This window comes from Talpa europaea (assembly GCF_964194135.1).
Source record: "Talpa europaea genome assembly, chromosome: 12".
Taxonomy (NCBI): Eukaryota; Metazoa; Chordata; class Mammalia; order Eulipotyphla; family Talpidae; genus Talpa; species Talpa europaea.
Window position 1 is genome coordinate 19344615 of NC_140079.1, and position 284382 is coordinate 19628996.

Genomic DNA, 284382 nt, shown 5'->3' on the forward strand with positions numbered 1-284382 from the left:
TCTTCCAGTGGGGACCCACAGAAAAGGGTCACAAACAACCGGACAAGCCCGGAAGGAAAAGAGCAAAATCAACATCAAGATAAAAGCTGCCATTGTCACCTCCCCACGGGTCTCACCCACATCTGTGTCACCCAGTTCACGACCAAAAGACAAGCACAGTTTCTTCACGTGTCTCTAGGCTCCATGCGCCTCTTCCAGGTCTCCTAGCTCCATCCTGCTTCCTTCCTTCCTCAGTCTCTTCTGCAGCTTCTCCTCTTCCTGCTCAGCTCCACCCTTCCTTGGGTGGGGCAGGGAACCTCCCCCTTTCCTGGGGACCATCCTGTTACAATAAGACTGTAGAACACACGGAACTCGAGAAATTTTACAAGAAACTTTTGTTGACAGGAGAGCCGGTATTCAGAATCCCGTTGGAACTGTGGAGTGAGTGGGTAGTAACTGAAAGTCTTCTACGCTTCCCAGATTGCAAAGGAATCTCATATTTTAGAGAAGAGCTTAATCACATTTCAAAAATAGGGACTTTTAAAATGAATGCAAAAGAAAGACAAGATATAATTTCATCAACTTGATCCATTTTACACTTTCAGAAGACATCTATATGCTTTTTATAAGTGTGAATTATGCTTTAGGTTTTTTGTGGCGGCTTTTAAATAACAAATCTAAGGATGTGTCTGAGTTATGCAGCCAAAATTGGGGCTTGTTTTCAAGAGAAACAGATTGAGATGGAAGTAAACTATTCTAGACACTGCCTCAAATTTGGGAAACATGTATGGCTCCTAGAACTAGCCTGAGATTTTTTGCTGTGTAAAAATTGAGTCTACACAGCTCTTTGAACTTTTTATGAAATTGCTAAATGAAAGCCAAGAGTCATTTTAAGTGGTGTAATCTGGATTAAAATTAGGTTGGCATTTTCATAAAGTATTACTATAATCATGCGTTTTTGAGTGAATAAAGTTGATAAAATATATTTTGGGATGCTTTTAAGTTATATTTTAAGACGCTTATTTTAAAATGGTGACAAAGTTATAATTCACTGTTTACAACAAACCATACACATATTTCTGATTTCACTATGACTTTGCTGTTTTTAATGGCATTTTTAAAGCTCACTTTATATTGACCATTTAATGTGCTTCGATTATACAAATTATATATGCTTATTTTTAGTTTAAAAAATACAGAAAAATACAATAAAATATGTATCAGTTTTAATGAACTTTACCAAGGTACAAAATTTATTTTATAAATATGACTTGAACACTTCTTGAGTTCCTGGACTAAAGTGACAGGTTTATAAAGGTGAAGATCACAGACATTGCCTTCCCTGACTAAACTGAGTCAGATACAGACAAAACAGGCAAATACAATAGGAGATCCAGCTGTAAAGGGGAAACACAGGAAAAGGTCACCAAAAAAAGACTTTTTGGAAAAAGAAGCATCTTCACCGAGAATAGAAGAACAAGTAGGGATCAGGCAAAATATGTGGAGGAGCGAGACGATTGTTCTGGGCAAAGAAAGTGCAAGGTCTGAGAGGTAAAAGCAACTCCGTGTGGTGGAGAAAATAAGGAAACTTGTGTTTTGAGGACTTGAGGTGGAAGACTCAAGATACATAGAAGAATGCCTGGCCCAGATGCTGAAGGGTCTAGAAAGCCTCAGTAAGGTTTCGGGGCCTTTCCCGGACAAGATGTCCATGAGTGTTTAAAGCAAGGTAGTGGTTTGTAAAGATCACTTTGAGTGCTCCGTGGAGAAGGTTTGGAGGGAGGCAAGAGTGCCCGCAGTGGAACTGTTATAGGACAGGGGGAGGGGCAGCCCAAGCCCCGCAAACCTGCCTATTCTAAATGGGTTTTGTCATCCGCCGCATCAACACAAAACATATGAGACTTTAATGGGAAGGAACTTTAATAAAACTAGGAAACAATACAGATAAGGCAAAGAGTCTAGTTTCTAAATGAAGCACCCAAAGTTACCCATCCCCTCGTGGGTAAAAGTCCATCCAAATGGGATTGGCCCAGAGCAAGGCCCCAAAGCCTGCCACAAGTCTAAAGCATCTTCCAGTGGGGACCCACAGAAAAGGGTCAGAAACAACCAGATAAGCCCGGAAGGAAAAGCGCAAAATCAACATCAAGATAAAAGCTGCCATTGTCACCGCCCCATGGGTCTCACCCACATCTGTGTCACCCAGCCCACGACCAAAAGACAAGCGGTTTCTTCACGTGTCTCTAGGCTCCACGCGCCTCCTCCAGGTCTCCTGGCTCCATCCTGCTTCCTTCCTCAGTCTCTTCTGCTGCTTCTTTTTTTTCTGCTCAGCTCCACCCTCCCTTGGGGCAGGGAACCTCCCCCTTTCCTGGGGACCACCCTGTTACAGAACCAGTTTGGTTAGTGTAAAAATCGGATTTAGACTTAATGAACTGGAGAGGGGGCTGAGAAGATTAAGAAGGGGGATAAACTTGAGAAATCCCTTGCTTAAGGATGAAGAATCCGAGGAATTGGCCATGAATTGGAAGTGAGGTGTGAGAGAAGAATCCGGAATAATGGCCGAGTTCTGACTTGAAGGAGTGAATGAATGATGTGGTTGTTCACTGAGCCTGGGAACAAGGAAGGCAGAGATCTGGGGAAAGAGATGGTGAATACAGATGTTTAAAAGATAATAAGATAAAGAGGGCGAAGATAGAGGCAAACCCCCCAGTTTCGGCTTAGCAGGGCTCAGGCACCTCCTCCCGCCCGCTGCCCACGAGCCCAGCTAGAGCAGAGAGAGCCGCGTGGGCCGGGAGACCCCCTCGGCGCCCAGGCCGAGCGCTGCGCATGCCCAATGGGCGCCGCGTGCCGAGCCTGCGCGGTCGGTGCCATCCGTCGCCTCGAGGGATTCCTGCTTGCGCCGCGCTCCGCGCCCCGCCGCCCCGCCTGCGTTACCTTTCCCCGCAGCCCGCCGCCCCTCACTCCCGCCCCTTCCGTGTTTTGGTCGCGCACGGGTTTCGTCAGTGTCGGCGGCCATTGGCTGGCGGCGGGATCTGAAGGCGGTGATTGGCTGGCGCTCGCCGTCGCTCAAGCGCTTCCCGGAGGTGCCTCGAGGTGGGAGGAGAGCAGAAGAGACTCGGGAGCCGAGGGAAGGTAAGCTGGGGCTCTGCGCTGGGCTCGGCAGCGTTGGGGTGCGCTCTGGGTGGGGTGCCGGGGCCAGGCGCTTCCCCAGTCGCCTCGGGGAGGCGTCCTCGAGCAGCTCTGTTGCGCCGGCGGCCCTTGGCCGCTCACCCCTGCCCGAGCCTTCGCTGCTGCTGAGACCTGATCCTCACCACACCTTAGGGGAAGGATTCTGGGAAGCCGGCGGGGTTTTGAGGGCGAGGTTTATACCCCCTCTGGGCGGGGGGTGGTCTCCGAATTCTACATGGCCGTCCTGGGCCTGGGCCTGGGCCTGACCCCGCTTAGGACAAGCCTTCCCTGCCTCGCCTCCCGCTGCAGTTTCTCACTGTGCTGATCTTTCTCCTCGGACGCTTTGTCTTGGTCCTTCGCTTCACTCGTCAGCCTTAGCTCTTCGATCAAATTGTGAGTCCTCAGGGGGTTCAGAACCTGGGTCCTTCCTTTGCCAGGATACCATTCGGGGTCCATTCGATGTCTTGCATTACAATACACTTAACGTATTTGCTGATAACTTCTTACCTGGCGGAAAGAAGTGTTAGGAATCTTTTGTTGGCTGCATCTGTAGAATTCATGCTTAGACGTTCTAATCCTGTGGAGCAAGGAAAGGAATTGCTATCACATGCTGTATTCTAGCTATGTGTTATGCCCAATTTTTACACACCCATCATCTAGTTTAGTCCATAAATCAATTCGTTGAGCTCGTGGTAATTATCCTACAAGGGAAACTGAAGCTTCAGTAACTTGCCTAAGGTTACCTAGCTATATAGTAAACTTTGGAGCTTTTTAACCGGAACTCTTGACTCCATCACAGGTTACTGTGATACTAATACCCCATTTTATCTCTCACTCTCCCGCACTTCTGACTGTACCCAGTGCTTGTATAGATAAATAAATCTTTAAAAAAAAATGCCCCATTTTATATTTAAGGAAACAGTTTCACATAAGCTAGTGATTTGCACAAAAATAAGTGGTACAGATTTATTTCAACATTAAAAGCCCCTAGTAGGTGTGGGCTGACTCTGCAGGTAGAACTGAATAGGGCACAGGCCGAGCTTTTTAAGAGCTCACATCTTAATAAAAGCTGACAGAATAATTACTAAAACCTGTTTTGGGTATTTTGAATACTGTAAAACTATGATATCTGGGGAGTGAATTAGATATAGACAGGTAAAGCAGGCAGATGTAGGAGGAAGATGGAGCCAAACTCCCTGCTTTGAATTCTCTCTCCATCACTTTCTTTTTTTTTTTAAAGATTTATTTATTTATTTATACAAGCACTGGGTACAGTCAGAAGCGCGGGAGGGCGAGAGAATTCACCAGAGCCAGAGCAGGGAGCAGAGCAGGCAGAAGGACCGAAGTACACTGCTGAGGGGAGCAGCGGGCGGCAGGAGAGGTCTGCGCGCCATGTGGGACCCTCCTCCTGTGGCCGGGGAGCAACCGGGGATCGAACTGGCGCCGCAGAGGCCCCGGGCAGCTTTGCAACCCAGCGCTTAACCGCTGCGCCACCGGGGAGGCCCTCTCTCCATCACTTTCTAGCTTTGTGATCTTTGGCAAATTACTTAACTGATTTGTGCCCATTTCATCTGTCAAATTGAGATAGTAGTAGTACCTACCTCAATAGAGTTGTTACATTTTGTACATTTACATGCATAACATTTCTTGTCTCTTATGACCCTTAGAATAATGTGTAGCTACAGTAGATATTTAAGTATTGTGATATTATTCTAGGCAGAGCAAAATCACTGAGACAGGAACTTGAACCCAGCCAGCCTTAGAACCAAGAGGCAGGAGCAGTCTGAGGGGCGGGATCGTTTAGGAAGACTTCCTGGAATGTGATCATATCCTGGCATTTATGGAGTGACTGGAGAGTACAAAGCCCTGTGCTAATGCTGGGAATGAGAGGTGAAGCCATGATGGTCCCTGCCCCAGAAGCTTCTAGTCTAGGGAAGACATACATTTCCTTCCATAGTAACAAGTGCTGTAGTGAAAGTGTAAGAGTGCTGTAGGCACTGGAAGGGACATGTTCTAGATGTAATTGGATGAATAGGTAAGGGCTTGCCATGGAGAGGACATTTGGTCTTGAAGGGTGAGTGGAATGCAGATAAAACCAGGGAAGCAGCCTAATATGGAAGAGGATATCTTTGGATTGGAATCAGGGTGCTCTTAGGCCAAATGAAATGAAGTTTGGAGAGGGCTCACCACAGGTCTGACACACAGTGGGTCCTCAGTGTGTGCTATTTTCCTTACCTAGCCCGTGGAGGAATGAGCTGAGGCCAGTTGGAAAAAAGCCTTGCACAGGATAGTGGATTTTGTAGAGAGGTAGAGAGTCAGAAGAGGTTTGGGCTGATATGTCTGATTTAGGAAGGCTTTCCCTGCTTCAAAAGTTTAATAGTATTTAACACTTCCTACTAATAGGGCTTTGCTGTTAGTCTGTGAGCAGCCCAGCAATCCAAGTGCTCCCCAGAGTACCCTAGGTGACTGGGTTAAAAAGGGGTTTCTTTGGTAATCACTTAAGTTTAGTGGGCTCTTTACTTGTAGGCGTGAAGGGATTTTATGCATTTTGTGTTTTTTTCCTTGGTATTTAGCAGAGGCCTTTTTCAGAGCTCTCGCCTATGTCAGGTAGGACAAAGAGAGTAATGCTCCACTCCCTTGCAGAGTCCACCCTGGTGAGAGCAGCAGGAATCAGTAAGAATCCTCCAGGAGGTGATACTTAAAGGCAGAGTTGAGGCCTCTTCATGTCCTCTTTCCCCTCTGCTTTTACTAGTTGTATCATCTGAAATTCTGTGTTTTAAGAGTGTAACTGTTATTCTTCCTCAAACTCACTCCTGGACCTGCTCACACTGGGGGGCTAGGGTAAAAGACAGATTTTTAAGCTTAACCCCAGTCTTCCCAAATCTAATCCTGGAGGGAAGGGGCTGGAGAACTCAGCATTTGCATCCATATTAAAGATAGAAAATCTTCAGTTTTATTCAGCTTTCTGTAGCAAGTATTTATTGCTTGCCTAAGCATGCCTAGGGCTATGTACACGCGGGGTGCAATGTTCGTGGACAGATTGGGCCTCATGTTCAAATTTTAGTTCAGAGGATGTTAAGGGAGTGGTGGAGTAGGTTAGGCAAAGGCAGATTATATGGCACTTTGAAAGTCAAGTGGGAGGGTTAATAACATGATGTAATAAGAAGCAAGGAGCTTCTTGGCTCATCTGCAGGTGGTTTAGAGAGTATACAGACTTTGGGCAGTGCCTTTCTAGATGCGATGTTGGCTGTTTCATGAATCATTTATTAAGGTCAATTTTAGTCTAAAAAAAGAAAAAAATACTAAAGAATATGGACTTTGGAGTTAGCCTGACCTGACCCCCACCACTGTTGTGTGGCCTTGGGCAATCCAGTTCACCTTTCCAAACCTCAAGTCCTTATCTATAAATGAGGTTACAGATAGTGCTTACCTCAGAGGGTGGTATCGGTAATTAAATGACAGTGTAAACAAAGTGCTTACTGTGGTGCTTGACCTATAGTGAGTATGAAGTTAAAATCAAAAGTTTGTGTTGCCCCCAATCTGAAGATGAGGATGTTCAGGAGAAGAAGGGTTAAGTTACTTGGCCAAGATCATATAGCCAATAAATGGTGGACAGAGGAGCCTGGATTAGAGCTCTGGTCCTTTGACTCTGAGCATTGCTCTGCCTCCCTTGGGTGTCATTGCTTCTTGGGGTGGGACTCTGGAGCTTTATGTGAAAATGTCTGTTAAAGTTCTTAGTTCAATGCCAGGTACATGTTCAATAATGATAGCTTTTGTTCTCCCTCTTGAGAACACCAGACAACTTTCATCCTTATTGAAAAAGCGCAGACGGGCCTCCTTGGTGGTGCAAGGGGTTAAGACGCAACCTATGATGCTATCCACAGCCACTGCAGCACGAGTTCGATCCCCCGCCAGGAAGCTACCCACCATGGCACAGTAGACCTCTCCTGACTCTCCTTCTGCTCCCCTCAGCAGTGTATTTCAGTCAATCTGCCTATTCTATTCCCCACTCTGTCTCTGGTGAATCTTCTCACCCCCCCACACCTCTGGCCTGTACCCCAGTTCTTGTGTGCATAAATAAATAAATCTTTTTTTTTTTTTTTTTTTTTGTGGGACCCTCGCCGGTGGCCGGGGAACGAACCGGCGCTGCAGAGGCTGCGGGCAGCCTCGCAGCCTAGCGCTCAACCACTGCGCCACCAGGGGAGACCCAAATAAATAAATCTTTAAAAAAAGAAAAGAAAAAGCACAGACTTCCTCCCAGGTCACTGGAAAAATGCCTGCTGGTTTTAGGCAGGCTGCCTGCCCAGTATTCCCCTCCCCGCCAATACCTGACTGGCTGTACTTGGGGGAGTCTTTGCAGCTGTTGATTTCTTCCTCTTCTAAGGTGAAGGCTATGCCGCCTCCAGGGAAAGTTCCCCGAAAGGAGGATGGGAAAGTTCCCCGAAAGGAGGACCTGGAGCTCCAGTGTGAGTGGGGGTCCTGCTCCTATGTGTGCTGGGCCATGGAGGAGTTCTGCGAGCACGTCACTCAGCACCTGCAGCAGCACCTGCACAGCTCCTCCGGGGAGGAGGATGAGGAGGATGACCCTCTAGGTAAGGGGTAGGGTGGGAAGCAGAGCTCAAGGGGAGGCAGAAAATGTGACTTCCCTTTCCCCGGAGGGAGAAGGCAGTTTAGGAGAATGGTGATTTATTTTCCTAATTATGTTTGTTTGGTTTTTAAACCCATTGTGGAAAACACATTCAACAAGGAGGGAAAGGAGGACCTGTGGTTTCCTAGGAGGAGAAAGAGGGAGGCAGCGTCTACTTCACAGAAACTCGGAGCCAGAGTAGCGTGTCCCAGCCAGGCCTGCCCTCTCTGTTTCTGGCACTGGAATCCGCACACCATTCCCTCTGCCTGAACCATGCTTGTCCTCCATGTAGTTCACAAATACACTGCACATCTCAAAGCAAGGACACATCCAATATGTCCCTGCTGTGTTAATTACTCTGTTAATTCTTTTATATTACTAGCTCTCCAACTGTGGTACTTATGATTGGTTGCAGTTTTATATTTATACATGAGATTACTTGATTAATCATTTTTTCTTCCTGATTGAAAGTTGTTTCAGGGACATAGACTGGGACTCTTTTTACTTGTCCTGTCCCCATGACTGGTACACTATGGGTGGTCACTAAATCCTGGTATTTGCTTAATGAACTTCTGATAATTTGGTGTGAGCCCAGCCTCCTCATTGCTTAAAAGTACCACAGGTAGAAGGTGAACTAAGCTTGGAAAGTATCAGATTCTTTCTTCTAAACCCCTTTCTACAGAGGAAGAATTCTCCTGCTTGTGGCAAGAGTGTGGCTTTTGTTCTCTGGACAGTTCTGCTGACCTCGTCCGCCATGTCTACTTCCACTGCTACCACACAAAGCTGAAGCAATGGGGGCAGCAGGCCCTGCAGAGCCAGGCAGACCTCAGCCCCTGCATCTTGGACCTCCAGAGCCGTAACATCATCCCTGACATCCCCGACCACTTCCTATGTCTGTGGGAACATTGCGAGGTCAGCAGGCAGTGCTGGTAGTAGGGCTTGAAGCAAGTTGGGAATTTTAACTACAGGTGCCTTGACCCTTTCAGGGATGTCTTACATTCCTGAGGTTCCTGCTGGAATCTGTCTAAAAATTTCCCTTCCCCGCCAAGTAAATTTGAGAGAGCCAAAAAGCCCCTTTGGGACACATAAGGGTAAAAGTCCCTCATCACCCTCAGCCCTTACCCCAAGTTGCTCCTGGCACAGAGTTCCTTCGACAATCCTGAGTGGTTCTACCGGCACGTGGAAGCACACAGCCTGTGCTGTGAATACCAAGCAGTTGGCAAGGACAACCATGTGGTGCTGTGTGGCTGGAAAGGTAGGACCCTTCCTTAATTTCTGGTCTGTAAAGAACCCCTCGGGTTGATGAGGGGCCAGTGCAGCTAGGGATGGAACCAGTCCTGCAGGGTAAGGTTGGCTGCTGGCTGGAGAGATGTGGGGGTACTGTGCCTATCTGGGGATTGGCAGCTGGAGCCTGACCTAGCCTTCCATCGCAGGCTGTACCTGCACTTTTAAGGACCGCTGTAAGCTTCGAGAGCACCTCCGCAGCCACACCCAAGAGAAGGTGGTGGCCTGCCCCACCTGTGGGGGCATGTTTGCCAACAACACCAAGTTCTTTGATCATATCCGTCGCCAGACCTCATTGGATCGTAAGCAATTGAAGAAGGGCGCATGGGTGCAGATTGACCTTGGTGGGGGCAGGAAGGGTTGGGGGCATTTTTCCAGGGGATTGGGCCACTGAGGTATCCATACCTTGGCTATGTCTACTTTTTGACTCAGTCATCTGCTACAGTCTCTGCTGATTTAGATTCATTAGGCATTATTATTCAGTGCTTACTGTGTACCCCATCAGTTATCTCAGTGATTCCTCACAGCAGCCCCATGAGGTAGGCATCTTATCCCCCTTTTTGCAGATGAGGAATCTGAGGCTCAGAGAGGTTAAATCACTTACCTGAGATCACACAGCTAGTAAGTGGTGAAACTGGGATTCTAACTCAGGTTCTTGACTCCAAGTCCCATGCTCTTTCCACAAAACTTTGTTCACCCATAGCTCCCTAAGCTCCCCTTTTCTCATTGGGTGGTTCCCTTCTGCCTGGGATGGTCCTCCTCTCCTGGGCTTGCTCTTTTCTCTGCCTCTCTGCCATCTCCCACAGCCCATCTTTTTCTTCTGCCTGGCCTGCTCCAGAGCAACGCTTCCAGTGCTCTCACTGTTCCAAGAGGTTTGCTACGGAGCGGCTGTTGCGGGACCATATGCGTAACCATGGTGAGTAGCCGACTGCCCCCCCCCCCGCCCTCCACGGTTCCCTGATACTCAGATCACAGGCTCCTCTCTGCTCCTCTTAGTGAATCACTATAAGTGCCCTCTGTGTGACATGACCTGTCCACTGCCATCCTCCCTCCGCAACCACATGCGCTTTCGCCACAGCGAGGACCGGCCCTTTAAATGTGACTATTGTGACTACAGGTAAGGGTAAGCCAGGGCCTGAAATCAGAGAACTCATAATCCAGGGTCCCCCCCCCCCCCCCATGCCCTCCGTACCCTCCTGACTTCTCCTGCAGCTGCAAGAATCTGATTGACCTCCGCAAGCACCTGGATACACATAGCAAAGAGCCAGCCTACAGGTGTGATTTTGAGAACTGTGACTTCAGTGCCCGATCCCTCTCCTCTATCAAGTCCCACTACCGAAAAGTGCATGAAGTAAGTGGAGCAGGTCGTGGGACAGGGCTCACTGAAGTGTGGGGGAGCCCAGGGTGACGAGCTCACTCTGCTTCCCCTCCCCATTAGGGAGACTCAGAGCCAAGGTACAAATGTCATGTGTGTGACAAATGCTTCACAAGGGGCAACAACCTCACTGTCCATCTTCGCAAGAAACACCAGTTCAAGTGGCCCTCGGGGCACCCCCGCTTTCGGTATGTCTCTTTTCTCCCTGCTAGATTCACACACACTATTGTCCCATTACCTGTTCAGCAAGTTAGAAACCCTGAATTTGATGACACTTTGATGTCCACCATTTCCCTTTAGGCTCAAAGAACCCTGAGAATAATGGTGGGGCAGAGGTGATTTTTCTGGTGTTTGAATCCAGAGCTGGGTGATACACTCAATAAATGCCAGAACTAGAACTGCAGCTCCATGGCCTTCTCATAACCTTTGACTCCTACCCTCTCCAGTGCAGTTGTCTGTCTGTCTCTCTGGCTTGGGTTTCTACACACAATTTTCCATTTTTAGTAATGATCCTGTTCTTGTCTTTTCTTCTACACATTCCATTAGAAACCTTTTTGTTTGAAACTCCCATCCTTTAGGATACTAGGGCTTTCTCATAATTTGTCCCTTACCTTGCAAGTCTCCAGGCCACTTCTACATCTCCCTGCCCATGTATGCTGCCCTTTGTGCTCATTCACCAGGTACAAGGAGCATGAAGATGGCTACATGCGGCTACAGCTGGTTCGCTATGAGAGTGTAGAGCTGACACAGCAGCTGCTGCGGCAACCACAGGGGGAGTCGGGCCTGGGAGCTTCCCTGAATGAGAGCAGCCTGCAGGGCATCATTCTAGAAACAGTTCCAGGGGAACCAGGACCCCAGGAAGAGGCTGAAGAGGAAGAAGAGGGCGGGGGTAGTGAGGGGACAGCCCTCTCAGCCTCTCAGGACACCCCCAGCCCTGTGATCCACGTGGTGAATCAGACCAATGCCCAAGGAGAGAGAGAGATTATCTACTATGTGCTATCCGAAACTCCGGGAGAGCCCCCACCAGTCCCTGAGTGCCCCTCAGGGGGCATCATGGAAAAGCTTCAGGGAATACCTGAGGAGCCAGAAGTCCAGATGGCCTGAGAGTTGCAGAATCTGACCATTCCCACCCCAGACCTGGGTGTTTGAGCTCGGCTGGTGGCAGTGCCCCTAGTGGGCAACCCTTGCCAATGGATGCCTTTAGAAGTGGTGCCTAGAGCCTTGTGGTCTACTCTGGACCCAGCTTATATCATTTGGCAGACTCTAGGGACTTCTCTTTCTTGTCCGACAATGTAGGAATCGTGAGGCTTTTGGATTCTTTGAGGGTGACTTGTGAGTGTTTTTGTGGAGGGCACAAGTACCAGACTTAGCCTTGACCCCTTAGACATCTTGAAACTGATAAAAATGCTAAGTTCACTCACATCCATTCCTATCTTTAGGGGACCTTAGGCCCAGGGAGGACATGTCACTGGTCCTTAGAAGGGCCCTTCGTCACAGCCAGCCCAGGCATCAGGAACTAGGCAGCCATTTGCTTCCAAAGGGTTCCTCCTACAATCCCAAGGACTGTCATGGTTATCCTCAGGGACGGGATTGAGTGTGTATATAACAATGATTTTTGGTAATAAAAGAAATGCTTGGACTATTTCTTTCTTCTCACTTATGTTTGAAGACTGTTAACTAGGTATAATGAGGAGATATAGCCGCCCAGAAGAGGCTCGTTAGAATTAAGCTTATTCCCTTTTTAGTGACTGGAGTTTGCTTTTGTTTTTAACTGTTCTCTAGTTCCTCGTCTCATCCTCCTTTGGTGAAACTTCTTTCTTTATCAGAACATCTGCCACCTCCATGTAGGTCCCAGGTGTAGGCTGTGAATGAACAGTAGCAGCACTGTAGAGTGGACAGGAGTGGGGATCACCCAGAAGGTCGTACCTGACCATGGCCACACCCTCTGAGTTCTGATTGCAACTTGGTGCCTCTTGGGTGGGAGTTCTTTGCCTGTGGGGCTGTGGGACTGGAAGGGAAGATGGGGGTGGAGGGCAGATTTGGAAGCCTAGGGAAGGCAGGTACTTGGGCTCCAGGAACTAAGCTGGAAAATTGCATGTCTGGTTGTGCATTTTCTAGGGGGAGGTGTCTGGTTTTCATTAGACTCTCAAAGACATTGAAGCCTCCCCAAATAAGAAATGTTTCTCTAGACCTGTATAGTACCCTCAATTTTATCTGTGCCTCATGTCACTTAATTTTGGGTCTCTTTCCTGCCCCTATGTCGTCTGGATCTATGTCTTTGGTGGTTACTCTATGCTGTTCTTTATTGTGAAGCTACTACCTTCTAGAATCTCTAAGTCTTTTTACATTTTTGAAAAAAGATTTTGCCCAAGCCATGCTTCTTTGTTCTGGATGTATGCAGTTGCCATCTTGGACCTAACATCAGGTCCCCACGTTTGTCCCTGTTCAATTTTGTTTTTTTTAGATTTGGTTCACAGTTGTCTTCAAGTGGTTAGTTTAAAAAAATGAGTAGAACAGGGCCAAAGACAGACCCCGATGACAAGTCACTAGAGACTTTCCTCCTAGTCAAGACCAGATAAAGACTTTTTTAAAAAGATTTTATTTATGCATACAAGAACTGGGGTGTGGGCCAGAGGTGTGGGGGATGAGAGGATTCACCAGAGACAAGAGTGGGGAGCAGAACAGGTGGATCAACTGAAATACACTGCTGAGGGGAGCAGCATGAGAGATGGGAGTGGTCTGCTGCGCTATATGTGAGTTAGCTCCCTGGCTGGGGATCAAACTCAGGCCACAGTGGTGACTGTGTGATAGCGTGATAGTGCTGAGACTTAACCCCTCTGCCACCAGGGGGCACAAGACTAGATAAAGACTTTAAAGATAATAAATTCTGGAGAGACTGTGGTACCCATTCTCCATATATAATGCAAAATGAAATTACTGAACTATGAAGTATTTATAAGGTAGTCTAGTATGATTATACTTTCAAATATACATAAGCTGTTACATTCTGGTCTTAATGTTTTTGTCTTTTGGTACTCTTGTTTTGCTGCTTTTTTAGCTTTCACTTGGGCTGCCCCTTGAGTAATCCGGCATTATAGTAAACCATTATTCCTTGATGGGCCCTATGAAAAGGGCCTTCCCTACCAGTCTTATGCCTATACCAAGTCCCATCACTCTGAATCATGGGAACAGCAGAAAAGGTTCTTGCCTGCTTCCCCCGATTCCAGTTCTCCAACAGGAAAGGATCCGGGGCTCAGCAGTGTGGATTAGATAACTCTGGACTGGGAGTGAGGAATTACTGACTCCAAGTAACCAGCGGTCTGTGGAACGATATTTAAGCCTGGAGGGTGGGTAAGAGCAGATTCCTGGAGGCAGGAAGGTAGCAATACTAATTTGATTGCTTCATCTAGAGTCAGCCTGGGAGTTGGTCTTCATGGTGTCTGAAGATTAAAGGGACACACCAGGAGTGTGGAAACTGATGTTTCTTTTTTCTTACTGAGGCCCAGCCCATAGAGAAGAGCTGAGTGGGAATAAAAGAAATGATTCTCTAAAGATGAAAGAGGGAGGAATGGTCATGGGGCATAAAATCCTTTCTGTAAGATTACAAACTTGTGAATTAGGTGCTCAGTGACTGTTAAATGGATGGATGGATTTTTTTTTTAAGATTTATTTATGCATACAAGAGCTGGGGTATAGGCCAGAGGTGCGGGGGGGTGAGAGGATTCACCAGAGTGGGGAACAGAACAGGTGGATCCACTGAAATATACTGCTGAGGGGAGCAATGGGCAAGTCAGGAGAGGTCTACTTCTCCATGTGGATCACCTCCCTGGCCGGTGATTGAATTCATGCTGCAGTGGCTGCGATTAGCGTCATAGTGCTGTGCCTTAACCCTTTGCACCACCAGGGAGGCCCTAGATGGGTGGATTTTGCTCAAAATTAGGAATCTCATGGTGAATTTTGGAAAAAGCACACCCAATTCATGAACAATAGCAGAGGGAGTTGAAACTGAGAGGAAAGGTAGGGGGAGAGTGTGAATTTTTTTTTTTTTTTTTTTTGCATAAAAGAACTGGGACATATACCAGAGATGCGGGGAGTGAAAGGATTCACTGGAGACAGAGTGAGGAGCAGAACAGGCAGATCTACTGAAATACACTGTTGAGGGGAGCAGCAAGTGAGACAGGAGAGGTCTGCTGTGCCATATGTGGGTTAACTCCTTGGCCGGGGAGATGAAACTCAGGCCATAGCAGTGATAGCACTGAGACTTAACCCTAGGCCACCAGGGAGGCCCAAAGTAATTTTTTTTAAACAACTCCCCCCCCCCTTTGGAAAAATAATTGTTCAGTTCCTTTTCCCATTTAAAATTTTATTTTTCGAAGCACCATTGGTTTACATCTTTATTAGTGTTTTGGAAGTACAGGTTCTTCACCTTTTGGTATAGTCACCATAGCACACCTACCACCAAAGCATTCATATTCCACCATAGTCCATTGTGCTCTGCCCATTTTTTTTTAAAGATTTATTTACTTATGCATGCAAAAGCTGGGGTACAGGCCAGAGATGTGGGGGATCACCAGAGACAGAGTAGGGAACAGAACAGGCAGACTGACTGAAATACACTGCCAAGGGGAGCAGCGGAATGAGACAGGAGAGGTCTGCCTCGCCATGTGGGTTGCTCCCTGGCTGGCTGGGGATTGAATTCGCGATCGAATTCGTGCTGCAGAGGCTGCAGATTGCTTCGTAGTGTGGTGCTTAGCCCCTTGCGCCACCAGGGAGGCCCTCTGCCCATTTTTTAATTGGAATATTTATTTGCTATTGAGTCAAGCCTCCTTTGTTCACCCTTCCATCCCAGATCTAGGTTGCATTCCCCCAAGTGGCCAGCAGAGGGTCCTTTTATTGACAACACTAAAATCCTATTTTTTTTTTTTTAATTTATTTTTATACAAGAGCTGGGGTACAGGCAGAGGCGCAGGAGGGTAAGAGGATTCACTAGAGACAGCAGGGAGCAGAACAGGCAGAAGACCGAAATACATTGCTGAGGGGAGCAGACGGCAAGCCAGGAGATGTCTGCTGCGCCATGTGGGTAGCTCCCTGCTGATAGCTTCATAGGTTGTGTCTTAACCCCCTGTGCCACCAGGGAGGCCCACTGCTACCCTTCTTAACCTGTAGGTCCCTAAAGCTCCTTACCAACTGCTTCTACAAATCCCTGCTTAGAGCAACAGATGTCTTAGATTAGTTCTTGGCACTAGGCTGAGATGGGAATCTAATGCTTCTGCCTTGCTCCTCTTAGGCCAATTATCATCAACCTTACCTGTCTGGGTTGGGGAACCTGCCCCAGATGGAGGCTCTGCTGTGGTGGTGATAGTGGTGAGATCTGGGGCATGGATTAAGAAGGTTCTTAGAGAAGAGAGGATCAATCTCAGGGAATGGAGCAGGTTTACTTTGGTAAAGGGAATAGGGTTCCTCTGGGAAGAAAGTCCATGGTAGAAAACAGGGGGGTGATTTGGAGATAATGAGGTCTAGGCAGAGAAATGAAGGTTCTCTTGAGCAATGGTTCTCAACATGGTCCAAAATGTATGATCATAGTGATCCAGATTAACAGGATCAGCATTACTGGAGACTTATTAGAGATGCAAAGCCTCTGGCCCCCCCCCAGACACTGAATTAGAAATTCTAGAAGAGCGCAGCAATTTGTGTTTTAACAAACCCTGCAGATAATTCTGATGTGTGCTAATGTTTGAGAAACATTGATTTTGAGTAACAAAGTCTGTTCCAGGAGCTAGAGTTAAGGGAATCATGGGAATGGGTATCTTCTAGGATGGGGACAGTGCTAGTGAACCTCTGGAAGATTGGAAAGTTTTACATCGTAGAACAAGACAAAAGTCTGTTCAGGGGAGTAGAAATGAATCTGCTAAAGTAGGAAGGCTACCCAATCAGGGAATGAAGAAGTTTGACATAGTAGATAAAGCCATGGCCTAGAATCCCTACAACCTTGATCCATCATACTTACTCTGTAATCTTATACTTGTACTTAACATTTCCATGTCTGAAATATGGGAGGTTAATAGTGACCTCATCAAGTGGTTGTGGGAACTGGTTAGGCTGTTCAGTAATAGATAATTACTAGTGTATGTTTTCTGTGTGTATGTTCTGGGACTGTAGGACAAAATGAGAGAGATCTGGTTCTTTCCTCAAAGATCACATCTATTTGCTGGCTTCTAAGCACATAGTAGGCATTCAATAGATGTAATGTCCCCTCCTTTGCCAAAAAAGGAAATGGGAAATACTGGGGGAAAGTTCCCTGAATCATGGTAACACTGACCTGGAGAATAAGATGTATCACTTGAGAATAAAAAAAAAAATATTGTTAAGCACTGAATTCAAAACCTGATAGTAACCTTCTGAAGCAGATATGCAAGATTTTTATCAATCCTATTACCTGGATGGGGTTCAGAAAGGTAAAGAAATTTACTTAAGAGTACAGAACTACTAAGAGATAATGACAAGATTAGAATGCCAATATTCTGATACAAGTTAGGACATGGAATTTTTTTTATTTAAAAATTTATTTTTATTTATTTATACAAGCACTGGGTACAGTCAGAAGCGCGGGAGGGTGAGAGAATTCAGCAGAGCCAGAGCGGGGAGCAGAGCAGGCAGAAGGACCGAAGTACACTGCTGAGGGGAGCAGCGGGCGGCAGGAGAGGTCTGTGCGCCATGCGGGACCCTCCTCCTGTGGCCAGGGAGCAGCCCGGGATCGAACTGGCGCTGCAGAGGCTGCGGGCAGCTTCGCAACCCAGAGCTCAACCGCTGCGCCACCAGGGAGACCCAGGACATGGAAGTTTTATTCACAAAATGGGGAGAGGGTGTCCCAGAGGAGAGGCCTGTTCCAGGGAAGAGGTGGCAAGAGTTCATAGGTGAATGGCAAGAGTTCTAACCCAGGCAATGGGGAGATTTATTTATTTATTTATACAAGCACTGGGTACAGTCAGAAGTGCGGGAGGGTGAGAGAATTCACCAGAGTCAGAGCGGAGGCCAGAACAGGCAGACTGAGGAAGGGGAGCAGCTGAGGGGAGCAGCGGGTGGCAGGAGAGGTCTGCGTGCCATGTGGGACCCTCGGTGAACCAGTGCTGCAGAGGTTCCTGGTGGGGGGGGATCGAGGGGTGGGGTTCGGTGGGAGGGGTGGGGATCGAACCGGCGCTGCAGAGGCTGCGGGCAGCTTCGCAACCCAGCGCTCAAACTCTGAGCCACTGCGGAGGCCCAATGGGGAGTGACTTTCACTTTGCCTACCCAGTGGGATCAGCTGGGGAGCTTTTAGAAACACAAATGACTGAATCCACCTTTGAGATTAGATTTCATTGGCTTGGAGTGTCACACAGATCTTTTGAAAGTCACCTAGGTGATGCTCTCAGCCGAGATATGGACCACTGCTCTAGGGTGAAGTGCTCTGTGCAGAAATCTGATAGAAGAGTCAGGAGTGCTGGTCTCTGATGATGGGCAAGTCTAACCTGAGGAATGGCAGTGTGTTCCTAAGAAAGGGGAGGAAATTTTCCTGAGGGCTGGGTACCCATCATTATACTTTTTTTCCCCCCAGAGGGGCAGGTTTATTAGAGAAAAGTCCATTGCTAAATCTTTAGTTGGTCTCTTGGTCATTCGTGGAGATTGAAAGATTGGTTTACCTGTAGGCATCAGATTCCACTATGACTGTTTCACATGACAGCCTATTCTGACTTTAAGCCTATACCATTGATTTTGCCCTCTTGCCGGTTAGACCAGGAAGCGGGGAGGTCCTGGTACTTCCACAGTATGTTCACATCCTAGTCCTCAGTTTCTTTTATCTCTAAAGGGGTTTGCCTGCCTCATAAAGATACTGTGAGGATTAAGTAAGGTAGTGCCCGGCTCATAGTAGTTGCTCAATAAATGCAATTGTGGGGTTGGGAATCTATGGTAGTTTATTAGAGGTTAACTTGGACAATGGAAGTTCTGTCTGGAGAAGAAAATGTTGGTCCTGAGGAATGGAGGTGATGTGGCGCTTAGATCCTGAATCCCCATAAATCTCTCAGTTACAGGGTGAGGCTTGGAAATGTCCTGCAGGGGCCGCCAGCCTCCAGGCTGTGGAGAAGCTGGAGGGGGTTGGGTCAGGCAGGGGAGAGGTTTGACTCATAGTAACCTCAACTGCGGCAGTGAGGCAAAAACTCAGCATAGCCAGCACCGCCAGCAGCCTCCCATCCCGTCCATCTCTGCTATGTGACAGGTGGGAACTTGAAAGCGCAGGTCACGTGTTTCAGCTGGCTAACCTACTTACCCCTTGAAGACTGTCTGAGGCAGGCAGGGACCAAGAGAAATTGCCTGAGAAAGGGGCAGAGCTGGGGAAAGCCCCAAAAGGGCTCTGGGGACCTACATTTGAAGGCTTGTGGGGGTGAGGGAGATAATGCATGTATATATGAGATGTCAAAGGCGGTGTCTGTGAATCCTGGGTATGCCTTGGCACACAGCCTGGCATCATTCATGTATCTGTCTTAAAGACTGGAATTTGCCTGGAAGAAAAAAGATTTCTACAGTCACAGACTCAGCTCTGGGTACCAGTTTAACCTTGGATCTGCCTGCAAGCTTTCCCAAAACAGCCATCTCCTGTGGCCCACCCTTAGAGAGGAAATGTGTGTGTGTGTTGGGGGGCGGGGGTGTTGGGTGGGTGGGTGTGTCCCAAGAGTAGCTTTCAAAGCCTTTTTATTTAGTTTGAGGATCCTCTGGAGGAAGCCTGAGCTCAAGGGTCAGATCTGAAGGAAATGGATGGGGTGGGCAGGTCCGGTACAGAGGGCTATCAGCTTCACAGTCCCTTCAGAGTGATAGAAACTGCAACCCAACTCCCCACCCCCAATCAGCCCCCACCATTGTCTAGTCCGTAACCCAGGGACCCGTCCCTACTGAGTGACTTCAGCTCTAATTTCCCCGCTGCCTTAAGTCAGCCCTTCCCGGCCAACCCCCAGTCTTGGACCCGCTGCTGCACCCGCTCGCTCCGGTCCCCGAGGAGCAGACGCTCGTCTTTTCTTAGCCATCCTCGCCCCCCACGGGCTGCGGGGCCGCGCGGGCCCTTTAAGAACAGCGGCCGCGTCGAGCGGTGCTCGGAGGGGAGCGCAGTCGCCCCGCGGGCTCGGGAGGACCAGAACCGAGGATCGGGCTCGGGGAACCGCGTGTGCGTAGTCAGGCCGAGTCTCCGCGCGCCCCGCGCGCCCCTCCCCAACCTTGTCATCACCTCGGACCTGAGGCCCCGGCTCTCTGCTGCCCGCCCCGCCCGGCCCCGCCCCGGCCCTGGCCGCCGGGACCGGGAGCCGGGACCGGAGCCGCAGCCAGAGGCAGGTAAGAGGCCCGGCGTCCTCATCCCGCCCGAGAGCAGCGCGGAGCATCGCGGCCGCACCGGTGCTGGGGGCACGTCAAGGTGACTAGGCAGGCGGGAGATGGGCGGGGGGTGTGAGGCCCCCTGGGGGGCTTAGTTGGCTTTGGGGTTTGAAGTCCGGGTGTGGTGCGCCCGTCGGGGGAGGGGGCCCCCCCCGGTGTGCCTGGCCCCGGGGCGGGGGCGCGGCGGGAGGGGCCGGACAGAGCCCCGCGCCAGGGGATGGGGCGAGAGGACAAAGCTGCAGGCCCAGAGCCGCCTCCTCCTTCGCTTTCCGGTGGTTCTCCCTGCGCGCGCCCTGCCATCCGGACTTCCTAGCGGGCAGCCTCCGCGGGCCCCTCTTCCAGCCTCCCCGCCCCCCAGCCTTTCAGTCCCTCGGGGCTGCCGGTCTGCGGGGTGAGGAGATTAGACTCGCCGCGGGGAGGAGGGACCCGGGAGGATGTCGAGGACCGGGCTGGGGCCAACCTGGAGGAGAGGTCGGGATGAGCTTTGCTGCCCCGGGAGTGGACAGATGCTCAGGGCGCTGGGAAGTGAGGTGCTCCCAGTAGCGGATCTGCCCTGGGAAGGAGGTGGGAGTGGGGGCGGGGGCAGCATTAGAAAGCGGGGAAGCTTCAAGACCAGGCTGGGCCGGGGGGCGCGGCGGGGCGGGTTGGGGTGGGGGCGCGTCTGGGCGCTGACAGGCCGTCTCCCTGCAGGCGGGCGGTGCGATGGCTGAGAAGGCGCTGGAGGCCGTGGGTTGTGGACTAGGACCCGGGCCTGTGGCTGTGGCCGTGGCGCTGGAGGACGGGGCGGAGCCCCCTGTGCTGACCACGCACCTGAAGAAGGTGGAGAACCACATCACTGAAGCCCAGCGCTTCTCCCATCTACCCAAGCGCTCGGCGGTGGACATCGAGTTCGTGGAGCTGTCCTATTCTGTGCGGGAGGGGCCCTGCTGGCGCAAACGGGGTAGGGAGCAGCCTGGTGGGGAACAGTGTCCCCCTCCTGAGTTGCCATTTCTAGAGCATTAGGCCTGGGGGTTCCCTTGTTCTGCAAGTCCTGGCCAGTTGGCCCTGTGGGAAAACTACACTCTTGAGACACAGGGCAAGCTAGAAATTAGGCAGTTTTAGGGACAGTGCAGGAGGGGACCTCTGAAGAATTTACCAGGACCATTGTTAACATTGTCCGTGGTCCTGGGATGTTTGTTTTTCCCAGTGGAATTGGTTACATTCCTTTGGTTGTCCTTATCTCTGAAGCCTCCCTAAATTCTTCAGAGGTCCCCTCCTGCACTGTCCCTAAAACTGCCTAATTTCTAGCTTGCCCTGTGTCTCATTCTCAACCCCTCACTCCCTGTGCCCCAGTTGAAGTACCAGGGTCTACTCTCCCCTCCACAACTGTGAGGACTGGGGACACCCGATTCAGTTGATTATTGAGGTTTTCCTCTTCCGGCTAGACTCTATGACCTCTGGTCCTTAACAAGTTTCCCTTCTTTATTTCAGGTAGGATTCCTGCCTCTGAGAAAGTGGCTTCTATGGGAAAGTGGGGGTCTGCATGTGCGGGGGTTCCCCTCAGTGTTTAAGAACATCCTTGTACCTAAAAACACACTGCTCATTTTGAAAGATGTTCTCATTTCCATACCTTACTTCATTCTTGTCGAAGTCCACCAGGGAGAATGAAGGTTTGGCAAGAGAGATGACATCCCACGTTACTAATAAGGAAACCAAGACTCAGGGAATTTGAATAACTTAACTAGTGTCACCCAGCTAGTAAGTGGCAGAGCTGGTACCAAAAGGCAGGTTTTCCAGCTCACCATGCATTGTTCTTTTCTCTCCACCCCACTGATAGGACATTCCTAGCTCCTTTCCCCCCATTAGGGCAGGTAGGTAAGAACTGGGCTCTCAGTTCCTTTGAATCCTGCATCCCCTGACTCCTGCCCTGGGCAGCTTGAGCTGGGAATAGAGAAGCTGTGTTTTTTTTCCCGGAACCTGGGTGTGGGTCAGGGGTGGAGCTGGAACATTGTTCTCTGAGGTTTAAGAAATAAGTTTGGGGTGCTTCAGAGCAAGCTTGAACATGAGCTTTCTCTGCATTCCCCTCCCTCACTTCCATAAGTGACCAAAAGGTCACAGGGCCTCCATCAGTGGAAACTGAGGCATCTGGGCTCCCTGCCCAGCGCTTTATCCTTATGAGCCTCTCGGCCCTGAGGCCAGCTCTGAGCAAAGTGAGGAGGTAGCGAGCTATTAGTGAGGTTGTCAGCTCATTAGCCCTCTCATTTCCACAGTTTTAAGAAGAAATGAAAAAAAAATAAATAAATGTGGCTAGATGGGTCAGCTTGCTGGTTGCTTCAACTCACCAGCCACAAACTGGCACCCCTGAGCAGGTTCTTCCTTCCTTTTGACCTTGCCAGCCCCATTCTGCTCTACTGTACATTTTGCTGTCTCTCCATCCCTTGCCCCTTTCTCTATCTCCTCTCTCTGAATTCTCTTTTCACTTATGGAGAACAGAAAGCAATTCAAAGAGGAAAAAAAGCAACGGGTGTGGAGAGAGGAAGGGTGATTTCTGCTTTCCCCAGGCGACATTTTGCCACTAGTCTCTCTTAATTACATGTGACATTTCTTCAAATGTCATATTTTTTTTTCAAAAACACTTTCATATTGATTATTATTAAATACCTCACTTAATATTCACAGTAGCCCTGTTATGTCTTTGGGAAGAAATATTACTATCCTTACTTTATAGACGACCAAATGGAAACCCTGGAAGATTAAGTGACTTGACAAATTTGCAGAGTTACCGATGAACAGGACTAGACCTCTGGTGTCTTCCCAACCCAAAGGACTGGCAGGCCCCTCCATGCTGAACAGTTGTGGTGTAGCAGGAGCCCAAAGACACAGATTCCTAGCCACTTGTCAGCTGTGTAACCCGGGGCAGGATGCTTACTCTCGCTTGACTTCACTTTCCTTATCCATAAGCAGGGGTGCTGGGAAGTGAGGTGCTCCCCCCAGTAGCGGATCTGCCCTGGGAAGGAGGTGGGAGTGGGGGCAGGGGCAGCATTAGAAAGTAGGGAAGCTTCAAGACCAGGCTGGGGGGGGGGCACGGCGGGGCGGGGTGAGGTGGGGGGGCATCTGGGCGCTAACAGGCCCTCTCCCTGCAGGCGGGCAGTGCGATGGCTGAGAAGACGCTGGAGGCTGTGGGTTGTGGCTTAGGATGATCAGAATGGGGTTCTCTAAGGAGTGATAAGCTCACCCGAGATGTTATCCATGATAGTACTTTGTGGAAAACAAGTGTAAGATGATTTTTGTATTCTGCATCCGTGTTGTGTTCAATCTAGTACTTGGCTGTGATTAAATGAAGGGAAGGTTCATCATTACCAATTTCTTCCCCTGTAAAAGAAATCACTTTCTGTGAGTGGCTCTGAAAGGTATGTGCTTTCTGATTAACAGTGATGATGATGATGATGATGATGATGATGATGATTGAGGCAGATGGTGGGAATCCATGACTTCCTCTCTCCCAGTAAAGAACATGCTGTGTGACCTTGAGTGTTACTGGATGTCTCTGGGCCCTAGTTGCCTGATATTGCTATAGCAGTAACTGAGATAACCAGCTTTATATACGTAAATCACTGTCCAGGAAGCTGGTGTGATTGGGACCCGGACACTCCTATGGATCTGTCCAGAGGGACGGCTGGGCTGTGAAGAGAGGGTTAAATATCACAGCCCTTTGCTGTGTCTGCTAAGAGGGTAGAGAAGGTTGGGAATTGGGAATTATGTTCTTGTGAGGTCAGTAGAGTGGTAGTCAGGATTGTTATTGTGGGGCCCTTACTGAGGCATGTCTGCAAGCATAGTAGCCAGACCCTCTACCTTGGCTTCATCCTTCCTTTCCACCCCCATGTCTTCCCAAGTAACTCCATGTAGCCTCTGCCCTCTGCCCTCTGGATTGTACTATGTAGATGCTCTTATAGAATGGAGATTTTCCTCCAAAAAACCTGGAGAACCTCTGCCTTCTCTTTCCATTTTGAAATGCTGTTCATCCTTCCAGACTTAGCTCAAATATCATCTCTTTCATGAAGTCATTCCTGATTTTCCCCTCACCTCTTCACCTTTACCAATTCATTTGCAACATTCTCATTGTGTATCATTTGTACTACTGAATCCTTATTTTTTTTTTCTTCAGAGCCATAGATGTTTACTTGTCCATCTGTTTTACCTAGACTGAACTTCTTGAATGCAGGAACTGTGTCTTCTTCATTTTTTTAAAAAAGATTTATTTATTTATTTATTTATACAAGAACTAGGGTACAGGCCTGATGCTCGGGAGGATGAGAGGATTTACCAGAGACAGAGTGGGGAACCGAACAGGCAGATTGACTGAAATACACTGCTGAGGGGAGCAGCGGGCGAGGCAGGAGAGGTCTGCCGTGCCATGTGGGACCCTTGCCGGCTGGCCGGAATGGAACCATCACTGCAGAGGCTGCGGACAGCTTCACAGCGCGGCACTCAATTGCCTGCACCACCAGAGAAAGCCCTGTCTTCCTTATTTTTTTGGTCCACTGTCCAGTACAGAGCTTGGAATGTAGTAGATCTCAAGAATTTGTCAAATGGAATTATAGTATTTTTTAAATAATGCATACTATGTGCCAAACACTGTCATACACTTTACATATATAATCTCATTGACTCTTCATAACAACTTTATGAAATAGATACTACCATCCTCATTTTATAGATGAGGGGCTTGGTGCTCAGAGAGGTTAAGCAACATGCCCAAGGTCACATAACTAGTAAACGTAGAGTCAGATTTGAACCTGATCCACCTTACTTGAAAGGCTCTTAATGCCTCCCAGTGAATGAACAATAGGTGAGATTTGGGGCCTGTTAGGAACTACAGAGACAAGCTTGGTGGTCAGAGTGAGCACAAAGAAGTCTTTTTCAGAATGAGGCAACAGCTCTGAGAAGATGCTCATAGAACACTTACTGAGCGTCTAGTACATGCCAGACAGTCTGCAGAGGTTACAGAGATGACTAAGACAGACCCTGCCCCCAAGAAGCTCACTGACTAAGAGGCTGGGGGAGTGAGGCGAGGGACAGGCATATCAAGTAACCAAATGCCTGCAGTTGAGACATACTCTGGGAACAGAGGATGGTTAGCCAGCTCTGGCTGGATCACTGGGGAAGTCTTCCTGGAGGAGGTGAGAAAGTGATCGCTGTGTTTATAGAAGACAAGCAGGGCCTTCTATAGTTGTGATCCACTCTCCACGCCCATCTATGAGATGCGAGGTTTCTCCCATGGCCTCAGGAGAGTACTGTTACCTCTGGTACTTTGAGATTAGTGGTTGTTGTTTCTAGGGGGACAAGATGAGAGAGTCTGGATATTGTTGGGGCTCTGAAGATAGTTTTCCCATCCTAACCAATTCACAATGAATGAGTCTCTCTGTTTCATGGATCACCTGGGTCTTCCTAAGAGTTCTTGGTGCCTGTTCACTACAGTCCTGATCAGAAGTTCCTCCCTTCCTTACTGCAGGTTATAAGACCCTCCTCAAGTGCCTATCAGGTAAATTCTGCCGCCGGGAGCTGATTGGCATCATGGGCCCCTCAGGGGCTGGCAAGTCCACATTCATGAATATCTTGGCAGGATACAGGTAAGGAGGACGTTGAGGATGAACGGAGGGAGGACCCAGGAAGAAGAATCCCAAGGGGGGCACAGAAGTTTCTGAAGTGGCCTTGACCCCCATTCCCTACAAATGTTCCTGCAGGGAATCTGGAATGAAGGGGCAGATCCTGGTCAATGGGAGGCCGCGGGAACTGAGGACCTTCCGTAAGATGTCCTGTTACATCATGCAGGATGACATGCTGCTGCCACACCTCACGGTGTTGGAAGCCATGATGGTGAGTCTTCTTTCTCCTAGCTCCCCTCTGTCTGCTGTCCCCATCCCCCTCACTGGTTAAGGGGTTAAGGCTGGCCTCCGCCATGTCCATTTAGCTGACCTGTGTACTCTTTGGGCTTTAGGTCTCCGCTAACCTGAAGTTGAGTGAGAAGCAAGAGGTGAAGAAGGAGCTGGTACGTGGGGAAGGGGAGGGGAGGGCATGGGACAGCTCCCACTTTTGGTATTTCTGAGCTCTGGGACTCCAAGTTGGGGGTGGGTGGGTGGTAGCCAATGCTGGAACAATGGACTTAAAGGAGATGCTTTTTTAAATTGGGGTAGTGCCTGGAGAAGAGGAGACTCTGAAACTGACCTGGGGGGGGCTGGGGGTGCTGCACCAGGTGACCGAGATCCTCACGGCACTGGGCCTGATGTCCTGCTCCCATACGAGGACAGCCCTGCTCTCTGGCGGGCAGAGGAAGCGCCTGGCCATCGCCCTGGAGCTGGTCAACAACCCACCGGTCATGTTCTTTGATGAGCCCACCAGGTAGTTCTCCTGCTTCTTGCTACCAGGATGCCCCCTCCCCTCAGCCTGAGCCCAGGCTGGAGGCTGCACCTGGTCCCCTGCTGGAGCCCAGAGCCTGTGTAGCCTCCAGGGGGCCAAGCTAAGAGATTCCTCCTCATCTCTGTCCCTGCCAATCCTGTTGCTGTAGCAGCCCTGTCCTTCACCAGGCAGGCAGAAATCCTTCTGTCCTTGACTGATGCCTCCCGCTCCTTCTCTACCCCACAGCCAATCAGTCACCAAGACCTGCTGAGTCCACCTCCCTTTGCTGTCTCTCAGATTTGCCCCACCCCCACCCCTAGTGCCAGTGCTGGGGCTCAGGACATCATCAACTCTTTTTTTTTTTTAATTGAGGTAACATTAGTTTACGATACTGTATAAGTTGATGTCATCAACTCTTGTCTGCATGTCTGCAACAGACTCTTAGCAACTCGTCTCTAGTCTTTCCCGGCCAATCCTCCTCCCAACTGCAGCCATAGGAACTTTCTAAAAGACAAGTCTGGCATACTTACTCCCCTGCTTAAAAACGTGCAATGATTCCCATTTGCCCTCAGAATAAAGTCAGAGAACTTAATAAGGTCTTGGTCTGAACCTACTTCTCCAGCCTCTCACTTGCTTCCCGCTGTCTTGTATTTTATGCTCTAATAATACTGAATTGCTTCTGACTTCCTAGTCATGCCATGTGTTTCATGCCTCTAAGCTTTGCACACGCTGTGTCTTCTGCCTGGAATGCCCTTCACGAACACACCTGCCCTTCCACCTTCACCGGGCTTAGCTTCTTCTTGAGGCTCACTCAAGAAACTTCCCTGACCACCCCCACTCCAACACCTTGTACAGCAGAGCTTTATCCTACCCCTTTTCTCTTTCCCCCATTTATGTAGAAACAGAATGTTTCTATAAAACGTTCCACATAATCTCAAATGATTTGTGTATTTTTCTCTCTCTCCTTCCAGACCAGGGTCTATGTCTTATTTATTCATCATTGTAACCCCAATGCCTGACATTCAACAGGTGCTCAGTATATGCTTGTGAAGCTCAACTGTGCTCTGGGCTTCTAGGTACCTCCAAAGACCTGGATCAGACAGTGTGTACAGGATATAGGGTTGGCCAGAGTGGCTCCTTCCTGCCAGCTCCATCCCCTTCACAGCAGCTGCCCCACCACAAACACTCTCTTCTTTGGGCTCCACCTGCCTCACCCTGCCCCCGGGGCCCTCTCTCTGGACAGTGGTCTGGATAGCGCCTCCTGTTTCCAAGTGGTGTCCCTCATGAAGTCCCTGGCCCAGGGTGGCCGTACCATCATCTGCACCATCCACCAGCCCAGTGCCAAGCTCTTTGAGATGTTTGACAAGGTGAGTGTCTCTGGACCTTAAAACTGATTGGGTGGGGGCTGCGGTGGGAAAAGGGAAGGGGTGCCTGGCCCATTGGTCACATTTTCCTCACCCTTCTCTCCCCACCTCAGCTCTACATCCTGAGCCAGGGTCAGTGCATCTTCAAGGGTGTGGTTACCAACCTGATCCCCTATCTGAAGGGACTTGGCCTGCATTGCCCCACCTACCACAATCCAGCTGACTTCAGTGAGTGGGGCCAGGATATGACGTAGACCAAACCTGGGGGCATAGGTCATGCACTGGGACCCTCTGGGGGTGGAGATCTCACTGTCACCTGCCTGCCTTCTCCACACACCCCAGGAGGGGCTGGCTTGCTTTAGGGACTCAAGGATAGATCTTAACTGAGCAGTCCTCTCTCTGTCCCCTAGTCATTGAGGTGGCCTCTGGAGAGTACGGAGACCTGAACCTCATGCTGTTCAGGGCTGTGCAGAACGGGCTCTGCACCATGGCTGAGAAGAAAAGCAGCCCTGAGAAGAATGAGGTCCCTGCCCCTTGCCTCCCTTGCTCTTCGGTGAGTAAGGGTGGAGAGGGCAAAGAATGCAGTGCAGGGGAGGGGAGAGGGGACCATGGACAGTGGAGTCTCCTAAAGAGGCTGTCCCCCAGAAGGGTGGCAGCCATCGGGTACTAGGAAGAACCCACCACTTGAGAGTGACCCACTAGACACCACTATGTGACCTTGGACACCTACCTAGTGTCTTAGCGCTTCAGCTTTTTCATTTGTTTATTCCTTCAACAAAGTTTTTTTTTTTAAGATTTATTTTTATTTATGCATACAAGAACTGGGGTGTGGGCCAGAGGTATGTGTGGGGGGTGAGAAGATACATCAGAGACAGAGTGGGGAGTAGAACAGGCAGATGTACTGAAATACACTGCTGAGGGGAGCAGTGGGTGAAACAAGAGAGGTCTGCTGTGCAGTATGGGTCATCTCCCTGGCTGGGGAGTGAACTCATGCCACAATGGGTGGCGATAGCTTGATAAAGCTGAGACTTTAACCCCTGTGCCACCAGGGAGACTCTCCTTCAGCAAATTTTTACTGACATCTACAGTGTGTTATCCTCAGTGTCAGCACAGGCCCACCTGCTATGCAAGACTGAAGCTGTTTCTGGTCTCATGGCCAGTGTGGCTTACTGTCACCTCAGACCTGGAGGTGATGAGGCTGACCTGTCAGGGTTATTGGGAGAACCTATTCGATCACCACATAAAGCTCTTTGTACAGCAGCGGGTACCACTGCGTTTGTTCTGTGTGGGTTCTCTACTTTAAGCGACATCCTGTAATTCTTAAACAGTAGAAGGGTTGTTTCTTTTTGTCATTATGGTTTTTTTTTTTTTACAGATTTATTTATTTATGCATACAAGAACTGGGGTACAGGCCAGAGGTGAGTGTGCGTGTGAGAATATTTACCAGAGACAGAGTAGGGAGCAGAACAAGCGGATTGACTGAAATACACTGCTGAGGGGAGCAGCAGGTGAGACAGGAGAGGTCTGCTGTGCTATGTGGGTCAACTCCCTGGCTGGGGATCGAACTCATGCTGAAGTAGCTGCAGATTGCTTCATAGTGCTGACGCTCAACCCCTTGTGCCACCAGGGAGGCCCCTTCTTGTCATTGTGATTATCATTATGAAATAACATGGTGAAACTGGTGGCATAAAGGTGTGATACCCTGAGGGCCTTCCTGGTGTCACAAGGGGTTAAGTCTCAGCACTGTGAAGCTATCCTCAGCTCTAGTTTGATCCCTGGCCAGGGAGGTGACCCACATGGCACAGTAGACCTCTCTTGACTCGCCTGCTGCTCCCCTCAGCAGTGTATATCAGTAGATCTGCCTGTTCTGTTCTCCACTCTGTCTCTGGTGAATCCTCTCACCACCCTGCACATCTGATCTACACCCAAGTTCTTGTATGCATAAATAAATAAATCTTTTAAAAAATGGCGTGGCACCCTTAGGATAAATGTTTTTTGATGGATTAAAGAGAAACAACTGATCTGCTATGTTCCCATGAGTGTCCTTGGTTGCCTTTCTGTCATCTCCCTTTTTATCTCCTCCTTGGTCCGTAAATCTCATTCCCGTTCACACTCCTAAAGCCAGCTTCTAGGCACCTGACTCAATGGTGGGGAATTTTCATTCAGTAGATCTGGAGGGGCACTGCCTGGAGAAGGGCTCCAGCAGTTCCCATTCACTGATTTGTGTGCACGTGGGTGCGGGAGGCTCACCTGATCCGATTTCTACTCCCCAGGAAGTGGATCCCATTGAAAGCCACTCCTTCGCCACCAGCACCCTCACACAGTTCTGCATCCTCTTCAAGAGGACCTTCTTGTCCATCCTCAGGGACACGGTGAGGCATCAAGTTGGAGGAAAGGAAGCCGGTATGAGCTGGGTTTTTGGGGGTGTAGGATCCTAGCAGCTGAGATGGGAATGGGTCCCTGCTTCTGCAGGCCCCCCAGTGCACCTGTGGGTCTGTGTGTCTGCAAGGTCAACACATGTTCCCACTCCAGTGTGACCTGCCCCTCTCTGGCCTGCGACCCCTCCACTCTCCTCACGTAGGTCCTGACGCATCTGCGGTTTGTGTCCCACGTGGTGATTGGCGTGCTCATTGGTCTCCTCTACCTGCACATTGGTGATGATGCCAGCAAGGTCTTCAACAACACCGGCTGCCTCTTCTTTTCCATGCTGTTCCTCATGTTCGCAGGCCTTATGCCCACTGTGCTCACCTGTGAGCTGAGCTGCCCTGGGTTTGGGGTGTCGGGTATGGGGTGTGGGAACTGGGGCAAGAGGTAGGGAACAGGATGTGGGTGAGCTGTGCCTAATCTACACATGTCCTCAGTCCCCTTAGAGATGGCAGTCTTCATGAGGGAGCATCTCAACTACTGGTACAGCCTCAAAGCATATTATCTGGCCAAGACCATGGCCGATGTACCCTTCCAGGTGGGCATCTTCCTTCCTCATCACCCACCTTCCTCTTGTCTTGTTTCTTCCATTCTTGCTTGCTTGCTTCCCTCAACCTTGTCTCCATCCATCCTTCCTTCCACTTACTTAGCAGTGGGTGTTGAGTACCTACCTTGCGTCAGACTCTGTGGTAGGCTCTAGGGACACAGCAGTGAACAAGACCCATATAGCCTCGACATTGTGGAATTTATGTTCTAGTGGGAACAACTGATGATGAACAGAAAATGATAAAAATAATAACCCCACAAATAACTGTAAATCTTTTGGAGGCAGCAGAGAATAGTATGGGCTCTGGAGCCTTACTGCTACTTGTGGGCAAGTCACCTACTCTCACTTTGCCTCAGTGTCCCCATTTATAAAATGAATTGACAGCAATAGCTGCCTCTGGATTGTTTGTGAGAATTAAATGAGTTCATACATGTAAATTACTTAAAATAGCAAGCTGTTCATACTGAGTAGTCTCTAAATGTCAGCTGCTTTTTGTTTATTATTGCCACCACCACCCTGTTCCCAGCACCGGGGCCACCAGTAATCCATAGGGCACCTGTGTGCAAATTGGAAAAAGGTACCCTTTCTTCAGGGTAGACGCTTCTCTGTGCCAGGGTGTAGGCTTAGTGAGAAGAACACAGCTGGGTCTCAGCCTCTGCTGCCCCTGGATTAGGTATCTTGTGCAGGCAAAGGCCTGCTCAGCTGTCCACTGTAGGCTCAGTCCCTGCCTTTCAGGAGCCAACATCTCACAGGCAGACAAATTGCTCTAGTATGTGGAGCTAATGAAATAACAATATAGGGAATAAGCTGGTCCAGGTGGAGAAGGACTTTAGGAGCTCAGAGGACAGAGAAGTCACTGGCCTGCACTGGTCAGGGTGGGCTTAAGGGAAGAGGTGAGACTGGAAGGAAGATAAACGAGGTCCATCTAGCCATGGAGGAAGGGGAGCTGCGTCAGCCTCGGGGAGAGAGTGAGTGAGGGTGTGGAAGCAGAACTAAGCATGGACGCCATAGTTACAGCAACAGCTGTTTTAGAGGTTCCGGACTGGGTGGCGTGGAGGGTCTTGGCCAGTGTGGCCCTGGCTCACAGTCCACTGCCCAGCCCTGTGCCCACTCTTCAGGTGGTTTGCCCGGTGGTGTACTGCAGCATCATGTACTGGATGACAGGCCAGCCAGCTGAGACCAGCCGCTTCCTGCTCTTCTCAGCCCTAGCCAGTGCCACAGCTTTGGTGGCCCAGTCTTTGGGGCTGCTGATCGGAGCCGCCTCTAACTCCTTACAGGTAGGAGGGCTGGCAAGTGGGGCTGGGGTCAGGTGAGAGGGAGCAGGGATTGGCATATGGAGTGGGATAGGCCTGTGGGGAGCCCTGGGGTCACCCCAGTCCTGGATCTGTTCTGGTCACCCTGTGATGGCCCTTTCCCTCCTCTCCAGGTGGCCACCTTTGTGGGCCCGGTCACAGCCATCCCTGTCCTCTTGTTTTCCGGTTTCTTTGTCAGCTTCAAGACCATCCCCACTTATTTGCAATGGAGCTCCTACCTCTCCTATGTCAGGTCAGTGCCCCTTTCCTCTGTATCTGCCCCTGCTGACCACTGCAGGAGCTCTCTGGGGTGAGAGCTGCAACCCTGTGCCATGGAGCACTGACCCCGTGCTGTGTCATCTGCTCTGATCCCCCTGCTCATCTAGGTATGGCTTTGAGGGTGTGATTCTGACCATCTATGGCATGGAGCGAGGCGACCTGACTTGCTTGGACGAGCGCTGCCCATTCCGGAAGCCACAGACCATCCTTCGAGCACTGGATGTGGAGGATGCCAAGCTCTACATGGACTTCCTGGTCTTGGGCATCTTCTTCCTGGCCCTGAGGCTGCTGGCTTACCTTGTGCTCCGTTACAGGGTCAAGTCTGAGAGATAGAGCCTTGCCCATGGCCTGTGCCCCAGTCCCGGAAGCAGGAAGCCCCTAACCCCAGCCCTTTGGGACTGTTTTAACCTTGTAGACTTGGGCACTGGTTGCTGGTGCAACCAGCCTCCCCTCTCTGACTCCTCCGCTGGGCAGGCGGTTGGACTGCTCTCCCAGCCTCAGCCCAGGGTCTGGGGGCTCCAGCCCTCCCCACCATGCCCAGGAGTCTTCCCAAGTTGATGCAGTTTGTAGCTTCCTCCCTACTCTCCAACATCTGCATGCCAACACCACTAGGAGGCTGCCACCCTCCTTCTTGCCCTTGGCACCCTTCTCTGTTGTCTGCCTGGGAGCCCTAGGCTCTTCAGGCCCCCACTTACAATTGACCAAAGTGGCCCTCTTCGGGGGTCCCCACCACAAAAGTGTTTGTAAACTGGGCTGCTATAAGGTAGGGGTTCCAGGGCTGGACCCTGGTAGGGTCCCCTGGAAGTCCTTTTTGAATGTTGGATTGGAGCAGGGAAGGACTCTGGAAGTCTCTTCCTCCTCCTCACCTTCACCCCACCCCCAGATTCTGACTGATTTGGACAATCTGCTGGGACAGAAGCTGGGTTTTCTGTCTGGTTCATCTCTCCCAATCCTGGGGATTGGAAAGGCCTGGGGCCATGGGATGCCCCTGTCCCCCTCCCTATTACCTTTGGTGGGGATAGGGCCTGGTGGCACCTCTGCAATAATGTCTGTGTTTCTCTCCCACCTGCCACTGGAACTAGAGAATGCACTTTATTCTGGGGGTGAGTGGGAGAAGATCCACGCCTCCTTTCTTGCTGCTCCTGATTCATGGTCCTGCAAAGCTCACTCTCCTCTCCAGAGCTACAGGCACATAATTGCGAACAGGCGATCTTAGCCCTACACACACTCGCTGTCCCTTGCAACCCAGAGGAAGAGTGATGGTGGCATGGTGGTGGTGGTGGGTGCTCTGGGGAGGGCAGCACCAACCTCCTTCTGGGGATCCACCTAGACTCTAAGGATGAGGATGGTGCTGCCCAGGGCCTCCAGGACCTGCAGGTGTCTACCCCCAATCTTCCCTCCCTCCCAAGCCAGGGGTGGCACAGGGCACTAGCTCCCTGGGGCGCAGGACCCAACATAAGCACAAGCGTGGGCATAGGTTGGCCTTGGCCACTGCCACCCCATGGCCCTTCTTTTGTGCATCCAGCTGACAATCTCACCCCGCCCCCTCCCCAGCTGCTCGATGCTCATTCAAACTTCTGTCTGTGTCTCTCCATTCCCTTCCCATCAGCCAAGGTGGACCCTGGGCACGAAAGCAGCATGCCCTGAGAACTGGATGCCAGACACACCCAAGCACGTCTGACTTCCTGGTGGGTCCAGGCTTACTCTACTTCTGATTTTCCCGACACCCAGGACTCTTTTCCTCTCTATTGCTGTATACATACCTCTCAACCTACCCTCACCCTGCCACAGATTCTCCCCATCACACAGAGATGCCAGTTGTATTTGTGGGATTTCACCCATTACTAATAAAACCTATATTTATACAGTATGCAGCGTGCAAATATGTATGGACCTGGCACCTAGTACCATGGCTGTGCGGGTTGACAAGATATCTGTGAGTTTTAGGAAGCCTGTAGCAGGAGATGGCAAGTCCTGCATACATGTCAAGCTAGTGGATATGTATCTTTTTTTTTTTAAGATTTATTTATGCATACAAGAACTTGGGCACAGCCAGAGGTATTGGGGGGTGGTGAGAGGATTCAGCAGAGAGTGGGGAGCAGAACAGGCAGATGTACTGAAATACACTGCTGAGGAGAGCAGTGGGCAAGGCAGGAGAGGTCTGCAGCGCCATATGGGCCGCTCCCTGAGCAGCAGGGGATAGAACTTGTGCTGCAGTGGCTGGGGACAGCTTGACAGCACTGTCTTTAACCCCTGTGCCACCAGGGAGGCATGTGGATATGTATCTTATGAAATATCTGTGTCATACTCTTCATCTTGCAACTGCTTCATGTTTCTTATCTCAAGGGAGTCCCATGCCAACCCTGCATTATCCCTTGTGACAACCCATTTTGTAGATGAGAGAACTGAGACTTGTATTAAGTAGCTTCTCAAGGACCTTCAGATAGTGGAGATTGAACCAGACCTGGAAACCAGGTCTTCTGTGACCAGACTCAATTTTTGTCATTGGCTAGTGATGCTCGTTCATAGTGATCTGTATTGGTTGCATTGGGGTATTCTTGCCTGAGTGATAGATCGCTGTTCAGAACTCACCGACTCCTATTTGTGCCTCTATGTTGCGTGTGTGCACATTTGTGTATGTATGTATATATATGTGTGTGTGTGTTGATCATGAAAGACAGTGAGAATCAGGAAAGTTTCTGGAGCCTAGTCAGGCTGAGAATGGGAAGGACCTCACTGGGCTCACCCCATCTTTTCCCTTTTCTACTCTTCTTTCCCACTGAGCTATACACTTCTGGGCTGAACTATTAGCCATGACAACTGCAGATGGATCTGGTGGCTTAAGGTGAGGAGTAGGCAATTGTCCAAAAGGCCTTGAGGGCTGGTGGCAGGATGACCCAAGAAACAGAACATTGTCTCCCTTTTTCCTTCCTGAAACTTGGCCACTGAAGAAGGGGACTGGTATCAACACAGCCAGATGCCTGGAACCTCCTAATTGTGTTGCAACCAGAGCTACACGGCCCTGGCTTGATTAGGGTCCAGCCTGTGTCTGATTGGGGGTTTGACTGGAGAGATGGACTAACTTTGTTCCTTATGGAGATTGGGTAGGAATGGGAAGTGGGGAGCTTCCAGCTCCTGGAATTCTAGTTAGTTTTCTGGGTGCTACTTTCTCCCTGGAGTGATACCAGCAGATGACTCCTTACAAGTCAGAGTACACAATCCCACCATTAACAGCTTTTCAGATTTTTCATTTTTATGCTTTCTTTTTTAAAATACAAATTCTCCTGGAAGATTGAAACGTTGATAGCTAAAGGGGTTGAATAGTCACTCAGGAGCCAGCAAGGGCTATTCAGGCACAGACATTTGTAGAGTGGCTCACATATTTGCAAAGAAAGCTCTTTCGATTCTTACAGCAACCCCAGGAGGCTGCTAGGCTGAGTATTATCATTTCCTCCTTTCATAGAGGAAATTGAGGCTGGAGAAGGGACTCTAGCAAGCTCTTTCTTGGAGCTGTGAACCATCAGCAAATTTCATGGTGCTGTGAACCACCGGCAATACCTCCCACTGGTCTCAGGGACCTGCTGCTGTGGGGCGTGAATGCCCTCTGCCCAACTAAGCTTGTTCAGAAATGGGCCCACCCTCCCTAAATGCTGGCCTGGTCTTTGTGGGCTCAGAGATTATCTTCAACAAGATCCCCTTCTGTGTCAGTGCCATGCAAGGTGCTGGGGTGCTGAGGTGTCCAAGCAGTTCTCCCTATGCTTTGGCTCTAGAGTGTCTGGCACCCCATTCTAAGGTCAGACGACAGAGCACATACCCACATCATGACTCAGTACTTCTGTCTGTAAGAGGCCAGTCAAATTATATGTTATTAATAAAACCTACATGGCTGCCATACTCTTGAAAGAAGAAGGGGATAAGCGGTTTGCTCTGAGTTGTGCAGGAAACTGAAGCTGGGGCCTGTCTGGCTCACATGGCTAGGTAAATAGAGTAAAGTCACTAAAGTCCCTCTGACTGGAAATGTCACCCCTGAGACTATGATCACATGGCTGTACTTCCTCTAACACCCTCCTCCCCATCTCATTCTACAATAATTCCTTTTTTTTTTTGAGGAATTTCTTTTTTTTTTTTTAAGATTTATTTATTTATACAAGAACCAGGGTATAGGCCAGAGGTGTGGGAGGGTGAGAGGATTCACCAGAGACAAGAGTGGGGAACAGAACAGGCAGACTGACTGAAATACACTGCTGAGGGGAGCTGTGGGCTAGGCAGGAGAGGTCTGCTGCATCATGTGGGTTGCTCCACAGCTGGCAGGGATCAAACCTGCGCTGCAGAGGCTGCCGACAGCTTCACAGCACTGCACTTAACCGCCTTCACCACCAGTGAGGCCCTACAATAATTCCTTTTAAGAACTGTGCTATTTGCTGCTTCGAACACCCTTTCCTTCCCCTGACTTATTTTTTTTTTTAAGATTTATTTATTTATTTATACAAGCACTGGGTACAGTCAGAAGCGCGGGAGGGTGAGAGAATTCACCAGAGCCAGAGCGAGGAGCAGAGCAGGCAGAAGGACTGAAGTACACTGCTGAGGGGAGCAGCGGGCTAGACAGGAGAGGTCTGCGCACCATGTGGGTTGCTCTGTGGCCGGCAGGGATGAAACCCGCACTGCAGAGGCTACGGGCAGCTTTGCAACCCAGCGCTCAACCACTGCGCCACCAGGGAGGCCCCCCTGACTTATTTTTTAAGGTCCCATTCAACCTTCACCACTCTGGCAGAGGCAGTTATAGCCAGTTATAACTTCCTTTTCCAGTCTTTCCTAAGACTTCCGACAGTCTCTGAAGTATCATTCCGTCTCCTGGAGTGGAGCTGCTATGGCCTGGTTCCTGCCTGCCTTCCCTCACCGCTCAGTACTAGTCGGACTGTATTCAGTGAATGAACAAATGTCTACACCTATAAAAGAAATAACAGTCTGGATGTTATTTCTTCAGTCTGGATGGAGGGAGTGATCATCAGGGCCTCTTCCCAGCCCTGCCCTGAGCACCGCACTTTAAACTCCTAATTGCACATCTGTTTGGTGCACATTGCATACATATATTTGCATGAGAGGTGTGCCCTGGCTGTGGGAGGTGGGTGTGTCCTGGTTGTGGGTGCTGGGTGTGTCCTGGCTGTGGGTTGTGGGTGTGTCCTGTCTGTGGGTGGTGGGTGCTCCTATATAGAAGCACAGGGATGAGGGTGGGGGCTTTGAGGACCAGGAAGCCCCAAGGCTAGACCATGATGTCTCCATCATCAGGCAGACAAGAAGAGCAGGTTGGGGTGCGGGCTGTTCCTCAGCCCCCATTCTTCCTCCTTCCTTAACCAAAGTGATCATAGGCCCCACACAGAAGTCTGGGGTCTGAAGAGAGGCAGGTACAGAGGGGAGGACCTAGCCCAGGACTCTGCCAGGAGGTAGGCTGAGTAGGTGAAGAGGCAAGAGGGAAGAATGTTCTGGGGCTGGCTAGCTACCTCAGGAAAAACCAGCGGTGAGGTAAGGAGGCCTAGGGCGAAGATACCTGTGCAGGCTCTTCCACTTCCTAGTTGGGTTGCCTTGTGCAAGTCATTTCACTTTCTGAGCTGCAGTTCCTTCATCTATAAAACACACAACAAGCCTTCCCTGGCGGTTGGTAGCGAGGTCACGGGATGGGACCCGCGCCCCAGACTCTGACAGACGGCGGGCCTAGCGGCGGGGCGGGCGGAACTTTGGGGGCCACACCCTGGGAAGGCGGGGCTGGCGCGGGACAGGTGGGGAGGGAGGCCCCGCCCCGGCCTGCTCCCCGGGCGCCTGTCCGCGGGCTGCCCCTCCTCTCAGGACCCCTTCGGGCCGGAGCGCCGGGCTGTCCTCTCGCGGCCGGGCGCCAGCGCGGGCCGGGCTCCAGCGGGCGGGCGGAGGCGGGCAGGAAGCGCCGCGCGGAGCCGAGGCCTCTGGGAGCCAGCTGGAGACGCCGGCCGGCCGCGGCTCCCGGGCCTGGACAGCCGCTGGTAAAGGCCCAGCCAGTTCCGTCGCCCCTCGATCCCCGGCAGGGCGGCTGCCCCGGGCGGGGGGCGGGAGGCAGGGAGCGGGCCTGGGGTGGGGGTGCTGGGCACGGTTGCGCCGGGAGTTTCGCCATCTGGGCCGGCTGGAACAGAGCCGTGCGCTGAGTGGGGGGCATTATGGCAACTTCCCCCCCAGAGCCCTTGGGTTCTGAAGTCAACTGGAGGACTGTCTGGAGCCTGTTTGGTGAGGGGAGGGGGGGAGCACAACCCTGTGCTTTTATTACTGTACCCCGCCCTTAGCTCCCCGCACTGGAGACCTGGTGTGATCTTTAGAGAATTGCTCTCACCACCCCACCCTCTCTTTGATCCAGTGATCCAGGACCCGGTTTTATCCCTCTGAGCTAGCTTCCTGAGGTTTCCACAGCAGTCTCTTAACCGTCTTCCCCAGCTCCTGCTCTCAGGACTTGCCTGCCCCTCCACTGGCTGGCAGTGCGGCCATTTCTCCCAAAGTGTGCCCTGCCCTTCTGGAGCCACACCAGTGGAGGGCAAGTGCCAAATAGGTGCATGCTCCATTTAAGGAAGCTCAGAGGGATCAGGAGGTTTCCCAGAAAAGGGAAACTTTGAGCAGTCTTAAAAGTCTGGGTAGGATTCTGGCAGGGGAGAAAGGTGATTCCAAGCTGAAAAAATCATATAAACAAAGTTAAGAAAGTGGAAATAAAAATTTAGTGAGCCCAGTGGATCAGGTGGGGTGGGGGCAACCTCAGAAAAATATCTTGTAAGGGCTGCGTGTTTGGGTTCTACAGGAACCTAGGATTTTAGAGAGGGGATTGGTGCTTGGGATGGGGAAATGGAATGGGATGAGACTGAAGGCAGAGGCCAGTAAGGAGAAGGGGGGAGGGTCCTTGGAAGTCCCCCGGGGAGGTGAGTTAGCACAGGGGCCAGTATGGAGGGTGTAAAGGAAGAGACTGGCAAAGCATTGGGGGAGTCAGCAGGTCTGTTTTGACTATGGGGGGAAGGATTTGAAGACTGAGATTGGGTTTCTAGTGTAATGGTGTGATTGAGTAGATCTCTAGTAAAGTGATATTTACTAGGGGAGGCCTGATGAGTTCAGACCTGCATGTGTGAAGCTTGCAGTTCAGGGAGGAGCTCCATATGGAGATGTCAAGAAGTTCATTCATTCATTCATTTATTATTTATGCTAGCTTCAAAAGCAGCTTACATAAAAGTCACAGAAAGACAAAATGATAAAACCACTCAAACTCAGCAAAAAAGGACCTGGTAGTTAGGGAACAGATGCAGAGAAGAGTGGATCATTGTTACTGGGAAATGTAGGATCAGAAAACCTACCGCAAATGACCACAGGACTCTTACCTGAGCTTGCTGGCAGCCAAGCAGAATAAAAAAAGACACCCAAATAAAGCAGTTCACTAGACTCAGGAGAAAGGCATGTGTGAAGCCTCAGGAAAGAGACAATAGATGGCAAGACTTACAATGGGATCACTCAGGTAAGGGTTATGGGAGAGGGAGAAGAGCTGAAGGTCAGGCCAAGGCTGGGCAGTGCTGACATTTTTTTTTTTAAGATTTATTTATGCATATAAGAACTGGGGTACAGGCCAGAGCTTTGGGGGGTGAGAGGACTCACCAGAGACAGAGTAGGGAACAGAACAGGCAGATCGACTGAAATACACTGCAGAGGGGAGCAGCAGGCGAGTCAGGAGAGGTCTGTTGCGCCATGTGGGTCACCTCCCTGGCTGGGGATCGAACTTGTGCTGCAGTGGCTGCGGTGAACTTCATAGGTTGCGTCTTAACCCCTTGTGCCACCAGGGAGGCCCCAAGTGCTGACATTTAAGGAGAAGTTGATGTTCTCCCTCGTCCTACATGGGGGGCAGGGTGGAGTGGAAGGGTGGGAGCATGTATGGCCCATTTATACCATTCTTCTTGCAGGGGAACAGAATAGAAGGTGGTGCACGAAGTCCTCTGGGCTCTGTCCTCTCCTACCATGAAATGGGGCCGCCATTTACCCAGGGCCTCTTGGGGCCTTGGTCTGGGCAGAGCACTCCAGCCAGCAGGTAAGCTGGAAGCAGGGCTTTCTGTTTCTACCTCTCCTTTCCTCTTCTGGTAACTCTAGGAGAGTAGGGATTCAGATCCCAAGTGTGCTAGTCCCAGCTCTGCCACCCACTAGCTGATGGCCTTGGGCAAGTCACCTCACCTCCTGAACTTCCTTTTGTTCAGCCTAAGATGAGGAGTAGACTAGACAATCTTCAACAGTGCCTGTAGCTGCAAAAGTCCAGGGACACTTGTCATATTTCATTTTGCAGTTAACAAATGTTTATTGAATGCCTGCTGTGTGCCAGACCCTGTACTATATTCTAAGCATATAATTGTGAACAAAAGCAGATGTGATCCTGCTCTCGTTGGGGCAGGATGGGAGTGGAAATGAATGTTAACCAGATAATTATACAATGAAATAAAATAACATAATAATAACTTTGCATAATAATAATTTGCATAATAACAGCTACAAAAGGGTGGTACACCAAAATAGGGAATTCATTTAGATGAATATTGGTATGTTATATGGGGAAATGTATATTGGTGGGGAAATGTGGATGGGATATAGGTGCCATATCCTGCTTCTCATTTCTCTTTGTAGATGAATATACCCCCTTCCTGGCCCATTGGAGTTGGCAGCTTAAGAGGAAGTGTCCCCTTGGGCCCTCTAGGTGAGTCCTCAGTGTCAGACCTTAGAACATCTGGGCCCAGCAGAATGGCCTGGGAAGGGTCAGGACTTTGACACAGCCTGGTCCTCTGTGTCAAGGAGGTTGGTCCTTGGGCAGTTGGGAATGCAGAGTGAGCTACCAGAGGAAGTTGGTTGATATCACCTACAGCACAGTCACAGTGGTCAGCCAGAGGGAGGACCTGTGGGAAGTAGGGTGTGGTGGTGTCCAGCTTGAGGCCCAGACAGGCAGTCAGCAGTTGGGGGCTCGAGGGCTGAGAACAAGACTTTAGTCTCTGGGAAGAAGGTGAGAGTCAGACAAAATACTTGACTTGGGTGTCCAGGGTCAGGCCTAGATCTCAGGAAACCAGAAGTACACCAGTTTACACAGGCCTGAACTCTGAGCCTGTGCAGGGGCTGAAACCAGTAACTAATCCCCAGCTTATTACTTCCTGTTCCCAGGGCCTTTATCCGCCACCATGGAAATTCAGCGAACAGTGATCCCCCATCAGGAAGGCTTGGACAGTTGTTCCAGAGTGTCTCTGCAACTGGTAAAGGAATTGGCTGCATCTGACTAAGCCTAGGGACAGGCACTGTCTGCGATCCCCGGGATGTGGAGATGGAAAACTAAGGGAGTGGAAAACTGGAGGGAGTAACAGGGGGAAAGAGGGAGGCATACAGGATCCACTGCTATCCTCCACCAGTGGGCCCACCTCCCTCACCCCATCATTCATCTCTCCATATACCCCTTCCTGCAATAGTCATGCAATGATAGATACATCATCCCTGCCTCCAACAAACTGGGCCTAACATTTGGGCTAAGATGATACACAGAAAACCACACAGCCAGGCTCAGCGTCACTCATCCTGTGGCTCTCCACTTTCTGCCACAGGGGTCCCAAAGCCTTCTGGACAGTCTGTGTTTTCTGAGATGCCCTGTGTGCCCCACACCATTCTGGGCCCCAGTATATCCTGATGCTGTCTTGATTCACAGCCTGATCCTAAGACACCACTCTGACTGGCCCTAAGCTCCTTCATCTACCTGGCCCTTTCCCTGACATGTCCCTCTACCCTCCCCATCCAGAGGCTATCCGTCAGCACCGCAAGAACCTGACCGAGTGGTTCATCCGACTGCCCAGGGAGGAGCGTCAGTTCGGCCCCACCTTTGCCCTAGACACAGTCCATGTAGACCCCGTGATCCGCGAGAGCACCCCTGATGAGTTGTTTCGCCCAGCAGCAGAGGTGGCCCTGGAGCATCGGCCACCTTCAGTGGGCCTGCCCCCACTGGCCCTGTCTCAGCTCTTTGACCCTGATGCCTGTGGGCACCAGGTGCAGACCGTGGTGTTGTATGGGACAGTGGGCACAGGCAAGAGCACGTTGGTCCGCAAGATGGTTCTGGACTGGTGTCACGGAAAGCTGCCAGCCTTTGAGCTGCTCATCCCCTTCTCCTGCGAGGACCTGTCATCCCTGGGACCTGCCCCAGCCTCTTTATGGCGACTTGTGGCTCAGCGCTACACACCCCTGAAGGAGATCCTGCCCATGATGGCTGCTGTGGGACCCCGCTTACTGTTTGTGCTCCACGGCCTGGAACGGCTTAACCTTGACTTCAACTTGGCCAGCACGGGGCTTTGCAGTGATCCTAGGGAGCCAGTGGCGCCAGCTGCCATTGTTGTCAACCTTTTACGCAAATACATGCTGCCTGATGTGAGTGGCCCCCTGCCCTGCCCTTGCCTGTCCCTGGGGCCCCTGACTTTCCTCCTAAGGATTTGGTGTCCTAGGCCCACATGTTTATTGGGTAGAAGCTCAGGCTCCAGGTTAATTCACATCCAGGCCCTCACTTCTCAACTCTGCTTTCTTGAATTAATCACTAATTTCCCCAACTTCTGTTTCCTTTTTACGTTGAGTTGTACTGATCCAAATGAGGCCCTGCATATAAAGCACAATGCCCTGGATCTTAGGAGGTGCTCCATAATAGTTATAATTGTTATGGTCAACACTGTTACATCCTTGGAGGCTTCTGGGGGGGTGAGGCACTCAGGATATCAGGTCTTTCCAGCTCACCACCCTGCTCTTTCCAGGCCAGCATTCTGGTGACCACCCGGTCTTCTGCCATTGGCCGCATCCCCAGCAAGTATGTGGGCCGATATGGTGAGATCTGCGGCTTCTCTGATACCAACCTACAGAAGCTTTACTTCCAGCTTCGCCTTAACCAGCCAGACTGTGGGCACAGCCCTGGGGGTGCAGGTGTCTCAGCCACACCAGCTCAGCGTGAAAATCTGGTGCAGATGCTCTCCCGGAACCTGGAGGGCCACCACCAGATCGCTGCTGCCTGCTTCCTGCCCTCCTACTGCTGGCTCGTCTGTGCCACCTTGCACTTCCTGAATTCCCCCACCTCAGCAGGCCAGACCCTCACGAGCATCTATACCAGTTTCCTGCGCCTAAACTTCAGTGGGGAAATGCTGGACAGCACTGCCTCCTCCAAGATGTCCCTAATGGCCTATGCAGCCCGAACCATGGGCAAGCTGGCCTACGAGGGGGTGTCTTCCCGTAAGACCTACTTCTCTGAAGAGGATGTCCGTGGCTGCCTAGAAGCTGGCATCAAGACAGAAGAGGAGTTTCAGCTGCTGCATGTTTTCCGCCGGGATGCCCTCAGGTTTTTTCTGGCCCCATGCGTGGAGCCAGGGCACCCTGGCACCTTTGTGTTCACTGTGCCCGCCATGCAGGAATACCTAGCTGCCCTTTACATAGTGCTGGGATTGCGTAAGACCACTCTGCAGCGGGTGGGCAAGGATGTGGCTGAGCTCGTGGGCCGTGTCGGGGAGGATGTCAGTGTGGTCCTGGGCATCGTGGCCAAGCTGCTGCCTCTACGGGCCCTGCCTCTTCTCTTCAATCTGCTCAAGGTAATAGCCCTGTGAGTCCAGACCATCAGGACCCCATATCTCCCCATTCACCTTAGCTCCTTTCCCTGGAGGAAATTGCTATTTCCTGCATATGTGTGAATTCTTCTCTTGGCTCTGGTTTTAGCTGTGGGCAATCTGGCTTTCACTGGGATTGGGTCTAAGGAAGGGGAGAGAGAAGCCACAAGGCGAAAGAAGACTTGGAGTCTAATTTGAGGGCACAGGGACTTTGATAATAATCCTATAGCCCTAAAGATAGTTTTCTTTTAGCATCTCTGCTCCTAGTCTGTTACTGGGATGTAGGGGTCACTACAGTCCAGGGTCTGTCCTCTGCTCTGCCAGTCCAGAAACTTGATTGTATCTGTTCTCCCAAAAGTGATTAGACTCCAAGAGAGATGACTCATCCTAACTAAATCAGCAGAGATAAGTTTATAAAGCAGATGCCATTTGATTCATTTATACCAGGAGGATAAATGACATTGGTAATTGGCTTAGTATGGTCCATCCGGGGGCAGGTTCACTCCAGAAACCACATTATAGGCCTGAGGGCTGTGCTGTGAGCAGGGTGGACACATGCCATGTTTGAGGGTAAACAGTGTTTACTGTTGTCTGCAAGGTACTTTGTAAGTGAAACACTATTATGATCCCTTTGATTTTTTTTAAGATTTATTTTATTCATTTATGCATACAAGAGCTGGGGTGCATTTATTTTATTCATTTATGCATACAAGAGGTGGGGGGTGTGAGACAATTCACCAGAGACAGAGTGGGGAGCAGAGCAGACAGATCTACTGAAATACACTGCTGAGGGGAGCAGCAGGCGAGACAGGGGAGGTCTGCTGTGCCATGTGGGTTAGCTCCCTGGCTGGGAATTGAACTTATGCTGCAGTGGCTGCCAATAGATTCATAGTGCTGAGACTTAACCCCTTGCGCCACCAGGGAGGACCCCTATGATCCCTTTTAAAGATGAAGAAACTGAGGTTCACAGAAGTCAAACTTGTCCAAGGTCACTCAGGTAAAGTAGGATAGGTGGGATGTGAGCCAGGTTTTGTGATTCTGATGAGATCGGGTGTGTTCAGGGTGGTATGGCTGGAGACAGGTTTTGTGAGTCTGAATCCTGTATCTTCCTGCCAAATATCACTGATGCATTATATTCCTGTCAAGCCATGGTGCCTTGCTAGGTAACCCTTTTCCTCACTAGGAATGTTTCAGTAACTAGTCTTCAAGAGGTGGAACCCTGGTCATTGTTGCCAGAATTTCAACAAGTTTTCCTTTTTATAAGCAGCAAAACAGAAAGATTAAGAGCAGGGATTCAATAACGTAGCTACCTGGGTTCACATCTAAGCGCTGCCACTTACCAGCTGGTGACCTTGGGAAAGTTATTTAACCTCTCTGTGCCTCCAACTTCTTCTGTTAAATGGGGATAATAATCAAATTTGTATCATTGGCCTAATATGAGGATTAAATGACTTTACCCTCAGGCCTGGCATATAGTAGGCACTATTTATTTGTTACAAGTGAAAAACAGGTGCAGGCAGCCCACCCCTTCCTACACCATTACCTCAGACAGGGAGGCTGTTGCAGAGGTGCCCCACCCATTTGGCAAAGTGCTTGCTTTATCTGTATTGGAGTGAGAGGCTGTGGTCACTTGTGAGACACACAGAACCCCTTGGTTATTTGAGAATGTGCCAGAATTGTTAGCACCCTGTGGGAGGGAGGGTTGCCAACAGAGGACTGTTCCCATCTGTTTCTTCATGATCCTGTTGAATCAGCTTCACAGGGTGACATTTTTCTCATCTTGTCAACACATGAATGTTGGGGGAGGGACACCATCAACTCCAGGGCAGGAACCTCACCTGAAAAAAAACAAAAGCAGACATTAGAGGCGGCACCAGTGGACAATCTTGTGGCTCGCTGCCAAAGGGATGGCCCCTTCCTTTCCTGTCAGAACATTGCAGGGATGGAAGATGATGCGGCAAATCTCTCAAACACTCATTTCATCAACAAATGCTTAGTGCCTGGCAATGTGTTAGATTCTGAGGAAAAAATAATTGAGAACACCCCAGGCTTCTGCCCTTTCTGATTATACAGCCTGCACACAAGGGACTTTGATAATAATCCTATAGCCCTAAAGATAGTTTTCTTTTAGCATCTCTGCTCCTAGTCTGTTACTGGGATGTAGGGGTCACTACAGTCCAGGGTCTGTCCTCTGCTCTGCCAGTCCAGAAACTTGATTGATCTGTTCTCCCAAAAGTGATTAGACTCCAAGGGAGATGACTCTCTGTGGAGAGTGACACTTTCTGTGTCACTGTAACCACAGAATTTAAAAGCATGGAGTTACCTGGATAGAAAAGTTCTAGCTTTGCAAGTATATTTTGGGGAGGACTTGATTTGGAGGAAGAAGGAAAGCCTCTCTGCAGGAAGGACATTTAATCTGATTCCAGCATGGTGTGTCTGGGGAAGAAATGGGGGTGGGGAGTAAACTCCTCCAGGAAGAGGATACAGCTTTGAGGGATAAGAAGGCAAGGTACTGTTTCCCAAAATGAGAAAAGCTGAAAGGACAGGAAGAGAGGATGTGAAGGGCAGGGGCCTGTGCTCATGCCACTGTGGTTGGCAGGGGTCAAGTCATGGCGGGCCTTGAAGTAGTAGGGATGACGTAAGTCTTGGTTGCTCTGATGTCCACTGCGGCAGTGCACTATGACACCTAGCCTGGAGCCAGAGTAATTGCATATTATGTGCTAATTTGTTGCCACCACCGCCTGGGCTTGAAAAGGTATGGGGCACTTGGGAAAAGGAATTTCCCAAAGTCTAGAGTACGTGAGACAAGTGTTGAGAGATGACTCTGGAGAGTTCAAATTGGAGCTAAATTATGAAAAATTTTATTTTGACATGGGCAGTGGGGAGTTGCAGACTTGTTGAGCAGGGGAGTATGGTAATATACCTTGCAATGCACCCTTCGTTTGGGTCAGTGCTGGTCTCTGTATTGTTGGACTCTGTATGAGATGGCGTTCCCTCTGGGGAAGGAGGGTGGGCTGAACCATCTAGATTTGTCTAATTATACTCTGTGACATTCCCACATGACCTGTCATTAAGTAGCATGTAGTGTGGTGAGCAGTCGAGAGGCGGCTGCAGTCCTGACAGCACACCTTGAACTTCGTGAAGGCTGGGCAGGCACACAGGGGGCCACAGCACCCTCTCCCTGCTTCTTTTCCCAGGTGGTTCCCAAAGTGTTTGGGCGCATGGTGGGTAAGAGCCGGGAGTCAGTGGCCCAGGCCATGGTGCTGGAGATGTTCCGAGAGGAAGACTACAACAATGACGATGTCCTGGACCAGATGGGTGCCAGCATTCTGGGTGTGGAGGGCCCCCGGCGCCACCCAGACGAGCCCCCTGAGGATGAGGTCTTTGAGCTCTTCCCCATGTTCATGGGTGGGCTTCTCTCGACCCACAACCGGGCCATGCTGGCTCAGCTTGGCTGCCCCATCAAGAACCTGGACGCCCTGGAGAATGCTCAGGCCATCAAGAAGAAGCTGGTCAAGATGGGCCGGCAGGTGCTACCCCCCTCAGAGCTCCTTGACCACCTTTTCTTCCACTATGAGTTCCAGAATCAGCGCTTCTCTGCTGAGGTGCTCAGCTCGCTGCGCCAGCTCAACCTGGCCAGCGTGCGCATGTCACCCCTCAAGTGCACAGTGGTGGCAACCGTACTGGGCAGCGGAAAGCATGCTCTGGATGAGGTGAACTTGGCCTCCTGCCAGCTGGACCCTGCAGGGCTGCGCACACTCATGCCTGTTCTCCTGCGTGCCAGGAAGCTGGGGTGAGGACACATCCTTGAGAAGGCAGGAGAGGGTTGGAGGTGAAGAGGTAGGGAGAGAAGGTGTGTGAGAAACTAAAGGTCCCAAGGAAGGACCAGGGGTGTGGTGAAGAAGTCTGGTATGGGTGGAGGTGATAAGACAATGGAAGGGAGGGCAGCGGTGGACTGCAAGTAGTGGGATGGTAAGAAAGGGGCATGAGGATGGACAGGCTCCATGCTGAATCCCTTCCTTGCTTTCTCCCCTCCCCTCTGGCTGCTGTCTGTTCTAGCTTGCAACTCAACAGCCTGGGCCCTGAGGCCTGCAGGGACCTTCGAGACCTGCTGCTGCATGACCAGTGCCAAGTTACCACCTTGCGGTGAGTGCCCTGGAAGGGGGGCTGGAGGGAGACTCTGGCTATCCTTGTGGCCAGCTAAACACAAAGGTGAGCTCCCTGACTCAACTTACCCACAGAGACCCACCCATAGTGGATGGGGGTGGAAGTCCTATCCCCATCCTACTCCCCAGGTCTGGTACAGGCAGCAGGGCAGGGGAAGACCAGCAGCGATGGGTGCTAGGAAAACTCATGTTAAAATTCTGGGAGAGGAGGGGAAGCAGAGGGGGGAAATAATACTTATGTCGGTTGCCTGGTAACAGTGCCACCTGATTGCTTCCTGGGGTTTCCTCTGTCGCCTCACAAGCATGACCCTAGTGCTGGGAACTCAATAGATGCTCCTTAAGGGTCGACTGATTTACTAGGAGCCCAGGAGATACCTGGGCTCGCAGTTCAGTTTCTGGCTTGAGTGAGGGGAGGGGAAAGAGGAAGAGGGAAGAGGGAAGGCAAGAAGGGGGCAGGGAGCAGGGTCTTGGGAGCTGGTGGGAAAAGGAGGTAGGGGAATATGAGGAGAAAGGAGAGGAAGTGGGGAGGGAGGGAGATTGGAAGGAGGTAGGAAAAGGGGAGCAGAGGAGCCGGCTTCCACCCACTGGCCGCCCTCTGTTCTCTCTCCTCCTGGATTCCTCTGTGACCAGGGTGTCTCTGCCCCAGGCTGTCACTCTTATGGCCCAAATCCTGATACACAGCACAGGTCATCTACTTTGGACCCTCATGGCCTTGGGGGGTTTGTGGCCGTAGGCTGTCCAATAACCCAATAACGACGGAGGGAGTGGCCCTGCTGGTAGAGGGGCTGGCCGGAAACACCTCACTGACACACCTGTCCCTGCTGCACACGGGCCTTGGGGACGAGGGCCTGGAGCTGCTGGCTGCCCAGCTGGACCGTAACCAAGGACTACAAGAGCTGAATGTGGCCTACAATGGTGCTGGTGACACAGCAGCCCTGGCACTGGCCAAGGCTGCTCGGAAGCATCCTTCCCTGAAGCTGCTACAGTGAGTCCTGTTCCTGGTGCCATTGCCCCACTCCAGCCTCAGATTGTTCCCCAGAACTGAGATCCTTCCCTCTCACCAGTTTTTTTTCTACACTAGGGGCACAGCTAGGCCTGGGCTAGTCAGACTTGTGATTGGACTTTATCAAGCTGCTTCTGAACCAACCCACCCCGTTGACCCTTACCTGCCTCATTTCCTACCACTATTTCTACGGGGTCCATGTGGCCCCATTCCTACCATCCATGGTCCCACTGAATTCTAGTGTCATCCTGCTTCCCACTGGCCACCCCTTCTCTGGCTTATTATAGTCAGGGGAAGAGCTGTGAGGCCCCTCTCTAGCCACCCATTCTCTGCCCCTCTTCACAGAGCCCTGCTGAATGGCATCTACTCTTCTCTCCTGCTAGGCTCTACTTCAATGAGCTAAGCTCAGAGGGCTGCCAGCTCCTGCGGGACTTGGGAGCCACTGCTGAAGGTGGCGCCCGGGTTGTGGTGTCACTGACTGAGGGGACAGCCGTGTCTGACTACTGGTCGGTGATCCTCAGTGAAATTCAGCGGAACCTCAACATCTGGGATCGGGGCCGGGTCGGGCGCCACCTTGTCCTACTGCTGCGGGATCTGGAAGCTAGCCGAGGTGCCACTCTCAATCCTTTGCGCAAGGCCCAGCTGCTGCGTGTGGAGGGGGAGGTCAAGGCCCTCCTGGAGCAACTGGGAGGCCCTGGAGGCTGAGAGAGTGGCAGCATGCACTATATACAATATATGTATTATCCCTGCCCCCAAACCTCTTTCTTCTATGGTCTCTTGGCTTGCATTTTTCCTTCTAGAAAGATCCCGCAGATGGCTGTAAAGGAATGGGCATAGCATGGAATGTGACAGTTGTCCCCCTAGGGCATGTCCAACCAGTGTTCCCAAGTCTGGAATCTCCAGGAACACAGAACATGCTTCCTCTCCCTTTGGCTAGAAGGACGGAAGGATGTGGCATGTTGGTGGCCAAATTTTCCTGTGGCCCCATCACCAACCTTGCCTCTCTCCACTCAAGGAGCGTCTGACTATGCCACCAGAGGGCACACTTCTTCTGTCTGCCTTCCCAAGGGTGTTGTCATCCAGATGTGGTGGAGGTCCTTCACCCCAGCCTTTCCGCTTCTCTGCAGACACAAAGGGTGCACGTAGTCACTCTCTTCTTATTGGTGCTCTCCTCATGCCCCTTTACCACAATGGTACCTATGCTTGGTGGCCCGAAGGGCACATGCACTGACTTGCTGCTAATAAAAACCTGTGTGTCTTTCAATTGCTGTGGCCTCTTCCTTGCCTGATCACTTTCTGTGCATGTGGTTCTCAGACACGGAGTGCAGGGGAGTGAGGGCTGGGTGGTGCAGCTGGCTGTGTGGGTCCTAAGAATCCCTTCACCCTCTCAGGCATACTTATCCCAGGCTTGGGTCCACAGCGACTGGCGATCGAACTTTTTCTGAGTATACAGGGACCTGGGACAGTAGCAGTCTTCAAAGAAAGTTGGGGGCAGAAAGAACATGCGCACTTCTCCAGAGGATAAGATTCTCCTCCCGTTAACCATTACCCCACTGCTTCCAAGGCAGCGTCTTTAAGGAGGCGGGACGTGGCCAGGTAGGTGGGAGGGTCAGGTGTTTTCCATGGACCTTGTCCTTATTCCGAGCACTGGGTCGCTATTCCAACTATGGAGGCAAATGCAGGTACGAAGCCAGGAGAAATCCTGCCTGGAGGGGCTTTAGGGCAGATAGAGGCAGATTGGGGCTACAGTTTTGGGGTTAACAGGACATACTTGGGACTTGGAGCCCAAAGGCCAATAGGCTGGGAGTTAGGAGAGGAGAGGCGAGTAGACGCCTCTCTTCCTGGTCCACGCCCTGGACTGATCGGAGCAGATTTCTGTGCCAAGGGTTGGGAGGCAGGAGAGGGAGGGGAAGGGAAGAGCCTTTTGGAGTGGAATGTAGGGACAAGTTCTGAATTTGGGGCTTCCTCTGAGTCTTTCCTGTTAATGACCATGGAAGAATTTGGGGGTGGAAGAGAATGTGCCTCTCCTCCTCTCACCCCTTCTTTGTCCAGCAGATCAGCAGGACACGGCCTTCTTAACTCCGTAAGTGCTTGCTGTAAGGGGTTGGGGCAAGGGGAGGAAGGAATTGAAAGTGGGGAAGCTCATCATCTGCTGTTAGCACCTCAAACACAGCTGGGACCCAAGTCCAGATGTCAGCTTTCTCTTCCCTGTGTCTCTGTCTCCTTACAGGAAGTTTGAGTTTAACCCAAAACTGGGCATTGATAATCCTGTCCTCTCCCTGGCAGAAGACCAGGGCCCTTCTGGTAATCCCTGTGCCCCTAAGCAATCATACCCCTCCCTTCCCCACCAGCCACACCCTGCCCCCCTCCCTCCCCCCAAGGGTTCCAAACTGTCTCCCATCTGTTTGGTAACCACAACTCTTCTACCCTCTCTTATCACAAGCCTTGGTGGAATAGAGCTACAAAGACAGAGAATGGGTCCAGGCATTTCCTTCTGTCCCAGCCACTCTGCCCACATGGGGTTCAGCCCCACTGCCCAATACCTAACTGGGTAGAAGCCCACCCAGTGCCCTATCAGAGGGTCAGGGTCTGCCAGGAACAAGGTGAATTGAACTTGGCCCATGTCCCCTCTCTTCCCCCCCCCCTTTTTTTTTAAAGATTTATTTATTTATTTATACAAGCACTGGGTACAGTCAGAAGTGCGGGAGGGTGAGAGGATTCACCAGAGACAGAGTGGGGAGCAGAACAGGCAGACTGACGAAATACACTGTTGAGGGGAGCAGCGGGGCGGCAGGAGAGGTCTGTGCGCCATGCGTGACCCTCAGCCGGCAGCCGGGGATTGAACCGGTGCTGCAGAGGCTGTGGGCAGCTTTGCAACCCAGCTCTCAACCGCTGCGCCACCGGGGAGGCCCTCTCTTCCCTTTTTTAAAAAAAATTATTTATTTATGCATACAAGAGCTTGGGTACAGGCCGGAGGTGAGGAGGGAGGGAGTGGTGAGAGGATTCACCAGAGACAGAGAGGGGAACAGAACAGGCAGATTGACTGAAGTACGCTGCTCAGGGGAGCAGCAGGGAGACAGGAGAGGTCTGCTGCGCCATGTGGGTTGCTCCTTGGCTGGCTGGGGATCAAACTTGTACTGCAGTGGCTACGGATAGCTTCATAGGTTGTGTCTTAACCCCATGCGCCACCAGGGAGGCCCCTCTCTTCCCTTTTCTGCTGCCCACCTCTCTTCCCTTTTCTGCTGCCCACCTCTCTTTCCAGATCCTGAGAGCTGGAAGCGTCCTCGCTTCTGTCTGCTGAGCAAAGAGGGTGGGAGTTTTGGCTTCCACCTGCAGCAGAAGCTGGGCAGCGCTGGGCCTGTGGTATGCAGGGTCGATCCAGGCACCTCTGCCCAGCGCCAGGGGCTTCGGGTAGGAGACCGGATCCTGGGGGTGAACCATGAAGTTGTGGAACAGGAAGATTATGCAGTGGTGAGCTTGGGCTGGGACTCCCCATGTCACCTTAGGGAGAGAAGCTTGTTGGTCACTTTCCAGGCATGTGGATATACACCCAAGCCTCAACCCTCCACTTTCTAGGATGCAGGGGTGCCCAGGTCAGAATGGTTGGGTGAAGGCATCTAGGGCTTGTTCCATTGTGAAAAATTCAGGCTCCAGGGAAGAAGGCCGGCAAGAAGGCCGGGCCCTAGTCTCACCTGTGCCCTCCATCTAGGTGTTACGTCACATCCAGGCCAGCGGTCCTCGGGTGCTGCTGACAGTGTTGGCAGAACACATACATGATGTGGCTAACCATCAGCAGAGCGATGTCCACCTCTGTCCTACCCTTGGCCCAAGCGTCCGGCCCCGGCTGTGCCATGTAGTGAGAGACAACGGTGGCTTTGGCTTCAGTATCACCCACGGTGAGCTTAGGGGCTGGAGAGCAGAGATAGGAAGATCAGATCTCAGCCCCTATTTTGAGCAGGCAGCAAGCAGGCTGAAACCTGTTGGTTTTCTTTTTTTTTCTTTTTTTTTTTTTTTTCCTGTTTCCAGGCCATCGAGGTTCTTTCTGGTTGGTGCTGAGTTCTGGAGGAGCAGCTGAGCGGGCAGGGGTGCCCCCTGGGGCCCGACTGCTAGAAGTGAATGGGGTCAGTGTGGAGAAATTCTCTCATAATCAACTCAGCAAAAAGGTATGGTGCCCGTTTCTCCATCCATCCTCCACCCAGTTGGGCCTGGGGCCCCTGACTCAGGAAGCAGACTCATGCCCCACGCACTTAATCTGATATTATAATCTGATATAACTAAATCTCATATTATACCTCCTTCACCATCCTCGTTCCAGTTTGTTACAGGCCTTCTTTCTCCTTCCCTTAGTGCTTCCTTTCTAGGCCTGGGGGTGGGGGGCGGTGACGAGGGGCCTGCCCCTGCTCTCCCCACCCAGATGGCTGATGCTGATACCCTTTTGGGTTCTCACAGCTTTCGCAGAGTGGAAAGCAGGTTACCCTGCTGGTGGCAGGGCCAGAGGTGGAGGAAGAGTGTCGAAAGCTGGGAATGCCGCTGGCTGCACCGCTGGCAGAGGGCTGGTCACTACCCACCAAGCCTCGCTGTCTGAACCTAGAGAAAGGGCCTCAGGGCTTTGGGTTTCTACTCAAGGAAGAGAAGGGCCTGGAAGGCCGCCCCGGTGAGTGGGAGTCCCTTGGGGTGGGGGTAGGGAAGGTGGGCCTGGGGACGGGCACACAGATATCTATATACATCTCTAGGTGCACACAAGTGGTCTCCCTGTCTCAGCCCCAGCCCTGGCTTCCTCCTCCTGTGTACCCCTGGTCAGTTCCTGTGCACACAGTGGCCTAAGCTGTGCACACAGTGGCCTAAGCTGGCCCTGGGGGCAAGTGGGGGAGAGGCAGTAATGATGTCTATGTCCCAGGCCAGTTCCTACGGGAGGTGGACCCAGGACTGCCAGCTGAGAAGGCCGGAATGAAGGCTGGGGACCGGCTAGTGGCTGTGGCTGGGGAGAGCGTGGAGGGGCTGGGCCATGAGGAAATAGTGTCCAGGATCCGGGCACAGGGCTCTCGTGTCTCTCTCACCGTTGTTGATCCTGAAGCTGACCGCTTCTTCAGTATGGTGCGTGCTGAGGGATAGGGGGTAGGGTGGCGGGGGTGGGGTGGGGTGGTGGTGGTGTTGGAACAGGGTTTCACGTTGAGGAAGAAGCAACTGGTATGTTCTGTCTGCCTCCTTCCAGGTTCGCTTGTCCCCACTCCTCTTCTTGGAAAGCACAGGGGATCCTCCCTCTCCCCAGGACACCTGCTCAGCCACTCTGGTTGAGATCAATGATGATGACACCACCGTGCGTCCTGTCCCTTGTGGCTCCCGCCAGTGTCTACTGTACCCTGGGCCTGGTGGTGGTTATGGTTTCCGGCTCTGCTATGTGGCCAAAGTGCCTCATCTCTTCATCTCCCAGGTGACTGATGCCCCATGGACCTTGGATCCTTTCCATCATTTGCCTCCTAATGACCCATCCTCCTCCACTGCCCTCCCCCCAAGGGCCTTAGAACACCAGCAAAAGTTTTCCATGGTATTCCACACTCTGTACTGTCCCACACACCCCGCAGGTTACCCTAGGAGCCTCAGCTGCCCGGGCAGGGCTGCAAACAGGAGATGTGATTCTGGAGGTGAATGGGTATGCTGTCAGTGGAGAGAAAGACCTGGAAAAGCTTCAGCAGCTAGTTGAGGCTGAGCCACCCCTGTGCCTGACGCTGGCAGCCAAGTCTCAGCAGGGCTTGGAAGCCTGGATTTCTCCAGAGTCTGCAGAGGTGAGAAAGAAGAAACAGATGATTGTAAACAGTCAGAGGACAGGGGGAAGTCAGGAAGAAAGGCAGAGCAGGAGAATGGGGCATGCAGATGGCACTTTAGGCCTTATGGCAGAAGCACCCCTGGAACCAGCCCATTCCTGAGCACTCTAGGGCAGCTGAGGGCAGGGAAAAGGGACTCTTTGGTCCCTGAATAACCTTCTCCTTTCTCTCTCTTTTTAGGATGGGGCCCTGGCCTCAGAGCTGCTATAGAACTGTCCTGCTTGGCACAGATCTACCCAATGACTTCATTCCAGCCTGGGGTGATAGGAGTGGGGTGCTCCTATCATCCCACTCCAGAAACAGCTGGACTCCAGGACTCTGGAACATCCAATCACAGGATTACTCAGGGTCTCCCCATTTCTCATGGGCCCACCTCCCAGAATAGGGTATGGTCAGGGACCTCCAGGCAGGCCCATAGGGAGCTTCCCCTCTGACGCCAGAGGAAGTAATGGGGGAGCTTTGGAAGCTATGCCTCACGGCATAACATGATATGGTATGATATTGTAATTTATAATAATATGTATTTGGGGGGCTTCCCTGTTGGTTCAAGGGGTTAAGACGCAGCACTATGAAGCTATCCATAGCCACTGCAGCACAATTCAATCCCTGGCCAGGGAGGTGACTCACATGGCACAGGAGACCTCTCCTGTCTTGCCTGCTCCTTCCCTCAGCAGTGTATTTCAGTCGATCCGCCTATTCTGTTCCCCACTCTGTCTCTAGTGAATCCTCTCACCCCCCACACCTCTGGCCTGTACGCCAGTTCTTGTATGCATAAATACATAAATCTTTTTTAAAAAATGTATTTATTTGGTCTTCATCCTATTTCTGGCATAGAACTCCCAAAACCCCTGTAATTTTTAAGTAATAAGAGCAATAAAGATGCCTTTTGTTATTCATAACAAGTTCCTTTCAACTGTACCTAACATTGTTAATGAAGTGACTTTTGGGAAGCAACTAAGAATGGGGGACTGGTGCCAGGGGAACCAAATGTGTGATTAGAGGGTTGGAACTTTCAATCCCACCCCACTCTCAAATCTCTCAGGAAGGGAGAGGGGCTGGAGGTTGATTAATCACCAATGACCAGTGGTTTAATCAGTCCATACCCTGATCTGTGCATCTCTGCCATCTGGCTGTCCCTGAGTTGAGTTGTGTTTATGTCCTTTATACTAGACTGGGAACCTAAACTGTTTGCCTGAGTTCTGAGAGTGGCTCTAGAAGATGACAGAATCGAGGAGCAGGTGGTGGGAATCTCTGATTTGTAGCCCAGTTGGTCAGAAGCGCAGGTGACAACCTGGACTTGTGATTGGCACCTGAAGCAGTGATGGCCTTGTGAGACTGAGACCTTAAACTCTGGATGGGACTGGCTAGGAAGGAAACCACCTGGAGTTTGCCTTGGGCATGACTCTAGGACTCTTGGGTGTAATGCAAGAATTTGGAGATCACTTACACTTTCCCTCCATGGGCACCTTAAAGCTGTGGAGGCTGGTGCCTGGTCACTGTTGGTCTGTTACAGAAACAGCCTTTTCTTATAAATCTGATTGCCTGTGTATGTGTGGGAAGGGGGAGCAGGCAGTGGCTGGAAGGAACCAAAAGGGCTCTGGGCTCAAGGGATAGAAACTAGTTTCTCTAGGAGAGGGGCTGAAACCTCATCAAATTTCTCCTCTGTCATTCAGTTTTGGGGGTAATGGGTCAGCCCAGAACCAAGATGTCCTCACAAGAGTACTCATTTCGTACAAAAAGCCACATCTCACAGTTCTGCTGAGTTCTCCATCAAGATAGCTTTATTGCTGAGGACTCAGAGAGCCCAGACACTAGAAACTTACAACCTTAAAGATCTAGGGGATTGAGTCCAAACTGGCGGAGCTGTTCCTTGTGTCTGGTCTGGAGTGTCAGCACAGCCCCATGCCACTGAGGTTTGACAGCTCTCATCTTGGCCAAAATCCGGTCCAGGCTGTCCTGCAGATACCCAGGCAGGGAGAGAGCAAGGGTCAGGAGTGCCCCAGGTTGTCTGTAAGCCTTCCTTTCTAGTGTTATCGTAGAGTACTTCTTCTCAGTGGTGGTAGCGGGGCACTGTTGTATGCCCCGGCTGCCTGCCCTTAAGATAGAGCAGAACTGGGCCTCCCTGGTGGCGCAGCGGTTGAGTGCTGGGTTGCGAAGCTGCCCGCAGCCTCTGCGGCGCCAGTTTGATCCCTGGCTGCTCCCCGGCCACCGGAGGAGGGTCCCACATGGTGTGCAGACCTCTCCTGCCGCCCGCTGCTCCCCTCAGCAGTGTACTTCGGTCCTTCTGCCTGCTCTGCTCCCCGCTCTGGCTCTGCTGAATTCTCTCACCCTCCCGCGCTTCTGACTGTACCCAGTGCTTGTATAAATAAATAAAAAGAAATCTTTAAAAAAAAAAAAAAAGAGCAGAACTCCTTATGGAGATGCTTCTCCTTCTTCTGGTCTGTCATTGACACACTAGTTGGGGTTGGTGGGGATCGGGTGTGAGGGCCACTGGAATGGCTGGGGGCTGGGTTTCAGGGGGTGGTGCTTACTTGTAGGATTTCCTCATACTTGGCCTCCATGTCTGCCACGTAGGCCTGAAGCTGAGCCACAGTCCTGTCCCGTTCTCCAAGGGCCTGTTTGGCCTCTTCCTGTGCAGCCTTAGCCTCCCTCTGGCATGTCTCTGGGGCAGAAGGATGAAACAGGGCAAGGTGGTGGCACACTACTCTTAGATGGAGTCTTCAAAGGTATCCCCAAAAGCAGAATTTGAGTGAGATCATTCCAGACCTTCCCTTCACCCCTAGGGACATCAGCTTTTGAGTAGTCCCTGTAAGAGCTGAAGTCGACTGACCATTAAGATATAGTGGAGAGGGCAGTGGACTTGGGACAGGAGATGTGGGTCCAAAGTCTGCTTGTCACTTACTACCAGTGTAACCTCAGGCCTGTTTCTCTCTGAGCCTCAGTTTCATTATTTTTAAAGAGAATGATAGACAGCTCATAGACTGGCTGTAAGAGTTAAATGTTTCCATATCTGAAGAAGCACCTCCTATATAGGAGGTGCTCAAGAAATGTTGATTGAGGCCTCTCCCCCCCCCCCCCCCCCCCCCGTGGCCAACGGGTTAAGTCTCAGTGCTATCACCTCTGTGGCCTGAGTTTGATCCCTGGCCAGGCAGCTACCCACATGGAGCAGCAGACCACTCCTATCTCGCCCGCTGCTCCCCTCAGCAGTGTATTGCAGTCAGCCTTCCTGTTCTGCTCCCCCACTCTGTTTCTGCTGAATTCTCTTACCCCCTGTACCTCTGGTCTACACCACAGTTCTTCAACGCTTAAAAAAAAAAAAAAGGAAAAGAAATGTGTGATTGGTTTTGTTGAGATAGGCCAAAGAATTGGAATGAAACTCATGGCCTACCTGATGGGCAAAAGCAACTCCTGATATCTGTAATTAAACTGAAACTATGTTAGGATGAGAAAGCTTTGAGGCCAAAATGGTGATAGCTATTTCAACTCTATCCCATAACCAAGAGGGAAGAGAGCAAAAACTCCGTTATTTTGTTTGAAATCTTTTTGCTTGGTGGATTTATTCATTTGTTTAGCAAATAGTTATTGAGGACCTGCCAGGTGCTAGGCCTTGAACATATGGAAATAAGCTGAATATTTTCCCTTAGTTTTGTTGTAAAAATCAGCTAAACTAAAAGGGGATATGTTTGCTCGTGAGAGACAGGGCAGTGGTAGGGAGCAAGAGCTGAATTTGGAGAAACCTTTGAGAGGGGAAAAGGGGTAAGTGTTATGTCTTCTTTACTTGTAACTTAAGATTTTTCCCATCCTGCACCCTGTGCGCGTGTCGTCACTGGGGGAGAGTCAGTGGGAAGGTGATTCAGAGACCACACCGCAGCTTTCCAGAGAAGACTCTTGTGTCCACTCCTGAGGCTGTGCCTTGCCCATGACCCTTGGAAAGGGGGTGGGAAGCCTACCTAGCTGCTCCCGAAGGCCCCTCACTTCTTCTTCCAGCTGCCTGTTGCGGGTGCTCATCTCCTTTTGCAAGGCCCGGCACTGACGACTCATCTCTGTGGTGGGGACAGGGGGCACCCAGGGACCAGGTGGGGATGGAGTGATGGAGAAAGGAAGTCGTGGGTGGGGAGGTCTCTGCTTGGTCCAGTGGGGCAGGGTCATAAATGCATTCTTTTGGGCCTCCCCGGTGGCGCAGCGGTTGAGCGCTAGGTTGCGAAGCTGCCCGCGGCCTCTGCGGCGCCGGTTCGATCCCCGGCTGCTCCCCGGCCACCGGAGGAGGGTCCCACATGGCGCGCAGACCTCTCCTGCCGCCCGCTGCTCCCCTCAGCAGTGTACTTCGGTCCTTCTGCCTGCTCTGCTCCCCGCTCTGGCTCTGGTGAATTCTCTCGCCCTCCCGCGCTTCTGACTGTACCCAGTGCATGTATAAACAAACAAATAAATAAAATAAAATAAAACATGCCTCTATTAAAAAAAAAACCTTATTAATAAATGCATTCTTGGCTCTTGTGATGCTGAGAAGCTGGGAAACTCTGAAATCCTGGGGAACACATAGGATGCAGACCCCCTCCCACCATGCCAACTTAGGATGGGGATTCTAGTCTTTTTCTCCACTCAGTCCCAGGGGAGGAATGAGATGAAGACCATGCTTGCATGTTGTAACTCACAAACATGAAGTATATGGCATCAGACATCCTGAGAAGCCCCTGCCTGGGATCCCTCCTTTAGTTCCTTCCAGATCCTGCCTGATTTGTGCTGAGCTGGGAAGGCTGAGGCTAGGTGTGGTAGAAGGAAGTCCTCGTTTCCCTTCCTTGCATCCTCTGGTCCTCCTGGTTGTCCTCTTCCAGGTTCTTGTCTCCTGCCTACCTGCTGGACCAACCACATACCTGCATATATGGCCTTCCCTTCACTTCGGGTCTGTTCCAGTTCAGCCTCCAGCCCTTGCAACCTCTGCTTCAGCTGGTCTTCAGAAGCTTTGGCTCGGCGGGCCTCATCCCTCCGCAGAGCTGTGAACAGTTCCAGGGCACCCCTTAGGACTGGCTGGGGATTCCACAGAATCAGGCCCCCTGGGCTTGATGGAGCCTGCCCACCTCTGGAAACCTGGTGGCAGGCATCCAACCTCTCATTCTCTCTCTGGGTTTTGTTTTGTTTTCCCTAGAAGCCACAGGGTCTTTATTATTAAGAAGAAAAAACTCCCTCTGGCTATAAAAAATAACTACCTTCATTAAACCTCACTGTCTACCCCTCCCTCACAATACCAACTAGAGACAATCTTTTTCCTTGAGGGGATGGTTACAGGCCAGCTCAGACACCCATCGCAACTCCAACGCTCCAACCCCCCCAGCATAGAGAAATGCCCTCAGAGCTTCCACTCTTCTTACCCAAGTGGTCTCGGAGCAGTTCCTTTTCCAGCAGTGCCAGCCTGTGCTTGGATTCGGCCTCCACATCTGCCCTGGCAAGTTGGCAGAGCCATAGCTTATCAGGATCCCAGGCTTCCTCACTTCCCTCCCACCCCCACCCCACACTGTTAATTTTCTTCCTGCAGGAGATAGGAGGCCCACTAAATGAGGGATCTCTCCTGGCAGAGTCTTCTAAGTTCACCACTTGTCCTCATTGCCCAACACGGTAGTGGGACTTAAGCTATTGTTGGGAGCCTGCTGCTCTAAAGGGAGCTGGAGTTTTGGGAGAATATCTATTTACTCTGCATATGGAGTTCTAGGACGTTAGAAGAACTTCACAGAATTGACTCCTGTTCTCTGAGGACATGCTGGTTTATATGCATGTTCCCTACTAACCAGGAAAACTTGTTTTCAGCAGTAACTTATTAATCTGTATAAGCAAAACCACAATTGTGTGCTATTTTCTTGTTCCTTTGTTCATGTCTTTAACAAAAGCTTGGGCCGGGAGAGTGAAAGGCAGAGCTGCTCTCGGTGGCGCTCTCCCCAGCCTCCCCAGCCCCCTCCCCCCCCCATTGCAAATTCATTTAGACTCCCAGTCTCTGTTAATGGTAGAGAACTTTATCGGCTGTCCTGTCTGCACCAAACTATGAGAAAATAAATCTTAATATATGAATATATAAGGAAGGCTCAGAGCCAGAAGGGGCTCAAGTCAGGAGTGAATGTCCTTTTCCACACTGTCCCAGGTCCATGGAACATGGATGTAAGGATATGAGATGAGGGTCACGCCAAACCCATCTTGTCATGTAAAGGGCTGAATTCTCTCTGTGGGATCTCTGCTTGGTCTTGGTGTCAGAGCATGGGGATGTTGAGGGGCACCCCTCCACCTGCCCTGACTTACCAACACCTGCATCCTTCTTCTTCTTCTTCTTTGCCCCAGTTTTCATTCCTTTATCTTTCATCTTAGGTGGCATTTCCTTTCCGTTCTGGAGGAGGGAAGGGACTTGTGTTTAGGTCTGGACATGGGGATAATTTCCCAACCCCTAAACTGAAGTAGGAGTCCCCAATTCTGTCTCTTATACTTTCCAGAAGCTTCTGTTCTTGGTCTCCTTGGAAGCCTAGGCAAGGCTGTGTTCAATAGGGAGGACAGAGCTGTTTCTCGCTAACAGTCTATGAACAGACATTATTCCTCTTACATTTTTTTTTAGAGAATATAAATCTCAACCCCTGGTCTCTTCCCATCATTCTTACCCCACCTCTTTCTACTTGCAAGACTCTCTTGCCTCTGTTGTGTTTCCCTGGGGAGTGACCCCCTCATGGGGAGGGGCAGAGAAAAGGGCCAACCAGCTAGGATACTGAGATGGCACTCAGTTTCTGGGAACCAATCCAGGTGGCAAATTTCTGTTAAGGGGGCAGGACTGACAGCAGGAAGGTTGGGTTACTAGAGATTGCTTGTTGTCCAGGCAACTGGGAAACATGGAGTTAGTTCACAGGGAGATGGAATGGCTAAATCAGTTTCTACAGCATAAAATAACCAAGGGTTCAGAGGACCACTTCTTCCCTTATCCTGAAATCCTAGTGTAGTTTGAAGAGAAAGGGCTTTGGAGTCAGTTATGATTTACTTCCATGTAGCACTGCCTGCAGTTTGAAGACTTAAAATTACGGATTTATGCCTCTGGAGTAATGTTGTTGAGCTGATACAGAGGAACTTCACCCATGGTAGCCATTTTGAGCAAGTCACATGCCAGGGTTCCACTGGCAAAATTACATAATTAGGTTTAAAATTGAAGAGCCCCATTTATTAAGGCATTCCACTGTGTATGAGGGAAAGAAATGCAGAAGTAGGTAGAGGAGAGAGTTTCTCACTTTAGAGAAATGGGGACCCTCAGGTACAGTGTGTTGATGTAGAGGGATGCAAATGTAGAGGAAGAGGTCCTGGTCAGAATTCTAGTCTCCTCTCCGGAATGTAGACCTTTGCTCAGCCTCAGTTACCTGGTCTTTGATTATTTGATATTGTAAATCCTGAAAGGTCTGGGTTTTAATGGGTATACTTACAGGGCTACCTTCTCTCATGTTTAATTTATTGACTGCTTCCCCCTAGCCCCTCTTCTGTGGTTCTTCAGTTGCAGAAAAATGTGAGGCTTCCTGGAGCATTGAATTGGTTGGGGCTCCCTCTAGTGGACTTGCTTGACTTCCTCTGAAAAGTCTAGCTTACTTTTTTTGTATTTTAATTATTCATTGGGCAATGTTGGGGGTGCCGCCCTATTGGGGACAACTGCTAGCATCCTGCTGGAGTCATGAATGGTTGGAAAAATGATTTGGAGAAGGGAGTATGACATGACAAGTGATACGCCCTGTCTGGCAGCCCCCACCCTCTCTTCCAGCCTTGTGTTATTCTGGAGCCTTGTCATCTGTCGGCCACCTGGATTTTGTGACACCATAGTGGCTAGAATGAAAATCGCAAAAACTTAAAGGTTTTTCCCCCTTGTGGATTAAGGGACAGGCAGACTCCTTCTTTAGATATTTCTATCATAATTTTCCCCAAAATTTGTGGTCAATTTCTTGTTGTCAGGAGTAGATCTGAAGGAATAGCCATGTGATCCGGGAATAAAAAATTTTTTTTTTTCCTCTGGGGAACAGGCAGATTCAGACCGATCCATGTTTATTTGTTATCATGGTGGCTGTGGGTTACTTCTCTGACCCTTCTGACATTTTAGAGTAAAGAGAAGCAGCAGGCTTGATATTCCAGGCATGTAGAGCTCCTGCATCTCAGGATCAGATAATCTTTGAGCATTTTCCAAATCTGGAAAATACTTGTCTCCTAATCTTAAAGCATATTTTTCATTTATTCTCTCCTAGAACCCACTTTTCCTGCCTGGGCATGCTGTAAAGGCTCTCGTCCCTATCGTCAGTCCTTCTCTTTATCTAGAAACTTGTTTGAGGATGTTTTCCATTAAAAGATTAGTGTCTGTTATGTTGATGCTGGGAGTGGCAATTGAGGACAGAGGTTACAGAAGACAATCAGCATATCGTGCCTCAAAGAGCATTTACTTTTCAAATATGTTCAGTCAACCAACTTTCAGGTGCAAAATGAGGATGTGGTTTGGGGTGAAGGTGAAGTGGAATAAGAAAAGTGCAATATGTCACATGAAGTGACACAAATAGAGCCAGTTCTACATTAACCCAGAGTGATAAAAAATCCAATCCTATCTTCAGTGCATTTTGAAAAGAAGCCAAGAAAAAGTTGTGGAAAAAGGTGACTCTTCTTTTTTTCACTAACTTCTATTATTTTTTTTTATTTTTATATCAAATTATTTTTAAATTGCAGGGACTTTCATTGATTTATAATTCTATATGTTTCAGGGACATAGGTTCACCTCTTCAAATGAATGTTATCACTAACCTCAGTCTGGAAGTAAAATAGGGGTGATCATTTCAGTAGAACTCTGAATTTCTTTCAATAGTATTTCATGTGGAAGCTCTGAAGAGATTTACAGGAGAGAAGACTCACTCTCTACTCTCCCCCTTTTTTTTTTTAATAGAGGCATGTTTATTTCTTTATTTATTTGTTTTGTTTGTTTGTTCTGTTTACACATGCACTGGGTATAGTCAGAAGCGCGGGAGGGTGAGAGAATTCACCAGAGCCAGAGTAGGGAGCAGAGCAGGCAGAAGGACCGAAGTACACTGCTGAGGGGAGCAGCGGGCGGCAGGAGAGGTCTGCGCGCCATGTGGGATCCTCCACCGGTGGCCGGGGAGCAGCCGGGGATCGAACCGGCGCTGCAGAGGCCGCGGGCAGCTTCGCAACCCAGTGCTCAACCGCTGCGCCACCGGGGAGGCCCACTCCCCCCCTTTTTTTTTTTTTAAGATTTATTTATTTATACAAGAACTGGGGTACAGGTCAGAGGCATGGGAGGGTGAGAGAATTCACCAGAGACAGAGCAGGGTGTGGACCAAGGGCACTGCTGAGGGGAGCAGTGGGGGAGGCAGGAGAGGTCTGCCCCACCATGTGGGTTTCTCCCTGGCTGGCCAGGAATCGAACCTGTGCTGCAGAGGCTTCGAACAGCTTCACAGCGCTGCGCTCAACCTGCTGCGCCACCAGGGAGGCCCTCTCCTTTATTCAAATGTGAAAGATAAGTCATTTGTATAGTAAAAAAATATGGGTTGACTGTGGCAGAAGGGGAGTGCAAATGATGCAATTCCATTCTACACAGACACAGTGAAGAAAATACAAATTGGAGATTTAAACCAAGCCAGGGATGTGTAGATGCCCTATAAAAGCTCACGCACAGCTCCAAAGTGTTAATTTCTTGCTTGCATGCTATTACGCCTAGGATTTATCGAGAAGGGGAAAATTCCCTTGTGAACATATGTTGTGTTAGATACTGTAGAAGCCCAAACTTGATAAGACAGTATAGTGTCAATATGTGGTAGGAATGAAAAATAAATGGTTATGGAAATTTAGAGACTTGTTTTTAGCTGTATGTGTGGTAAGGAAGACAATATTTGAGTTGAGCTTTGAAGAATGGATTGGACATTAGCAGCACTTCACACTCAGCAAATGCTCTCAAAAAAAGAAAGAATTGTGTTACTTTATAAGTAACAGGGTAAGGCATGTATTGGAATAGTAGAAAACTGCAAGGTAGCTTGGAGTTAGTCATGACTGCTAACTTTATTCAGGAGGCCATGGGCAGTGTTTGAGTTTTTTAGTGATGCTGTTAGAACTACAATCTGGTGGCAGGATGGGTTGGAGAGAACAGGGACCTAGTGAGGGAAAAGTTTCAATAGACTACAGGAGAGAAAAACAGGACTACAACTAGGGTGGTGGCACTAGGGATAGAATTTTAACAATTACTAAGAGCTTTGCCTAGATTTTCCATTGGAATATTCTCCTTCCAGGTAGGAACTGATCAAAGGAAATTCTTACAGGAAATGGCAATGCTGACTCCATAATCAATTTAGATCAAGGTTACAGAACTGCAAGACAAGGATGTCAGGCTGAAGAGTTCTTGAGTTCGGAGATATTCCCTGCCCCCAGCCCAAAGTACTAGATAAAGTTAATTCCCTGATCAGACAATCAGACAAGGGCATTGTGGAAGAGTCAGGTGTGGTATCTAAGAAGGAACTGAGTACTTACGGCAGGGCCTGCAAACTCCCAGAGCTGAGGCTCAGAATTAGCATGTTAGAGCAAGGCACTTCCTTCTTTGGCAGGGAAGTTCCTTTTTTTTCAAAGTCGTTCTAACGAAACATTCAGATTAGAGAAGTGGAAGTGACTGGGAAATGCATTCCTATTCCTTGGGAGGAGCTAGTCCTTGGGTCAGGGCTCACGAGGGCCTAGCGCAATGTGCTCAGCAGAACAATCTTAAGTATATATTCAATTCCCAGAAAAGGAACTAGCGCTCAGAGGAAAAAAATGAGGGGGTGTGAGTGGGGTGGGGTGGTTTTGTGCTTTCTTTTTATAAGGTCAAAGGGCCTGGAAGAAGAGGCCTGGGCTGAGCTTCTTCAAGTCTTTCAGGGTCAATTCAGGCTGGAACAATCAGCAGCATATTGCATTCCTGTCCTGGGTCCTAATGAGGACTTAAAAACATCAGAGGGGGCCTCCCTGGTGGCGCAGGGGGTTGAGCACCGCCCTGTGAAGCTGTCAGCACCCTCTGCAGCGACAGTTCGATCCCCAGCTCTCCAGGAAGCAACCCACATGGCGAGGCAGACCTCTCCTGGCTCACCCGCTGCTCCCCTCAGCAGTGTATTTCAGCCAGTCTGCCTGTTCTGTTCCCCACTCTGTCTCTGGTGAGTCTTCTCGCCCCCCCATCTCTGGCCTGTACCCCAGTTCTTATATGCATAAATGCATAAAATCTTTGGGGAAAAAAAAACAAAAACAAAATCAGAGGGTGGGTAAATGACCTCCCCTTTTATCCCCACAATATGAAGAATTTCTTCATTTGCCTAGCGTGGGAGAAAGACTTACTGCTAAAACTCTTCTACTGCTACCTGTCTCAACCCAAACTCGACGAGCGCCAGGCTACTTCCCACAAGAAACATGGACGGCTCCGCTTCCGCCTAGTGCGCAGACTCCAACTAGACCCCGCCCCTTCGCTTCCCCGTTTCTCCAGCAGAGGGCGCAGGCGCAACCCCCCCCGCGTGGCTCCGCCCCAGGCCGCCCCCGAAGGTAGGGGCGGGGGTGGCGGCGCGGAAACTTGGTCGCGGTTTTCCGGGAGCCGCGGCCGGGAGGGGGTGGCGCTGGGTGGTAGCGCCCCAGCTGGGCCGAGGCTGCGGCTGCCGGAGCTCGGCGCCCTCCTCCCGCCCGGGGCTCACGCCCTCTGAGGGGACGCGCGGCGCGGACGCGCGCCCGGCCCCGCCCACTCCCTCCCTCCCCGCGCGCCCCTCCCTCCGCCCGGACGGCCGGCGGCGGCGGCTTCGGCGGCCGGGAGAGGCCCCTCCTCGCCCCTCCTCACCCCTCCTCGCCGCTCCTCGCCCCTCCTCACCCCTCCGCTTCGCCCGCTCCGAGCCGAGCGGAGCCGGTGGACGCGGCCGGGCCCGACCTCCCCGGGCCATGGCCGGCAACGTGAAGAAGAGCTCCGGGGCCGCGGGCGGCGGCGGCTCCGGGGGCTCGGGCGCGGGCGGCCTGATCGGGCTCATGAAGGACGCGTTCCAGCCGCACCACCACCACCACCTCAGCCCCCACCCGCCGGGCGCCGTGGACAAGAAGATGGTGGAGAAGTGCTGGAAGCTCATGGACAAGGTGAGAGGCCGCCGGGGCCCGAGGGCGCCGCGGGGGGCGTGAGCCCGGGGCCGCGCAGGAGAGGAAGGGACGGAGGAAGCTGGGGGAGGGGACGGGTCGTGCGGGGCTGGGGGGACCGGGCGCTGGGGTGACGGCGCCCCGGGGTGGGGGGCGTGGGGTGGGCCGGAGCCGGGGAGAGGGGCGGTCGGCGGTGGGGGATGGGCCGCGGGGGGGCTCGGGGGTCGTGGAGGTGGCGTGTTTGGGGTAACGAGACAAAGATGGGGTGGGAGCTGGGGTGAAGGGTGCTGGGGAGTCGCGGGGCGGAAGTCTCCTGGGACTGGGGGTTCTGTGGGGGGCTCTGTCAGGGTGCCGGGATGTGGGTCAGGGAACTGGCCGGGAAGATGGAGGGAGGGGGGCAGGCAGAGGATTTGATTTACCGGCTAGGATGGTTCGCCGGCTGAGGGGTCTGGTCTGACTAGGGAATTAATTACATTTATGGGCTCGTCTGATGGGGGGACCCGGGGTCGGCACAACTCTGCAGGCAAACTGCGCCCTGGTGAGATTATAGTTTTTTTCTTTCTTTCTTTCTTTCTTTTTTTTTTAATCTCTAAGATGTGACACCAAGATGAAAGAAATGAGAGTATTTAAATGGGCCAAGGAAGGAACTTTCCTCCACATCTAGCCCTGGCTCAAGTTTTTTAGCCTCCAAAGCATTGGAAGTGATCTATTACTGGTGCTGAGATATGCACTGATTAAACCACAAGTTCTGGTTAGAACCATTATCTTCTGAAAGATGTATATTGACTGAACGTGCTAAGCAACAAATTCTGAGTTCTTCCAGAACTTCCTCTTCACAGACACTGCTTTTTTCACTAGGTTCTACTTTTTTTGGTAGCGGACCTGACTCATTATTACAGCACCTAACTTCGTGCTTGTTTGATGGGGCCTCTTTGATTATCTCTTTTTTAAAGCAAGTACAGAAAATAACGCCTTTTTCTAAAGCCACTTTAAGCTTGACATTTGGGAGAATTTTACTTCCTTGTAGTTGTGTCTATGTAATGAAATATGGTTGTCCTAAGTACTTTTAAGTGTTTTAGCAGGCAGTTTGTTCCAGGCAATTCAATACAATGTTCTTTGATATTTTTCATGTTCATTAATTCATGACTTATTTTTTGCAATATTATACTGCTGATGAAAAGTGATTTGAAGGATCTAATCACTTTTTTCTAAGGCGTAATGTAAGAGAACGGTGTTATTTCCTCCACAGTAGAATTGGTTTTCTTTGGTTCCTCTCTGGGTTTAGGTTCCTCTTCTGTGAAGTTCTTCATGGATGTTTGGGACTAGAAACAGCTATTAAAAATGATTATGAAGCACTTGGCAAATGTAAATGTGCTGTATCAATGCTTAATAAGTCCTGTGTGTGAATTAACACTTCTATAGTGCATATTAGTGGTTTAGAGCCACTTTTTCTGGTCTGGTTTTTCTCATGTTAAATAATTTTTTATTGTAATTAATGGTACGAGTTTTTATTTGTTGATTACATTGATATCATAGTGCTAATTTCATTATTAGAAATGAAGCCAATGCAGAAAGTCAGGCTTGTGAAGTAAATTTTAAATGCATTGACATATTTAAAAAAGTGCATTGAATGTGTTCATAATCCGGAGTTCCAGTTTGTATTTTAGGGATTAACAGTAAAGGACCAAAATAGTGCTGTTGGAGAAAGAGGTGTGTATTTCTAATTAGTTTCTCATCTAAAGCAGGTACACAATGAATATCAATATTCTATCGATTAGAGACCTCTTAAAAACTTTTTTTTTTTTATAGAGGCATGCTTTTTTATTTATTTATTTATTATATTTGTTTGTTTGTTTTGTTTATACATGCACTGGGTACAGTCAGAAGCGCGGGAGGGTGAGAGAATTCACCAGAGCCAGAGTGGGGAGCAGAGCAGGCAGAAGGACTGAAGTACACTGCTGAGGGGAGCAGCGGGTGGCAGGAGAGGTCTGCGCACCATGTGGGATCCTCCGCCGGTGGCCGGGGAGCAGCCGGGGATCGAACCGGCGCCGCAGAGGCCGCGGGCAGCTTCGCAACCCAGCGCTCAACCGCTGCGCCACCGGGGAGGCCCCTTAAAAACTTTTAATCAAACTTTTGAGTTTGTAAGATCTCTACCCCACTTAAATATTACTCCTTCATTTCTTTAAACTATGTGTATTGAATTTTTATTTCTTCTGTAGAATCATTTGGGATGAATAAGATAGACTCAGTTTGGAGTCAAAATACTTTTCAGGGTTGATAGTTTCAAACTAGTTTTGATATTTTCACACCATTCTCATGTGTAGGGAGAAGGATGTCTCATTATTGTGCTGCTTGTCTTGGGAGATGATTTTTAATGCTCTCTGTGTACCCCATTGTGCTGAAATGAAAACTTAGTTTTTCTTTGTTGTGTTTTAATCTGATAGGTTCCCATTGCTTTCCAGATTTTCCCAATCACCCTGTAGTTTTGTTGGATTGCCCGGTCTCTTTTACACTTTTTTTTTTTTTTGGAAAGATTTATTTATTTATGCATACAAGAACAGGGGTACAGGCCAGAGGTGTGGGGGGTGAGAGGATTCACCAGAGACAGAGTGGGGAACAGAACAGGAAGATTTGACTGAAATAGACTGCTGAGGGGAGCAGCGGTTGAATCAGAAGTCTGCTGTGCCATGTGGATAGCTCCCTGGCTGGGGATTGAACTTGTGGTGCAGTGGCTGGCCAGGGGTCAGCACAACTCTGCAGGCAAACTGCGCCCTGGGTGAGATTATAGTTTTTTTTTTCTTTCTTTTTTTTTTAATCCCTAAGATGTGACACCAAGATAAAAAAAATGAGAGTATTTAAATGGGTCTAGGAAGGAACTTTCCTCCACATCTAGCACTGGCTCAAGTTTTCAGTCTCCAAAACATTGGAAGTGATCTATTGCTGGTGCTGCAGGCTGTAGTTTGCCCACCTGTGAAATAGAGCATTCGTTGATGGCAGAGCCTTTGATTTATTTATTCAAAAAAGTTTCATTTTTCAGTTAGCTTTCTGATTCTGTTTTCTGCTCCTCCATAAGAAGAGCATGCTTGATCCTGTTACAGGTGCGCCAGAGACTTTGCTGACATGTTTTTTTGTTTTAGATGCCTCATAAGAACTTTAGGTCTCACAGCATGAACTCCTTGAATTTGGCTTGAGCACGTGCCACATGCAGATGTTGGTGCTTTCCCAACTTTTACTGTATAAAGGTAAACAGTTCTATAACCAGGGATTCAGGGCAATCTAGTCTTGTTATAGGCTGTTTGGTAGGGTAGGTCTGTCAAATCCTGGACTATTCTAAATGCCTCTAGATCTGGCTGCTACTAGACACTATCCCTGGCAGAGCACTGTGTTTTTAATTTATATAAGCTTATATCATTAAAACAGTAAGCTATTGCTTTTTGAAAAATGTGATATAAATTATTGGAAAAGTGCTCTTTAAGGCATGAGTTTAAAAAAAAATTCAAAAGATGATTCTTTTCCTCTTGTTATATACCTTCTCCTGCTTGCCTCCCTCCCCTCCCACCCCCCCCAAAAAAAAGCACCTTGAGTAACTTCCTATCTTTTGGAGTTAAGATACATTTAATAAAATGTATGAATTACTATTTTCTTTGGATTGCTTCTTCCCAGTTTGTATGCTGACTAAGTTCCAAGCATAGTACTAGGGGTAAATACTCTGGGAGACTACATTATATATTCAGTCTCCAACTTATGGTTTGACTTTATGATGGTGCAAAAACTGCATTTAAAATTTTATTCTTGGGCCTCCCCGGTGGCGCAGCAGTTGAGCGCTGGGTTGCGAAGCTGCCCGCGGCCTCTGCGGCGCCGGTTCGATCCCCGGCTGCTCCCCGGCCACCTGAGGAGGGTCCCACATGGCGCGCAGACCTCTCCTGCCGCCCGCTGCTCCCCTCAGCAGTGTACTTCGGTCCTTCTGCCTGCTCTGCTCCCCGCTCTGGCTCTGGTGAATTCTCTCACCCTCCCGCGCTTCTGACTGTACCCAGTGCTTGTATAAACAAAACAAACAAACAAACAAACCAACAAACAAATAAATAAAGCATGCCTCTATAAAAAAAAATAAATAAAAAATAAAATTTTATTCTTCCTCCCTGGTGGCGCAAGGGGTTAAGCACTGCACTATGAAGCAATCCACAGCCTCTGCAGCACGAGTTCGATCCCTGGCCGGCCAGGGAGAAACCCACATGGCGAGGCAGACCTCTCCTGCTTTCCCCACTGCTCCTGCTGCAGTGTATTTGAGTCAGTCTGCCTGTTCTGTTCCCCACTCTGTCTCTGGTGGATCCTCTCACCCTCTGCATCTCTGGCCTGTGCCCCAGCTCTTGTATGCATAAATAAATAAATCTTTAAAAAAAATTTAAAAAAATAATATTTTGTTCTTTTCCCAGGCTAGTGATAGCAGTGTGATACACTTGCTGGGCAGCAAGTGATGCTGGGCAGCAGCGGCAAAACATCTCCCAGTTAGCCATGCACTTGCACAAGTAACAACGCATGCGCTACTGGTTGTTTTTCACTCTCAGTGTAATATTTAATAAACTACGTAAGATATTCAATACTTTATTGTAAAATAGGCTTTGTGTTAGGTGATTTTACTCAACTGCAGGCTAATATGTTTGAAGCATGCTTAAGGTAGGCTAGACTAAGGAATGACAGTTCAGTAAGTTGGGCTTATTAAATTACATCTTTGACTTAGGGTATTTTCAATTTATGATGGGTTTATTGGGGTAACTCCATCTTAAGTCAAGGAAGAGCTGTGGGGATAAGTGACTGTGCAAAGCGACATAAGGAACTTAAGTTTGTGTTCATTTTATTTTTATTTATTTATTTTAATTTTTAAAGATTTATTTATTTATACAAGCACTGGGTACAGTCAGAAGCGCGGGAGGGTGAGAGAATTCACTGAGTCAGAGCGGGGAGCAGAGCAGGCAGAAGGACCGAAGTAAACTGCTGAGGGGAGCAGCGGGCGGCAGGAGAGGTCTGTGCGCCATGTGGGACCCTCCTCCAGTGGCCTGGGAGCAGCCGGGGATCTAACTGGCGCTGCAGAGGCTGCGGGCAGCTTCGAAACCCAGTGCTCAACCACTCACCACCGGGGAGGCCCAGTTTGTGTTCATTTTAACTTCTCAAGATTATAAATTCCGTGAGGCCAGCAGTTGTAAGTTGCTTATCTTCTGCAGTGTCTAGTCATGAGGCCTTATACAATAATAAATTCCTGTAAATGTTTGGTAAGTTTAATTACTTTGTGTGCCCCAAAGGAATAACGGAAAGGAAAAGTATGGGGATGGGAATCAACTTTATGTTAAGTTTATTTCTTGTGGTAGCTCTTTGTTGGTATTATCTTTGTTTTATAGATGAGAACACTAAGGCTCAGAGAGGTTATGTTATAGGTAAAGTGAAGCCTAGCTTGGAAACCTCCTAAGGTTTAGTTATTTACTCCATATAGTAATAACTATAGGTAGTATACTTCTCCACATAGTAATAACTATATGTGGTATGCTCCTTAAGTATACTACAAAGTCACAATAACAAACACCATTTCCACACACACACACACACACATCCCCATACACACTCTGTGCACACCTGCTATTCACCCACTGAAGCAAAGTAGACATTTTCTAGAATGATACTAAGATAGTGTTTTGTACCATTTGGTGAATTATCTGTTATCTACTTTAAACATCTGTCACTTCAAATGATGTGTGCTGGTTACCTGCATAATGATCATAGAGGCTTGTTCACACTGTTTTCCCATTATACAGATTTTCCTTGACTTTTGGGATTATGCCTCAATAAACCAATCGTAAGTTGACAATATCCTGAGTTGAAAATGCATTTAATATACCTAACCTATCAAGTATCATAGCTTAGTCCAGCCTACCTTATTGTGCTCAGAATATATACATTCGCTTACAGTTGAGCAAAATGATCTAACACAAAGCCTAATTTATAATAAAATGTTGAATAGTTCAGGTAATTTATTAAATACTGTACTGAAAGTGAAAAAGTCTGTGGAGTGTCGGGGGTTAGCTCTTGTGATTGTGTGGCTGACTGTGAGCCCAGCATGGTGAGAGAGCTGATGCTGCATATCCATAGCCTGGGAAAAGATAGAAATTTGAGGGCCTCCCCTGGTGGCACAGCAGTTGAGCGCTGGGCTGCGAGGCTGCCCGCAGCCTCTGCAGTGCCGGTTCATTCCCCGGCCGCCGGTGAGGGTCCTACAAAAAAAAAAAAAATTAGAAATTTGAAGTACTACTTTTGTATCATTGTAAAGTTGAAAAATTATAAGTTGAACCATTGTAAGTGTATTTAACTCATCTTATTTATGGTAGCATTTGCCACTTTTTATTCCCTCTGTCTCTCCCCTCAGTAAAACGCTTCAGGATGAAAGCTTTGTATAGTTTTTGTGCCTAATGCATAGTACTTTCTGAGTTAAGTTCAAACTTTGAAAAAATAAAATGAGATCAAAACATATTCCTTATTTTTATATGATTAATTGGGGGAATCCAGTAGGGAATCTTTTCTGAGTGCTAAATTAAAATTTCATTTACTGGGCCTCCCTGGTGGCGCAGAGGGTTAAGCACCGCACTATGAAGCAATCCACAGCCTCTGCAGCACGAGTTCGATTCTCGGCAGGCCAGGGAGAAACCCATGTGGCACAGCAGACCTCTACTGTCTCGCCCGCTGCTTCCCTCAGCAGTGTGTTTCGGTCAGTCTGCCTGTTCTGTTCCCTACTCTGTCTCTGGTGAATCCTCTCACCCCTCCCCCCATCTCTGGCCTATACCCCAGCTCTTGTATACATAAATAAATAAATCTTTTAAAAAAAATAAAGTATCATTTACTAAAAGTCTTTTTAATTTTTTTTGCCTCTATAACATATATATATAAATCATAAAACATGATTTTGCTATTTTGTATACCTTTTTTTTAAAGATTTATTTATTTATGCATACAAGAGCTGTGGCACAGGCCAGAGATGTGGGGGATGAGAGGATTCATCAGAGAGAGAGTGGGGAACAGAACAGGCAGACTAACTGAAATACACTGCTGAGGGGAGCAGCGGGAAAGTCAGGAGAGGTCTGCTTTGCCATGTGGGTTGCTCCCTGGCCGGCCAGGGATCGAACTCCGGGAACTCAGGGTTCAAACTCGGGCTGCAGAGGCTGTGGATTACTTCATAGTGCAGTGCTTAACCCCTTGCACACCAGGCAGACTCCTGTTTTGTGTATTATAAAACTCCTCCAAAAGACGTAAAATTCTTCATAATTATAATTCCTTATGAAATATGAACTCATTTGACCATTCATGTGCTTCCTTATAGAGGTTTTTGAAGGTATATAGAATAAAGGTAGTGGGGCCTCCCCAGTGGCACAGCGGTTGAGCGCTGGGTTGCGAAGCTGCCCGAAGCCTCTGCAGCACCAGTTCGATCCCTGGCTGCTCCCAGGCCACTGGAGGAGGGTCCCACATGGCGCGCAGACCTCTCCTGCCTCCTGCTGCTCCCCTCAGCAGTGTACTTCGGTCCTTCTGCCTGCTCTTCTCCTTGCTCTGGCTCTGATGAATTCTCTCACCCTCCCGCGCTTCTGACTGTACCCAGTGCTTGTATAAATTAAAAAAAAAAAAAAAGAATAAAGGTAGTGGTAGGCAGGGGAAAAGATAATTGGCTGTTTATTTTGTGAATTTGGTTGAAAAATTTGGTGACTCTTGTAATAAAACCTGTTTTTAATGTGTTGTTGGTCAGTAGTATGCATTTTATTAACCTGAGAAATCATAAGTAAATTTGTCCCTGACTTTTCACTTTCAGCAAAGTTCTTGTTTTGGTCAAACATACAATGGCATTTATGCTATGAAAAATCGCTTCCCTAATGACTAGCCTTGAGTAAGAAAAGAAAAATGGACTAATGGACTAAGTATTAGTTTGCAAACTGAGCCTAAATTTCAATTACATTTTCAGATAAAGTTGTTAATTCTGATGTGCATTAGGTTTGTTAGAAGAGGGGAATTGTAACAAGCAAGTCATTGTGAAATGTTTTCATGATTAGCACATTCTGTGCTGGAAGGAAATAGGTGGGAGTAGTGAACTAGGAGCACTGGAAGCCAGCCTCAGCTCGGTCCCCACAATGTTTCTTCCTGCAGCAGCTTCCAGAAGGAGAAGGGAAAAGGGGTGCTAATGATGGCATTGGTGGTGCATACCTGCTGGGGATTCAAGCCCTCCACTGTGAAAATCCCATGATTTTCTCAGAAGAAATCAGCAGAGCTCTGGGTGTCCTCTCTGCAGCTTCCGGGTGGATGGTGAGTCTTGCTTACAGACTCTGCTGTCTGGGCACTTTCTCACAACCATCTCTGACTACTGTTGTCTCCCCTCTGGGGTTTACAATCAGCTGTGAGGAAGTGTTAAGAGGAGGGCAACCCATTGCTACTTCAGTGAGTAGGATAAGATCTTACTTTTGCCTCTTCCTGGTAGACCTACTTTGAATAGCAGTATATAGGTGTAGCACTCTTTGTGAAAAAGTTTAGTAATCATAAAATACATAGAACAAAACGTATAATCCCCTTTTACTCTCATACCCCTAAGTGACTACCCTCTTCTGAGATAACCCCTACAGTTTGGGGTCCATCCCTCTAGTACTTTCCCTTTTCCTAAGTGGCTCTGAGCAGGTTGGATGGACAGCATTGCCCTTGAAAGATTTATTAACTTGAGTAAGTATTTGACTTGACATTTACTAAGACTGATAAATTTTAGTAATTTCTTACGTTGTACAGCAGTTTACAATTTCACATCTGCTGATACATGAAAAGCCTCAAATTCTACTCAGCTCTAAAAAGGGAGGCTTTTTTTTGTCATTGATAACAACATGGATGGAACTTGAGGGTATGTACATTAAATGATACAAGTCATAGGAGAAAGATGAATACCATATATATGAATATGTTTGAATACCATTTGGGGACGCTGAAGAAACAAGCAAATAAATACACAAAACTAAACAAATTCTTAGACTCTGACAACAGAATGGTGGTTACCAGAGGGGAAGAGGTTTAAGGGCAGTAAAATGAGTAAAAGTCATTTGTATGTGGTGGATGGAAACTAGACTTTCAGTGGTGATCATAATGTAGTATATTGAAATGTCAAAATATATTTAAAAAAATGAGAATGAAACAGATTCCGAGAGATCAAGTAAAGTTACCCAGATAATTTTTTTTATGTGGTTCTTGAACTGGTGTTCTAACTTTGTTGAATAATTTATTATAAATCATTGCCTCTCAGACTTTAACATGAATTCAGTTCATCTGGGGATTTTGTTAAAATGTAGAGTCTGAGTGGATGAGGGGTGGGGCCTAAGATACTGCATTCCTGACCAGCTCCCAGGTGACATCAGTGCAGCTGGCCTAGGACCACACTTAAAGGAGCAAGGCTCCCTACCACTTCTATTTTAGATAAGCTGTCTTTATTTGTAAAGAAATGGCATAGTGTTTTATTTACATTTACGACTAATTATTGTGTTCTTAAATTTTGAAAATCAATGTATCTTATAAAATTATACTTTTTAAGCAAAAGTGGAATTTTTAAAAAATTAAAATTTTTTTTTAAGATTTATTTATTTATACAAGATCCAGGCTACAGGCCAGATGCGTGGGAGGGTGAGAGGATTCACCAGAGACAGAGTGGGCAACAGAACAGGCAGACTGACGAAATACACTGCTGGGGGGAGTAGCGGGCAAGACAGGAGAGGTCTGCCTCGCCATGTGGGACCCTTGCCGGTTGGCCGAGATTGAACTTGTGCTGCAGAGGCTGCGGACAGCTTCACAGCGCTGCGCTCAACCGACTGTGCCACCAGGGGAGGCCCACAAAAGTGGAATTTTTAAATGATTCTAGATTTTTGCTTTTTTAATATTTGCTACATTATAGAGGTTTTCCATGTTAATACTACCTATATGTTTCCCTGAATTCTTTTTTTAAGGACTGATAAGATTTTATAATATGGATATGTGTGTATGTTTATATGTTTATTTAATAAATTCAGATTGATAATGTAGGTTATTTCTGATTTTTAGGATTAGAAACAATGCTGCAATGACTATTCATTATGCTGTTTCTAAATATTTCTTCAGAGTAAATTAGAGATGAAATGTGCTGGGTCAAACGAATCTTACATTAAAAGTTTTTAAAAATAGGGACCTCCCTGGTGGTGCAGAGGGTGGAGTGCAGCGCTGTGAAGCTGTCCACAGCTTTTGCGGTGTGAGTTCGATCCCTAGCTGGCCAGGAGCAGCCCACATGGCACAGCAGACCTCTCCTGTCTTGCCGGCTGCTCCCCTCATCAGTGTATTTCAGTACATCTGCCTGTTCTGCTTCCTGCTCTCCTCACCCCCTGCGACTCTGACCTGTATCCCGCTTCTAAAAAAAAAAAAAAAGTTTTTAAAAATATATCGTGGCACCTTGCTCTCCCAAACATCTGCTTCCACCCACAATCTTGTCTAGTTTGTTGATTTAAAAATGTACTGATCCCTAGTTACTTTAGGTGCAAATTAGCACCTTTCCATAGTCACGCTTTTATTGAGCATAAACTATATGGCTGGTGCTGGGGAGTTTCAGATGCAACGTTCACACTTATGTGTCACAGAAGGTATAAAGGGCTCTGGGAACCATTTGTGGGGATCACTTGGCAAAACTTTACTTAATACTTGAGGAAACAGGAAAGGAGATTGGGAATGAGGAGGAACTTTACACCAAACTGTGGAGCTATCCTTCCTCATTTACAGTTGTATCTGACATCCAGAAATGCTAAAACCATTTAATCTCTAGTTGATGTTAGTGTTGAACTATTTGAAGTTTGCGCTACGTCTGGGTAGCAAAATCTTTTTGGTTTCTTTTTAAAAATAAAATCTATGTATAAAAATTGCATAGTTAAACTGTTAACACATTTAGGTCATTTAATTTCATACATAGTATGGGGATGTATTTTTTGCAGGTAATGTGATAATGAAAGTAATGAGATTGGTAGTTATCAATAGTTATAGGTATCATAGTGTCTTTAATAAATACTGTTGTGTGATACTCGAGAACTGTTTGGTAGTAAGTAAAATGTTAAGCCTCTTCAAGTTTCTGAGTTCATCAGTTTCTAAAACCTTAAAGATTTAAGGAAACTTTAGAAATCAGTTGATCTGACTTTACAGGGTCAGAAATTGAGTTCCAGAGAGATGAATACCTTGCCTGAGGTCACTTAGCTGGTTAATCCTATCACCAGCCTAGAACCCAACTCTGGATTCTTTTTTTTCTTTTAAACATTTATTTATTTATGCATACAAGGGCTGGGGTACAAGCCAGAGGTGCGGAGGGTGCAGAGACAGAGTGGAGAACAGAACAAGCAGATTGACGAAAGTACCCTGTTGAGGGGAGCAGCAGGTGAGCCAGGAGAGGTCTGCTGCGCTATGTGGGTTGCTCCCTGGCTGGTGGGGGATTGAACTCATGCTGCGGAGGCTGCGGACAGCTTCTCTGGTTGTGTTTTAACCCCTTGTGCCACCAGGGAGGCCCCCAACTCTGGATTCTTACTCTGTTGTCTTTTCTGCTGTATATTCCTCTTGTTCTTTTGAACAATATTGATTGTTTTAAAAAACTGTTATCAAATTTTATGGTTCAACAAACTGAATACTTGTTTTTGTGCTTATTCTAATCATGTTTTAACATATGGGGAAGTTTGAAATGAAAAGTGCTTCTATGGATAAGCTGAGGACTACAGAGGTAAAAATACTTGGTCATTCATAGTTCTGTGTAAAAGCTGCCTAATTTGAAATGCAGATTCCTTAGCTTAAAAAAAAAAAAGATGCCATGTTCAGAATAGAATTACATTTAGACACTACTCTCTGTAGCTTCTTTTCTCTTTTAAAAAATTTAGCAATTTTCAAGTGTAATTTTATTCTCTGTTGTAATTATATCACTTTCCAAATTTTCTATTGACCGTTGAGCTTTGGCAGAGCAAAGAGAGGAGTTAGGCTAGTGAGAAAGCTCTCGTGAATGGAGTACATGGCAACTGTACAAGGTACTTTTGGTTTCCCAGAGCTAAGCATTTTTTTTTTTCTCTATATATTGTTCTGAGTCGTGCTTTAAATGTACAGGCAGAAGTAAATAAAAGGCAGACATTTTTGCTGTTTTATACTTGGGAAGCAAAATAAATTGTCACATGGAGATAGACTAAGCGGGAAAATATTTTATCTTTCAAAAAATTTTTGGTGAATGTTTTTTAAGTTCAGGGTATACACATTTGTGCTCAAGGGGTTAACAATGACTGACAATTTAAAATTCCCTAAGGAATAAAGGCAAGTGGTTTGGCTTATGATGTTTGTTAACTGTTGACTTTAATTATTCACAGAGCCTTTTGGAACTCTTTTTCCAGAGGTTATAAATATTTAGGGCATTTCCTTTTTTCTTTCCAGAAGATTTTAATATCAAAAGAGTAGGTCTAGGGCCTCCCCGGTGGCGCAGCGGTTGAGCGCTGGGTTGCGAGGCTGCCTGCGGCCTCTGCGGCGCCGGTTCGATCCCCGGCTGCTCCCTGGCCACCGGAGGAGGATCCCACATGGTGCGCAGACCTCTCCTGCCACCCGCTGCTCCCCTCAGCAGTGTGCTTCAGTCCCTCTGCCTGCTCTGCTCCCCACTCTGGCTCTGGTGAATTCTCTCACCCTCCCGCGCTTCTGACTGTACCCAGCGCATGTATAAACAAAACAAACAAACAAATATAATAAATAAATAAAAACATGCCTCTAAAAAAAAAAAAAAAAAAAAAAAGAGTAGGTCTACCTGTATATTTTTTGTATGGTTTGTGTTAGTGTTGAAGATTTGAAATTGTTGGGGCCTCCCTGATGGTGCAAGGGGTTAAGCACTGCACAGTGAAGCAATCTTCAGCCTTTGCAGCAGGAGTTGATCCCCGGCCTGCCAGGGAGCAACCCACGTGGCGAAGCAGACCTCTCCTGTCTCGTCCGTTGCTCCCCTCAGCAGTGTATTTCAGTTAGTCTGCCTGTTCTGTTCCCCACTCTGTCTCTGGTGAATCCTCTCACCCCCCGCATCTCTGGCCTGTGCCTCAGCTCTTGTATGCATAAATAAATACATCTTAAAAAAAATATACTTGAAATTGTTAGTGGAGTGCTCATTCTCCTGGTGGTCATGTAATGAATCATCTCAAAAAGATCTGGAAAAAAACAGATATTTAATTTACAAATAATCTTTACAAGGTCACATTTGAAGGAGGGGCAAATAACATTTGTGGAAGGTACATGGCACTAGTTTGAAAATGCAAACATTGAGGGCCTCCCTGGTGGCTTATGGGTTAAGTCTCAGTGTTATCACCAGTACTGCCTGAGTTCCATCTCCAGCCAGGGAGTTAACCCACATAATGTCGCAGCAGACCTCTCCTGTTTGCCCACAGCTCCCCTTAGCAGTGTATTTCAGTTTGTTCACCTGTTCTGCTCTCCACTCTGTCTCTGCTGAATCTTCTCACCTCTCACACCTCTGGCCTACACCCCAGTTCTTCAACGCAAAAAAAAAAAAGCAAGCATTGACAATATCTTGGAGATGTTTTAAAAATCATTATCTTTTAAATCTGACATATTATGAGTTGTTCTATAATTCACTGTCATTAACACCATCTATTGGTTGCATATTATATAGGTTGGGCATTGTATGTAAGACCAGAGTGATTTTAGTTCTTTTGTTGTTGAAAGGAACTATACCTGTTCTTTTTCTAGAGGTATTAGACAAATATTAAAGGTAAATGTCCTGATTTCTTTGATGTTAATGCATTTACCTTTAAGTAGGGAGAATATAGGGATTGGTGTGTGTAGCCCTGAATATAAATGTCACTACTTTTATGGGGAGTGCTGCTTGGTTTTGATCTTTGAAGGGGTAGCTACTGTAGCTTTTTTTTTTTTTTTTTTTTTAAGATTTATTTATTTAGGGCCTCCCCTGGTGGCACAGTGGTTGAATGCTGGGCTGTGAAGCTGCCTGCAGCCTCTGCAGCACCGGTTCGATCCCCAGCTACCAGCGAGGGTCCCACATGGTGCGCAGACCTCTCCTGCCGCAACCGCTGCTCCCCTAGGCAGTGTATTTCATCAGTCTGCCTGTTCTGTTCCCCGCTCTGGCTCCGGTGAATCCTCTCACCCTCCCGAGCTTCTGACTGTACCACGTGCTTGTATAAATAAATAAATAAATCTTAAAAAAAAGATTTATTTATTTATACATACACGAACTGGGGTATGGGCCAGAGGTGTGTGTGTGGGGTGGGGGGTGTGTGAGAGGATTCACCAAAGACAGAGTAGGGAACAGAACAGGCAGACTAACTGAAATAACTGCTGAGGGGAGCAGCGGCCGAGGCAAGAGAGGTCTGCTGTGCCATGTGGGATGCTCTGGCTGACCGGGGATCGAACTCATGATGCGGAGGTTGCTGATAGCTTCACAGTGCTGTGCTTATCCCCTTACGCCCCCAGGGAGGCCTGATATTGTAGCTTTTGCCGATTACCGTATTTTTGGGTGACTTGCTATCTTCTCTCTATTCCTGGGTGCTATTTAGAGACCATACAGAATGGTGGTCGTCTTGATGGAGGCTAAAAGTAGGAAATTTAGGATAGAGGTGTTAAGACCAGAAACTGGAGATGGGGGTAAAATAATTAACATATTGAGCCAGTATAGAAATGAGAAGTCCTAAGGCCGACTGCCTGAGTATTAGACTGCTACAAACAGTATCTGGATGTGCAGACCAAGGTGGGGATATGGAGATGATTCCATTGTAGGGAATCACTGGTCCTTACAAGTCAACCTAGTCACATCCTAGACATAATTAATTTAACAGTAGATTCCAGTTCCACATAGGAATGAACCCTTCCCCAAAAGGACACTGTATCAGTACAATTTTTGCTCTGGTGACATGCAGCTCTTGTCCCAAGACTGCCCAACTGTGTCTATGCAGGTATCTCATTTAACAAACCTGTCCCTTGCAGGGGCAGTTCTCCTGCCCACCTGTGACTATGTAGGTGTTTCTTTCCACAACCCTTTTCCCTTTGCAAAGCAGCAGTAGCAGCTCTTTCTGTCTGATTGTGTCTGTGCAAGTGTCCTTTTTTCGTTTCCTTTTTTAATATAATAAACCTGCCTTTTTGGATATAACTAAACATCCCTGTCTCGTGGGGAAACTTGCTGTGTGCCAATGAAAGGGGAACTCAGGTGAAATTTTTCTCAGAGGTAACCCAAGGACCCCATTCACTGAACCCAGCACCTTCAAACTGACATTAGGAGGAATAATACCAGCTTTTGGTAGTCATCAAAGGGTGATGTGAGATCTCCCATTCTGTCTTCAATAGATAATTTCTGCCTACTCTGCAGATAACTTCAGTCAGGTCATATGGAAATATTTGGGAAGGGAAACTAACACGTTGCAGTGCCTAGTTTGTTGGAAACCACCTTTCATAAATGTTTTATTATGCGTTCGGTATTCCTTCTGTATTTGCAGATTAATAGGTCTGAGACTCAGAGGTTAAATAATATACTGAAGTAAATGAAGCAGTATTTGATGTAGTCTTGCCAAAATTAATTTTAAATGAAAACTTAAAAGCTTATAAAAGCTTATATTTTAGACTTCATCCTAATGTTGTCATCTTACTAGTTTCTTGCCTACTCCACTTTTGTCTTTTTTATCACTCACTCCACCCTGCCTTTTATACCCTTAGTCGCACTGACCTTTCTATTCCTCAAACAAATCCAAACCTGTTCCCACTTTAGTGCTATTGGCTTAGTTGTTCCTTCTGTTTGGGCAACTCTTCTGCTTATTCTGCAAGACCAGCTCCTTCCTGTAATTTCAACTCAGCCTAAATTCACCTCAGAGAAACTTTGCCTATTCACTATTCTAAAGTGTTCATCCAACATTTTCTTATTATATTACTCTATTTTAATTCTCAGTATAGAATTGGATGTTGATTACCTTTTTATTGTTTTTTTTTTTAATTGTCTGATTCATCGTAGTTTTAGGGATGTTGTCTTTTCCCTTCTTTGTCTCAGTGTCTGACATATCTGTTGAATAAATGGATATGTTGAGAAAAGTAAAAACTATCAGGTACAACGTTCTTTAACTTACTCCCTCCGTATCTGTGAATTTTTCTCTTTCTGAACCTGTCTCTACTCCCTTTCTTTCTGTTTTACAGGAAGAGGTATCCCTTCTCTGTGGCATGCTGTGCTCATTTTTCCCATTGTCTTGCTAGAAATTCAGCTTCATTTAGCTTTTTTCTCTTCTGTTCTTTCTCCATATAAAACTTGTTCAATTATCTGAAAATAAAAACCTTCAATCATATACTTCTTGTATTTTTTGCTGTATCTTCATTTCTTAGTCTATGTCAACCTCCCCTATCTCCCTCCATGGATTAACCTAGAAACCTATCTTTTTAGTATTTTAACTTAAATATATATTCCTTAAAAATATATTTTGAATTGTAGACAACTGTCTTAGAAATCAGGTATTGGAATATCACTTATAATTTGGGGACTGTGTTTGTTTTATTAATACGAGTTAGGATTCAGTTATCTTCTGAGGTAGATGGAGTCTTATTTTCTTGGCTTGTTCTTATTTGGCTTGAAACCCTTAATAGGATGTACAGCTTCCTAAAACACTTAAAATATTCATACATCAAATGCTTTTGTTGACTCAACTTGTCTTTATTTGCTAGGCTTATACAGGCCTATTTTTCAGAAGTTCAGGAAATGATGTATATAGAATAAAATAACTAGATTTAAAATTTAATATTGTCTTTCTCCTTGTTTGAAGAGTCAGTAAATGGGATTAATGGTCTGAATGATTATAATTTTGGGGGGAGGTTTCTGTCCTAAGGAAATAATCTGATCTATAGAAGAATAAAATGCCCAGAGTTGTTCATTACAGTAATACTTGTATAATAGTAAAGATTTGAAAACAATATAAATGTTAAAATTAAGTGGGAAGATAGTCAGATATATTATGGTATACCCATAGAATGGAATCATTTAGACCTCTCAAAAGAATTTTAGTGAGCTTTTGATGACACAAGAAAATAGATATTTTATTTTATTTTTTTTTAATTTTTTTTTTTAGGTTTTTTTTTATAGAGGCATGTTTTATTTATTTGTTTGTTTGTTTTGTTTATACAAGCACTGGGTACAGTCAGAAGCACGGGAGGGTGAGAGAATTCACCAGAGCCAGAGCGGGGAGCAGAGCAGGCAGAAGGACCGAAGTACACTGCTGAGGGGAGCAGCGGGCGGCAGGAGAGGTCTGCGCGCCATGTGGGACCCTCCTCCGGTGGCCGGGGAGCAGCTGGGGATCGAACCGGCACCACAGAGGCTGCGGGCAGCTTCGCAACCCAGCGCTCAACCGCTGCGCCACCGGGGAGGCCCGAAAATAGATATTTTAAAATGTGAAATAGAGTGAGATGTCAGATTAGGTTGTTTTGAATCAATATACTGCTGACAACTAGCTAGCTAAAAGACATTGAAGAGCTATAAAGATAGCAAGGAATTAGGAGGCCAACTTGTGGAAGATTGGGTTTTGAGAAGTGAGTGCTGATGTTTGAGACTTCCTTGATCATTGCTGATTCTAGAAGTGACAGCTGAGAGGCTGAATAGTTTTTAAAATACTCTAGGAGTCAAGAGAACAGGGAGAGCAAAAATTAAGAATCAGGACCTGCCAAGGTAGAGGATTCATAGAGTATTTAATGCTTTAATCTTAAAATACAGTGCTGAACTATTTTCAGGTTTCAAGCACTGACTTGGTTATACTGGTTCAGATTTCACCTGTAGTATTTGTTCCTTCTTGTTCCATTACAGAGAGATTGGCATTACTAATTTGGCGTTACTAATCACCAAATTAGTGATCTTATAATTTTCATTTTCCTGAATGATTAATGAAGTTGAGCACCATTTCATGTTCATTGATTATTTGGGTATCTTCTTTTGTGATATTCCTATTCAAGTCTTATGTTCATTTTTATATAAGTTTGTGCTAATTGATTTGTAGGTATTCTATATCTTTAGAGGTGATATCTTCTGGGTATTTGTATGTCTTGCAAATATCTTCTCAGATTCTATATATGTCCGCTTATTCTTTTTTGGTGTCTTGATTAAACAGTAGCTTTTGCTTTTAAAGTAGCAGAATTTAATATTTTTCTTTATGGTTAGTGCTTTTTATGGTTCTAATTTAAGAAATTTTTCTCTATTGTGGAGATAATTTTTTCAATCTTCTAAAGCTTTATAGATTTGCCTTTCATATTATCAATAACCCATCTAGTTTTTTTTGTGTGCGTGTTTCATTGTTTTGTGTAGTGTAAGGTGAGGGGTTAGTTGATTCTGCCCCCTTTCTCCTCCATATGATACTCAACAGTTAACAGATTTTAGAAAAATCTACTCCTTTGTGGTATGTGCTTATGTGTGGCTCTACTTCTAGACTTTTCTCTTATACTAGTTTGTCTCTCCCAGACACAGAAAAATCCATGTAAATGGAAAGTACAAACTAAGTTGGTAGGAATAAATAAGTTTTCACTCTAACATATAAAATAGACTGAACTAACCAGCTAAAAAACAGAGATTGTTAACATTCGATTTTAAAAATCTAGGTAGGGCCTCCCTGGTGGTGCAGCGGTTGAGCGCTGGGTTGCGAAGCTGCCCGCAGCCTCTGCAGCGCTGGTTCAATCCCCGGCTGCTCCCCGGCCACCGGAGGAGGGTCCCACATGGCGCGCAGACCTCTCCTGCCGCCCGCTGCTCCCCTCAGCAGTGTACTTCGGTCCTTCTGCCTGCTCTGCTCCCTGCTCTGGCTCTGGTGAATTCTCTCACCCTCCCGCGCTTCTGACTGTACCCAGTGCTTGTATAAATAAATAAAAATAAATCTTTAAAAAAAAAATCTAGGTATATGATCTTTAAAAGAGACCCATTTAAAACATAACAAATTGAAAGTAAAAGATGAGAGAAAGGATTGCCAGGCAAATTCTGAAAATCATGCATTGATATCTGAAGAAAAGGTGTTTGGGTTCTACTCCATGTTTTGCTGAATCTGAGGGCGTTCTGCTCTTATCCCCTAGTGGTTGTTAAAACTCCAACCCCTATACCAAAATTTACCTCCTAGAGCAGCCATGTTCTTTATTTCTGTCCCTGAGCATTCATTCTCTTTATTCTATTGTGGGGTGAGCCATGCATTTAAAAGGAACTTGCCGTGTTTCATTTAGCCTTTTTAAGGCATTTGTGTGATGTCCACTCTACACCAGTTATTTAGTATACTAAGTGTTGTTTGAACCATTATGGTTATAAGAACCCACCCGCCTAGGGGAACCACTAAAAAAGTAGAATGATTGCTTGTGGACATGGGAGTTATGGATCATTTCTTATATTCTATGCATTTTTAATATCATTAAAATTTTTCATTTAATAATATTAAATATCTGCAAAAGAGCACATATTTTATATATATTTTTAAATTAAAAAAAGAAAATTGTCCTTAAGATCCTCCAAGTAATAGTCCTTCTTTTCCATTTGTTGCAGGTGGTGCGGTTGTGTCAGAACCCAAAGCTGGCGCTAAAGAATAGCCCACCTTATATCTTAGACCTGCTGCCAGATACCTACCAGCATCTCCGTACTATCTTGTCAAGATATGAGGGGAAGATGGAGACACTTGGAGAAAATGAGTATTTTAGGGTGTTCATGGAGAATTTGATGAAGAAAACTAAGCAGACCATAAGCCTCTTCAAGGAAGGGAAAGAAAGAATGTATGAGGAGAATTCTCAGCCTAGGTAATGGAGAATACTACACGAATATTTATTCAGGCCTGAATGGGTAACACATTGAAGTAGTTGAGTTGGTTTTAATTTTATGTCAACAAGAATATAAAGTTGACGTTTGAATTAAAGGTGTGTTTTATGTAAAAGGTTGCCTTGGAGGATTTTGAACAATCCTAAATTTGATAGTTTATCTCTGAAAAATCAGTTACTTATAATGATGAGGTTGAATTGGAGGCAATAAATAGGTACTTTAAAGACCTGAAGATCTTGAAAGTTCGTGATTAGGTGAGTTGGAAAGAAAGAGGTTGGGGTTAAGCTGATCTTGGCAATAAATAAGAGGTCAGATTTTGTCAGGTGAGTTGTAAGTATGGGATGATAGTGCAAAGCTTAAGCCAATAGTTTAGATAACTTTTTAATAAAACAAAGTGAAATGACATTTCTTTATAGGTAAAGCGACTTTTCAGATAGACTAGGTATTTGCAAATATAGTTAATTCAGTAAGTATTTCAGGGGCCACTATATTTTCTTTTGTACTTTTTAAATATTGAAAACTCGTTTCGCTATCCTGTATGTTGTTAGCTTGGTTATTGTAATTATATCCTGGGAGAGAAGTAGGTTGATTTTATGTGTGTGCAGTTGTATTTGAGTTTGTCTAGTTGGAAATAAATATTAACTCACTTAGAACAAAAAATAAAATGCAAATTCCACTGGAATTTTTTTTTTTTTAAGATTTATTTATTTATGCATGCAAGAGCTGGGGTGCAGGTCAGAGGTGTAGGGATTGAGAGAATTCAACAGAGACAGAGTGGGGAGCAGAACAGGCAGACTGAAATATACTGCTGATGGGAGCAGCAGGTGAGGGCGAGTCAGGAGAGGTCTGCTGCGCCATATGGGTCGCTCCTGGGCAGGCCGGGGGATTGAACTCGTGCTGCAGTGGCTGTGGATAGCTTCAGAGGTTGGTCTTAACCCCTTGTGCCACCAGGGAGGCCCTGGAATTTTTTTTTTTTAAGATTTATTTGTTTATGCTTTTTTTTTTAAGATTTATTTGTTTATGCGTACAAGAGCTGGGGTGCAGGCCAGAGGTGTGTGTGTGTGTGTTGGGGGTGGTGGTGAGAGAATTCATCAGAGAGAGTGGGAAGCAGAACAGGCTGATTGAAATGCACTGCTGAGGAGAGAAGTGGGCAAGATAGGAGAGGTCTGCTGCACCATGTTGGTCAGCTCCCTGACCAGGGATTGAACTCATTCTTCAGTGGCTGCAGTTAGCTTCATAGTGCTGAGGCTTAACCTCTTGTGCCACCAGAGAGGCACCTCCTCTGGAACTTTTTAGTGCATAAATTATTCTCAAGGAATGACTTAAATTAGGAGGGACAGTAATTTTTCAGTCTGTTATGTTAGCCTGTATGACTCTAGCAGTAACTTACTAAACGGTATCCTAGTAATCTCTACTCTTTTGACTCTATTGGTTTAGATTCTGGGGAACCTCATATCTGAAAATTTTATCCACATCATTTTTCATATTTACTGTGACGTATATTGCTCAGGTTTGGTTCAGAGTTTCAATTATTTTTCTTGAAAAGATTACTGGTGAAACCTTTGTAACTATTGATAGATGTAACATTTGTAACTTTTATTTCATATGAAAGTGAATTTTACTCTTAAAAATATTTAAGCTTCATGATTTTTGTTAACATAAAACCTTGACTATATGGACCCTAGCTATCTAGTCATTTTGTATTTCTAGCTAAGGTTTTTTTTTTTTTTTGGTTGTTTGTTTGTTATTTTGCGGGACCCTTGCCGGCCGGCCACGGGGGAATGAACCAGCTCTGCAGAGGCTGCGGGCAGCCTCGTAGCCCAGCGTTCAACCGCTGTACCACCAGGGGAGGCCCTCTAGCTAAGTTTTAAAAAACTATTTTATTAGGTACCAAAACAGTAAAATTACTTACAACCTTATAATGAATTAGATTCTGGATAATTCTAGGAAGTAAAAAGATTAAATCTTTCAGTTATGATGTAATGGGATAAACATTTTAATAGAGATATCCACAAAGTGTTGTGTGAACACAGTTTTGCTTAGTGGCATCAGGAAGGTGGCACAGAGGAAGTGTTATTTGAGCTAGATTTTGCAAGGGTAAGTAGGAAATTTCTAGACAGAAGTGAAGAAAAGGCCTTTAACATAGTGGCATGAAAATGCATGCTCTATATATTTAAGGAACATGAACAGTCTGGTTTGGTTAGAATTGGGAGATATAGATAAGCTGGAAATACAGGTTGGAGTCAGACTGTAAAGAGCTGTTTTTTGACCTCTAGACTTTCTCCCATAGATAATAGGCTGCCATAGATAAGTTGTTTTAGGTCATTTTTATAGTGAAATAAAAATTATAGATTTTCTGGTCTTCTTAGATCTTGCTGAGCATTAATTTTTTTGTGCAACTCTTAGTTCATCACCATAGGCTGTGTAGTGTACTGGTTGAGAGGATGCACTTTGAAGTCAGCTGCCTGAGTTTGAATATTAACGTTGCCACTTAGTTTCCCCATCTATAAAATGAGATAATAATACTTTCTCTGTAGGATTTTGGGGCATTATTAAATGAGTAAATTTTCAGTTACTTCCAACAGTGAATGACACATCAAAGGAGTTGACTGGGTTAGCTCTTTTTATCTTAAACCATCATTTTCATTACTGTAAACATAGATTATTATGTCAGACTATGTATCAGGTATATTGTCGGGACCATTTTGCCTTACAGATGGCTTTATACTATGCTTACAGGTTCTTTAGCGTTTGCTTTCTTTCTTTCTTTCTTTTTAAAGATCTATTTATGCATGCAAGAACTGGGGTACAGGCCAGAGGTATGGGGGGGTTGAGAGGATTCACCAGAGACAGAGCGGGGAGCAGAACAGGCAGATCTACTGAAATACACTGCTGAGGGGAGCAGCAGGTAAGTCAGGAGAGGTCTGCTGCGCCATGTGAGCTGCTCCCTGGGCAGGGATCGAACTCGTGCTGCAGTGGCTGCAGACAGCTTCATAGGTTGTGTCCTAAACCCTTGCACCACCAGTGAGGCCCTGCCTTTACTTTCTTATTTCTTTTTTTCTGTTTTTCTTCTTTTGTCTTTTTTTAAACCTTACTGTCAGAATGTCTGTATCAATTTTAGTCCCCCTAACATGAAACTTTTTTTTTTTTTATAGAGGCATGTTTATTTCTTTATTTATTTGTTTTGTTTGTTTGTTCTGTTTACACATGCACTGGGTACAGTCAGAAGCGCGGGAGGGTGAGAGAATTTACCAGAGCCAGAGCGGGGAGCAGAACAGGCAGAAGGACCGAAGTACACTGCTGAGGGGAGCAGCGGGCGGCAGGAGAGGTCTGCGCGCCATGTGGGACCCTCCTCAGGTGGCCGGGGAGCAGCCGGGGATCGAACTGGCGCCTCAGAGGCCGCGGGCAGCTTCGCTGCGCCACCGGGGAGGCCCCCTAACATGAAACTTTTAATCCACTCTGGACTTTGAATCCATATAACAACTTTGTACAAATTACATGTAAAATGAGAGTAAATAGGGCCTCCCCGGTGGCACAGCGGTTGAGCGCTGGGTTGCGAAGCTGCCCGCAGCCTCTGCAGCGCCGGTTCAATCCCCGGCTGCTTCCCAGCCACCGGAGGAGGGTCCCACATGGCACGCAGACCTCTCCTGCCGCCCGCTGCTCCCCTCAGCAGTGTACTTCGGTCCTTCTGCCTGCTCTGCTCCCTGCTCTGGCTCTGGTGAATTCTGTCACCCTCCCACGCTTCTGACTGTACCCAGTGCTTGTATAAATCAATCAATCAATCAATCTTAAAAAAAATAAAATGAGAGTAAATACACTTAAGGTGAGAACTGGCTTTCCTATATAATCTTTGTGATCTGTATTTTTGTTGTTTAGATACTTTTTGTCTTCTTCAGTATTTAAATAAAATAAAGATATAATTCACATGTCATAAAATTCATCCTTTTACAGTATGTAATTCAGCTGATTTTAGTGTGTTCACAGAGTCTGCTACCATCACTGCTATCTAACCCGGAAATGTTTCCATCACCCCAGAAAGAAACACTGTACTCATTCATGGTCACTCCCCACTCCTGCCCTCCAACCCTTGACCATCTTTAATATATACTTTCTTTCTCTGTTGATTTTCCTGTTATAGACATTTCAGATAAATGGAATCATAACATGTGGCCTTTTATGTCTGCCTTCTTTCATTTAGCTTGTTTCACAATTCATTCATGTTATGACATGGATCAATCCATTTTTTTTTAAAGATTTATTTATACAAGAACTGGGGTACAGTCAGAGGCACGGGAGAGTGAGAGAATTCACCAGAGACAGAGCAGGGAGCAGAACAGCAGACAGATTGAAGACACTGCTGAGGGGAGCAGCGGGCGAGGCAGGAGAGGTCTGCTGTGCCATGTGGGTTCCTCCCTGGCCGGCCGGGAATCGAACCTGTGCTGCAGAGGCTACAGACAGCTTCACAGTGCGGCGTTCAACCTGCTGCGCCACCGGGGAGGCCCAATATATCATTTCTTTTTATGGCTAAATGATAACTAAGTTGTACGCATGTACTACATTTTGATCTTGGACATTTGAGTTTTTGCTGCTTTGACTTATGAATAATGCTGCTGTGAACATTTGGGTACAAGTTTTTGTGTGGCTAGATGTTTTCAGTTCTTTCTGGTTATATACCTAGGAGTAGAATTGTTGAGTCATACGGTAATTCTATGTTAAGTTTTTGATGAACCACCAAACTATTTTATGTAGCAGCTGTACCATTTTACATTCCTCCAGCAACACATGAAGGTTCCAGTTGCTCAACAACTCCTGGTTTTTGATTATCGCCATCCTTCTGGGTATAAATTAGATATCTCATTGTGGTTGAGATTTTCATTTACCCTAATGAGTAATAATGTGAGCATCTTTTCACGTGTTTATTGGCTGGTTGTGTATCTTATTTGAGAATGTGTATTCAAATCCTGTTCCCATTTTTGAACTGGGTTATCTTTTGTTGAGTTGTAAGAATTCTTTACATATTCTAGATACCACCAGATGCTTATTATATACTGGTTTACAAAGCTTTACTTCCATTCTGTGGGTCTTCTTTTTACTTTCTTGAGAATATAATTTGAAACACCAAAGGTTTTTCACTTGATGAAGTCCAGTATTTTTCCCTTTGGTTAACTTGTGCTTTTGTTGGTCTGTTTGTTTTGTTACTTATGCTTTTGATGTCACAGCTCAGAAACCATTGCCTAATCCAAGGTCCTGAAGACTATGCCTATGATCATTTTGAGTTAATTTCTGTATGTGCTGTGAAGTAAGGGTCCCATATCATTCTTTTGCATGTGGATATCCTTTTGTGCCAGCACCATTTGTTGAAAAGACCATTCTTTCAGTTTTTTTTTTTTTTGAGGCATGTTTTATTTATTCATTTATTTGTTTGTTTGTTTTGTTTATACATGCACTGGGTACAGTCAGAAGCGCGGGAGGGTGAGAGAATTCACCAGAGCCAGAGCGGGAAGCAGAGCAGGCAGAAGGACCGGAGTACACTGCTGAGGGGAGCAGCGGGCGGCAGGAGAGGTCTGCGTGCCATGTGGGACCCTCCTCCGGTGGCCGGGGAGCAGCCGGGGATCGAACCGGCGCCGCAGAGGCCGCGGGCAGCTTTACAACCCAGCGCTCAACCACTGCGCCACTGGGGAGGCCCCAAAAGACCATTCTTTACCCCTATTTGTCTTGTTGCTCCTGTCAAGAGTCAGTTGACCAAATGTGTGAGGGTTCATTGTCTGTTCCATTGGTCTGCTATGTTTTATCTTTATGTCAGTACCAGGTGTGGTAATTTTGTAAACTACAGTAATCAAAGTAAAACTTTTCTTTCTTTTAAAAAAAAATCATTTTCTGCTTTTCTTTTTCAAGATTGTTTTGGCTATCTTGAAAGATCCCTTGAGATTCTTTCCGAATTTTAGGATCAGCTTGTCAATTTCTGCAAAGAGAACAGCTGGCGTTTTAATAGAAATTACATTGGCCCTGTGGACCAATTGGGGGAGTCTTGCCAGCTTTAACAATACTGTTTCTTCCAGTTGGTAAACATGGGATATTTCTCCATTTGATTCTTTAATTTCTTTCAGCAGTGTTTGTAGTTTTCAGTGTCTTTCGTTTAAAGACGTGGCTAAATTTGTTCTGAAGTTATTTTATACTTTCTGCTGTATTACAAATGGAATTGTTTTCTTGATTTAATTTTGGGTACTTTGTTGTTGGTGTATAGAATATAGTTGATTTTTTTTAATCTTTGCACAACTCACTTGATTTTCAATAAACAAGATTATGTCATGTGCAGGTAAAGAATTTGCATATTCCTTTCCCTTGTGGATGCCCTTCCTTCCTTTCTTACTTCCTTCCTTCCCTCCCTCCTTCCTCCCTCCCTCCCTTCCTCCCTCCCCCCTCCCCTGCCCATCCCTCTGTCTCATATCTCTTAAGTTAAATAGAATCTAACTTGAGTGGAAGTGGTGAGAGGCATTGTAGTCTTGTCCCTGATACGAGGAGGAAAGCTTTCAATTTTTAACCACTGAGGATATTACTGTGGTATTTTTCAATGCCCTTTATTGGTTTGAGAAAATTTCCTTGTATTTTTTGTTAGTTCAAAGTTGGTTTTGTTTTGTTTTGTTTTTTAATAGCACAAAGTGGTATTGAGTGACCTTCTATGCATTGTTCCTGGTTTTTCTTTTTGGGAAAGAGAAGTTTGCAGTCTCAGAATTCTAGAAAAAATGCATATCTTAAGTTACACTAAAGGCAAGAATACAGATAAGCCTCAGGAATAACTGAAAATGCTGCCAGGACTCCATCTGCATTATTTCGATGCAGATTAATGTTTGAATTGCAGGAAAATTTGGCCTCTCCTACACCCAAGATTTACATCTTAAGGGTTCCCACTATAGCAGAATGCTTTCCACTGTAGTTTCTGTTTTGACTTTGACTTGATAGAGGCCAATTGATTATCCTTACACTAATCAACTCTGTATAAAAAGCTAAGTGCTATGATTACCCCAGCATCAAGGGTTACTCACCTCTGGATGAACTAGCTGTGGCTTGGAGAAAATGTCTGTCCCTCCATCGCTATGTGCATGAGGGAATTTGTTCCCGTTCTCATGGAATTTAATCCCAGGAGAAACCAATTTCTTAAATATCTTTGAAGTGTACATATGTGTATCTATCTGTATATCACATAGTTGGTTCTTGACTTAATTTAGAGGATACTAGGTGAATTCAGTTGTCTAAAGATGATTTTGCCCTCATTTTTCTTAGACTTTATAAAAAATGTCTTAAAACCATAAACTGCTTCCTTGTCTTTGATCTTTAACTCTGTCTTTTTGCACCTGTTTTCCTTCCAGCACAGGATGTTAACAGTAGAAGCTAAATGGGATTACATAGTGTAGTTAATTTTAAAATGTCACTGTCTTACTGTGTCCACTTTGGAAATATGATTAAACTTTTCAATTGTAACTATATTGCCTTTTTAGAGGTAGTTAGTTATAAGCTGAAATGATCAAGCTTGGTTTTGTTGTATCCAGCTAGGGATAATTTAAAAGCAAGAAAAAGCTCATGTGTGTAATCACTCAGTAAAGAAAGCAGTAGCATTGAATACTTTCTGTATGGTAGGTAGCATCGAATACTTTCTGTGAATTGGATAGATCTCTTCTTTCATGAAACTTCACAAACTTATGTTTTTCTCCATTACTTTAAAAAAACATAACTTCTAAACTAGTGGTCTGTTGGTTATCACCTTCTAGTGAAGCAGTGGTTTCTCACCAACTAGACAGAAGTGTTAAAGCTTATAGTTTTTCCTGAGTTCTCTGAAAGTAAGTTCCAGTAAATGTACAAATCCTATTGCTACGTAATGGCAGCTTAGACCTTTGTGTTGTGAGTTGGGGCTTAGAAAAAGTTCTCACTTAGGTTAGGAGTGCCTTTCTTAACAATTGGGAGAGGGGCCTGAACGATTGGGAAAGGAACAACACCATTCTCTGGTCTTTTTGGCCACGAGAGAGATGATAATTTGAATCAAAGTCGTGTTAGTAGAGATGGAAAGAAGGGGTGAGTACTTGGTATGTTTTAAAGTCATGTGATTTGCTAATAGATTGGTTTCTGGTTTGAATAACTGGATAGGTGATCCAATGCAAAGCCACAGAAGAGAATTAAACAGGGGAAGAACTTAATCTAATTTTTATTTTAAAAAGACAGTATTAGTTACAGTGTGGAAAATGGATTGGGCTGTGGCAGCAAAGACAAGAAATACAGAGGTAGATTACAAGGTTCTTCTTATAGGCCGGATGACTAGGGAAGAGCAGGTTGAAAGCAAAATAGCAGAGAGGTGATAGACTAAAGCTGGATAAATAAGAATTGCTGGTGGACTGGACGAAAGGAAGGTGGAAAAAGATGACAGGGAAGAATCAAGGGTAACTTATAGGCTGCTACAAATGGCGGCAGCATTTACTAAAATGGAGAATTCAGAAAAATAGATGCAGTGAGAACTAAGTTGAGAGTGAGGGGAAGCAAGAGTTCCATTTTAGACACATTTAGTTTGAGACATTTTTATGAGCCATTTAAGGCAATATGTCAAGCAGGCAACTGACTGTATTAAAGTTTAGAGTTCAGAGAGAAAGTTCTAGAGTGAAGAAATTGGTGGTATTCAGCATAGTATTTAAAGCCATCACCGTAAACAGAATCATATAGGGGGAGAGAGGTCACCAGATTTGGGAATTCAGAAGTCGGCACTGCTGAGGGGGAAAGAAAGGAGAGACTGGATTTCAATAGCCAAAAAGAAAGTTTTGAAAAATGAAAACAAAAAACTCTCTAAATAGAAAATTGGCAAAGGAAATGATTAATGCACAAAAGAAGAAACATAAAAGGCCAAATATGAATACTGAGAGAACAATCCAGTTTGCTAGTCATAAAACAATTTTCTTTTGGCCTGCAAAATTGGCAGAAATTGGAAAGTCTATTTATAATAAGTGTTTCAAGGGAGGGTACAGTACTAATACCTGGTTGTGGTAGGAATAAAATTGTTGAGTGCCCCCTCTCCCCCTTTTTTTTGAGCCTTTTATCCTTATAAGATTTTGTAACATCTTATTCTTGGTCACTTGGAAAATATTGGTTTACTACTTTTCAAGTGTTGACAAATCCTTACACAATCGTATTCATTAATTAAATTTCATTAGAAAGGCTTCACCGGGAAGCTATTTAAGCTCATTATGGTGGATAGAAGTTTCCAAAAAATCAAATTTTTGCTTAATAGCTTGTGTTTATTACTATCAACAGAAACTATCAGTTGATTATTTCCTCAAAGTGGCAGGTCACTTCATTCATTTTGGAGAAACTGCCAAATACCCAAAGTTGAGTAATATGCTTTGTTTATTAGTCATTCTTATAGTAAAAAAGATGTTCCATGCCGTATATGAAAATCCACAGCCAACACCATACTTAATGATGAAAGACTGAAAGCTTTCCTTCTAATATTAGGAATGACTGTTGCCATTTCTATTCATATTAGGTAGCCAAAACTATCTTGAATAAGAAGATCAGTGTTGGAGGACTCACGCTTCCTGATTTCAAAGCTTTACTTTGATTACTGTAGTTTATAGACTTATAGTAAACAAGATGGTGTGGTACTGACATTAAGAGATATATAACCCAGTGGAATAGAATAGAGATAAGCCTTCATATTTGGGGTCACTTGACTTGACACTGGTAACAAGACAATTCCATGGGGGAAAAGAATGGTCTATATAACAAATAGTGCTGACACAAAAGGATATCCACATGTCAAGGAATGATTTTTGAATTCATACCTCTCATCCCCTATAGAAATTAACTCAAAATCATCAAAAACATAAATTTAAAAACTAAAATACAAAACTCCTAATTAAAAATCTTTATTATCTTGGCTTAAGGCAGTGATTTCTTGAGGATGACACCAAAAATATAGACAAAGAAAAAAAGTCAACTGAACTTCTTGAAAATAAAAAACTTTATGCATTGAAGATCATCAGAGAGGGAAGAGACCATAAATAGGGAGAAACTGCTTGCAAATGATATATATGAAAAGGGATAATCACAGAAAACCTAAATAAGGGCCTAGGAAAAAGACTAATTATAATAAATAAAAATCAAAATAAGCAACTATAAACCAGAGACACACTGCGGGGGAGCGGGGTGGGGAGGGAGTAGGATTAAAACAAGGGGGGTGGGGTGGGAATTGTATGGGAATTATAACCAAGATGAAAATGCATATATTGTGCAAAAATGAAAATGATGTAAAAAATAAAAAAAAAAGAGGGCCTCCCTGGTGGTGCAGGCAGTTGAGTGCTGCACTGTGAAGCTGTTTGCAGCCTCTGCAGTGTGGGTTTGATCCCTGCTGCCTGGCCAGTGGGAGAGCCAGAATCCCACGTGGCACAGCAGACCTCTCCTGTCTCACCCGCTGCTCCCCTCAACACTGTGTTTCGTCAGTCTGCCTGTTCTGTTCCCCACTCTGTCTCTGGTGAAACCTCTCACCCTCCCGTGCATCTGGCCTGTACCCCAGTACTTGTATAAATAAAATAAATCTTAAACAAAAAAATTAAATTAAAAAAAGATTGATAGGTCTGAGGATCTACTGTAAAACATGGTAACTAGTCGATAACACTGTATTGTACATTTAAAATTGCTAAAAGAGCAGAAATTAAATGTTCTCACCAAAAAAAAGGCAATAATAAATGCTGGGCTGAAGAACCCCTAAAAAAAAAAAAGAAAAAAAAAAGGAATAATCAGAAAACAGAAAGAAATCTTGCAGTTCAGTAGCAAAATAAAAGCGCAATTAAAAAATGAGTGAAAGCTATAAGTAGACATTTCTCCAAAGAAGATTTACAGTTGTCCACTAAACACAAAAAAGATACCCAGCATCATTAGTCATTAGGGCAATGCTAATCTAAAACACAATGAGATACTACTTCATGCCCATTAGGATAGCTGTTTTCAAAAAAGGGAAAATAACAAATGTTAACAAAAGTGTGGAGACATTGGAACCCTCATGCATTGCTGGTGTTGATTTAAAATGGTAACAGCTATGGTAGTTCCTCAAAAAGTTAAACATAGAATTTTACAATATGATCTTTTACCCAAAGAATCGAAAGCAGGGACTTGAACAGATATTTGTATAACCATGGTTCAGAGCATTGCTAAAGGTAGAAACAATCCAAGTGCTCCTCAACAGAAGAATAGCCGAACAGTGGATAAGCAGAAAAGATGGTATAGGCATAACAGCATGTTAACCAGCTATAAAAAAGAATGAAGTTCTCATATATGTTGTAGTGTGGCCAAACCTTAAAAACATGCTAAGTGAAATAAGTCAGACAAAAAAGGACAAATACCGTATGATCCCCCTTACATGAGATATCGATATTTAGAATAGGGAAATTTATACAAACAGAAAGTAGAATAGAGGGTACTATGGACTGGGTGGAGTGACATAGGTAATTTCTGCTTATATTTCTGTTTTGAATAATGAAAAAAAATTAGAAATAGTTGTTGGAGATGGTATTATGTATATTTTTATTGCTGTTTAATTGTACACTTAAAAATGGTTGTAGTGGTTTACCAAAAGAAATGTTCCGTTAAAAAAAGCAACTACTTTATCTAGCAATTTAAACATTGCACAAGTGCTTTTCCTGAGAGTAACCATCATTGCAGCAGAAGTGCTTTTTGAGTACTTCTCATTTTGTCATGTAGAATGTTAAACATGTCCTCGGTAGTCAAGATTTCATGAAACTAATGCGCTTTCCTTTTTCATTAAGGGCATTCCTCAAATGCAATTAGCAATTTTTGGTTTGTTTTTACTGTAAGTTGTAGTGAAGAATACAGTGGACTACATGTTCAGTTCAGTGCTGCTGTCTAGACTCACGCTAAGCTGTCTCATTCATTGTCGTGTGCCATTAACACAGTGGGAAAGCCTAATCATGAGGTGTCTTAGTATTATTACGGAAATAATTTTAACAGTGTGGACCCTTTGAAGGGATCCCTTTTGAAGGATCCCCAGGAACTATATAGTACACTTTGAGAACTGCTGTATTGATGTATACATATTTTATTTTTTTTTTTTTTTTTTTTTTTTTTTTTTAATTTTTTTTTTTTCTTTTTTTTTTTTTTATAGAGGCATGTTTTATTTATTTATTTGTTTGTTCGTCTGTTTCGTTTATACATGCACTGGGTACAGTCAGAAGCGCGGGAGGGTGAGAGAATTCACCAGAGCCAGAGCAGGGAGCAGAGCAGGCAGAAGGACCGAAGTACACTGCTGAGGGGAGCAGCGGGCGGCAGGAGAGGTCTGCGCACCATGTGGGACCCTCCTCTGGTGGCCGGGGAGCAGCCGGGAATTGAACCGGCGCTGCAGAGGCTGCGGGCAGCTTCGCAACCCAGCGCTCAACCGCTGCGCCACCGGGGAGGCCCTGTATACATATTTTAATGCTATAACCACATTATAGGGAATTGAAAAAGTAGTGAAAGTTGAAAGAGTGAATAATGCTGCTGTCATTTTGGTGCAGTTCCTCCTAGTCTCTTTAAGAGTAGGCGTTTCATGATATTAAACTGTTCTTATTCTACTTTAAAATTCGGGAGTAGGGCCTCCCTGGTGGCGCAGGCGGTTGAGAGCTGCACTGTGAAGCTGTCTGCAGCCTCTGCAGCATGGGTTTGATCCTAGCCGGCCAGCGAGAATCCCACATGGCGAAGCAGACCTCTCCTGTCTCGCCCGCTGCTCCCCTCAGCAGTGTATTTCGTCAGTTGGCCTGTTCTGTTCCCCGCTCTGTCTCTGGTGAATCCTCTCACCCTCCCATGCATCTGGCCTGTACCCCAGTTCTTGTATAAAAAGAAATAAATCTTTAAAAAAAAATTCTGGAGTAAGGCAGGCTAACTAATCTCATCTCTTTAGGGATTGAATCATTCGACATTACAGTGAACAGAGTTTCAAGTCTATTAAGCCAGTTTTAATGTGGATAGGTAGCTGCTGACACTGCTGTAAGGAGTTCATGGGGAAAAGTTTCCAAGTGTGAAATAGATTTGTTTTCCTTGGACTTGGGAAAGTGGTATGAATGCATCATAACTTGCTCTTTGTACTTTTTCGGTCTAATATTGATAGTTTCCATCAAATTTGAAAAATTTTTATCTTACTATTTCTTAAAAAATTTATTTTGTCCCCAGCTCCTTCAAGAGTACTCCATTTGATATTGTCCAGGTTATCTCATGCCACTGATGCTCTGTTCATTTTCCCTAGTGTTTTATTTTGAGTAGTTTCTTTTACTCAGTTTTCAAATTAATCTTTTCTCTTACAGTGTTTAATCTTCTGATAACCTCTTTCATTTTAGTTCTCATTTCTAGAAATTGGATGAGTCTTTTTTAAAAAATGTCTTCCATGTACTTACATGTGTGTTTCTCTACCTTTTTGTACATATGCCATATAGTTAGCAAAAACCATTTTGCTATTTTGTCTTTCAATTCTGTCATCTTTGCCCACCATGAATTTAATACTATTGATTTATTTTTATACTCAGTAAGAGTCTTATTTTCTTTCTTCATTCCATGCTTGGTAATTTTTTATTGGATGCTGGACACTTACTCTCACCTTGTACGTCCTGGATACTTTTGTGTTCTTATAAGAACTCTTGAGTTTTGTTGAGGGACACAGCTCAATTACTTGAGGGGAGCAGCGGGCGAGACAGAATAATTTGATTTCTTTGAACTTTGCTAGGCGAGACCAAAACAACTTCTAATGTAGGACTAATTCTCCTCCCTTCCCATGCTCCCTGAATTACAAGATTCCCCCCATCCCCTATTCTCCCTGTGTGAGAACTGGGGAATGTCCCTGCTCCTTTCACGTGGTTCTGTTCCCAGGCTCAGGTATTTTCCTGTGCCTACCAGGGCTCAGCTGAAGATGTAGAAGTTCCCTCTGTAGCTCTCCGGGGCTTGCACTGGGCTTGCACAGAGCTTGCACTGGGAGCTCTAGCTGCTATGGCTTCCCCAGAGCCCAGTCAGGTCATCTTGATTCAGAGATTCAGAGAGATCCCCCCCCCCCCCTCCCAGTGCTGAGACCTGGAAACTCTCCAGGCACGAAGTTCCTGCAGTCATAGGGCTAAGTGCATTTGTTTCCCCTCTCTCGGGAATCCCGGTCCTCTGCTGCCTGATATGTCCAATGTCTGGAAACCATTATTATGTTTTGTCCAATTTTTTCAGTTCTTTTTTAGTGGGAGGGTAAATCCAGTCCCTGCAATTCCATCTTGACTAAAAGCAGAAGTCTCAGTCTAAAATTTAATTTGAAATTTCCCCAAATTCATATGTAGTTAATACTTATCATGTGCTTACTGAATGCCTAAAAAGTTCAAAACTCAGTCCAGTCAGTCTTCTCCACTCATTCCCTACCTCACCACACATATATCAATTCAACAGTTTTTTTTGCTACCACTGTATGTTCACTGTTGATCAACATGACCTTGGTCATTGTCTCTGTGAAAGGACAGTATTTTTCACTTTATAGATGTAGAAGCTGAGGCTCAGTTAGATTAAGTTATCTGTAGTTAGTAAATACCAGAGCCTTTTTTTAAACTAGTTTACCAAGTGTTTGTTACCATTACTTCATTTGAATGTCAAGGAATGGTGACTATATATTTTATTCCATATTACAGAAATGATCTCTTGGAGGCCGTATTTCACATGTCACATGAAATAATAAACTATACATTCAAAGAAGTTAAAGCGTGTAATTAGGCATCTTTTCTGAACACAAAAATATTCAATAGAGTTTTACCACAGGTTTATGTATTTGTATTAGCAAGAGGATTTCACTTAAAATTTCTAATAGGCCCCCTCATCAGTGTATTTCAGTTGCTTGCCTGTTCTCCCTGCTCTGTCTCTGGCGAATCCTCTCACCCTCCAGCCCTTCTGGCCAGTACCCCAGCTCTTGTATAAAAATAAATAAATCTTACAAAAAAAAATTTCTAATAGGCCATACTTTTGATTCTGCAGGTAGAGAGGATATGAAAATGTCCTTTCTAAGAATCAGCCGTAACTTTCATAAAACCAAAGCATTATATAGAAAAGTAGGCAGTGAATGTCAAGTAGAATGTGCAAAGACTTTTTCTCATCACTTTGCTCTAATAGTGCCAACTGAGACTTGCTCTAAAACCATAATACTTGTGAAGTCTACAACTGCATTTAAATTAGAACATCTTAAAGAACAAGCTCAAAAGCTGGCTACAAGAATGTCTTTTTTGCCAGGCCTTAGTATACAAAGCTTGCTAGAGGTACCTAGTAGTATCCAAGTGTTAGAAGCTCTGTGACAATTACTCCTGGTAACTTGTATCTTTTACTTCCTTTGTATTGAACTTGAATACATATTTTCTTCAGAAAGCTTAAGCCCAACATACTAAATTTGTTAAAGAAATGGAATAAATATCTTTGGTAGCATTTTTCTTTCCTTTCTTTGTTTAGACCCTCCCCCTACTCATTTTACATGCAAAACACTTACCCAGTTTAGTTTCTAAAAATATAATCTACATGATTGAAATTCAAGTTTAAGCATGCAGAGTCAATATTTCTCAACTTGTTTCACTGACTCTTATGGTGCTTTTTTCACATTATTTACAACTAAAATAATTAGTTGAATATTTTACTTTCCTTGTAAAGTTGAGCCAGATAATAAATAATCCCTTTTATTCTCCTATTCTAACTGAAGAGCATGATTTAAAATCCACTTAGTAAAGAAAATCTACTGTTGTTTCTGCTAACACTGAGCTACATTTTCTTCCCATGGACTTTTGCACAGGGTTCTTTAGGCCTATATAGTCACTACATGAAGGTTTATGGATTAGGTTTTGCTTGCAGATCCTGAATGAGGAAGGCACTGCTTTATAGCACAATTTCTCAGTTATTTTTCACTGATGACAAATTTACTGCCAGTGAACATGCAGTGTTGAGCAGTAAGGTGAAGACAGTGTAGAATTAGGTGTTGAGTGCAGAGACTGTGTATGTAAGTTGGGTCGTTTAGATTGGTTAGATTTGCTACCCATGTGGCCTTAGACAAGTTACTTCTCTTTGCCTCAGATACCTCATTTAAAAGCATTTTCATGGGCATATAATCCCTGGTTCCCAGAAAGCAGGACCTCGGGGTTTTTCTTGTTGTTGTTTTTTAAAAATTTATTTATGCATACAAGAACTGGGGTACAGGCCAGAGGTGTGGGGGTGGTGAGAGGATTCACTAAAGACAGAGTGGGGAGCAGAACAGGCAGATCCACTGAAATACACTGCTGAGGGTTGCAGTGGGCGAGATAAGAGAGGTCTGCTGCACCATGTGGGTAGTAGCTCCCTGGCTGGGTATTGAACTCTTGCTGCAGTGGCTGCGGATAGCATCATAGTGCTGAAATTTAGCCCCTTGCACTACCATGGGGACCCTGTTTTTTTTTTTTTTTTTTTTTTTTTAATTCAAGAGTTCTACACTCACTGAAAAATTATGGGAAGGAGAAATGTCATATCCACTGAGATATAAATATAAATATGAATTATACATTAAGAGATGGTTAAATAGTAAATTTTTTGTTTTACCACAATTAAAAAAATAAACATAATTCAAAGGCTATTGAAATTTCCTTTATGCAGGTATTCATGTAGCAGCAAGTAATTTTGAGAACTTGGTCACCATAGACTCCAGCTGAATATCAGGCTGCAATTCATGGGTAGAAGGATGAGCAGGTACACAGACCCCCATATTCGTGGTGTCTTTTGGAGAGCAGTGATTAGATTAGGGCACAGCTGAATCTGCCATGAGACTGGGCTCCCAAAAAGAGACTCTTATCTCTCCAACCCACCACTACACACTTTTCTTTTTATGGGTGTGTGTGTGATGAGTGAGGATGAAGAGTATGCATTTCGGTGCTAACTGTTTACAAGAGTTACTGAGAACCAGCTGCCTGTTACCTAGAGATAGTGGGGGCCCTTGGGAAAATGTTAGGAGAAACCCCTTCTGCCAGAGGGAAGGAGCCCCAGGACCTAGTTATTTCATTGCCAAACAATCCAGAAAGAATAAAACCAGTTAGGAGTTAAATGTAGTAATCCAGGTGAGATGCTGGTGTCTTGGACTAAAGTGATAACTGGACTATGGTGGAGATAAAAGTCATTGGCTCTTAAATAATCATATGGGTTTTTTTCCTGTCCTCCATTGTTGAGGTAAATTATGTTAATTTATAAATTTAAATTATTCTTGTATTGCTCGGATAAATACTAGATTGTATGGATATATATATATATATATGTATTTAACACTTACTGAGATGTAACATTACATTGTGTAACAGAAGTACACAAAATTATATATATATATATAACTATATATAAAATATATATAATTTTTATTTATTTATTTTTAAAGTTTATTTATTTTTAAAGATTTATTTATTTATTTATACAAGCACTGGGTACAGTCAGAAGCATGGCAGGGTGAGTGAATTCACCAGAGCCAGAGCGGGGAGCAGAGCAGGCAGAAGGACCGAAGTACACTGCTGAGGGGAGCAGTGGGCGGCAGGAGAGGTCTGCGCGCCATGCAGGACCCTCCTCCAGTGGCCGGGGAGCAGCCGGATATTGAACCGGCGCCGCAGAGGCTGCGGGCAGCTTCGCAACCCAGCGCTGTGCCACAGGGGAGGCCCTAAAATATATATAATTTTTAAAAGCTTTACTGGATTCTATTTAATAATCATCTAGAACTTTTTCATCTCTGTTAGTAAGTAAAATTGGATATAATTTTCTCTCACGATCTTTGATTATGGAAATAATCAAAATGAGTTCTCTTTCTATTTGTGAACAGTTTGAAGAGATAAAAATTAGCTTTTAAGAGGGCCTCCCCGGTGGCGCAGCGGTTGAGCGCTGGGTTGTGAAGCTGCCCGCAGCCTCTGCGGCGCCGGTTCAATCCCCGGCTGCTCCCCGGGCCCCCCCCCCCCCCCCCCCGCCGGAGGAGGGTCCCACATGGCGTGCAGACCTCCCCTGCCGCCCGCTGCTCCCCTCAGCAGTGTACTTCGGTCCTTCTGTCTGCTCTGCTCCCCACTCTGGCTCTGGTGAGTTCTCTCACCCTCCCGCTCTTCTGACTGTACCCAGTGCTTGTACAAACAAACAAACAAATAAATAAATAAATCTTTAAAAAAAAAAAATTAGCTTTTAAGAGGAATATATAGCAAAAATTCTGTAATACTGTCATGGTCTCAACACACGTGCTTGCATGCATACTGACATGCATGCAAACATGCATGTGTGACTATGCCTGTGTGTTAGGGATGGGTTTGATATCTACTCTATTTAATGGTTTTGATATCCACCCACCCCCGCACCCCCTCTTTTTAAAGGGAGAAATTTCAAGTCTTTTCAAAATCTCTTCAGTTTTTTCTAATTTAAATTTTTTATTGAGAGGTAATAGTTATTGACATATAACACTGTGTAAATAAGGTTGCAGAATGTTGATATGATTTTAAAAACCTCCATTTCATGGAGATATCAGGTTTGATATCTACTCTATTTAATGGTGTTGTTTTACTCAGAGTTTGAAATAGTCGATATCTTCTAAATTTGTAAGTTTTAAGAACAGTACTTACGCTATAGTAGTCACCCAGTATTTATGGAATGAATAAACTAGTGAATATTATTAGAATAGAGTTCATTGTTTTCTGTTACTATCTTATATTTTTAGTTAGGGCTCGCTCTTATTCTGTCAGTGTGTATGCGTTCTGGAAATGTTTACTGATGCATCATGATAGATTTAAATTGGCACATTTATATCCTTTAAATTTCTTGAGTTCTGGTTAAGATACATTTTTTTCCTCAATTTATTATTCTTATGTTTTATTTTCCCTATTCATGAGTATGCCTCTGCCCTTTTAAAAACACATTGACATTTTATCATTTGTATTTTAATGTACTCAATTTAGGGAACATAGTAAATATTGTTTATTTTTGTATAGTGGTTGAAATATGTAAGTTCCATTTACTTTTTCATGTTAGGAAGTATGATAGATATCACTGACTGGGTCTTTGAGCCTAAATTTTGAGAATCTTTTGAAGGAGTGCTAAAATGCTAAATGTGTTTTCATCAAATCTGTATAAAAGACAAGAAGAAACAGATTGTTTCTCAAAGAGGTGATATTACTTTCTGCCTTATGTGAGAACAACTAAAAAATTAGTATGATTTTCTTACAAATATAGCTAGCTTGGGACATTGCCCAGTATTTCCAGATATTGGTCATATGGATTTTTTTTCCTGCTTTTTATAAGAGAAACCTGTTACTGCTGTTCTTTTCTGTCCTTCTGACTGCATTTCACTTAGCCCTCCCCCACCCCCCCCCCCTTTTTAAAGGGAGAAATTTCAAGTCTTTTCAAAATCTCTTTTCAGTTTTTTCTAATTTAAATTTTTTATTGAGAGGTAACAGTTATTGACATATAACACCGTGTAAATAAGGTTGCAGAATGTTGGTATGATTTTAAAAACCTCCATTTCATTTTGATTGTTCTGTGTGAGGAAATTAGCAGACAGTGTCAACAACCTTATACACATGCTTCACAAATCTATAACCCTATCTCCTACCTCTTTCCCAAGCTTCCTGCCAGACGGTGCCATATTAGTATCTCAGGGACATCTCACACTCAACATGTCTGAACACAGAATGTGTCCTCTGGATTGGCAAACCCTCTTCCTCTTCTGTGTTCCCCAACAGGGGAGTGTTATGTAATGAGCACGGCCTGCTGGTATTGATTCTCAGCTTAACTCTTCATGTAGGTTTTTCCATCTATCATAGTGGAATTTATCTTAAAGGATTGTGAGTATTATATAATATTTAATATAATAAAATATGTGAAATATCTGACACACAGTCTTTAAAAATTACTAGCTTTTGTTAACATTTTAGGAGCCTCCCTGGTGGCGCAAAGGGTTGTCTCAGCACTATGGCTGACCCACATGGCGCAGCAGACCTCTGCTGTCTCACCCGTTGCTCCCCTCAGCAGTGTATTTCAGTCATTCCACCTGTTTTTCTCCCCACTCTGTCTCTGGTGAATCCTCTCATCCCCTGTACCTCTGGCCTACACCCCAGTTTATGTATGCATAAACAAAAATAAATCTTTAAAAAACAAAAACATTATTTTAAAGACCCTTTTCCCAGTTCCTCAGACTCAGAGCTGAGTTTAGGTTCACTACCTCCTCTCTCCTTTGAGTCATCTTATCGTCTTCTTTTTTTTAAGATTTGTTTATTTATGCATACATGAACTGGGGTTCAGGCCAGAGGTGCGGGGGAGTAAGAGGGTTCACCGGAGACAGAATGGGGAGCAGAACAGAGAGATGGACTGAAATTACACTGCTGAGGGGAGCAGTAGGCGTGACAGGAGAGGTCTGCTGCGTCATGCATGTGTAGCTCCTTGACAGATTGGGGATCGATCTCAGGCTGCAGAGGCTGTGGATAGCTTCATAGTGCTGTGCTTAACCCCCTTGCACCACCACGGAGGCCTCATCCTAGCTTCTTGATTTTACTTTGCAGTCTTTCTCAAATCTGCATTATTTTACTTAGGCAGGCCCCATTACCTTTCTACAGCAATGTTTTACTAACTGGTCTTGCTCCTTTTGCCATAACCCCCTAATTCATCTTGCATGCTGCTGCCATTTGTAGACTTAAAGCACATTTAGATGCCCCTCTCCGGTTCTGCCCACCACATTTGTCATTTCTCTCATACTGGTAGTTGCAGCTCTGCATCTTGAGACCTGTGCTTTCAGCTTTATCACGAGCTGTTATGATTCTACATTCTGAGCTCTTCTCCTTATTTTCATCATTTCCTTGACCTACAATACCTTTCCTTTCCCTATTGCCTATTGAAATCCCATCCATTCTTTAAAGTCCAGGAGGAGCCTCCTAAATTGTGCTAGTTTAAATTAGTGATTCTCCTGCCTATACTCTTGTGGCACTTGATTTTTATTCTAGTACTCACCAGTGATTACCTCAGTTTGTCAGTCTCCTTTGATAACTGGATGGTTAGGTCCAGGAAGATTTTTTCCTTTCTCTGACATTGTCTTAATTTATAGTCTCTTAATAAAAGTATATTAGATTTGATAAAGCACAATTAACTAAATACTGAATGCTAACTAAATAACTTAAATACTAATACCAGAGTTATATAGAATCTTGAACTTGACGATGGTTGTTTTCATAGAAATATGTATTGAAAAAAATGGCAGTGATGAAGATTTTGCTGGTTTTGATCCTTCCAAGCAGTCCTGTATTTAAAAAATATATACAGAAAATTCCTTTATTTCCCAAATTTTGATAGTAGTAGCAAAGTTCAGTAGCTGCTGTATTTGTTCATAGTATGTTTAAGTAGAAATGGCTGATATGTCTTATACTCAGGAGTTAAATAACTAGATAGACTTTCTACACACTTGATTAGATTCTGTCTCCACAGTATATATTTTATGTAGTTATACATTTTAAAATTTATTTTTAAGTTTATGGGATAAGGCTTCTAAAAGGTGCTTAATGGTTTTTCTCATTTGTTGAGGGGAGGACATGAAATGTTTTGGAAATTTTTGCATTATATTACTGATGTGTTTATGTATCCTTTAAGGAAATGTATAGAGAAGTAGTAATCATTTCTCAGGGTAAGTAGCTGTGGACAAATGCTCTTGTGTATGTTTTTCACAACATGGGTTGAGTAAATTGAAAGGTTATTTTGAAACAGAGAGGTCTGATTCTTGAACTATTTAGGAAACTATGATAGTACCATAAATTAATGTAGCTTAGTGAACACTTGCAAAATATTTGCAATGATTTTAAGCTATTTTTGTTTTTTTTTCCCCAACCACACTAAAAACCAGAGTTCTCCTCAATTGTGTATTCTTTAAAGAGACTGTATCACATAATTATTTAAAAATATTGACTCTAGGGGCCTCCCTGGTAGCACAGGGGTTAAAGTCCCTGTACTATCAAGCTATCACCAGCCACTGGGCATGAGTTTGATCCCCGACCAGGGAGCTAAACCACATGATGCAGCAGACCTCTCCTGTCTTGTCCATTGCTCCCCTTAGCAGTGTATTTCAGTAGATCCACCTGTTCTGCTCCCCACTCTGTTTCTGGTGAATCCTTTCACCTCCCCCAACCTCTGGCCTATACCCCAGTTCTTGTATGCATAAATAAAATAAATCTTCTTAAAAAGTTAGAATGTTGACTCTTATATAAGTGAACTATTTTACATGAGTTAGGAAAGAAAGTATATCTCTGTGAAAAAATATTTTCCAGCAGTAACTAACTGTGGAAAAGCTATGATAAATACTCATTGCCTTAACCAAGTTGTCAGTTAACATTACCAGTGATGTCTTGTGGACATCATGTACCCCCATATGGTGTACTTCTGTGGTATACTGTCCATAGACTCTTTTTTTTTTTTAGATTTATTTATTTATTTATACAAGCACTGGGTACAGCCAGAAGCACGGGAGGGTGAGAGAATTCACCAGAGCCAGAGCGGGGAACAGAACAGGCAGACAGACAAAATACACTGCTGAGGGGAGCAGAGGGCTGCAGGAGAGGTCTGCGCGCCATTTGGGACCATCACCCAGTGGCCGGGGATTGAACTGGCACTGCAGAGGCTGTGGGCAGCTTCGCAGCCCAGCGCTCAACCGCTGTGTCACCGGGGAGGCCCCTGTCCATAGACTCTTAACCCCAGTCAAAATGTGAGAAAAACATCAGCTGAACACAAATTGAAGGACATGTTATAAAATACCTCAGTAACGCATCAAAAATGGGAAGGTTAGAAAAAACAAGGCAAGACTAAGTAAGAAACTTTCACAAACCATAGGTAACTAAGACTTCATGACAGACAAATATAGTATTCCTTGGCTCCTGGAACAGATAGGATATTAATGGAAAATACTGGTGAAACCTGAATAAAATCTGGGATTTAATCAATAGTACTATACTGAAATTGGTTTCTTAGTTTTGACAAATGTGCCATAGCAATACAAGACAGTAATAGTAAGGAAAAGTGAAACTGAATGAGGGGTATGTGAGGATGCTGTGTACTATCTTTACAACTTTTCTCAGAATCTAAACTTGCAAAATAAAGTTTATTTTAAAAATAAATAATACACTTCCTATTGAGTTCTACAAATTTATTGAATGTCTGCTAAGTTCAAGGCACTATGCTCATTATTGCAGGAGATAAAATGTGTAAGACACCTTCCGTGTCTCTACACTTAATAGTTATCATCCAGTCAGGGAATAAGACAGCTAATACAAAGTGGACATGACGAAGCTTGTACAAGTAAGAGAAAAATACTATGGGGAGGAAAGTATGAAGTTGGAGAGTGGACATTGAATAAAGACTGGTGAATCCCCTTCAACCCTCACCCCCTACCTTCACACCAAGGAGATAATATGGAAATAAACTTTGAATAGGATGGGCAGGATTTCAGTAACTGTAATCATTGGAAAGGAAATCTGTGTCATAACTATGGGCTCAGACTTTTGATTCAGAAAAACCTGCTCTGCCACTTATTAGCTCTATTAACTCAATTCAGAAAGACCTATTCTGCCACATATTATTTAATGTCACCAAGTCTTTATGCCTCATTTGTAAAATGGGATTAGTAATTTCTATTTCAAAGCATTATGAGAATTATGTAGTTTAGCAAAGCATCTGATACATAGTAAGCTCTTAATCTTAACTATTAGAGATGGAAAAAAGCATAAATAGCTGATAAAACACTATCATGGAAGGCCTAGGGCCTGGAAAGTATAGACTGGAGAAATACTGAGTATAGTAGTGTATGTTTAGAAAGATGTCTCAGAGCCATATTGTGTATGTTTTGATTCATAAGTTAAAAGTTGCAACTTTTTTGGCGGTTATTCAAAAGTCATTGAAGATTTTCATGAAGGGGAATAGGAAAGTGAGGTTTTTTTTTTTTTAAGATTTATTTATTTATGCATACAAGAGCTGGGGTACAGGCCAGAGATGCGGGGGGTGAGAGGATCCACCAGAGACAGAGAGGGGAACAGAACAGGCAGACTGACTGAAATACACTGCTGAGGGGAGAGGTGGGCAAGACAGGAGAGGTCTGCTGCGCCATGTGGGTTTCTCCCTGCCCAGCCAGGGATTGGACTCGTGCTGCAGAGGCTGCGGATTGCTTCATAGTGTGGTGCTTAATCCCTTGAGCCGCCAGGAAGGCCCCGAAAGTGAGTGTTTTAAGACCAGTTTGATATGAGGGAAATGTTAAGAGATTTTCATGTGGGTTGCTGCCAGTTATTTGATCAATTAGATTAGTGTCCCTTTAGCTTTAGAATGCTATGAAATAGCGCAGAATGCTCTTGGATGATTAATGTTACATGATTATAATCTGTTGCCACATAATTTGGGAGTCTACAAGGCACGGCCATGAGTATCATATGAAATACACTTAATATGTGTTTTGTGAAAAAGGTCATTGATATTTTTAGATATATTGGTCTAGAACTCCTTTCATAGGTGATGATTTTGGTTTTGCACTTTTTTTCAGCAGTTTAAGCAGATAAGAGTTAAACAGTACTTCATTGACTTCCTGTGAAGCTTTGTTGAAAGAAGTTCCGTTGTATCTATTTTTAAAGCTGATTGCTGTGAGCAGAGGATGCTGCTATTGAGTTATAAATGTCATCTCAGTATGTCCTCACTCAGCATTCTTTGGATGGCACTAGTGTTTACTTATCAGACTTTCAGAGTTTAATGAATTGGAAACAGCACAGTAATCACTGAAATGATACTAGTATAATTAATTTATCATTCTCTATATGGGTTCTTCAGCCCACACCATGACTGAATGGCAGAAAATGGGTTATATTGTGACCTCATTTGGTGAATATTTTACTTCATAGTGATACTGTGTAATACTGTGTAGTTCATTGTATTAAAGGTGTTAATCATTGTTAATTTTACTTGCTGGCAAATACAGGATTATTTGTTCCACAAATACTTTTAAATGGCATTCAGTCTAAATTATTGGAGTTTTTTCCCCAGTTTCAAAAATAGGGACATTTTCAGTCTTACAAAAAAGTATAAAGAATTTTATAGCATTCGTGTGCCTATCACCTAGATTCTGTAATTAACTAAGTTGTTGGTTTAAAAGGGAAGTTCTGCTTTCTTGTCTTTTTTAAAATCAAACTTCTAGTCTTTGAACCATTTTCACATGAGAAAATATTTTGAAATTTCTTTGATGATTTTTTAAAAGATTTATTAATGCATACAAAAACTGGGGTCTAGGCCAGAGGTGGGGGAAGTAAGAGGAGTCACTAGAGACAGAGTGGGGAGCAGAACAGATGTATCTACTGAAATGTACTGCTGAGGATGATACAGGAGAGGTCTGCTGTGCCATGTGGGTTAGTTCCCTTGTCGGGGATCAAACTCATGCCCAGTGGCTGGTGATAGCTTGATAGTCCTGAGACTTTAACCCCTGCACCACTGGGGAGGCCCTTCTGTGATTTTTTTGATATATCTGTGTTATTTCTTCAGAAATTATAAAATTCTTCTAATGAAACAATTTACTACATGTTCTAAGATTTAGCAAGACCCTAGTGTGAGAGTAGATTATTTTAGTTATCTTGGAGATGAGACAGTCTTCTTTACTATTATCATATGTATGTTCACGTACTCCTCTGTGGAGAGAATAAATAGAGTATACTTGTCAAAGGATTTGTTGGTCAAAATGGAGTTTAAAAAAATTTCACTCTAAGTGTGAATATCTTATTAATAATACATTGGATTGTTTTGTAAGTCGTTTTCTTTCTTTTTTTTAGAGGACCTTAATCTCTTTCTATTTATTTCTCAACAACCGTTTTCTTCTTAACTATTACTACACTTCTAAGGGATGAAGCATTCTCATTAAAATAAAAGAGTGGTTCTACTCTACTCATGTTAAATATTAAATACATTTTAATATAACGGATTAACTTATCTCTCCATACTATGTACTTTCTTCCATTTCCTCTTTTTCTACAAACTATTTTATGACCAAGAGTTGCAAAACAGCTTGTTTTTCAGTATTCTCTGTACTTGAGGAGCTTTATTTGAGTTTTCTGTTTATCTCATATTCAAATAAAGACTAGTTTTTAACTCTCTCTTTCTTGGTCTATTAGATATAGTGACTGTAATTCTTGTCAAGTTGTATTTATCTTTCCACTTTTGATGTGCATATAATTGCTTGTTTAATTTTTAGTATTCTCTGTATTAGTGACATGTAAATTTCAATCCCTTTTAGCTGAGATTATACATGGAAGAACATATACCATTTGTTCCTAGGTATAAAGGAATATTGGCTTTTCGAGTAGGATGTAAGGTAAGGGCCAAGAACTGACACCAGCCTTGAACTAAAAAAAAAAAAAAAAAAAAAAATGACTCTACATACTGAATCAGCATTTGTCTATGAGGAAGTTGTAAGAGAAGAGGAAGATGGACGCTATGAAGCACAATTTGCTTTTATTTAGGTTTATATGCTTAGAGTTAAAGATAGTACAAATGACCTCCTTCAAATACTGAGTTGAATAAAAACCCGTACTTGCTGCTACTGGAACTTAAAAGTTTTGTCTTCCTGGTGTTTATGAAAAATTAGACAGTTGTATTTCTTTGTAGGTCTTTGTGGAGAATTGTTGGAACATTTTGTATGAATTGAAATAACTGCTGACAGAATTTTGAAAAGCATTGCTTACCTTTAATAAGCCTGTGTTCATCATGCTTTATTGTTCCAAGTTTACACATTTAGATGCATTCTGCTGATTAAATTTCTCCTAAGCACCATGGTAGACACTTAACCTTAAGGCTAATGCCTTGAAATATTATTGAACAAAATTTCAACCCTGGTCAGTTATAAAATGCTCTGACCTATGAGCTTTTATAGATTGTTTATTTCCTTTTAAGAAGTGTGTTGCTTGTGGTGCACATCTGTAGTGGTTTTGCAGAATGTAAGCTGGTTTTTTTTTTGTTTTTTTTTTTTTTTGGTTTTTTGAGGGAGGTGCAACTTGTGAGTCTAGCAAAGTGTCTTAAATTGATTTTCAGTAACTATTTCAGTCAGCAGTTAGTACTGCTCTTAGGTTTCTGGTGCCATTATATCCTTGTGGTCAGTAACTTTGTCTTTTCTGTGGCTTACTTCAAAAATTAAAAAAGCTTTCTGTCCATTATTATCTTGGTATGTATATTTTATCTGTCATCCAGCATAGCACTGTATACTTGGCAGGTTTTCAGTGGAAATTTTTTGAAGAGTCAAAGATGCCGACATGACCTGGTCATCACAAGACTCACTTCCTGTCTTCACTTCAGACTTAACTTAAAAATCAGCACTCACGTTCCTAATACCACCATCTCTAAAACAGCCACTCCAACTTGACTCTCTTCTTACTCTTTGTTTTTTTCCAAAACACTTTCTCCTATCACCTGATACTCTCCTATAGGAATGTAAATGCCGTAAAATGAGGAATTTTGTTCATTGTGATATCCCTCCCTGTGCCTAGCACACTCAAACACAGGCACCTACAGTAGGCACTCATATATAATTTCTGAAGATACGGTGAAGGTGAAAAATTTTGCCAGCTGCCCAAGCGGATATAAATACACATCGGAAATGAATTCAGCCCTCGTGTACGCAGATAACTACAGTACAAGATGGGTTCAGATGACATACAACTGCAGTGAAAATGCAGAGGGTATTTTAGAGGCTTATTACTTCCAGCTGGCTTGTTAAGAAATTTAAGCTGGGTCTTTCAAACTAGGAAATAGATAAACAGAGGCTGAGAGGTAGGGAAGTGAATAAGGTAGAATGTATAAGAAAAGGTGAAGTGTTCAGTTTGACTAAAATATACTAGTGAAGGGCTAAGAATTTAGTTAGAAAGGTATGTTAGATCAGATCAGTGACAGTCTTAAGACTAAGTTTGGATTTTGTCTCTAGTGGCACTGTAGAAATTGTTCCCCACCCTCCTTTAAGGACAATTATTATATATGATAATTGGACTTGTATAAAAGAGAACTTATATATAAAAGGACTGAAAGTAAGGTAGCAAGGAGTTTACATTGGAATCATAAGATAATTTAGAGGTAGTATTGACAGTTGACAACAAATAGTAAAATGACAATGATATGAAGAAGTAAAATGGAAGAAGCCAAGATGATTCAAGGTTTTGAACTTGTGGGATGATGTTGTTAAAGACAGAAATAGGGAACATGAAGTAAGAAGATTTGAGAAGGATTTGTTTTAATTTTGAACATGTTGCTTTGAGGTACTAGCATTTGAATGGAGAAATGTGGTAGGCAGTGGGAAAGCTACCAAATCCTAAGACTTGGGAATCTTTTGCAAATAGTTTTTGAAGCCTTGAGATTGCAAAGGAAGAGCCAGGAGAGTACATGGAGAAAGAGAAGAAAATAACAGAGAACAAATTATTGGGACTTAGCTATTAAGAGAATGGAAGAAAAGCCAAAGGAAGAACAAAAGCAAGTAGGAGAAGCAAGGGTATACTCTGGAAGAAACCAAGGAAAGATGTTTTCAGGAAGATATAAGATTCAAACCTGTTTCTTCCAGAAAGAGTTCTCTTGTAACCTCAGGAGTGTGATATGTCTTTTTACCATTATACATTATTCTGCTATACCTTTTAACATAGTTTCTACATATAGTAGGTTCTCAGCAATTTACCATGTCTTAAAGGGATAGTGGACTTTAAGGATTAACATTTGGCAGAGTGTTATATAAATATTGAGGTTCATTTCACTGTGAAGTCCAGTGTCCTGAAGAGTTGAAAGTAAAGTCTTTGGGATAATTTGTACTTTGCAATTTTTCTACCAAGTTAATCTGTTGCAGATTCCCTCTGTGATATATCCTTGAATTTTTTTTTTGTTTCCTCTTTAGTAAAATAGTAAAAAGTCCTAGCCAGCAATAATTGAAGGGTCTCAAAGTGCAAGGAGGAAAATGATTAACATAGTTTAGGGATTGGATATGTGCTTGTGTTTTTTGTTCACTGAATTAATTATAGCATGTGGATTGTCTTGGACTGTCTTGAAGAAATATTACTTTTATCACTTTTGTAGGTGCTTTGAGAAAGCAAATAGGAATCTAGAAAGAGAATAACTTGTTACAAGTGCAAGAAGACAGATATATATATATATATTAAAGATTTATTTATTTATACAAGCACTGGGTACAGTCAGAAGCAAGGGAGGGTGAGAGAATCCACCAGAGCCAGAGTGGGGAGCGGAACAGGCAGGCTGATGAAGTACACTGCTGAGGGGAGCAGCGGGCGCGGCAGGAGAGGTCTGCGCACCATGTGGGACCCTCGCCAGCGGCCAGGGATCGAACTGGCACTGCAGAGGCTGCGGGCAGCTTCGCAGCCCAATGCTCAACCGCTGCGCCACCAGGGAGGCCCGAAGACAAATATTTTTTAAAAATGAAGCTGAATTGTTGAAAAACTGACTGGAAAGATTTCAGCAGCATTTTGCAGAAGAGTTAAGGCTGAAAAACTTGGTTACTTTGGTGCAGCATTTCCAGGAAAGATGAGGATGGGATTGATGATGGCTCTCCAGTATAGCATAAGAAAAGAAAATAGGGCCTCCCTGGAGACCCAAGGGATTAAGCCCCGCACTGAGAAGCAATTTGCAGCCTCTGCAGCAGGAGTTCCATCCCCGGCTGTGAATCCCAGCTGGCCAGGGAGCAACCCACATGGCACAGCAGACCTCTCCTGTCTTGCCCGCTGCTCCCCTCAGCAGTGTATTTCCTGTTCTGTTCCCCACTCGACTCTGTTGAATCCTCTCGCCCCCCGCCCTCCATATCTCTGGCCGTACCCTAGCTCTTGTATGCATAAATAAATAATCTTTTTTTAAAAAAAGAAAATAGTATCTCTGTTAAGGAAAATTTTAGCAATCATATTTGATCATGAGTTGACTTGAAATTTTTTAGTCCACTTGTATGACAGTACACTTTTGAATACATAAATACTAATTGTTGAGGCAAGCAATAATAAACAAATATAACTAGTAGGTGTTTTGATGTAAAACAGTATCTAAACAACTTTATTTTGTTTTGTGTAACAATATCATTAAAAATAACAAAGATAATCTGATGAAAGTACATATCTAAAAGTACAGACATCACTTGGTGTGTTATATTGGTACAGTGTGGCATCTTTATAATCCCTCTATTAAGCAGAGGTTATTAGACTAAAGTTAACCAATTGTTAAAAACCAAGGAATAGGGCCTCCCCGGTGGCGCAGCGGTTGAGCGCTGGGTTGTGAAGCTGCCCGCAGCCTCTGCAGCGCCGGTTCCATCCCCGGCTGCTCCCTGGCCACCAGGAGGAGGGTCCCACATAGCGCGCAGACCTCTCCTGCCGCCCACTGCTCCCCTCAGCAGTGTACTTTGGTCCTTCTGCCTGCTCTGCTCCCCACTCTGGCTCTGGTGAATTCTCTCACCCTCCCGTGCTTCTGACTATACCCAGAGCTTGTATAAATAAATAAATAAATCTTCATAAATAAATAAATCATTAAAAAAAATAAAAACCAAGGAATAGCATGTATACTTACGGTGAAATTTTTATGTGATTTGGATATTAGCATTTCTTTTTTGGTAAAGGAAAAGGAGTTGCTTTGGTAAAAATTTACCTCTTTTAAGGCCTGATCTCATGAAAATATTTATTATGTCTGGATATTTAAATAGTCCTTATTGAGACTTTTAAGTTTTAAAACTTGAGTGAGTTATATATGATTTTTAAAATTTAGAATAGTTTATATTAAGCAGGATGTATATTTTGCCTTTCTAACATTTCTTTTTTGAGTAGTAGCAGTGTACCAATTCTTGCACTTAATTTATCAAATTCTCTTATTTGTCATAGTGAAAATACATTTTTCTTATTTACTATGTAACAGCAATTTGAATGAGAGAATCGTGGACCCAGTGAATGTCAGTCTGTCTTCCGCGTTTGCATCTTTCATAGGATGTTAAAACAAAAACAGTTTCTGAAGCCCTTCTGAATAAAGATAACAATACTACAGATTATTTAATGTTGTCAATAGCTCTTTCCTTTTTTCTCTTCTTCCCCAGTTTTATGTATCTTTTACTAGTGTTGGCTAGAAAATATGTTTGAAAAGGTTCTTTGAAAGTGTATTTTAATGTCATTAATTCTACACCTGGTATGGTGAATTCAGTACCTTTAAGTTTTATGTGTTTTTTTATTATTGCGTTTCTCATCTTTTATAGGCGAAACTTAACCAAACTGTCCCTGATCTTCAGCCACATGCTGGCAGAACTAAAAGGGATCTTTCCAAGTGGACTCTTTCAAGGAGACACATTTCGGATTACTAAAGCAGATGCTGCTGAATTTTGGAGGAAAGCTTTTGGGGAAAAGTAAGTCTCACAATAATAAATTTGAACTATGGAAAATTGAAGCTTATGTTGTAGTTTTTTGTTTTTTTTTTTTTTTAATGAATGAAATACTTAAAACTTTGGAAGACAGAAAAGTCATACTTGTGGGCCCTCCCTGGTAACACAGGGGTTAAAGTCTCAGTGCTGTCAAGCTATCAACAGTCACTGCAGCATGAGTTCGATCTGTGCCCCCGCCTCCCCCCTGCCACGGAGCTAACCCACAAGGTGCAGCAGACCTCTCCTGTCTTGCTCTCTGCTCCCCTCAGCAGTGTATTTCAGTAGATCCATCTGATCTGTTACCCACTGTGTCTGCTGAATCCTCTTTCTCCCCACACCTCTGGCCTAGACTCCAGTTCTTGTATGCGTAAGTAAATGAAAAAAATCCTTTTCTTTTTTTTTAAAGTAGTACATGTGTACCTACTTTCTGGCTTTTGTAAATATGGCATTGATATTGAGTGCTTTTTTTTGTTATCTTCTTTTCCTTGACCATAGCAACCTTTAAAAAAAAAAAGAATTAAAGCTTTGTAGATTCAGTTGAAACCCCAACTCTTTGATTGAATCTGCTTCTCTTTCCCCATCAATTCTGAACATTTGTATTTCAAGTTATTATCACAAACAGTTCTGCAGTGAACAAAATTGTATTTGTCTTCATATGTAAGTAAGAATATCTCCAGAGTTATATCTGTCTAGAAGTGAAATTGCTGAGTCAGTGGCTTTCATAACTCATGCTTTGCCTAAGCCTAATTGCTTTCCAAAGTGGTTGTACCAGTCAGTATATGTTCCTATAAATGATGTACATGAATTCCAGCTTCACAGTTTGGCTAATACTAGTAATATGAATTGATATCATATTTTGCCTTATATTCCTGATGACAAGGGAAATTGAGCATCTTTTCACATTTAGGATCAGTAAAGATTCTTATTCTGACTTGCCTGTTCCTTCTAGTCAATGGCTTATTTTTCTCCTGCCTTATATTGTCGTTTGATGTTCAGAAGTTTTAAATTATGTAAACAGTTTTTTGCGGCAAGTTTATGTTTTGAAGTTTTAATATAAATGTTATTATATATTTAAATTTTATAGTAGAAAGTAGTAGAAAGTACTACTAGAACAAATAGATTCTAGAAACAAATAGTACTACTAGAACAAATAGATTCTAGAAACAAGTCGATACCTTTTTTATCTAAAAAAACAATGTGTTTACATAGAAACTTATGGAATAATTAGCAATGTCTAAAACCTATTTGAAAAAAAAAACCTATTTGAAAAGGATGGAAATAAGTTCAAATTTGTTTCTCTAATGTAATAACTGCATTAGAAAAGAGTTTAAAATGCCAATATCCCTATTTTCAGATAGCTAAATATATAAACATTTCAATGACAATGATATTATAGGTATTCTAATTATTTTTTATATGTGTGTAGAACTGGGGTGTAGGCCAAAGGTGCGGGGTTGGGAGAGAATTTACCGGAGACAGAGCAAGGAACAGAACGGCCGATTTACTGAAATACACTGCTAAGGGGAGAGTGGGCAAGACTGGAGAGGTCTGCTGCACTATATGTGGGTTAGCTCCCTGGCCAGGGATTGAACTCAGGCCATAGAGGTGATAGATTGTACCCCTAGGCCACCAGGAGGGCCTTACATGCTTTTTAAAGGTCAGTTTGAACATAGGCATTCAGTTAATAAAAGTCTGACTACAGATTATGTTATTATATAGTCACAGATTACATTTATTATATAAAAAGAATGACCTCATCTCTCCATCTCTAATAGAATGAACATGTGAAGAAAGTTGAGAAAGGGAATTAATTCATGATTTTTGGCCAAACAATAGTGGAAAAAGACTTGTCAATTACTAATTCACTCATTAGAAAATTAATATATATGGGCCTCCCCGGTGGTGCAGCAGTTGAGCGCTGGGTTGCGAAGCTGCCCACAGCCTCTGCAGCGCCAGTTTGATCCCTGGCCACCGGACGAGAGTCCCACAAGGTGCGCAGACCTCTCCTGCCGCCTGCTGCTCCCCTCAGCAGTGTACTTCGTCAGTCTGCCTGTTCTGCTCTCCGCTCTGGGTCTGGTGAATTCTCTCACCCTCCCTTGCTTCTGACTGTACCCAGTGCTTGTATAAATAAATAAATCTTTAAAAAAAAAAAGATTAAAAAAAAGAAAATTAATATATAATTTACTTTCTGTTCTCAATCCAAAATATAGCTCAGCTTTAAGAGAATTGACATTGATATTGAGAGCTTTCTTTGTGAATCTTGCCCTTGATTATATCAATGCCAAGAGATATTTGTTATCTCACTCTGTGCCTTCTCACCCACCCTCACCTCAGGACGATAGTCCCTTGGAAGAGCTTCAGGCAGGCCCTTCATGAAGTACATCCCATCAGTTCTGGGCTGGAGGCCATGGCTCTGAAATCCACTATAGATCTGACCTGCAATGATTATATTTCAGTTTTTGAGTTTGACATCTTTACACGACTCTTTCAGGTAGGATACTTAAAAGTTGACTATTATTGCTACTTTTTTTCAAGAGAAAGCTTTTTTAAAAATAGCATTTGGTATTTTGCCTATTATAAAGGTAAAATTAAAACTACCTTGTATTCATGTACATATATATTGTATATATTGATTAAAATAACTGCACTCTGCTTTCTTCCCTCACATGATCTATTATTAAATATTCTTCTTTTGCATCATTTTATTGGTTGTAGAACATCCAGAAAGTGGTTATATTTAATTAGCTTTCTGTTATATATTTATATATACTTCCAATTTTTTCTCCTATTGTATTATAATTTTTATTTATTTATTTATTTTTTTATAAATTTTATGTATTATAATTTTTAACAGTTAATATTGAAATGTATTGATGCTTCATAAAGAACTCATTTTTCTAAAAATAATGTGTGTTTATATACCACCTTGCACAAATCTTTAATTGGAACTTTTTAATTGTATGCAAAGGTTCTGTCCTGTTTCTCTGCTTTTTCTTTGTTGTTGTCTAACCTCACTATTGTTGGTTAGAGTTGCTTTAAAATTTCTTTAATTTTATTTTGTTAAGTTTCTCTTGATAAGCATATATTAATTTCTTAAGTTTTCAAAGTCCTTATCTCCCAGGTATGTTTGTCTTCTTTCCCTTAAAGTAACAATAAATTTAGAATTTAGAATTGAGAATTGAAGTGATTTTTCCTTTTGTTCTTCCTTGCTCTGAGGCTGCTTATATGTCTTGAACCAAATGGCCTGATTGATCTCTTGTTTCTTTAGCCCTGGTCCTCTTTGCTCAGGAACTGGAATAGTCTTGCTGTGACTCATCCTGGTTACATGGCTTTCCTGACGTATGATGAAGTAAAAGCTCGGCTCCAGAAATTCATTCACAAACCTGGAAGGTCAGTGCCATGAAACAAAGAGGTTTATACTTCTGAATTTTATTTTCTTGTGACCTTTGCTGGAATTAAGGAAACATGATCTTTTTATTCATATTCTAGTGATCACGATTCTGCAATAGGATTGATGTCTGTTTATTAGGGGAACTGACTTTTTCAGATATGCTTTGATAAATCCTTATAAGCCACTTAAGTATTAGACATGTATGCCCTTTGCTTTTGGATTGGAGTCACTGAAAAATCTATTATTGATGGTCCTTTTGATTTTTCTTTCTGTCTTGTCTTCCATCCTAATTGGAGCACATATATCAATGATTCTGTTTATCTCTGTTTTCAGTTACATTTTCCGGCTGAGCTGTACACGTCTGGGTCAGTGGGCCATTGGGTATGTCACTGCTGATGGGAACATTCTCCAGACAATCCCTCACAATAAACCTCTCTTCCAAGCACTGATTGATGGCTTCAGAGAAGGCTTGTGAGTTCCTACTGTTTACCATCTGCTAGAGTGTATGAACTTAGAGGCTATAAAACTTTATCATAAATTACTTTATTCCAAGTTTCTTCTATAAATTAAGATTCAGGACTCATTAACAGGTCACTGATTTGACCTTCAGATTCTGTAGAACTTTTGTTTTTATTTAGAGGGGATTCCTTGAGTGTAATTATTTTTCTCTACTGCTTCAGCTACTACCATGAGTAAACTTTTTCTTTTCCAAATGTTTTTCAGTTCTATATTTGATTTTAAAATAATACCAATTAGTAGAAAAATTTACCAGTTATTTAAATAGGCAATGTTAGAGTGATTAGATGATATTCCTAACAACAGCAGGCCTAATGACCTTCATCCTAACTTCATTTTGGTTCAGCACCATTTTGTCAGCTTTATAATAACCTATGCTAATATTTATGATGAAATTCTTATTTATTCTAGAATTGCTATTCCTTTGGGAATACAAATTGATTATCAGTTGGTCAGCTCTAAAAACACTAACATTTGACCAAGTATCAGAAAACTACTTGTGATTTAAAATGATTTAAAAGAAAATCCATTTTCCATTATACATCATTTTCTGTTTTCTTTTCTTTTTTTAAAGATTTATTTATTTATGTATACAAGAGCTGGGGTACAGGCCAGAGATGGAGCAAATGCACTTTAAATTAAGAGTTTATACTTTGTGATTTGGATCCCTATATTAAAATATGGGTTTGTGGGCCTCCCCTGGTGGCGCAGGTGGTTGAGCGCAGTGCTGTGAACCTGTCTTCAGCCTCTGCAATGTCGGTTCAATCCAAGCCAGACGGCGAGCCTTCCACATGGCATGGCAGACCTCTCCTGTCTCGCCCGCTGCTCCTCTCAGCAGTGTATTTCGACTGTCTGCTTGTTCTGTTCCCTGCTTTGTCTCTGGTGAATGCTCTCACTCTCCCACACATCTGGCCTGTACCCCGGTTCTTGTATAAATAAATAAATACATAAATAAATCTTAAAAAAAAATAAAATAGGGGTTTGCAAACTATGGCCTATAGGCTAGCTATTTTGGCAAAGCCTGCATCTAAGAGTTTTTCTTTTTAAAGTATTGTTTAAAAAAGCAACAATCAGGGCCTCCCTGGTGGTGCAAGGGGTTAAGCATCACACTGTGAAGCAGTCCACAGCCTCTGCAGCACGAGTTCAATCCCCGGCTGGCCAGAGAGAAGCCCGCATGGCGCAGCAGACCTCTCCTGTCTCTCCCGCTTCTCCCCTCTGTAGTGTACTTTAGTCAATCTGCCTGTTCTGTTCCCCACTATGAGTCTGGTGAATCCTCTTACCCCCCCGCATCTCTGGCCTGTACCCCAGCTCTTGTATGCGTAAATGGATAAATCTTTAAAAAAAAAAACAACAATCAAAGAAGAAAGTGTATTACAAGACTTAGGTGACTTACAAAGCCTAAAATATTTACTATCTGCATTTTTTTTTTTTTAATTTGCTTATTTATACATGCTCTGGGTACAGTCAGAAGCGTGGGAGGGTGAGAGAATTCACCAGAGCTAGAGCAGAGAACAGAACAGGCAGACAGACAAAATACACTGTTGAGGGGAGCAGCGGGCACGACAGGAGAGGTCTGCACACCATGTGGGCCCCTCACCAGTGGTTGGGGATTGAACCGGTGCTGCAGAGGCTGTGGGCAGCTTTGCAGCCCAGCGCTCAACCGCTGTGCCACCAGGGGAGGTCCTTTACTATCTGGATTTTTATAGAAAAAGTTTGTCAACCCCTTAATTGAAAGGTAGAACTTGTGGCATTGTGTTCTGGGGAAAAAACAGCAGTCTTTGGAGAGTATCTTCTTGGAACTTTCTGTTATTTATTTTTCTTGAAGTATTAGTGAGATTTATCTTTGCACTAACAAAAAGTTGCCCTTTTAGAATGAGGGATTTCTTAGATATCATTTGTCTGTCTTAGCAAGTAGTGATGAATAGGCTTGTTACTCTTTGTATAGCTATTTGTTTCCTGATGGACGGAATCAGAATCCTGACCTGACAGGCTTATGTGAACCAACTCCCCAAGACCACATCAAAGTGACCCAGGTGAGTTTTGTTTTATATTATAACCATATCACTCACTAGAGACAATTTTTTGTGTATACTTTATGGAACTGACAGAATGATATTAGATTAATTTATATATGTGCAGTTTCTCTTTAAACCATGCAATTTAAAATAGAATCAATACCAGGTGCTTTCTAGCTTATTAAGAGAATATAACCACTGTTGTGACACTTGCATAAAAACAACATTTGTATTGAGAGTAAGTTTTTATTTTCCTTGTTTTTATCATTTAAGGTGTCATTCATTCATTCAACAAATAATCTGCAAGAAGCTGAGTAATCTCTTAATTTTTTTTTAATCAAAGGAACAATATGAATTATACTGTGAGATGGGCTCCACATTCCAACTGTGTAAAATATGTGCTGAAAATGATAAAGACGTGAAGATTGAACCCTGTGGACACCTCATGTGCACATCCTGTCTTACGTCCTGGCAGGTATGGATTCAAACCATACAATTTCTGAGTAATGTAATCACTCTGAAGAACTGGGGTTATATATCTTTTATAGATGTATAGGAGAGTCTGGTATATGGGCGAGGTTTTAAACTTTGAATTTCTTTTTTCATTTGTAGGAAATTTATTTCCTCGTGGACTGATGTTTTAAATCACATATGTGTCTGTTACCATCTCCTATTTCCTGTGCAGGAATCAGAAGGACAGGGCTGTCCATTCTGCCGATGCGAAATTAAAGGTACTGAACCCATTGTGGTAGATCCATTTGATCCTAGAGGAAATGGCAGCCTGTTGAGGCAAGGAGCAGAGGGAGCTCCCTCCCCAAATTATGACGATGATGATGATGAACGAGCTGATGATTCTCTCTTCATGATGAAGGAATTGGCTGGTGCCAAGGTAAAACTGCCGTTTAAAAGACTAACAGAATCCATTATGAGTTGTGTTCAAAGCAATAGAGCAATTAATGACATTCAAGCTACAAGGAGTGATAAGGGCTAATATACATTTCCTGTGTAAGAGGTATCATGCACTTTGATTATTTTGACTCATACAATCCTGTACTCATATAACTATGAATAGACACTAATATCGTTACTTAATATTTCTCCTCTTTATCCTTAATGCCACTGCCATATTTCAGGCTATTATCATCTGTTCTACCACACAGTATTTGATCTCCAGTATAAACCTGATCACTGCATTCCTTTGCTTTACATGCTTTGCTGACTCTTTACTTAGTGGATTAAGTGCATTTCTCCTTCCTTCCCGTTTTATTTATTTATTTATTTTTAATGGAGGCATGTTTTATTTATCTTTTTGTTTGTTTGTTTGTTTATACATGCACTGGGTACAGTCAGAAGCACGGGAGGGTGAGAGAATTCACCAGAGCCAGAGGGAGCAGAGCAGGCAGAAGGACCGAAGTACACTGCTGAGGGGAGCAGCTGGCGGCAGGAGAGGTCTGCGCGCCATGTGGGAGCCTCCTCTGGTGGCCGGGGAGCAGCCGGGGATCGAACCGGCGCCGCAGAGGCCACAGGCAGCTTTGCAACCCAGCGCTCAACTGCTGCGCCACGGGGGAGGCCCTCCTTCCCGTTTTAGATTTTGTGTTCCCACAACACCAAATCACTAAAAATTTCTCCATGCTTGTGTCATTGTAGTTCCTATTTAATTTGTATTTCCTGGGAAACCTTTCCAGATTGTACCCTGCTTTGTTCCACCCCTAGCTCACACTATAAATATGTTGGGGAACTGGAACAATCTGTTCATATAAACTAGATCTGCCCAGGTGTTTCTGGAACTCTGTGACTATCTGCCATAGAACTTACAACCTTGTAATATTTTATCGAAAGTCCTTCCCTTTGTAATATAAGTTCCTAGAAGGCCAGAGCCATATTATTTGTAATTAGTTACTCAAATTTGAGCCTATGTAATTACTTGAAATGTTGGCTTGGCAATTGAAAACACTTCATAACTGGAATTGATACGTTGATCTATTCTGTATCAGTAATGGACAGTTAAGGAAATACTAGTTGAATGGTACATTTTTGGTTATTTGAAGTTGACAGTAGTTTGACCCCTCATAACGGAGTCTTTGGTTCCATTTTAAGAGATTGCTTTGATCTGTAGGGCAGTTTTATGTTTTTATATAGATTGCTATTTGCTTATTCATGGAAATTTACTGTTAATTCTTGGAATATTAGGGAAACTAATACTTTCAATATATGTATTTATTTTAATTTCAAATGTGTGTATTCATTTGAAATCAAAATACCCTTTTGTCTTCATGACAGAGAACATGCATTGTTCTAAATTACTGGGTTCCTTCAGTGCTGTAGGACTTCAGAGAAGAATGGCATTCTATCTATAGAATGCCAATATGTGTAAGCTGGGAAACAATATGAATGAATGTCCATATCTATAGACATGTTTCCTGGCTTACACATATTGCAAGTCTGTAGAGAGGGTAAATTTCTAGCAGTAGAACTGCTTGATGAAAGGTATGTACATTATATTCTTTGATATTGTAGAAGGACATAATTAGGGAAGGGGCACATAGGAATTTTGCAAAGACAAGTGGTATTATATTTCATTTCTGAGCTGAATGGTAGGTAGGAAATGGGTGTTTTATTTCATTATTCTTCATACCTTATACTTACATTCTCTACTTTGTATGAATAAAATATTTGAGTAAAAGTATTTATTTCTGTATAGATACTAAATTTTTTTGATCTATAATCACTCTCAAAGACATTTGAGACTATGAAAGTGCCTATTTCATCACATCATGGTGGTTATTTGTTGTTTGTTTTGTTTTTAATATGGGGAATCTCCTTTTTTAAAAATCCAGGTGATAAATGCACATGACTTTTTTAAAGTTTAAGAGAATCGCTAAAAGGCCTACGGAAATAACAGCTTCCTGCTCCTCCCCCCTCCAGCTCCTCTATGTGTCCCATTCAGACTCTTTAGTTCTTAAAACTGTTTCTTACCATATGCTTATACTGCTTTCTTCAGTATTAGTTACCTGTGCACTTCAGGGATTAAAGAACAGATTTAGATCTATTATTTTCCTCCTTTTGATGTTATTTGAATAATTTTTGGCTAAATTATTATGCAGTATTTAAGTGATTTTGCTCCCTACTATGCCAAGTTATATACAATAATAGAATTACTTTTGCTTTCTTACCCAACCTTCTGCTTTTCCTGGGATTTATTTTTATTTACTACGTTTTTCAGTTTGTACCTGTTGCTACCAAGTGACATACTATCAGCTATCCTCTCAATATAATTTTCTGTGAAATAAATTATGTTGCTATATTAATACAGTAGGCAGTATATATAACACATTGTACTCCTATATGCAAAATTTGCATGTTTTGGCTCCAGCCTGGACTGATTATTCTCCAAGTGTTCTCTGTCCCCATCACCCTGCATTCTCCCCTTGCCATCCTCATGGGACTTCACTGCCTCCCTTCTGTGTTGGATTACGTGTTTCTTGGCTCCCATATTTTGCGCTCTCTTACGTTACTTCCTTGCTTGGATGCAACATGTCCTCAAAATAGCTTTTTCTGAAAAGGTGAAATTCATAATTTTTGAAACATTTGACATTTTGAAATGTTTTTATTCAAATTCTCAAACTGCTGGCTAGTTGTAGAACTCAAGAAAATTCAATTCTAAATTCTTACAGCTTTACTGACTTCTAGTTTCTAGTGTATTTTTTGCTATTTGGTGCCCCCTGTCCTTCTCTCCCTAGAAGCTTTTAGAATAGTTTCCTTATTCCTGGTTCCCTGAAAAATTAAGGGCTTTTTTATTTTTGCTTTGTTTGTCAGTTATACGTTTATTTTCCTTCATTAAACCATGCAATGAACCCTTTCTATGTGCATTTTTATGTCCCTTAGGTTTTGAAAATATGCTTGCATATTTCTTAGATAATTTCTTCATTTGCATTTTTTTTCCTTTTATGGAACTTTAATGTACGTTAGTTAAAAGAACATTGCAGGGTTTGGTTATGCTATTGAGTCATAAATTGAGGAATATAGTTAGCTTAACCCACTACTCTTGAGGAATGGGAAGAGAGTAGATGATAGGAGGAGTCAAAATAGGCAGAGACCCTTCTGAAGGGGGAAACAACTTAAATAAAGGCAGGGAGATAGGAATTCCAGAACAAGGAGTTGAAGAAAATACTGTTAGTTAGGGAGGCCTAATTAGAGAAAGTTGCGAGAGCTAGGGAGGAGTTATGGCATGGGACAGTGGGATAGATGAATTTTGAGGTAATTAGCATTTAAGGACCACTAGCTGGTAATGGTGAGCAAAAGGATTTGAGAAACGAAAATTGGAAGAATCACTAGAAGGTGTTTTAAATAAATCTGAGGATGGGGGCTCCCCTGGTGGCGCAGCGGTTGAGCGCTGGGCTGCGAGGTTGCCTGCAGCCTCTGTAGTGCCGGTTTGTTCCCCAGCCGCCGGCGAGGGTCCCACAAAATAAATAAATAAATAAATCTGAGGATGGTAAATAGAATGGAAAGGAAGATACAGATATGAAATTCTTTTATGGAAAAATTGCAGGATACAGTGACTGACCTAGATTTTGATGATGAAGTGAGAGTTAGTTTGACTAATCACATTTTCACTCCTTAACCATTGAGGTGTTAAGCAGCTCATGCTCAGTTGACATGGAGCCTGTTTTCTTTTTCTCTTTTTAAATATTTATTTATACAATAACTGGGGTACAGGCCAGATTTGTGGGAGGGTGAGAGGATTCACCAGAGACAAAGCGGGGAACAGAACAGGCAGACTGATGAAATACACTGCTGAGGGGCATAGTGGGCGTGACAGGAGAGGTCTGCCACGCCATGTGGGACCCTCGCCTGCTGGCCTGGATGGAACCAGTGCTGCAGAGGCTGTGGACATTTCACAGCCCTGCGCTCAACTGCCTGCGCCACCAGGGGAGGCCCTGGACCCTATTTTCTTAAGGGCTGAGTAAAAGTACCTAATGATGAGGGCTTTCTTATCTTTCACTCATCACCCACCACCAATGACAGAACTAAGTATGAAGATGGCTGTTTTTATCATCTTCTATAAGTACTTGAATATTTGCCTATTTTTCTTTTTTTAAAGGGTTTATTTATGCATACAAGAGCTGAGGTGCGGGCCAGAGATGTGGTAGGTGAGAGGATTCACCAGAGACAGAGTGGGGAGCAGAACAGGCAGATGTACTGAAGTACACTGCTGAGGGAAGCAGCAGCGAGGCAGGAGAGGTCTGTGCCATGTGGGTCACCTCGTGGCCTGGCTGGGTATCGAACTCTTGCTGCAGTGGCTGTGGATAGCTTCATAGTGCTGCATCTTAAGTCTTAACCCCTTGCACCACCAGGGAAGCTCCTATTTTTCATCTCTATTGCTCCCTGTTAGGAAATGCAAATGCAAAGTAGCATTTTGTATGAATTACTATATATCTCTAGATGGTTTATTTGTACAAGTTTACCAACTATTTATCACCCAGCTCTAGGCAAGGAAATGGAAAAGGTTATACTTGAATTGTTTCCTATGAATTGGTGCCTCCTTTTTTGGGAACACAAAGTGACAGAAAAATGTTAATCCCTTTTAATTATAGGATTGAAATAACACTCCTTTAGAAGAACTTAAGATGCTTTTTAGTGATAATGTGGGTCATTTTCCTCTTACAAATCTCATTTTTTTCCTCTTTGTCATAATCTCAGAAAATTTATCATCTTTGATCTCTTGCTTTGCCCACAAGCATTGTTTCTCCAGATGATCTGTTGAGAGATTAATGTATTCCCCTTTCTTTTTTATGTGGATTTATATGTGTGTGTATTTATATACTTATATATATTTATATGTCTGTATATTTTAAAGATTTTATTTTCACTTATTTATGCATATAAGAACTGGGGTATAGGCCCAGAGGTACAGGGGTCAGGGATGAGCGGCTTCACCAGAGACAGAGTGGGGAGCAGAACTGGCAGATCTACTGAAATACACTGCTAAGAGGAGTAGGGGGCAAGACAGGAGAGATCTGCTGCGCCATGTGGGTCAGCTCTCTGGGAATCCAATTCCTGCTGCAGTGGCTGGTCATAGCTTGATAGTACTGAGACTTAATCCATTGAACCACCAGGGAGGCCCTGGATTTATCTTTTTAATCTTGAAAATACTTTCTCTAAAAATGAGGAGGTTGAAGTTGTAATTTTTTTTAAATTGTAAACTAGGAAGCTTTTGGTATGTGGCATAGCCATTTCTATTTTTTTTATGTAGCCAAAATAATTCAACTATAACCTTTACTTAGTATTGACAGTGTACTCTTTCAAAAGAAGTATGACCTCGGTGCCTCCCTGGTGGCTCAAGAGTTAAAGTCAGTGTTATCAAGCTATTACCTGGCCAGGGAGCTACCCACTTGGTGCAGCAGACCTCTCCTGTCTTGCCTGCCGCTCCCCTCAGTGGTGTATTTCAATCATTCCGCCTGCTCTGCTCCCTACTCTGTCTCTGGTGAATCCTCTCATCCCCTGTACCTCTGGCCTATACCCCAGTTCTTGTATGCATAAGAAAAATAAATCTTTAAAAAAAGTATGACCTATGTAAAATGAATTATCACAGGAAAGTTAATTTACTATTTAGACCTTAGAAAAGGGCAAATTGCATATTTAAAATAAAGTTTCACAAATATGCTTATTTTAGCTTCTTGAAATTTTAAATGAAACAATTAAATGTCATTTAAAAAAGAAATTTTGGGAGTCCTTTACAGCTGTGTTGTGCATAGCCATTTCTAGCTATTTGCCCATAGCTCGCGTCTGCATGTTATTTCTGTGATTGAGAGTGCCCTCTAATGGTAGCAAAATAATTCAACATGTGCTACCCAATGCCATTTAGGCCAGTTGGTAATTATATTCAGTGTTTGTATCATCTTTGCTGGCTACAGCTTTAGGAGAGGTTGAATGATGCTATATATCTAAACAAGAATAACCTATTAGGAAATTTTATCTGTGTTAGGTGGAACGGCCTTCTTCTCCATTCTCAATGCCCCCACAAACTTCCCTTCCCCCAGTGCCACCACGACTTGACCTTTTGCAACAGCGAGTGTCTATTTCTTCTAGTGCTTCTGGTCTTGGAACTGCTTCTAAGGTAAAGCATTATCCATTTCTAGCTTTTTTAATTCTTTGTTGTGGATTAGTAAATTTTGATTGATTTGCTTCCATCATGCTTCCGCAGGCTGCTTCTGGCTCCCTTCATAAGGACAAACCTTTACCAATACCTCCCACACTTCGAGATCTTCCACCACCACCCCCTCCAGACCGGCCATATTCTGGTGGAGCAGAAACCCGGCCTCAGAGACGCCCCTTGCCCTGCACACCAGGAGACTGTCCATCTAGAGACAAACTGCCCCCTGTCCCCTCTAGCCGCCTTGGGGAATCATGGCTCCCTCGGCCAATCCCCAAAGTACCAGTAGTTGTTCCAAACCCTAGTGACCCTTGGACAGGAAGAGAATTAACCAACCGGCATTCACTTCCATTTTCACTGTCCTCACAAATTGAACCCAGAACAGATGTGTCTAGGCTCGGAAGCACATTCAGTCTGGATACCTCCATGGTGAGTTCTGATTTTGAAATTATTTAACCTGTTAACAATTGTTTGTGGATGGCATTTAATTTAATGGTTGAAAATTTTGTAATAGGTTTGCTACAGGATCCAAAAATAATATAACATAATCACTGACCTGTTAATAGAACAGGTCATAAGACATGTTTGTCTTACAATAAAGCGTGTGTGTGTGTGTGTGTGTGTGTTGTAGTAGTAGTATAAATGACATGATTAGTGTGAATTAAAGAGCTTAACATATAGAGAAAGAAGAGATTAGTTACACATATAGCAATCATGAGGACTTAATGGAAAGAGTGGCATCTGAACTTGAAGTACTCTTTCCAAACTGGATATAGTTTTAAGATAAATTAGAGCTATAGTGAAAGAAATGGTTAAGGTGGATCGTGGAATAAGCAGTTTAATTTGAGTGGAGCAGAAATTTTGTGTATCAGAGTAAGAAAAAGGGATAATTTGAAAGGAACATGGGAACATTAGCACTAGCTTAAAGGCCCTTGAATACCCCCTCCCAAATAATTGATTTGGTAGGAAATGAAGAGCATTTGAAGTTTTTTAATTAATGAAGCAACATGACCAAAATGATGGTTTAAATAAATGAATCTAGTAGTATGCAGAATGGATTAGAGAGAGAATAAAGACAGGTTGGTTTTCTTTTCATATGCATGAGATAAGAGGTCTAGAACTAGGGTCCAAGAAGGTATATTTGATCTTTTGTTGGTTCAATTTTCTGCATGCAACAAAAATACCTTGCCCTCAAAAAATTTACATTGTAGTGGAGAAAAGATGAAAAATAAGGTAAGTTAATAAAGCATATAAGATGTTGGGTACTGAAAAGTGCAGGAAAAGTCGTGGAGGGAGAGCTGGAGTTGGGATTTGGAGGGATGGGGTACATACAGATCTAAGCAAAAGATCTGGGGTACATGTCTGAGCAAAAGACCTGAAGTAATGGGAAGCATGAGTAATACTGATTTCTGTGGGAAAACCATTTCAGGGCGAAGAGGAAAGCAAGTGAGTTTGGGAGAATGTATTTGAAAAATAGCAATGGGGTTTTAATATAGCTGGTGTTAAGTAGGGAAAGGGGAGGGAGAATCATTGGCTATGAGCAGAGGGACCAGCCAGGTTAGATACAGCCTTAGGAGAGCATGAAACAAAGCCTGAAAGAAGTGCCTGAAAGCCACTGTGTTTTGTCAGCTATAGTAGCTCTTAAACATTGTATGGGATGTGGGAGTGAGGTCTCTGTCTATAGTATTGTTCTTCTTATTTTGAATAAGTTAAAATAAATGAGATAACTATGATAAGAGATATTTTTTCTAATACTTTTCTTTCCAGAATATGAATAACAGCCCATTAGTAGGTCCAGAGTGTGAGCACCCCAAAATCAAACCTTCTGCATCTGCCAATGCCATTTATTCTCTGGCTGCCAGGTAAATTTACTAAAGCTATATTTCATATAATAGAGTTGGTACTTTTAAACAGTTTACTTAAAGAAAATTTAAAAAACCCAGAGGAGTATAAACAAGAAAATAAAGGCAGATCTTGCCCCGAGACTACCCTATGCAGGCATCTCTTTCTTAATAACCCTGCCCCTTCCAAAGGGTAGCTTCTTGCCGTTTAAGAACTGTCATTTGTGCCTATGCAAATGTCCTATTTTTCCTTTTCTCTTTTTTAAATAAACCTGCTCTTTTATTTATTTTTTTTTAATTTTTTTTTATAGAGGCATGTTTTATTTATTTATGTGTTTGTTTGTTTGTTTTGTTTATACATGCACTGGGTACAGTCAGAAGCGCGGGAGGGTGAGAGAATTCACCAGAGCCAGAGCAGGGAGCAGAGCAGGCAGAAGGACCGAAGTACACTGCTGAGGGGAGCAGCGGGCGGCAGGAGAGGTCTGCGCGCCATGTGGGACCCTCCTCCGGTGGCCGGGGAGCAGCCAGGGATCGAACCGGCGCCGCAGAGGCCGTGGGCAGCTTTGCAACCCAGTGCTCAACCGCTGCGCCACCGGGGAGGCCCAAACCTGCTCTTTTAAAATGCAGCACTGGCATCTCCTTATTCCCCTTTCCCTTGTTATTAATAAATTTGCTGTGTGCTGCTGAAAAAAAAAAAAGAAAAACTGATCTGTATTTGTACTTGTAGAAATTATCAAAATTTTATGTTTTGGATGATTTCTTTCCATTCCTTTTTCTGTGTGCATGTATAGATCAGTTTTATTAATCTTTTCAAAGAAGCAATTTATTCTGTTGATTTTTTTTTTTTTTAATTTATTAACTGTTGGGCCTCCCTGATGGTGCAAGGGATTAAGCACAGCACTGTGAAGCTATCTGCAGTCTCTGTGTTACAGGGCAACCCCGCTCTAAAACGGGTTTCCTGACTGTGGGTCCTCGCCCGCATGCTTAAAAGGGACTTACACTGCAGGCACACACAAAAGGTTAACCAAGGTTTATTGACAAGGAAAGGGGAATGAAGAAATGTACAACTCAGGGAGAAAAGGGGGAGATAAATTCTTAAATGCATCCTACCTGTTCTGCCAACCTGGAATCCCAAGTGACCTGCCAAGACCAAAACTTCCTGGCCAAGAGCAGGAGCCAGGTGAGCCCCGACCCCACTAACATGGCTGGTTTTTATTTACAAACTGAGAAAATAGCTGCATAACTCCGCTCTTAGGTCCTTGCAGCTTCCCTTTGGGGATCCTGGGATTTGTAGTTCCCAGTGTCTTGATGGAGTAGGGGTGGCATCCACAAAGCCTGTATGGAATTTGCTCAGGACATCCTTTCCCCCTAACATCTGCAGCATGAGTTTGATCCCTGCCAGCCAGGGAGCTACCCACATGGCACAGCAGACCTCTCCTGTCTCACCTGCTGCTCCCCTCAGCAGTGTATTTTAGTCAGTCTGCCTGTTCTCCACACTCTGTCTCTGGTGAATCCTCTCACCCCCTACACCTCTGGCCTGTACCCCAGTTCTTGTATGCATAAATAATTTTTTTTTTTTTTTAAAGAAAAGAATTTACCAGAGAAGTCATCAGGACTTCTTTGTTGGGAAGTTTTTGAATATTGATTCACTTTCCCTACTAGTTACAAATCTATTCATATTTTATTTTTCTTAGTGATATAGTCTTGGTGAATTTTGTATTTCTTTTTTTTTTTTTTTTAAGATTTATTTATTTATTTATAGGATACAGTCAGAACTGCGGGAGGGTGAGAAAAATTTACCAGAGCCAGAGCGGGGAGCAGGACAGGCAGAAGGACCGAAGTACACTGCTGAGGGGAGCAGCGGGCGGCAGGAGAGGTCTGTGCGCCATGTGGGACCCTCGCCCGGCAGCTGGGGTTCGAACCGGTGCTGCAGAGGCTGCGGGCCGCTATGCAACCCAGCGCTTAACCGCTGCGCCACCGGGGAGGCCCTGAATTTTGTATTTCTAGGAATTTATCCATTTGTCTCTAGGTTATCCTTTTTGGTGGGAGGGAAGGCATGCAGTTGTTCCAGTACTCTTAAAATCCCAAACTTTATTTGACTGAAAATATCTTTTATTTAACTTTAATTTTTTTTTAAAGATTTATTTATTCATTCATTTTTATTTATTTATTTATTTATTTATTTGTTTGTTTGTTTGTTTGTTTGTTTGTTTATACAAGCACTGGGTACAGTCAGAAGCGCGGGAGGGTGAGAGAATTCACCAGAGCCAGAGCGGGGAGCAGAACAGGCAGAGGGACCGAAGTATACTGCTGAGGGGAGCAGCGGGCGGCAGGAGAGGTCTGTGCGCCATGTGGGACCCTCCTCTGGTGGCCGGGGAGCAGCCGGGGATCGAACCAGCGCCGCAGAGGCTGCGGGCAGCTTCGCAACCCAGCGCTCAACCGCTGCGCCACCGGGGAGGCCCTAACTTTAATTTTTTTAAAGGTATTTTCACTCAGTATGGTATTCTAAAGTAGAGTTATTTTGTTTCAGCACATAAAAAATATTACTGCCCTCTGGCTTCCATTGTTTCTATTGAGAAATTAACACAGGATTAGTGTAGCTCTTTTAAAAGTGATATTTCTTAGGCTCTTTGTCTTTGAAATTCAGCAGTTTTACTATAGTGTTGCTTTTCTTCATAGTTACAGATGTAAAACTAAAATATGTGGGCCTCCCCTGGTGGCGCAGTGGTTGAGTGCTGGGCTGCGAAGCTGCCCGCAGCCTCTGCATTGCCGGTTCGATCCCCGGCCACAGGCGAGAGTCCCACATGGCGCGACAAACCTCTCCTGCCGCACCGGCTGCTCCCCTCAGCAGTGTATTTCATCACTCTGCCTGTTCTGTTCCCCGCTCTGGCTTTGGTGAATTCTTCACCCTCCCGTGCTTCTGACTGTATCCAGTGCTTGTATGAATAAATAAATAAATCTTTAAAAAGAAAACAACTAAAATATGTGTGTATAATTAAGGTTTTGTAGAGTTTATTGAATTCATAGTTTGATGTTCTAAATCAGTTTTAGGAATTTACCTGCTACTACTTGTTAGAAAATTTTGGCCACTAAAATAGACTCTCCTGTAAATCCTGTTACCTAAATGTTAGACCTTTCAGTATAGCTCTTTTGCTCATTTCTGTGTTTTTCTTTCCTTTTACTGTCTTTCCTTTTTTTTTCAAGTGCTCAAACCTTATTTCTTACAAAACACTATAGAAATACACCCAAACTAAACAGATAGGTATACGAACACATGTATAAAATTTCACTTGTGAAAAAGAATCTATTAAAAGTAAATGAATTTGGGCCTCCCTGGTGGCGCAGCGGTTGAGCGCTGGGTTGCGAAGCTGCCTGCAGCCTCTGCAGTGCCGGTTCAACCCCCGGCTGCTCCCCGGCCACTGGAGGAGAAGGTCCCACATGGCGCGCAGACCTCTCCTGCCGCCCGCTGCTCCCCTCAGCAGTGTACTTCGGTACTTCTGCCTGTTCTGTTCCCCGCTCTGGCTCTGGTGAATTCTCTCGCCCTCCCATGCTTCTGACTGTGCCCAGTGCTTGTATAAATAAATAAATAAAATAAAATAAAAATAAATCTTTAAAAATAAATAAATAAATAAAAGTAAATGAATTTAAAATTTTTTTAAAGATTTAATTCTCTTTTTCTCTCTTTTTTTTTTTTAAATGTAGATCTGGGGTGTAGGCCAGAGGTGCAAGGAGGATGAGTGGATTCACCAGAGACAGAGTGGGGAGCAGAAAAGGCAGATTTACTGAAATACACTGCTAAGAAGGGGAGCAGTGGGCAAGACAGGAGAGGTCTGCTGTGCTTTATGTGGGTTAGCTCCCTGGATGGGGATGGAAATTAGGCTGTAGGGGTGATAGCTCTAAGACTTAACCTATAGGGCCTCCCCGGTAGCGCAGCGGTTGAGCGCTGGGTTGCGAAGCTGCCCGCAGCCTCTGCGGCGCTGGTTCTATCCCCGGCTGCTCTCCGGCCACCGGAGGAGGGTCCCACATGGCGCGCAGACCTCTCCTGCCGCCCGCTGCTCCCCTCAGCAGTGTACTTCGGTCCTTCTGCCTGCTCTGCTCCCCGCTCTGGCTCTGGTGAATTCTCTCACCCTCCTGTGCTTCTGACTGTACCCAGTGCTTGTATAAACAAAACAAACAAACAAATAAATAAACATGCCTCTATTAAAAAAAAAAAATTGCTTTAAAAAAAAAAAAAAGACTTAACCTATAGGCCACCAGGTAGGCCCTTTTAAAGATTTAAAATCAGGGCTTCCCCGGTGGCACAGCGGTTGAGCGCTGGGTTGTGAAGCTGCCCGCAGCCTTTGCAGTGCCAGTTCGATCCCTGGCTGCTCCCCGGCCACCGAAGGAGGGTCCCACATGGTGCGCAGACTTCTCCTGCCGCCCGCTGCTCCCCTCAGCAGTGTACTTCATCAGTCTGCATGTTCTGTTCCCCGCTCTGGCTCTGGTGAATTCTCTCACCCTCCATCATTTCTGACTGTACCCAGTGCTTGTATTAAAAAAAAAAAAAGATTTAAAATCAGTGCTATGAAACTGATGTTCTCAAATTAAAATCATAGTAATTTTAAATTGCTGATTGTTGTTGGTTTTCTAGACTAATTTACATGTTTTATTGGATGTGGTATTATAAAAAGATTTAATTTTTCCTGTCTGTACTGTCTGTATTAAGTTCTTTTCTTTTGCCATTTCTAATCTGCGCTAAACCCATCTATTGAATTTTCATTTTCAGATACTGTGTTTTTGGATTCTGGAATTTCCTTTTGAATTTAAGAATTTGTTGATTCTAGTTTTCTCATAAGATTGTCCATCTTTTTTTAAAAATCAAAAATATGAATTGTAATTCGTTTAAAGCCTCATCTACTTCAACTTTGTCTCTCCATCTTGGCAAGACAACTAAAGTATTTGTGCAGCTCTTCACTGCTGCTTACTATATGGTTTCTCAGAATCCAGTCCCATGCTTACACAGGTAGAGATTAGCAGTAACTTCCGAGGAAAATTACAGGCAGAATTTCAAACCTACTTCTCTGCTGTTCCCTTCTCGAGGATTTTTGGCTCCACATATTCTGGCCTTCATAGTACCCTGAAATTCCAGTCCTTCTCTTCCCACCCTATTAATATCTTTAGAAAACTTCATCAAGCCCTTAATTAGAAACCCCTAACGGGATTTATTTCAGTGTATTCTCTCCAGAATCTTGGCCTCTAAATTCTTGACTGTTGCCAATGGTTCTCAAATGCCTTCTTTCTTTGGTATTTTATACTGTTTATGTAGCTGTTGTAAGCAGAGGCTTAGATAATACTTGGGCAAAGGCTGCAGAAATGTAAAATATGTATTTTAGATCAAGGTACAGTTTTATATTGCCCCTTTTTTAAACTTAAAATTATGTCTTGGACATTTGCTATCATTTAAAAAGTTCTTCAAAATCCTTACTTTTACAGTTACATAGTATATAACAGGGCTATAATACCAAATATTTAGCCATTACCCTATTGTTGGATATTTATTTAGTTTAAAGCTTTTACTATAATAAATTTGCTTTGGTTTTATAGTTTTGTTTTTTATATTTATTTATCCATAGAAGAACCAGGGTACAGGCCAGATTTGCGGGAGGGTGAGAGGATTCACCAGAGACAGAGTGGGGAACAGAACAGGCAGACTGATGAAATACACTGCTGAGGGGAGCAGCGGGTGAGACAGGAGAGGTCTGCCGCGCCGTGTGGGACCCTCGCTGGCCAGGATCGAACCGGCTCTGCAGAGACTGCAGACAGTTTCACAGTGCTGCGCTCAACCGCCTGTGCCACCAGGGGAGGCCCTGGTTTTATAGTTGTATTGTCAAAATGCTTTATGAGAAAGTAGTGCAATCTTACATATTAATACAACACAAGAAATTAGAATTGGAATTTTTTGATTGCACTTTTAATGATGTTTTTCTCTTTATGAAAATAATACTGCAGGCCCTCCCTCGTGGCCTAGGGGTTAAGTCTCAGCACTATCACCTCTGTGGCCTGAGTTTGATCCCCGGCCAGGGAGCTAACCCACATATGGCACAGCAGACCTTTCCTGTCTCGCCCACTGCCCCCCTCAGCAGTGTATTTCAGTGGATCCACCTGTTCTGCTCCCCACTCTTTCTCTGGTGAATCCTCGCACCCCCACACCTATGACCTATAGCCCAGTTCTTCTACATTAAAGAAAAGAAAATAATACTGCAACACTAAAGAAATAAAAGTTTTTATTCATAATCTTTATTGAGAATCAGTTAGCAATTTGATATATGTTTATTGGCATTTTTTTTAAAGATTTATTTTTATTTATACAAGAACTGGGGTACATTCAGAGGCATGGAGGGTGAGAGCATTCACTGGAGACAGAGTGGGGAGCAGAACAGGCAGACAGACAGAAGACACTGCTGAGGGGAGCAGCAGGTAAGGCAGGAGAGGTCTGCCGTGCCATGTGGGTATCTCCCTGGCCGGCCGGGAATCAAACCCGTGCTGCAGAGGCTGCAGCAGCTTCACAGCACTGCGCTCAACCTGCTGCACCACCGGGGGAGGCCCGTTTATTCGCATTCTTGCATGTATGAATCATGTACTGTTTATTGTTTTTCACTAGAAATATGTTAAATATCTTAGGATGTCATTATATATTCTACTACAGTGATTTTCAGATGACTGCAAAAGAATATAACTGATTTAAGTGGAACCTCAGTTGGTAAAATAAGTAAGACCAGGCTTATTATGATAGAAGCAGAAATAGGCCTCCAAGATTCCTGCTTGGAATCTCTAGGGTAATGAGGGACACAGTTGACCTGAAGTACATTGCTGTATGTGTAATTCAGAATATATTTATTCAATGCAATATTATTTGACAGGTTGTTGCCTATTTTTTTACTACTCTATAGCTACATTGTTAGGTAAAATTCTTAGAAATAAAATTTCTAAGTCCAAAGGTGTACATGTTTATTTTAGTTAAATACTTCTGCTGAATTATACTCTAGAAACATGCAAATATTTTATTTCTCCAACTATGGAGGAAAGTACTCATTTAGCTACATCTTTACCATACTTGGTATTTTTTCTTAATCTTTTATGAGTTGTTTTCCCACTAATGTAAAGGTAAAAGAATTTTACAGTGAACATCCATATACTTACCACATGGTTTCTGTTATTAACACTTTATTATAGTTGTTTTATCACACATTTTCTCTATCCATCCATCCATCTTTCCCATCTACCTCTGCATCCATCAGTCTGTATTACATCTGATACATTTCAAAGCATACTGTAGATACCAGTACACTTTCATCTCAGAATTTCAGCATGCTATCTACAAATAAGAGTATTATGTATACATTAAGGAAAAAATCTCAGGGCCTCCCCGGTGGCGCAGCGGTTGAGCGCTGGGTTGCGAAGCTGCCCGCAGCCTCTGCAGCGCCGGTTCGATCCTCAGCTGCTCCCTGGCCACTGGAGGAGGGTCCCACATGGCGCACAGAGCTCTCCTGCCGCCTGCTGCTCCCCTCAGCAGTGTACTTCAGTCTGCCTGCTCTGCTCCCCGCTCTGGCTCTGGTGAATTCTCTCACCCTCCCCCGCTTCTGACTATACCCAGTGCTTGTATAAATAAATAAATAAATCTTTAAAAAAAAAAAAGGAATCTGTTAAAAAAAAAAAGAAAAAAATCTCAGGTGAGGTTATAGGGTACTGTTACTCTGTGTTAGATTCCTGAAGCATTTGTGTTTTATGAAAAGCAGCAACTGAATTTATAATTAGGAAAAATTGAACATTAGAATATCCAAAAAAGTATAAGAAGGAGAAATACTTAGTAACTTACATTTCCAGAAGCAGATTTGTGTATATGTGTTTCCTTTTGTATAATTTTTGTTTGTTTGCATAGAAGAACTGAGGTATAGGCCAGAGGTGTGGGGGTGGGAGTGGGAGGATTCACCAGAGACAGAGCAGGGAGTAGAACAGGCAGATTTACTGAAATACACTGCTGAGGGAGCAGCGGGCGAGCCAGGAGAGGTCTGCTGTGCCACGTCGGTTAGCTCCCTGGCTGATAATCAAACTCAGTTCGCAGCATGTTTTTTATATAATTGGGATTTTTGTTTGGATTTTTGGTTTTGTGGTGGTTGGGGTGTTTTTTTTGGTTTTTATCTTTGTCTAGTTTCAAGGGGGTGAGGTGAGGTGGCAGAAGTTTTATTTCAAAATCTTCTCAGTGAGAGTTATGTGTGAGTGTAATGGCAAGCTTCCCGAAGCAGGAGTCAGAAGATCTGGGATGTAGTCCCAGATTAAATGCTAACTACTAAGATACTTTATCACTTTTTATTTATTATAAAACAAGGAGAAAAAGTATTTATACTATGAGATAGTTTATCAAAAAGCTTTTGACAATTTGTATATTCTTTGAAAACTACAGGTAGTTTTTAGAACAGGGATTTGGTATATATTCCTAGCATATTGTCAGAAAGACACCTGCTTTTTCTGGTTTTGTGCCTAGGAAAGAATAAACTGGCATACCAGCACTTATACTGGGACAAATTGGTATTAGCCCTGTATACTAATAACATAGTGTAATAATTTTCTCAGGTGGAAAGTGAAATTATAGGTTAGTGTGTTTTTAATATTTTACTTATCTTGACCAGGGGTAACAATGGTTCCCTTGGTGGCATATATTTTGCTTTCTCTTTTTCTAGTTGTGCTCTGTTTTGAAACCACATACTGGAGGGTTTTCCAGCTTGTTAATTGTTTCTATTTTCACTGTCTTTCATTTTATTACTCACCTTCCAGGCCCCTTCCTGTGCCAAAGCTGCCACCCGGGGAGCAGTGTGAAAGTGAGGAAGACACAGAGTATATGACTCCCTCCTCTAGGCCTGTAGGGCTTCAAAAACCTTTGGAGGCAAACCAGGGTTCACGGTAGGTTCACAACAACCCTATTTTGGAATTTAGTTAACAGCATTTGTACTTGGCTTACTGCCTGCATTTGGGATTATCCAGCCATAATTAGAGCAGATCTATCTATCTCTTAATGTTTAAGCCTCTTATAGCTGTAAGCAATTCCACATGTTTCCTCAGTATCACAGTACTCTCATAAATATACACATCTATTATTTGTTAAAGTCAGTCTTACAATATTTATTAATGATAATAGTAAAAAAAGAATGTGTTATCTTTTTTTTAAAGATTTATTTATTTTTGCATACAAGACTGGGTACAGGCCAGAGGTGCAGGGGTGGGGGGTGAGAGTATTCACCAGAGACAGAGTGGGGAACAGAACAGGCAGATTGACTGAAATGTACTGCTGAGGGGAGTAGCAGGCGAAAGTGGAGAGTCCTACTGTGCCATGTGGATCATCTCCCTGGCCAGGATCGAACTCATGCTGCAGTAGCTGCGGATTGCTTCATAGTGCTGATGCTTAAGCCCTTGCACCACCAGGGAGGCCCCAGAATGTGTTATCTTGATAGAACCAGGATCTGGAGTGATTGTGAATAGATGAATCTTATTAAGTTTGCAAATAATAGTTCTATTTCTGAAAATTATTGTTCCTTTCCTTCCGGTTCAGAGCGTGTGATTGTGACCAGCAGATTGATAGCTGTACATATGAAGCAATGTATAATATTCAGTCTCAGGCTGCCCCATCAGTCACAGAGAGTGGCACCTTTGGTAAGTAGAGATTCTACTTTAAAAATCAATGTTGTGCCCAAGGACTGAACCTTTATTATTAGTTTTATTTAAGTAGATGTCTTTTCTATTTCCCCCCAAAATATCTTTGATCCATTCGCAATAAAACCCTCTCCTCTTATTTACAGTCATTTACGGTCACAGAGCTAGTTCCTTTTGGGCTTTTTTATCCTCTAAGGCTTGGAGACATTTTTGTTATATGGCCTGAACCTGCAATACTGACAGCTCCTTTTTATTCCTGGTCCTTTTTAGCATTGATGAAATTCTTTTGTATGTGGGTGGTGAGTACCCAGTTCCCATGTTAACTAGCTTACCAAGGTGAAAGGTCAAGAAGGCAGCATGCACAGGGCCCTTTGGCTGACCGTCCAAGGTGAACTGCAGATAAAAATGTTGAATGAATGCTGTGAATTGACTCTTGAGTCTTTGGCACCCACGGCTATTAACCTTGGCCAGGGTAGTTTTTGACATGCTCAAAAAATAGAGCTTGCAGGATTGGTGCAGATCTTATTTTCTCTATTTCTTTTATCTGTGCCCACAGGGCCTCACATGGTATTTGGCCTGTAGTAGACATTCAGGAACTGGGTCGGTACATGCACGAGTGACCCAATGTCCTTATACTGAGATGTGTTAGAAGATGAAGTATATTAGAAGAAGAAAATAACCACACAAGTTTTTCTCTAGGTGAAGGGAATTTGCCTGCAACTCATGCCAACACTGGTCCTGAGGAATCAGAAAATGAGGACGATGGGTATGATGTCCCCAAGCCACCTGTGCCAGCAGTGCTGGCCCGCCGAACTCTCTCAGATATCTCTAATGCCAGCTCCTCCTTTGGCTGGTTGTCTCTGGATGGTGATTCCACAACAAGTGAGTCTCCAGGCTACCTTGGGTTTATAGTGAATTGCTATGTGGCTCCTAATTTATACTAAAATAGAGACGACTACATGGTAATGGTAAGTCAGTAAGTAGAAGTAGTAGAATAAAAATTATGTCTAAATGGGAAGAAACTGGTCTTAGTTCCCAAATTAGGAAGTTAAACATAGTCAGACTCTTCAGGATTTTGTCAGACTTAGAAATGAGATTGTTTCTTAAATCCTGTCTTCTCTTATGCTGTGGTAGAAGAGACTTCTGGCTCCTCAGAGTGCGTTTGTAACAGTGACAGTATTGATGGTTCAGACCTTAATTCCTGACTTCTGGGCCCACCCCATTGCCAGGGATGCATGCTGGTCTGGAGAGCATACCAGATTGGCCTGGAGCCAGCCTCCATTTGGGCTGCTCTTCTTGCACCTGTGGCTCCTGGGGAGGGCAACAGCCAGAGTTACTGTCACATGAAAATTAAAGACAGCCTTCAGGACAGCTGGTGAAAAAGATACACAGCCTCCAGTTACCCAAATAAGCACCCATCCTTACCCACGCAGCCTTGTTTAATGCTTTTTCACTACAATTTAAGCCTCTTTCTGTTTACTTACTTGTTAAAAGGAGACATTCAATGTCTGGTGTAGCCCTCTCAAAATTTTAAAAAAATAATCTAGGCAATAATGTGTGCGAAACCTGTTACTAAGTGTAAAGTATGATACAAATGCAGATGTTCCGTGCCTATGACAGCATTGGTTGGTGTTAGTAGAACAGGTGCATGGTATATTTAGAAGATTGCCCCTGCTGTGATAGAAAGGAGACTATACACTAAAACCCTTAAACCCATAGAACCAGCCCTGTGACCGAGGAGCACATGTACCCAACTTACAGTGTAGATCAGCGATAGTCTTGATAGTACATTGTTGTTGTTATTGCTGACATGAATGAGGATTCCCTTCCAGATTTGCAAATACATTCTTTCTGATTTCTTCTAGACTTCACGGAGGGTTCTCAAGTTCCTGAGAGACCTCCCAAACCATTCCCTCGGAGAATCAACTCTGAACGAAAAGCAGGTAGCTGTCAGCAAGGTGGTGCTGCCTCCTCCACCGCTGCTGCTGCCTCCGCCTCACCACAGCTTTCCAGTGAGATTGAGAAGCTCATGAGTCAGGGATATTCCTACCAGGACATTCAGAAAGCTTTGGTCATTGCCCACAACAACATTGAAATGGCCAAAAATATCCTCCGAGAATTTGTTTCTATTTCTTCTCCTGCTCATGTAGCCACCTAGCACATTACCTCCCTTTTGCAGCTTTAGAGGACCAATGAGCCGAGAGCTCCTACTCCAGTAGCACCTAAAAGGGCAGAGGTTCCATGGAGACTTGACAATGAAGTCTTGCCCTTCCTGTGAGATATCACGCCTGTGGTTCCAAGATTTCAAAGCAGTGGAAAGAAAATGGAGCAGCTAGTGTGTTTTATTATCTTACTTGTTTTGAGAGTACATTTGCAGGTGTCCTTCAGTCCCCACTTGAGAGAGTGTGGATTTTTATTTAATGGTAACCTACCTGGGGAACAGTCCAGAAAGCAGCAGTAGAAGTATTGTGCTGTAGATCCTAATTAAGGACTTAGACTTTCCTGGGTTATGGAAGGGTGTGTGTGTGTGTGTGTGTGTCTGTGTGTGTTTGTGTGTCTGTCTTTGTGTGTGTCCTGTGATTATAAGATTAACCTGCTGTCTGTGTTAATCCCAGGCAGGGAATTAGCACAAGAGGTTTAGGAAGGAATCTTTTAAAGACTTCCATCTACTGTGGTATTATACTCAACCCCAATGTGTATTACAGCATCAACACTCCCCTTTGGCTTGGATTATCATGTGCATAGCTAAAGTCTTGTATTTTTAGAACACCCTCCCTCTCTCCTTTCCCCTATTTCCTCCTCCTCCTTGGTGTCCGTCATTGGCAGTGGGCTTGTTGTGACCAGCCTGATTGAAGCCAAGTGGCTTATAGGATGTTCTTTTATTATGTGTGATGTGTTGGTTTGTTTGGTAGATAGGTGGGGAAAAAAGTACTGTTGTTATATCATTATCGTCATGTTTGATACTAGCAGCTAACACTGGTCACTCCAAAGCACTGTTTCTATAGGAACATTGAGTCTGTTAAACTAAGATGTTTTAATTATCCTAATTATGTAATGACTGATTTGAGATAGAGGCCTTCAAATACATTCCATGCCCTCCCCAGAAAAGAGTCTGTGGGAGTCCGTTGCCTTGGTGCCAGGTATGTGTTCTGATGTAGGTCTTGAGTTTTTCTACTTAATGGGGAAGGAAAGAACTTTTGTTTCCAGCATGGCTTTCTCACCCTAATATCATGAAGCTTTTATGAAGCTTTATTCACATGCTCTTTACCTTGTTACACAAAAACATGCACAAGTAGACGATAAAAATTAATCTCTTCAGTTTTTCTTCCCAATGACTCATTAATTTCAGCTTATATGGATGTCTCCCTTTGAACTTGAGCCAGTTTATAAGTTCAGAGTCAATTTTTTTCTTTAAGGAATTGGGGATACTACCCACGGTGGTGATAGCACAGCATTTTGCTGATAATGGGCACCTTTCCTACATCGGTGCCACCTGGTGACGTGGCTTCTCTTGTGCCTGTGGCTTTGGGAATGTAACATCTCCTTCCCCCTTTCCTTCCCCTTTCTTCTCCACCTTAGGTCTATGTACTCTTTAATGATTGTGTTTTCCCTGGTTATTAGACATCACTTAGTATGATGATTTTACCATAGTCAGAGCCAATATGTGTAAAACCCAGCAGTTTGTGTAATTGCAGGTTCAAAGGAAAAACCAGAGTCATGTGTGCAGCACCATTAGTCAGTTCCTGTAGCTGCTACCTGAGCCCTTGAGTCTTTGCTGATTTCCCTGGGAGTATGTAACTATCCTCCTCAGAAGCAAGCTAGCCTGTTCTTTGATAAATCTGCTCTCCTGGAAATCTAAATTGGACTTTTCTCTTTAGATCCAGGTAGAAATGATTCCTTTAGATCTGTTTCTCTTCCACCTTGTCATCTTTGGAGCTAAAATGTTTTCTCACTCTTGACTTTAGTTCCTCTTGGATCTTTTGGCTTTCTCCTCTTGGCTCAGAGCCATTTACCTTGACCTAGTAGATAGCACTGGACTTCTTATTGAGTTGTTGTGGTTGCCCTGTAGGGTCTCTTCTACATGGCAACAGCTGTGGGAAGTCTTAATGGGAATGAAAGAGCAGGGAAAGTGGCAGTGAGTTGGAAACAAGCGAGCATCTCCTTGTAAAAGCCAGAATAGTATAGTATTGTGTCTGTGGTAACATTTGGTTATGAGGTTGTTTTTTTTTTTTTTTTTTAAATGTTGAAGGCCCCAACAAAGAATAGGAAAAATAGCAACAGTTTTCATTCCTGCTTGTGCTGAAATTTCCCCTTTTCTGTAGCTACTGCCTATAGTCTGTCTATGGGCAATCAAATCTTATGGAGCTATTAAGAGAGCAAAGCCCTGGTTCTTCTTATCTTTTGCCTTTCCAGTGCCTCCAAAATTCTCTTCTTTGGAGATTATGTCCTAGCTTATATAGACTAAGAGCAGGTTCATCCTTTCTTTTTCTAACTGAAGACCTGTGTGACAGTTTGAGTCAGCTCTGAAACTGGGGTGTCAGGGCCCTGTGTAGAACTTGTGCACCATTGGTCGACTTGCCCATCGTTAGCTATGGGTCTGCAGGCATTCAAGGTTTTAGACCATTATATGGGGCTTTTCTTGTTGGGCACTCTGAGGGGGGGCCTGGGTTCATGCTTGAGATTGGCAGGTGAACCTCAGGAAGGTTTTTACATCCTCTTGCTTTGAGGATATTTCCAAAACTTTAATTTCTTAAAATTTCATTTGACTAAGAACCAGTAACACGACCATCATCCTCCATTTGTAAGGCAACTTTTAAATTCTTTGGCTCTGCTCTGAATTTGACAAAAATTGTCCTTTCCCCAAGCTGGCTTAGCGTTTTGCCATTTTTGACAAATTCATCCCCTTTCCACCTCCTAGGTGCAAATGGTAACTCCTCTGCCAGCTGTCAGGTGGATAAGGTAAAAGCAACTTTGATGTGCATTAGGCTAGTTGTTCAGACCACTCTCCCCTGCTTTCCCTATGTCTTCCCAAGTCTCTCTACATAGCCTGTCTGGTTACTGGATGGCTGCTTTGCAATAGGTAGTCAGTAGCCCCTCCAATATTCCTTCCATTCAAGTAAAGTGTGGATTATGGTGGAAAAACCTGTGGGCTCTTTGCCTCCCTTTACACAAATAATAAATTGGACAGTTTATCGTCCCAGCATTTATTTGTTAATATCTGTGTAAATAGTGATATATACCTGTGGCTGGCCATTCTCTTGCCCAACCGTGTTCTATATATTCAACTCTCTTTCTCTTCTTACACAGACTCTCAATGTTAGGCCCAGGATGTGGCATAGTTCTATTAGTATCAGTTAGCTGTTTTGTGGATTAAAAATATATTGGGGAGGGGGTGTTATTCTTCATACTTAAAGTATTTATTTCCTCTATAGAAAATTAAGATATATTTTATGGTCCAAATAGCAAACTTACTAATGAATTTTTGTAAATTTGCTTGCAAATTAAGGACCAACTATATATACCCTTTAAGACACCATTAACAAGATCTAGACCTTTTTGTATGTGATCAGCAATGGTGTTAATGCCGAGTATTCTCCTACCTCACATAATGAAAGTCAGAGGGTCATAGACCTTCCCAAACTATAAATCCCCCTTCTTGCCATTGGCCTTTCTGACTCAGAAATGACCACTGCCCAAAGAACAATGGTATCTGAACCATTGGTCTGCCTGTCACAGTTCATTTGTTCATTCAGCAGATGTTTGTAAGAGATGACCATGTGCCAGAAGTGTTACCTTTGTGTTTTTTCCTGCTACCACATGGTGATTTACTGATGCTGGGGATTAGCTGTGGGCTGTCCAGCACTTGCATTTGGCCCTAAAGTACCCCTTCCCAGTAAGACTGCAATTTTTATTCACAGTTCTTTTATGAAGATGTGTATTTCCTTATGGAGCTGTTCCAGTTAAAATCAGCTCGAGAGTCTCTGATGAACTTTTATTGTCTTCCTGTCACTTTGATAATGTCTCAGTAGAGGTAACTCAGTGTCAGTCTCATGGGTACCCATCATTTTTACTTATTTCAGTGGAATCTGTTTGGTTGGATAAGGGGTATATTGGTTCAGAGTTGTGCAATAGGACAGTTAAATGTTTAAGCAAATGCTTAGCAAATCATGTGTTTAGTCCACAGGCTTCCTTCCCAATCTAGTGCCTTCCTTGATCTTTTTACTGAGCTGCTGTGTCTCTAGTCCTCCATGTCGGGAAGTTTCCTTTTCACATTTCCGGGATCTGTCACCATCTCCCATTCTATTTGAAACTTGTTTTCCAGTCCTTCAACAACCTTTGCAGCTGACCCTGTGTCTTAGAAGGGATGAAGGTGTGGGTCAGGGATGGGACCTATCTTTGGGTCCTGATCTTCAACCAGTTGTTTGGGTCTCCCTAAAACAGATTGAGCTCAGAAAGGTCAGTCTGTAGCTCCTGGATTAAGAGACTTAGAGAGCTAACAGGCAGTGTCAAAATTAACACATCATCATTTTTCTAGACTTTTAAGCTTTAGAAATTCCATCTCAAGTATCAGTTTATAACATAACTGTCACTACTTTGTCCCCAATCTATGTTAGCAGTCTTTCTTTAGACATGTGTAAAGTCATTTAATAAAATGGGGGTAGGTGTATACTTGAAGAAGTTCTAGGTTGCATCTTTAACTGTCTTGTTTAGGAATCATTTGGATGAAAGAGAAGTATTGAATCTAATGAAAGGAGGGAGTTGTAAGGATGCAGGGTATTTCATAGAACCTGTGATAAGTAGAACTGAGCTAGAACTGTAAAGCTTTGCCCCAAATCCTTTCTCCTGCTTGTCAATCTGTTTATCAGCATGCATGACCCCAACCCTAACCCTAAACCTAACCCTCAAGTTCACATACCCTCCAGTTCTAGGGTTCACTACTAACAGATTCCCAGTGCTTCTTGGTTCATATCTTCCAGAAAGAATCGAGCAGTCCAGCCCGTCAGTCAGGTATCTGCCCCGAGCGGTTGACCTTACCACATGGACAACAGGTGGGAGTAGAGTGGGCCCACAGAAGAGGGTATAGACTATATAGCTACCCCAAAAATACTTGAGTAGTAAAACTGCTATCGTACTGCTTCTTTGAGAGTAGAAAGGCAGGCATGGGGCCATTTCTGGAATAGCAAAGGAATTCTTAATTCAGGTTACTTCCTTTCTTTGTTTCGTTCTTTTTTGTCCCTTTCTCAGTCTCAGCATCCAAGATTTCTTACCTCCCTCGCTAGGATCAGTTTCCCTTATCTTAGAGCTAGTCTGTTCTTAGGTGGCATTTCTTAGCTTTCATTCATTCTCAGGTTTTTAACCTTCTTTCACATCATTTAGAGAGTAGATCACAAATCACGAATCACACTGTAGCCACCACCCATGGACTTCTGGGCTCTTGTCAGATTTTAGCACTGAAAATATATTTATCCTGTGGCCCATGACCTGTGTTCCACTGCGCCCTCCTCCTCACCCTTTCGTTTGGTCCTTCCAGTATGAGGGGAGCTCTGCTATGATATTCTTAGGCGAGCCTTCCTAGATGCCTAAGAAAGTACTTTGCTGTAGGCAGTAAGAATGTGTAATAGTTGGGATGTTTGCCAGGATGTAAATTAGATGTTGATGCCAGTGTCGGACTCTTTATTGAGCGCTCTTTAGACAGGCTGCCCTTCCCAGTCCGGTTACTTTCTTTGTAGTCCTATATATAAAGACTTTATCTTTTGATTTTTAAAATTATGCATCTGCTGGCCTGAACTTTTTTATTTTTATCTCATCCTAGAGCCTGCCCTGAGTTATTAAGGCCTTTCATAATCACTTAAAACTTTGTCAACTACTGGAGTCATATGATAGACCCAGGAAAAAACCTAATCCAAAGATACACATTGAGGCACTTGAGGAAGGGTGAATTGTCAGACCTCGCTTTTGATTTTCTAATCTAGGTTCCAGTATCAAGTAGCAGAGGGACAGCATGCCCTATGCCTTCAATGTCCTGGGAAATCTGAGTTTGCTTTCCAAAGGGAGTACCAGTGTTTTCTTGATTCTGAAAAGTAGCACAAGAGTAAGGGATGCAGCAGTAGGGTCAGGGAGGAGCAGAGAGCTTTGTTTAGAGGAGCGTTCATAGTCAGATGGAAAGTGTCTTGCTGAGGAGCCAGCTGTTGACTAACAGACTAACAGCTGTTTGGAGATCTTACTGCCCCTTCCCTCATACAGTGCTTGAAAAAAATCTGGTTGATCACTCCTTGTATTTGTACAGAGCAAAATTTCAGAGCCAACCTCAGATCTCCTACTGATTTGACACCCTAACAAATAGGCGGAGTTCTGATTGCTAGGCCCCATATTCTTGATTCAGCCCCCAAAATGACTTTGAGAGGCACTTTTCCCATTGCCTCTCTCAAGTTCTCCTTCCATTCCTAAACCAGATTTGGAGGGCAGAGAGGAGTATTGTTCAATCCATGCTCTACACAACTCCTCCAGCCTCACACTGCTTCTATGCTCAGGCCCTAGAGTGGAGTGGAGTGTGTGCCCATGCCTGGCACTCTTACATATGTGTTAATGTGCCCTAGATATCATTTCCCGCCCGCCCCCACCCATCTCTGACCTGTTATAGGTGAGGGTAGCCATGCTTTCTGACTGTCTTGAAACTGAAGAGGTAAACTACTTATGAGTCTGTAGACCATGTGTTTTCAATTCCTTGGCTTCTTCCTTTTGCTGTCTGGGTAAGTCTGCAGGCACAATGCCCAGGAGAGTGGATGTCCCTTGACCTACCCTTGGCATTGTTTTAGTGTTTTGACCTTGACCTCCTGCTGAAACATGTGGTAGGGACATGGCAGCCAAGAGGTACCCCCTACATCTGCTATCTGACTGTGGTGACTTGGGATTTTTAACCTTACATATCTTTTTTCCTTTATTCAAAACAACAATTTTTAGCACATTGAAGAAAAAAAAAAGCCAAACATTTTGTGCCTTTCTAAGGCAGCACTGTATCTCAGGCTGCATTTTAGGACTTAATATGGAAATACCAGAGTCTTAGCTCCTCTACCTTGGGTGTCAGTCTTCTCTACAGTCTAGGGAAGAGGAAGTGTGACTGGAGAGATGGCAGCCGGGGGCAGCCTGTTGGTGGTCTCTCCCTGCCGAATTCTCGTTGGAGGAAATAAGCATTGTACCCTGCGCTCGTTTAGCTGGTTCCAATTGGAATCTCACTTACAGGTTGAATGACCTTTCTCCCGCAAGGAGACAGAATGTTCCATGATTTCCAGGTACACTCCAGACATTTCAAGTGTCCCAGCTTCTGGTCCTATTAATGACCCAACTGCATGGGAAAGTATAGAATGGACTCTTCTTGAGTAAGGGGTTGTCTTTTCTCTGTGCTGGATCCTGAACTGACCTAACTCTCCTGCCTCTCTCTTCACACGTGGCTTCCTTTCCTTAGAAAATTTTGGTCTTAAAGCATTAAGCAGCTAGTTCCCTCTTCCAGGGTCTAGTTTTTTCTTGGAAAAAGCCGCAAGGACCATGTACCAGAAGCCTGTCTTTGGTATTGTGGCCACTCTCGGTTATGGTGAAAAAAAGTTTTCTATGTAATGATGTTTTACTTATTTCTTTTACTTTTCTCATTTTTCCCCTGCTTTTTAACTAATATAGAATAGGGAGATAGAAAATCATGCTTTCTAAAGTTCTCCTTATTCAGGATTTTGACCTTCTTGGCCTAGGTGGGGCTGGAGAGAACTTGATGCTTTCTGCAAAATGAAGAATCCCAATTTGTATATCAGTGTTAAAAATAAAACAAAATGAAAACTTAGGTGAATTTTTGTGGGCTATTTTAAAAATGTGTCATTAATATAAAAAAAATTTATAATAGCAGTATTTAATCATTCTCACCTGTAAAGAATAAGAAAAAACAGAAGGTAAATATTCTTACAGAGAATAGCAGAGCTTTAAGATTCATTTTCATTTTAAATCCAGTTTGTTTTTGCCAATGTATTATGTTTAGAGGTCTGTTATACTAATGTTATTTATTAATTTTTTTCATTTCCATACACAATTAACTAAAGAGCTTTTTCAAGCACCTGTCTGTAAAAAAAAAAAATATTTTTAAATAAAGTTTCTTTTGTTGTAGCAAGACCTGAGTTCTTGCTCATCCGTGGTAGGAGGTAAAACACAGGGTAGCTCTAGGACCAAGTGCTGAGGCCCATCTTCATTCCTAAGTCGTGCTGCTACTTCCGGGGCACCTGAGTGTCCAGAAGACAATGAAAAAGGGCTACAGCTTCCTGTCAGCCTGCTAGGCCCAGCGGGCTGCTGGAGCAGGGCTGCTTTGCTGATTAGGGTGACTATAGCCCTCAGCTAGAGCTGGAGCTGTTTGCTCAAAAGTAGAAGTAATCCCGTCACCCCACTCCAACCACCAAACGTTTTGTTTTCCTTTCGGTGCAACTCCAATTCTAGAGGCCCCAGGCTAACGTGGTACCATGATGAATAAAAAGCAATGCAAGATTTCTGGGACAATTAAGCTTTATTGTACACACACACACCCCCACACACGCATACACACACACGAAACAATTTGCAAATTTACACACAACCTAACAAAACCATATATATAGATACGCACGCGCAGATACATATACACATACATACTCTAAGCTCTAGCCAGGCCCGTTTCTCATCCCTAAGTACCATTCTGCCCTTGGCCCCCTTTTGCTAGGGTCTAGGCCCATTCGCTCAGTTTGTAGAAGTTAGGGACTAGTATAATTATAGCCCTTATCCCCGTAAAGGAGAAGCTGGACCTCATCTCTTGTCTCCTACCCCCACCTTTCAGCCTCACATGATCCCTGAGAGGCTATCAGGAGCCTGGACGGAATAGTCTTAATTCTGGAAAACCCCATCTTCCTCATTGCAAGGACAATGGAATAGCCCCGTATTTCCGTTAAGGAATGACACTAGTTTCTGGCTTCTGCCCGGAGAAAGGAGTGTCACGTAGGGATTCTGGAGGCAGGCAGGAAGCTGCTTCTAGATACTAATGAGCTACTTTCTAGAATCGGTGTGAGCAACATTCTTTACCAGTGAGAGGGGCCTGGGCTTTGTGTGTCTTCACTTCAGTGATACAACTGAATTATGAAGCCAGACTATGGGGCACAATCCAGCTCAGAAAATAGGCCACCCAATTCAGCTGCTGGTCGAAGACAGTTATTTATATCCATAATGTGTGTAAAGAGAAACATATTCTGCAGCCAACTCTCCTATCCATTCCTGGGTCGCTGAGGCCCCTTCCTTGGGATGAGTGTCACTCAAGAAATTGGGATGGTGATAGGTTGGTCCCTGAAGAAGGGCCTCCAGGGCCAGGGGAGGTCCTGCAGAGGACGCTCTCTTCCTAGCCCATTTGTCCTGAGATGGAGTCTGCAGGTGAGCTGGAGCAGGTCTTCTCTAGTCCATTTTAGAGGCTTTGGCAACCATCCTCAGTGCTGGGGAGGAGAGTGAGCAGGGAGCAAGAAATGTTCCAGGCAGGAAGGGAGCTGTGATTCAGCCAGCTAGTGCCTCAGATCGATGTATTTCTCTCCCTAAAAATGGGTGAAGAGAAGTAAGGGGGGGGGGTGTGGAGACAGTGTCAGGGGTCAGGATGTGAGCGCTGAGAGGTGCAACCGAAGCAAAAGCTGATGAACTAAGTGCAGCAGCCTTGTGGGGAAAAGCCAGTGCGTATGACAGGCAGGCAGGGCGGGAGGACTCAGCCCCCACTTCACACCTAGTGACGTGACCACAGCGCTGCTCAGGAGGCGATGGTGGTGGGACAGGGCCTTTGTGCTCAGTCTTGGGAGCTACCCTCTCTCCAGGGTCCCAGCCACTGGCCCTACCATCTGAGTAGTGTTAGGAGGGCAAGATATGGGGCCTGTTCCCAGTCTCCAACAAAGAAGGATGAAGAACAGAAAGAGTTAGTGTTGGGGGAACAAGTCCATGAGCCCCAATCCCTGAAGAGGTGTCAGGTGCTGGCTGCACGAACCGCCTCCTACCTGGTCTCCTGGAGCCCTCTTGTCACCGCTGCTGCCCTGTAGAAGGCCCATCTCTTCGGGGAGCTTATCTGACTTAACTTCCACTACAAATTCACCCTTACGAGACGGGGGCAGCGTGCTGGGAGGAGGAGGGAGGCAAGAGGTTGGCAACTCGAGCAAGGGAAGGGGAGGCGGGGCCATCAGGAAGGACACTGGAGTTCAGGGGCCAGCTCAGGAACGTGAAACAGGCCATGGCGGAGAAGAGGTGGTTGATGGAAGCTGGGTGTAGTGGGCAGTAAAGCAGGGAGCACTCAGACCCATGGTCCCACTCTTCCTCCGAGGGGGCAAGCGGGCACTGGGGCAGGCAGGGCAATGACCCCGAGGAGGTGACGAGCCAGCCAGCACAAGATGGGGTGGGCACAGGGTGCCAGGTACATGCTTACATCTCTTGCTTGCCTGACCGCCCACAAGGCAGCTTGCCCTTCTTGTAGAAGAAATAGAGGACAGCTCCCAGCACAGCCAGGACCAGGACACACACCGTCACAGCCACGATGACCACACCCTTGCTTTCTGGCTCTGGCAGCTTTTTCTCTGTTCCACAAGGACAGTCAGTCATTCCTGCCCCAGGCTGTGATCACTGCTCTCCGAGGGGCAGGCTGTTCATCTGGGAGCAGAATGAGGAGACCCAGGCACAGCCCTGCTCTTGACTTACCTGTGGAGGTGCTGTTGGCTCTGGGGTGGGCACTGACAGTGTAGGTGCTGAGGTCAGTGGATGTGTTGGAGACTGGTATGAGAGGGAAGGAACAGATTGGGAGGTGGGTTAGGAAAAGCACAGGTTAATGCCTCTGCCTGGGCACACCTCTGCCATACTCTACGGGACAGGGTCCTTACCCAGCTCCAGGAAAATGACAGTGGTGTTTTCGCCCTCAGAGTTGGAAGCCACACATTTGGCACCTGTCTCCAACAGCTCTGGGGTCACCAGGACATTCAGGACGCTCAGGATACTCTGCGAATCGTTTTGTTGACTTGTCTGCAAGGAAGCAGGTGCAGCTCAGGGTAGGAGGGAGGATGTCCGGTCTTGGCAACAAAGCCTGCATAGGGGTGAATAAGAGCCCGGGAGACAAGCTGGGCCACTCACCGTGCCATTGACATTCCAGGTGATAGTGGGCTGAGGATGGCCTGTTGCTTCGCAAGACAGATTCAACATTGTGTTCTCTTTCACCCACACCTTCCTCTCCTTTAATGTCATCCACGGGGAGCCTTGGGAAAGCAGGGGAAGGTGAGGCACAGACCCTTGCTCGCCTGCCTCCCCCTCTAGCAGAGCATCCCAAGTCACAGTTGGCTTTTTTTCTTAAAAAGCTTGAAACCGAGCCTCCCCTAGTGGCACAGGTGGATGAGTAGAGTGCTGTGAAGCTGTCTGTAGCCCCAGCCAGCAAGGGTCCCACATGGCACGGCAGACCTCTCCTGTCTCGCCCGCTGCTCCCCTCAGCAGTGTATTTCGTCAGTCTGCCTGTTCTGCTCCCCGCTCTGTCTCTGGTGAATCCTCTCACCCTCCCGCGCATCTGGCCTGTACCCCGGTTCTTGTATAAATAAATAAATTAAAAAAAAAAAAAAAAGCTTGAAACCACCCAACTGGGGTTGGCTTCCATCTCTGCCCAGAGGGCCTCACCAAAAATGGCCACGTTGACCAGCTGTGTGCGGTTCAAGCCGGGTACATGGGGCACTGATGCCACACAGCGGTAGCCTCCTCCTGCTTCCCGTTGCAGGTTGTGTAACTGGAGCACGGGCCCCTTTTCCAGCACCTTGCCTGTCTGGGTGAGAAATGGCAGAAGTTTACTCCTAGTCCCACCCACCCATTAGCCCCTCACCCCAGGGCTTTGGGCCCACCTGGGTACCTTCTCTCTCAGCCACTGGAACTCAAGGGCCTGGTTACTCTCTGCCTCACAGGTCAGATTGAGGCTGCTGCCCTCCTGGCCCTCGGGGGCTGCCGGACTCACCCGCATATCAGACACATCTGGGGACATTGCAATAGTGTCAAGCTGGCAGGGCAGAGAGTGGGCAGGACAAATTCCCTCTTGCCGCCCCTCCTGGGTCCCAGCGCCTCACAGTTCACCAGCAGCTCCTGTTGATCGCTCAGCGATGTAGTGGTTTCCAGGTCCAGACCCTGGCACTCATAGAGCCCGCTGTGCTCCTTCTGGGCGGGCTCCAAGATCAGGATCCCATTGTCTAACGTTGTCTCTTCCTCCATCTCCCTAGTGCTGAGGTTCTGGGGGGAGGATAGAGGGGTGAGCAGAGTGTACCTCTAGCTACATCCCACCCCATGTGCCCCCACATAAGCCCTCCGCACCTGCTTGCTGATGCTGAAGTGGGGTTGGGGGTTGCCATCGGCCATACACCTAATTTCCACACGGTCCCCTTCCTTCAGCATTCCCACAGGCTCCACTTCCAACCACACTTTCTCCGTTGGGTCTGCATAGGCAAAGGGAGGGCTCTCAGCCCTAGAGCTGCCCCTGAGCTGGGTGGGAGGAGCTAGCTAACAGGAGTTTCCACCAGGCACAGCCCCAGTACAGTGGGTTGGCACTCACAGAAAACAGGGACAGTGACTTCTTTGGATTCCTTCATGTGGTTCCCACTGGGCAGTCGGTAGTCGAGCTCACAGTAAAACCGGGCGTCTTTGTCTTCCTTAACCAGTTGCGCCTTCAGAACACTCTGCAAGGTGTACAAACCACTGGACTCCACGATCTGGGAGGACTGGATCTGGACCCCTGGGCAGGGAGGAAGGTGAGAAGGGTAGGGCTTCAGCCTGGCCTCCAACCCCACAGGCTGTGACCTCCAGGGTTGGCAGGGGGCAGCCCCTGTAGAGGGCCAGGTACAAAGGCCAGGGGCGACCTTTCAACTTAGCAGTCTTAGTGCTCACCATTTACGTTAGAGAAACACACACAGGGGCACATCGCAAAGATGTGTGCAAATGATGCTACCGTGATCAAATGAAAAGAAATGAGAAAGCATTCTGTATGTCCACCCCCAGCAGAATGAATGGTTACCTAAAGTCTATCATGTACATTGCCTGGAATTCTGGGCAGGAGGCAAAACAATCAGGCAGATCTAAATATACTGACCTCAGATCTAAATATACTCTCTCTCTTAGAGAGATTTCCAAGACACGTTATTTAAAACGTAAAAACAAAATAAAACAAAACAAATAACCAGCAAAATTGTATAATATATTGTACAATGCCATTTAGATGAGGACTCCTCAATCCCAGGTCATTCTTAGGGGGCGAGGCTGCTCTGTGCACTGTAGGATGCTTTGTAGCATCCCTGGCTTCCACCCACTGATGCAGCAGCATCCTATCCATTCACGGTAACCCAAACTATATCCAGATATTGTCCAGTGTCCCAGAGGGGGAGCAAAATCACTCTGGTTGAGAAAAGCACTGATTTAGATAAATAAAACAAAAGTCTGTATATACCCAGATATATTTACTTGTGTGAGTAAGTAAGTAAGTACGGATTTCCCCTGCTATCCAAAAAAAGAATGTTCCTCTTTTGGTATGGTTATTTTTTGGGTCTCAGAATGCTTAAGATTTTTTCCATATAAATTCATAGTAATTGCATTTCCAGACCCAAAAAATCACATAACAAATCATACCAGGTAAGAATGCTTTACCTCTTCCCATCATGAGGAAAACCTGTATGTAGAAATAGGCTTGAAAGAATACATCTGAACTAACAGCAAAGAGTATTTCTGGGAAAGAGTCTAGAATCCGATTTTTCTTCTAGGTTTTCTGTATAGTTGAAATCCGCCTGAAGATAGTTTTCAAGCATCACTTGTGTACTTAAAAGAAAAAGGAAAACTAAAACACAAGTTTGTCCCTGCATGTCCCCATAAGCATGACTTTTTTTTTTTAAAGATTTATTTATTTTTATACAAGAGCTGGGGTACAGGCCAGATGCGTGGGAGGGTGAGAGGATTCACCGAAGACAGAGCAGGGGACAGAACAGGCAGACTGACGAAATACACTGCTGAGGGGAGCAGCGGGCAAGACAGGAGAGGTCTGCTGCGCCATGTGGGATTCTCGCTGGCCGGCCGGGATCAAACCCGCGCTGTAGAGGCTGCGAACAGCTTCACAGTGCGGCGCTCAACCACCTACGCCACCAGGGAGGCCCCCCATCATAAGCATGACTTTTAAGGGCCAAGAGGCTACTCACGGTTCTTCTCCTCCTTTAGGGGCCGGCCATTCTTGTACCAGATGACTTGAGGAATGGGGTACCCATTCCTCCCCACACAGGTAGCAACCTAAGGAAGGAGGAATGTGAGTCTCCCTGTCTCCGAGAGTCCAGCAAATCCCACCTTAGCTCTTTTTTTTTTTATAGAGACACTAGTTTATTTATTTATTTTTAAAGATTTATTAATTTGTTTATACAAGCACTGGGTACAGTCAGAAGCACAGGAGGGTGAGAGAATTCACCAGAGCCAGAGCGGGAAACAGAACAGGCAGACTGACGAAATACACTGCTGAGGGGAGCAGCGGGAACGGCAGGAGAGGTCTGCATACCATGTGGGACCCTCACTGGTCGGCTGGGGATCGAACCAGCACTGCAGAGGCTTCAGGCAGCTTTGCAGCCCAGCACTCAACCGCTGCACCAGCGGGGTGGCCCCCACTTTATCTCTTGCTTCACCTCACTCGCCACCCTGGGTATCTTACCTCCTCAGGCTCCTCACTGTTCACAGAAATGCCCACATTGTTGACCTGGATGCTTGGCTCCTCTGGAGCTTCTATGGGGAGAGAAATGAGGACAACACGGGACACCGTTTCCTATAGCTCCCACGCCCCACAGCCCGCAAGGCCCAAAGGAGCACTCACTGTAGACACGGAGCTGGAGGCGGTGCTCCTGGGACCGAGGGCGTTTGCCCTGGCACAGGAAGATGCGTTCGTCATGGGGGGTGACGTGTGTCAGGACTAGAGTGGTCCCTTTGTCCTGGAGGCTGAGACGGTTTTGGTACTCCCCAGGCTCACTGTGGCCTTGGCCTTGGCGCACACGGAAGATGAGTGTTGGCTTCTCCTTGTGGACCTGAGATGAGTGGGGAGAGAGGTGGTGAGGGTCCACATGACAAGTAGCGCCTCCCACCCCTGCTGCCTGCTCTGGGGCCCAAGCACTCACAGAAAACCAGTCCACGTGGCTGAAGTTGCCCTGGGAATGGGAGGGGCTGCATTTCAGAAGGGCAGTGCTGCCCACCTCCACCTCCACCACCTCCGGCTCGGGCTGCTGGGCCTCTCCAGGCACACCTGCATGTGAGGGAGGGGGAGCCCCCAGCAGAGTGTCAGCTCCAGCTGCCCCTGCCCCTTCCCTCCCTTCCCCTCACACCCTCTCACCACAGCTGTTCTTCCTGCCACTTCAAGGCTCTGAAGAGGGCCCTGACCTCTCCTAACCCTCAACCACCCTCTCCCACACCGTGGGCCAACCTGCTCCCAACTCAAAGGAGTTGGAGATACTCACCTCCCTGAAGAGCCCTGACAGAGGGGCAAACCAGACTCTAGGCCAAGAGGAAGGCCCCTTTCCTTCCAGGCCCCCTCTTCTCTGAGTGAGCTCACAGAGTGGGAATGCAAGGCATGTGCCAGGCTGGGGCACACAGGCCCCTTTGTGTCCCCACACCCAAGGGAAGACTTCTGTAAGACTGCCCTTTGCTCCCTCTCCCCCAAAAAACTCTCCTCCTCAAACCCCCACCTTCAGGTGGGTCAAATCTCCCACCTCATACTCCTTAACTAAGCAGCACCTCTGGGCATGGTCCATATACTTGTAGACTCTATCCTGGGAGTCCTGGGAGTCTAGAGGGGTCAGAGTCTCCCCCAGGGGTCAAGGCAAGGGCCAGGCAGTGGGCAGGAGTGACGTCAGCGGTGCCAGCATGCTGCCCGCCCTGTGAGGAGGTGATGTCACCCAACGCCATCTGGCTGGACTCTGGGATGCCTTGGTTGTTGCCCTGAGTTGGCTCCCAGGCCAGGAGGGCAGATGGTCTTCAACCCAGAGGCAAAGCCTCAGCTCCTTGACTTGGGATCCCAGAGCTAGAAGCAGGGCAGGGTGGGGCCGGACCTGCTGCTGCTGTGGCTGCCGTTTAATTCTTTCCCCAGAAATAAAGTCAGCCTGGGAGGAAGGACGCGGGGGTACCCCAGGGACGCTGCCTGCTCTGGGCATGAGGCCAGTCAGCTGGGTATTGCCTAGCCCTCCCCTCCTGCAGCCGGATAGGGGCTGGGACCCGACCAGGGAACCAAGACAAACACGCGACACTACTGCGGGCCATACAAGGGCAGCGTGGACCCGGGAGCCCCCGCTACTAAGCAGCTGGGGGGGGGGACTCAGGAGCAGGGGCCCTCTCCTCACTGAATGTGGCCCCCATTCCGGAAGGTATAACAAGTTTGGGCGCTTCTGCACCAGGAATCTTCAATCCCTCGTCTCTGCCACCTGTGATCCCCTCCACGCGGCAGGCGCGAGGCGCCCCACGCTGCGCCCTAGACGCTGCCAACGCCCAGTTCTTGTGGGAGCCGCCGTGCGCCCCCCTCGCTCACCTCCAGCCTGGCTCCTAGCCCGGGCCGAGGGGGTGGGGTCGGCGCACCCCTCCAGCTAAGAAGCTGCCATTTCCAGCAACAGGCGGGCGCGGAATCCAGGATTTGGGGAAGCGCTCGGGCCGCGCCTCCCACCACGACTCCAAATGCGCCCCGCACCCCGCCGCCAAGAAAGCACCTGAGGAAAACCTCTCCCCAAGCCCCCCAGAAGCTCGGCCCCACTCTTCCCGCTCCAGGCAGCGATCTCCTCCCCGCCTTTCCAGTCCCGCTCTGGGGACACAGGAGAACAGAAGCTGCAAACTGGATGCAAAGAGTTGCGAGCGCACCAGGCGCCCGGGAGCCGGGGCCCCGAGGAGCAGCAGCGCACCGCGGAGCGCAAAGCCCCGGCCGGCCCCGGGATGCCCGCTCGGCTCCCCGGCGGGCTCCGCGGAGGACCCGCGGCCGGGCCCCGGGGTGGGGGGCGCGGGCACCCCCAGCGAACTCACTCACCAGCCGCCCGGCGACTGCAGCAGCAGACGGCGAGCAAGAAGGCGCAGACGAACCTGGGGAGCCCCATGCTTCCCGGCCGGAGGGCGAGCGCCAAGTGAGGGAGCTCGCAGCAGCCGGGGGCTGACGTCAGGGGGGCGGGGGAGGGGGCCCCGAGCGCCCGGGCGGGCCGCCACGCCCCGCGCAGCCCCCCGCCCCCGCCCCGAAGCCGCAGCCCTAGGGGGCGGGCCCGGCGCCGCCGAGCCGGGAGCTGCGCGGAGCCGCGCCGCAGGGAGGTAGGCCGGAGCCGGCCTCCCAGCCCGGGCTCGGGCAGGTGGAGGGCGCAGTGACAGGTGTCCAGGGGCCTGACTGACAGATCGAGGTGGCAGCGGGACAAGCTGGCCGGGACGCCCGGAGTCGCCCTGGGTCAGAACCAGCAGTTTCATCCCCTACCCGCTGGCGCAGCCCTGTGCACCGGCTACAAGGTCCTGGGTGTCCGCCAGGGGGGACCTCCCATCCAGGCTTCTCTCCCTGCCTCCTCCACCCCCGCGGGACCCCTGACACAGAGAAATCCTGGCCACCAAGATTGCTTCCCAGAATGATTGCGCCACTGCGCTGCCAACGGCCTGGCACTGCCCCCAAGGCTTCCAGTCCTGGCAACTTTGAGGGAAGAAGCCTGGGCCGAACTCCCACTGACCCAGAGGTACCTGTACTGGGAAGTAAGATGGCACCTTTTGGGTGGGCCCTTTAAACCCAAGTTGCAGCAAGTCAGTCTTGGATCAGAAGCAGGGGCCAGAATTCGCAGACCCAGGGGTCTCTAATTTGTCCGAGCCCAGACCTTGAGAATCTGTTTGTGCCTCTTCATTCATTTCCCATCACCTGAATGAAGAAAAGAGGGGGAAGGAAGAGTTAATGAGTGCAAGGTCCCCAGCCCCATCCCTGAAAACCTGTTGCTGTTCCTGATGGTCCCCCTGCAAGCAGCTCCAACCCCCTTAGGCTGCCCCTCCCAGTGGCTTCCCCAACCCTATGATTGTGGCTCAGCAGTGGGGGGGTGTGTAGAGGCGAAATCAGATGTGTTTCAGGCAACCGTGCCCCTGCCCAAGTGGGGTGTGCCATCCAGCAAGACGGGGAGCCCTGCAGCTGCCCTTCTTCCAAATCCTAGTCTTCTGGCCTCTTGGCCCAAGGCTTTAAGGAGTGACATGGGCTCTTGTCTCAAAGTGACCTCAGCACTCTGGCCTAGGGAAAGGGGTCCACATCTGCCCACACTCCTTTAGCAGGAAGGGTTAAGAGGGACCCAGAATTTGGAGCAGAGGCTCACCTGCAGGGCAGCTGGTTGGGGGAGGAGCAGGGTGAGGCAGCAAACACCAGAGATGGGCAGGTGACTGGAGATAATGCTCTAGGACGGTTGATGACGCAGAGATGCAAACCACATCAGCCTCATCTTTTAGAGCCTGGCTCATCCCCTCCCCCCTCTCCATTAGTCTCCAGCCAGAGGCCATGCCAAGCCAACCAAGCCTGGAGCCTGGGGGGGCGGGGGAGAGAAGAGGAGGACCATGGCTCCCCAGCCCCCAGAGTGAATGTATAGACTGGCTCAGAGCCCAAAATGGAAGGGATGTGCTTGTTTGTCTGCAGGGGCAGGAGTGGGAATGGCTGAAGGATGCTGTTTGCCCTGGCAAGCCCGGAGCTGGGCATGGAACAAACGCTGCTTCCCAGCCCCCACCTCCTTCCCTTCACTTAACACCATTAACTAATCATTTGCCTCTCTGGCCTCTGAAATCAAAGCCAGCTAACCACCAAGGACAGTCAGTTCAGGATTCTTCTTCCGCCCTGAGGAAAGTGAAGCCAGGTAGGGGTGGAGGAGCTGCCTCTGCAGTGAGGGGAAATGAGGTTAGCTGGGGGTGACATCCCTTCCCAGCAAGGCCCCACCAAACAAGCACAAAGGCTGTCCTGTCAGGAAGCTGCAGCTCTGGGCGATCTGGGCTTGGAGGGAGTGGGTGGTAGAGGGCTGGGGGCAGGCAGCTTTGGGATGGGTTAAGGAGGGGGGCACTTTGGGTTTCCAAAGAGAGGTCAGGACCTTGGAGAGGATTCAGAGGGGACTGGAAACCAGAGGAAAGAGAAAAAAATGGGGTGAAAGCCAGAGGCCAGGGAAGTGGGAGCAGAAGAGGAGGGGGCGGCCTCTCCAACTCCTCTAAGATGCCAGAAGAGAGAGCTTCAGCGGTAGTGGGAACGAAAGTGGCAGAGGAAGAACTTCCAGAGAGAATTGCGATCCAGTGGTGTGGATTCCCGAGCCCCCCTTGTTCTCAGGATTTTGCTTGGCACCCAAAGTTGCTGCTGGTCAAGTTAAAATGTAGAGTCAGGCAGGGGCCTCTCACCAGGACAAAGTCTTGGTATGAGGATATCTGCTGAAAACAGCAGGCAGACAGCATGGCCAGGTTAGCACTCAGCTAGTCCACCCTGACTAAATGCAAACAGGGACTAGAGAGAGGTATATTTTGATCAGCAGCAACTATGGAGCCCTCCAGGCAACAGCCCCTATTGATTCCCCCCTAGCTTGTGCCCAATCCACATCCCCACCACACACTCACGTTCCTCCACTCTTTGCCTCCACATCCTTGCCCACCTTCCCTGAAGCTGATGCCAAAGCAATGTGAGACGGTGGGCGGCTCCCTCTCCATAGGTGTGAGCCCCGCTAGGTCTCTCTCCCTCACTGCTTGGGCTTTGACTTGTCTTTCCTCCATCCTGCGCCACCCCACTGCGAGGTGACACAGTGGAAGGATGAAGCGGGCAGCAATGGCCTTCCATCAGCCAGCTGTGGTGCGTGGACTGGGCTCGAAGCTGCCTTTTCCAGATGTAGGCTGACACCAGAAGAAGAGCTCCCGGGCCTGAGCCCTAATTCTTTGCCTCATTTCTCTCCAGAAGGAGGGGTTTGCACTGCTGGTCCCCTCCACCCTCATGGTAGACCCAGGCTACTCAGACACGAGAGGCCCTCCTTGTGTCTCCCGGGCACAGGTCTGACCACAGGGAGAGGAAAATTTGGCGGGGGAGTGGTTGTGGTCAGGGACCCTAAGGTATAGCCTCCTGGGTGGGCAGGACTTTCGTGTCAAGTAAGGAGAAGTAGATGGGCCTGTATCCGGAGGTGAAATCTGAGCGCTGTCCTCTCTAGGCTCCAGCAGAGTGGGCACAATGCTCCCTCCCCTCACCCTTCTAGTCAAGGGGCCTTGACCAGGAGGATGTGAGAAGGCTGGGCTGAGGAAGGAAGCTGATAAAGACATGTTTGCAGCTGCAGTGAAAAGGAGCAGGGCGTGGAGGGGGTGGCCAGCAATCTTGGCAATTAGAGGGGTTGGGGAACCCCTGGCTGAGGGAATGAAAACCAGAGTGGAGGGGGTAGGGGGCAGTTGTTGCTGAGGACATCATCAGGCCAGGAAACCGGATACTGGGGGGCTGGGTAGAAGATGTGGGGGAAGAAATTGAATGGGGGGAAGCAGCCCCTCTCCTTCCAGACCCTGTGTCATCACGTCCTTCGTACCTGACTCAGGGCAGGAGGAAGGAAGGACTGGATCAGCCTGGATTGAGGTGCACCCCGGAAACTGCATGGAACAGGAGAGTGACTTGGGGGGATGGGAGGGGCTATTTTTAAACTTGGAAAAACCATGAGTGAGTTCATCTCCACCCTGAGAGCTGGAGGCGCCAAAGGCCCTATTGTACAGGGGTCCAGAGAAGGGGAGAAGGGGAGTGGGGGAGGGGGCATGGCACAATGGGGAGAATTATGTTGACTCGGGCAGGCCCAGCCCCGGCGGGGGAGGGGGTGTCTTCGTCACAGCTGGCCTAGTGAACTCCGGGGTCGCGCCAGTCTGGGGCTTGGACAGGGGTTTTCTACCCTCACAAAGCCCCCTGTTGGGGAGCTGGGGTCTCGCGCATCCGGTGGCCCATGCTGGGGAGGGGGCTGTGGGTGGGATTCCCCACAGCCTTGCTTTCCCAGGGAAGGCAGGGTCTGTTCCCAGGCTCCCAGCATTCCAGCGGCTCCCCAGGGAGCTGCTGGCCGCTCCACTCAGCCCCTTGCCTGCCAGGGAGTGGGGAAGAGGAGAAAGGATGTGGATGCATAGGGTTCTTCCTGGGGACTTGGGGTCCTTAAACCCTAAGGGGGGGTGCGGGGGGGGGCAGCGCTGTGGGAGTAGGGGATGCTCGGGAGGGGGTCACAGCGCTCCCCTGCTAGTCCAGCCCTGCTACGCACTCAGATCCGGCACTGTCCCTGCGGTCCCCTCGGACTCCCTCTCCAGGGCCTGTTCACGTGAGCAGCCCTCCTGCGTGACCTCTGGTCTCCAGCACCCAGGGCCTCAGCCCAGGATGCCGACAAGGCGCCAGGCTCCGGGAGCCCCAGCTCACCGGGTCCAGTCCCCGAGGCCGCCGGAGGCGGGGCATCCGGCCATGCACCAACCCAAACATTACCATAAATGCTCAGGCGGCGCCGCGGGCCCGAGCAGGCTTGGGCGGGGACCCTGGGGCTCTCCGGAAGCCCCAATCCGGTCTCCAAGCCTTTCTCAGCTTCCCCCGGCAGCTGTGATTCAGTCTCCCGGCTCCCCCTTTACAAAGTGGGAAGAGGAGACAGAGGTGGTGGGGGGTGCGGGTGCGGGTGCAGCCCAAGCTGCTGGGGGAGGTCCTGGGGGCAGCTTCCTGTGTGGTCAGTGACCCCTCCTCTAGGGAGAAAGGGACCCTCTAGCCAGCTTTTCGGTATTCAGACAGGACTTCTGGGTCTCCCTCTAGCTCCTTTAGGATCTTTTTCTGTGGGCTGTATTTTTGGGGCCTCCTGCCCCGAGTCCTGGGCCTCAGTTCTCTGGTCTCAGAGAGCATAAACCCCTTCCCACGTCCTCCTCCCACCCTAAATTTGGAGAATGGAGCTTGAGGTTTGGGGGGGAGGGAGCGGAGCAGGATGCTGGGAGCTTACACCTCTCCCCCTCAGGGAAGTTCACATCCGCTCCCCAAAATACCACCGCCCAGGGGAAGGAATGTCCCCGGAGAGCTGTTTCAACTTGACTTTGAGTTTTCCCTGTGGAAAGGCTGTCTGGTCTGCAGGAGCGGGGCCTGTGGGAAGGAAACCTCGGGATGCCAGCTTCTGGCTCTCCTGGCCCTTCCTGGCAAAGTCACTTCACTTCTGAACTTTGTTTTCCTTTCCAGTTGGAGCTTAGAGTAATCCATGAGGGGCCCTGAAAGCTGGGAGCCCTGTTCACCCTGCCCTGGCCCGCCCTGGTATCCCTACTGTTGTTGCCATCTCTAATGGTAGAGAAGCAGATGGAGGTTGGAGGAAAGAGTCACTGACCCATAGCCCAGGGGCCAGGGCTTTAGGAGAACTTGAACAAGTTTTGGAGTCAGAAAAAAGCACTGGAATAGGTCAGACCAAGTGAGAACAGGGCCGGGCTCTGTGCTTTGTGTGGCATCTGCCCTTGGCATCCCTGTCACTCCGGAAAGCACTTGTTGGGGAGCGTCACAAAGGAACTGGGGGCTATGAGCTAGCCCTGCCACTGATCTTGGCCAAGTGACCTAACCAGTGACTGCTCAGAGGGGCCATGCATTGCTCAGGATGAGGGAGAAGCTGCTCCTATCTCACATTTGTGCCATGCTTTACAACCTGGACATGTCATCTGAGGGTCATTTTCATCACCAATATTTATCTTGATCTTTATGACAAAACCTGAGGAAATCAGAAGCACAAAGAATCACATGATCTGAAGTCACACAGCTAGTGAGTGATGGAACCACGTTTTTTAATGGGGGTAAAATACACAGAACATGAAATTTATCCTTTTACCCATTTTAAGTACAATCCCATGGCATTAAGTACATTCACAAAGTTTGCAGCCTTCACCACTGTCTAGTTACAACTTTTCCATCACCCCAAGGAACTGTCATTTGAGCCAAGATGTAACTAATTCCAAAAGCTGAGCTCCATACCAGTTGTAACTGACAGCTGAATCAAGTAAACATCTAATGGAAATGAAAAACAGTGGTTGACTACCACTGAATTATATGGTACAACAGGGACCTGGAAAAGGGAGCATCATGTGGCTCTCCGGCCTCTACCAACTAGGGAAGTCTTTCTGGAAGTGTGGAGGCTTCAGTGAGAGAGAGGAGTGAGGATAGATCATTCCAGGCAGGACAAGTAACACAAGCAAAGAGGGGTGAGGCTGAAGAAAGGAATACATGTAGTGACAACCACAGAATTCCCATATGTGAAGAATTTCAGGGGAACCCTTTGGCTAGATGGTGGGGGGGGGCTAGATGACATGCTCAGAATTATATTTGGGGCCTCCCTAGTGGCCTAGGAGTTAAGTCTCAGTGCTGTCACCACTAAGGCATGAGTTTGATCCCCGGCCAGAGAGCTAACCCATATAGGGTGCAGCAGACCTCTCCTGTCTCGCCTGCTGCTCCCCTTAGCAGTGTACTTCCGTAAATCCGCCTATTCTGCTCCCCACTCTGTCTCTGGTGAATCCTCTCACCACCACCCCCCAACCCCATACCTCTGTCCTATACCCCAGTTCTTCTATGCAAAAATAAAAATTATATTTGGGTTGTAAGCCCATTGCTTTCATCTTCGCTATATGTTTGCTTGGAGTGCATTGAGGAGATCTTCGACCACCTTTACCACCCCTGACACCTCCCTTATGCAAACAGCTGGTGCCCAATAGTGTTACCTGGCTATCTGGGAATTCAAGCAGGTACAGAGTGCGGACAAGAGGGAACCTGGGCAGATGAGGTGGAGTTAGGTCATGGAGGAGGCACTTGGATGTTAAGGTGAAGTGGGCAGTGGGGAGCCACTGTGGGTCTTAGGCAATGGCAAAATGATGCGATGAAATTGGAGTTTGGGTTTACAGTGACTTCTCTAGTTCTTCTTTGCCTGAGAGCACCCCCTAGCGCCCCTAGTTTGAATTGTTTTCTCCTCTTACGGAGGACAGGGAAATGAAAAACAGAATTGATGAGCTGGAGAAACCAGACTCTTTGGGTCTCATTTCAATTCATCCTGAGTAATGACAGCACTGCAGTAAAAATAGAGGTGACACGTGGACAGAGAAGCTTCGAGGTGGAGGAAAAGGGCATTGCTGTGGGTCCCTTCTCTGCCCTGTAACTCTGAAGGAGGATACTGAGTGTTATGTACTAAGTTGGGGGATAGAGACAGAATGATAACTAAGACAAGGTCCCTGTGCTTCAGAAATTTGAATTCTAAGAAAGGGGACAGGCAAGTAAACAATTAGAATACAGCATGCCAAGTGTGGGGGTGCAAGTATGCACATAAAACAGGTCCTTAATCCAGCCTGGGGAAGTCAAGGAAGGCTTCCTGGAAGAGTTGATACCTAACTTCATTTTTAAAAAAGATGTATTTATTTATGCCTACAAGAACTGTGGTACAGGTCAGTGGTAAGGGGGTGAGAAGATTCACCAGAGACAGAGTGTAGAGCAGAACAGGCAGACTGACTGAAATACACTGCTGAGGGGAGCAGTGGATGAGTCAGGAGAGGTCTGCTATGCCATGTGGATAGTTTCCTGGCTGGCAGGGGGAATCAAACTCATGCTGCAGAGGCTGCAGATAGCTTCACAGTGATGTGCTTAACCCCTTGCGCCACCAGGGAGGTCCAATACCTTACTTCATTTCAAGGAACAATGGTAGATAACCAGGTGAGTGGGGTTGGCATGTGCTGTTTCGGTGTGAACGAGCATGCTCTGTGCTGGCACAGTTGGTTAGTGTCCTGCAAGGGAGAAATGGTGTTAGTGAGGGAGAAACTAGATTGCAGAGAACTTGTAAATCATGGTAACGGGTCTAGGCGTGTGTGACTGGGTTTAAGCAGAGGAGCCCCTGCAAACCAGTTTGGAACCACTATCGCTGCGACTCCAGAGAGACAGAACCAAAGGTCCCACTTTCTAAGGTCCTGTTTCCCATGTCAAAGTTTGTGTTCTCCCTAGGGTGTCTGAGGTTGGAAACATCCAGTCCCTCCCGGGGAGGCTGCCCTACACACGATGTACCCTTACTCTTACTTTCAATGAGCCGGTGCCTCCAATCCCAGGCCCCTCACAGTAGCATGAGAGATGAATGTGAGGGGACCTTGGTCACCCACCTGTCACCCTGAGGACACCCTCCAGGCATCCTTCGCTCCTTCCAAATCCAAATTCAGGTGGGAAACACACTTAATTGAGTGCCCTAAATAATCCTTGAATCAACGCTCCGCAGTGGAGCACTACACGGTGATTAAGAGAATAAGGATCGTATATCTGTGTGCTGATAGAGTGATGGCCAGATTATACTTTCAAATTTAAAAACTAGGCAGACAATGCTACACACAGAAGGCACCTCTGTGTAAGAAAGGATGAGTGTTCATGCACAATAAGCTGTTCTCAATTGAAATCAACCATTTTCCCAAGGAATTCTGGCACCTTCTAGTGGGCAATGGAAGTTAGAAACTAAGATCTGGGGGGTCTCCCTGGTGGCCTAGGGGATAAGTCTCAGCACTATCATCGCTATGGCCTGAGTTCAATCCCCGGCCAGGGAGCTGGCCCACATGGCGCAGCAGACCTCTCCTCTCTCACCCGCTGCTCTCCTCAGCAGTGTATTTCAGTAGATCTGCCTGTTCTGTTCCCCACTCTGTCTCTGGTGAATCCTCTCACCGCCTCCAAACCTCTGGCCTATACCCTAGTTCTTCTATGCATAAATATAAATAAAGAAAATCTTAAAAAAAAGAAAGAAAAGAAACTAAGATCTGGCACTAGGTATGCTCACAACAACTGGGGTACATTATTCCTCGGTCCTTTCAGTGGACAGAGTTCTGGAAAAAGTGTATATATCATTTATGTTTATATATATTTTCACACATGTTTCTATACAGTAATATATAGATATATTATATATTTACATATTTAATGTATCTAACATCTCTATGTATATTAGAAAGAGTTCATACTGGTAACTTCCAATTATGACCCAACTCTGGGGTTCTACCTTACCTTCCTACATTCCATATTTATGTCTCCCTTCTTCCAAGAAAGAACACTGACTCCCAGCAGTATTTCAGAGTGGCTACACCCCTACTACTATGAAAAGCAAAACTAATAAAAACAATTCCAGAGGTTTTTCCCTCCCCCAGGGCTAAGGGAATATTGTTTGTTTTTACTTCCCTCCTTTTGGTGTCATTATATTATTGCATAAAATACATTTGGTTTCATTTATTTCTATTTTCATTCAGTTTTCGTTATTTTTTTTCTCATTTTGTTTATTTAACTGAATTTTAAAAATGTGTAATGCCTTAGTATCCTTCCAAAAGTCAAAATTACACACAAATGGGGCCTCCCTGGTGGCACAAGTGTTTAAGTTGCAGCTGCAGCCACTGCAATATGAGTTCTATCCCCTGCCAGCCAGGGAGCTATGCACAAGGCACAGCAGACCTCTCCTGCCTCACCTGCTCCCCTCAACAGTGTATTTCAGTAGATCTGCCTGTTCTGCTCCCCTCTCTGTCTCTGGTGAATCTTTTCAGCCCCACACCTCTGGCCTGTACCCCAGTTCTTATATGCATAAATATATAAATCTTAAAAACTTTAAAAATTAAGGAAATTAATCCTCTGAAAAGTAAAACAACTACTGGGTATTCATGTACTAAAGGATCAGACATGGACCTTACATGTTTCACAAAAGTTAATGCGATGTTGTAGACCTAAGTGTTGAATGCAAAACTATAAAATGTCTAGATAACATAGGAGAAAATCCAACTGATCTTGCATTTGGCAATGACTTTCTGGCATAATCCATGAGTGAAAAAGTTGATAAACTGAACTTCCTTAAAGATAAAAACTTAGGGGCCTCCCTGGTGGCGCAGCGGTTGGGCACTGGGTTGTGAGGCTTCCCGCAGCCTCTGTAGCGCCGGTTCAATCCCCGGCTGCTCCCCAGCCACTGGAGGAGGGGCCCACATGGCGTGCAGACCTCTCCTGCAGCCCGCTGCTCCCCTCAGCAGTGTGTTTCGACCCTTCCGCCTGCTCTGCTCCCCGCTCTGGCTCTGGTGAATTCTCTCACCCTCCGCGCTTCTGACTGTACCCAGTGCTTGTATAAATAAATAAATAAATCTTTAAAAAAAAAAAAAAAAAAAGATAAAAACTTAGGTTTTGTGAAAGACACTGTTAAGGGACTGAAAAGACAAGACACAAAATGGAAGAAAATATTTGCAAAATACATATCTGATTAAGAACTTGTATCCAAATGAAGAACTCTTAATACTCAAAAAGAAAGCAGGGCCTCTCTGGTAGCGCAATAGTTAAAGACACAGCACTCTCAAGCTATGCCAGCCACTGTAGCAAGAGTTAGACATGGGCAGGCCAGCAAGCAAATCACATGACGCAGCAGACTTCTCCAGTCTCACCCCACTGCTCCCCTCAGCAGTGTATTTCAGTAGATCTGCCTGTTCTGCTCCCCACTCTATCTCTGGTGAATCATCTCACCCCCCCTCACACCTCTGGCCTACACCCTAGTTCTTGTATGCATAAATAAATAAATCTAAAAAAAGAAGTGTTAACCTGATTTGTCACTGGGGAATTGCCAGTTAAAACAACAATGAAATACTACTACATACCTATTAAAATGGATAAAATCCAAAACACTGAAAACACCAAATTCTGGTGAGCATTTGGAGCAGCAAGAATTTTCATTCAATGGTGGTGGGAGTACAAAATAGTACAGTCACTTTGAAAGATTGTTTGACTGTTTCTTATAAAACCAAACACAATGTTACCCTATGATCAAGAAATAGTTCTCCTTGATATTTACCCAGATGAGCTGAAAACATATATTCTCACCAAAACCTGCACATGGAAGTTTACAGCAGCTTTATTCATAATTGCTCAAATCTGGAAGCATCCATGATGCCCTTCAATAGGTGAATAGAGAAATAAACTGATAGGCACAGCCACAACGGAATATTTATTCAGGCATTAAGAAAACGAGCTATTGGGCCTCCCTGGTGGTTCAGGGGTTAAAGTCTCAGTGCTATCAAGGTATTGCCAGCCACTGTGGAAGAGTTCCATCCTCAGCCAGGGAACTAACCCACATGGTGCAACAGACCTCCCCTATCTAGCCCGCTGCACCCATCTGCAGTGTATTTCAGTGGATCTGCCTGCTTTGCTCTCCACCCTGTCTCTGGTGAATGCTCTCACTCTCTACACCTCTGGCCTACATCCCAGTTCTTGAATGCATAAATTAAAAAAAAAAAAAGATAAAGACAATATTAAGTTGGGGCCTGACAGGTGTGGGAGGGAGGCTGGGGGAAAACCAGAGGAATTTTAGAAACTGCAATACTTGCCCTGTGCTGTAGTGTAACCCCTCCAGGGATCCTAATATCACAATAAAAGTGTGCTACATACTTGAGCTTTGTGTCAGTGGTGCTTTGGGGAATGAAGAATTCAGACAGTGTTCAGGGTGCAGTGAAAGGGGACAGAGATTTTCAAGACTCCAGGCCAGAGTGGAGATTAAGATTTCACTCTAAGCATGAAATTAAAGCAATGGTGACAAGGGGAAAGACATGCCGTCCAAGCATCTTAGGCTTTCCAATTTGGGATGAGGTCTCAAATATATCTTAAATACTTGAATATTAATGAAAAGTCTAACTTCTCAAGGAACATGGAGCTGCCCAGGCTTAGACATTTAACTAGTGTTCAAGTAAACAAATTAACAGGGGCTGGCATAGGGGAGGGAGCTGTTTCCGGTCTCTGTCCTTTTTTTTCCCCAAGGACAATGAAGTAATCTCCTGAGGATGCTCAGAAAATCTGATAGAGTTTGAGGAAACAGTTTGGAATAGCAGTTTGGAAATTCCCTGTAACAGTCTGTTTTCCCTTGTGAACTGCTTAAGAACTGGCATCTTCTTAAACACATTTTTTTAAAAGATTTATTTATTTATTTATACAAGAACCGGGGTACAGGCCAGATTTGCGGGAGGGTGAGAGGATCCACCAGAGACAAAGCGGGGAACAGAACAGGCAGACTGACGAAATACACTGCTGAGGGGAGCAGCGGGCGAGACAGGCGCGCCGTGTGGGCCCCCAGCCGGTTAGCTGGGATCGAACCGGCGCTGCAGAGGCTGAGGCTAGCTTCATAGTGTGGTTCTTAACCCCTTGCACCACCAGGGAGGCCCACCTTCTTAAACATTTTTGGTGGAAGACCAAGCAGCGAGTCTTAGGAAGCTGCGGAGGCGGCACAATCCCAGAGCCCAGCTCAGATGCATGGACTCCCAACCAGTACCTAAAAGGCTCACACTCAGGTACCAAGCACTGGGCCCTTACTTAGGGCAGTTCAAAAGTCCTGCTCCTTTAGGGGGCGGGGCTAGGAAGGTGTAGCCCGCCCCTGTCCATCAACTGACCAATCGCCGCCGCAAAGGGGCCGGGCTTTCCCCCTCGTCTCGGCCCCTCCCCTTGGGAGGTAAATGTTGGGCGCCGTTCGAACAGACCAATGACTGCTAGACGTTCCCTGAGGTTGGGCTTCAGCGATTGGTCGGAATTCATCGTCCCTCCCACCCTGTTACGCTTTTTGCCCTACCCCTTCGCGCACAAGATGGCGGCGCCCAGCGGAGTGGAGGCCGCGCCTGCCGTTTGCTGCGGCTGACTATATTTCCGACTGCCCCTTTGGGCGCAAAGCCCCTCGAGCCCGGAGGACGGGGGCCGGGCGGGGACAGGGGCATCTGCAAAGCTGGACCGCGAGCCCGCGCCCAGCCTGCGCTGCCCCCACCCGGCCCGGCCCGGCCCGAACCCATCCGTTCCGGGTCTGTTCTGGGTCTGACCCACTGCCTGGCTGTGGTGCGCTGCCACCTGGTCGCCAAAGCTGAGGTCTCTCCATCCCGCGCTCACCTCCACTTCAGAGATGTTTGACCTTCCTCCTAAACAGCTCGCCTTGAAAACCGGGACTCTTGGACGGGTACCTGGCCCGTTTTATCTCCACTGAGACTGTAATTCCTTCTAACGCTCTTCTTCCTCAGATTCTTGATTCTCCCAGGGTCAGAGACTGTTCACTTCCATTCCAGATTAATCCCCGACCTCCCAAGATATCGACAACCTTGACACACCTGTTAACCCAGAGCTAGACTTCTTTTGGACTAACCTCCTTAGCGCTATCATGGAGGCTGTATATCTGGTAGTGAATGGGGTCGGCCTGGTGCTGGACGTGCTGACGGTGGTGTTGGATCTCAACTTCCTGCTGGTGTCCTCTCTGCTGGCTTCCGTGGCCTGGCTCTTGGCCTTCATCTACAACCTGCCACACACAGTACTGACTAGTCTTCTGCACTTGGGCCGTGGAGTCCTGCTTTCACTGTTGGCCTTGATCGAAGCCTTGGTCCGGTTCACCTTTGGGGGATTGCAAGCCTTGTGTACCCTGCTATACAGCTGCTGCTCTGGCCTGGAGATCCTAAAGCTCCTGGGACACTTGGCCTCTCATGGGGCTCTGCGGAGCCGGGAGATACTGCACCGGGGAGTCTTCAATGTGGTCTCCAGTGGCCATGCTTTGCTGCGCCAGGCTTGTGACATTTGTGCCATTGCCATGAGTCTGGTGGCCTACGTGGTCAACAGCCTGGTCAACATCTTTCTCATTGGCACTCAGAACCTCTTCTCCCTGGTGCTGGCCCTGTGGGATGCAGTGATGGGGCCACTGTGGAGAATGACGGATGTGGTGGCTGCCTTTGTAGCCCACATTTCCAGCAGTGCTGTAGCCATGGCCATCCTCCTGTGGACCCCCTGCCAACTGGCACTGGAGCTCCTGGCCTCAGCTGCCCGCCTTCTAGCCAGCTTTGTGCTTGTCAATCTTACTGGCGTGGTGCTGCTGGCTTGTGTGCTGGTAGTGATAATGTCTGTGTCACACCCGGATCTCACCCTGAGGCTGGGCACCCGGGCACTTGGTCAGCTTTATGCTGGGCCATCCTACCATCGGCTCCGAGAGGATGTTGTGCGACTTTCTCGTCTAGCACTGGACTTGGAGGCCTGGCGGAGAGTCTGGAGCCGCAGCCTGCAGCTGGCAAGCTGGCAGAACTGGGGAGGGCCACCTGGGGCTCCCCAGGGTGTTCCTAGGAGGATGCCTTCTGCCAGGACCTGGCGACAGGACACTCCTCCAGAGGCGGTGCCAGGACTGGAGACAGGGGAGGAGATCAGGATGGCTAGAGCAACATCTTCCCGGGGTCGGGAGAGTTTAAATGAGGAGGAGCCTACCCCTGGACAAGACCCATGGAAGTTGCTGAAGGAGCAAGAGGAGCGGAAAAAGTGCGTCATCTGCCAGGACCAGAGCAAGACGGTGCTGCTTTTGCCCTGTAGGCACCTATGCCTGTGCCAGGCCTGCACTGAAATCCTGATGCGCCACCCCATCTACCACCGCAACTGCCCACTCTGCCGCCGGGGCATCCTGCAGACGCTCAATGTCTACCTCTGAAGAGTCCCTTCCTGCTTGCCCAGCCCTCCATGCTCCCCATATCTGCCTGTGCTAGGACAGCATTAACACCTGATCTGCAAGTCCTGGACTGAATCCCTTCCTGCCCCATGACTGTCAGGCCAAGCCTCCAAGCCATACATCCAGGACATTGAGATGGGATACTCGGGAAGAATATTGACCTGAGTGGGGGCAAGGAAGCAGCTTCTCCTTACCCACTGGAGCCCTGTGATGCCGAGGGTGGTGAGTGTGTCACTATGCAAGGCCCTGAGACTGTTCACTGTGGACTCTTCTCCAACCTGCCAGGGCCCACCCAGATGCCAGCCTCTGGGGCACCCCCTCTCTGCTTCTAGGCTTTTTTTTTTGGTATTTTCAGGTCCTCTGCCTGATCCCTTCTCACTTCCTCCCCAGCTTTTGCAGCCACCACACATCAGTGTCATTTGGGTGTTTTGGCAACCAACTCAAGGGCCTTAGGATGATCTTGAATCTTTGTTTTTAGGGGAGCCCCTGTGCCCTGGTAGACTTGGGGGGGTAGTATCTCTCAGGTGCCCTTAGAACTACCACTCTGCTTGATCTGATGAGCCTCTCTCCCAACCTGATCCAAGAGTTGGGATCAAGAGTTTACCCCTTGGGGTGTGGGCGTTGGGGGATGTGTGTGTGTGTGTGCGCGTGCACACGCTCGACTTTGGGACCATGTACCCTCTGGCTCTCCAGTTTCACTGGGAACCTCAGGAGGGATAACCAGATTTTTACTCATACCCCTTTTATCCCCCACATCACAGAAAAAAAATAGCATTCCCCTTCTGTTTGTCCCTCCAGCATTGGGGAGGGCAGACTGTGCACATTTCACTAGGGTCCAAACACAGAAGGGACCAGGACCTGGGGGCAAGCAGCTCCCTAAGGGGTCAGTCTGGCCCAGTTTCCAGTGAATAAAGTTCCCTTCACAGCTCTGACAGCCTGTGTGTGCATCCTGGCAAAGGGGAGCAGTTGGTTAGGGAACTGATGCTGCGGCAGGGTTCTTAGTCCAGCCGGGGTCATAGTGGGGGTAGAGGAAGATAGGGTGGGAGTCCTGTGCCTGGGGGAGAGCCACTCCAGGTGTGGCAGGATTACCTTTCACCCCCACCTATTTGTAGCCTCTTACATGGCTTTTAGAAAGCCCTCCCTGTTTTTTCAGTTTTTGCCATAATTAAGCCCTAGTGGAGAGAGGACTGTGAACTTTCTTACCTCTGAGTCAGCCTTCCCAGCTTTTCCTTTGGTGTCACTCTTCCCAGGAGGGAACTTGGGGTTCCTGCTGCCTGGGGTCCAGTCTAATCCTCTGATCCCTGGAGGAGTGGCGCTTGTCTGTTTCTTGGTGTAGAATAGTGCTGTGATGGGCTGGAATGTGGCTGCAGATCCTCCCGGTGAAGAGCCAAATACTGAAGCCCAGGATACCTCAGGCCTGTCTCTAGCTCATTACCTGGCCCCATTGGTCATATCTGTGCTCAACCGTGACCAGGATAGATGGGGACACTCCCCCATAATTGTATGTTAAATCTAGAAGCCAAATGCCTGGTATTGCCTGGGGGTGGGAGGCTGCGGGGAATAAGAGGGAAAAGGGGTAAGTCTGGAAGAAATTGGAGAGAGATTCCTGCACTTTGTCTTGGGAGGCTGAGCTGATTATGGGATTGGCGGGCTCTGGTTTATTAGTCACTGGGGTGGGAGTAATCAGAGGAGGGGAGCCTTGAAGGGACTTTGTGGCTAGCCTCAGACTTGGTGGCTCAGCCCACCCGTTCTATGCCCAGCATAGTGGGGGAGGAGTTCCCTCACATGCAAGTAGGAGTGGGGAGGCCAAAAGGGAACGTTTCTTTCCTTCCCCCAACCCTGGAGAGGGAGCTGAGCAAGGGGAGGCTTGTCTCCTTCCAGTCTATTTAATGTGAGGATAAACATCTTTATGAGTGAAAATAAACTTCCTGAGCTGGAGCAAAGGACCGCTTTTCTCCACCCCCATCTGAATTCCACTGGCAAACCTCAATACCATTCCTCCCCTTCTTTTGTTATTTTTTTTAAAAAATTTTATTTATTTATGCATACAAGAGCTGGGGTACAGGCCAGAGGTGTGGGGGGTGAGAGGATTCACCAGAGACAAAGTGGGGAACAGAACAGGCAGACTGACAGAAATACACTGCTGAGAGGAGCAGCTGGGAGAGCCAGGAGAGGTCTGCTGTGCCATGTGGGTTGCATGTGAGTTCCTGGCTTGCATGTGAGTTCCCGGCCTGCCTGCATGCGGGTTTCCGGCTGGGGATTGAACTCATGCTGCAAAGGCTGCGGATTGCTTCACAGTGCGGTGCTTAACCCCTTGCGTCACCAGGAAGGCCCCCCATTCCTCCCCTTCTATACCCCAATAGTCAGGTGCCCTAGCTAGGCGGTCATTGCAGCATTCCGGAGCTGGTGCGCCCCCTGGTGGTCATCTAAGAACCGACTTCTTTAGACGCCCAAGACACTACACTCCTCTGGCATGGGGAACAGAAACAGCTTTGTGGTCATCGAGGGACCAGGCAAGCAGCCAGGACAGTCATGAATGAGAATCCTGGGCTCCCTTTTGTGGATAAGGTCAGAGGTTTGTGTGGTGAAGGTACCTGCCATCCAGTTCATATGACATCTATGAGTTAGAAAAAGATATTCCTTCCTCTGGGTAGCCGGAGCCTTAGGCCAGAAGGGCACCCTTTTTAGCCAGGTGTTGCTGTTCACAACCTACATAACTTAGGTGGCAGCTCTGTGGAGCACTGTCATTCACCTTGGTCTACTCCTTAGCTCCAACCAGCCCAAGATCCTCTCTGCCTCTTCCCCCATCCTTATCCCCTCTCCCTAACTCTCAAGGTATCCCCAGCATTAGAAGAAAGGCTGAATCCAGTAGCAGGGTTTTCAGATTTATTGAATGATCTCTGAGAAAGGACCTAGGAACAGAAGGAACAAAGGGGGACCCAGAGAAGAAGACAGGAAAAAAGCACCCTGCTTTGGGATCCTGGACTGGGGTAACTGGGATTCCCACAGCTGCCAGCACAGTGCGCTCCTTTGGTCCTGGGCAGAAATCCAGCTCCTGCCCCGCTGCCAACCCCATTCTCAGCCTCTGTCCTGTTCCCTGGAACAGCAGGATGGAGAGGCCCCACCCTACCCTGTAGTGATTCACAACATTCCAGGGGAGCCAGCCCTCCCAGATAATGTTACTGTCAATATCATGCCCTTCTCCCCTACGGGTGAGAGTAGAGCTCACTTTACAGTGTGTGTCAAGCAAAGACAGGGGAGTTATGCCAATCAGAATATACCAGAAATCCAGAGAATGTGCTATCTGTCTTGATGCTAGCATAAATGCCAATGTAATCACCCACGCCGACCTGTACCCACACCTGGTCCTCTGGCTCCAACCTCACCATGGCACCCCCAGAGAGCGAGGTTGGCTTGGGCCACCCCCCAAAAAACTGAAAGAAAGAGGCAATGGACTGGCCATTCTTGACCAGATCAAACTGCAGGCTGGCCCGGTATACCGTGGCATGGACCGCGAAGTAGTAGACCCCGGGCACTTGGCATGTGAACTTGCCGGTGGCGGCATCATAATGTCCCTGCTCATTCACCAGCACGCGGTCGAAGGGTAGGGGCGCATCCGACTGCGGAGGCACCCGGCTCTCGGAGCGCTTGGCACTGAAGGCAGAGCGTGGGGGTACCGAGCATTCTCCAGCAGGCCCAATTGCCCCCACTGGTCCCGCCTCTCCGCGTGGCCCGGGTTCCCCACGGGGGCCTGGGAGTCCTGCAGGGGGGCAAGGAGAGCAGTTAGGGTGAATGTAATGGCAGGTCCCGGGTCCTCCTGCAGCAGAGTGGGAGGGTGGCGAGGGCAAGGACCCTCCCCCAGCCTCTCTGACGCGCCCAGCCGCCACTGCCTTGGTTGGTGCCTTCCTCTGCACCAGCGTCACCCCTTCGGGTCCCGCACATCTGCCTGGGCGGTCAAAGAGGGTTCCAGCTGTTCTGCCTCCCGAGACTGTCTTCTCTCCCCAGTTTCCAGAGCCCAGCGGAACCGGAGGGGAGGGAGTGGCGCCCCCTGGTGAGCACCCGGAGCCCGCGGGCGCAAGGGCACTGCAGAGCCAGTGCAGGGGCGGTGCTCCCTCCGACGTCCCTGCGGTGGCCGTCAAGGTGCCTTCTTACCCGGCCTCCCGCCCTCGCCTTTCTCGCCCGGAGACCCGGGTGCGCCGTCGCGGCCGTCGCGGCCGTCGCGGCCAGGCAGGCCCTGGCTGCCGTGGTGGCCCGGAGTGCCCGGAAGGCCGGGGTGCCCGGGACACAGGCTGGGGATCTTGTTGTCATCCAGCGGGGGTGAGCCGGCTGCCAGGCCCAGGAGCAGCAGGGTGAGGAGCCGCCTCATAGCGCTGGCACCCGCAGCGTGGGCGACGGGCTTCTCTGTCAGCCTGCGGGCCGGGCAGGAGAGGAGTCGGAACCCGGAATCCTGTTCCTTGCCTGTTCCCCACCCAGGGCAGCCACGTTGGTCTCCACCCCCCTGCCATGCCCCCTGCCATGCCCCAGGCTGCCCAGCCGTGGGGTGTCGAGGAAGGTGGGGCTCCCAGACCCCAGGACCCGGACAGCACAGCACGGCAGGAAGGGAGAGGCGGGTCCCTCCCCTCCCCCCGCCGCTGGTGGTGCCCAATATTTCCCGCAGTCACCTCCCGGCTGGCTTGCTCCCTTAGACTCACCACCCTTCTGGATTCCTCTGCTCCCTCCTGCCGAGTGCCGGCTGCTCTGGACCCTCCGGTTGGCTGCTGCTGCCACTGCCACTGCGCTGCTCCTCAGCTCCGCACCCCCTGCCCTCGCCCCTCCCCTGGTCCAGCCTCGCTCTCTGCCGGCTCCGCTCTGCTCCTCCCAGACTCCCAAAAGGAAACCAGTTGTTCGGGGGCCAAGAGCTCGGGGCCGGGAAATAGCAGGGAAATAACTCGTGGTGTCGGCCGGCGGCTGGCCAAAGTCTGGGGAGGGCAAGGAGGGGGAGAGAGACTTGAGCTGGGAGCCGGCCTGGAGAGGCAGGACTGGGAGCTGAGGCTCGGCGCACTGCTGCTCCTGGGAGAGCTGCCGCTGGGAGGCACCCAGGACGAGACTCATGCAGGGGAAACGAGCCCAGAAGAGAGGGTGAAAAGTTCTAGTGGCAGAGAGACAGCTGGATCCCCAAGGTTTAGACAGGGCCTGCACAATATCAGGCACTTAATAGATTTTTGTGGAATAAATGAAATCAGAAAGGGTTGGGGATGGAAGAGACCTGAAGAAGATCAAGAGGCAGAAGGCAGAAAATAGGAAATCCGGGTCAGACTTGGGTGGGAAGTCTGTAGACTGTCAATGGCACAGTGGAGCCTGACCAGCCCTGTGGCAGCTAAGAGCAGAGGAGCAGGGAAGGGGCTGCGTGGGGTGGTGGGTGGGGTGGGAGAGTTCCATTAGTGCTTGAGGACTTCTCTAGGAGGCCCAGAGAGGGTGGGCACAGCTGGGTGCTGCCCCCTCCTCTGTTCCCCTTCCTGCCCACCCTGACAGGCCAAGGAGGATGGGAGACAAAGGGCAGAGGTGACTTCAGGGTCAGGGCTGGGTGCAAGCCTCCAGACCAGCCGCCTCAGGCAGCCTGTTGCAGTTGAAAAGCCAGGGGGTGCCCAGTAGGGCCAGGTCAGACTGGCAATGCTGCTCTGCCTCCTGGCAGACTGAGCGACAAGGGGGGAGAACACTGCCGATCGGGGTGCATTGGGGCATCAGCAGCCCACAAAGGAGCCTCCGGAAATTCTGGTAGCAGGGCAGACTTCTCAGACTCTGTGGAAGGAGGAGATCAGCCCTTCAGGCACCCCTCCTGATCCCACTCCTTTTTGGGGGCCCCTCCTTTTCTCTCCACAGAGCACCTTGTAACCTCTGAGGACCTCCACCACTTCCTCCTGGCTGGCTATGCCCACCCAGATGTTAGGGAAGGCTGTGGTGTTGTAGCTCAGGCCGATGCACATCTCCACCTGGATGGGCTCGCAGGCCAGCTCTGCGGGGAACGGGGAGAGGGTCAGGTCACTTTCCAATGCTCCTGGACTGTGTGACCTGGGGCAAGTCACCTTACGGCTCTATGTGGGTGGCTCTATGTGGGTGGGGGGCTAATGGGGGGTGAGTGGGAATAACATGGAGTGATGCTTCCCATGTGTCATCCTCCAGGACCTGCTCCTGGCCTCATTGGCTAGTCCTGGGCATCATGTGGCACCTCTTTGATCTTCTCAGGGAGCATGGACTCCAGCACTGGCAGTGACTCTGGGCCATCTGGAGGAAACTCCCCTGCGGTCACCTCCGTCTTGGAGGTGGGTGTGGCGAGGGGCTCTCTATGTCAGCAAAGCTGGACTGGCTCTTGAAGCCCCACCCATGATCCTGGATATCCATTTCCCTTGGGGGTGACACTAAGTACCACCGCCATTTCCAGGTATGAGTCCCTCCAGGACTCCCCTCAGGGAGGACAGGGATGGGGGTCCTGATGAAGTGTGCCAGAAGGGTTGCAATGAATGGGCATGCAGCCTGCTCAGCCAGCCAGGCCCTGCCGGGTGACCTGGGGCAGGCTTCTCACCTGGGGGTAGGAACAAGGGGCTGCTGCAGTTGTCATCACTGCTACTTGCACAATCTCTCCATGTGTCACACATCCACTGCAGACTCTGACACCCACTGTCCTGGCAGGAGAACACTCCGGGCCCACAGGGGTCTATAGGCATGGAGTGGGGGGTGGGGTGGGCATGGCAGTGGCAGTGCCCTTGGACACACTTGGACCCCCCATTGCCTTCACATTGCTGACCAGGGTCCAGAGTCCCGCTTGAATTTCCTGGAGGCACCTCTATGACCCACACCCGCTCGCCCGGGGGAACCTACTCTCTGTGACATTGAGGGCCCGATAGGTGGCTGAGAAGCCCCCGCTGCTGATGCCATGATTGGTCCTAAAAAGCACAGCCAGGTGGGGTCTCCAGGAGATGAGGCGGTGGGGCGGCTGTGCTCCACAGAACCTGTTCGAAGCAGAGAGCAGTCCTCAAGCCTCACTCTTGGCTGGGTGATCTGGGTGATGCCAAGGGGTTGGGCGGCCTAGTCACTGATTCATGGAACTTATGGTCTGGTGAGGAGGACACGTCTTCTGCAAAATATTACACAAACTGAACTCGAGCCACTCGAGACGGGAAAAGTCAGGGAGGGTTGGTGGGGCAAGGGAAATACAGTCTGCAGGGTGGGAAGCACTGGGGTGGGAGAGGTAAGAAAGGGTCCCCTTACTCCCAGAGGAGGGTTGCGTAAGGAACAGAGGCTCTGAGGTGGGAAGGACAGTCTTTTTCAGGACAGGGAAAAAACCTTGATTTGGAAGAGCAGGAGAAAACAAAGCGAGGGACTGAGTTGGGCTAATGTAGAGGAAGCTTTGGCCAGGCTGTGGAGGAGGGACTTCACCCGGTGCCCCTGTCCTGGCTCTGCCGTACCTGCCCAGGAGGATCAGGGCCCCGGAGCTGCTGGTCTCGTACACCTCCACATAGTCAAACTTGCACTCATCCTGGGCTTCCAGGCTGAAGTTGTGGAACTGCAGTTCCAGGCCGTATCCATCAGGCACTGAGATATGCCAGGTGCACAGCTGGTGAGGGCAGGGGGGTGACAGATGGAGTAGTTCATGGCTTCCTTCTCTTCTCCCAACCTGGGCATCCAGGCTGAGCCCCCTGCTAGGCAGGGAGGGGAGGCCCAGCTGGCTCCCATCAGCCATGGTTCTTGAGATAGGAAAGGCTTTAACTTGTCAGATTGAATAGATAACTTCACCCAGTAAGGAAACAGCTGGGTGCTTGATAATGTCACCTGCCTACCAGCTCCACCTCTGACTTCCCCACCTGGAGGCAATGTTTACCAGGCTGTTTGCGATCACACAGACCCTGGGGCTCAGGTGCTCCTCTCAAGGAGCGCTCTCTTACCTGTTGGTGAGGGTACTGCTGCAGGTATCTGGGGGCAGAGAAAGTGCCCTGGAGCCCAGTCAGATTCCCCCCACAACCTGTAGAGGGAGGACCAGGATGATGGCTCATGAGTTTGCCAGGATTTGTGCCTTCACCGGCAAGGCCGGCAGTGACTGCAGAGAAGAGTTCTGGCTGTTTCCCCTGAGTAGATTGATTATCAGCCAGAAGAATGTCCGGGCAGCTTTGGAGCTGGGGAGTCCAGCCGGAACCTGGACAAGATGCCTGAAGACAGTTCCCTCCCTTCCTGTGCCCGAGGAGCCCGTACCCGAGATCTTGGCGCTGCAGTTGGTCTCGTCACTGCCATCAGCACAGTTGGCAAAACCATCGCACACTGATTCAGGTAACAGACACACGAGCTGGTCACAGGGAAACTCATCGTGGGCACAGCTCCCTGGGGGTGGCATCTGTGTTCAGAAACCCCTAGTCTCCACGCTTACTGCCAGTGCTGGGAGTGGTCGGAGGGGAGGGAAATGGATGTTGATATGTTGCTGGGGAAGCGGTAGGAAAACACTCACCATGTCCAGGAGCCACAGCCTGGTACCAGGCATGAAAACCAAATCCCTCCACACTGCTGTCAGAGACGAAGGCCACCCGGAGGTGGCTGGCATTGGTGTTGAGTGTGGGGGGAGGCACCCTCCCACATACTCTGTAAGAAGCCGAATTGGGGGTGATGGAGGCTCAGAGGTTGAGGTCAGCCAGAGCCAAGCTGCCTGAACCTGTAGTCCTCAAGCCCTGATCTGGTAACCATGTGGTCAAAAAAGTTCCTTCTGTTTCCCAGGGAGCTCTGACCATCCTAGCATCTGCACGTCCATCTTTGTAGTATTTACTCATGAGAAAGATAGGTAGGCGGTCCATTTAATGGATTTGGAAACCAAGGTGAGAGGGAAATGACCTTCTCAAGGTCACATAGCAAGGTGGTGGCAAAGCTGGGCCCAGAGGCCAAGATTCCTTTCCTCCTAATCAAGCCTTTCCCACTACAGCTCCCTGGTTCTGCCCTCCAGACAGGGGTTCAGGACAGGGGTCAGAGGCACCCACCTGAGGAGGGGGCCTTCAGGCTCGGGGGAGATTTCCAAGCGATCGAAAAGACAGGAGGCGACACTCTCTATGTTGAGAGCGTCAATTTTGAGCTGAATGGCTTGGTCTGTGGCCACCTCAATATGCCAAATGCAATGGGCGTTGGGTGGATAAGGGTCTGGGTAGTTGGGGCTGCTGAAGAAGCCCCCGGGACCAGGAAGGAGGCCCCCACAGGCTGCAGAGAAGGAGGTTAGTTGAGAGGTCAAAAGGAGAGACACCTTTTATTTCCCAAGGTGTGTCTTTGTGGGCCACCCCTGACACCCCTGACCTTCCCCAGGAAGGTCTACCCCAGTACTCACTGGGCTGGGGTGTGGGGCTCATGCCTGCCTCCTGCTGCCCTTTAGGAATCCCAGTTGCCTGAGAGGTGGTGGTGGTTGTGGTGTCAGGGGTGGGCATGGTGCCAGTGGTGGTGAGGGTTTGGCTGGGCAGTAGATGAGAGGAGGCCCCAGATGAAGGTGTAGCCTGCAATTCTGGAGGCAGGAAGATGGGAGTGTGGACTTTAGAGGAGCTAGATCCCTGGGGGACAAAGGGCTCATAGGGTCTCATTATAAAGACTTCTCCCCAGCAGGGCTGGGACTTACGGGCCAGGATGATGACGACCAACAGCCCAAGCAGCAGGAGCAGCAGGGCAGCCAGCAGCAGGACACATAGCCAGGAGAAGCGGCAGTCTGTCCGCAGTCTTCTGGGACGCTGGCCTGCAGGCAGACCTGGTGGGATTTTGAGAGCCCCTTCCCTGCAACCCCAGCCTTCAGCTCTTTGTTCTACCCCCAAAATTTCCCTAAGATTGTTACCATGCCAGGGAGCTCTGGATCCACAGCTGTCCTCCTCCTGGAAGGTTGACGGGGGACAATGTAGCCCTGATTCAGGCTCAAAGGCGGGATTGCAGAACTCGGTCTGAAGGGAGAGACCTGAGGGCATGGACTGGCAGGGTGTCCACTGGGCACCGCCAGTCCCAGGCAGGCAGCTGGGTGTCTGAGAGGGGTCCCCTGGGGCCCTTACCTTGCTCAGCTCTGCCGCCTCCACACAGAGGATGCTATTTGAGTGATCCTTCATGGCTTAAGGCTCCGCATGGCTTTCGGGCTTTGCTGCCACAGCCCAAGACCCCCAGGAGCCCACTCTGATCCCAAACTCTCTATTCAAGGGGCAGCCTCTGTTCCCCTAGAAAGACAGCTGCCAGATTAGACTAGCTCTGGGGCTGCTCCTTTGCGGACTGGTTAAGCTACTGCTCCGCCTCTGGGTGGGGGAAGGGATGGCCAGAAGGAATTCGAAAAGGCATGAAATGGTCACTTAATCTAACTCAGCTGAGGATGCTGAGGTCCAGCCCCTGGCACAGGGCAGCAATCCTTAAAGGCACAGGAAGTGGTTGAAAACCTCCCTAGGAGAAATTTAGGTGCTGTGTGTGTATGTGAGGGTTGGGAGAGGTTTGCCAGGGGAGTTGGTCACCCCCTTTCCTTACCTTATCCAGCTATTGAGTGAGCTCCTGAAGGGTGCTGGAAGGAGGGAGGGGAGATCAAAGGGGCTGCTTTGCTGATGTGAGCATGCTTTAGAAGCTGGTATAAGTTTCAGCGGCTTCCAGGCCTAGGAGTCCTAAGGTCCCTGAACTAACTGGCCCCTGCTGGTGCCCCTGCTGGTGCCCCCTAGCCCAAGCCTGGGACTTTGGGACTTCCCTTTTAAGGCCCCTGGGTGACCAGAATACTTCTTATAAGTGAGTGTAGGAAAAGCATTGTGTATATGGGTTGCTTATGCTGTGCTGATGTGAGTGGGGGAGCTTGAGGGGTGGGCTGCCTATTCCTGGGAACCCTCAGCCCATAGGAGAAAGGATGGAGGAGAAGGAGAGGTGACCTTGGCCTTGGACAGGCTGGGTGACGGCCGGCCCTGTGTATTCGGCCTGTGGTACCATCTGCTTTTGCCTCATAGGAAACCTTCACTCTGCAAACTAGATCACTTCGTGCCTCTTGCTCCACTAGTGAATGTGGAAAATCCCAGCCTGGCCCAGTTGTCCTCAAGGAGAAAGAAAAGGGATAGTTAATCTGTTTTGTGTTAGCCATTCTCAGGGCGGGTGGTGGGGAGGTAGCATAATCTCTCTGGCCAGCATTTATAGCGCGTCTGCTGTGTATTAGGCCCTGGGCGAGAGGTCTTACATGCAGTCTCTGTCCTTTCAATTACTCGATGAGGTAGCATACACATTTTACAAATAATAGCACTAAGGCTCAGAGAGGTTAAGCTGCTTCCTCAAGGTCACATAGCTGGTCAGATACACAGACAGGAGTTGAACCCAGCACAGGGTAAATTCAGAAGGTGTGTTTTGTATGACATATCTCTTTCATTCTACACTGGGTTGAGACAGACAGGGGGACAAAGTGAGGAAGCCAGAGGAAACAGACACATTCTGTGATGCTAAGGCAGCTTTCCTGGCACTTGGGAGATCCCCATCCACAGATTCTTCCCCATTCTCACCCTTGGGGGCCCTGGGATGATTTTGCTGGGAGCAAGTCTTTTCTAGGATCCTCAAATGTGAACAGCTTTTAGAGGGATCGAAAGTACTTCATAATAACACTGAGATGTACTTGTCTTTCCCCTTCCTTTGTGAGTGCACAGGGCAGTTTTCCAGAGGCTGTGTGATGTCTTCTCATATATTAATAGATCAAATGCAGGTGATGAGAATCCAGCTGTCTTCTATTAAGTTAGGTGCTGATAAGATTTACAAATGTGCAAAATAATGCTTCCTTTTTCAGTAATTTTTTTTTGAAAGTATAGTTTAAAAAGTTATTTTTGTTTTCATGTAAAGGTTTATTATTATTTGAACATTTACTATTTAAAATTTAATAGGAAAATATTTAAATTCCTTGCAGTTCTAATTTTAACATGGTAAATATTGATAGATATAGCCCATATAAACAAAAGTTCCTTGGGGTTTCTCAGTAATAAGGGATCCTTTGAAAACTGCTGGTGTAGGGGACAGACATGAAGACAAGTCACTGGGTTATGAGGCCAGAGATCAAATGCTGGGTAAGCAGAAGTTGCAGTGATTGCCTCTGATGGGGGTTACATGGGGAGACTTAGAAGAGGTGACTTTTATCTAAAGTTTGAGAGATGAAAAAAATTTTAATAGGTAGAACTTGGGGGTTGGGTAGGGAATTCTAGAAAGGAGGGGAAGGCTTAGCACTGTAGGCCCAGGGAACTGGGGCTGTAACCCACTAGAACAGGGACTGCCTTAGTCAGAGCTGGGTTTAAGGACAATCCCTATTTGTGGGAAGACTGGAGAGGAGGCAGGGGAGGCTGGGAGAACAGGAAGCTTCTCTCTGACTTGTGTTGCTGTTGGCTTCTCTTGACTGTGCCCTGGAAGCTTCATGAACATTTTCCCCAGGAAAGGAGGGAAGGCCCTCTTGGAGTGGCCGGGCTGGAGGGAGAGGAGTGAGTGAGATGACAACAAGAATGAAAGAGAGTGTAGACCCCTTAACTCACTATCACAGACCTGGGAGGCAAGGTCAGGCGGGAATTTTTGTTCCCATTCTCCAGATGTGAGTGTGGCTGCCATTTAAACAGGTGGCAAGGAGCAGGGCTGCCTTTCAGAGCTGTTCTGGTTTTCAACTTTTGTCCTTTTTCCCTTCCTTTCTTTTACATTTTCCAAGTTCTTTCTATAAACCTTAGAATAAAAAGGCGGGCAGAGGGTTTGAGAGCCAAGACACCAGATGGGGCCTTTGCTGGAGTCCAGATGTGGAGAGGAAGGGGCCTGGCTGCTGAAGCCTCGGGGAGTTTCAGGCCTGAGGGAGCCCTAGGCTGCTTGTGTTTGTCTCCACTGCTTCTTGGACTTGCTTTTTTTCCCTTTCCACAGGCCCCAGGGCTTTGGCCTTCTTGCCTCTCCTTCACACAAAGGTCTCCCCACTCGCTCTGCCTGTAGTGAACATGATCTCTCCCACCCCCTTACACTTCCCCCTTCTCTTGCTACTGCAGTGCTGTTTACTTGGCCTTTCCTGCCATTACTGTGGATCAAACCAACAAGTCACCATATGACCTCTGATCTTATGCTGGTGGTCTCTAGCCACCTGGAAGCTTCACTGGACTTGTGCTTTTATTCCTGAAAGCACACATCCCTGGGACTATCCCCATGCTGACCCCTTTCCTGGACTTCTGTGCAAGGAAGGAAAAGCCAGTATGAGGTTGGCTACAGCCTCACCCTTTCTTCCTGCCAGTTCCCTAGCTGGACCAGCTCTTCATTGTGCCTGAGACATGCTGTGGCCACCCCACCTCTGTGGTCCAGACTTGCTCTCTTATCTGGAACGTCTCCTTTGCCTGTCTCCCAGGGCCTAGACTCTTTAATTTTCTCCCTGATCTGTCAAGTGTACTACTTCCTCCTCTCTTTGTTCACCGCAACTCCTAGCATTGACCCTCACCCCCAGGTTCCTGGGTCTTCCCTAGCCTCTAGGAGCCTGAAGAACTACAGGGTAATCTTAGGTGCCTGTATTGACCTGGAGAGCACTGAAGAATGGGTGCCCTCCTGCTGTCTCCACGAGACAGGTCCCGCCACATGTCAGGAATCAGAAAAGCAACTCCTTGGATTTGGGATGTCCAGTGACTCAGCCTTACTAGTTGTGCTTGTTTTGGGCAATGCTATCCATGCTCTGCATTCCTAAGCCTTTATGTTGTTTGGGGAAAATGGCAGAAGCATCCTGAGAGGCTGGGGAACTGAATACCTGTGGTTATCACCCTCTAAGAGAATCCTAAGGGAATAGGATGAGGTGGGGGGAATTGACTTGTTTACTACCTGCTGCACAGAAGACACAGCTCTGAGTAGGTATTGCTATGCTTAGATGACAGAGGTGGGAACTGAGGCTCAGATTTGCTTGGACTATAAATGCTAGTCTCCGTCACCTTCTGCCTCCTGCCCAACACTGAAGGATGGGGACCCTGAGAAGTCCCCAGCCCAGACCTGCCAGGACCCAGGTAGGAGCTAGGTCATGCTGGGTTTGCTCTTGGGGGTGTGTGCATGTAGAAAGTCAGGGAGACCTCTTGTTCAGGATTAGAAAATTTGCTGCAGCAAGCCCTGCAAAATGTTGCATGTTCTTCAACCAAAAGGTGCAGTACTCAGATGGAGAGAGATCAGGATGGGGAGTCAGGAAACCTGGGTTCCATCCTGCCTCTGCCACTGACAAAATGGTAGACTTGAGCAAGCCTTCTCGAGTACTCGTTTCCTCACTGGCAAAATGAGAATGTGGGTAAGGGGACCTCTATGCTTCTAACTCTAAAGCTTCATGGACAGAATATGCATTTTCTGAGCACTGGTCACTTAAAAATTACATGAAATTATAATTTGCTGCATATATTTGTATCAGTATACATAAAAATATATGTAAATTTATTTATAAACTGGAGACCAGACATATGTAAGTTCCCTTGGTATTAGGTATTTAGAGAAAAAGTGACTTAGAATGAGAACACCTGAGCTGAGGCCTTCAAGACCCTCTAGTCCAACCTCCAAATCGCAGATGAGGCCGTAAGGTCCAGAAAAAGGGAGGTTCTTGTTCAAGGTCACAGGAGAACAGTTGCAGTGGGAGCACCTCCCCCAAGGAGAGGCCTGCTGGAATGTAAGTGAAGAATGCGGGAAGCAATCCCAGTTGCTAGGAGGCAAAGCTGAGGGATAAAGAAACATGGGGACAGATTGTGTTTGGGATCTGTGTAGCACCATGACCTGTTGTCATGGGGATAGGAAAGCACCACAGGTTAAGTACTGTGGGGAGAACTCAGGGCCTGGTGGAGTGGGCTGAGCCCTGCCTCGATGTTACTGTAGCACATCTCCTTCCCAGGGGGGAGGAGAATGCACAGGGTGACTTGTACCTCCAGTGAAAAACTAGTCAAGGAGAAGTATAGTTCCCCAAATGTGAGTAATAGCAACTCATTTATTTGGGGCTCCCCCATCCACTTTGACATAAGCCTAGTGTTCCCTTTTTTTTTTTTTTAAAAAAGATTATGCATACAAGAACTGGGGTACAGGCCAGAGGTGTGTGTGTGTGGGGGGGGTGGTGAGATGAGTCACCAGAGACAGAGTGGGGAACAGAACAGGCAGACTCACTGAAATAAACTGCTGAGGGGAGCAGCGGGCGAGATAGGAGAGGTCTGCTGTGCCATGTGGATAGCTCCCTGGCTGGCCAGGAATCAAACTTGTGCTGCAGTGGCTGCGGACAGCTTCATAGTGCTGACACTTAACCCCTTGCTCCACCAGGGAGGCCCTGTGTTCCCATTTTGAAGGCAATCTTGTTCACCAGTAATTTAGAGAAAATCTAGCATTAAGATCTTATCCCGGGTCAGGCCACTCCTAGGACAGGTCAGTGAGAAATCTGGGGTCCTCACCCTTTCCCACTCTTGGGAAATGGGCAGGAAAAAAATGCCCCCACAACTGCCTCACCCCCTGAGGCAAATCTGACTGCAGGCACTGATGTCAGGGAAGGGATGGGATACACAGCCTTGGCCTTTTAGAGCCTGGGGCAGGGATGGCAGGTGGGAAAAAATCCCAATAAAATACTCTAAGCTCAGCTGGTACACACTTTGCCTTCCCCAGTTCTAAGATCAACAGCAAATAATGGAAAATCTGTACAATACTAAAAATACAAACATAAAACTAAAGGGACATTCTTTAAAGGGTTAGATCTGTTGAAGTCTTGAAAAAAAGCTCTTCAGACAACAAAGCCTTTAATGTAAAGGCCAATTCTAGGGACCAGGTGAGATTTCATTTCAAGGACCACACCTGGATCCCTCACACCCAGGCACATGCTGCTCGAAGAGCAAACCGCTACCTCCAGCCTCCGCTGGGGGCCTGTGCCAGCTTGTCATAGGTCTGTAGAGGCCCAGGTGTCAGCAGAGAACCACAGCTCCTAGGTCAGCAATTAAAAAGCAGACAGTCTAGGGGCCTCCCCGGTGGCGCAGCAGTTGAACGCTGGGTTGCGAAGCTGCCTGCCGGTTCGATCCCCCGCTGCTCCCCGGCCACCAGAGGAGGGTCCCACATGGCGCGCAGACCTCTCCTGCCGCCCGCTGCTCCCCTCAGCAGTGTACTTCGGTCCTTCTGTCTGCTCTGCTCCCCGCTCTGGCTCTGATGAATTCTCTCACCCTCCCGCGCTTCTGACTGTACCCAGTGCTTGTATGAATAAAAAAAAAAAAAAAAAAAAGCAGACAGTCCTTTTAAAGGTCTATTAGATAAGCTGACCTTAGGTGTCAAGTCAGAGATATGGTTCTAGAACCATTTTCCTCAGGACATGGATGCTGATATATTTACAAATGGTGATATGACACCTCATCCCTCAGTGCTTCAACCCCCAAATCAGGTGCATATAAATGTGTGGCAAAATACTAATAATCGGTGAATGCAGATGAAAAATGTTCAAAATGTGTACCATTTGTTTTACAGAAAGATTTTAACTCAAAATTGTGTAACTTCTCTCTGAACTTGGAATTGAGAGTCTGGTTGAAGCAAATATGTGATTAATATATTATGATTAATGTATGTCAGGAGCTCTTTCTGGGTTCAAATCCCTCCCAAATCAAGATTCCATCACTTATTTCTCAAAGCTATTATTTATTCTGTACAAGGTTCTGCTGTACATTAGCCATTCTTCTGCTCTTGCTTACACAGTAAACAAGTGTACACCGGCCCTTTGGCTCAGGTTCACAGGTCTCCCCTGGAGAAGGGTGTCAGGCCAGTTAGACTTGGGTGTCTTTCTCTGATGCCTCTTCCTGGGAGCACTTGGAAAGCTCCAGGCTCGAGGGGCACAGCCAGGCCAGCTTTGTGGGTGCTGAAGAGTTCCATGCCTCGTGTTGAACAGCTTTACTCTCTGGGACAGCAGAGATTTGTCTGACCCCTTAGGACAATGTCAAGCTCCTGGGAAAGAATCATACAACTGAGGCAAAATGTCCTCAAACACCCAGGCTTCTGCTCCCAGGCAGCACTGAAGACCAATGCCCAGAGGAGCCGAGGGGCGGCATGGGCATCCCTGAGAAACTCGGTCCAAAGGGCCTACATGTCTAGGAGGCTCTGAGAAGGGGGTATGGGGCCAGGCAGGGAGAACAAGCTTGTTAAGGGGAAATAAATTAAAGGTGAGAAGCTCTAGGGGTGAGGGGCTTGTGCTATCCTTCAAACAGCTGGGGAGTAGACTGGGGTGGGTAGAGGAAGTGGGCAGAAGAACTCGATACACTATCATAAGAAATCTCCTTTGACCTACTCTCCTCTTCACCTCACTGCAATGCAAACAAGCCAGAGGCTCAGGGCATGACCCTCTCTTCCCCAGCCGGTTTGAACATGACACTGGGGAAAAGGGAAGAGGCTGAGGGACATTTCAGGGAGGGGCAGTTACCCCATGGTCCCCAAATGCTATAAGGCACAATTCTTGGAGGCAACTAGATTCCATCCAACACACTAAAAAAAACCAAAAACAAAAAAACTTGTTATATCCCGGGTCTACTGTGGCTGTGCTTGGGGCCTGGCCAACACCCACCTAGCACCACTGGGGGCTAGCATTGGAAAAGTTGTCTTTGAAGAATTGAAAGAAAAAAAAAAAAAAAGGAAGGAAAATACCAGCACAATGTCCCAGCTGTGAAGAGGTGTGAAGGAGAGCATCTCCAGTCTGAAAACTTAAGTTAATGGTAATTAAAAAAAAAGTTGGGCTTTTGAAAACCAAAAACAGCTTTTTTCAAAGATGTCCCCTCATCTGTCCCCCTGGAGTTAGCAGCGTTAAGAGGGCTCTTGGCTCATGGGTGTTTTCTTGCTTCTGGACCAGTGAGCAGGGTCCAGGTGAAGATGGGGTGCCTGGCGCAGGCACCAATGCTTTCAGGCAGCGATCCTCCCAGCAGGCTCCAGAGGGCGCTGTCTTCTCAGGAGGAGCAGGGGGCTGGAGCCCGCAGCAAGTGGATGAGGATCTTCTCCCCACAGACCGGGGTTGTTTATTACACACAGGAAGAAACCACAAGCTTAAATGCAAACAAGAGACACTGAGGGGCTCTGGGCTGGCTCCGGTCTCCATCTCCGTGTCCTGTCGATCTTCCTTGCCAGGCGTGGCTCAGGAGCACCTGGCTCCCCACTCTGGCCCCGACCAGGCTGCAGCAACTTCGGCTCAGCAGCGTTAGTTTATTTTATTTTTCTCTTATTTGTCAGGTGTTTGTTTTTGGGTTTTTTTTTTTTTTTGTCTTTTTAAAAAAACTTAGGGTGTGAGGCCACCACAGGGTAGAGAGAAGAAAGGGATGTAGCTCCTCGTTGCTACATGCGGGAGGGTGGACTAGCCAATTCATAGAAGAGCAAATAGGCGTCGCTGGTGCGCACTTGGCTGGAGGACATGGGTGTGACGCTGTGGAGAGAGCAGGGAAAAGTCAGAGCCCTGGTCATGGGGAGGCCATCGGACACAGCAGAGTAGCTGAGGGAGTGTGATGGCCTGTCTCTACCTCTCTACTGGACACCCAAGGCCAATCTCTTCTGTAGTCTTCTAAAGATTCTTCAAATGGGCAGCAGACTTATGTGTTACATGGCTTTTGGTTCTGACCTTTTCTGTCCAGCCATGACAGATGGGCGAGAACAGGAGACAGCCCTGAGACCCGTCTCACCTGGAGTCATTGAAAGTGTGCCATTCGCCTGTCACTGGGCTTCGGCAGTAGGCTGTATAATGGCCGCCCATGGTGGTTCCGGAGTGATTGGACACAGCATACAGGTTGTAAACAGCATGGTCTGAGGAGGATACAAAGGTTAAGCCCCCAAGGCCTTTCTTGCCCCCACGTTTCCTCCACCTCTTTGCCTCCCATCTGTAGCTTAGACACTCGTGCTGTGTTTCTTCCCTTCTTGCTGAAAAATACTCACTGGTGTTTTCTGAGGCAAATTCTCTCAAGTCCAGGTCTCTTAGTGGGAAATTCACAAATGTTGTGAGCTTGCTGGTTCGTATCCTGGATTCTGAGAACCGTTTCAGATCTGGTAGTAATGTGAGTCAAGGGCAGACAGGGCAGCAAGAATGGTGTCAAAATAAAGGAGACCGAGCCTAAAAGGCCCCTGTACTTCTCAGGAAGCAGAAAAGCAAAGGAATAATGGCTTTGCGGTTTTCTTTTTCCTACTCTGCGCCCCCCCCACCCCCCTTTTTGGCCCCTTGTCATCAATCACTTTCTAAAGGCAAGTCCCTGCCCTGATGATCTGAAGGATACGGAGCACCAAGATCTTTGGGAACCTCTGGATGGAGAACTTCTTTATACATCGTTTTCTGGCTCTGCAGCGACAGCACGTCTGAAAGACAGGACAAACAGAACTAGAAAGGACTCGGGGGAGAAGTCAACGGGCTGAATCAGTAAGTAGTAGGTGGCATCACTGGAGACGGCGGCATTCCAGGGAGGTCCTGGGCATGTGCTCCTGTATGGAAGTGGAGACTTACTGGCTTCTCATCGCCATCAAGCACATCCTCTTTGGTGAAGAGCCTCATGCAGTCCATTAAAGTCACCTCAGGATAACCTCGCTGGGAGAGAAAAAGGTAAAGGTGAGAGGTGACTGACACCAAAGAATAAGTGTGGACATTTCAAAAGTGGGGCAACAGGGGTGCATACCTTCGCAATGGGCAGTGAGAGGTCCCAGAAGGGATCAAAGACTGTAGAGCAGTAACCACAATCAGTACACGTCAGGGAGCTCTTTAACTGCCCAACGAAGAGATCTGGGGAAAGGATGGCCACGTGATACTCAAGCACAGGAAGTGAGCACATGGTCTCCCTTCTCACTGCTCCTGCCTCAATTTGTAGGACTTTGGGCTGAAAGAAGGATCCCTGGGAGACTATTTCTTCTGGTTTTTCATATGTTCTCAGGCAAAAACTATTACCTGAGAAAGCAGGCCTTCCCGCCATTCATCCTCTTACCTCCGATCCTACTGTCTTCCCGTTCTAGGTATTTTCTCCACATCTGTCGCCCTTTCTCATCATCACTGAGATCCAGAGAAAAGAAGGCAAATGGGTCAGAGCCTAAACCATAATTTAAGGGTCTATCAATCTAAATTCTTTATATTCAAAATTCTCTCCAAACCATGACCCCCAAAGTAGCAGGTAAAAACTCAAGTTCACAACGTTTTGCTTTCCCACAGCAGTCTCCTCTTACTTACGGAAGGTGATCGAGATTCTCAGGATTGGGCTTAGGCCTCATTGTGACCCGGTTGACCTCGTTGTGGAGTCCATCCAGAAGAAAGCGAAGAAATTCCTGAGCATCCTGCTGACTGGGTCCAAAGAGGAGACAGTGAGCACTAAGTCTGTCCCAAGAACCTGCTCTTGCTGCCACCCACCTGGTGAGGACCTGTCTGCAAAGCCCTTACTTATAGCCGACGAAACGCGGTGCATATCTCTGGATCTGGGTCTTGAACTCAGATGGGCTCACCACATCATTGGGGGATGAAGTCCATATGGTCTGGATTAGTTTTGCAAACTCTATTGCAAGGAAGGTGTAGGGAGGGGGTGTGGAGGACAGATGAGACACTTTTTTTTAAGAAACTGAAACTACAATCCCAACAGAAAAGAGCCGAGAAACAAACATGTAAAACACAATTAGTACATTCCAGCAACAGGGCGTGGAAAATGGTCCAGAGGGAAGGCAGGACCAAGTCCAAGCAGGAGTTCCTCACCTTCCATAAGGGCCGTGTGTGCATTGCTACTGTGGCTGAGATCCCGTATATAGAGCCTTTGAAGGCAATAATCTCTCAATTCCCGGGTGTTGCTCAGGCACTGCAGAATAGAGTTCATGAAGCACTGCAAAAGACAACCCAGACAATCAGGCAGGGAAGAGAGACGTCTGTCTGGCATCTCTGCTTAGTACCAAAGGCCCTCTAGTTTATCTACCCCAGAAATGAATCTTCCTATAGCCTCAAGTTCCTCTTTTTAAGTGAAAGGATGAAGTCAGGCAAATTCCCACTGCTGGTACAAGTGACGTAACTGGTTATTTATTATAGAGGTGGACAGAGTGGGTGGGAATGGATGGATGTCTTTGAGGAGAAGGATCCAGGAAAGTAGCTAGGCTGACAGTTAAAAGGGCAACTCCCCTGCTTGGGGTAGGGGTGAGGTATAGCCCAGTAATTCTGTAAAATACCAGCCAGGAAAGGCAGGTACCAACTGGCCTACAGGGTAGGAGTCAGCTGGAGCCTGGAGGGGCTCTGGTTACATTATCCCAGTCAGGATAGTAGGGATTGGCCCCAGGAAAGAAATGGGCTGGGAAGAACTCACCGTGTTCCCAAGGTTTCGAAGACCGGCCAGACCCTGGGCGCTCTTAGAATTCTGTAAGCAAAGAACATGTGGGATCAAAGGCTCACACAGGAGGCTGGGCCTGTGCCAGGCTCTCCACAACTTTCTGCCAGTTGGAGCCATAAGCATCAGGTCACACAGACTCTTTATTCTCTCTTCAGCTTTAGTCTATGTACATTGTAGGAGAGAGGACTGAGGAATGCCTGTTATTCTCAATATAACAAAAACATTCTTCAGGGCTTTGCTTTCTTTTATTGATTATGGATTTTCCTCCTTACCTTTACATTACTCTTCATTCTCTACTATACTTGAGACTGGAATTAGAGATTAGAATTAGAGACTAGGGGCCTCCCTGGTGGCGTAAGGGGTTAAGCGCAGCACTATGAGGCAATCCGCAGCCTCTGCAGCATGAGTTCGATCCCCCACATGGCGCAGCAGACCTCTCCTGTCTCACCCGCTGCTCCCCTCGGCAATGTATTTCAGTCAATCTGCCTGTTATGTTCTCTACTCTGTCTCTGGTGGATCCCCTCACCCCCTGCATCTCTGGCCTGTACCCCAGCTCTTGTATGCATAAATAAATAAATCTTTTTTAAAAAAAAAAAGAATTAGAGACTAGGAATTCACTTGGAATTCCTTGGAAATATGTGGAAACTTATTTGACCTCTGTTACAGGAATTTTCAGCTCGCAATCCAGGAACTATCTCAAATGACCTATATATTGGTCCCCCCAGATGCCTAATATATGAAGCAGCTGCCATAATAGGCACTTCAAGGAGGTCTTGAAAGGTTCATCAAAAAGTTAACCGATATCTGCTCCTGGGAAAAAGCCTGCCATTCTGAATTGCCAGAGACAGGTGGAATTCCTTCCTGCTGAGCTCAGCTCCTGAGGACTGATTAAAGCCTGGGAGAATCCTCCCTGCCTGGCTCAGGTTTCAACATCCTGACTGGCCACTGGCTGGGAATCCTTGTGATGGCAGATTACAGCCAAGGAGAGGTAAGCACCTGGCTGAGGGTGCCACTCTTGCTCTTGTCTATATTGTGGAGGTTGGTGAGGGGGTTGGAGAGAACAGGTGCTCGGTGAGGATTCAGTGCTTTGTCCTCGTCTGTTGGCTAATCCCAGCCCTGCCTCCAAGGAGTCTGGAAACCTTCGGGCTCAAAGGGTTAAAGAGATAGTGTGCAGATAAGCCTGCCACCACCCCCCTCTCAGGGAGGGAGCCTGGAGCAGGCAACTCTGGAGCAACACTGGCTGGGGCATGCGTGGGGCCAGCTCAACCCTGATCAGAACAGGAGCCTGAAATAACTCAGCTAAAATTACTCATGCCGTGTGCTGACAGCCTCCCAGGCTGTCAGCAGCTCAAAGCCCAAGAGGTTGTCAGCTTAAGGGGGTGGGGTGGGGAGAGGCAGGCTGAAGAAGGGCTTTTCTCAGGAATTGCCTTGCCAATCTCACAGGTAAGAGGATCTCTTCTTGCCAGCTATCAGGTCTGACACTAACTGGAGGGGAAGGAATATACATCCAGAAGAGGGACCAGGTTTCAACGTGCAGATAGAGAGAAAACCCTATTGGTAGCAGATAGGGTATAAGCATCCTTGAAGAACTCTGCCTGGACTGGCTGTAGGTGGCTCCAAAGACACATTCAAACCTCACCTTTTTGACAGTCTAACCTTGGCATTCCAGTAAGTGAGGAACAGAGGTAATTCCCTGGACAAAGACCCTATGAGCATTTTCAGGTAGCCCTGGAGAAGGATACACTTGGGGGTCCAACAAAATCACTGTGGAAGTTTCCATGTTGCCCATTCTGAACTAAACGTTACAGCCTGCCCACAACAGAATACCCGCTCCCCACAATACCCGCTCTCACACCTATTTTTGGCAGTGCTTTATTAGTTCTTACCCCCTGTGCCTCAAACATCTGTCTAAACAGGCTAGAGAAGCAAAGAATTCTATCATTAGTGACCGTGTCAAGGCACCAAAGTGGGCCTCAGCTGAGAAAGCAGTCACTCAGCACAAGCGGGGGTGGGAAAATGAAAAAACTGGAGGCATCTCTCTACTAAGGCACTCCTGTGGTGTTGACCCAGAGAGGGTCAAAAACATGTGCTCATCCAGGGCTAACCCATCTACTGGCCTGGGAAGTGGGGAGATGGGAGAGGTTCCTTTAAGGCACTGCTAAGACCCCTCTGTTAGGTGATTTTTTTTTTTTTAAGGGGGGGCCTGATGCCTTTGTCTAAGATTTCTTGAGTTCAAAACCACTTGCCAATTTCTAAGCACTTTGCGGAGATGGTTGGATAACGAGTCAGGGGTGGTAGTGGAGGGGAGAGCAGAACTGTTCTCTGCCCAGCCAGATATTCTTCTGCCATGAATAGGAAATCAGGAGCTCCAGGGAAAGTCAGCACTTTCCATTCCAGAGAGGAACAAAACGTCCCAGGAGTGACCTTTCTTACAGGCAAAACAATCCTACCTCAGGGCAGACAGGGAGCAATTTGAACAGAAGTTGGGAGAGACCCTGCACAGCCAGCCTCTCACCAGCAGAGAAGGAAATGACTCTAGTGTGTATGCTGGAACTCAGGTGCAAAGAGTTCAGAATTTAGATCAAGAACTTCCTTAAAATTAGCCATTAGCAAATCTAATTTTTGACTAAGTAGCAAGCAATTGTTCTGCAAAGTAGACTGCCACCACCACAGACAACATTCACCTTCCAGCGAAGGAGCAGGGCCTCAGGAAGAGCATGCTCTGGGTTAATGAGGGCACATCAGGGTCCCTGGACCTGATCAGAAAGGCTGATTGGGGTCTGTGTCTTCACACTGAAGATCCCAGTAAAGGGCTTTCCTGCTTACTTCACCTGTGCCATGAGGGTCAGCCATGAGTGGTGGCTGCAGCCAAGAAGCCTGGTGTGGCTCTGGCACGGGGCAGTGCACGCACTGCCAACATGGGAGCTGGTGCTGTTACATAAGAGCTGTCAAGCTCCGGCCCCTTCTCCCTTCCCCAAGGGGGCAGTGCCCAAGCTTTATCGCCAGCAAAATTTCTCTGGGGTGGATACTTCATTTGAGGGGCCCAGCGCCCACTTAGAACTGGGGAGGGCTGGAGAGAAAAGGGAAGTTGACCTTTATCACCCTTCTGCAACTCCTCTGCCCTTCACAGGGTCGAAGCGCCCCTATGACCACCCCTTTGGAAGAGCACCCTTTGGGCTCAGCGAGGGGGAGGCAGCCCCTTTCGGACCAGCCTTTCTTGCTCGGTTTTGGCCTTGGAGGAGTCACAGCCGCAGAGTCCGGCGTGCTGCCGTGCCCTAGCGCGAGAACTAGTCAAGGTTACGCTTTCCTGCACCTGTCCTGATAGGTGCCAGGAATTCAGAGCCACCTGGTGCCGGGGTCACAGGGAGGGAGGGCGGAGAAGATCTGGGGGACTCGGGGACTGGGACCTCAACCAGGGAGGGGCCGCGCGTAAGCGTGAGGTCACCTGGGGAGGGGGCATTCCTTGCCGGGAGACCCTGGGCAGGGAGGGTGGGGGCTGGGCAGAATGCGGCCCCCATCCCCGCCCCTGGCGACGGCGCGCGGCCGGGGTGGGTGGCAGCGGGCGTCCCGGGGAGGAGGCGGCACCCCAGGCCCTCGGTGTGGGGGGTCCCGGAACAGGGCCCCGCGTACCTTGGCTTTGTTGAGCAGGAGCCCCACGAAGGTGGAGAGCAGCAGGGAAGGGGAGAGCGGGGAGCGCGGCCGCAGCTCCTTGGCGAGGGCGGGAAAGGGGGCGGCGGGGGGCTCCTCGGGCAGGGTCACGGTGTAGGAGGTGCGCATGCTGGGGGCGGGCGGCGGGCTCGGCCCCAAGCCCAACGTCGGCAAGCGGGGCGCGGGGGAGCACCGCGAGGGCCCACTCCCCGGACGCCCAGGCCGGCGAGGCCGCCAGGCGACAGCGTCCGCGGCGCCCGGCGGTAACCGATTCGGAGGGCCGGCCGCGCGAGCCTCCGCCTCAACCTCCCCGGCGCACGCCGCCAACCGCCCCGGCGCCCGGCTCCGGCGCTCCCGCCGACTGGCAGCCCCGCGGGGGCCTCGGGCCCCGCGACGTCAGCGACGGGGCGGGGCCTCCACACGGCCCCGCCCCCGCCCGCCCCGCCCCGCCCCGCCCCCGGCGCCGGCACGCGGACCCGAGCGAGCCCCCGCCCCCCGCCCCCCGCCCCCCGCCCGCCCCGCCCCGCCCCGCCCCGCCCCGCCCCCGGCGCCGGCACGCGGACCCGAGCGAGCCCCCGCCCCCCGCCCCCCGCCCCCCGCCAGGCCCGCGGGCGGCGCGGCCCTGCGGTCCCCGCGGAGGGCGGCGCGGGAACGCGGAACCCCGGCCCGACCTCGGGGTGCGGACTCAGAAATTGTCCGCGAGGCCCGCAGAGGACACGTCCTCGTCAGCGGGGGCCCCGGGCGCCTCCCCCACGCGGGACGCAGTTCCTCACTCGGGGCCCGAAGAGCATTTCGGGGACCCGGGGAAAGTTCCCTTTCCTGCTCTCCTCAGGGAAAAGTGCACCTTCGCACGAACACATTCTGCGCGGCCCGCAGGGCGCGCTCCGGCCCTCTGGGGGCCCAAAGTCCACGCAGCCCGCGAGGCTGAGGAGAGAACCCGCCGCCCCGGGACGCGCCCCGCCGCCCGCCGCTGCGCTGGGCGCCTGGTCAGGAGCGGCCGCGCTTCTGTTTGATGAGGTACAATAGGTCCCCGTCCTGTTTTGACCACAAGGAGGAACCTTTTCTGACCTCTTCTACCCAACTCCATCTCTCACAGACTCTTACATTTTGATTTGTTTCGGGGAGGTGAGGAGGAAATAACACCAGGGTTGGAGAAATGGGGGCTCAGCTGGTTGGGGGGGGGCTTGTGCTCCCCTGACCCTGCTGCCAGCAGTGCTTGCAGCTCTGAGGTCTTTGCCTTTTATTTCGGATGCTCCACCCCCCCTCACCTATCAGGGACCCACACAGAATCTGCCTAGAGAAAGTGTCTTGTTTGGAGCCTGCAGGCTATTTTTAGCCAGTATTTTTAGCTTTTAAAAATACTCAGAGGCAGCAGCGTGTGCTGTTACTCATCTGTGGCCTCCTTCTGTTCTTCTTGGCGTGCTCATCCCCACATGTACACGCGCACTGCACACACGACCACAGCCACTTGGGGATGCGTCGGGGACACATGCACGGCTGTACCCTCGGCCACCCACAAACAGCAATTTTGTGCTATTGAGAGCAAAGCACAGATCTTGCCCCGGTGCGTTCCGCCAGTGCTGCTGGGTGACTGGGGCGGGGAGAGGCAGCGCCTCCCGCTTGGTGACAAGCGAGGGCGTCCTGGTTGGGAGGGGTATCTCCACAGTCGCTGTCTTCCCCCAGTGATGTAACCTGGACAAACTACAACCACCCCCTTTTCCCACACTTCCTTCTTTCTCGTCACACCCTTTCCAATAGGTCCTTCCTGTCCGGAAGCTGCACCTGTATTGGATCTCATCACTCCTCTGCCCTGAAACACTGAGAACACCTGAATCTTGCATCCAATCAGGAAGCAGGGACCCCTCAGGGGCAGGGACCCCTGAGGCTCTCTGACCATAGGTTCCTTCCATTGTCATCACCCACCTTCTCTGAAACCCGTGCCAGCCAGCCAGCCTACTCATATTTCTCTGCTTCAGCACTTGCCTTCTTCCACTTAAACAAAACTGCCAATGGTTAAGTACTTATTAAGTGCCAGGCACTGGCTAAGTGCTGCATACACATATATTATCCACTTAACTCCCATAATGGCACAATGATGTAGTAACTCTTACCTCTGTTTTATAGGGAAAGGACCTTAAGCCCTGAAGGCCTTACGCCCTGAGAGGTCAGATAACTTGTTGGGACCACAAAGCAAGTCACATGTGTCCCGCTGAGAGTGCTAGGACAGCGTGGGGACGTGAACCCAGGACGGCCTTGCAGCAAAACCCAGGCCTTTAACAAGTACTAGGAAATTCTGGAATGCCGTTCCCACGCTCTACCAATTACCTGCTATCAACTGTGCTCAAAACTTGCATTTTCCACAAAGCCTTCGCTAATTAAGTCCACCCAGCTCCAAACACCCCATTACTGCATACTCTCAGCCCCCAGTTTACACTGTATTAATTTATCTTAATATATTTATCTTTGTTTTATAATTGTCTGGAAGGATTCTTAGGTGCTGTGTGGTATGTGTTGATTGGACCGTCACACTGAAACCTTCAGGGAAGGGTTGTGAGTTCTCTTAGTGGGTGCTTAGTAAGCGGTGAGCTCATCTCCATTGGGGGCCAAACCAGACTCTGCACTGAGCCCCAGAAGGTGGAGCGAGTCTGGTTTTGCATATGGAATCAATGTGTTTTGGAGTAGAGGTCCAGTGGGTGCTCACTTGCTACTACAGTATGCGGCCTGTCTCCCCAAGACTTGGGCCAGCCACATGGGCTTCCCAACCCAGGACAGCATGGTGTTCTGCCAGCCCGCGCTCTCCCTTTTTCCTGGAATGCAGGTCAGGGCCACCGCTAGCAGTAGGGAGGCCCAGATAGGAAAGCTCCTGTATGGGTGCTCTTTGAGAAGTCTGGGGTAAGGGGATGGAATTCACGCAGGGGTGACATCTTGTCCAGCAGGTCAGACAGCTGCAAGACACAACTGGCAGAGAGAACTGTGGCTCATTTCTCAACCAGCCAAGCCCTTGTGAGACCCTTTCTCCTCAGTGCCATTTCTTAAGTGGGATGGGTCAAGGAGGTTGTCATCTAGGATCTGAATCTGGCTGTGGCTCTGTGACCCTACCTGAGGCACACAGCTAACCTGAGCAGGCCCATTCCTGTGGCCTGCGCCTGCCATTCCTCAGAGCCTGCACTCCCCTGTAGGATACGTAATTTTCTTCACCTCAAATCCTTCCTGGTATGGATGGAGTATAAATAAATTAAAGTCAGGATTAACTCTGCAAGAGCAGGGACTGAGTCTCCTGCTTCCTTGGCGTTAAGGGGAAGCAGGGTACAGGGTTTGGAAACAGCCCAGGCCCAGGCCCAAGCCCAGGCGAGTGCCTCAAGGCTAGTTGCTTGGCTGTTACCTTCATGAACAGACAGACTGGTGGCCTGACTTGCGGATGGCAGGAGTCTGCGATAGAAGGGCAGAGCTTCAGAGTCCTTGTCAGCATCAGGGCTTTGGGCTCACAAATGCTCTTGGGGAGGGCAGGTCAGTGCATCCTAGTGTAGGAAGCTCACTGGGACCCCAACAGGCCAGAAGCTAAGGCCTCCTTTGAGCCCGAGGGCAGTCTGACCTGAATCAGCTGGATTCCAGAGGCCCACACACTTCCCTCTCTTGCTTATTCTTGTCCAGGGCACCAGTTTTTATGTATGCATTGAGGTGAGAGGGTGCAGGGGGCCATGTGTGCCATGCTGGGCCCTGAACATGATGTTCATTTCTGCAGCCGATGGTCAGTGAAGCGGCTCCCCCACAGGCAGGGAACATTTTGCCAGGCTTGGATTAACTTCTGCATTACTGAGCCCCACCCCAGCACCACATTAACTCATTAAGACATCCTGGAGTGGGGGTGGCGGAGGAGGCAGGGAGAATGGGACTGGGCACTGATTGAGAAACTAAGCATGAGTGAGGGCAGCACCAAAGCCACCTGCCAGGTAGGTCTCAGCCCACAGCTGGTCTCCAGGGGATGGACTCATCCGTGTCTTGCTGACTAACCGCAAACCACAAACCAACAGTACTTTCTTCTCTGAAGCTAGTACTGGTGCTGGCCCTGGGCCCCTCTGGCTGGAGGTCTCTGAGTTGACCATCCCATGCTGTCAGCACAGACTCAAACCCTCAGGAAGCCCAACCTGCTGAGAGTAACTGAGTGGGTGCAGGTAGGCCTCAGGGTCTCAGGCTGCCAAGCTGGACCAACAAGACAGCAGGGATGCAGTTCAGCGAGACTGAGTAAACAGCAGGCAAGGGACCAGAGAAGAAGGTCACACCACCACTCACTCAGGAGTTCTAGGGCAGCTCTTGCCATCCTCAACTTTTTTTCTTTGAAGTAAATGCCTCCTCCCACCCCTTCGTCCCCTCCCTCAGCTCACTGTAGGGCAACAGTCCAGTCCAAAGTCCCACCCAAGAGGAAAATCACATGACCTTGGCTTATATAATCTCCCTGTCACTGAACAGCTGGAACCCAGGGCTTGGGGAGATGAGTCAGCAGCCCCAATGGCAAATAGGACTCAGGTACTCTAGGTTCCCAGATCTTCTGCTTCTAGAAACAGGTCCCAGAGATGAGGGCAAGGGTGTGGAAGAGTCGTATGTGGGGAGGATTGGCTCTGAGCCTCAGTCCCTCGCTCCGCATGTGAGTAGCAGGTGCCCAGCCTGGTGACTGCATTCTGCAAGGCCCTGGGCCAACCCCAGCTCTTCTTGGGGACAGGAGAGGGTGGCCTGGGCAGGGCAGGGCAGGGCAGGCTGAGGGCAGGGCTGAAACTGGTGGGCAGAATGCCAGGCTGGGGAGGGAGCAGCTGGAGGGGGTGGAGTGGAGGAGGATTAGGATGGATTGTAGGGTTAAAGCGCAGCCCTGGCAGGGCTCAGTGGGAACAGCTTGTCCTCCCATAGACCCAGGGAATAGGAGAGGCGGGGTGGAGGGGGGACATGACTGGGTTGGGTATTTGGGCTTCTGGCTCTCTGCAGGGCCAACCCACCTGGGTTGGCTTGGCATCCCCACTGGAGGTAGTGAAAGCTTTATTTTTATTTTAAAATCAGTTCGGAACCATCGTGTCCCTCATCTCCAATCTGTCTCTATTTTAAACAGAAGGTGGAGCCTTGCTCTGCCCTCATTTGAGCTGCACCTGCATGAACTGGCATTTTGTTGGTGCTTTTGCACTCATGGAAGGGGGTATTCAAAGTACCTCACATGCACCAGTTCTTTACTCAAGCTCAGCTGATCTACAATATTCCAAGTTCATGTTTGCTGTTACTGATAAGGAGGGGAATGATTCTGGTTAGAATTATTCTACTCCCTGTTTTTGACCTCCCTTTATGAATGCCAGCTGTTGTTTAAGTCAGCTACCCTGAGAGCCCCCAGGGCCAGGGCTGCCCCAAGGGGACCCAGAAGCTTCAGATTACCCTGGACACAGCCACAGGATGTACTTTCTCATCTTTGTTCCTCCCAAAGGTGGTACCCTCCCTGCTTCTTTAGCTACCAGATACTCCTTTTCTATCCTCTCCTTTCCCCTCTACAGTTTAAGCCAGGTCTTCCATAGCATTTTACTGCTGTCAGATTCCTCCACATCCGTTATTTGCTTTGAGCCTTATGATGCCCCTATGAAACGGGCAGGGCAGGCATGGCCATCCCTTTTTACAGATGAGGATACAGCTGTGAGGTGTTCAAGGTTAAGAGGCAGCCCATCTCAGTCCTGGATGACCTTTCCCTTTCCCACCACCTAGCACACTTAGACACACCCAGGGCTGCCTTCTATTGCAGTGACTTAAGAACTTATTTTCCCAAGTTAATCATGCATGCAGGGACCATGGTTCGCACATGTCTTGCTTCCCAAAGTACTGATAGGGTACTGGAAGGGTGTGTGGAGGACTAACATTTATTGAACACCTACTGTGTGCCAGGCACTTTTACACACAGCCTCTTATTCCTCATGATAACCCATGATCACTCTAATTTTACAGAGGACACAGGTTCAGAAGTTAAGGAACACCTTTGAGGGCATGCTGCTAAGTAAGTCAAATGCCTTAAGTGAATGCATGGGAAGGTAAGATCCCCCAGTTCCCAAAGAGAGATCTGAAGGGAACCTGGAGCTGGTTTTAGAAAGAAGTGGTCCTGGCCCCATGAGCAGGGTTGCTCCCATCTCAACAAGGTAGTGTCAGCTCTAGGAGGTGAGGGTGAGAGATGTGAGGAGATTGAGGGTGATGAGACTGACCCAGTAGAGGCCTTCCCTGGTTGGCAGGATCTTCCTGAGCACAAGCTTGATCGTAGGGGTAACTGAACAACTTAAGAGTGTTGGGGATTGTTTCTGAATGGGAAGGAGGGATGTTAGGGCTGCTGAATTTACTCCAGGGCAAACTGCCACCCTCTGATGTCCTCTCTTAAAACTCCCCTCTCACTGACCCTTGGGTGGGGGTAGAGGGCAGCTGACTCCAGGGAGGTTTGGGATATGCCTGTGTGGGAAGGAGACTGAGTCCCAGTAAAGGAGGAGACTCTGCTCTCTCCTGATTGGAGCCAGGGTGGGGGGGGCAATCTGCAATTTAATCTGTAGAGAGGAGGTTTTTCAAATCTAAGTGTGCTTAAAGATAACATGAAGAGCTTGTGAAAATGGTAGATTCCTAGGCAGTATGCTTAGAAAGTCTGATTCAGTGGATCTGGGTAGAGCCTTGGTCCCTGAATTGTTGAGTTCTGCAAGTGATTCTGATGATAGCAGCCCATGACCCCACTTTGAGGAACACTGCATATCATAATGAATCTTCTCAGCAGAGTGGGGAGTCCTAGGAGACCTCTAGGCTCCAAGCCCTGCCACTGAAAGCTGCTCTCTAATAGCCCCCAAGATGAAAAACACCTGACATGTCCAAGTCAATGACTCTCCAATCCAAGTACATGTCCCTGCAAGAGCACATATTCTCTCCCAGGCCAGCTCTGTCATCTCCCACTCCTCTTTGATACTAGACCTCTTATGTAGCCAATGCTGCCTTGTCAGGATCTGAATGTTCTGGGAGGCACCAACTTTTGTATCTTCCATAGCATTTCACAGATAGCCCAGAAAGACCGAGACACTTTAAGTAATGTTATCAAAGTTGTCCTCGCAAGACCTTCAGTTAGATAAGCTTCTATAAACCAGAACCCCACCCATATCCTGCATCCTTGCTCTATTTGTCTGGACAAGCCCCCTAAGCAGCACTTCTTGCTGTGGCAGAGCCATTGTTTCCAAAAGGCACATGATCTATGAGTAAGGAAGATTATATAGGGTAATAAAGGAGACATAACACCCAACTCTAGAACATACGCTTGCCTGTCCATCTGTCTCTGTGTCCATCCATCCATTAATCTATCATTCTTTTACCCATCTACCCACTCATCCACCCACCAAACCACCCATCCACCCACCCACCCATCAGAATGTCATATCCATCCATCCATCCATCCATCCATCCATCCATCCATCCAGCCAGCCAGCCATCCAGCCAGCCATTTAATCAGCAGGTCTGCTGAGCTCTGTGCTGTCTTAGACACAAGGTGAAGGGTCTATGTATGATTTTGTCCCCATCACCTGAGCACTTGACACCTAGTGCGTACACTAATAACTACTGAAATGTAGCCATGTCCCCAGAGAGGTGTGTTCACGGATTCAAAACAGCTCTTGCTCAGTCTCCAACAAAGCCTCTTCCCTCATTCCAGCCCAGGCAGAGCTTAAATATGAAGATATTGAGTTCAAAGCCCCAGCCTAAAATTTCTCTACCATTTTCTCCAAAGACACAATTACTGCCCTCCAGACACCCTGTCCTCAGCCAATTAGAGCCAATCAGAGGAGACACTGATGTCCTCTTCCCCTGATATCTTAGGCCCAGGTATTAAGCTGGGTCTCTGAACTAGGAGCAAAAGCCTGAACAGAAAGAGGGATGAAGCCACATCAGAGGCCTCTCTTACCACAGGGAACACTGGTGGTCTGGGGGCCTCAGCAGCCAGTCCAGGATGGGGTAGGGCCTGCAGGGGACACTGGTGTGTTGGGTGGAAAAGGACAGGGTAAGAGTTGCAGTGTATGAGGGGGTAGTTGAGCATTTCCGGGAGCACTGCTGGACCATCGTTGAGGGTACAGGTCCTGAAGTGGTTTTCCTAGGGAGAGCGGGAGAGCCCTTAGCCATGTACCAAACCACATGCCAAGCCACAAGGCCACCAGGCCTGCCGAGATGATGTCCCTTGTCTCCACTAGGACTGCAAGAGAAGCTGCCGTGGAGGTTTGGGAAGTAAACTTCTGCCTCTGATCACCTCAATCTGGCTCTTCTATATCAGGGTCTGCCTCCCCAGCCCATCACCCAGTCCCCAGGGGGCAAACTCACCATGGTGTCTCGCCCTGGGGAGCTGGAGCGGCTGGGCCCAGGGGCCTGGCCCTTGCCCTTCTCCCACAGAGTGTAACGGCCACTGGGTCGATAGGTGGGACTGAGGATTTCAGGGACTCGTGAGGGAGGGGCTTGGGTGGGCACCTGAGGTGCGCTGCCTTTGCGACCATAGTTCTCCAGGTAGTCGGCCAGGTACTCGGAGCGGCTGGCTGCCTGGTAGAGCCCTTGCAGGGCACACAGCTCCTTGCGAGTGCGGGCCAGCATGGGGATGCGGCCCAGGTTCCCCGGGTCTATCCGGTAGCTATCTGAGGTCCGGAGGCTGGAGAAATCCCGGGCTAGGTCTGATTGACTGTTCGACTTCTTCTGGGTCAGGGTTACCACCTGGTCGCGGGCACTCATGGGCAGGTAGCTGGGGGAGTTGCTGGTCACTCCATAAGGGAATCCACTGCCCCCGCTGAGTCCATTCCCTGAAGGCCGCTCAGTGCCCCGAGTCTGGCTCTCTGCCCGCCTACCACCCCCGTTGATGTCAGGTCTCAGCAGGGGGCGGCCCCTGTCATAGTCCAGGATTGAGGAAGGGCCATAGGTACGGGGACGGGTGAGGAAGCTGGTCGGGGGGCCTGGCTTGAAACCAAGCTTCTCCTTCTCCAGGAAGGAGGCAGCCAGGTTGGCCCCGTAGGAAGAGGGAGTGTAGGTGCCATAGCCTGATTTGGCGTAAGGGGCATCTGTGTAGCGGGCCGATTCTGTGTAGCGCTTCAGGGTGGAGGAGAGCTGGGACATCCTTCAGGGCAGCACTCAGTGGGGACTGGGAGCCTCATGGGCTGAAAGACAAGGAAAGCAGTTGTCAAAGGGCCTTGCCAGGCGCCAGGCTCCCACTGTACCTGCTCTCTATACCCAGCTGGCCAAACCTGAGATTGCAGTCAGGGATCACAGGATCCATTTCCAGCCAGAGGCTGGCCCATTGTTGAGAAAAACACCTCTGCCTGTATATCCAGACATGTACATGTGCATCTGTACCAGGCTGGCACATACCGGTCCAGTGACACCTCACGAGAGCACGAGAGATGGCCTGGCCTTTATAAAGCATCAGGGCAATCAGTTTCATCTCTGCAGCCCCCAAGCCACGTGTCATTATATTCCAACCCAAATCCTCTCTACTACCTCTCAGCCTCTGCAGAAACTCCTGAGTTGGGGAGACACCATGGCCCTTACCCTATGAACTGAAAATGCTGGACATTTCAAGAGCTAAGACCTCTTAGCCGATAAGTCAGCAAATCTGACTTATGGGCCAACCAGGAGTCTTTTTAGAATTACATACTGTCTGACCCGAAATGACTCAAGGTCCATTTGGTCAGCTCCCTGGTGAGGAAAAAGAGTCTCATAGGGAAGGTCAGTGTGAGTGAGCATGTCAGCAGTGGACTTGACTTGTCTCCAGACCCCATCCCAGAGTTCTTCCCTGGAAATTCATCATAGATAGCCTTTTGTTCTAAGTGGAATCAGGGCCCTGCGGCCCTACCACCATCCATTTCCAAACAGCTCAGAGTGCTGACTTGTGCAAAGGGGGCCCCCTTGAGGCCAAAATCTTGCACTGCAGGAATCTCCCCCTGGGCACCCCTACTCCTTAGAGCTGGGGTGCATCTTATGAGGGTGGCACAGAATCTCTGAATTGAGGAGTGGGGACTACAGGGTCATTCATTAGAATGTCTCTACTGTACAGAGAAGAAAAGTAATGCTGGTTTGCCTAAGACCATACACTAGTGGGATGGCTCACAGACTAGACTGGAATCCAGCCCCTTTCTTTGAGGACCATGATGGGGTGGGGGTGGGGTGTCCCTGGGGTTGTGTGCATGTGTGTGGGGAAGAACCAACCAGGACTCTCAGTAGTGTTTGCAGGGGCTGGTTTTGACTCTCTCTCTGACTGACTAGCTGGGTTTTTTGGCACTAGTCTCCAAGCCCCAACTTCTCTCCCTGTAAAAGGAGTATAATCATTATCATCATGGTCCCTACCTCACAGGCTTGTTGCGAGGAATAAATGAGATAATAACATGTGAAAGCCTCAACAATGACAGTTGTTATTATCTCTGTCCCAGCCCCTGCCAGGCAGCCTGGCTCCTCCCTTTGTAGGCCTATAATAATGTCAGGACTGGCTGTCTCCTGGCCTGGCCAGCCTCTGACCTCAGCCCCAGGCGCCTGTCTTCCCTCCACAGCCGCCAGTGAGATGAGCAGATGAGCGGGTAGTGGGCACAATCTAGCCCACAGCCTGCCCTCGGCCAGTAGTCCACCCCATTTGGGCAGAGAAGAGCTGGTGCCAAACCCCAAATTCAAAGGGCATGGCAGGGAAAGTCAGTGCAGGCAAGGCTTGGGATAGGAGCAGGGATGAGAGCAGGTGGCAACTTCTGGATACACCCCAGAATAGGACTCTTTGACCCTGCCAGTCATCTCCAGCAGTTTCAGTTTGGAAAGCAAAAGGACTGGTTCAAATTTACTGTTTGTCTCCCCCCACCCCCGCCACCTCCCCTCACCCAGGAGCCCTGGCCTGGGACCCTACACCCTTCATGTATTTTCTTTTGGCGGCTGTGCTCCCACCTCCAGCACAACTTTCACCCCTTTTTAGGAAAAGGTAGCTGGAGGAAGGCCTCAAGTAGGTGAGGGGGAAACTATAAGCTTTCCTCCTATTTGCTCCATTTTCTGGGGTGCAGAGGAGGAAGAGAAGAAAAGCTGAGGGAGGCCAGGGGGATGGCCAGACAGAGGCACAGGGTGGGGGATGGGGGCATGGGACAAGTCCTGCTCTATTTCACTTTGGAGAGCTCCATCAATAATTCAAAGTCAAAGAGACTACAGGTCTCAGGAGCTGGGCTCTGGGACACAGGGCAGCCAATCAGATACATGCACCCCCCTCCTAGGGCATGAGCACATGCCTCCTCCCCAGGCCTCTCCCTCCCCCTTTCCCACACTGAAGCTCCCAGGGAATTGGTATTCTGCAGGCAGTGCCCCAAGCTCGTGACCTCTCCTAGCCCTGCTGATGACGCAGAAGTGCTGGGGCCAAACAAGGTACAGCAGACAGGACAGGGACAGACAGCCTCTGGGACTGACCACAAGGAGCCTGGGGTGGGTGGGGAGGGAGGCTGGGGGCTGGAGGTGGAGCCACACCTTCTGGCTCACAGAATCTCAGGAAGGTTCCTAAATTCCCCCTTCCAATCTGGCAGACCTCCCCTCCCTGCAGCAGCCCTGGGGTGTCATGCCATCACTAACAACCCCCTGGAAGCTGCCTCTTAGCGCTGACAGCTGACTTAACAGTTCCTATGTCTGGGGAGAGGCCCTACTGGGCTGAGGCTTTGAGCATGCCTCTCCCCTCCCCCATCCTTTTCACTCTTTTGAAAAGTCCCAGCACCTTCCAGGTGAGCAGACAGCTTGGGTTGGCGTCCCTTGGTATTACCTGACCAGGCTGTTCCTAGAGACTACAGAATGCACCACAGGCAGGAGCGCGGCTGGGGCCCTGACCGTGGCCTTGCTGCGTAAGACAGGGACAGGACGGGCACTCACATGGCTGCGAGTCTCCCTGTTGCCACAGGAACCGTTGGAACTGAATGGCCCTTTCATGGGGCAGTAGGAGGCAAGCCCATTGGCTGTGTTCCCCGCCCTCTCCCTGTCCAGTCTGGGGCCCCTGTTGCCTGGGCTGTCTTTGCTGTTTACCGTGAACTGGCAAGTACAGGCATGTGGCTCCGGGCGGAGCCTCCCCAGGTGTCTGCCACCTTTCTACCTTAGACACAGGGGCAGTTCACCTGCCCAGCTCCTCCTCCTTGCCATCTTCACGGAGTGCCTGATTCTCCCCTGTCACACAGAGTTCCCCAGGGCTTAGCTCACGCCCCAGTCTGGGGAGATGCAGCTATGTTCCTCTGCACCTGGCCACTCAGCTTCCTGAAAGGACATTCGAGCACTGGGGCCATCATCTTCTCAGCATCCTTAACTCCAACACTCAGCTGCCTCTTCCAGGTGCCCAGTGCTCCAGCATGTTTTCATGTGGAGGGTTCCCAAAAGCCAGTGCAGTCTGAAGCTTTAATTATTTTGGAAGAATTACTGACATCATTTGAAAGTTTTTCATGTTTATATTAAATAGGCATTAAAATAAGTTTATTCAAATCTAACAGAATAAGCAGACAAGAAGCATAAATAATGAAACATTCCAATGAAGTGTTTAGCATTCATATTTCTGAAGTTATTAAAGCTTCGCATTGTACTGAGACTTCTGGGACATGGTATATTAACTCACTTAATCCACGCAATGGCCCCAAGCAGCAGGTGCTGTTGTTATGACCATTTGCGGATGAGGACACCAGGGCTAGCAGCAGTGATGGGGATTTCCCAACATCATGCTGGAAGCAGTGGCAGAGCTTGACAGGGACCTGGGCTCTGTCCACTGACAGTCACCCTGAAGCCCAGACCCCCACTTTACACTTGCCTGGCCCTTCCTTGAGCTGGTGCAGTGTGGGAACCTGTGGTGCGGGGTGAGGGGAACCAGGTGCCATCCAGGCAACAACATGGCAAGTTTCCACTGCAGGCGGGAGAATGAAAGTGAAGCCAGGCGCAACCTGAGCCCCTAGTACTATACTGATGGGTGGGTAGATGGTCCAGGCGGCCTCCATTTCACCCACAGTGCCAAGCTTCTTCATGTCCCCAGGCACCAACATCTAAATCCACCAGAGTCCTTGGCCCAAGGCCTGGTCTGGATATGCCCCCAGCTTCCTTCCCTGGCCACAGCTCAGCCCACTCCCCAGGGTACCCAGCTCCCATGAGTAAGGGGTTAAAATGAACCCAGTCCCTCTGGGGCAGACAACCCCCTTGCGTCAGTCAGTGTCATTTCCTGTTGCTCACGTGAGGGCTCCCTAACCTGCCAGGCCAGGGAAGCAACTTGCTCCCCAGGAATCCTAGGCACTCCTGGCCCCCAGGGTAGGGGATGGGTAATGCCCCACATCTCACCATATGAGTGGCCCCTCTCTGCCTAGATCTGCTCTGCTTTCTGGAGTGAAGGCAGCCAGCTTCTGTGGCCTGGCCACTGCCTGGATAGAAAGCCCCTCACTGGGGTTCAGAGGCACACCTCAACAGAGTTCAGTTCCTCCCTACAGCCCAGGAGTCCAGCACAGTTGAGTGGGGAGTCCCAGCTAGTCCCGCCAGGTGCTTGGGAACCTCCACAGTGGTGATCTCAGAGCTTCCCAAAGCCACTGGCTAACAACATTGGAATGAGGCACTGCCGACATGCTGACCTTGAAGGGTAAAGTGGGCTGAGAGCATCTTGTCTCCTTTCCGCAACCATCTCTCACCCTCACTCTTAACTGCTTGTGTGCAAGTGTCAACTCCTGGGACAAGGGATATGCTGGCAGGTGTGGGGGATGCAGGTAGAGTGAAGACTGGGGAAGGGGATGTGTGTGCTTGTATGGTCCAGGATCACCTCTCTGACCCTGGGAGTCTCAGCCTACCCCCTGTCCTCCAGTCTATCATTAGCGACTCTATCTCTCAGAGGCTGGCAGCCAGCAACCCACCCAATCGTGCCTAATGATTTTTAGTGCCGGTGGGCTTGCATGCCTTGGCAAGGGGTCAGCAAAGGGAATTTGGGCTCATCTCTATCTCTCTTGCTCCCAGAAGTTGCCCAAATACTGGGAGAGAGGGACAGAGAGGTAAAATAGAGATTGGAGATGAGCATGAGAATCCTTACTGGTCGGTGGGCCCAGGGCAGTGTCCTTATAGGGTGCTTTGTGATGGTTGGGAGAGGGTGGGTGTCTCTATATTTCCAAGAAAAGGCAAAGAACTAGACCCCTAGGCAATACTGGTATACTTAAAAACGCTTTTTGAACCACACTCTCCTGGTTTCTCTTCCCCAGGGCCTGTCCCAGTTTCCCCCCACTCTCCTCTAGGGCTCCATTTTCTCTCTGTCCTGGGTCTCCAAGCTTTTGGTTTTGCCCATAATACCCACCAGGCCCTGTGGTCAGCCCCTCACATGCTCCCCCAGACAGACAGTCCCAGGCTCTCTGGGCAGTGGCCTCGTGAAGCTCAGATAGTAAAGGGGCAGCTACTGACCTGTGTCCAGGGGCACTGGATGGGATTTGGGGGCTTCTTCCCCAGCAGGGCAGGGCGCACAGTAGAGAGCCCAGAGGCTGGAGTCTGACTTGGGGCCCGGTAATCCGGAGCTCAGGTTACGCTCTGATATATATAGTATCTTATCTGACCTCACAGAGATGGCTAGCTCAACTCACTTGCATTCCAAACCCGGGGAGATTTAAAGGGGCAGTGGCAAGCCCTCCCTCCGGGGCCTGTCCCGATGGGCCAGTGCCAGGCAAGGAGATCCCATGAGAACACTTTGAAGGGGGTATTTTGGAGTGGAACAGAAGGGGCATTCAAGGGGAAACAATATGAAAGAGGGTTAAGGGAGGGGGTGGAACCGAGGGAAAAGTCTGGAGAAGGAGGTGAGAACCCCAGAAGAAGCCTCAGTGCTAGTTCAACTCCTTTACTTTTGGAATGGACCTAGAGGTGAAAGGCAGCTTGCTCAAGGGCACACAGAGCGGGAGGCAGATAGTCCCAGCTCTCAGGTTTTCAATCCAAACTCTTATAATGGACTTCTAGACCCGAGCTTGTATTCCAGTTCTTTCTATTTATTGGCTCACAGACACTGGACAAGATTCACTGCCTGACCCTTATTTAACCTGTATAACAGGAGTAAATTATAAAATAATACCATATCTTATGGTTATGAGGATTAAATGAAATGATACTTGTAAATTTCCTGGCACATAGTAAATGTTCAATAAATGATAACTATTATCTTATTGAATACTTCCACTTATTATAATTAATGGTGGTATTTACAGTAGCACCTCCCAGGTCAACCTTCCAAGGAAAGAAAGGGCCTCTAGGCTACCCCTCCAGAGTGCTCACGCCAGAGTAAACAGCCCATGGTTTTCTGAGCTGGTCCATGTCCCATCACCAACAAGGGCAAATGAGTTTGGCCATATTCCCGGTGACCAGCCCACCCAGCAGAGAAGGGCTAGGCCCATCTGTGCTCCCCTTCACCTAAAAATATAGCAAGTACAGCTTCCCCCAGGCTACTAGGAAAAAGTCCAGCCCCTCTGGGCTGGTTCCACTCTACCTGTAGGAATGCTCAGGATTGCCAGGCTGCAGAGCAGGGCTGGGCAGGGGCACAGGATTCTTAACCTCTTGGGCCTTGGTGCTCTCTTCTGCTTCCCGTCTGTCTCTCCTGTGTCTTGATGGCTCTCCCAGAGGACTGGGAGGACCCATGGCAGGGCCTCCACCCTGTCTCAGGCTACTGACTCAGCGCGGGTCCTGTGATGCACTTCAGAGGACGCCCTTGTCCCCGGCCTCCATTCCAGTCCTCATTCCGACTCTACTTTGGCATGCATCTACAGCATCAAAAGAGTGGGGGATGCCCCACCCCCAGCCCAACCAACTCTTCTTTCCTCCACTTTTGGGGGTCTGACTTGGAGGGAAGCCTTGGTGCTAGTCCAACTTCTTTAGTTTTGGAATAGACCTGGAGGTGAAAGGCAGCTTGCTCAAGGGCACACAGAGAGGAGGAGGCAGATGGGACCAACTTTCAGGTTTTCAGTCCAAACTCTTATAATGGACGTCTAGACCTGGGCTTGTATTCCAGTTCTCTCTCTTTTATTGACTGGGGAGATGAGCATCACCACAATCTCCAACTAGTCCCACTCTAAGAGCAGCCAGGTCAGTTCACTCTCAGAGGACGGCTAGAACGGGTTGGGAGGGCTTCCCTGGGCTGTTAGGTCCAAGTTACTTTGCTTCTGAGCACCCATTCCTACTACTGGTTTTGGGATTGGTGAGAATTTCAAAGATGCCTCTTTCCGGGTTTGGGATTGGTGGGAAAATCTTTTCCACTTAACTGCTGCCCTCCCCCGCCCTCCATCTCATTTGGCAAACTGACCAAAGACAACCTCCCTCCCGCCCCCCCCCCCTACTTTCAGAGGAGGGAATCAGTGAGGTGCACGCACACATGGGCAGGGGGTTGTCAGTGTCCAGGCATCACTCTCAGGTCCAATGCAACACAAGGCACAGCGACCCCGGACCTGCCGAAGCTGCATTTCCTTAGAACACACTGATCAGCGCACAGATGGCTCCTCCTGGCACCCTGGGCTGTCAGCTGGCAGGCCCCCTCACACAACTGGCATCCACAGCTGGCGCTCCTCGGCGCAGCTGGCCCTCGTCCTATATTTCCAGTGTCCATTCTGCCCAGGCTGACGTTGACACCTCACTTTCTGATCCTCAAACCACACTGACCTCCGTATCCCCCGCTCCTGTCTCCGACAGGTGGCACGTACCTGCCTCTTCTCCGAGGATGGACGAGTGGAGCCGGGCACGAGCATGGAGCTGCGGGTGAGTCCGGGCTGGTACTGGCGCGGCGCAGCGAGCAGCAGCTGACGCAGAGGGCTCTCTGGCCTCGGCTCCTGCCCGCCTCTCCCCCACCTCCGCCGGGGGCCCAGAAAGGACCTCCCCGGGAAATCGGCGCCACCCAGCGGGCAGCCGCCTCATTGCGCCCGGGCCTGCGAGGCCACACCCCGCGTCTCGCGTCACTGAGACGCGTCATGGTCATTGGCTTGTTCTTATTGTGGCGTCATTAGAGCCCCGCCCGGCGAGGGTCTCCCAGGCGACGGATGTACACAGAGAACCACGTGGAGGAAAAGCACGCGAGTTTTAGGGGGCGGAGCAGGAAAAGAAGTAGACCGGCCTGGGACCCGACGGGGCAGCTGGAAGGTATTGGGAAAGAGGAGGGGCCATCGGGAGAGGGTCTAGAATTCGAGCCCCGAGGCATATATGTCAACGTTCAGTTTTCAGAGAAGGCCAGTGCACCGACTCCTTCCCACCCGGCATCTCTTCTCTAGAAGACACTCTACTCTTTTACTCCCGTGAGGGCGGTGATTGGTGTTCATTTCTTGAGTGGGATAAACGGCACTGAGTCAGTGGAAGGAATTCCGTTTTCTTTCAAGAAAAAAGCTTAACAAAAACTCGAAGTTTTGCCTCTTCCCATTCTGTGTGTCATCGTTTCCTACCCAGCTAAGGCGATTGGTGCCAAGGCAAATTCAGGTTTTCGGTTTCACTTGGCCCATCAATGTTTCCTAGTGTCCTTGGTGCTTTTTCCCATCCTCCACAGCTGCTGTTTCTGCCCATCACGATTCAAGTTCCTCCTTGACTTTCATTTCCCAGAGAAACACAAGGGGGTTATTTAAGTTTCTGCCTACAAAACATAACTGTATCCATTCGTACCTCTGCTCTCTGAGCAGTGAAAGAGGTGGCCCTCTTCTTGTACACAACCAACACCTTCTGGAATTGCAAATCTTTATGTGCCCATTGGGCCTTGATTCCACCACATATTATACATGCTTATTGAATAAGCCACGCGCTGGAGATACAGCAGTGAACAAAACAGGCAAAATCCTGGCCCTACATTCTAGTTGAAACAGGACACTAGCAAATAAGTAAAGTAGATAATATGTTAGATGCAGTAAGAGCCCTGGAGGCAAGTAAAGGAGGGAGGAGATATGGTGTATGTGTCACCAGAGATGCCTCAATGAGAAGGTATCATCTGAGTGACCTGGAGGAAGCAAGGTAATGAGCCATCGGCTATCCGGGAAAGAATGTTCTAGGCAGAGGGAACAGTAAATAGTAAATGTAAACAGTAAGTGTATATGCCCCTGAGGTGGGAGCATACTTGCTGTTTTTGAAGAGTAAGAAGGTCAGTGTGGGTGGAGTGAGATGAGGTCAAATAATTAAGGGATGGATCATACCTTGTAGGACCTTAAAGCCATTTTGCTGACTTTGGTTTTCCCTGTGAGCTGGGGGGAGCCAGAGCAAGAGGTCAGTGCAATCATTTCATAAGAGATGTCAGTGGATCCATTCATGTGGCAGCAGGAGAGGTGACAGAAGTGGTTGCGTTCTAGGTGTATTTTGAATGTGAGCCAATGGGCTTTTCCAGTGGGTTAAGTATTATGAGAAAAAGGGAGGGATTTTTTACCTGAACTGAGAAGGTGTATTGGTGGAGGGAGCAGAGTTTTTGTGTGTGTGGAGGCCCGACGGAAGTAGGAAGATCAGGAGCTCAGTGTAACATGTATCAAGTTTGAGATGCCTATTAGGCATGTCCAGATGCCAAGAAAGCAGTTGGATGTACAAGTTTGGCAAGGTCTGGGCTGGAGATAGAAAACTGAGAGTCTCCAGCATATGGGTGTTATTTAAAGCTATGTGATTAGAAGAGCTTACCAGGAGAGCAGGTAGGGATAGCAAAGATGTGCCAGGGTTGAATACTGGAGCTCTCTAACATTAAGTGACTTTAGAGTAGGAACCATCGAAGAAGCTGAGGAATGAGCAGTGAAGTAGAGAATCAAAAACCTGGGAGATGGTGTACTGGCAGCCAAGAGAAGGAAACCTGTCAATGAGAAAAGATCATATTGTGTCAAATGCTGCCTATAGGTGAAGATAAATGTGAGAAGTATTTAGAAGCTTGTTGGTGACCTTGACAAGAATGGTTTTGGTGCAGTGTAGGATTGCAAGTCAGATGTGGATGGGTTCAAGAAAGAATGGGAGGGGAGGATGGAAAATTCTTTGATATATGAAGGAGAGAGATTGTGGGGGAGGAAACAGGAGAAATGAAGTAAATTTTTTTAAGTGGTTAAAATATGTTGGTATGCTGATGAGAAAGAGCCAGGGGAGAATGAAAATTGATGATAATGGTGGTGAGAGTGGGGAGATTAGCTGGAGCTGTGACCTTGGTGATGTGAAATGGTATTTAGTACAGAAGTGAGGGCCTGACTTTGGTTAGGGGCACAGAGGGTTCATTCAAAATTGAGAGGAGGCAGATTCTGGCAGGTGGATGGGTGTGGGGGAAGCTAGTGAGTAAGGAAGCAAGGTCAGCTGAGGGTGAGGATGAAGGAAAAAGGGTTGGAAATTTAGAGGAGGAGTTAGAAGCTAGTGATCTATTGGAATCATCTGGAGAGTCTGTTAAAACCCTACCCAGAGTTTTGGATCCAGCAGGTATGGGGTGGGCTTGAGAATTTGTATTTTTTTTTAGATTTATTTATTTATGCATACAAGAACTGGGGTACAGGCCAGAGGTGTGGGGGGTGAGAGGATTCACCAGAAACAGAGTGGGAACAGAACAGGCAGATGTACTGAAATGCACTGCTGAGGGGAGCAGCGGGCGAGTCAGGAGAGGTCTGCTGCGCCATGTGGGTAGCTCCCTGGCCAGGGATCGAACTCATGCTGCAGTGGCTGCAGATAGCTTCATAGGTAGCTCCCTTTGCCACCAGAGAGGCCTGAGAATTTGTATTTCTAACAAGTTTCTTGTTGGTGCTGCAGCTGCTGGTCTGGGGACAGTCTCTTGAAAACCACTGTGCCAGAGAGAGGGAGGGTGACTGGATTCTGGATTGATCAAGGCTCCATTTGAAGTTAGGAATCATGGAAACATCTCCATTAGTGTTCTTTCTCATCATGTTCACAGTCACTGTCACAGGTTAGAAGTCCTGCATCTTTAAGACTTTCATTTTCTGCTGACTTTTCCTTTGACATGTATTACTCTACAAATCTGTCCACTTGAAAACATGAAAATCTCTAGTTTAGGTTCCGGCTGTCTCCTCTTCCCAGGTCTCCTGCATTTAGTATCTCGCATTTCCCCACCTCCTCCTCTACGCAGCACCAGCAGGTCCTCTACTTCTCCGATGTCAGGAACCCTCCCTCACCTGTCCTTACGGATCTCCTCTCTAACTCCCAGGGGCCTTTTCACTTATATTCAGTTACTCAGCCCCCTGCACATCTAGTACCAGCGGTTTCTGTCCTGAAATCCTCTCCTCCTAGATTTTGTGACACAAGGCTATTTTGGTTTTCTTCCTGCAGCTCCTCCTGGTCCTGTGGTTTATAGCAGGCTGTTGTTATATGTGCAGATTGTAGATTTCCAGAGATAACTTAGGATTCTTCTGTGAAGTCTGAAACACTATTTCTTCATATATTACAGAAATGGGATTTAATAGACTAATATGCATGAAAAGCTTCTGGTGGTGCTGGCTTGTAGTGAATCCCTAAGCTCACTCTGCTCTGTTCCTCATCCCTTAGCTACACCTTGTTTGCCTGATGATGCCCCGATCTGTATTTCAGGCAGACCTCATGCCTGAGCACACTATAGATACCCAGGTGCCTCCGTGGAATCCCATCAGCCTTTCAACCTCAGCATGTCCAGACTCATCGTGTTCCGCTGAATTCCCCCCTCCTCTATCCCTTACATTTATGAATAGCACCATCATCTCTTCAGTTGCCTAGCCAGAAATTTGCTAGTTTCTAGCTTTGCCTCCATTATTTTTTACAATTATGTTTACTACACTGTAGTTTAGTCTACAAATTCAGATATGTGGGAAATGTGGCAGGCCTTTTCTGTAGCATAACTGTGTTTCTGTTTGGAGCCAGTCCCCATTCTGCTGGTGTGGCAGAAATGTAGTTTCAGTCAGCTGATGGCTAGCCCCTCCCTTCTCCAGGGACTCCTACCTCCTAGGGGAGCATCTCATCTATTGGTATATTCACCAAAGCACTGGAGGAAGCGGCCCTCGTTTTTCAGTGGCCACCCAAGTGCCCCTTGAAAAGTGTCCTGACTGCTTCCTACTTGCTTGGCCTCTTTAGGCCTGGTGTTTCCCTGCCACCTTTAGGTCACTCCTGGACAGGTTGTGGTCACTCTGCAGCTTCCAACCGTGAGTAGCTAGACCTGTGTGGTGCTGTCCAAGGTTCCAGCTACTGCGGGTGGGTTACACTCAGCTGTCATTTCCTCTTTTCTTGGGCCTTGTCTCTTTCCTGAAACTCTAACCAGGAGGTAGGGGTGTGTCCCCACTGCTATCAGATCTCTTCATGTTCACAGTCACGGTCACAGGTTAGAAGTCCTGCATCTTTAAGACTTTCATTTTGATGTCTCTCCATGCTCAGGTCCCTGAGAACAGAACCCACCAATATCTGTGTTTTTTTTTTTAATGTCTCTCCATGCTCAGGTTTTGATGTCTCTCCATGCTCAGGTCCCTGAGAACAGAACCCACCAATATCTGTGTTTTTTTTTTTAAACGGGGAAAGGGAAGATTTAATACTTAAGGGTAAGCTCAAAATCAACAATATGCACTTGTGAGTCATAACAATAGTAATAGTGTTCAAATGACATCTAGGCAACAGAGTGAGCTACAAAATATAAATCCCACATATACATGTGGACAAAGAAGTGAACAAATCATCTTCTTTATGTCTATTTCACCCAGATATACTTTCCTTGTGGGTCAATTATTTTAAAAACCTATTAAATAATGTGCCTGAAGACATTTTATGAGATTACTTATAAAATTCAAAAGTTAGCAAATGGCACTTCATTTTTATTCCTCAAAAATAAAGTTATGGAATTACAGATTCAGATCCTATCCTAGTCAGAGAGCCACATCATATTATGGAAAGCACAGAGGAAGGAATATCTGGCTCTACTTTGGTTTCTTTTTTCGAGGTCACACTGCATTACAGCACTGTACTTGCCTCAGAGGTGTTGAGTCCCACCTCTCCATAACATGCTTTCCTTCTAGCTCTTGTCTGCGGGCGGTGCTACTGGTAAGATCAACTGGAGGCTGGCTTGACCCAAGAGCTTTACTCCAGGTTGGGCGCCCTTTCTGCTTTTTTAAGGGCCTCAGCAATTGAAATTCAGAAGCCACAAGTGGCTTTGCATTCCCCCTCCATGGTCTCCCATTCCCCCCATCATAATCTTCAGACCAGCTTTTGGGGAGCCTTTTATAAAAGGGGACTACCTCAGGTTGGAGCCTGTGATTTGTCATACTTTATAAAGAGAAATAGGAAAGGAAAGGCCATCATTTACAAGTTGCAAGCAGTTTTCAGTCCCCCAAGGGGTGAGACTTCGATTCACCTTGGGAGTCGACTGATTCTTTGCTTTGAGAAAATCACTAAAAAGACTTACTTCCCTGATGTTGAGCAAGGATCCACTGTTGACCTGAGAGCAATGTTAAGTCTGGTGGAATGGGAATTGTCTTCTCACCTAATTGCTTGTTAGAGGGCAGTGGGGAGAAAGGCATTTGTTTGCTCCAAATTTTGGGTGTGCTGTGAACCCTGTTCTTGGTTCTTGGCCCAGCGGGTGCTTACAGGAGCTGAGCAGTGGGGCAAAGTGGCCCGGGGAGGACAAGGGTGGGAACTTGGCCTCATCAGAGGGAGGGAGGTAAGAGGCCTCGGTGGGCTATGGATGTCTGCAGGCTGATCGTCACCCCAGGACTGGCTGACACAGGCATTTCTGAGTTGGCCTGTGTTAGGGACATGTGAGTGGCTTGTGGATGATGGCATGTCTATGCTCCTCAGAGGGAAGTGGATTTTTATTGTCAGTTGTGCTGAGACAGGGCATGAAGAATGTGGGAGATGGGCGACTTAGATTAGGGGTGAGGAGGAACTTTCCTATCTGTGGACCTCATGACACTCTCTTCTGGGCTGTGAAGTGTTGCTTTATTTAGCACCTTCCTGGCCGCTGAAGGGCAGCTGCTTCTCACCTCAAGCAGGGCTGAGAGCTGTTCCTATTAAGGGCCCCTTGTTTTGCCTCCTTTGCGCGTGTTAGCCTCTGCTGAAAACTCTGTTTTATGAGGGCAGTGGTTCCTGTCCATGGTCTCACCCAGCTCTGTTTAAACCTAAAACTTTTCACTTCCATTCTCACGGAAAGTTCTATGTGGCTGATTGTAGGGGCCGGAAGGCCACAGTGCAGGTTTTCTATGATCAGCAGACCGGGTAAAGGAGGAGTCAGAGTCCTCAGTGGCTTTTGCAGGTCTTTCATTTAGATTTTTCAGGCATATGGCAGGCAGGGGTGCTGGGGAACCGGGAGGCTGGCAGTCCTCCCAGCCCCCAGCAAATCCTCATTCTATCTGGGCTCTCAGGCATTCTCTTGGCTTCCGTTCGTTCTTGGCTTCTACTGGTGTCCCCATGACGCCACCCTTATAAACTGTCTCTCACCCGAGGTGTACCCACTTCAGGTGCCCGCCATCAGGCATGCATTCAGGACCACGGGGTTCCCTTATCTATCCTAATGGCGGGAGGGCAGAAAAGCCTGATACTTTTTTACCTTACCCTACACTGGTGTAACTGAACAGAACAGAAAATTTAACTTATTTAAATGTAATTGATGTAAATTTAAATCTAAATATCCACCCTTGGCCACTGGTTACCATATTGGACAAGTCAGGTCTGGATGGCAGGAAACTATAAAGCTGGAAAGTCCCAAAGCCTGAGCCTAGAGCTGTGCTGATGGCTGTCATCATCAGAGGACGCAGATGCCAAGAGGCTGAGTTACCCCAGGTGAGGGGTGGAGTTGCCCCAGAAGGCCCCACAGCAGGAGGGCACAGTGGCTTCCCTGTGTCAGGACTCAGCTGTCATCCCACAGCTGCCCACACTGGGAGCACAGGCAGTGGTACCCAGCAACAGCCCCAAAATGTAAACCCACTGTCCCTCAGTGACTGTATCACGTCCATGCTCCCTGTCTATCTCAGTCCCCAGAAATCCAGAGTCCAGGTAGTCTGTTATCAGATTATCTGATTCTGTTAACAGATAATCTGTTAGCAGGAGAGACATGTCTCTCCTGTTGCATCTCCTCACCTGAGCCAGGTACTCCCCACCCTTCAGACCCCCATATGCTGGACACTGCTCTAAGATGGGGCTCTGCCTAGTCCTCAACCTCTCCTACCAAGTTTCTCTCGATTTCCTGTCTTAAATGAAACTTGCTGACCCCTGAAGCCCCTTAAATGGAGCTTGCTTTTACTCCTCCCCCCACACATATCAGGGTCAAGAGGCGGGATTCTGTTTTCCTTGGGATGCCAGAACAAATTGCCACAACTAGCTTGAAAAGCAAATTTGTTTTCCCACACTTCTGGAGGACAGAAATTAAAAATCAAGGTAAAAATCGTCAGGGCCATGCTCCCTCAGAAGCCTTGAGGGGAAGATTCTTCAAGGCTCTGCCAGCTTTTGGTAGCCCCTGATGTTCCTTGGCTTGTGGCTGCATCACCTCGTTTCAGTCTTTATTTTCCTTCTGTGTCTCCTGTTTCTGTGTCCAAATTTTCCTGGTCTTATGACGACACCAGTCTTTGGATTAGGGCCTCACCCTAATAATGACTTCATCTTAACTTGATTCACCTACAAAGACCTATTTCCAAATAAAGTCACATTCACAGCTAGCAGGGGTTAGGACTTGAACTTGTCTTTCCGGGCCTATCTTTTTGGGGCTATAATTCAATCCACAATGGGTGGGATAAATGCCCTTTCTTTCTCCATCCTTCTAGCATCCCTCCTGCCACCTTTCCTTGGTGCTGTGTTCTGCTGGTTCAACTCACTTCCTCTTTCCCCTTACAACAACTGGCTCATTGTCTTCCTTCACACCCCTTCTCCTTCATTATTCTTGATGATTCCAACAGCCATGTGGATGATCACTCCCAGCCCTCTGGCCTATCAGCTTTTGAATGTCTTCACCTCTTCTTTCTCACTATGTGGAGCCTGCTCTCTGCTCCGAGACCAGACCCCTCCTGCTTCAAATCTCTCAGGCATCCTCTCTGGTTTCTCTTCTGCTGATAGCCAGAGAAAGTGCTCTGCTTCTAAGGGCTTACGTGACCAGATTAGGTCTTCCAAATTTAAGGTCTTTCTGGGCAATCATTGTTTTTAAGACCCACTGTGCCATGTAACATATCCCAATCAGGAGGTGATAGCTCATCTCATTCACATATTCCAGGGATTAGGGGTATAGAATTTTGGGTGGCTACTTTTGAATTCTGCTACTATTTCCACTTTCTGATATGATGATTTTGTTTGCATCTACTTTTTTCAAGTAAATTTTTTTCTTTTTCTTTCTTTCTTTTTAAGATTTATTTTATTTAAGCATACAAGATCTGGGGTATAGGCCAGAGGTATGGGGGGTGGTAAGAGGATTCACCAGAGACAGAGTGGGGAACATAGCAGGCAGACTGACTAAAATACACTGCTGAGGGGAACAGCAGGAGAGACAGGAGAGGTCTGCTGCGCCATCTGGGTAGCTCCCTGGCTATGGATCGAACTTGTGCTGCTCTGGCTGGCGATAGCTTGATAGTGCTGAGACTTAACCCCTTGTGCCACCAGGGAGGCCCCTCAAGTAGATTTTTTTCTAACCTCCCCCCACTTCCTTTCTAGTTCTCACCTTCTCTTTCAGCTGATGACCTTGCTGCTTGTGCAGAAACCCCTGTACTTCGTGCCTTATGGTTCACAAACCACCCACTTCCTCATCCATCGTCTTTGCCTTTATCCCCAGTCTAGACCCTTTCCTTCCTTACCTTTCCAAAGACTCTGCTTCTTTTCTTTCTCCTCCCTCTTCTTCATCAATCTTGTCTCCAAGAATATTCACAGTCAACATACAACCAAGCTCTAGTATCTCCCCTCTTAAAAATAAACAACTCTCCGTGGCTCCACCTCCCACACTCATCACAGCCAGCCTTCCTGAAAAAAGAGTCTACACTTTCCTATACGCTCTCATCCACCCACTGTGATCTGGCTTCTGTTGCTACTACTCCATTGAGCTGCTTTTGTTAAAGTCACTATTCTGGTTATCCTTTGCTGCCTACCAAACTATTCCAAAATTTAGTAGCTTTACCCAGTTAATTAATGTGTCTCATGCGTGTGTGGTTGACAGATTAGCTGGAAATTCTCACTTGTGGTTTATTTCTTAAGCGGTTACTGTCCACAGCATCTGGGCCTGGAGTCATCTGAAGGCTCAGCTGAGCTGAAGGGCCAAGATGGGGCACTAACATGGCTGGTGGTTGATGGTGCCTGTTGGGTAGGAGTTTAGCTGGGACTGGTGACTGGGGTGCCTACAGGTGGCCACTTGAGTGACTTGGCTTCTTGGAATGTCAGCTGGCTCCAGGAGGGAGTGTCCCAGGAACGAGCATTCTGGGAGAAACGTCAAGGCTTCCTTTGGCCTCGCCTTGGAAGTCATGCACTTGGCTTCTATCATAAACTATTACTCATTAGCAAGATTCATGGCCATAGCAGGTTCGAGGGGAAGGGACTACACAGGGGCATAATTGAGTTAGGGAACCATCTTTGGAGACCAGCTACTATAGTCACCCACCACTTGGTCCTCATCTTACCTGACTTCTTAACATCTGTTGATCTAGTTGATCACTTTTTTTCAAAACTTTTCCTGCTCGGACTCCACAGGCCCCTGGATTTCCTCTGTCCTCACTGACTGCTCTTTAATCTCCTTTGCCTCCTCCTAAAAAAAAAAAAAAAAAAAAAAGCACCTTTGGTCTCCCCAGTGCGCAGCAGTTGAGCGCTGGGTTGCAAAGCTGCCCGCGGCCTCTGCAGCATTGGTTCGATCCCCGGCTGCTCCCCGGCCACCAGAGGAGGGTCCCACATGGCGCACAGACCTCTCCTGCCGCCCGCTGCTCCCCTCAGCAGTGTACTTCGATCCTTCTGCCTGCTCTGCTCCCTGCTCTGGCTCTGGTGAATTCTCTCACCCTCCTGCGCTTCTGACAGTACCCAGTGCTTGTATAAATAAAAAATAAATCTTTAAAAAAAAAACCAAAACAAAACAGAAAAAAAGCACCTTGAAATATTAGACTACCTCAGAATCTAGGCCTGGGCTCAGTGATTTCTTTTTCTTTTTCTTTTTTTTTGAGGACAGAAAAGCAGATTTATTGAAATACACTGTGTGCTAAGAGAAGCATCAGGCAAGACAGGAGAGGTGCTCAATGATTTCTTTATAGTGTCTTCCTGTATGGTATTATTTATCTCATGGTCTGTATCTACAGTCCAAATGTTGATATCTACCAGATTTTTTCTCTAACCCTGACCTCTCACCTCTGCTCAGGATATCCAGCTATCCTCTTGATACTTCCATTTGGATGTCTAACAGATATTGAATGTATAAGATATGCACCCCTCACCCCATTACTCCCCCAGCCCTTTCTATCTCATCGCCCATTCAGTGTTCTGAAACCCAAGGGTCATCCAGGATTCCTTCTCCCTTCCTTTCAACACCAATTCCCTCTTTCTGAGCCAAAGAGAAAGTCCTTTGTGCCTTTTTGGGGGGATGGGTGGATATCAGTGTGTTTCTTTAAATATATTTTTGTTGTTTGGGAGACACTTTATAGAGATAAGAAGTGTTACTAAGTTTATAATGTAAAAGCAATCTGTTACCCATCCTAAATACTCATTGCCCAAAGCAACCACTCTCTACTCTTTTAGCTAGTTTTTCTGCTCTTTAGTTATATATTTTAAAAATTCTCATATATCTATTTCTTGATTTTTAATTTTTAAGTTTTCTCTGTTGACTTTCAACTATGCAAAATGCTCTCTTATATGCCCATTGCCTTCCCACCCAACTCATACATTTGTCCTTCTCCCACCTTCCAGTAGAGCTTTTCACACCTTTTACTTAAAATAATTATATAGCGTTCATATTAGTAAGGCCCTATAAATATTATTCACAACTAAACTATGTAAGGTGCTATGATTAAAATTCTCATTTTCCTCCCTCTGGAGTTATACTTGGTTGTTGTGAATGAAAAATAAAAACTTAAAAAATATAACTATAGATTTATAAAATGTTTCAAAGACGGTATAAAGAGCTCCTGTTTTCCTTTTACCCAGTTTCCCTTAGTGGTAAAATATCTTAATACCTACACTCAGCTATAGGTATCGATAAAACCCCCAAACCTAACTCAGATTTCATCTGTGCACTCGGCTTTCACTCTCAAAATATTTCAAAGTCACCACTTCTCTCTGTTTTTGCCACTATATTTGTCCAAGCTGCATTATCTCTTAGGACTGCTATGATAACCTCCTGCTTTCTTGCTTCTACTCTTAACTCTTTTCCAATTTATTTCCTATAGAGCCGCAAGAGGGATCTTCTGAAAACATTATTAGATAAAATCTTTGAACTCTTCCCCATGACCTCCAAAGCCATGGGGGGCCTGCTCACACCTACTCTTCAGTGACATCTTGTGCCCCTGCCTGCTTGTGCACCCTGACTGTGCCCTTCCCAAGAAGGGTACTTCCCAAGTGGTACTTCCCAAGAAGTACTGTGGTACTTCTTGTGGCTCTTTAAGTGCCTGACTTTTGCTCATTTTGTCTCAGCTCAAAAGCCCCGGCACCCCAGACTCTCCCTGATCATCCCACCTAAAGTTCTGTCATTTTCTCTTATCACCTCCTACATACAAATGACCCCAATCTGTAATGATCCAATATATTTACTGGTTTACTTGCTTAATGTCCATCTTCTACATGCAAGTTTTATGGGGTAGGAACTTCTCTGTTCTCATTACTCCACGCAGGTGACCACACCTGCATGGAATGTGCACATCTGAGTGGACATCTGAGCGAATATTGACTGGCACCCTTCTTTAGGGGCCCTGATGGTGACCTGTGTGCTGAGAGCTCTTGTATCTATCAGCAGCTGGGAGGCACCCAGAAGAGGCAGCTGTCCTCAGACTGAGCCCACAGTGGCTTCCACTTCCTCCTCCCACATTTTTTAGGATATTGAAGAAATAAAATACAATTTCTTCCCTTGTAATCAGCTTACAGGATAGTAGAGCCTATTTTCTGTGCTAATGCCTATGCGTAACTCCTCCTTTGGGAAGTCCTTTAGGCTGGCAGAGGGGCCTACATACATCTGTTTCCATGGTACCTTATTGGGATATAATTTACTTTGGATGAAATTCACCCATCTTAAGTGTACAGTTTGATGATTTTGACAAATGTGTGCCCTCATGTAAACACTCCAAACAGTTCCCTTGTGCTTTGGCTGCTTAAAAAAACAAAGTTATGGTAAAATGCTTCTAGCATAAAATTCACCATCTCAATAATCTTTAAGTGTGCAGTTCAGTGGCATGAAGTACATTCACGGTTGTGCTACCATCACCACTGTCCAGTCACAGGACTCTTGCAAAACTGAGGCTCTGTACACACTCAGCTATAACTCTTCCCCTTCCCTCCTCCATCCCTTGTCCACCACCATTCTGCATGCTGTCTCTATAAATCTGACTTTTGGCTTCTTTTTTTTTAAAATTATGGTAAGAAACACATTATAAAATATACCATCTTAACCATTTTTAAATGTACAATTTAGTTGTATTAAATAATGACTTCTTAAGGTATGCTGAGGTTTAGCTATAAATGCAGACATTCCAAGTAACAGTAGCTCAAGTAAGGTTAGTCCACGGCTGCTGTGACGACTCTACCATCACTGGGAATCCAGGCTGTTATTTATGCTTTGTCAGTTGTAACACACATCTTCCATCTCATAGCCCAGAATGGCTGCACCAGTTCCAGCCATCAATGCCATCTTCCAACCAGCATGAAGGCAAAAGGGGGAGAAAGACATGTTCCCTTTAAGAACACGTCATAGAAAGTACATATATTATTTTGTGCTTTTGTTTCATTGGACAGAACTTAGCCACATAAATGAATCTTGCTGCAAAGGAGCTGGCAAATTCATTCTTTGTTCTGGACTACATGTCCCCATTCTAATTTGTGGATCATATTGCTGGGAACTCCCAGCAGTGTCTGCCACAGCTTCCCTGCCTCATAGCATTGATCAGTGCACTGAAATTCCTTGCTTCTTACTGGACTGTGGACCCTTCATCCAGGGGCTGTGTCTTTCACCTTTTAGCATAGAGTGGGTAAAAATAATGATTCCAGCCAAGCCATCTTATTTTAAAAATTATACAAGTGAAGCACTGAAGGGCAGAGTGACTACTGTCCTCTAGTTGAGACTCTCACCTTATTCAGGAACCTGCTTTACTGCAGTCTGGGTTGGGGGCGGGGAAGGGAGCCTCCACTGACCACACCTGCTGCCAGACACCCCCCCCCCCCCACCTCTGCTGCTGGGTAGCTCCAGCCATTAATGATACCTCTGGTCATGGAGCCAAACTTGGCCTCCATGGAACTTGCCCTCTACATTACATCCCACGTCTGTACCTTCCCTGCCCCCACATCTTCCTTTTGTCAGGCAGTGATGCCTCCCCAGAGTCTTCTCAGGACACCATCCTCTCTGAGGTGTTGGGGGACAATTGGAGTCTGGGTCTCCTGAGGCCAACATTCCCTCCTTTGTCCTGAGTGTTCATGGGTTGAGCAGGAGAAAGTTGATGACCCCTGCACTTTGCCAGGACTCTTCTCCAGCCCCAGCATTTCCTCAGTGGCCTGTGAGGAATAGTTCACTCTTGACCTGGGATTTGCTTCTTTTACAAGTGAAGACAAATGTGCCCTCCACAACACAAAAGCTGCACGCACAGGGTGTGGCGCCAGGCTGCGGAGGCTGGAGGTTGCTTTCCACAGGTTCTTGGATGCTGTGGAGATTTATTGGTGTTCTCGTGCTGACCCCCTTGCCATTCCCTAGATTTTGGGAGACACACTGTACCTTGTGCATATAGTCCTCTGATTCTGTGGATGACCTATTCAGAAACAGGGGTATGGGAAGGGGGTTGCTACTGAGCAAGAATTCTACATCCTAAGGTAGGGAGTAAGATGGTTGAGCTGAACATGAAGAGAGGTCTGGAGCAGGGAGGAGCTGATGGGTTGGGGTGTGAGGCATGTGGGCAGTGCAGGCCCTTGCCCTAGTGACCTAGCCAGGCCACTATGATGTACTGCAGCCTCCATAAGACCCTCCCACCAGGCCAGAGAGGGACAGGTGCTGTCATTGCCTGCTTTGGAAGCCTACAGCTCCAGCCCTCAGCATTCCTTTCTGGGCTGGCCTGATAGTCCTGAATTTAAGTCATAGGGGTATTTCTAGTCTGTTCTCCTTTCCTGCCTTTCTGTTGTCCCTGGTCCTCTCCCAGCCTCTGACTTCCTAAGCTAATGCCACTCTGGGCTTCAGGTGCTCCTCCCCAAGCGTGGTTACAGAAGTGGACACCACCACCTCCCCAGGATCCTTGGAGAGTGTAGCTACTAAAGTCTTCAAGGAATGAAATCAGGGTATGACAAAGGCTTCCTAGGAGGCAGCACTTGTGTGCCTGTCTTATGCTGTTCCTGCAGTTGAATCTTCACATTTGGCTTCCCAATTCCTTCCAGAAAGACCTTCAGGCTTTAACTCTTTCTGTCCTGAGGGTGGCATTTGAGCTGCCTTCCCCAATAAAGGCTCTTGCCATTTTCATGGCACGGTACTGGCCGCTCTGAGCCAGGCAGAACAAGAGGGCCTATGTCTCTAGGTCCCTACTTCTGGAGAGCCCAGACTAATCCACATGGGATGGGCAGGCCACATGGATGGTGACACAGGTAGCTACCCTGTCCCTTTGGGCTTCTCCTTCCCTCTTTGGGCATAGTCTCTATAGGGGCCACCACAGGCCTCAAGGAAGGTATCCGGAAGATTGGGAACAAGTGGCGTGAATTTAAATCCCGGGCCTTTAAGCAAATGCTCAGAAATAATCACCCCAGCCAGCAATAAATACCAAATGAGTGAGCCTCCTCCCCCAAATTCCCTGGCAAAGCAGGGAAGGCTGGCTTGGGGCTACTTCACTCTGCCAGCAATGGAAGCCCAGAACCACTCTGGGATCCTGTTCTAGGCCCCAATGCCAGGCTTGTCCACGTTGTACTCACTGATTTTTAGGGGATGGGCATCAGGGACCTCACCCTACCTTCCAGTCCTTTATGTCCAGTCCTTTATATAGTCACTGGATTTGAGAAGAAATGCTTGCACTCTGGCTCCTGGGTTCTCTCCGTGCTGTCTGACATTTTTATTTTGAACTGGAGGGAGTTCAGAGGCCCCCCACCCCTCTATAGCAGGTGCAAGCTGAGGGGGTATTTCTGAGAACAGCCAGATCTAAGAAAAAGCAGATTCCTATACCTCAGGGCTTATTAGCATATTCAGGAGCAAGGGCAGGTGGCTCTCCCCATACGATGGAGGTGAGTCAGCAGAGATGGACCACTCATTTATTTGGGCAAACATGTCTGTGTCAGAGTCATTCTGAGCCCAGCATGCAGTGGCACACCCTAGGGGGCAGACAGGGCTGAGGGAGGTGGGGGAGAGGGAGATGTGGCAGGTCGGACCTCCTGGATTCCCTGCTAAGGGAGGGAGACAGGCCTGGGGACAGAGACGGAGGAGCAAAGCAGAGACATACAGAAAGACAGATACCAGAGGCTGATTTTATTGTGCAGTTTTCTTTTTCCTTGATGAGATGCCATAAGCTGTGTGGCACTACACGCGGTCACGGGATGGGGCAGAGCCGCTGGGTGGGGAGCTGGGTATTGGGAAAAGCCATCTCCCGAGGCAGGCCCCACAACATGTCTTACTCTGTGGCCTGCCCCCGGACCCCCAGGTCCTTGAGAAGGCAGGTCTGTGGGGTAGAGGACCTCTACCCTCTGAGGGCTCAGGCACCAGCTGTTTGGGGCTGGCAGGGAAGGGTCTCTCCTCAAAACACTTTGGCCAAACTCTGAGACTCTGGGGCTCCACCCAGCCTGACTTACTGCCTCCAGTGAGTTCCCAAGGCTCTTAGAAGCTCTGGACAGCCTGGGTGGGGTGGGAGCTTGTCTTCCTCTGCCCTCTTCTCAACTGCTGGTTGAGCTAGTGCTGCATAGTAGGCTCCCGTGTTCAGCTTCCTCTGATAGGGAGGGGTGCTGACCCCCACTTCTAGCCCCTCTCCAGTCTTCCATTAGCACTAGACTCTGTTTTCACTGGACTGGGCCCCTGGCCCAAGGCCCCCAGGGGACTCCTGCAGTGGTAAGGGGACAGACAGCTTTTGGCTGGGGCTGAGAATGATCCAGAGACGCTTAGTTCCCTCCTCACACGGTGGCCACAAATGCTTCATGGGACCCTTACATCTGGGTCTTCAGCACCATCCCGCCTGCTGAGGGATGTGCTGTGCCCAAACACCTCCACCCCTCTCTTCATCTAGGTCTCTCCTTTATCTGGCCCGAGTGGGCAAGGATGACCCCCAGGACTGGTACCCCTTCACTGTACTATCCCTCCCATGCCCTCACTCTCCATCAGGTCCCTGACCCTGGAGTTTTCACAAACTCCCAAAGAAAGGAAGGATAACCCTTAAATAAACCACATAGAAGCAGCTCTGGAACAGAGTATAAAAAGACAGCCAGTGGCGTGCGGAGAAGGTGTGAGGTGGCGGTGGGTTGGCTGTGGGGGAGTGGTGGATAATGGCATGCAATGCAGGGCCCCCATGTCTCCCAGGGGTGTGAAGGATTGAAGGAGGGGATCAACTGACTCAGAGAAGTAGGATCTCTGGACTGAGCCGTGTGGCTTCCTGTGTCCTCCATGGGCCCAGCCCGTCACAGGGAGATGAAATCCATGGCATGCAGAAGGGGCAAGGAGAGCAGGAGCAGCAGCAGCCACGAGGTGTTCTGGGCCAGCAGGCTTACGCCCTTACACTTGACCAGTTTGTCTGAGGAAAGAGAACGGAGGTAGAGTAAGAATGAAGAGGGACCAGGACTCAGGCAGGCATAGGCCCAGAGCAAGGGGGCATTTCCCCTGGGGAGTCTGGTGCCATGATGTCTTAGCTGGAACCTTATCCAATAAAACCAACCATCACCCTCATTTACAGGTGGCTGAGCCCTTGAACAAACACCTATGATATCTTTACTAAGCATCAGCATGAGAAAACTGGGCGAGGCAGCTAGTGCCATGCTTGTCTTCTGGGGTGGGGGAGGGGTGAGGAGGGTTGGGGACACCAAGTGCTTTGCCCACCCTCATGGTGCATCATGCTCTACCTCTCTGCCCATCAGTTGTCCCCTTAGCTCTTCCCTGAGAAGAGGCAGTGGTTCCCAGGGCACCCAGCTACAGCCGGGGGAAGGGGAGAGGGAGTATGGTGTAAGGGGCCCAGTCCAAGGGTCTGCCTGCTGCTCTGTTTAGCTTGTTCCTCCCCAGCCTGCCTCTCCCAGCCCACGGGGCCTTGTTGGGGGCTGGCCTTACCTCTGTACACTGAGACACTCCTGTTGGAGATGCTGAGAGGCTGGCCAGAGAGGTGGAGTTCGCATGTGTAGACCCCCTCATCCTTGTTGGTGAAGCCATTCAAGTAGAGGACCTTGAGGTTGTGCTGGCTGGTGAAGTTAGTTCGGGAGCGGTATGCATGCTCGGGCACCCCAATTGTGCCAAAGAGCACGTGCTTCTTTGTCTCCCGGGTCATGCTGAACTCGAATAGGATGGGCAAGGTGGTTGCATTTTCATGGCGGCAGTCCAGACGAAGGCTTTGGTTCACCAGGCAGGCCGTCAGGCTGGTCACCTTCTGCCCACAGGCCACCTGCAAAACTGGCACCAGCCATGCCCCCTCCAAGTTGGGGGTCTTGCAGGAAAGGGGAATTCCCACCGACATTACCACTAGAAAAGGGCCTGGCCAGGGAGAGCACCAGGGCCGGCCCTCTGAGCTCCTCTCCCCACCCCAGAGTTCCCCAAGAGTCAGTTCAACTTCAGCAGGCCCCAACCTCCCTCCCCGTCTGCTCTCATCCTAGGTCCCACCAAGTGTTCCAGGGCAGGGGATCCTCGGGAGTTGATGCAGGTTCTGGATTCTATTGAAGATTCCAATTCAGTTGTATGGGGCAGGCTTAGTGAAATGTTCCTAAAACCCACCTCAGGCAGGCAGAAGACCCACCACATGGATTAGCTGATTTAGGGATGAGGGAGGATCCTGTGCCTCCACCGTCTCCACCCTCTGAAGTTGTAAGGGAGAAGCTAACCAGGGTGTCTGGAATCCCAGCCCTGCCCCTTGCCCAGTACCTGTGAGCAGGAGAACGATGCCAATCGTGGGGTTCATGGTGTCCAGTGCTCAGTCCAGGATCTAGGGTAGGAACAGGGTTTACAAATCAGCCAAGAGATGGGCCACATGTGCCCACACTTATTGCCAGAGCTAGGGCCCCTGGTGGAAATGCCATAATGGCATGGGGGGGATCCAAGCCCCTGTCTTTACCCTTCATCCCTTTTTCCCCCTTACTTTTTGACCACCTTTATCCAATTTGCCCATCCTCCACCTCTGGCAACCACTAATCTGTTCTCTATGTGTTCAGTTTGTTTTCTAGATGCCACACATAAGTGAGATTGTACAGTATTTTCTTTCTCTGACTTATTTCACTTAACATAATGCTCTCAAATTTTAGCCACATTGTTGCAAATGGCAGGATTTCCTTTTTTATTGCTGAATAATATTCCACTACAAATACAGTCACATGTTACTTGATGACTTTTTGGCAGGGGACTAAAATGTTGGTCCCAATAGTCTATACCATATGGCCAATGTGGGTGGTAGGCTGTGCCATCTAGGTTTATGTAAGTACGCTCTCTGATGTTCATACAATGTCAAAACCATCTAATGGTACATTTCTCAGAATGTTTCATTGCTGTTAAGGAACATCACTGGGGTGTATCACACACATACACACACCTCAAATCTACTTCACTCATTTAGCCATTGATGGACATTTAGGTTGTTTCCATGTCTTGCTATTGCAAACAGTCCCTACTTCTCAGTGAATATGACACCACCACTTGGTTCTTACCCCCTTAGGGAAAGCAAGAGGAAGGGAGAACACACTTTATGGCATGTATCTGTGCTTGGCGACTGAACACTTTCTAGTCTTGTGACTTTGAATCAGTGATTTTTTTCTTTACCCTTTCCTTTTCCCTTCAGGAAGGGAGGGAATTCTGTTTTTCTAATTGTGGTAAACTAAAATTCTGTCCTGAGAACTAAAACTGGGAACTAAAACTCCCTATTCAGAGACTTCCTGTTTTTTTTTTGTTGTTGTTGTTCAGAAGAAAACTTGCCCCAAACAATTCTTGGCATATCACAGAGACCCCCAAGATATTGAGGGAATGAATGAATCTCTGAGCTCTAAATACCCATAAGGTTGCAGTGGGGATTAAGGAAAAAGCCACCTGATACTGTGGTTACTCCCTCTTCTTAGGTGACTCTGTGTGTGGTGAGGGGTGATGTCTGGTATGTGTGTGACTGAGGGATTTAGTTGGCACACAGCTAAGGGTGTTCCTGGATGTTTGTGATAGGAAGTGATAGTGATCTCCAATTTCATATGCTCTGTTTGCACAGGAACCAAGGATGCTTCCTCTGTTCCGGGACTTGGAGTTTTCCGGCCCAGCATCAGTAGCCTCCTATCTAGGCAATGTATTTTGCCTTTTTTGGTGGTTGTTTTTTTTTAGCCTCTGCTGGTCCAACATGATGGCGAGGCAACACGGAGCAGTTCCCCTAGCCTGTCCTGGTCAGTGTTGCTTGCCAGGGAGAGGCCGCCAGAGGGGTGTGTACCCAAGTGTGTCCAGGATCCCCAGCACTTAGCACTGCGGCAGGGTGAGACTGGAGCCCTTGGGAGCCTGAGGCTACAGTCATATCTCCTCTGTCCCTAGCTGAGAGGTACTGGGAGGTGCTGTTGGGGGAAGAAGTGGTGTCATGTGGCTTTGATTCCCAGACAGATGCTGAGTTATGGAGGAGGGTGCCAGGTTGTGGAAACGGCAGCTGTAGCTCCAAAGGGAAGAAATGGGGCTGAGGCTAGAGAGGGAGGTAGAGGCCAGGGGAGGGGGCGGGAAAGCAGCTGGGCAGGCGAGTCTGTCTGGGTTTCCACTACCTTGGGTCTCCTTCCTGCGCCCAGAACCCAGAGAAGCTTTGCCCTTCCTCCCTTTCCAGCAGCCGTTAGTGAGCCCCACCCTTATTCTATTTCCACATTTCAATCTTAGTCCTGCCCCGTTGAGGTCCCCTTCCCCCTCTCCCATCCTTTTCCAGTTCTCCCCTCCCCCGTATGCCCGCCTAGTTCCCAGTCCCCGCCCGCGGCACTGCGGTTTCCCTCTCCGAGGGCGCACGGCTGGCAGCCGCGAGGTCGCAGGCCAGAGTGATTCCCTGCAGCCTGCTGCCCTCCCTTCTCTCGGGTCCCCGCCACCCCCCACCATTTCACCGCTCCGCTTTTGCTAGCTGGGTTTGGGGGTGGCTGTAGGCAGAGAACATAACCCATGGCTGTCCTTGGTGCCCTTCCCCCCGGTTCCCCACCAGCACTCCGGCCCAGACAACGGTCCTCCAGCGGGCGAAAGTGGGGGAGCGCCTCTCCCAAAAAAGCTAGGATCGGCGTTGCCCTTGGCTTGCAGCACTTGCATCTGACTCTCGCCCTTGCCTGGGAAGCAGACCCCTCCCCACTGCGTGGCCCAGTCCGGATCTTTCCCAGGACGCCCCCACCATTGCCCTTGGGATGGGAGGGCTTGCAAGGGCGCCGGGGGCTGTCCCTGCGCCCGAGTCTCACCCCGGCTCCAGCACCCAGCACCCACCTGGACTCCGGTCCTCTCTGGTTGCAGCTTCCTTCGGATGACTGCCGCCTCCAGATGCTGCATCCAGCCTGGTGCCCGCAGTTTTCACCAGGGGTTGGGGGAGGGCGGGGGGAAGACGAATGGGGAGGGGCCCAGGGGCTCAGCCAATCAGAGGCTCAAGGGGGAGCTCGGCAAGGAGCGCAGAGGGAGCAGGCGGCGGTCGGTATTGGTTTGGGAGAGTGGCCCGCTGCCCCCCAAGGGGAACCTCACCCAGTAGCTAGCACGTGAGGCCTGGGACTGAGAGTTCAGACCCCTGGGATGAGGGTGGGGCAGCTCGGGGAACACTAACTTCCTCCCTGAGCCCAGCTGTGATTGCTTGGGTTTAAGACTTTAACCCTTTCTTTTGACCTAGTCATCTGAAGTCAGTGGGGAGACCAAGGAGTAGAGGACAGAGGCAGCCACTGCCCCCTTGGAGTATCCAGGCTTCCTTGCTTCCTCTTCAGCTGGAGCCCAGCTCCCCCGGAGCCTTCAGTGAGAGGGTTTGGAGTTGGCGTATTCCAGGCTTTCTCCAAAGGAAGGTGGTGGGGTGTTTTTCCTTGTTGGAGCTGTCCTTCAACAGCGAAGCAGCTGGGCGCGCCTCTTTGTCTACCATAGAACACCCAGACCTTCAGGAGTTTCTGCTTTGGGGCCTTCAGCTCCTGGGCTGGCACACCTCTGCAGGGCAGACTACTGGAGGGTTCTATTTCATGTACCCTTTCTGCTCACCCCCCAACCCCAGTCCCTCAGTACTGTCTGGTCCCCTGATCTTCAGGCCAGGGAAAGGAGTGCTGCCCTCTACCAAGCACTGTACTGGGCATAGTACCACGTCTGCTGGGCTTGGCCATCCCTTGCCCCATCCCATTCAGGAGCTGCCCAGTTGGCCTGGGGGTGGAACCCCAAGTCCTCAGTGCTTAGCCACTCCGGTGCTCTGTCCCAGCCCAGTGGGAGGGAAAATTTTGGAACCGTGGGATTGGGGAGGAGATGGGAATAACTAGAAGGGAATAGCAGAGACTAAGCATTTAGTCCCCTGGGTACCTGTCCTGGCCCCATCAATTTGATGTCATCAGAACCCCATGGTCTTTTTTTTTTTTTTGAGTTGACAACATTCAGTTGATCTCTTTATTAGAAGACATTCTTTTTTTAATTTATTTTATTTTATATAATTCTTACATCTTTTTTCATCTTTGCACAATGTATGCATTTTCATTTTGGTTATATTCCCCCCATACAATTGCACCTCCCCCCTTATTTTGACTCTAGTCCTTCCTTTCCCAGTCTCCCCACCCCACCCGCCCCCCTCACCCCCCTGTAGTGTGTCTCTGGTTTATAGTTGCTTGTTGATTTTGATTTTTACTTTGTATTGATTAGTCTTTTTCTTGGTCTCTTATTTAGGTTTTCTAAATTCCTGCTATGAGTGAGACCATCCGGTATTTTTCTTTTTCTTTCTGACTTATTTCGCTGAGCATGATCCCTTCTAGCTCCATCCAGGTTGCTGCAAATTGCATGTGTTTATCTTTTTTGAATGCTGAGTAATATTCCGTGGTGTATATGTACCACATCTTCTTGATCCAGTCATCTATTTTTGGGCATTTGGGCTGTTTCCAAAGCTTAGCTATTGTAAACAGTGCTGCTATAAACATAGGGGTGCAGGTGCTCTTTGGAGTTGATGTTTCTGTGTCCTTTGGGTAAATACCTAGGAGTGGAATTGCTGGATCATATGGAAGCTCTATGTTTAGTAATTCAAGAAATCTCCACACAGCTCTCCATAGTGGTTGGACCAGTTTGCACTCCCACCAGGAGTGCAGGAGAGTTCCTTTTTCTCCACATCCTTGCCAACATTTGTTGTTGCTAGTTTTTTTAATATGTGCCATTCTCACTGGTGTAAGATGGTATCTCATGGTAGTTTTGATTTGCATTTCCCTGATTACAAGTGATGTTGAACATTTTTTCATATGCCTGTTGGCCATTTGCATTTCTTCTTCAGAGAAGTTTCTTTTTAGCTCTTCTGCCCATTTTTTGACTGGGTTATTTTCTTTGTTTTTGTTGAGTCTCATCAGCTCTTTGTACATTTTTGTGATCAGTCCTTTATCATTAGAGTTGTGTGCAAAAATGTTCTCCCAGTCAGTGGGAGAACCCCATGGTCTTTTAAAGTCAGTGCTGAGGACATGTCACTTCTACCCACAGGTGAGGTGAATGATTTGAACAAAGGTTTGCTTGATTGATCTGCATTCTTGTGGCCTCTTTGTGAATTCTGGCTGGGACTTCCTGTGGGCTGGCCTCCCTGCTGTCATCTGCCTGCCCATTCTCCTATTTCTTCATCGAAGTCAGCCCTGGCACCTTTACTGCAGTTTCCATTACTGTCTTGTCACTGTTGGAAGCCACCCCTGGGCTGGCAAGTGGAAGATTCTCCCTCCTCTCTCTGCCTTGGAGATTAGGTGGCCTCCCAACACTGAAGTGAGGAACTTTCTAAGTGGAACGAGACCCAAGAGTGGTCGCGTCCAGGACCATTAATTCTGGTAACAACAGAAGCTTCTGAGCACTTAGGAAAAATGTAGCTGCGCTGTCCACCTAGGATCTCCCTGCTCTAGCAGTTGAGCTGCCTGAGTCAGCACTTTTCACAGTGCCCTCCCCGCTTCCCCTCCCCAGGGCCTGGGACTGTTTGGTCAGACCATCCCTTTTCATACACCAGGTAACCTGGCTTCTCAATGTCCATAGGGTAATTTTTAAGGCTCTGATGTCCTGGCTGCTGACTTCTGCCATCTCTTCATCTTTCCCATTTATCTCCTGCTGCGTTTCAGCCATGCTTGCTCCTCCTAGTCTCTCCATGCAGTGTGCTCCTTCCTGCCAAATGGCTTCTGATTCTCTGCTCAGGGATCTTTCCTTTCAGAACATTTGCTTGTCTTCAGTCCTAACCCTTCTTCTCCTTCACTCTCTCTTCTCTCTGTCACATACTTAGGCACACAGAAAGGGATAGAGATGATTCTTCTTTTTTTTGCAGTACATGGGGTTTCCAGAGGGCTCTTAACTACAGAGGATACCTGAACTCTGGGAGAGATCCTAGAACCTCTGCTTCCCCCTCAGTCTCTGTGTGCAGCTGCATGGAAAGCATCACTGTGCTATTTTATAAGGTTAAAAGGACCTGGCCTATTTTCTGGGTCCCCAAGCACCTTACCTCAGGAAGGGAGGGGCGTGTGGACTCTGGAGCGTGCGGCACTGGAGTGTCTGTTAAAACAAGGTCTCTGGCTGGCTGGAGGTAGTGGCTCAAATGAGCCGATGTGGGGCCTGAGCTGGAACATGGGGTGACTAGGGGGAGATTTAAAAATTCCCATTTACTGATGGGACCAATCAGAGTGCTGACAGCACGAAGGGTTTCAAGGAATCCTCCCATCATCTCCACTTGCTCGAAAGAAACTCTAAAATGCATATTCCTATGGGACAACAAGCTGGTCATGCTTCAGAATCACTCATTTCACCTTGTGGTTTTAAGAGAACCACAGAGGTGGCAGAAGCTAGCCATCATTTTAGAGCTGGAAACTGAGGCCTAAGGATGATAATGAGTTGTCAAAGGACTGGCTGCATCCCAGATCTGTCTCCATGTGTAGTGCTCTCCACTGCCCCCAGAGTGGATCTTCAGATTACTTCAAGGCAGTCTGCACCGATCCATGGGGAAATAAGACAAGGACTATATGGGAGACTCTGAACATAGCTGTCAGACAGCTACCCTGCTCTGACCACCTCTTCACTTGGAAGAATTGCATAGGGCAAGGTATGAAGCAAGGGCAGGAGCTTCCTTTACTCTCCAGGTGTATCAGTCTCCTCAAATTGCCATGTGTTCACCAACCTGGATGCTGTGCTCCTGATTTTTATGGAGATGTCATTACTTAGGCATGATTGATTAGATCATGGGCAATAGAAATCAATCTCCAGCCTCTTTCCCTCCCCTGGAGGTCAGGGGGTAGTACTGGAAGGTGTAACCCTCTAATCACATGGCTGGTTTCCCTGACACCCAGCCCACATCCTTAGGTACTTCCAAAGTCACTTCATTCATGGAACAAAAGCCGCCTTTATCTCTCTCAACACTTAAGAAATTCCAAGGATTTGGGGACCTGTGAAACAAATCTGTGGATGATGACGAAATATACATGAGGAATCACAATAATGTACCATTATAAGGACAGTTGGTTGGCTAGTTGAAATTATCAACAGAAGCTGATATGTGGGAAAGTAAAGTTGTTACGAGGCCACTGAGGCTATTAAAAACAAGACAACAGACTCCAAAATGGGGTTACTTAGACTAAGCCCTATGTCCTTAAGCAAGACTTAATTACATGTTTGGCCTCCCACCCCCCCCCCCAATAGAATTTTAGGCCAATCAGCAGCCACCTGTGAGCACTGGGGAGATCGTCTGCCTGATAGGCCTCTGTCATCCTCTAAAGGAAAGTGGGCTTGCTACAACAACTTCACCACATGCTAGTATAACATTCTTGCTGTTTTTAAACATCTTTCATTTTGTTCAGCTCTATAGAATTCTCCTATCTGCTAGGTTGGAGGATACCCAATGCATGAATCATTGAGTAAAACCAATAAAATCTTTAAAATTTACTCAATTAAACTTTGTTTTTTATTTTAATAAGCGCCCCTCCCAATTTTATCAGCTACCAAAACTTCACACACTATTGGCTCTCATTTTGGGCTTATTGAGACCTTATGCCATGTATCTACCTGTCCTTACTTGGGAAGGTCTATGCTTTCGGTCTAAGGCTATACCTTTCTGCCTTTGTGACATTGTGGTGGTAGATGGTCTGTGAGTTTTTAATGTCCTTACTTGGCAAACAAAATTGGTAACCTTTCGTCTGTCCTTAAACTTCTTTGGAAATGTGACTAATCTAAGAAATTCAAAACTCTTGGTATCACTGTTCTATACTCTGCTGCTTCTCCTGTTTTCTAATTGAGGTGAGCTCTGAGAGTGAGGTCACTCCCTAAAAAACTGCATGTTTGTTTGGAGAGCATGACATAATATAAAACTTACCTCAGAATGGGGGCAGAGAGCAAGAGGAGAAAGCACCAGTGGAGATATAGTTTCAACATTTATTTTTAAAACTTTATTCATGGATGTTTAATCAAATAAAAGACATTATTGTCATAGGCACAAGAGCAGAGACTGGGAGTACAAAGATCAATAGAACACAGTCTTTGCCTTTAAAGGCTGGTCTAACAGGGGAGCAAATGACATATAATTAGAAAGCTGTAGGATAAGTACATAGTTAGACATGTATAGAGAGTATTGTGGAGTCCAAAGGGGGAGCAAATAATGATCTCGTCTGTCAGAGAACTTCTTGGAGGAGGTTAAGCATGAATCCAGCCTTTAAAGAATGGGAGTTGCCCAAGTATGGTAGACTATATTAATATTATAATAAATTGCATTTATATTACATTAGTGGCCTTCACTGAGTTATACAGCTTATTATTCATGCCCTGGTATGATTCTCTTCCACACTGATTCTGGACTTGGCCCCATGGCTTGCTTTAGCCAGCTTGCCATCAGCAAATGTGATACAACAGAAGCTTGATGATGTTTGTGTGTTGGGTCTTGCCTTTTTGGAATGTTGCCACCAAGTGAGGAGGTTTGAGCTACCCATGTGGAGAACTGAAGTGTCCCAGTTACATCAACCACCATTTGGGATCAGTCACCTCCCAGCTGGCCTTGTGATCACCAGAACATGTATAATTCTAAGTGACACCACATAGAATGGAATGGATTATTCCAGACAAGCCTACTATTGTGATTCTATTGCCTGGATACAAATGCTTTGCTATACCTTTATCATGAAGTGAAGCCTAGCCCTTTTAAGCTTCAGTGGCTTTGTAACTGCAGCAAACAACAGCTTATGGCAGAAAAGATCTTTTATAAGCATTTGACTTCAGGACACCCAGAGACCCCAAACTGTTAAGGAGTGAATATGCTGAAAGAGAGTCTGATCATCCACATACACAAAAGCAAAGAAATCAGATACTTAGTGTGAAAAATATTTAATAGAATTAGTGTGGAGAAGGAGAGAGAGTTCAAATAATAGATTCCCAATAAAATCCCAAAAATAACCTATCCCCTCATGGGCAAATGCCCAAACAGGCTCAACCTGAAGTGGGGCAGCTGGAGCCAGAAAGTTTGCCACAAATCTAAGATACCTTCTGGTGGAGAACCACAAGAAAGGGATTGGGCAGGTCCCAGATTGCTGAGAGAAAAGAAGATACCTGAAATTCAAAATGTACCACATAATCCACCATGATGGCAAGATAAGGGCTGCCACTGTCTCTGCCAAAAGTGTGAAAGTCCCAGGAGCAGCTTCTCGTGTGTCTCTTCCACATCTCTTCCCTCCATGTGTTTCCTCTTCCTCCATCCCATATATCCACACCTTTCTTCTTCCCAGGAACTAAGTCAGGTTCATGGTCTGCTGGTACTTGTGCACTAAGGTACTTGGGTGGAAGTGCGGGCAGGGAAAAGGGTGCCCATTCACTGTGATGTTCTTCCCCTTTCATGGAGATGCATATGTAATAGTTTGAATATAGGTCTTAAAGGCTCTGTAGCTTTTACTACGCTTTGAATGGAACACTCACTCTTAGAGCTGCCATTGCAGATTCTGACTGCAGTAAGGCTACCATAAGGAAGCTGCTAACATGGAAAGACATTCTGTAGCACTTTGGTAGGCAGTCCCAGGTGAACTTAACCTTCAGAGTTATCTTAGCTAGGCTCCAGACATTTCATATTCCTCATTTACTAAAGGAAGCTTCCAGAGTCCCAACCGCAAGGTGCTAGAATCGTTCCCCTATCTGTGTGAGATGTTGAAATATGGATGATGACCAAATATATATGAGAAATATATTTTGGTTATCTGAATGGGGCCAGAGAAATTGTGGGACAGAGACAAGTCTGACTCCCAATTCCTGGAATTCATCCATGAGCTTAATAAAATGGTGGTTGTTTTTGACATCTGCTTTGTAACAACAGATGCTTGATACATTGACTTTGGGCTGGGTGGTGGGTGAAAGCTTTGGAAGCAGCAGGGAGTCTGTTGTGTAGGCTGGAGGAACTATGAAGGAATTGTTAGGGACGCTAGAAGAGTAGTGAAGTGACTGCCTGGAGGCTGTACCTCTGTTAAACAGAGAAGAAACAATTAGCTATAATGTTGCTTGTGGTAACTCAAAAGATAGATTATGAGTCTAGAGAATTTGTGGTTTTGGCTTCGGAGATCTAGAGATAAAATGTTGCAAGTTTATATGGGTGCTTTCAGCTGACAGGATAAGGTATTAGGAGAGTTGGCCTAAATAAGGGTCTGTCTAGATTAGAAAAGAAAATAATTCTGATTCCAGTCTCTCCAGCAGGCAACAGACTCTAAAATTAAGAACCAGTCTAAAGTAAAGATTAAATCAAGGGTGTGTCGGGCCTCCCCGGTGGCGCAGCGGTTGAGCGCTGGGTTGCGAAGCTGCCTGCGGCCTCTGCGGCGCCGGTTCGATCCCCGGCTGCTCCCCGGCCACCAGAGGAGGATCCCACATGGTGCGCAGACCTCTCCTGCCACCCGCTGCTCCCCTCAGCAGTGTACTTCGGTCCTTCTGCCTGCTCTGCTCCCCGCTCTGGCTCTGGTGAATTCTCTCACCCTCCCGCGCTTCTGACTGTACCCAGTGCATGTATACACAAAACAAACAAACAAATATAATAAATAAAAACATGCCTCTATTAAAAAAAAAAATCAAGGGTGTGTCTATGGAACTTTGTTAAGACCCAGGATCACTTAAGGTAGTGCCTAGTCGAGCTTCTGAGTTAAACAAAAGCGTTTCTAAGAATATTACCAATGTTGTCCGATAGTTGAGTTAGTCTTCTTGAAATTCATTATGCATGTGGTGTTTGGTGCATGAAGTGAACCTAATAATAATCATAGAGAACCCATACGAGTTTATGAAGTATTACATTGGCAAAATATAAAAAAAGGGACTGAAACAGTTTAGAATGAAAACAGACCTCCAGAACCACAACTTTTTTAATTAATTAATTAATTTATTTATTTATACAAGCACTGGGTACAGTCAGAAGCTCAGGAGGGTGAGAGAATTCACCAGAGCCAGAGCGGGGAGCAGAGCAGGCAGAAGGACCGAAGCACACTGCTGAGGGGAGCAGCGGGCGGCAGGAGAGGTCTGCGCGCCATGTGGGACCCTCCTCCGGTGGCCGGGGAGCAGCCAGGGATCGAACCGGCGCTGCAGAGGCCACAAGCAGCTTCGCAACCCAGCGCTCAACTGCTGTGCCACCGGGGAGGCCCAGAACCACAACTTTTTAGGGGCAGCAAGTTGTTCTACACTCACAGGGGCCTTTTCCTATGGGAAAAAAGACCTCTGAGAGGGCAGAACCAAGAGCCTGGAGGGTATAACCAGAAGTCAAGGAGAACTGGGCTCTACACAGATAAAATTCCCTGCCTCCAGAGTGGGGACCTGCAAACAATGCTTGGCTGGATTTCAGAATTGCTTTGAATCAGTGAATGCTACATGCCTATTTCTCTTCCTTCTAATGGGAGCATTTATTGAGCTTATTCTGTTCTGCTTCTCTATTGTATGCTAGGCATCTGGAGGGCAGAAACGTTTTTCTTTTTAGTTCACAGGTTGCTGGGTTGAGAGGAGTCACATCTGAGGAATTGTACCCAATGAGACTCAAATACTCCCAGGCCAGCATTATGATGAGTTCATGGACGTTGAGCCTGGAGTCAGGATTGGATTCTGCATTAGGTGTTTTGGGAAGGCTGTATGTCATTAGGGAGAGAGGGCAGACTGTGGTTGTCACTCTATTAATAGCCCCATCCCCCCAAGTTATGCCTCTTCCACATTGATTCTTTTGCCGATGGGGCTTCAGCAAATGAGATGCAAGCAGAGTCATAAATGCTTACCCACTGGGGTTTGCTTTTTGGAATCTGACCCTGTGAGGAAGCCTGAGCTGGCCATGTGGAGAGACCTGAACTGAAATGTCCCAGATGTCAGCCCCGCCCAATTGCCAGACACTGAGTGAGTCCTTTAGGATCACCCAGTCCCCAGCCCATCTGTCATGGGCATGAATGAGCCCAGTCACCTCCATATGGAGCACGGATGAGCTGTCCCAGGTGATCCCTGACCACACTGCTGACTCATGGAATTGTTGCCTTTAATTACTACTTGGGCTGTTTTATTACACAGCAATAGATAACAAATGGCATGAGGAAAAACACAAAGTAAGGCAAGTGGACGTGGGAAAAATCCACATCTAGCTTGGGCTTATTGAAGGCAGGGAGTCTTCAGAGGGGGTAGAAGAAATGGGGAAGAACCAGTGGGGGAATTCCTGTCTGTTTGGATAGGATTATGGGAATCATCCAATGTCTACAGAAGGCCTAATGGTGAGATAGATCTATTCTTTAGAAAGACCACTCTGGGGGCAGTGTGGGAATGAACAGAGGGTCACGTGGACCCTTTCCTGCCTGGTGGTTCCCTATCCTTATAGTATGTTCAAGTGGAGGTGAGGTGGCAAAGGCAGCTTCTGGGGGACAGGGTGGGGTGATAGACATTTCCTCAAGGTCAGGGTCCAGGTCTGGCTTCTTTAATTCTCTCACTCCAGCACCCGCAGATCCTGACACAAAGTCAATTCTCAGTAAAAAGAAATAAAAATCAGGCATTGTAGGTGCTGCCTAGGAGGCAAAAAACAGGGAGTTTAAAGGAGGGTTTTGGGAAAAGCAGTGGTTGTTTTCTGGATGAAGAAGGGGATTCCCACTAGTGGGCATTTCCCAAGCAAAGGCATGGAGGCAGGAAGTGTGTCTGGAGAACTCACATCTTCAGTTTCCATGTGGTTTCTGCAAGGAGAGGGAGGAGGGGTGGTGCCTGTGACATGGCCAAGAGAGAGAAGGAACCAGATCACAGAAGACTGGACTTACAGGCCAATGAGTTTAAACTTTACCCAGAAGGCAATGGGGAGCTGTGGAAAGCTCTATGCAGAAGAGAAGTGTGATGAGACTTGCAATTTGGAGAAAGGAGTGGAGCTGGGGCAGTGGTGTGCAATTGGACACAGAACACCCGGGAGCACAGCAGTTCAGCTGAGGGGATGAGCCCCTGAAAGGGCACAGCAGCGGAGGGCAATAGAAGTGTTGGGACAAGGAGAGAGACCCAGGGCACAGAATTCACAGCACATGGGCTAGATGTGTTTGGTGAGGTGTTGTAAGAATTCCCCCATTTCTGGTGTGGCTGCTCTGAGGGATGAGAAGAGAGGAGGCAGCTTTGGGGCAAAAGACCATGAGTTCAGTGTTGGCCAGGTTGAGCTTGAGTTTCCTGGGGGACATGCATGTACAGGGGTCCAGGCTGGAGTCTGGGAGTGAAGTCTGGGCAAAGGGAAGATACCCGGTAGGTTTTGGCGAGTAGGTGGTGACGAGCACCCGGGGAGAAAGCAGAGCCCAGGACAGGACAACAGGGAGCACCGATATTTGGGAGAGAAGCGGCAGCACAGAGAGTGAGCAGGGGCACTGGGGACAGGAGTACCACGAGAGGGCCACGCCACAGAAGTGGGCACCTTGAGGGTGGAAGTGGTCAGTGGAGTCAAGTAAGGACTAACATGTATCCATTAGATTTGGCAATGAGGGAGTCAACTGGTGCGGTTGGTGGGAGATGAGGCCTGAGCTCATTGTTTAAAGGTCCAGGTATTCTTAGCATTTTGGTGTGACAATGGACACATCAGGAGGCAAAAGGTAGTTTGTTATATTCACAGATCCCGGAAGGAGGGGGCACACTACCCGTGGGTGTGTGGGGGGGGACACATTGGGAAGCGCTGTGGTGGGTGAGGAGGAAGAGGGGAGATTGAGGGCAAGCGCCTTCATGCAAGACAAGCAGGTTCAGGATTGGCTAGTTTGAATCATTTCAGAGGGCTGTGGGCATAGGGGTTGCCTCCAGTTGGCTGCTCTCTGGCTCTGGGAGCACTAGGGCAGGGGGCTAGTGGCCTGCAGTGTGACAGCCAGAGAGGAGACCGGTAGGGTACGCGAACTCTCAGATCAGGTTGGTTCATTAAAGTGGGTTGGCTGGCTGCCATTTGAAAGGTGCCCTTGGGGGTGAGCTGTTTTCTATTGCTAGGAATTGGTTAACTTGGGAGGGGCAGTCACCCCAGCTGTCAAAGCATCACAATACAGAAAGTGAAAGACCTGGTCAATATAGTCGTGGGTTGGGGAGGAATATGACAAGAGGAAAGAGAAGATTGAAGATTTGAAACCAAGGAACCTTGTGAGGGGCTGCTCGTGGCAACTTCCTATGGGTGCTAGGAGGTGGGGAGGTGGGTTGCTTGCTTCCAAAGCACAGGGTAGTTGGGAGAGGGCTAGTCGTCCTGTTAAGGCCAGGACCTACCTGCTGGTAAGATCATGCTCACGCCTGTCCTCTCGGCAGCAGCCCCTGGCAGAGATGTTCAGAGGCCTGGACTGTCGGCTGCTTGGGTTTTCAGTCTCAGCCTCAGGGTTTTGGCTTGGCTGAGCTCAGCTCTTCTCAGTCTGCACAAGGGAGGGCCAGAAAGGGATGTCTGAGGGGTGAGAATATGGCCCCCTTGAGTCCTGGTTCAGTCTCTCCGGAAAATGAATTAGTCTTTTGGCAGATACAGCTGTGCCTTGGAATAAACAAGACTCATCCTTGTGGAATGTAAGCAGAGTTAGTTAGCATTTTTTAAGATTGTCCTTTTGGAGTAAAAGTACAGGCCACCTCCACTTTCCAGTCAGGACCCACCTTGGGCAAAGCTGCTAGGTCAGCAAGCTGCTGCCTCCTGATTCACACCCCAACTCCTTCTGAAGAGGCTGACAACGCCCCAACATCCCTGCCAGCTGGCTTCAGCCAATAGAACTGCAGCTTGCAAATGCAGCATCCTGCAGCTACTGGGGTCAGGCAGCTCCGAAGTGAGGGGAAATTCAACTCAGATGGGGGAGAGGAAAAAATCGGAAATACTTTCTTTATATTGGAACCATTTCTGCTGCTCATTGGCAGAGAGGAAAGGGGTAGAATGTTGATGGCCCTTCTTTTTCCAAACTGCGTTGTGTGGGAAAGCTTGTGTTTCATATTCTCTAAGAGCACAGGGCGAGGTTCAGGCATCCTTGTGTGTATGTGTGTATGTGTGTGTGTGTGTATGAGAGAGAGAACACCCACAGGGGTACACCCCCAAACCTCAGGCATATCTCTGTAACTTTCCAGGAGCTGTTGGAGGAATGCGCAGACCTGGAGGAAGTGACTCTGAGCACAAATCTTTCTCAGCTAAAATCCGGGGAGTTAGTGTCTGTCTTGTCTGTCTGTTCTCTCTCTCTCTCTCTCTCTCTCTCTCTCTCTCTCTCTCTCTCTCTCTCTCTCTCTCTCTCTCTCTCTCGATGTGATGTGGGAGTAATGATTCTTCTCATCCTGCTTCCTATATCGTCAGGAACTATAGTGTTCAGGGAAAGGACATGTGATTTGGAGAGTGTCTGTGTCCAAACTCTGGCTCTCTTTTCCTGGCAATATGACTTGGGCAAATAATTTACACTTCATTTTCCTCATCTGTAAAATGGGGATACTAGTATCTATGATACAGGATTGTAAGAATTATATTAATATTTTCAAAGCACAAGAATAGTGTCTGACACACAGTAAGGGTAGTAATGAGTAATCTTCCATTCTGTGAAATACCACTGAAGAAAACTTTAACTCAGGACCCCAGAATTGATAAAATTGGCCATATTCTTTTTTACCCAGTGTCTCCTTATTGCTGTCAAATAAGTACTAGGTACTTCCCTCCCCCCACCATCTCTTTTACCCTTTTGATCCTTCTCCTTCCCCTCTTCCTCCTAACCTCAGATACCTCAGTTGGGTCAGAAGTCAATGTCTGCTCGCTTATAATTATTTCGTTCTAGCTGCTCAACGCTTTATTTCCTCGTATTTATCCTCTTTATGAACTGGTCCAATATTTATCTTTCTGGCATATTTGAGCTTAGATAATCCCCTTGGGTTCTTTCCACTTTGCTGTAAATGGCAGCATTTCATCTTTCCTCCTAGCTGAAGAGTATCCATGTGTGTTTATACATCTTCTTTATCCAGGCCTCTACCACCGGGCACTTAGGTTGCTTCTATACCTTGGCTATTGTAAATAATGCCATGATAAACATTGTAGACCATATCATTTTTTTGAGTTGATTTTGTGTTCTTTGGATAGATATACAAAAGTGGAATTGCTTGATCATATGGCATTTCCATCTGTAGTTTTTTAAAGGTAAGTCCAGAGTGCTTTCCAATATGACTGTGCCAATTTATGTTCCCACCAACATTGTGTTAACCTCAGAATTGTACTCTGTGCATCCTCTCCAACACTTGTGAGAAGTCTTTTTGATATATGCCATTCTTATAGTTGTGAGATATTTCATTGTGATTTTGATTTGCATTTCCCTTATTGGAAGTCATGATGAAAATTTTTTCACGTATCTGTTGGCCTACATATCTTCTTTGGAAAATTGTCTGTTTAGATTTGCTGCTCATTTATTAAATTAGGTGGCAATTTTGATTTTACTGGGTGAGTTCTTTATATACTGTGGCTATTAACCCCTTGTTGGTTGTATGATTTGTGAATATCTTCTCTCACTCAGTAGGATGTCTTTTTAATGTGGTAATATTTTCTTTCACTGCTTTTTAATTCGAGGTAGTCCCAGTTGTTTTTTTAAATTAATAGCAGGAAATCTTTAATGAAGGTTATTAATCTATAGCTTTAATTGGGTCTGTTAATGAAAACTTTAATGCACATTTGTTAATTGGATTTCAGACTATAGCCAGTTAAAGCACAGCACAGCAGGCTTAAAAGTTTAAATTCCACCAAAGACTTTAGGAGAACCACATGGAGGGCTCCTGCTCAAAAACATTTATTTCCCCCTTTCCACCTTTAATCTTTTAGAGTGTTCTTTTAGAGCAGGGTCAGGGATTGGGGATAGCCTAGAATTCAGCAAAGCATTTCTCATTGGCTCAAATTCCAATTTATTTCACTTTCACAGTCATACAAAGTTTAGATTAAAGAGTATGAGTACCCATTCATCAATACCACCTGATGTCTAGGGCTTAGAACCTTCTATAGCAACATATTTAACAAAATTAGTATTTATAGTTTGTATTATCAGATTCAGTATAAGGCTTCATCCAAAAGTTTTTCTGTCATGCATTTCTGGACCATGCAAATGTGTTCTGAGTATTGTTCATGCACAACAGTTGCAGGATAGTTGAGAATTAAAGACTCAAGAGTACTAAATAGGGCCTCCCCGGTGGCTCAGTGGTTGAGCGCTGGGTTGTGAAGCTGCCCACAGCCTCTGCAGCTCCCCGGCCACCAGAGGAGGCCCACATGGCGTGCAGACCTCTCCTGCCGCCCGCTGCTCCCCTCAGCAGTGTACTTCGGTCCTTCTGCCTGCTCTGCTCCCTGCTCTGGCTCTGGTGAATTCTCTCACCCTCCCGTGCTTCTGACTGTACCCAGTGCTTGTATAAATAAATAAATAAATCTTAAAAAAAAAAAGAGTACTAAATAGCCTAGTCCATTACAACCCCTCGAGGTCTACTTTGACTCACTCCACTAACCTAGTCAAGATCAAGTCATAGTCCATCTTCAACCCTAGATTTGAACGAACTAAAACTAACACACATTTCCCCACAGACTTATTATATTTTTTAAAAGGGGGGGTTTGAGGAGGAAAAGCACAAGGCAGAGAGATCTGGAATACAAAATACATCTGTAAGCTGTTCATTATTTTATAACCTTGTAAAGTAGTACAAACAATGCCGCCCATGAAACAACACAATAAAGGTTGAAAGATTGAGGTGGTCGCTTAGGTGGGGCTATAGAGTTCAGTCTCTGGAATTGGGAATTTAGGTTGCAGTCTTTGTTTTTTGATGGCTCATTGGTGTGGGCACAGTCCAGGCTTTTAATCAGGTTTGAACAGAAGAATGACCACTGGCCCAGGAGCAAGTAGCTGAAGTGCTTGGTTTCACTGGCACGTAACGACCATGCAGTGCCAGGTGGGACTGTGCTTCTTGTCAAGCTCCTCCTTAATGTGGGCTGCGGCTGCTTGTCTATGTTGTATTTCCTAACACTCGAGGAGAACTCGAGATCGGGCCCTGTTGCATCTCTTCTCACCCTCCACCTCACCTTGCGCCATCTTCTGCACCACTGTTACACTTGGTATCTCTTTCTTGATTCTGGGATATTTCAGCCTTTCCCACCTTGAATTTATTCTTTGCTTGTCTAGAGAAGTGGCTCTCCACTGGGATTGTTCTTCCTCCATTTGTCCACTTCCCAGGGACATTTGGCCATGTTGGGAGACATCTGGGGTTGTTACAACTAGGGCAGCAATAGGGGCTACTGGCATCTAGTGGGCAGAGGCCAGGAATGCTGCTAAATGTCCTACAATGCACAGGATAATCCCCACAGCAAAGAATTATTTGTCCCAAAATGTCAACACTTAATAAACCCTGGTCTAACCTTAATAAACCTCTATAGCTTCACATAATGCACTAGTTTTCCTGCTACAGGTGATGACTGAAATATTGCCTTCCCAGACAGGTTTCTTGAGAGTTAACCTTGTCTTTCTTGAGAGTTAACCTTAAGCCCCATCCAAGCTGTTGCCACCATTTTCCTAATTGCTAGCATTTTTGCTTTATTTTCTTCTTTTTCTGGGTTTCTTTATTTGCATCTTGTGTCTTTAAAATTCATTCTAATAAATTGTCTTTAAAAATTCATCCTAAAACATATATGTTTGGGGCTACTGTGATTGGGATCTAGTTTTAAGTTACATTTGCTAACCTATTGGTGCTTAACATTTTAAATAGGTAGTAGTGTTTGAGAAACACCTTTTTTGAATTGGAAAGACCTTGCCAATCAATGTTGAGGGAATTAAATGTTTGTGAAATGTTATCTAGATCTGTGCTGTATAACATAATTGTCACTAACCACATGTGGCTATTCAAATACATTTAAGTTTAAGCTAGTTAAAATTACGTGCAATTACAAATTCAGTTCCTCAGTCACATACATTCCTCAGTCCCCATACATTTCAAGTGCTCAGTAGCCAGTTGTGGCCAATGGCTACTATGCTGGGCATTGACGATATAGAACATTTCCATCATTGCAGGAATTTCTATTGGACTGCTTTCTAGAATTTGGTCCCATGTAAAATAAAGTATACATATTACACCCATGTTCATATAGATACAGATTGTACAGGTTTTCTGGATTTTTAAGAATTAATTCTTTTTATAGAATGTAATTTAATTTTATAGGTTGTATTAAATTATTAAATGGTTAAAGTTTCTACCTTTGGAGAAATCTCACCTCGCTACATTTTAAAAACTATTGCTTCCCTAAAAACCAGTTTATATAAAAAGTTTCTATTTCCCCCAGGAAAAGCAACACAGATTCACAATTTTTCATGATGGGGAATCTGATTTCATAAACTAATTCCACAGGAGTGCAAGAGGGAGAGTTCTGGAGAAGTAAGAACACACCATCTTATTTCCTTAAATGCACACCCAAGCCACCTGCACTTAAGTATGTCTACTCAGAAAACAAGGTGAAAGTGACACTTCCAGAAGTGAAGGTTGCTAATCATTATGGGAGTGGGGCATGCCCATTTATTAGGACGTTCCTGAGATTTCCCAATCATAAACTGGCTCCTTAGCAGGTGGCAGATAGGCCCCAGCCTACTGAGTAGCATGGCCTCATTAGGGATGAGGATGCTGCAAACTTCAGAAGCTTTGGTGGGCTACCAGGGAGAGGGTCTGGGTTTTGTTTGTGCCACTGGAGGCTAAGGTATTTCAGAAAGCCCCTTACATTTTTGTGTTTCTGGTGTTGGGGGCCAGTGAGAGGAAGATGAGGGCAGGCTGCCCCTCAATGACTCTTCTGACTGCATTTTTGGTTGTTTCTTAATGTGCCCCATTGAAATTTAAGGGCAGGAATAGGGTGAAGTGACTGAAGCACTTGTTTGGGCTACAGCATTTAAGAGGATGCCCAAAAAACCAGTAACCAATAATTAAATCTTATTTAATGACATTAAATAATATTTATTTTTTAAAAGATTTGCTTATTGATTTGATGCATACAAGAACTGGGGTACAGGCCAGAGGTGTGGAGGGTGAGAGGATTCACCAGAGACAGGGTGGGGAACAGAACAGGCAGACTGACTGAAATACACTGCTGAAGGGAGCAGCAGGCAAGTCAGGAGAGGTCTGCTGCGCCATGTGGGGTACTCTCTGGCTGGAAATCAAACTCGTGTGCTGCAGTGACTGCGGATAGCTTCATAGGTTGTCTTAACCCCTTGCGCCACCAGGGAGGCCCCAGCATTAAAGAATATTTCAATGGCAATATTAAAAAGCAAAATGAATACCAAAACCCCATGAACAAAATATCAATATTTGAAATGAAGACAGTCTCTAACCCTACTCTTGTATGATTTGTCTCCCTTGTATCACCTTCATCTTGGCCCTCACACCGGATGAAAGCTGTCATCACCATCTTCAATGCAGCAGGAATAATTTCTTTTTTTTTCTCTTTTTTTTAAATTTTATTTTTATATTCCCCAAACAATTGCAACCCCTTTATTTTGACCCCAGTCCCTCCCCCCCCACCCCCCACCCATCGTAAAGTGTCTCTGGTTCATAGTTGTTTGTTGATTATGATTTTCACTTTCTTATATTCATTTTCCTGGTCCCTTATTTAAGTTTTCTAGATTCCTGCTATGAGTGAGACCATCCGGTATTTTTCTTTTTCTTTTTGGCTTATTTCACTGAGCATGATCCCTTCCAGCGCCATCCATGTTGCTGCAAATTGCATGTGTTTATCTTTTTTGAATGCTGAGTAATATTCCATGGTGTATATGTACCACATCTTGATCCAGTCATCTATTTTTGGGCATTTGGGTTGATTCCAAAGCTTAGCTATTGTAAACAGTGCTGCTATAAACATAGGGGTGCAGGTGCTCTTTGGAGTTGATGTTTCTGTGTCCTTTGGGTAAATAGCTAGGAGTGGAATTGCTGGATCCTATGGAAGCTCTATGTTTAGTAGGTCAAGAAATCTCCACACAGCTCTCCATAGTGGTTGGACCAGTTTGCACTCCCACCAGCAGTGCAGGAGAGTTCCTTTTTCTCCACACCCTTGCCAACATTTGCTGTTGCTAGTTTTTTTAATATGTGCCATTCTCACTGGCGTTAGATGGTATCTCATGGTAGTTTTGATTTGCATTTCCCTGATTACAAGTAATGTTGAACATTTTTTCATATGCCTGTTGGCCATTTGCATTTCTTCTTCAGAGAAGTTTCTTTTTAGCTCTTCTGCCCATTTTTTGGCAGGATTATTTTCTTTGTTTTTGTTGAGTCTCATCAGCTCTTTGCAGATTTTTGTGATCAGTCCTTTATCATTAGTGTTGTGTGCAAAAATGTTCTCCCAGTTGGTGGAGTTTCTCTTAGTTTTTGTTATTGTCTCTTTTGCTGTGCAGAAGCTCTTTAATTTGATGTAGTCCCAGCTGTTGATCTTTGCCTTCACTATCACTGCTTTGGGTGATGTGTCTGTAAAGATGTCTTTGATATGCATATCCCGTAGTGTTTCGCCTATATTTCCTTCTATGTATTTTATGGTTTCAGGTCTTATGTCTAGTTCTTTAATCCATTTTGAGTTGGTTTTTGTGTATGGTGTGAGGTAGTAGTCAAGCTTCATTCTTTTGCATGTAGTGACCCAGTTTTCCCAGCACCATTTATTGAACAAACTTTCTTTGCTCCAATGCATATTCTTTGCTCCTTTGTCAAATATTAGCTGACCATAAATCTGTGGGTTTATTTCTGGATTTTCTATTCAATTCCATTGGTCTGTGTGTCTGTTCTTGTTCCAATACCATGCAGTTTTGATGATTATGGCTTTGTAGTATAGTTTGAAATCTGGGAGTATGATGCCTCCACTCCCTTCTTTTTTTTTTTCAGGAGAGCTTTGGCTATTCGGGGTTTTTGGTGATTCCATATGAATTTCATCAATATTTGTTCTATTTCTTTGAAGAATAATATTGAAATTTTTATTGGAATAGCATTGAATTGGTATATTGCTTTTGGTAGGATGGCCATTTTAATAATGTTTATTCTTCTAATCCATGAGCAGGGGATGTCTTTCCATTTCTTTGTATCTTCTTCTATTTCTTTTAACAGTGTTTTATAGTTTTCTTTGTAAAGGTCCTTTACCTCTTTTGTTAGATTTATTCCCAAGTATTTGATTTTTTTTGTTTTGATAATAAAGGGGATGGTTTTTTTCATTTCTTCTTCTTCAGATTTATTGTTTGTGTATAGGAAGGCTACTGACTTTTGCATGTTGATTTTGTATCCCAGCAGGAATAATTTCCTTTTTAAAAAAGTATAAAACGAAACTTCCTTTAATTGGAGAATAAAATACACAGAGGACAAGACACACATCACTCGTATATAGTTTGCTGAATTGTCACAAATTCACACACAAGGGCAACCAAAGGCTAGGCCAAGAAACCAAGTTGACCAGTTTTCCCCTTGCAGTCACTATCAGCACTTCAAGGTGAGACTCATACCTAGCCTGATTCCTTCTGTTTTAAAAAACACTGAGGTAAAATTCACACTATAGGAAATTAACCATTTAAGTGTACAGTTCAGTATGTTTCATATACCCACAATGCTGTGCAGCTACCACCTCTATTAAATCCCAAAATGTTTTCATCTCCCCCAAGGGAACTTTGTCCCCATTAAGAAGTCTTTCCTATTCCCTGTCCCCAGCCCCTGGCAACTATCAGTTTGGTTTCTAGCTTTAAAACTACCTATTCTGGATATTTCATATAAATGGACCCATGTAATATGTGATCTTTTGTTTCTGACTTCTTTCACTTATAATCTTTTCAAGGTTTATCTATGTTGCAGCTTGTATCAACACTTCATTCCTTTTTTATGGGTGAATAATATCCCATCATATACATGTATATGGGGATACATTCTGAGAAATGTGTCATTAGGTGATTTAGTCATTGTGTGACCACCATAGTATGTAATTATACAAACCTAGAAGGTATCGCCTACTACACACCAGGCTGTGTGATGCAGCCTGTTGGGATGACTGTAATGGATGTGATATGACTGACCAATAGGTTTTTAAATGATGCATGATTATATACCACATTTCATTTATCCACTGATAGAAATTTGAGTTGTTTCTGGGCCATATGATAATTTTATGTTTAACTTTTTGGAACTGTTAAACTTTTTCACAGAGACTGCACCCTTTTACATTTCTTTTTTTTTTTTTTTTTGTGGGACCCTCGCCGGTGGCCAGGGATCGAACTGGCGCTGCAGAGGCTGCGGGCAGCCTCGCAACCCAGCGCTCATCCGCTGCGCCACCAGGGGAGGCCCATCCTTTTACATATCTATCCACAGTGTTCAAGGGTTCCAGATTCTCTCCATCCTCACTGACACTTATTTTCCATTTTTGTTTTTGTTTTTAAGTAGAGCCATGCATCCTAGTGGGGATCAAGCTATATTTTATTCCGGTTTTAATTTGCATTTCACTAATGAAAATTAAATATCACTAGTGACACTGAGCATCTTTTAAAAAATGTGTTTATTGGCCCTTTGCACATCTTTGTTGGAGAAGTGTCTAAGTTCTTTGCTTATTTTAAAATTGGGTTGTTTGTCTTTTTGTTGTGGAATTATAAAAGTTCTTTATATATTCTGGATGCTACATATTTTTAAGAAATATGACTTGCAATTATTTTCTCCTGTTTTATAGGTTATCTTTTCACCTTCTTGATAATGCCATTTAATGCATAGAGTTTTAAATTTAGATGAATTCATATTTATCTGTTTTTTTCTCTGGTTGCATGTACTTTTGGTATCATAGCTAATAATCGATTGCCAAGTCCAGGGCGCATTAATTTTCTTCTAAAAGTTTTATAGTTTAAGCCATTATATTTAGGTTGTCAAACTGTAGTGAATTAATTTTTTTTTAAATATTTATTTATTTATTTATACAAGCACTAGTTACAGTCAGAAGCGCAGGAGGGTGAGAGAATTCACCAGAGCCAGAGCAGGGAACAGAACAGGCAGAGTGACGAAGTACACTGCTGAGGGGAGCAGCGGGCGGCAGGAGAGGTCTGCAAGCCATGTGGGACCCTCGCCAGCGACCGGGGATCGAACTGGCGCTGCAGAGGCTGTGGGCAGCTTCGCAGCCCAGCGCTCAACCGCTGCACCACCGGGGAGGCCCTATATCAAATTAATTTTTAATATGATATGACATAGGAGTCCAACTTTATTCTTTTGCATGTGGATATCTAGCTCTCCCAGAACCACGTGTTGATGAGAATAATTATTCCCCATTGAATAGTCTTGACATCCTTGTTGGAAATCAATGGGATGTAGATGTATTGGTTTATTTTTGGACTCTTGTTTGTATTCTGTTGTCTATGTTTGTCCTTATGCCAGCACCACACTGTTTTGATTATTGTAGCTTTGCATAAGTCTTGAAATTGAGAAATATTACTCTCCTAGGTTGACTTTTATGACCATGGATTATTTTTTGCTGAGTTTAATGTAAAACTAAGCAATTGCTGTAAATGGAATCATAATATGTATTCTTTTGTGTCTGTTTTCTTCTGCGTAATATTATTTTTGTGTCACTTTTCTTAAGTTAACAAAGAAACTTTAAATGGCATGTAAATGATTTTAAAGGTCCGAAAGAATGAGAACATTCAAATAAAAAGCAGCACTCTCACAGTTTAATTCTCCACCTCGCTTCCTCAGAGATAAATGATGTTGCCAGTTTCTTGAGCGTTTATGGAGAGAAATTTTAGGCATAAACAGCTCTTTGTGTACATCACGGCCTCCTTCCCCTGTTCCCCTTCCCTGAGAGAGTAGCAGATGCTATGTATAGAAGGGTATGGATGCTTCATTCGTTTTACTTTGTAATTATTTCTTGAGTAGTATGATACCAGCTTGCTTCTTTGCCTTGAATTTGCTCTTCAGAGTGATCTTGTCCATGGCCTTGGCTTGATTCTCAGGACTCCACTGGCCTTCTCTTCTCCGTTCTGGTCTCTGGAGTGGATGTCTATTTCTTCCATTCTGAAATCAGCCTTGGATTTTAGGTTCTTCAGTGTTGCTTTCTATAGTGTTTTTTATTTGGAAGCATAATCTGGTAAGGTTTTGGCTGAATGTGTGGATGGGAATTTTCAATGATTCCTCTGAATTTGGTGTGGCTATGTCTACCTTGTGTAGCTCCAGTCCTGTTTAGAGAGGCATCCCCAGGGCATGTTGGAAGAGAGCCCTGGCAACCATCCTGGACTGCAGCTAGCTAGAGTGATCTTTTAAAAATGCAAATCTCACTAGTCCTATGCCCTACCAAAGATCCTTAGACAGCTGCCCAATGCTTAAGCACTCCCAACTTTATAGCAGCAACTCCTGGGGCTTGCAAATTCATGTGTGCCTCAAACACTGTCATTTTGGCTTTTATTTAGCATGAAAAACATGGGATGTGAGTAATTTATGTAGAGGTCATTATATCACAAAAATGTGATAGTTACACTAGGGAATACTCAGAATGTTTTGACATTATAAAGGGACGATGGAATGCTATTCAGTGATAAAAAGAAATGTGCTCTCAAGTCATGAGGAGTCGTGGAGGAGATTACATGCTTATTACTACGTGAAAGAAGCCAAGCTAAAAGGCAACACAGCTTGTCTTTCTCCTTCTCCTCTGCCTGTGAAATTCTACACAGGCCATTCTTCGGGCTCAGCATAAATGTCCTGTTGCTGTGAAGCCTTGCTGGGCGCATCTTGTGTGGTCATGATGCTTTCATCTCCTGCACTTAGAGCAGCATTCATGGCAGGTACAGCTGTGCTTCGGGATCTACTTTGACTAAAGTAGACTTTGACTTATGCTTCTTTCTTTGACTTATGCTTCTTTCTCCTCAGCTTGACTGTTCTTTTATTTAAAGGATGTTCTTTTATTTAAAGATCTGGAATGGTGGCGGGTGTGATGGTTAATGTTATGTTTCAATTTGACTGTTTGACTGGACCACAGGATGGCCAGATAGCTGAACATGATTTCTGGGTGTCTGTGAGGGTGTGTCTGGAAGGGAATCGGGATAGGTGGAGTAAAGCAAAATGGCCCTCCGAAAAGTGGGTAGACATCATCCAGCTGGTGTAAACAGAACAAAAGGGTGAAAATTGAATTCTCTCTGTGCTTGACTGTTGAGCTGGACATGGATCTTTTCTTGCCCTTGCTCAGTTCTCAGACCTTCAGATCTGAACTGGCATTTACACCTTTGGCTCTCTGGCCTTCAACACCATCAGCTTACCTGGTCTCCAGCTTACAGTAAGCAGGTGTTGGGACTTCTCAGTTTCCACAATGACATGAGTCAATACATTATAATAATCTATCTATCTATCTATCTATCTATCTATCTATCTATCTATCTATCATCTCTCCTATTTTTTATGTTTCTCTGGAGAACCCTGACTAAGACAGAAATTGGTACCAGAAGTTGATGCTGTTGTAATAAATACTTTAAAATGTACAAGTGACTTGGGAATGGGATAATGGGTCCAGGCTAGAACACTTTAAATTTAGTGCATGCTAGATAAATTCCTATATTTTTGTGAAGCAACTTTTCTGGTGAGGATTCAGAAAGAGAAGAGAGCTAGAGAGAAGGCTTCTGTCTTCTTAGATAATACTTAAATAATCATTAAAAAATAATGTTGATGGAAATATGGACGGTAAAGGGCATGCTGAGGAAATCTCAGTCAGGAATGAAGAACAAGTTACTGGAGAAAAGGCAATCCTTGCTATAAAGTGGCAAAGAATTTGGCTGAATTATGTTTTTTTTTTTTTTAATAGAGGCATGTTTATTTTTATTTATTTATTTATTTGTGGGGTTTTTTTTTTGTTTGTTTGTTTGTTTGTTTATACATGCACTGGGTACAGTCAGAAGCCCAGGAGGGTGAGAGAATTCACCAGAGCCAGAGCAGGGAGCAGAGCAGGCAGAAGGACCGAAGTACACTGCTGAGGGGAGCAGCGGGCGGCAGGAGAGGTCTGCGCGCCATGTGGGACCCTCCTCCGGTGGCCGGGGAGCAGCCGGGAATCGAACCGGCACTGCAGAGGCCGCAGGCAGCTTCGCAACCCAGCGCTCAACCGCTGCGCCACCGGGGAGGCCCTGAATTATGTTTTGTTCTAGTATCTTGTGGAAGGTAGAACTTGTGAACAATGAGATTGGATAGTTAGCAGAGACGGTTTCTAAGCCGAGTGTTAAAGGAATGGTTTGTTTCCTCCTGACTGCTTGTAGTGAAAGGCAAGATGAGAGAAATGAATTGCAGATGAAATTGCTAAATAAAAAAGAACCAAAACTTAAAAGATTTGGAGAGTTCTCAGCCTGTCTGTATTGGAGAGAGAGAGAGAGAGAGGAGAGAGAGAGAGAGAGAAAGAAAGAAAGTATGTAGGGAAGAAGACACTAAGGGTGTGCTAGACTTCTGATAAGGAGATCAATGTGGGTGGGAACCATGGACTTAATCAGCCATCTGAAAAGAAGCCAGGAATAGAGATAAGATTACAGCAGCAGAAACACTGTCAGCTTGGAAAAAGGAACAGCAGACAGAAACTATCAATAGAAAGGGGTGAAGGAACATGTGCTCTCCTTCAAGAAAAGGGAAGGACCTGGAGGTGATTCAGAACTCACTAGGGCCACTGCCTAGGTTTCAACAGGGTGGAAGCACTGGGGGTACAACAGGACCTCAGCCTAGGCAGCACCCCACTAAGCTGTGAGGGTGATGTTGCCGCCCCAATGGCTGTGGAAGACAGAGTATCCAGCCAGGGAGGATTGTTCTCAAGCCATAAGATCTCAGGAAATTTGCCCTGCTGGGTTTGGACTGTCTTGAGAAGCTGTCACCCCTTCTTTCCCATTCCCTGTTGGAATGGGAGTGTCTGTCCACCAACGTATTTAGGAAGTACATCATCTGCTGGGTTCTCGGGGCCACAGCTGGAGGGCACCTTGTCTCAGCATGAGTAGACCTCGAGTTTCATCCACATCTGACTTAGATGAGATTTAGGTGAGACTCTGGACTTTCAAGTTGATACTGGAATGAGTTAAGACTTTGTGGAGGGGAGCGCTGTGGGGCTGGAATGAGTGCATTTTGCATGGGATGGGAGTGTAACAGGGTGGTCCCCAGGAAAGGAGAAGGTTCCCTGCCCCACCCAAGGGAGGGTGGAGCTGAGGAGGAAGAGGGGAAGCTGCAGAAGAGACTGAGGAAGGAAGGAAGCAGGATGGAGCTAGGAGACCTGGAGGAGGCGCATGGAGCCTAGAGACACGTGAAGAAACCGCTTGTCTTTTGGTCGTGGACTGGGTGACACAGATGTGGGTGAGACCCGTGGGGAGGTGACCATGGCAGCTTTTATCTTGATGTTGATTTTGCTCTTTTCCTTCCGGGCTTGTCCGGTTGTTTGTGACCCTTTTCTGTGGGTCCCCACTGGAAGATGCTTTAGACTTGTGGCAGGCCTTGGGGCCTTGCTCTGGGCCAATCCCATTTGGATGGACTTTTACCCACGAGGGGATGGGTAAATTTGGGTGCTTGATTTAGAAACTAGACTCTTTGCCTTACCTGTATTGTTTCCTAGTTTTATTAAAGTTCCTTTTCATTAAAGTCTCCTATGTTTTGTGTTGATGCGGCGGATGGCAGAACCCATTTAGAATAGGCAGGTTTGCGGGGTTTTGGGCTGCCCCTCTCCCTGTCCTATAACAGATTGACATGAATTTGGGAGGGCCAGTGGCAGAATAATCATGTGTCCCTCCAAATTCATATGTTGAAATCTAATTCCGCCCTCTGATGTTATTAGGAGGTGTGGGGTCTTGGGTGTGTGTGTGTGTGTGATTAAGTCATGAAGATGTGTTTTAGGCCCAGACCCAAAAGAGTGAGTCCTTTGCTCTCTAGGGAAAGAACTCACCAGAGAGGACAAGGTGTTGTTGAAACCGGGCAAGGCTTTATTAGAGACTCATGCATGAGTGAACCAGCGCCAGAAAGGAGAATTTAGCCTGCCTCCTTGAAGGGAGTTAGCAGGAGGTATTTAAAGGCAGCATCATAGCTTGTTCTGGGTGGGGCGGCTCCGGGGCATGTGCAGATGAGTTACCTTGCCACTGCGCAGGGGGCTCTAGGCCTTCTCCCTCCAGGAAACTGTGAGATAATCACTAGTCAGGATCTAAGGCTTTTTGTCTCACGTGGTGCCTCATGGCTGGTGTGGTGGCCCAGTTGTTTGGAACGAGCTCTTCAGTCCATGATTCAGTCCACCTGTTCAAACAGGACTTGGGGTGCAGCTCATCCTACTGGCTCTCGATTTCTTCTAGTGAGGTTGTCTCAGGTGGAGCCCTCTTAGTGCCCTTCTAATGGGAGACTAGGGGCTGACTCAGACTCTTTCCACATGAGGATACAGCAAGATGCAGAAACACCACTGAGCTATTGCCCTGCTTTAAGAGACAGAGGCCTGGGCAGTCTTGGTTTGCCACCTGCCCCTGGAGCATGCCAGAGGTCAGGAAAACCCCAGAGCTGTGGCTCCTGCAGGATTGTCCTCTATTTAATCTAGTAGCTTCCTTCTCCAGCACCTGGCATGCTCTCAAGAAGTCGGGTCGGGGCAGAGGTGGGAGGACTCCTGGGGTTTACGCCACTGCAACTTGTATGTCTTCCCGGGACCAGAGAACAAATGCCCCGTTTCCTCCAGCGCTCTCTGTTGTCCTCTTTTCTCCTCCAGCAACCCCGGGCCTTGTGACCTGGGCAAGGTCCTCTCTCTGGCCTCCTGTCACACTCTGTGAAATGGGCTGATGTCTGGCCACGGGCCTTGATGTTAGCATGCTGCGGAGCTGGGTCTGATCTGGAGCCACCCTCCAGTCCTCTGCCACGCTGGGTGCTCAGCGTGGGGATATAAACCACCTGCCGGGGATATTTTCAGACACAGCTGCAGTTGAATAAATCATGACCAGGAAGAGGACGGCACTGCGATGAAGGCCTGGAGCCAGCTCCCAAGAGGGCGGGGGTGGCCCTGCTGCTCCTGTGGGCCCTCTCTGCCCACGCTGCTCTGCTTGCTCATGACTGCTGGCTCTAAGCCCCACCGTGCTCCTCCCCTTGGGCCAGCCCCTCCTTCCCAGGTGTTCCCACCTCCCCCCCGCTCTGACAACTCCGTGTTTCTTCTTGCTTGTGTGTCTTGAGCCAATGCCCAACTAATTCACCCACTTGAAAAATAATACCAGTTGGGTCCCTTCCTGAGGTGCAGTGGAGTGTAGAATAGAGGGGTGAATAGACGTGGTTTTCACTACTGTTTGTTCATTCTGCCCTGGGGCATGCAGGCAAGAGCGTGTATGTGTGGCGGGAGAGGAGCCAGCTGGGCGCTGGGAGGGAAGAGAGAAGGGCGCATCCTGAGGGGCTCAAGATGGAGGAGGTGCTGGCATCCGCATTTCCCAGCGCTGCTCCTTTTGTCCCCCATGCCTTTCCTCCACACTGTCATGCATCAGGGCCTCTCAGGCACCCCAGCATTATACAGATGTACAAGAAATAATGACTTTAAAAATTCCTCTAAGACAGCTTAATTTAGACTCCAAGCCCCACTCCTGCTGGGGTGGCGGGAAGTGTGTCTTTGTCCTCTCTGAGCTCACCACCCAAGACAGTGCAGCTTGAGGGGAGCCGAGGCCCCGGAGGCACTCATGGCTTCTCCCTCCTCCCTCTGTTCCCAGGCCTCTTGGGGGTCAGGCTCAGGATGGGAGTTCCAAACAAGAGACACTGTCCTGGTATAGCTATGATTTCGTTTATATGACATTTTGCAAGTGGCAGCACTAGAGACAGAACAGATACCTATTGCCTGGGTTTCCCCGGGAAGGAGACTGTCTCCGCTGCATGTGTCTCTTCAGAATTTATAGAATATTATATCCAAAAAGGGTGAATGTAAATTATACCTTACTAACCCTCATTAAAAAAAAATAGACTCTTCATCAAAGATAAGGCAGTCCATTCATGTCCACTGCACCATTTTTCCACAACAGCCCAAAGGTCGGACTAACCCAAGTGTCTGCCCAGGGGAACAGGTCCGGAAGTGCAGGTGGAGGTGAGAGGTTCAGGACTTGATGAAAAGTGAGAGGGTTCTGGTGGCCTGAGATGGTGTGGGTGCCAGCTGGGAATTGGGGGTGCTTAGTGGAGCTGAGGCTTCTCTGAGACTGGCCTTCTGCTTCCTTCCTTCCATGGTTACAGTGACCTTGGGAAAACCAGCGATTGATAAACCATGAGACTTGTACCTTCTGGAAGGGGTCTGGGGACCCACATCGGGTCACTCACTTTTCTTCTCTACCACTAGAGGTGACAGTAGCCACTGAGAAGGTAAACACATCATTTCTTAATCTGCACAAGTACCCTACAACTTACTGTCCTTTGGAGAGGAAACTGGGACTGTGCTAGGAAAATTGGATTTCCAGTTCCCTGCCTCTAACCCCCAGTATTAGATTCTGTGATGAAAGCTAAATTGGATCGACGGATGCCAGAGACAGGCGGGAGCCAATGGTGGCGAGAGGGAGCTGCTAATCAAGCTGTATAGTTTCAGTTATCACAATGAATACATTCTAGAAAGTGCTGTACAAAATCACATAACCAACAATACTATTTTCTATCCTTAAGCAAATGTAAGAGGGTAGATCTCCTGTTGCACATTCTTACCAGAATAAAACACAAATTTAAAAATTATGCAAAAAAAATAAAAGACTGAAAGGAAACATAGAAAGTGCTAACAATGATTACTCTAATTTGGGCCTATCCATGATTTAAAATATTTATACTTTTCAATGTTTTTTAATTTCAAACAAATGAGTGCCTTTATATTGGAAATTCTACACTAGTACCCCTCAACTAGTCTGAACTCCTTTAAATGCCTTTTCCTGCAGTTTGTAACCATTTTTCCAGGAGACCTGTCTGTGCCACTCACTGGGCCTGACTGCTGTCAGTCTGTCTTGGTCATCTTTTCACCCTCAGTACCTGTGCAGAGCAGAGGCTCGTGCACGTTTGCTGAGAAGGTGCTTGGTGACTTGCACTTGCACACATCGCTTGCAACCCAGAGAGTTCAGGCAGGTCGTCTGCAATCTGTTCCTTAGGGGACACTGTTTGAGGGAAGTGCCCCAGTGTAGAGGGGGTTTCTTTGTATTGCAAATGACAGAAAAACTTAACTGTCTGAACTTAGCATCAGCTACAAAGACAATTTGTCAAACCACATCACTTAATAACCCAAGGATGATGTCAACTTCAGGTGAGGCTAGACTCAGGGCTCGAATGACTTACTAGGGACTCAGGTTCTCTTCCCCTCACTCAGCACCCCTTCTTCAGCAAAGTAACAGGAGCTTCTGCATGTGGAAGTGACATCTCCACCTCTCCAACCCCAGCCTGCCCTCCCTTCCCTGAAGAGAGACAGGCAGCCAGAGGAACTGATGCATTTCCAGAACCTCCTTATGCATTTAATTGCTTAATGGAATAAATGGAAGGAGGAGTTGGCAAATCAACAAGAGACTTGCAACTGCCGTGAACTCAAAGCTCATCTTTCAAACAAACTGCCGGAATACAACTGGGGAGAAGAGGAATCTGCTCAATGATACAGCATCAGAGCTCTTTTGTTAATGCCCTGGATGTCTCTCTCAGTCAGGAGCTAAATGCTCACAGGAGCACCAGCGCCTTATCTAAAAGTCACTGATTTAAGGGCCCTTCCAGCTTGCAATTCCTCCTTAATATATTGCAAAGGCAATTTTTCTGTACTCTTAGACACCCCCTCACTCCCTGCCAGAAAGGTCAGAAGATGGGGGTGGGGCCCATAGAGATAGACTCAACCAGCAAATAGGGTTTTTGAAAGATGAGCTTTGAGTTCACGGCAGTTGCAAGTCTCTTGTTGATTTGCCAACTCCTCCTTCCATTTATTCCATTAAGCAATTAAATGAATAAGGAGGTTCTGGAAATGCATCAAATTGCTGCAGCAGCCTTCTCCTGGCAGGGGAAAGCTCAGCATCTCTGCTCCCAGAGTTCCTCTGGCTGCCTGTCTCTCTTCAGGGAAGGGAGGGCAGGCTGGGGTTGGAGAGGTGGACCTTGGGGTGGGGTGGGGGCTTGCCTTGGATGCTACAATCTTGAGCCCAGCAGGGGAAGGCTCAGGGATGTCACCTTTTCTTTCCTCCACATGCAGAAGCTCCTGTTACTTTCCTGCAGTGGGGATGGGCCTAAGCTACAGAGGTCAAAGCTGCTGTCTCAGCCGTGACTATGAGGTCATTGCTTGCCCAGGGCTTCATCAAAGCTCCTTACACCAGCGTCCATGTGAATGCCAGGTAACTGGGCCTACTGGTAGCCCTTTGTGATCAGAGCTTCCCAAGATGGGTGTTGAGTGGGTTCCAGGTGTTCTGAGGTCTGGGTGAAGCCCAGTGGAGCCCAGAGTAGCTCAGTTCCCAGGCTTCTCACCTCCATTACTGAGCAGATTTGTCTCTACCCCAGAGCACACCAAAATGTTATTTTCTATACATGTCCTGGTTGTACGTAAAGAGACAGTAGCTGAGTATCTGATTCCAGGAGGCTGGCCTGGTAAGGATCAGGGCCAGGCACTGGGTTAGATCAGAGATGCTTAGGTTTCACTCTGTGAATCTCGATGAGGGGAGTGGAGCTTCTTTAAAATGCAGAGCCCCAGTTTCAATCCAGGAAGTCTGATTCTAAGAACTGGGGTGAAACTCTTTTCTGCCACTGCTGACTGGGAGACCCCAATTTGGGCAGATCCAACTTAGGTGCTTGTTCTATTGTTCTTTCTGCTGTTGCCGAGGCCATTTTTTTATATACCCAGGACCTATATTGGGCTCTGGGGCTGCCATATTAAAAGTGACATTTGAAAGATTACACGGTGATTACAACAAGGCAGTGTGGTGAGTGCCAACACCCAAGTCCAGCACCCTGCTAAGGTAGAAAGTGGGCTGGGACAGCTGAGGCAGACCTTGGATGCCATGCTGAGGAGTTTGGATTTTGCCTGGAGTGCAAGGAGGAAATAATGGACTGGTATGCTCAGCTTTCACTTGAGGGAGCTGTGGGAAATGCATGGGGCTGAAGCAGGCCCCCCAGACTCTGAATGCAGCTCTATTCAGGGTGGCTTTAAGACTTGGTTGCTCACCTTCTCTGAGCCTCTTTTCCACACAGGGAAAATGAGCATAGCAATAATATAGAGAGTCAGTGGAAGAGTACATGGGCTGGGATAGGAGAAACTGCCTGACATAGTGCCTGGCACCTAAGATCTCAAAAAAAAAAAAAAAAAAAAAAATCCCTTCCATTCCCAGCGATGTGATTGTGGCATCAGATGGTGGAGGACCAGGTGGGAGGCTGCCTTATCAGGTCTGAAAAAAGGTGTGGGAGGTGGATGGAGGACAGGGACTGTTGTGGGGAGAAGATCTGGTGCATCAGGCAATAAATGGAGGTCAGGCATCCTCGGCATGGAGGGATGGAGGGAGCAGGAGCGACGGGGAGAGGGTAGATTCAAGGTTATTCTGGGTGAGGGGTGGTGTGAGAAGAGAATAGTCTAGATAAAATTCTGGAAGGCAAGATATTTCAGGGGTTGGCCAAGCAGAGGAATCCAAAAAGTCAAAAAGGGCTGTTGGAGAAGCAGGAGGAAACCTAGAAGAAGCTCCATGAAAGTGATGGAGGGTGTGGCAATGGCCTGCGCTGCTGCACACACAGGGTGCAGGCCTTTGGCACGGGAAGGTCACAGCTCTCTCCAGGAGAGCAGGAGGGTCAGCAGGGGCTGGAGTAAGCTGAGGAGTCCACGCAGAGTTGAGAAGGATCGGAGTCCTAGCGAAGGCGCTCTTGAATGGAGCCATGTCAGGTTCTGCGCAGTAAAGGAGCCTTGCTCCAGGAGGGGCGTCTATGTGGGGGCCGGCTGAAGAGTCCTGACAGGTTTTGAAGAACCAGAGGCTTGTGCTGAACCTTGGAGGAGGGGAAGGAACCAAGCCAATGTGGGATTCTGCATTAGAGTAGGAGGGGAGAGTGGGAGGGATGTGGGGGTTGGGGGAGGAAGGCAGGAGAGTTGGTGTCAGGAGGAAACTTTCGGATAGAAGGGAGGAACAGGGAGTGGCTGAGTTGCAGAGAAAGGGCCTGACAGCAGGAAATGCCTGCCTTTGAGTGATGAGGGTGAGCAGGGGATGACCAAATCCGGCTGCCCCTGAGGGGCCTTGTCCCTGAAGGGCTTGAGGTGTAGCCTCGGTCTCCCTGAGCTGGAGGTCGGGGGTGTTGCTGCCATGGGAGCTGGTGAGGAGGCCCTGCCGTGCAGACTCGGGGGAGGGGTGGGGGGGTGGGGGGGCAGGGTGGGCACTGTATTGCTCAAATGGACACTTGTTGGAGGAACAATAAGGAACAAACTCTGAGCCCAAGAGTGTCATCCTGAGTGAACTCCACTCCCTGGCATTTTTGTGGACTCCACCTCCTCTCCTCGATGAAGAGATCTCAGGTGCCTGGGACTCTTAATCCCAGCCTGCCACCAATGTGATTTTCTGAATAGGGGTCTGCTGGGAACTAGGGGTGGAGTTAAGTGGCCGTGCTTGTTATATAATTGAAATAATGTGGACGCAGGCTTTTTCTTTTCTGGCTTTCATCTTGCACCCTGGTGTCTCAGCTCAGGTGGTGTTATTGGTAGTGTTACAGGGCAGGGTGAGGGGTGCCTCAGAACCCCCAACCTTCCTGCTCTAAATGGGTTCTGCCATCCGCTGCGTCAACACAAAACATATGACCTTTAAGGGGAAGGAAATTTAATACAATTAAGGAACAGTACAGAAAAGACAAAGAATCTAGTTTCTAAATCAAACACCCAAAGTTACCCGTCCCCTCATGGGTAAAAGTCCACCCAAATGGGACTGGCCCAGACCAAGGCCCCAAAGCCTGCCACAAGTCTAAAGCACCTTCTGGTGGGGACCCACAGAAAAGGGGCAGAAGGGGCCAGGCAAGTCTGGAGATCAAGATAAAGGCTGCCATTGTCAACCTTCCAACGGGTCTCTCACCATGTCTGTTTCAAGTGTCTCTTTCCATGTCCCCCAAGTCCCTCGTCCAAGTCTAAGACCAAGAAGCAAGTGCATCTTCTTCACATGTTTTTCTGCTCCATGTGCCTCCCGCAGGTCGTCTTGATCTCCTCTCATTTCTCCTTGCTGCTCAGCGCCACCCTTCCTTAGGGTGGGGCAGGGAACCTGGAATCTCAATTATTTCAAATAATAGTTTCCCAATAAAACCTCCCAAATTACATGTCCCCTTGTGGGCAAATGCCTGAAGAGGCTTGGTCCAAAGCAGGCTGCTGAGGCCTAAAAGCTTGTCACAAGTCTAAGTCACCTCTGGCAAGGAACTACAAGAAAGGGCAGATCCCAGAGAGTTGGGAAAGAAGGAGAGAGTCAAAATTCAAAATATAACACAGAATTTGCAATGAGGTCAAGAAAATGGCTGCCATTGTCTTTGCCAAGGACCAGGTATAGCCTGACCATGTGTCTCTCACCTCTCAGGTGTCTCTTCCAGGTGTGTCTATATGTTTCTCCTCCACGTGTCTCCTTCCATATGTCTCCAAGGCCCTGTCTCAGCAGTACCAGGGTGAAAGCTGAAGCAGGAGCAACGAGAGAGGTGGACCCACCTGTCTTGCTTGTTATCTAGGTCCACCTGGCCTTTCAGTAGCCAGTAGCTCAGTTCCCAGTAGCTCCCTCACTCATGGCATACTGGGAGTTATAGTCCAAGGTGGCTACATGTGAATGGGGGGCAAGGAAAGGGGTGCCACCCCTTTACTGAGGTGTAGCTATAACCCGCCCTCCCCCTGGCCCATCCTCTGGATATTAAGCCAGGGTGTCCATGTTGCAGTCACACCCATGACTCATCTGAATTTTGGAGCCCTTCATAACATGGTGGAGGAGGGGGCAGAAGCTTGGAGGAAAGATAGAATTAAAACCACATCCTCCCTGGGTAATGAGGTCTCCCTGTAGCCTCTTTTCTTTTTTTCCCACTCCAGGGCCCTGTTGCTCTGCCCTCTTTTCTTGCAGAGAAACACATATCTGCTTCCCTAGAGGAATCAGTGGGAAAACCAGCTCACATTCCATGTAGACCTGGTATATACTGGTACTGCAGAGGGAGCTGCGGGAGGAGAACATGTTCATTTGTGATCAGCTTGGGAGGACTGCAGCCTTGCTCTTTGGGCAGTGCAAATTGGGCACGACAGAGAAATGGGAGAATTTACCCAACAACAGGGAGCCTGGCAGGGCAGGGCTGCTGCCTTCCCCTCTGGGGGCCTGGGATGAAAGCAGGCCCCGAAGGAGTGACCTTTGGGAGCCTGGTGATGGGAAAGCCAGAGAGATCGTCTATATAGGGACTGACTAAGCTGGGATCAAATAAAATCCCAATTCTCCAGGCTTAGCAGTGTGGAAGGAAACTCCCACTTAAGAACCAAGATTGGATTCTGAGGTCTCCATTGTCCCCTGGGAATCCACTCCTCCTGGCTCTGTGGCCACTCTCCACTAAGCTGGAAGTGGGATCATCGCTTTGATTTCCCTAACCACAGCTGAGTCAAGACTGGGGTATTCAACAAATAATTGCTCAAGGTTCAGGAATGACAAATGGGAAATAAACACAGAGAGTAACATGAAACCAACCCGCAGTCCAGGTACAACCCACGTGCCAGGTACAAAGACAGCTTCTTCATCGGGAGGGTCTCCCCCACCTCTCAGGCTCTGTCCCTGGGTCCTGGCTTCCACTAGTGACAGGGATCACTTTTCTCCTCCTCTTTTGGTCCTGGGACATAGCTTAGTCTTGGGGCCTCCAAAGGACAATTTCCTTAGGTAGAATTGAGGAAGCCCACAGAAGTGAGGAACACAGGCAGTAGCAGCAAGACTGATTCCTGGCCCTTCTTCTGCTGTTTTTCTGGATTGGGGTGTTTTTTTGGACAGCAGCATTAGGCCCTCCACTAGGACAAGGTCCCCACCAATATCTTGGTGGGTGCTTTTTTCTTTTTGTGCTTTATTTTTCAAATTGTTCAGAAACCATAGTTATTAATCAGGGACCCCGGCAGAGACATCTGTTTGCTAGCCGTTACACCAGAGACTCAAGATACAGATGTGACAGAAAAACAACCCAAGCCATCCAAATGGAGCTGAATCCATTAAAGTATTGCTGTTTTTAATGACAAGTTTTAAAGCAAAATTTCCGGGCAAGTCCTTGATTGTGCTTCCTGCTTGGGGGTTGCCTGCTCTGAAAATCATGGTAAGGAGATGAGCCATGGAACTCAAGCCCACACCCTGCGCTGCTGGGAAGGGGAGAGGCCCAGTCCCTGCAGTGGAGTCTGAACCAGCTAATGGAGGACTGAGAGGTGGGTATTCTAGAACAAGGGTGTGGCTGCTTCCTTTGGGATTTTTGGAAGCCCGTGATCACTGGGGATTGTTGGGGTGGCGCTGCTGAGGGCCCAGTGGGTGATTGGGTCTGGCCTCTGGGTCTCCGTGACGCTGGGAGCAGGTGATGTGGCAGTGCTAGCTGGCTACCTATGTTCTCCTCGCCCACTTCTTGGCTTGGTCCTGTTTTTGTGAGGGTCTTAGTTATTTCTTCCAGTTGAGCTCCTGTACCCTGGGAGGCCTATTGGGCCTCAGCCCTGAGCTGCCCAGGTTCCCTTGTGGCACTTCTGTCCCACTGGAGGAGGCAAACAATCCAACAGTAAGAGCCAGTGCATTAAGATTCAATCCCCATCATCTTGTGCTAAGTGGGTTCCAAATAATCCATTACAGAATGAGAGATCGCATTCTCCTGAGGGTAATGAGAAGTGAGTTATCTGGGGGCGGGGGGCGTTGATAATGGGGGAGGCTAGGAAGATGGGAGCAGGGCAGATACGGGAAATTGAGGCACCTGCTATTCAATATTGGTATGAATCTAAGGCTGTTCTAAAATGTCAGTCTCTCTAAAAGAAAATCTGGTCTGGGAACATGGTTTCTTAGCATCAGCAGGAAAAGGAGGGATTACCTAGCCATGGCCACTTCCCTAAAAGCATTTCTGAATAAAATAATTTGAAAAACACATTAAGTAGCTTTGCTCTGCCTATGAAAATCCTGAGATCAGGCATTGCTTTCAGCTAAGCTCTGGGTAGTCCAGAACTTTAATAACAGATTTCTTATGTGGGGTAATTCTAAAACTCGAATTATTTTAAAAGTAAATGGTCATAAAATTGCATACAGTTAGAATACTGTGAAGTCATATATTTTAATTTGGAGACTTTTATTTTCCAAGTCAAAATAAGAAAAAACACTAAGTTATAGAAGAAATTATTTTTTCGGTCTCAAAAAGTAAATAAAGAGTGCAGCTCTACTATGCTAAAATTAGAGAGTTCAGAGTGGTCACAAGGCTGTCACTTCCTGGACATCTCGTGCCTGCCCTCCAAAGCGTGAATTTGAGCTTTCCCTCATTCAGGAACAGCAGAGGCGGGAGGCTGGAGTACAGGAGGAAACCCCTGTTCTCTGGAAACAGAGCCAGTGTTATTGCAGGGCTTTCTGTAATTCACTTTATTATAAATGCTGCTAGAGTCTGAGACAGAAAACCAGGGGTCCTGGGTGAAGAGATGACTAGAGAAGTCTCTCTGAGTCCCTGATGGTTTAGCAAGAGCCTGAAGGATGAGCACTAGCTCAAGGTGGGACTGACAGGTGGTGGCTGCCAGGCTGGGGCGGCTGGAGGGGTCCAACCCCTCTCCAGTCCCCTCTCATGAAACCCAGTATCTGCCTCTGGCCACTTCTCCTCCAGGGACCAACTGCATTGTTCTTGTCTATTTCCAGGCCCCTTTGTGCTCCTGCCTTTGACCCATCCGTAGCATTCCAACCTCCCTCTCTCGCCTCCACCCCAAGTAGATTCTATTACTACCCTTACTTACTGGGGGAGATTGAGACACAGGTTAGGTGACTCACCCAAGGCCCCTCAGAGTGTCCACTCCAGGCTCTGAACTGTGTTCTTAACCTATACCTAGCCCTGTATTCTTACTGGTCCCTCACTGGGCGGTGCCTTCCGTGGCACCTGTCCTCAGCCCTGACTGTGGTGCTCGCCCACCTGTCCATCCACCTGTTCTTTGTTGGCCACTGCTGGGACATCTGTAGGTGCCCAGGACCACTGGGATGGCGCTCAGTGAGGGCAGGGTTATCATTTCAAGATAACCCTGGATACAGCTTCAGTTACGGCTTTGTCTGACCTCAGGGTGGCAAAGGGTGCTTGTTGCTTGCGTGCTCGGAGATTGGGGTTTTGCGGGGTGCCTGGTGGCATGAAGGCAACTCCAGCAGTGGCCTTCATGCCACCTCTGCTGCTCTCTGCCGTTATCCTCTTCTCCACCAGCCAGACTGCTTGACCTGATTGGATTCCTACTTGCCTGTCAGTCAGTGAGGGTCACCTCCGGACTCTCACTTGGAGGCCACATCTCAGCCACTGACAGTTCCACACTTTAGAATTTGGATTGGGGTCCAGAGAGGAGAACTCCTAATCCTGGGGTTCAAGGAAGTCTTGCTAGAGGGAGTAATCTCTTAATTCACTGCTACACCTGGAAGACGGGAGTTAAGCAGGTGAAATGGGCCTGGGGAGGGGAAGGATGTGCCTGGTGAGGGAACAGCATGTGTGAAGGCCTAGATGTTAGGGAGGGGACCAGGCTCTGAGGTAGAAGCAAGGGCAATCCTGGGACTGGGATTTAGTGATGCCCGTTTATGGAAAGGCAGGGAAGTTAGTGGCATCTCCAGGCTCCACCCTTCAGTGCTCTGGGCTTTTTAGGGCAAATGACCGGGAAGGGTACTGAGGCTAGGAGTGGGAATGTGGAAGGAAGGGACAGGTTTGAGATATAGACATGGGGTGGAGAGAGAAAAAAGTCTCCAAGTTCGGGTATGGCTTCTCTGGGTGCCCCCACTCAAGCCTCCTACAGCTTCCAGTGAGCCTGGGGCTACATCTGCTGTCTCTAAGGAAGACAGCCTGACATTGACCAACTTGGGGAACCTTCACGCCCGCTGGTGGGTGGTGGCTGGAGCAGCACCTCCCCCTCGTGGTATGTTCTGCAAGTGCAGCCAGTGGATGTGCCCAGAGTTTAGAGCTGCCCTGGGCACCCGCCCACCTCTTTCTCATCAGCTTTTTCTAGTCCTTGGGTGCTCACTTGTTTTTGGCAGCTTGTAGTATATCACCAGTTGTGTGCTATCCAGAGAGCATCCCTTATGTGCTAACCCTCACTGCCTTGTGTCTCTGTCCTGCTGGCTTGGGATATCTCTCTGAGATCAGCACTTCCTATCTTGTTTTTCCAACAGTCTCTACCTGGTGTCATTCTGTCTCTGACTCACTCCCGGCCGCCCTCCACTGTCCTGGAGCTAGGGTCATGGCTGCTCTCCCTGCAATGTTGGTCTAATTCCTGAGAAAGAATGGGCTTTTCAACTTTTTCCAGGATGAGTCAGGAACTCCTGGAGGGATGAGGGCTCAAGACCCACCCAGTAGTGACCTCAGAGGATACCAGAGGTTATAGGAGCTTCGGGCAGGCCTGGGATTGTATTGAGAGATTTTTCCAAAATATGCTCACGGGACTAGCTGGGGCCAGCTGGGCCCAGCCACATTCCAGGGCCTGTCTAGGAACCCAGTTCACTGGTTGCTAGTGTGAAACTGTGCTCTGGTGCTGTTCTGGCTGCTGCCTATTTGCAGACTTTCTGTTGCTGCAGGGTCTTTGCACAAACTGTTTTTTCCTTCTTGGTCTAGTCTTCCCCCTGAGGCTGCACTTTGAAAACCACTTCCTCCAGGAAGTCTTCCCTGATTTACAGTGTCTGAGATTGGGCTTTCCACTGTGCCAAGGAGTACCTGCTACTCTGTTAATGTCATTAGTTCTACCTTCCTGACTTGTGTGTTGATTGCTGTATCATTAGTGTCTGACCCTTTCTGGCTCTCACTAAATACTTTGAAAGAACATTCTGGAGTCCCACTTGGCCCTACCAAGCGTCCTTCTCCTCGAAGTTTTCCCTTTCCTCTCTGTGCCACCCCCTGAGCAGCATGCTGTCCAGTATCATAACTGCTAGTCACATGTGACTAGTCACCTTCATATGAAGTAAAATTAAAAATTCATTTGCTCAGTCACACTGGTCACATTTCAAATGCTGCGAGTTATGTGGCTTGTGGCAAATGACCATATGGGACATATTGAATATCACAGATAGAAAAGAGCATCATGACAAAATTATTTTGGTCAGCAATGTCTAGAAAGGTCATTGGAAATTACTTTTTCCTCAGATTCTTTCACACCTTCAGAGGGACGATGGGACCATGACAGGTCCTCTCAGGACCCCTGGGGCCTGGCAAGTCAAGTGAGGTTTATGGAGGGATACAGGAGGATGGATGGATGATGGAATGGAGGGAGGGATGGAGGAAGAGAGAGAGGGAGGGGTGAATGGAGGAATGGAGGGAGGGATGGATGCAGGGTGGATGGATGGATGCAGGAGGAATGGGTGGATGGAGGCATGGAGGGAAGGATGGAGGGAGGCATGGATGGACGATGGGTTGCTCCATGGAGTCCTGGGGGACCAGGGAAGGTGGCACAGCTCTCACTGCGCAGGCCAGGAGAACTCTCACAGGTCTGTGGGGATTTGTTCCCTCTAGCTTCTGCAGGCAAATATGGAGCCTTTCCTTTGATGACCCTCCGTTTGGAAACTTGACCGTGTGGGTGGCCATCAGGGGACTTGGGACTGCTGGGACTTGGGGGTTCTACCACTGAGGTGATGGACTAAAGGGCCAGAATGGGGACCTTGTGTTTTGGGAAGAGCATCAAACTGTGCTATAAACTGAAGGCACCAAAGGTGACTGGCAGTGAATTAACTGTGGAGGGGCGGCGAAAGGGCCAGGAAGTCTAGGACAAAAGGAGAGTGGCAAAAATACAAATCAAGATAGAGGCTGCCATTGCCAGCTTCCCCACGCTTCTCTTCTAAGCATCTCTGCATGTTTCTCCTTCACGGGTCTCTTTCCAAGTTCCCCAAGTCCCTGGTGCAAGTCCAAAGTCAGAGAAGCAAGAGCTCTTCCTCTTTCTTTTTTTTTTTTTTTTAAGTTCCCCTGCCTTCCTTGTTATATACCTTCACCGTCACTGCTCATTCCCTGGAGCTAGTCTGGGACTGAGTGTAAGTGGTCCCGCCCCTAATAAAGGGAGGGAAAAGGAAATACTTGGGTAACCCCTGGTGTGTGGGTCATAGTAGTGGGGCTGTGTGACCCTGAGTGATGGGACTGGTCTCTCCCCTCGAGGGGAGCTCTGTTGAGAGTGAGTGGATAAGTTCTAAATGATGAGGGACTGCCTGGGGGCAAGAGAGAACGCTGTGATAATGCTCAGGAACTGACAGTGAACTTGCTGGCGGCATCTAGCCCAGGACCGCTTGGATAATGGATCTGAGACCTGAGGCCACTGCTTCAAACTGATGGTTCTCTGGAGCTGAGCCCAGGGATTAGGCAAGGGCCGGGGGACCCAGCTGAGGATCCCTGGCTCTCCAAGTCAGGGTGGGATAGGGTGAAGGTCTGGGCTTTGGACTTGGGGAGGCCAGTTCAGGTCCCAGCTGGGGCCTTGGCCTTGTCATTGTGGGCCCAAGTGTCCTCATCTGTGAAGAATGGGAACCCTAGTGCCTTGTGCCAGCTGTGAACTGGCACAGGGCTCTAAAGAGTTAGCTCCCCTCCTCGGGCCCCGCCTTTGGTTTCCTCTTTCCTGCTGCCACTGGCTCTTTGTCCCCAGATCACCCTGCCACTTTCCAGGCTGGGTAAGTGAAGACTGTGGGCCATGCCCCTCTGGCGTGGGAGACCCTGCTTGGGGCCTCCCCTCCCCTCCCCTGCCACATGTCCGTGAGTAACAAACAGGCTCACCTGGCTTGAGCTTCCATGTTCTGCCCACATGACTCCCATGTGACTCTGCTTGACCTGTGGCACCCAAGACTCTGGACCTGGGGGACAGGAGCAGCATCTTGGGTCTCCTAGCTCCTGGCTCGGTAGGGGTCACTTGAGAGTGTGGGTCCATGTGAGGAAACTCCTGTGGAGGAGCTGTGGGCCTGCCTGGTTGGAGAACTTCGGTGAAGTCTGCATGTGGGGGTGGCAAACCCGAACTCCCATCGGGTCACAATGTCCAGGAGAGGAGGTGGCATCAGTGAGCTGCCCTGATCCTCAGGTCCACTGTGAGCTGCTCTGCTGGAGTGTGTTGGCTTCTCTTAGCAGCACCACCATGTGGTCCTGAAATGAGTGTGGCACCATTCAGTGCACCCCTCATTTTAGAGAAGAGGAAACTTAAATGGAGGGCAAGGTGGCCCAAGGGGATGCTGGGAAGTTGGGGACAGGGGAGCAAAGAAGTCCCCAGGCTGGTGTTGATCTCCTTGTGCCCAGGTGTGTGTGCAGGTGTGTGCAGATGTGTGGGGGTGCATGGTCCTGGAGGGCACAGGACCCTATCAGGTAAGAGGACCCAGAGCCTCAGCAAGGAGCAGGGAGAGGTAGGAGGAGGGAGCCTGGACTAGGGCTCTGTGGTTCCCAGTCCACAGACCTGTACCTGGGGGCTTCAGCACCTGGGGAGGGGACTTAGCCTTTTGTGCCTTCTTATTGTTTGTTTGTGTTGCTAAAGCCATGAAGTAAAGATGGTAACAGTGTGGAGGAACCCACTGGTGGGGGGTGAGATCATACATGAGAGGTATTGAGAATAGTGCTGGGACGCAGCAAGTCCTCCTGTGTGGCTGATCCGTATTCTCCTCTCTACTCTCCTCTGCCTGAAGGTGGGGCCCAGCTCTGGCCTGGTCGCTGCCTCCAGAGGGCCATTGGCAGGACATAGAGTTGCCTGGATTGGGGGAGGGGCCCTGGCTCTGCAGGGTCGGGTGGGAGTGTGGGCACTGGGGTGATGGGGGCCTGGAGAAACAACAGTTCTTTCCTTTTTAAATGACAGAATCCTCTATGCTCCTTGTTCCAAGTTTGGAAAGCACAGAGGCATATAATCTCAGCAACAAAAGTCCCTTCTAAAAACCCTTCCACACCTTGGACCCTCTCAACTCCTTTTCTAAAGCCTGCTCTTCAAGATTAAACACTGCTGGCAGTCTAACTTGCATCCTTTCTGGGTCTCTACATATTTTAATAACAAGCAAAGGGCCTCCCCTGGTGGCGCAGGTGGTTGTGCGCAGTGCTGTGAAGCTGTCCTGAAGCTGTCCGCAGCCTCTGCAGTGCCGGTTCAATCCTGGCCGGCTGGCGAGGGTTCCACATGGTGCAGCAGACCTATCCTGTCGCGCCCACTGCTCCCCTCAGCAGTGTATTTTGTCAGTCTGCCTGTTCTGCTCCCCACTCTGTCTCTGCTGAATCCTTTTACCCTCCCATGCATCTGGCCTGTACCCCGGTTCTTGTATAAATAAATAAATAAATAAATAAATCTTTTAAAAAAATAACAAGCACACACACAAATACCACTTCTGTTTTAAAAATAATAAGGAAATGGCAATATTATACCTTGTTCAGCAACCTGACTTCCCACTTGGTGGGGAAGTGGGCTTCCCCCTCCTCCCCTCTGCTGCCAGCACTCCACACTGTGATTTTTCCATGCTGCGATTTATTCCACTGTCTCCCTAGTCTGGGCATTGGTGGGGGTGGGGTTTCCAGTGATTTGCAATCAACAACAATGGTGCCAGCACCCTTGCAGGTGCAGCCTGTGTCCTCCTGCAAGCTTCTGAAGCTAAATTTCCCCAAAGGGGTATGAGGGGAAGTGTGGGTGGGTCTTCAGGGGTTGCTGATGAGTATGTGTACCTGTGTGTTCAGGGACAGGAGAACTGGTGGAGGGGAGTGTGGGAGCAAGGGCCCATGACCCAGGTCCCCAACTCTCAAGGTTGCTAGGGCTGCCTGGGGTGGGGCCCCTAGCACACTGTTGCTTCTCTGCCCTCCTCACCTGGCCCTCAGCATCCACAGTCCTACTCCATGTCCCTGGTCCATTCATTTCCTCTCTCTCTCCTGGTCAACAGTGTGGTGCCTTCGCTCATCCTGGAAGGTCCCTTTGTGCTCCCAGCTGGTGACCTCACTTCTTGTCACTCTGAGAAAATAGAAGCCACCAGGAGAGAATGTCCTTAGCTACTCACCTGTCCACCTGCCTACATCAGGACCTGAATCTCCTGCATCTGTCCTGAGGCCGAGGTAACTCTTCTAACTTCTTTACAACCTGATTTTTAAGAAATAATTATTGAGATATAATTACACAACATCGAACTCACCTGTTTAAATTATACAATTCTGTGATTTGTAGCATCTTCCTCCACTGTGAAACAATCACTACTACCTAATTCCAGAACATCTTCATCACTCCACAATGAATTCCCACAGCCATTAGCAATCACTCCTCATTCTCCCTACCCACCTTGCCTCACCCTGGCAGCCACTAATCTGCTCTCTCTATGGAGAAATCTAGTCTCTAAAAATCCACCTATTCTGGACATTTTGTATAACTGGAATCATACAATATAAGGCCTTTGAGATCTGTCTTCCTTCACTTAGCATAACATTGTCAAAGTTCATCCATGTCATAGTATGGATGAGCACTTCATTCCTTTTTCATGGCCAAGTAATATTCCTTATATGGATATACCACTTTTCATTTACCCACTTTTTGGCTTTGGGTTTCCACTCTCTGGCTATTATGCACAATGTTACCATGAACCTCCATGTACACAATTTTGTATGGCCCTGTGTCTTTATTTCTCTTGGATACACTTAGGATTGGAATTGTTGGCTAGCTGGTAACTCCATGTTATAGTTCTTGAGGAATTTCCAAATTATTTTCTAAAGTCACTGCATCATTTTACATTCCCAACAGTACTGTATAAGAGTTTCAGTTTCTCTCTATCCTGAATACTTGTTACTGTCTTTTTGATCCTAGCCATCCTGATGGTGTTAAGTGGTATCTCACCCAAACAAACCACAGACCTCATCCCTTCCCAGCTGCTCTTGGACAGCACTGTCATAATTCCCCTATTTCTTCTTAAACAGACTTCCCCTCGGTACCCAACTGCCCCACATCAGCATATAAGCATCTTTAAAAAACAAAACAAAACAAAACAAAACAAAAAGCCAAACTTCCCTCTACTCTTTTCCTCCAGGTACCTTCCTATCTCGCTCCTCCCTTTATAGCTAAACTCTGCAAAAGAATCATCTCTCGGGATTTATTGATTGCAAGTATCAGTTTCTATTGTGCATTAAATTACTGTGCCGCTCGCTCTTTTAGTGTTTAGGGAAAATAAAAAGTGAAACTGTTTTTTTTAGCATCAAAAAAAGAGAATTGTCTCAACTTGTCCAATTTCTCTGTTCATTCTTGCTTACACTTGTTCCTATCAAGCTCCCCCACCCTCTTGCCATACCTGCTCTTCTCCAGGTCACTGGTGACCTTGGCATTGCCCTATCCAATTAAACTTTCTGAGCCCTGACGAAGCTCAGCAGCCTTTGACATGGCTGATCATCTGCCTCTTTCTCGACTTGGGTTCCAGAACACCAGTCTGGTTCCCTCTTCCACCGCTACCACCACCTCTTCTCCCCGCTCCTCACTCTGCTTTTCCTCAGCATCTTTCTGACCAAAATAAGTCTGGGGCTCCTGGTTCCCTTCATTTTTCTTCCCACCCTTTTGGACCTCATCAAGTCTCACAACTAAACACGACCCAAGCACTGCCAACCCCCAGGTTGTAGCTCTAGGCAGACCCTGTCCCCTGAGTGCCAGGCTCCTGTACTAATTGCCTCTTAATAGACAACTTTGACCCGACAAGTCCCAAATGGAGCTCTTGTTCTTCCCATGAATCCTGCCAATACTTCTCTGCAAGGGCAAAGCCATTCTTTATGTAGCTTGGGCCAAAACCCTGGGGTCAAGGATGCATCCTCTTTCCCTCACACCCCAGCAAAATCTGCCATGCCTCCCAACCCGCCTCTGCAGCCAGACCAGGGCCAAGGGACCATTCTCCTGCTAGGAGGTTGCAGGGGCCGCCTATCCAATATCCCTGTCCTTACCATCATGCCCTGTCTGTTCTAACACAGTGCCAGGGAGACCCCTTTATAACATAAGCTGGGTTATGTCTTTCTTTAGCTCAGAACCTCACAATAAAACCCCATTTCATGGAGTCAAAACCCTTGCAATGGCCTCTGAGGACCTGCAGGCTGGGGGCCACCACCCATCACTCTTGTTTCCCTCCACTTACCCCTCACTGGCCCTTTTCTGTTCCTCAGACACAGCAGGCATGGCTCAACCTGTGTACCTGCTGTTCCTGTCTGGAATGTCCTTGCTCAGAAATGCACAGGACTCTTTCCTCATCTCCTTTCTGACTACCCAAATGTTGCCACCTCAGTGAGGCCATGTCTGAATGCGCTGTCTGAACCCACAGCCTCCCAGCATTCTGCCTGCTTCCTGATTAATTTTTCTCTTAGGCGTTACCTCTAGCATAGCACCTATTTTTCCTGTTGGTCTGGTTTATTATTTGTTCCCCCAGTAGAAGGTAAGCACTTAAGGGGAGAACATTTAGTCTGTTTTGTTCACTAGCATATATTTAGTCCCCCAAAAATGCCTGTCATACAGTAGGTGCTGAGTAAATGTTGAATGAATGGATGGAT

The 284382-nt window shown here is 47.2% G+C and overlaps 12 protein-coding genes across 17 annotated transcripts; 6 read left to right on the plus strand and 6 right to left on the minus strand.

The window, feature by feature from the left end:
• Positions 1-7534: 7534 nt before the first annotated feature.
• On the plus strand, positions 7535-11531 carry HINFP (histone H4 transcription factor; the record flags this gene model as incomplete). The annotated part of the gene is made up of 9 exons (XM_084249845.1): positions 7535-7733; positions 8451-8680; positions 8912-9023; positions 9202-9354; positions 9891-9968; positions 10049-10169; positions 10265-10403; positions 10491-10615; positions 11108-11531. The coding sequence occupies 9 exons, from the start codon at positions 7535-7537 to the stop codon at positions 11529-11531; spliced, it is 1581 nt and encodes a 526-aa protein (XP_084105971.1).
• An 8991-nt stretch (positions 11532-20522) lies between these two features.
• ABCG4 (ATP binding cassette subfamily G member 4) lies at positions 20523-32659 on the plus strand (the record flags this gene model as incomplete). Of its 2 annotated transcripts, XM_084251478.1 has the most annotated exons (15): positions 20523-20760; positions 25312-25429; positions 25544-25676; positions 25798-25848; positions 26053-26198; positions 27439-27562; positions 27673-27787; positions 27970-28112; positions 29833-29931; positions 30141-30309; positions 30421-30521; positions 31649-31807; positions 31957-32075; positions 32209-32413; positions 32576-32659. In XM_084251478.1, 15 exons carry the CDS (start codon positions 20523-20525, stop codon positions 32657-32659), a joined length of 2004 nt encoding a protein of 667 aa, XP_084107604.1. The 2 variants fall into 2 exon arrangements, with proteins under 2 accessions (XP_084107604.1, XP_084107605.1); XM_084251479.1 differs by lacking the exons at positions 20523-20760; positions 32576-32659 and adding an exon at positions 24517-24571 and having other exon boundaries at positions 32209-32434.
• A 7446-nt stretch (positions 32660-40105) lies between these two features.
• NLRX1 (NLR family member X1) lies at positions 40106-49611 on the plus strand (the record flags this gene model as incomplete). Its single annotated transcript, XM_084249846.1, has 9 exons — positions 40106-40175; positions 40760-40829; positions 41285-41373; positions 41907-42526; positions 42901-43722; positions 46935-47530; positions 47797-47883; positions 48637-48888; positions 49290-49611. 9 exons carry the CDS (start codon positions 40106-40108, stop codon positions 49609-49611), a joined length of 2928 nt encoding a protein of 975 aa, XP_084105972.1.
• A 1311-nt stretch (positions 49612-50922) lies between these two features.
• On the plus strand, positions 50923-54938 carry NHERF4 (NHERF family PDZ scaffold protein 4; the record flags this gene model as incomplete). The annotated part of the gene is given in 11 exon segments (XM_084250308.1): positions 50923-50937; positions 50940-50989; positions 51137-51210; positions 52169-52377; positions 52616-52802; positions 52933-53069; positions 53356-53560; positions 53804-54000; positions 54119-54337; positions 54489-54689; positions 54909-54938. Coding segments are annotated over 11 exon segments (1524 nt in total).
• Positions 54939-56555: 1617 nt separating this feature from the next.
• On the minus strand, positions 56556-61083 carry DRC12 (dynein regulatory complex subunit 12 homolog; the record flags this gene model as incomplete). The annotated part of the gene is made up of 6 exons (XM_084250447.1): positions 56556-56684; positions 57260-57390; positions 58679-58771; positions 59600-59719; positions 60095-60160; positions 61011-61083. 6 exons carry the CDS (start codon positions 61081-61083, stop codon positions 56556-56558), a joined length of 612 nt encoding a protein of 203 aa, XP_084106573.1.
• A 5508-nt stretch (positions 61084-66591) lies between these two features.
• CBL (Cbl proto-oncogene) lies at positions 66592-144851 on the plus strand (the record flags this gene model as incomplete). Its single annotated transcript, XM_084251367.1, has 16 exons — positions 66592-66845; positions 86407-86654; positions 117932-118078; positions 120428-120584; positions 121362-121483; positions 121818-121955; positions 123946-124033; positions 124359-124490; positions 124701-124904; positions 131001-131132; positions 131220-131597; positions 132936-133030; positions 141821-141946; positions 142593-142693; positions 143393-143575; positions 144559-144851. Exons 1-16 carry the CDS (start codon positions 66657-66659, stop codon positions 144849-144851), a joined length of 2733 nt encoding a protein of 910 aa, XP_084107493.1. The 5' UTR covers positions 66592-66656.
• A 9394-nt stretch (positions 144852-154245) lies between these two features.
• On the minus strand, positions 154246-161820 carry MCAM (melanoma cell adhesion molecule; the record flags this gene model as incomplete). Its single annotated transcript, XM_084251263.1, has 16 exons — positions 154246-154275; positions 154723-154840; positions 155145-155292; positions 155414-155485; positions 155593-155731; positions 155840-155961; positions 156371-156512; positions 156597-156715; positions 156808-156967; positions 157049-157170; positions 157287-157466; positions 158914-159001; positions 159411-159481; positions 159570-159777; positions 159868-159992; positions 161754-161820. 16 exons carry the CDS (start codon positions 161818-161820, stop codon positions 154246-154248), a joined length of 1911 nt encoding a protein of 636 aa, XP_084107389.1.
• A 13035-nt stretch (positions 161821-174855) lies between these two features.
• Positions 174856-176154, plus strand: RNF26 (ring finger protein 26; the record flags this gene model as incomplete). Its single annotated transcript, XM_084249444.1, has 1 exon — positions 174856-176154. The coding sequence occupies one exon, from the start codon at positions 174856-174858 to the stop codon at positions 176152-176154; it is 1299 nt and encodes a 432-aa protein (XP_084105570.1).
• A 3260-nt stretch (positions 176155-179414) lies between these two features.
• Positions 179415-180538, minus strand: C1QTNF5 (C1q and TNF related 5; the record flags this gene model as incomplete). The annotated part of the gene is made up of 2 exons (XM_084250448.1): positions 179415-179932; positions 180325-180538. 2 exons carry the CDS (start codon positions 180536-180538, stop codon positions 179415-179417), a joined length of 732 nt encoding a protein of 243 aa, XP_084106574.1.
• Positions 180539-181725: 1187 nt separating this feature from the next.
• Positions 181726-186257, minus strand: MFRP (membrane frizzled-related protein; the record flags this gene model as incomplete). The annotated part of the gene is made up of 13 exons (XM_084250562.1): positions 181726-181950; positions 182037-182164; positions 182732-182863; positions 183028-183158; positions 183615-183763; positions 184092-184168; positions 184396-184521; positions 184646-184776; positions 185166-185379; positions 185504-185674; positions 185786-185899; positions 185996-186098; positions 186204-186257. 13 exons carry the CDS (start codon positions 186255-186257, stop codon positions 181726-181728), a joined length of 1755 nt encoding a protein of 584 aa, XP_084106688.1.
• A 7903-nt stretch (positions 186258-194160) lies between these two features.
• USP2 (ubiquitin specific peptidase 2) lies at positions 194161-217816 on the minus strand (the record flags this gene model as incomplete). 5 transcript variants are annotated; one of them, XM_084250810.1, is made up of 13 exons in its annotated part: positions 194161-194533; positions 194787-194907; positions 195037-195144; positions 195372-195450; positions 195596-195676; positions 195765-195868; positions 196068-196132; positions 196307-196417; positions 196514-196625; positions 196820-196943; positions 197415-197465; positions 209023-209208; positions 209433-210209. In XM_084250810.1, 13 exons carry the CDS (start codon positions 210207-210209, stop codon positions 194446-194448), a joined length of 2007 nt encoding a protein of 668 aa, XP_084106936.1. In that variant the 3' UTR covers positions 194161-194445. The 5 variants fall into 5 exon arrangements, with proteins under 5 accessions (XP_084106936.1, XP_084106940.1, XP_084106937.1 ...); XM_084250814.1 differs by lacking the exons at positions 209023-209208; positions 209433-210209 and adding an exon at positions 217772-217816; XM_084250811.1 differs by lacking the exon at positions 209023-209208.
• A 16915-nt stretch (positions 217817-234731) lies between these two features.
• On the minus strand, positions 234732-236215 carry THY1 (Thy-1 cell surface antigen; the record flags this gene model as incomplete). The annotated part of the gene is made up of 3 exons (XM_084250449.1): positions 236173-236215; positions 235372-235707; positions 234732-234844 (listed from the first exon to the last, which is right to left on the minus strand). Exons 1-3 carry the CDS (start codon positions 236207-236209, stop codon positions 234732-234734), a joined length of 486 nt encoding a protein of 161 aa, XP_084106575.1. The 5' UTR covers positions 236210-236215.
• Between the last annotated feature and the right edge of the window lie 48167 nt (positions 236216-284382).